General features: G+C 54.9%; 14 protein-coding genes and 1 long non-coding RNA gene across 25 annotated transcripts in view; 8 read left to right on the forward strand and 7 right to left on the reverse strand.

Moving 5' to 3' along the window:
- Positions 1 to 18,023: 18,023 nt before the first annotated feature.
- On the reverse strand, positions 18,024 to 29,493 carry LOC139359310 (uncharacterized). The gene is made up of 2 exons (XM_071081933.1): positions 28,934 to 29,493; positions 18,024 to 18,457 (listed from the first exon to the last, which is right to left on the reverse strand). The coding sequence occupies exons 1-2, from the start codon at positions 29,157 to 29,159 to the stop codon at positions 18,024 to 18,026; spliced, it is 660 nt and encodes a 219-aa protein (XP_070938034.1). The 5' UTR covers positions 29,160 to 29,493.
- A 14,632-nt stretch (positions 29,494 to 44,125) lies between these two features.
- On the reverse strand, positions 44,126 to 47,036 carry LOC105469296 (actin gamma 1). 2 transcript variants are annotated; one of them, XM_011720188.3, is made up of 6 exons: positions 46,887 to 47,036; positions 46,389 to 46,517; positions 46,060 to 46,299; positions 45,348 to 45,786; positions 45,086 to 45,267; positions 44,126 to 44,993 (listed from the first exon to the last, which is right to left on the reverse strand). In XM_011720188.3, exons 2-6 carry the CDS (start codon positions 46,509 to 46,511, stop codon positions 44,850 to 44,852), a joined length of 1,128 nt encoding a protein of 375 aa, XP_011718490.1. In that variant the 5' UTR covers positions 46,512 to 46,517; positions 46,887 to 47,036; the 3' UTR covers positions 44,126 to 44,849. The 2 variants fall into 2 exon arrangements, with proteins under 2 accessions (XP_011718490.1, XP_070937926.1); XM_071081825.1 differs by having other exon boundaries at positions 46,768 to 46,953.
- A 497-nt stretch (positions 47,037 to 47,533) lies between these two features.
- LOC112424530 (spidroin-2-like) lies at positions 47,534 to 50,601 on the forward strand. The gene is made up of 3 exons (XM_071081934.1): positions 47,534 to 47,644; positions 48,483 to 49,442; positions 50,251 to 50,601. Exons 1-3 carry the CDS (start codon positions 47,534 to 47,536, stop codon positions 50,260 to 50,262), a joined length of 1,083 nt encoding a protein of 360 aa, XP_070938035.1. The 3' UTR covers positions 50,263 to 50,601.
- An 8,284-nt stretch (positions 50,602 to 58,885) lies between these two features.
- Positions 58,886 to 69,257, forward strand: LOC105469297 (fascin actin-bundling protein 2, retinal). Its single transcript, XM_011720189.2, has 5 exons — positions 58,886 to 63,029; positions 67,220 to 67,376; positions 68,079 to 68,200; positions 68,581 to 68,748; positions 68,831 to 69,257. The coding sequence occupies exons 1-5, from the start codon at positions 62,204 to 62,206 to the stop codon at positions 69,034 to 69,036; spliced, it is 1,479 nt and encodes a 492-aa protein (XP_011718491.1). The 5' UTR covers positions 58,886 to 62,203; the 3' UTR covers positions 69,037 to 69,257.
- A 691-nt stretch (positions 69,258 to 69,948) lies between these two features.
- On the reverse strand, positions 69,949 to 82,539 carry LOC105469298 (FA core complex associated protein 100). 4 transcript variants are annotated; one of them, XM_011720190.3, is made up of 9 exons: positions 82,319 to 82,539; positions 82,081 to 82,205; positions 80,402 to 81,357; positions 79,302 to 79,458; positions 77,022 to 77,791; positions 75,879 to 76,015; positions 74,143 to 74,259; positions 71,367 to 71,453; positions 69,949 to 71,009 (listed from the first exon to the last, which is right to left on the reverse strand). In XM_011720190.3, the coding sequence occupies exons 1-9, from the start codon at positions 82,481 to 82,483 to the stop codon at positions 70,878 to 70,880; spliced, it is 2,646 nt and encodes an 881-aa protein (XP_011718492.2). In that variant the 5' UTR covers positions 82,484 to 82,539; the 3' UTR covers positions 69,949 to 70,877. The 4 variants fall into 4 exon arrangements, with proteins under 4 accessions (XP_011718492.2, XP_011718493.2, XP_011718495.2 ...); XM_011720191.3 differs by having other exon boundaries at positions 77,436 to 77,791; positions 82,319 to 82,538; XM_011720193.3 differs by having other exon boundaries at positions 81,888 to 82,205; positions 82,319 to 82,506.
- A 3,626-nt stretch (positions 82,540 to 86,165) lies between these two features.
- Positions 86,166 to 172,989, reverse strand: LOC105469299 (NPL4 homolog, ubiquitin recognition factor). Its single transcript, XM_071081823.1, has 17 exons — positions 172,792 to 172,989; positions 165,026 to 165,106; positions 154,100 to 154,212; positions 146,038 to 146,214; positions 143,544 to 143,592; positions 142,037 to 142,131; positions 139,684 to 139,807; positions 137,221 to 137,400; positions 132,705 to 132,791; positions 129,576 to 129,647; positions 127,979 to 128,105; positions 120,183 to 120,343; positions 101,413 to 101,484; positions 98,448 to 98,543; positions 96,852 to 96,968; positions 94,614 to 94,716; positions 86,166 to 88,698 (listed from the first exon to the last, which is right to left on the reverse strand). Exons 1-17 carry the CDS (start codon positions 172,804 to 172,806, stop codon positions 88,541 to 88,543), a joined length of 1,827 nt encoding a protein of 608 aa, XP_070937924.1. The 5' UTR covers positions 172,807 to 172,989; the 3' UTR covers positions 86,166 to 88,540.
- Positions 172,990 to 173,122: 133 nt separating this feature from the next.
- LOC105469300 (tetraspanin 10) lies at positions 173,123 to 185,567 on the forward strand. Its single transcript, XM_011720197.3, has 4 exons — positions 173,123 to 173,280; positions 178,820 to 178,978; positions 181,800 to 182,437; positions 184,720 to 185,567. Exons 2-4 carry the CDS (start codon positions 178,943 to 178,945, stop codon positions 185,111 to 185,113), a joined length of 1,068 nt encoding a protein of 355 aa, XP_011718499.2. The 5' UTR covers positions 173,123 to 173,280; positions 178,820 to 178,942; the 3' UTR covers positions 185,114 to 185,567.
- A 1,371-nt stretch (positions 185,568 to 186,938) lies between these two features.
- LOC105469302 (phosphodiesterase 6G) lies at positions 186,939 to 193,344 on the reverse strand. Its single transcript, XM_011720199.2, has 4 exons — positions 192,134 to 193,344; positions 189,159 to 189,363; positions 188,104 to 188,144; positions 186,939 to 187,618 (listed from the first exon to the last, which is right to left on the reverse strand). Exons 2-4 carry the CDS (start codon positions 189,302 to 189,304, stop codon positions 187,542 to 187,544), a joined length of 264 nt encoding a protein of 87 aa, XP_011718501.1. The 5' UTR covers positions 189,305 to 189,363; positions 192,134 to 193,344; the 3' UTR covers positions 186,939 to 187,541.
- An 8,365-nt stretch (positions 193,345 to 201,709) lies between these two features.
- On the reverse strand, positions 201,710 to 203,409 carry LOC105469303 (oxidoreductase like domain containing 1). The gene is made up of 2 exons (XM_071081831.1): positions 203,299 to 203,409; positions 201,710 to 202,292 (listed from the first exon to the last, which is right to left on the reverse strand). The coding sequence occupies exons 1-2, from the start codon at positions 203,356 to 203,358 to the stop codon at positions 201,873 to 201,875; spliced, it is 480 nt and encodes a 159-aa protein (XP_070937932.1). The 5' UTR covers positions 203,359 to 203,409; the 3' UTR covers positions 201,710 to 201,872.
- LOC105469301 (coiled-coil domain containing 137) lies at positions 203,379 to 215,183 on the forward strand. 2 transcript variants are annotated; one of them, XR_011615227.1, is made up of 7 exons: positions 203,379 to 203,657; positions 204,900 to 205,033; positions 207,103 to 207,331; positions 208,944 to 209,026; positions 209,255 to 209,334; positions 209,675 to 211,321; positions 214,149 to 215,183. XR_011615227.1 is itself a non-coding variant. In XM_011720198.3 (6 exons), the coding sequence occupies exons 1-6, from the start codon at positions 203,524 to 203,526 to the stop codon at positions 209,882 to 209,884; spliced, it is 870 nt and encodes a 289-aa protein (XP_011718500.1). In that variant the 5' UTR covers positions 203,379 to 203,523; the 3' UTR covers positions 209,885 to 211,408. The 2 variants fall into 2 exon arrangements, 1 of the variants encoding a protein (XP_011718500.1); XM_011720198.3 differs by lacking the exon at positions 214,149 to 215,183 and having other exon boundaries at positions 209,675 to 211,408.
- Positions 215,184 to 220,220: 5,037 nt separating this feature from the next.
- On the reverse strand, positions 220,221 to 222,921 carry LOC105469304 (ARF like GTPase 16). 2 transcript variants are annotated; one of them, XM_071081829.1, is made up of 5 exons: positions 222,820 to 222,921; positions 222,665 to 222,722; positions 222,133 to 222,246; positions 221,196 to 221,311; positions 220,221 to 220,936 (listed from the first exon to the last, which is right to left on the reverse strand). In XM_071081829.1, the coding sequence occupies exons 1-5, from the start codon at positions 222,879 to 222,881 to the stop codon at positions 220,765 to 220,767; spliced, it is 522 nt and encodes a 173-aa protein (XP_070937930.1). In that variant the 5' UTR covers positions 222,882 to 222,921; the 3' UTR covers positions 220,221 to 220,764. The 2 variants fall into 2 exon arrangements, with proteins under 2 accessions (XP_070937930.1, XP_070937931.1); XM_071081830.1 differs by having other exon boundaries at positions 222,722 to 222,891.
- LOC105469305 (hepatocyte growth factor-regulated tyrosine kinase substrate) lies at positions 222,278 to 243,288 on the forward strand. Of its 2 annotated transcripts, none has more exons than XM_071081827.1 (22): positions 222,278 to 222,757; positions 224,726 to 224,810; positions 225,442 to 225,517; positions 226,077 to 226,169; positions 228,084 to 228,207; positions 229,977 to 230,029; positions 230,469 to 230,537; positions 231,232 to 231,356; positions 233,857 to 233,935; positions 234,007 to 234,105; positions 234,223 to 234,318; positions 235,167 to 235,205; positions 235,276 to 235,419; positions 235,515 to 235,574; positions 236,115 to 236,328; positions 236,664 to 236,836; positions 236,913 to 237,053; positions 237,130 to 237,304; positions 241,672 to 241,805; positions 241,889 to 242,008; positions 242,238 to 242,324; positions 242,665 to 243,288. In XM_071081827.1, the coding sequence occupies exons 4-22, from the start codon at positions 226,080 to 226,082 to the stop codon at positions 242,773 to 242,775; spliced, it is 2,133 nt and encodes a 710-aa protein (XP_070937928.1). In that variant the 5' UTR covers positions 222,278 to 222,757; positions 224,726 to 224,810; positions 225,442 to 225,517; positions 226,077 to 226,079; the 3' UTR covers positions 242,776 to 243,288. The 2 variants fall into 2 exon arrangements, with proteins under 2 accessions (XP_070937928.1, XP_011718505.2); XM_011720203.2 differs by lacking the exon at positions 222,278 to 222,757 and adding an exon at positions 223,071 to 223,229.
- A 1,324-nt stretch (positions 243,289 to 244,612) lies between these two features.
- LOC105469306 (mitochondrial ribosomal protein L12) lies at positions 244,613 to 249,128 on the forward strand. Its single transcript, XM_011720204.3, has 5 exons — positions 244,613 to 245,115; positions 245,790 to 245,976; positions 246,179 to 246,262; positions 248,516 to 248,650; positions 248,735 to 249,128. The coding sequence occupies exons 1-5, from the start codon at positions 245,042 to 245,044 to the stop codon at positions 248,849 to 248,851; spliced, it is 597 nt and encodes a 198-aa protein (XP_011718506.1). The 5' UTR covers positions 244,613 to 245,041; the 3' UTR covers positions 248,852 to 249,128.
- A 5,181-nt stretch (positions 249,129 to 254,309) lies between these two features.
- LOC105469307 (solute carrier family 25 member 10) lies at positions 254,310 to 262,746 on the forward strand. 4 transcript variants are annotated; one of them, XM_011720207.2, is made up of 12 exons: positions 254,412 to 254,519; positions 255,263 to 255,507; positions 256,954 to 257,073; positions 257,486 to 257,600; positions 257,694 to 257,742; positions 257,996 to 258,037; positions 258,803 to 258,846; positions 258,982 to 259,052; positions 259,376 to 259,468; positions 259,715 to 259,792; positions 261,593 to 261,649; positions 261,738 to 261,984. In XM_011720207.2, the coding sequence occupies exons 3-12, from the start codon at positions 256,990 to 256,992 to the stop codon at positions 261,837 to 261,839; spliced, it is 735 nt and encodes a 244-aa protein (XP_011718509.1). In that variant the 5' UTR covers positions 254,412 to 254,519; positions 255,263 to 255,507; positions 256,954 to 256,989; the 3' UTR covers positions 261,840 to 261,984. The 4 variants fall into 4 exon arrangements, with proteins under 4 accessions (XP_011718507.1, XP_011718508.1, XP_011718509.1 ...); XM_011720205.2 differs by lacking the exon at positions 255,263 to 255,507 and having other exon boundaries at positions 254,310 to 254,519; positions 261,738 to 262,746; XM_011720208.3 differs by lacking the exons at positions 254,412 to 254,519; positions 255,263 to 255,507 and adding an exon at positions 254,612 to 254,769.
- Positions 262,747 to 272,604: 9,858 nt separating this feature from the next.
- LOC112424531 (uncharacterized) overlaps positions 272,605 to 274,867 on the forward strand; it is a 3,782-nt gene continuing 1,519 nt past the window's right edge. The window contains exons 1-2 of the long non-coding RNA XR_003015309.2: positions 272,605 to 274,024; positions 274,264 to 274,867. The exon at positions 274,264 to 274,867 is cut by the window's right edge and continues 809 nt beyond it. This is a non-coding gene — a long non-coding RNA (uncharacterized lncRNA). The remainder of the gene's footprint in view (positions 274,025 to 274,263) is intronic.

Consider the following 274,867-nt stretch of genomic DNA (forward strand, 5'->3'; position numbering starts at 1 on the left):
GACCATGCCTCAGGCTGCCGCGAGGGCAGGGAGCAGATGAGGACCTTGGCTGGGCCCTGAGTAAGGAGGGCCTGCTGGACCAGGTTTCCGGGTCGGGGGTCCTCTGTGGTAAGAAAGGAAAGATGGGTGGGACCAGACACTCCCTGTGGGCTCAGGAGACCCTGACTTCTGTCATCTCAGTGACTTTTTGGGGCAGAAGCCAGCCCGGAACAGGGAGGAAGGCCTACAGCTGTTGCCCCGGCTCCTGGAGCCCCACCCCAGGAGCTTGCCTGATGGAGCAGGTCGCACAGAGAGGCCACAGGCAGCCAACAGGGACCCTGGGGCAAGAGAGCCAGGTGACACCCAGGCCGGAGAGGTGATACCTGCCTGGGAAGCCCACAGGAAACCTCTGCCAGCAGGTCTTGGGTTCAAATCCTCCATTCATCCAGCACTGCCTGGTGCTAGCAGTGTACCAAGCAGTGAGCCACCGTGGGAGTGAGCCGCCCATGGCCCCACCTTCATGACAGGCAGATGGGAGAGAGAGAACAGTGGGGCCCAGCAGCTATACCTGGGGCTACACGGCCGAGATAACCTCGCCCATGGAACCCTAAGGTCGGCCACCCCCATCTCAGCCAAAAGTGTGGTATTAGAGCTGAGCCAGGCCTGGTGGGGCCGCACTGCAGCTCCCTGCACCCCCCACTGCATGTGGCAGCAGGGACATCACACCTGGCAAAGCAGACAACTGACTGTCTCGGGGGCAGTCCAGGTGGACTCCCTGGAAGAAGTAATACCTGGGCTGTTTTGGAAGAGCCCAGGGCAGGGGAGAGGGTAGTGAAGGAACAGCTGGGGTGGCCAGCAGGTGGTCAGTAGGGGCGGGGGGAGGTAGGGGACTGATGCTAGAGCTAGAGGGTGGCAGAGTCCAAATCTCAAGCCCCTGAGAACAGCGTGAAGCCTGTGTTCTCTCTTTGACAATGGATGCCCCAAGAGCTCTAAGCAGAGTCTGCAGTCAAATTGAGGCACTCGTTCTGCAGCCTGGGAGTCAGGGTTGGAGGTCCCAGGCCAGCCAGGCGCCTGGGGGTCAGGGTTAAAGGGCCCAGGCCAGCACAGGTACCTGTGGGGAAGGGCTAGCACCAAGAAGAAAGGCTTTAAGGATGGCACAGGGCCAGGGGTCCAGGTGGGACTGAGGGCTGGAAATGGCTACAGAGGGGGCCTGGCTGAAGGGGGTGCCACCAATGGGCCCAGGAATGGTCTGGGTGAGCCCAGGAGGCAGGTGACCCGGGCACAGCGAGTGGGGTTGACCACAGGCTTAGGTGAGCCCCTGACCTCAAGGGACTGACATCCCCAGGAGCCCTGCAGGGCGCACTGCTGAGTCTTAACGGCAGGACTCGTGCCTGGGCCTGGCCTCAAACCACCACCGTGCTACCCTCCCCTCCACCGTCTCTCTGCCACTCATCCTCCCACCTTATCTCAGACACAGCCATCCTTGCCTTCCAGAACCTCCTGCCCCCAGAACCGGGCTTGGACAAAGGGCGGGGCGTTGTGGGAAGGACGGTCTGGGGGCTGGGCACGCACAGCTGCAGAGCCCCAAGGGTTAAACATGTAAGACTACGCTTTGATCAAGACAAACGGGCCATTATGTGAAATGCTGGAGCAAGATGAATGCTGGCGCTGGGTGAGTAAGATCAATAAAAGTGATGTTTTATCAGGTAGAAATGACAACCTGGCTGATCGCAATTCGTTTTTAATACCACAAACCAATTGGGGACCAGGGGGCTTTAAGTGTTCGTCCCCGGCCTGCCGAGGTTGCTGGGGGTTGGTGGGGAGTTGGGGAGAAGCACCCGCACCGCTCAGCCGTCGCAGGGTCACCGGGCACTGGAGCTGGCCAGATGCCCATGCCGGGTGGGCCCCTCAGTGGTCTCCTGAGTCTGTACCAGGCAGGGTGAGGAGGGAACTGCCTCTGGCCCCTGGGTGCAGGCTAAGAAAACAAGCAGAGGCAGCATCCCAGGGGAATAACTGAACGGCTCCCTGCCTCCCACCAAGCCCCTACCAGGAACCTGCGCCTCTCGGCCTCCATTCTCCCCCAACAGCCACCCCTCTCCCGCTCCCCAGGAGTCCCAGTGAGAAGCCAGAACCTCCCTCCTGTAAGAGCCAGAGGACCCGGCCTTGAGCTTCCCGTGCCCGCCCTGTCAGTGCAGCCTCGGTACCTGCCTCAGGCTACCTGGAGCCATGATGGTGATGAGGACGCGTCTAGGGGAGCGAGAGCTTCCCAGGGACAGGCGGGTGGATTGTACAAGGCCCAGCCACCACTCAGTGCCCACCTGGGACCACAGCACAGCTGCCAGGGGGACCAGGCCTGCCCCTGTCTCGGGTGGGGAGCTGGGCCGGGCCATGGGTCAGTGGGGTAGAGGTGCGGCCCTGGGGCCAGGCCTTTAGGTGCAGCCTGACATTCCAGTAGCTCGGACCTCAGTGTCCCTGTCTGTGAATACAGACCTTGGTCTCTTTCCCCACCCATGAGACCAGGATGAGGCTCACAGGCAGCCCAAGGGATTTCTGGACAGATGCACAGGCAGAGCCCAGTCGGCATGGTGGTCTCAGCCCCTTTCCCTTGGCCCCCAGCCTCAACCCCCAGGTCTTGTGTCCTCACCTACACCCAAGGGAGGCTTGAGAGGCCCAGTTCAGGCAGAAAGAGGAGCAGGGCTGGCCTCCAAGCCTCCCCTCTGTCAGCGCCTCATCACAGAGATCAGGTCTGTGGTCAAGACTCTCAGGCCACTTACATCACTTCCGAAGGCCAGACACACTTCACTTCCATTCAGCCCCCTGGACTCCTGAGGGCCTGAGCAAAGGCTTTCCCGAAGCAAGAAGCAGCAGCAGACCAAGAGCAGACACTAAGGCCGGGCGCAGTGGCTCACACCTGTAATCCCAGCACTTTGGGAGACTGAGGCAGGCAGATCACCTGAGGTCAGGAGTTCAAGACCAGCCTGACCAATATGGAGAAACCCGTCTCTACTAAAAATACAAAATTAGCCAGGCGTGGTGGCGCACGCCTGTAATCCCAGCTACTTGGGAGGCTGAGGCAGGAGAATTGCCTGAACCCAGGAGGCAGAGTTTGCAGTGAGCTGAGATCTCACCACTGCACTCCAGCCTGAGCAATAAGAGCTAACCTCTGTCTCAAAAAAAAAGAAAAAGAAAAAAGTAGACACAGACAGCCGCCACTCGGAGCCTGGAGCAGGGTTTGCCATGAGCGTGCCACATGGTCTTGGGCCTGATGTCGCCGCAGAACTGAGAAAAGCATCTGTTTTCTTACATTCCACGTCCCCCTGGAGTCTTTTGCCCCTTTGCTGAGATTGAGTTTTCAGGCAGGCTCTATCCTGTACTTTAGAGTCAGCAGGGCCCACTCTGATGGGTGTTTCCTGTCTGTTTTTTGGAGGCTCCTGAGGCTGGCTGTACCCATTTACAGAAAGAAAAGGCAGGGGATTGACACAGCACCCTAGGCTTCCTGGGCCAACACCTACTGTTCAGGGAGAATCTCCAGTCCTGTCTCCCTGGACAGAGAGGACAGCAGGGTCCCTCATGATACCCAGGGCTGGTGGGGAAACTCAACGCCTCCAGCCTATCCCAAATATCCTAGAATCTGTTGTCCTGCCAGAAGATGCCTGTGATGTCCCTGTCCCATCAAAGCAGGGGACAGTGCATGCTGGTTCTCAACCCCTGATGATGTGATCTGTTCTTGGTAAGGACACATCTTGTTTCCTTCTCAGACATCCATTCCTCTGTCCATCTGCCCATCCATCTGTCCGTCATTTCAACAAGTATTCATACAAACTGAAGACCTACTGTGTGCCAGGCCCTGTGCCATGCACCAGGATGCAGTGTTGAGAAGATTACACAAAGCCCCCACCCTCAAGAAACTCAGAGCCCAGTAGGGAAGAAGGCCAGCACACAGAAGCCGTGGCACCTGGCACACCAGGAACTCCAAGAAGCCACATCGAAGGGTACAGGACGGGCCTTTCCGCAGTACAGAGCAGCTGCAAGCCAAGGAATCCGGCTTCAGGCCCCCAGGGAGAGGAGCCGTCTTGTTGCCCTTCCAGGAAGCTCAGCTCCTAGCAGAATGCACTTCTGGGGGCATCCACAGTTGCTTCCTTTAACTAGTTTAATCCGAAGACAAAAGTTGAGCTAAGGCAGCTTGCAGAGAAAGGCAGGACTACGGGCTTGCTAGGTAGGACTCGTCTTCCACTGGCATCACCTCAGAAAACTGACTCAGAGAACAGTCTCCAGGCCTGGGCCCTCAGCCCCGGGGCAGTCTGGCTAGGTGGCCAGTGGGAACTCTGGTCTTACTGAGACTGGGGCTGGGGGCTGAGACTTCACTGAGAAAAAGTGTTCCAGATGGCAGTGGGGTGGGCTAAGCCAGCGGCCTCCCAGAGCCCGTCTCCCCTAAGGTTCCTAGCAGTCAGGAGCCTCAGGCTCTCAAACCCCTCCTGCGGTGATGGAATGGTCTAGAAACCTCCTCACAATTTGGTTTGCTGAGAGGGGAAAGTTAAAACCACCCTTTTTATTTGGGAGCCTTTGAACAAGTTTATGATCTTGCCCCTTGTCAGGAAATCTGTTTTCACTTATAAGAAACAGGCTGGCTCAGGGGCCGGCGGTGAGCAGACCAGTGAGGGAAGACTCCACACTGAGAGGCTAATTATATTTTCACCACTAGCCCGGTTATTCTCCACTCTGGTCCTGGGCAAAGCACCCCTGGCCTGGTACTCCCAGAAGCCCCCACTATGGCCTGTCTTTTTGGGGGGTGGGGTTGGAAAGCCAATCTACAGCGAGGGTACAGAAGGCCAGAGGTGATGTCGGGGGGCCCGGACAGGAAGGGGACGAGCACCCACTGACAAGGCAGGTCTGCACAGCCAGAGCCCAGGCAGCCTCTGCTCAGGGCTGCAAGCTCTGTGGGGCAGCCAGAGATTCTGAAGGATCAGCAGGCAAACAGTGCTGCCCCCAGACATGTGGAGCTCCGAAAAGCCAAAGCCCTCAGAGGGTGTCCAAGGCCACTGTCCCAGGGCCCTGGAAGCTGCTGGAAGAGCCTCCTCTGAGGAGGGGCACAGGCACGCCATGCACGCACGTGGCTGCGAGGACAGCCATGCCACTCTCTGGTCACATGACCCAAGCCAGGCCAATCACAACACCTCTGCTTCCTCTGCCACTGTGATTGGCTTTGGGCCAGGCATGTGACCTAAGCTGAGCCAATCAGGGTTCACCCCTGGGACCCAGTGAGGGCACAGTTCTTCCCCGCTGGGTTCTGACCGCGGGGGAACCTGGGAGTCCGGATGGGGTTGCAGAACCCGCAGTGTCATTCACATTACTGGTGAAGAACAAGTACTTTGTAACATAAGCATGTTCCATGCAATATGAGGGGTATACTTATACTAAAAATTATTCATTATCTGAAATTTAAATTAACCTGACGTCCTATTTTATTTATTTATTTATTTAGAGACAGAGGGTTTCACTCTGTCACCCAGGCTGGGGTGCAGTGGTGCGATCTTGGCTCACTGCAGCCTCCACCTCCTGTGCTCAAGCCATCCTCCCACCTCAGCCTCCCAAGTAGCTGGGATTACAGGTACACGCCACCAAGCCCGGCTAATTTTTTTATTTTATTTTTTGTAGAGTTGGGTGGGGGAGGGTCTCACTATATTGCCCAGGCTGGCCTCGAACCCCCGGTTCAGCCTCCCAGAGTGCTGGTATTACAGGCGTGAGTCCCGCACCCAGCTTCTGTATTTTATTCTTTAAATCTGGCAGCCTGTCTTCACAACTGCGGTTGACCTTGAAACCCAGCTGTCCAACATAAAGTGGGTCTCCTCAGCCCACCTGGCTGCACGCAGCTGCACCCAGCCATCCATCACTGGCAGAAAAAACCCATGCAGGCCCTGAAGGCTCAGGAAGCTGCTGGAGCCCACTCCTGCTACACTGACCCTCCCTCACCTCAAACTCATGGCCTCTGCAAAGCGCCATCACCTGCTGACAGAGGAGGCAGCAGCCTTGGTTTACAGACAATGCTCTGTAGGATGCCAGCCCCAGCCCCAAGTGGACGGCTGCACCCTCACAGCCCCACCTTGCAGGACACCCCTTCCAGGGTGCACACTGAGTGGACGCCTCAATGTTCAAGGCCGAGGCCTACACAGGGTCCTGGGCAGTGCCTGGCCATCTGGCCAGACGTGAGGGACTTGGAAAAAACACATGGCAAACGAGTCGGGAACAGGAGTCGGGGGAGTTCGAGGAACAGGAGGATCCGCAGGCATTTGGGCTGTGCCTGGAGGCTGAGCACGTGCAGGCTCATGTGAGCCCACCAGAAGCCCCACTGCAGAAGAGTTCTTCAGAGTCAGGTGGGCACATGACCCACCCAGGGGTGCCCATCACCTGCCTCCCCCCAGCCAATCTGCAGCTCGCCCCACGGATTCGCAGTGTGCAGGGAGGAAGGTCAAGCACAGGCACTCCGTCTTGAAACTGCCGTCCCCGTGGCTGGTCTGGATTCACACTGAGGAAGGCTCAATCGTAGAAGCCACAGCGGACCTGAAATCCCAGCACAGTGCCATGCTTCACGGGCACCTGGCCGCGCTGTGGGGCACATTGATGACTTTGGTCCCTTCCGTTATGGCATGGCAGCAACTTGTCCTGATCAGGAATGGGCACTGCTCTGGGTGAGGTCGTGCCGTGGGCCTAGAGAACGTCTAGACCTGCTCAGGGAACCCCACCCCGCCCCTGCAACCAAGGAACTCAATTCCAGGCACAAGCACAGACAGGAACTAAGTCACGGCCATTCCCCATCTCACCCTCTGTCCCTGGCGTCTGCAGCCCGGGAGCCACGCAGCCTGGTTGGTCTGAGGCAGGGCACCCCACGAGCCAGCAGAAGCTCCAGTCCTGGCTTCAGGAGGCAGGAGTTGGAGGAGGAGTTTCAGCCTCTCACTGTCACACTAGTGCCCCTAAGCTCTGCCTCCGGTCCTGACTCAGAGCTGCACTGGTCTGCAGTGTGGCACCCAAGGGGGACATCGTTACAGCCCAGGGATCTGGAGCCATTTCAGGTTCCGTGGGCCACAAGGTGAGTAGGAAAAAGAGGGTGTGTGGTTGCCATTCTGGCCTGCAGTTGAGCAAGGGGACGTGGGTGGAGCTGGGGACCTCAGAACATACCTGTATGACACACCAATGCACTGGTGGGAGACCTCTGCAACCCCAAGAGGGCAAGAGCCACAGGGGCTCAGACACCCCAGGAATAAAAGTTAGGTCTCCCCACCAGGGAAAGAAGCCACCTGTGCAAGGCTCTGGCTGGAGACGAGGGCAACAGTGGTAAGGCCAGGCGTGAAGGCACTGCAGATACCCATGGTAGCTCGGGGCCCTTCAGGAAAAGGAGGACACCTTGACTTTCTCGCCTGGGGCTGTGTGCTTTCTATTTTATTTTCTCCTCTTCTTCCCCTTCTGTTGGGTGTCAGGTAGGTTGGCAGTGGGTAGTTCCAGCATCTACTCCACAGCTGCAGACACCCGGCAGACCCTCCCGAGAACTCAGGGAGGCGGACATCCCAGATAGCAGGCACAGCTGTCACCCGTGCAGCCACAGCTGAGTGGCCTGGCTCATCTCCTGGGGGGAACAGGAGTGTTTGTTTGACCATCAGATGGCTGCACGGTGCCCCTGGAGTCGTGGGAGTGGGTCAGGGGAAATGTGTGGCTCCCACGGGGGCTGAGTGTGGCCCCCGCTGCCATGTCTGCCCCAAGGCCTTCCTGCCACCTTCTCCGGATAACGGATGCCCCTGTTTCGGGCTGGAACTGCCCTCACCTGACCCACGTGGTTCTGGTAGAGTTGTTACCCGACCCCCAGGCCTGGACGATCACACAGCCGTGTCCCCTGGCCCAGGGGAGCATGCCCTTTCCTGGAATGAGCAAGGACCCTGCATCCCTACTGGGCAGCCACACTGGAAGCGAGCCGGCCTGGCCCTGCCTGGGTCATGCCCCCATTCCCCTCCCCTATTCCCCTCTCTTATTCCCCTCCCCCATTCCCCTCCCCAATTCCCCTCCCCCATTCCCCTCCCTTATCCCCCTCCCCCATTCCCCTCCCCAATTCCCTTCCCCCATTCCCCTCTCTTATTCCCCTCCCCAATTCCCCTCCCCCATTCCCCTCCCTTATCCCCCTCCCCCATTCCCCTCCCCAATTCCCTTCCCCCATTCCCCTCTCTTATTCCCCTCCCCCATTCCCCTCCCCCATTCTCCTCCCCTATTCCCCTTGAAGAACAGGGAAACACGTGTTTGTAGTGGAGAAGCAGAGGCCAACACACAGAGAGAAAGAGCGAGGGACAGAAACACGGAGACAGATGTAAAGACAGACAGAACCCAGATGACAGCTGGGTCCTCGGAGGCTCAGAGGCCCAGAGGCCCACGCTGCCCAGGCAGTTCCGGCCGTAGCTTCCTTTTGTGCTGACGGCATTTGAGCTGATTGCATCAGTTAAAATCCTAAGGGTCTTGGTGCTGTCAGCTCCTGCCCTGCACGGAGTAGTGACGGATCCACCACCCCTGGTGACAGTGCATGCTCTGAGCGTCTCCAGGTTCCCGGCATCCCACAAACACTGTGGTGGCAGGTGGGGCCAACGGAGGCCTGACGAAGGGGGAAAGTAGCCCTCCCTCCCAAGTACCCACAAGTACCCAACACAAAGACCTCCTCAAAATACTGGACTGGACGCTCCTCCATCAGCAGGGTCTACTTCACTGATCCAGTATGAGTGACAGCCCAGCCACTCAGTCAGGGAGGTGAGCAGGGCCAGTGGCAGCACAAAACCCACATCCCAGGCCGGGCGCGGTGGCTCATGCCTGTAATCCCAGCACTTTGGGAGGCCGAGGTGGGCAGATCAGAAGGTCAGGGGATCGAGACCATCCTGGCAAACACGATGAAACCCCGTCTCTACTAAAAAATACAAAAAAAAAATTAGCTGGGTGTGGTGGCGGGCACCTGTCATCCCAGCTACTTGGGAGGCTGAGGCAGGAGAATGGCATGAACCCGGGAGGCGGAGCTTGCAGTGAGCTGAGCTGGGCAACAAAGCGAGACTCCGTCTCAAAAAAAAAAACAAAACCTACATCCCGTCCTGTTCCATACACGTGTGTGTGTGAATGCAGCCCTTGTGTGTGCATAGAAAATGCTCTGGACTGGGTGCAGTGGCTCATACCCATAATCCCAACACTTTTGGAGGCCAAGGCGGGAGGATCACGCCCAGCTCTGGTGCTGGGGAGGACACTATCCTTGAGCCCAAATGGGTACTGAGGCCAAGATAGAGGGCAGTGGCAGGTCCAGCCTCTTCTCTCATCAGTCCAGGTTTTTGCATGAGGCAGGAGGCTGCCAGTGCTGGGCACACCTGGCCATCCAGAGCGTGGTCACCCCGTGATGGGTCCCTGCCATGCCTGCTGTGCTCCAGGAAGATGGGAAGGGGTCTGTGGCCACACCTGTGTCCTGCTTAAGGTGGTAACGTCACAGCCTTGATCATCCAGGGACCCGGGGAGGAGGAGCATCTCGGGGAAGAGAGCAGTGGGGGCCTCATGGTCTGGAGCCCTCTCCCCACCAGATAGATGGAGGTTCTGGAAGGTTCCTAGCTGGGCCTGCTTCTCTTGGCCTGCCTCTTGCTGTGGGCCCTTGGGCAGGACACTGGCCTTCCTGAGACCTGATTTCCTTGTCCATGAAAATGACATGAAAAGTGACAGCAGCAGGACGGCTCATGGGAGATGCGGCTGAGCACTGGACCTGCTGGCTCCTCTTCTCCAGCATCAGCTCTTCCTTTCCAGTTACCAGGGGTGGGGGGAACTATATTGCCTAGTACCTGCCCCTGCTTTTTCCTCAGTAATGGAAACCCCCAACTCATAACTGGGCACCTGGCCTTTAAGAGTGAAAATTACATTTCCCAGCGTGCCTTGCAACTAGATGCAGCCATGGGTCTGAGTGCTGGGTAACAAGGGTGAACAGCAATGACATGTGCAGAAGAAAGTATCCTTAAGCATAAGGTTGTGCTCTTCTCCCTTCCTGCTAGTTGGAATGTAGGTGTGATGGCTGGAGCCCAAGCAGCTATTTTGAGAAAGAAGCCACAGTTGAGGATGGTAGAGCAACAAGACAGAGGAGCCTGGGTTCCTGATGATGACAGAGGCTCCAGAGTGGCCCTGGAGGCCTTATGTAAAAGAATAAGAAGCATCCCCCTTGCTTAAGTTACTACTATTTCTGTGGTATTTCTGTGGAGCCTGAATTGAATCCTGATGTCTGTGTTGGTTACCCTTCGGTCCACCCTCAGTCTCTTTGGCTCTCCTCTGTCACCAGCCCTGCCGGCCCACACCGAACATCCACTCTCCACTTCTCCCCACTCTTGTTCTGCTGAGACCCCCCTTTGAGACTCCCAGGGCCCCGTGGTCTCTGAGGTTGAGGTCCACGCTCAGCTTGATGTTGCTGCCAAGCCAGCCCCTCTCACAGCACAGAGCTCTCGCGCAGCCTGTAATTATGTATTTATTGTGGGTTTATTTGATTGCTGCCTCCCCAGGACTGTCACTAATGTGAGGGCAGGGCCCCTGCCTGGTATTCACATTATATCCTCAGCTCCCGGCCGGGAGTCTGGGCTCAAGCAGGTACCCAGTCAACGCTGGGCAGGTGAGTCTCATCCTGGTGAGTGCCGACTCCGCGACCCACCACCCTCCCCACCCCTTCCTCCCTGGCCCAGCCACTCCTGTCCCTCTCTCTACCCTCCCCCCATGCCCAGAGTCCCCCTCCCAGCCCTTTTCTTCCACCCCATTGTCTTCTCTGTCCCCTTCCTGACCTTGCGTTGAGGCTGCAGGCCTCAGGGCCTTCCAGTGACCCACACCCAGCCACGTTTCATTTTCTGAACTCGGTTTCAAACATGAGGAAGGAATTGAGGCTGGCATTCCAGGAGCGCCACCGGGGCCTACTGGTGGCTGTGTGGGGGGTAGCGCAGGCCCCCCAGTAAGTCTCCCATCCACAGGGACATTGGAAGGATGGAGAGGTGAAGTGTCTCCCCCACCCCACAAACGGCCCACAGGAAAGGACAGACAGTCCCCAGTGCTGGCACCGTGTGGGGCAATCAGAACCCACCCACACTGCAGGTGGGAGCAGCGGGCAGGGTAGCGGCTTGGAGAGCTGGTGGTGTCTGCTAACATCCACCAGAAACCCCCACTGTCGGGCACTAGACACACACTAGATCGTTTGTAGCAACACTGTGCATAAACTGTGGAGATGACCTAAATGTCTGTCAACAAGAGACTTGGTAGATAAAGCGTTACATCCATACAATGGACTACAACACACTACAGACTCATGCAGTGACCCCGCGATGCAGTGAACACGGGGCAGCACTGTGCTGCGTGAAGGTGCCAGCCTCACAGAGGACGGCTGTGCAGTTCCGCTGGCGTGGACTAAGGATCAGGCGGAGCAGTCTCCGGGATGGGTGTCTGAGCGCTCCTGGGCTTGCATGGGAGGGGCATGAGGGAGCCTCTGAGAGCTGGGAGTTCTCTGGACTGCACTGGTGGTTGCATGGGTGTGCGCGCATGTGAAAGTCCAGTGATCTGCAGTTTAACATTGTTGCACCTGGCTGGGCACGGTGGCCCACACCTGTAATCCCAGCACTTTGGGAGGCCAAGGAGGGCAGATCACAAGGTCAGGAGATCAAGACCATCCTGGCTAACACGGTGAAACCCCGTCTCTACTAAAAAATACAAAAAAAATTAACCAGGCGTGGTGGCAGGCGCCTGTAGCCCCAGCTACTCGGGAGGCTGAGGCAGGAGAATGGCGTGAACCCAGGAGGCAGAGCTTGCAGTGAGCTGAGATTGCGCCACTGCACTCCAGCCTGGGCGACAGAGTGAGACTCGGTCTCAAAAAAAAAAAAAAAAAAAAGATGCACCTACTTCACGTTTTTTTGTTTCTTTGTTTTTTTGAGACGGAGTCTCACTCAGGAATGCAATGGCGTGAACTCGGCTCACTGCAAGCTCTGCCTCCCGGGTTCACGCCATTCTCCTGCCTCAGCCTCCCGAGTAGCTGGGACTACAGGTGCCCACCACCACGCCCCCGGCTAATTTTTTGTATTTTTAGTAGAGACAGGGTTTCGCCATGTTGGCCAGGATGGTCTTGAACTCCTGGCCTCCAGTGATCCCCCTGCCTTGGCCTCCCAAGGTGCTGGGATTACAGGCGTGAGTCACTGCGCCCGGCCCACATTTTTAATAAGAATATAAAGATGGAGGAGGCGTGGTCTGAGAATGCAGAGTGTGACTCTGCAGGACGCTCTCATCCCTGTAACCACCAATTGCCGCCTGCCCAACAATGCAGCCCTTGTTCCTCCTCCTCTGTCCCCTGTTCATGATAGCCTGGGCTTCCCTCCCTGAGGCTCGGGGCTCTGCACCGTCCCCAGGCCCAGTCCAGTGCTCCTGTACTCCAACACCTCCTTCTGGTCCATTCTCTCCCCAACCCTGACAGGTGCCATCCTTCTTGCCCTCCCTGGCTTTGGGTCCGGGCTGTTCTGACAGCACCAAGGGCACCCGCACATCCTGAACCTCAAGCCAGACACTGTTTTCTAGAGACAGGCTTCTGAACCCTCCAGCCTCTCTATTCCTAAGAACTCCTAAGAAAGATCCCAGGCTGGGCGTGGTGGCTTGTGCCTGTAATCCCAGCACATTGGGAGGCCAAAGCAGGCAGATTGCTTGAGCACAGTAGTTTGAGAGTAGTCTGGGTAACAGAGCGAAACCCCATCTCTACAAAAAATACAGAAATTAGGCCGGGTGTGGTGGCTCACGCTTGTAATCCCAGCACTTTGGAAGGCTGAGGAGGGCAGATCACCTGAGGTCAGGAGTTCGTGACCAGCCTGGCCAACATGATGAGACCCTGTCTCTACTAAAACTACAAAAATTAGCCAGGCATGGTGGCGACACTTGTAGTCCCAGCCACTCGGGAGGCTGAGGCAGAAGAATCACTTGAACCCGGGAGGGAGAGGTTTCGGTGATCTGAAATCATGCCATTGGACTTCAACCTAGGTGACAGAACAAGACTCTGTCTCAAAAATAAAATAAAATACAGAAATTAGCTGGGCATGGTGGTGTGCCTGTAGTCCCAGCTACTCGGTAGACTGAGGTGGGAGGATCACTTGAGCCTGGGACGCAGAGGTTGCAGTGAGCCGAGATCACGCCACCCCACTCCAGCCTAACAGAGTAAGATCTTGTCTCAAAAAAAATAATAAAATCCCATCCACCAGCCCAGGACTCCCTTCCACATGGGAAACAGGCCCAGGGTTGGGGGGCACTTCTGGTTCCCAGCCATTAAATCCCAACTTTTGTATTTTATTTTATTTTTTGAGACAGGGTCTCCCTCTATTCCCCAGGCTGGAATGCAGTGGCACAGTCACGGCTCACTGCAGCTTCGACCTCCCTGGGCTCAAGCAATCCTCCTACCTTGGCCTCCCAAAGTGTTGGGATTACAGACATGAGCCACTACACCCAGCCCAGATCCCAGCTTTTGATGTCAGTGGAATCGGAGATGGCAGGCAGGGCCATCTGTATGCCAGCTGTGATTGATTAGCAGGGGCTGCCTGGAGAATGAGCTGAGGGCCTGAGGCCACCGCTGGGCTCCGTGGGAGAGAGCGGCTGATGGATTAGTGATGTCTGCCACATGCGCTGCAGGAATGAGAGGCAGCCTCCACATCCCTGAAAGAGGGCCATCCTCGCGCTAACCTCACAGCCCCCCACAGGCAGCTCACTCACTCCGGCCAAGCCCACCACCACCTCCTCAACTGCAACGAATGCTTATAATGACAGCTCACGTATATTTATCAAGCCTGTAATTACCAAGACACTGTGCTGCACGTCACCTACATCCCCTCACCCTCCCAACAACCCTATCATCATCGCCATACCACAGGCAGAGAAGCCAGGGACGGGGTGCCTCGCCCTGGCCTCCTGATGCCCGAAAGGCAGAGGCCCAGCTGTGCACAGCCACACTCCCCCGGACGCCACGTCCTTGATCCCCATGGTGGCACCTCCTTGCTCCCTGCTTTTCTTCAGCTTCTCCACCACTCCTACTCCTCCTTGCCCTTCAAAGCCACCTCAAGTGCCACCCCCTCTCTCGTCCTCATTATCCAAGAGTCCTTCCCCTGCTGAGCCTCTCAGGGGACCTGGGCCCAAGCCACATTATCAGGAACTTGTGCATGGCTTCACTGTTGGGCCACAGACGTCTCCAAGTCTGGACTACATCCTTTCTTCCTTGGGCTCCCCGGGGCTGAGCCCAACCTGGCAAAGAAAGGCTCCCCTGAGAAGGTTTGGTGAGTAAATAAACGTCCCCTGCCTCAGAGGGACCCCCTGTCTCAGGCCTCACCCAGGCAGATTCATTGTCCTTCCAGATGCAGGCCCCACGAAGGGGCAACAGTGAACAGGATCAGTCCTTGCCCTGGGGAATTAGGGTCCCAGCAGTGGCTTGTGAGAGCTGCTAAGATCGGCAAGCATCAGAGCATCCCGGAGGACCCCCAGGAAGAGGCGACTGAACAGCACCGTGCACGCGCGCTGACACGGGGCATTCCTCGTCCACAGTCCTGCCTGGTTTTGTGACTCATCACTTACGGGATGGGAAGCCCTCCAGGGAAGTTCCCCTTGGCTCTGGGGTGGGTGGGTCCTAGTGGATCTGCAAGAGGCGGGGCCCAGCCTGGCCTTGCCCCATCTTAGGCTGCCTCTACATGGGCTACACATCCACAAAACAAAGCAAAACAGCAACATTTTCCATGATGCTTTTATTCACACCTCAAAACAGGTGCTGGACACCTTCCCATTGCCCCACCCCAGCCCCCGCTCTGTGTCCCAGGAAGCTGACTGCAGGTACAGGATCCATGGGGCCTCCTTTCTCCCTGGCCTCCAACCTAGTTCAACCAATGCGCAGCCGGCAGACGAACCAAGCAGGCAGGAGGGATGAGGTCAGTGTACAGCAGCAGCTCCTCCCTGCCGGGTCGCTGTGTCCCTCTCCAAGGGCACGGCTCCTGGAGACGGCCTCTCCTATGGCTGTAGCTGCCCTCCAGGTCTCAGGGGGTAACAGCTCCCCTTTGTTGCTGGCCCTGGGTACTGCACAGCTCTCCTTTAATTCACATATTTTCCATTTATTCAACTCTCCTCAAATACCCTGTCTGAGGGTGCCATAAAAATGTAAGAGTGTGTCAATTGCCCATATCAAAAAACATGGTTGTACGTTCCACTTGGAGTAGTTTGGAGGGGAGACTAATGGAAACTGGGGGGAGGCGAGCCCCCAAGCCTCCGCTGGGGCCACCGCTGTCTGTGTCCCCAGGGCCCTGGAGTAGGAGGTGTCAATGACGGACTCAATCAATGAATGAATTGATCCCACCACCACCAGCTGCAGGCCCGCCTCTTCCTTCCACAGCCCACCTCGGCCTCCCAGTCTCGCCAGGTGGCACTGCCTTCGCTCCTGGTCCCTGAGCGCCGCTCGCTTCACCTCCCGCGTGGGCAGGGGGCAGCCGCGACGCCGGCCCAGCGCCTCCGAGCCGGGAACCGCACAGCTCCCGGCGATGGCCCCGAGCCCCGCGCGCCCGAAACCACGGCGCCGCTCGCTGGCGGCCTCGGGACGGCAGGGACGGCTGGAGGTGGCGCGAGGCGCGCAGCGCGCGACCGAACCACGCGCCCCGCCCGCTGCGGTCCGCGAACAGCCGCGCGCACCGCCCCACGTGGGGCCGCACGAGCTGGCGGTCCCCGCACCCGATTGGCCGCCGCACAGCCAATTAGAGAGCAGAGGAGGTAGCGGCGGCGCCGATTGGCTGCGACGGGCCGGCCCGGGGGAGGGGGCGGGGCCCCTTTTGTTCTCTCCGCACCCCGGGGTTCGCGCGACTGCGAGCGCCCCCGCCCCGGAGCCGGGGTCCGCGCTGGGGGTCGGGAGGGGGCGGGGGCGCGGCCCGACGCCCCACCCCCAGCTTGTTCACAGCCGCCAGGGCCCAGCGCCTGACGCGCTGGGACAAGCGCTTTCATCTCCGTCCCTCAGTTTCCCTCCCCTCGTCTTCTGCCTGTGTCCTGGGAGTTATGGAGAAGCGCAGCCCTTGGCAAATTAGCTTGGGACCTTCCTAAAACCTAAGCCAATGATAGACAGGCCTGATCTTGCCTGAGAGAGACCCCCAAGCCGGAGAGGCAGGTGTCCAGGTAACCCTAACCTGGGACAGTTTTCAGGGTGAGCTTTCTCCTAATCACGGCTGGGGCGTCTTCGTCCAAGGTGGGGCTGGATGGGGGTGGGCAGAGGCCCCCACAGCCACAGCCTGGCCAGCTGTGCAAATGCTCCCTAAACCGTCCCCCTTTTCAGTCACTCAACCAACCAATCAGTCCATAGCAGGGGCCTCCCTCTGGGGTGGAAAGTGGTGACCCCAGGGACCAGGGACCTTCACAGGGAGAGGGCTGTGATCCGGGCCGGGGTGTCAGGGGTTCAGCCTGGGTCTCCTGACCTCCAGGCCCACGTCTTCCCTTAGACAACACCTGAGAGCATCTCCCAGCGCCACTGTAGCCACACACATCCCTGGGAGTAGGACGGGCCACCGCGCTAAAGCTGTGAACACAGGGCCCCCAATCTGTAGGCGAGGGGCCTCTCCCCTGCAGGGGACAGGATCAGGACCCTGGGAGCCCCCAGTCCCCCTCCCAACACTTATTACCTGGAAAACCCCCCAAGCCCAGGTTGATGAAGAAGGTGAGACCCTGACAGTGGCCTGGGCCTGGGATGGCAGCTTGACCAAAACGGGGGTCATCTTCAAGGTCATCCTCCCAGACCTGGGAGTCTAAAAACATTAAACCCTTCAGAATGACACATTTTTGTCAGATCACTGTTCAGAACGCCGCTGGTGCCATTGACAGAGCAGGAGCAGTCCCTGGGCTGAAGTGGCTGCACTGCTCTGGTGAGCGGGGGCACCTGCGCGAGCTCCCAGGCCCAGAGGCCTCCCCCAAATCCTGGTGTTAGTGGCCCATGGAAGGACTCCCAGCCCCAGAGCCTTGGCAGGTGTCTGCAGCTCCCCAGGGGTGGGGTGCTGGGAGGCTGACATCTGTGGAGTGTTTTTACTGTTGAACAAATTGAATCAATTAAACAGGCCCCATCGGGGTGGCTGGGAGCAGTGAACAGGAGGGAAGAGGGGAGTGGAGCCAAGAGGACAGCCTGAGGGCGTCTGTCTCCCCAGGCGGGGTTCAGACGCACCTCTTTCCCTGGATGTTCCAGGGCAGGAGACCCCCGTGTTGACAAGAGGGAGGTGAGCTAGTGGAGGTGGAGTGGGAGGAAAGTCAGTGGGGACTGTCCCTGTTGTGTGTCCCCTGAAAGCACGCCAAGGCCTGTGTCTCCTACCCAGCCACCTCTGGGTTTCTCAGCCCCCAGCCCTGTGACCCTTTGAGGCACCGGAGCTCCCAAGACACCCCAGCCTCCTTTCAAAGGCATTTTATTGCTTTCACAAGGAGGCCTCCGGAAGCTGGAAGGCTCCACCAGAGAAAGAGAGGAGGCTGCCCAGGGAGGCTGGAGGAGGCGGAGAGGAAAGAGGAAACATTGTGGGGGTAATAGCAAGGGCCCAGGGTCACCCACCTGGAGCGGAAGCCTCCCCTTTGGGCAGGCTGAGAATGACGCAGGCGCCGGCTGCTCTGTGACCCAGCTGACCGAGGGACAGCCCCTGCCCGGGAGCTCCAGCAGCTGCTGCAGCGTCCCTCCTGCCCAAGCAAGGCCACAGGGCCACCCCTCTAATCCGTCCCCAGAGGTCCAGTGCCGCCGCCTCTCCTCCAGCTGCTGCTCAGGGGAGTGAGGTTTCCTGAATGAGGCCACCGGCAGCGGGTGGCCAGCCCCTCTCAGCATGGCGCTTGCCCAGGGCCTGGGCTCCGTCACATGCCAGGATAGTGGTCACCGTCACCCTGGACAGACCACCTCTGTCCCTTCATGTCAGGTGACCATTATTGGGCCCCCTGAGGCAGAGGAGCGTCTCACCAGCAAGCTCCCAGGGAGGACAGCGTGGTCAGGGCCTGCCCATCCGCCAGCATTCTGGCCCCTAGGCCCGCAGGCTGAGGGCACTGGCAGGCACCAGGACAGGGGCTGGTTTGGCCGAGAGACCTGCTTCTTGGGCAGCACCAGGAAACAGCCGGGAACCAGGACTGGAAAGGGTGGAGACCCTCCCAGCGCCCACATTCATGGCGTGAGCCCTGCGTGGGTGCAGCCCCTTCCGCAGCCCGAATTCCAGGCCCAGCTGCTGCAGGAGGGACCGCCAGCCAGGGGCGCAGGGCGGAGGGTGGGGGAAGGCGCGGCGCTCGCGCTCTTCTTGGTTCCTGCTTGGATGGCGCGGGCTGAGGACCCCCACACATGCGCTGCGGTGCAGAGGTGTTAGGATCCGAGGGGGCTGCAGGTCTGGGCCGGCGCATTCAGGCCCCGGGCGGTGGGGTGGCCTCGGCGTGCGTGGCTCGGCTGTCTGCAGGCAGGCACGCGGCACTGTGAGAAGCGAACGTCCGTGACTTAGTCCAAGGGACCGTTTCTGCATTTTCACGCCAACCTGAAGACCTGCAGCGCAGCCGCGAGACAGGAAGTCGCTGCCAGGTGGGCCGGGACCGCGATCTGAACTCGCCTCTGCGGCCTCCCGCTCTAGCCGCCGGTTCGCAATCCTGGCGTGAACCGGGAGATCAACCTCCGGCGCCCGCCACAGGCGCCCTCCCGCGGGAACCAGCAGGCAGGAGCGGTGCGGGGGCGCCCTCCAGCGACCGTGAACGGGATGGCGGCCGCCCGCCAGGCCCCAAGCGTGGCCGCGTGGGCAGCGCGCGCAGCCGGCAACTGAAAGCCAGGAGCTCCTCCTGGGTGGGCCTTGGGATCCCTTCGCACCCTGTGCGGCCGCCTCGTGGTGAGCGCCCCCGCCCCTCCCCGCAAGGCCGGTGTTCCCAGCTGGATGGGCAGGCAACCTGGGAACCAGAGGGAGCTGCTCCGGTTGGGAGGAGAAAGCCAGCTCGGTTCCCGCCTGAGCCCCGAAAGGGGCCTGGCCAGAGGGAAGGCGCACACTGGGTTCGGGGGGCTGGGGGAGCACAAAGGCAGGAACTGGGGAGCATCAGGCCAGGAGATAGGGGAGAACCTAGGCAGGCGCTGGGGGAGCAGCCAGGCAGGGGCTGAGGAGCAACAGGCCAGGACCTGGGGGAACATCCCGGCCAGGAGCCAGGGGAGCAGCCAGGCAGGAACTGGGGAGCATCAGGGCAGCAGCTGGGGGAGCATCGATGCAGGAGCTGTGTCGCGTGTTATCCCCGTCACCTGGAGTTGTGTGTCCTGGGAGAAGCACAGCATTTCAGGGCCCTCTCTGTACTGGAGCCACCTCTGTGCGTGCATGCCGAATGAGCCATCCTTCCCTCGCAGCTCTCCCAGTGGGACTGAGAACTGTTAGGCACACACCTGGTGAAGCATTGCTGCCCTTTCCCGGGCCCTGGCCTTGCCCTCCCTCCCTGGCCCCTGGCCTTGCCCTCCCTCCCCAGCCCCTGGCAACCTCTTACCTACTTTCTATTTCTGTACTTGCCTATTCTAGATGTTTTATAAGTGAAATCAGACAGAAGTTGTCCTTTGTGACTGGCTCATCTCACTTAGCATAATGTTTTCAGGCCATCTGTGTGTGGTGTGCGTCAGAATTTCCTTCCTTTTTAAGGTTAAATCATAGTCCATTGTATGGAGGGACCACATTTATTACTCCATTTATGGATGGACACATGGGTCGTTTCCACCTTTTCTCTGTGGTGAGTATCGTTGTCAACATTTGGAATAACCCGTGTTGAGGACACTGTTCGTGTATCCTGCCTCCAGTTCTCTGGGTGTGTGACTGCGTGGAACTGCTGGGTAATTCTACCCTCTGCTCTTTGAGAACCACTAAAGTGTTTTTCACAGCGCATGCATTGTGTGAGAGCTCCAATTTCTCCACATCCTCACCAACACTTACTGTTTTTATTATCGTTCTTGTTACACAGCTTTCATTTTTAAAAAGCAATTTTTTTTTTTTTTTTTTTTTTTTTTTTTTTTTTTTTGAGGCGGAGTCTCGCTCTGTCACCCAGGCTGGAGTGCAGTGGCCGGATCTCAGCTCACTGCAAGCTCCTCCTCTCGGGTTCACGCCATTCTCCTGCCTCAGCCTCCCGAGTAGCTGGGACTACAGGCGCCCGCCACCTCGCCCGGCTATTTTTTTGTATTTTTTAGTAGAGACGGGGTTTCACCGTGTTAGCCAGGATCGTCTCTCGATCTCCTGACCTCGTGATCCGCCTGTCTCGGCCTCCCAAAGTACTGGGATTACAGGCTTGAGCCACCGCGCCCGGCCAATTTTTTTTATTTTTTATTTTTTTTTTTTGAGACGGAGTCTCACTCTGTCACCCAGACTGGAGTGCAGTGGCACAATCTCGACTCACTGCAATCTCTGCATCCCAGGTTCAAGCAATTCTCCTGCCTCAGCCTCCCGAGTAGCTGGGATTACAGGCACCCGCCACCATGCCCAGCTAATTTTTTGTATTTTTAGTAGAGACAGGGTTTCACCCTGTTAGCCAGCATGGTCTCGATCCCCTGACCTCGTGATCCGCCCACCTCGGCCTCCCAAAGTGCTGGGATTACAGGCGTGAGCCACATCGCCCAGCCCAAAAGCAATATTTTCATACAAACAATATTCTAACACTGACTGAAATAATTCACAGAGATGGAAAAAAAAATTTTTTTTTTGAGACAGGGTCTCATTCTGTCACCCAGGCTGGAGTGCAGTGACACGATCCCGGCTCACTGTGACCTCCACCTTGCCCAGGCTCAAGTGATTCTCCTGCCTCAGCCTCCTGAGTAGCTGAGATTACAGGTGGGCACCACCACGCCCGCCCGGCTAATGTGTGTGTGTGTGTGTTTGTGTGTGTATTTTTTTTTTTTTTTTTTTTTTTTGAGGCGGAGTCTTGCTCTGCCGCCCAGGCTGGAGTGCAGTGGCCAGATCTCGGCTCACTGAAAGCTCCGCCTCCCGGGTTTACGCCATTCTCCTGCCTCAGCCTCCCGAGTAGCTGGGACTACAGGCGCCCACCACCTCGCCCGGCTAGTTTTTTTGTATTTTTTTAGTAGAGATGGGGTTTCACTGTGTTAGCCAGGATGGCCTCAATCTCCTGACCTCGTGATCCGCCCGTCTCGGCCTCCCAAAGTGCTGGGATTACAGGCTTGAGCCACCGCGCCCGGCCGTGTGTGTATTTTCAGTAGAGACGGGGGTTTCACCATGTTGGCCAGGCTGGTATCGAACTCCTGCCTGCGGTGCTGGGATTACAGCTGTGAGCCACCACGCCCAGTCACAATATTTTTTATTTACCTCCAACCCCACCACCTAGAGATGACCACTGCTAATTTTTGTGGATAGTTTTTGGCAACAGGCTTGTTTGCTTTCTAAGCACTGTTGTTTTGTTTTGTTTAGAGACAGGGTCTCGCTCTATGGCCCAGGCTGGAGTGCAGCGGCGCAATCACAGCTCACTGTAGCCTCCACCTCCCGAGCTCAAGCGGTCCTCCCGCCTCGGCCTCCCGAGTGGCTGGGACGACAGGCACGGGCCCCCTCCAGTCAAGCATTGTTTTTCTGACCCGCAGGATGGGAGCAGGGAGAGCGGGGCTGGCCGGGGGTCGACGGGGAGGCCCTGCGAGGGGCAGGCCCGGCCAGGTGGGACGGGGCTCCGCGTCTCTCTGCCGGCGCTTCTGCGCACGGGCTCACTACTGGGGGCGGCCGGGATCACGGACTCGTTGGCCTCGTCTCCGGAGCGGCAGCGGGCGGCTTGAAGGAACGACCCCGCGGGCCGGCGCAGGCCTCCCCAGGCCGCGAGACCCGGCCAGAGACTGACCCTCCCCGCCCCTAGCCCCAGAGGCCCGCGGCGAGCCAGAAGCCACGCACCCATTGGCCGAGAGCGCGGTCGCCCGGGCCAATCACAGGGCGCGCGGTGGGGACCGCGTCAGGCGCGTGCGCACTCGGCCCTCCCCGGCGGTCTGCGGACGGACGCAGCGCAGGCTTCTGGAGTCGGGGCGCTGTCCTGCCTCCCGGCGGGCCGGGAAAAGCGTCTCGTACATGCGCTCCCCGCGGCCCGCGACCCCCAGCCCTCGGCCTAGCCCCAGGCGGGTCCATCGCGCTGTCCCCAACCCCGGACGGGCCTCCTCCAGCTGCCGGGTGGAGAGGCTGGGGGGCTTTTCCCGAGGTCGGCGGGAAGGCTGAGAGCCCAGGCCCCACCGCGCCCGAGGAGACGGCCCCTCGCGGGCTCTAAAGGCCCCGGGGCCGCCGGGATGTTCCGGGGCCGGGTTGTGCCCGCTCCCGTTTCCGGCTCCGCTGCCCTCGGGCACTGTCCCCTCCGGCCCTACCTTGGTCTGGGAGAGGTCGCTAAGGGGGCAGAGGGCGCTGCTAGGGGGCCCTGCGGGTCTCCCAGCCTCGGCCCCCCCAGGTGGCCCGAGCGGAGCTCTGCACAAAGTCCTCAGGTAGCCGCGACCTTGGTTCCGACAAAACCCCTCGCACTGACCGGGCCTCAGCTGACCTGGGCAGCCTACTGACCCGACCCCGACGCCTGGGCCCTCCAGGCCTCTCAGGGTCTCCAGGAAAGGGAATGGGCTGCGGGGCACAGCGAGGCTGGACAGCGGGCACTGGCCCAGGACTCCCCTTGCCCAGAGGAGAACATGGAGGCTGAGCCGCCGGGGAGCCCAGCTTGATGCCAGGAGCACTTTGCAGAGGGACACGGGTGGGGGCTGGCAAGCAGTTCACCCCTATGCAGTAACGGGAGAGCACTAAAGTCAGCAGCACGCCCCCGCCCCAACCAAGGCCACTGCCACCTCCCACCATCCCGACCGTCCTTTGATCCCTCAACCCTTGTTGCTGTGGGGGCTTGGGGATATGTTAGATTCTCACTGGCGCGGATCTTTGCTCCCCAAGGGCCGCCTGGCTGTAGAGCAGGACCCCCAGGTCCTGGAGAGAAGGGCAGAGGCGGGCCGACCAGGAGCTCTGCAGAGGAGCCAACTCTGGCCTGCGGACCCAGGGTTCTCACCAGCATGTAAACCTCTGGGTCACAAGGCTTGGAGCTCCATGCTCTGGCAAACTGGGCCTCATACCACCTGTCTGCCCTGCACCTGGAGAGTTGACAGTCTACACGCCCAGCACTCAGAGCAGAAGCCAAAGCATTCCCGGAACCCACAGACCCCCAGCTAGCCTGGCCCCCTGCCCCAGCCCCCACGGCGCTGACCTGGCCTCCCTGCAGCTCCTGGAATGCACCCAGGCTGTGCTCGCCCCGGGGCCCCTGCGTGCCCATCCCTCTGAGGACTGCTCTTCTTGCTCTAGGCGCCCCCGTGTCCTCCCACAAATCTTTGCTCACATGTCTTCTCAGAGGGCCCCCACACCCCTGTCTAAATGTTCAGTCCCCTCTCCCACTCCTCATTCCCCTCAAGCCCAATTCCTGCTTGGGTTCTGGTAGCTGGCGCCCCCTTCCCCGCTGCTGAGGACCTGAGCTCTTTCTGCCCCTCTGTTTCCCGCCGCATCCTGCCTGGCTCCCAGGAGGCCTCTCTAAGCATTTTCTGACAACAAAGCTGCAGCTGCAGATGCCCCATAAGATTCCAGGCCAGCGTCAGCCCTCCTCACCCGCATGTACCACAGCTAAAGCACGCATAAGCCCCGCTGAACGCCACCAGTTCAGCTGCCAGAGGGCTGCATCCGTCGGCAAGGGAAACGGGGACCCTTCCATAGAAAACAGGCAAAGACTGAGCAGACATTCACAATGGCCCCAAACAAATGGAAAGAAGCTCACGCCCTCCAAAAACCAAAGACATGCAAATTCACACAGCCAGGAAGTGTCATTTCTCACCTTCCGAACTGGCAAACATGGACCAGGGTGGTCCTGGGTGTTGGTGGGGATGCTGGCAAGGTGCCCTCAGGGAGGGAGGGCACAGCCCTGGGGGACCATCTGAGCCTGCAGGGCACCTATTCGTGCCAAGGAATCAGGAGCCACAGCCCCCTGGGGACCCCATTAGCCTCACTGTGGCTAGGCCCGGAGAAGCCCCTCAGTGTGAGGACGCAGGAGCACTCAGCCCCAGCACAGGCCTATGACCTATTCCAGGGCCAGGACTGTTCCTTCCTGCCCCAGCTCCTTGCCTGTCTCTCTGTCCCAGTGCAGTTAATACTGGATGTTTCTGAGTCACCAGCTCGAGGGCATGTGGCCCTTCAGCCTGGTCAGGGGCCCCCCAGTTGGGGTGGGTGGCTTGGCTCATGACCTCGGTGGAGGGGTCCCTGGGCACCCTGCAGGTGGCAGGAGGAAGGCAGAGTGGCCCCAGAAACACTCCTTAAAGGGCCAATAAATCACAGCCCCGTCTGCCTACCCCCTCCACATCGCTGCCTGACGTTTTTTATATTGATGCATTAATTTATCTTTAAAAATGGGCAACACTGCTTGTTTGATTTCCACAGAGGCCACACGGGGCAGAGAGTGACAAATTATTTCCTGACCCTCGAGTGGCTGATGTAATGAGTTCCCCACACTGAAGACCCATGTCCCCGGCTCCCAGACCCTCCTCAGTTTGGCTTGGGGCCACTCTCTGGTGCTGGGACGACACTAATGCTGTCCTTGACAGGTGACTTGTCTGAAGCCTGGGACGCCCATCCGTCTGGGACCTGTATCAGGACTGCATGACCTTGCCCCCTGCATCTCTCTTCCATGCCTTACAGGGGGCTGGGGGCCAGGTGGGGGTAGAGGCACTGCCCCTTCCTGGGGCCTGACGAGGCTGTGACCTCAGCTCATGGGGACAGTTTGGATGCTGCTCATTCGTTTGCCTGCATCGCCAGGACAGTCAGGATCTGGGAGCATCACAAAAAAGGGAGTTATTCACAGCAAATATGAGTGCGTTCAAAAATAAATCTGAAGGCAGCTTCCATAAGAATTCTTTGTCTACTCTGGACGGGCAGAGGCCATCTGAGCTCGGGACCTCCCAAGAAGGGATTCAGAGGAACCACATTCCGCTTTCTAAGCGTGACCCTCAATCTGCTCCAAGTGGACTTGAGACATCTTAATAACAACACCGACTAGCTACTAAAACAAACAGGCCGGAGCACGTGTGCACACACACACACACACACAGCAGAGCAGCAGCCATCCAGGGTGGGTAGCCTCCCAGAGGGCCCGCAGGCCCGAACCTCTGTCCTCCTGTCGGCCACACCCCACCAAGGGAGGGTCTGTGTAATCAGTAGAGCAGGGCAGAGGCGCCAGGAGGCCAGTTTAGAGAGACACAGCACACAGCAGCTTCCGTCCTGTTTCTCCTTCTCCCTCTCTCCCTCTCTCCCCCACCTCTCTCCCCGCCCCCCCACCCCGTGCCATCTCTCGTTTCCCTTCCTCTACATGGGGAGGAACTCACTCTCTGCCGACAGCCAGGGGAAAAAGCTTGGAAGTGGATTTTCCAGCCCGGCATGCAGCCTCGTGGAAGACCACCCAGGTGAGTTGCTTCCTGTGCCTCGGCTGCTGAGACATGATAGCTGCTTGCTGTAAGCCCCTATGTTTTGGAGTAATTTGTTACACAGCAGTAGAGGGCCAATGCACTGCTAAAGCAGCAGCAGGAGCAGGTGCAGCCAGGCACCTAAGAGGAGCTGGTTATAAATACCGGGGAGTGGCTCAGCCTGTAATCCCAGCACTTTGGGGCCGAGGATGGAGCCAGCCTGGGCAACATAGTAAAACCCCGTCTCTACAGAAAATTTAAAAAATAAAACAGCCAGGCGTGGATCTGATGCTTCCGTGAGGACTTTGAATCTCCAGGCAGTGACAAAGAAGATATCAGAGACTCAGGATCAACAACAGCTGGGCCACTCCCCCTCCCCCACTGAGCCACTCTGAGTGTGGGCGACCCTTCCTTGGGTTCCTTCCCACCTTCTGAAAAGGGTTCTGTTGGGCCGGGCGCGGTGGCTCAAGCCTGTAATCACAACACTTTGGGAGGCCAAGACGGGCGGATCACAAGGTCAGGAGATCGAGACCATCCTGGCGAACATGGTGAAACCCCGTCTCTACTAAAAAAAATACAAAAAACTAGCCGGGCGAGTTGGCGGGCGCCTGTAGTCCCAGCTACTCAGGAGGCTGAGGCAGGAGAATGGTGTAAACCCGGGAGGCGGAGCTTGCAGCGAGCTGAGATCCGGCCACTGCACTCCAGTCTGGGCGACAGAGCGAGACTCCGTCTCAAAACAAAAAAAAAAAAAAAAAGAAAAGGGTTCTGTCGACTGTGGCTTCAGTGGGACCTGATCACATCCCCAAGACTGCCTTTTTTCACTTTGTTACCGAGGGTTGGGCATCTGGTTACTGAGGGTGGTGCGCACCTGTAGATGCAGCTATGCCAGAGGCTTGATGCAGGAGGATCACTCGGACCACGGAGTTCCAGGCTGCAGTGAGCTGTGATCACACCACTGCACTCAAGCCTGGGCAACAGAGAAAGACCCTGTCTCAAAAAAGAAAGAACAAATGAATGAGAAAGAAAGAAGGAAGGAAGGAGAGAGAAGGAGAAAGAAAGAAAGAAAGAAAAAGAAAAGAAAGAAAGAAAGAGAGAGGAAGGAAGGAAGGAAGGAAGGAAGGAAGGAAGGAAGGAGAGAGAAAGGAAGAAAGAAAGAGAAAGAAAGAGAGAAAGAGAAAGAAAAGAAAATAAAGAGGGGGGAGGTAGGCGTGGTGGCTCACACCTGTAATCTCAACACTTTGGGAGGCCGAGACGGGCGGATCACAAGATCAAGAGATTGAGACCATCCTGGCCAACATGGTGAAACCCCCTCTACTAAAAATACAAAAAATTAGCCAGGCTTGAAGAGAATTGCTTGAAGTCGGAGGAAGAGGTTGCAGTGAGCTGAGATCGCACCACTGCACTCCAGCCTGGGGACAGAGCAAGGCTCCGTCTCAAAAAAAAAAAAAAGAAAAAGAAAACACAGGGAAGAGGAGGGAGAGAGGAGACCTCAGAGTTGCGCAGCTCTCCTTTTCTGACCCAGGACATCAGGTGAAGCCCCGCATTTGTGGCCATAGCCCTGGGATGGATGGAGCCCAAACACCCTCCTCTCCATGTCTCCATTTCCTGGGGGCTGCAGGCCCAAGCTATCTGGTCCCTGGCAGGAGTCAGCTGTCTGGTCCTCCCCTCATTCATTTGCACATGGTGTTCCTTCTGCCCAGAAAATTCTTGGCCCTCCCATGTATCAGAAGCCACACGCTCACCTTCCAGGGCACTTCTGCCCACACGAGCATTTCCTCCATCATGGAAGGAGGGCCGTCCCCTGCAGGAGACAGTACTACAGGCTTCAGGGAGCTGCCCTTCACCAGAGGGGCTGTCTGCAGACCCACCCACACGCCTGGAATACCATGGCACTTAGTAAATATTTGCTGACTCAGGGCATGCAGGTCAACTCTCTGGTCTCTGCTAGGAACCAGAAAGTGGGGGGTGTGGTGGTAACAGGACTTATTTACACAGGTTAACAACCCGCCGGTGAGGTAGGAAGCTGCCACCACACTGATTAAGAAACTGAGGCACAAGGAGGTTGTATAACTTGACTCAGATTGCACAGCTATTAAGTGGCAGAGCCAGGACACAATCCAGGTAGGCTGGCTCTGCATCTACACTCTTAACCACTGCACTTGCTGCTTTCCTGGAACAAAACCACCGGCTTGTCGGGTACCTGCCTCCATCAGCGCCTGTCCCACGCCCGCCAGCCAACCGGGTCAGTGCGGCCTCTGCTCCATCAAGATTGGTTCAGGCAATCCAGGCCTCAGCCAATCAGAACGCAGTTCTCTGATCCAGCTCGCCCGGAGCGCCTGGGTTCTGCTGTTTCCCAGCGTGGTGGCCTGGAGATGTCTCGCTCCCTGTCGCCCAGGCTGGAGTGCAGCTGGACATTCTCAGCTCACTGCAATCTCTGCCTCCCGCGTTCAAGCGATTCTCCTGCCTCAGCCTCCCAAGTACCTGGGATTACAGTAGGTGGCTCACGCCTGTAATCCCAGCACTTTGGGAGGCCTAGGCAGGCGGATCACGAGGTCAGGAGTTTGAGACCAGCCTGGCCAATATGGTGAAACCCCGTCTCTACTGAAAATACAAAAATTAGCCGGGCGTGGTGGCGTGAACCTGTAGTCCCAGCTATTCAGGAGGCTGAGGCAGGAGAATTGCTTGAACCCGGGAGGCAGAGGTTGCAGTGAGTCGAGATAATGCCACTGCACTCCAGCCTGGGTGACAGAGCAAGACTCCGTCTCAAAAAAAAAAAAAAAAAAAGAAAGAAAGAAAAGTGAGAACCTCTGTTTGCCATACAGCTTCATGCAAATACATGCATTGATCTACAGAGGCAGGCCCACGGGGTATCCAAGTAAGAACGTGGTGCTAGTGAGGAATAAATTCAGATGCAAGCAGCAGAATACCCAACTGACAGGAGATTCAATGTATGGAGGCTTTTCTTCTTTTTCGTGTAACTAGAAATCTGGAGGTGGGAGTTATCCCCATCACTACCCAGACCCCTTCAGTCTCTCTGCTCCGACATCCTTGGCAGGTGGGCTTTGGTACGTTGTTTACAGGGAAGCTGCTGGAACTCCATATACCACACACACCGCTACAGTCAAGGCACAAAGAAAGGATGAAGAGACAGCGCCAGTCACATCTGTGCCCTTTTATAGGGAAAGACAAACCTGCCCTAGAAGCCCCTGCAGTGGATTCCCCCAGGCCTCAACGGCCACCCATGATCGGGCATCCTATGAGGGATTTGGAGACGGCAGAGAGCCAGGTTGTCATGACAGCATTGGCCAAGCATGCTTCATTCCCAGGGTCTTGGCAGCCCTCCAAAAAGTAGAGTTCCATAGGCAGGAAAGAAGGGGAGCAGATTTTGGTGGGCGGCAGGTCTGCCTGCCACAGGTGGAAAGACAAGACATGGGGAGGTTCGTAGATTACCCACGGGAGTGGGGATCAGATCAAGGGCTGCCTGGCTGGGTACAATACCTGAGATCCTGCTGCACAGCTGGATGAGGGAAGAGTCCTGCTGCTGCGGCTGCTGCTCTAGCCCCCTCAGCAACAGCATGGATGTCACAGATGCCAGCCACCAGATGTCCACTAGCCTCACTGCCACAACCTGTTCTATGCTGCTCCTGCTTATGGTGTGAAGACACCACAGGCTTCCAACTGAAGGTTGGAGGTGGATGCACCTGATTGGTGCAGCCTGGGCCATGTGACTGAGTCCTGACAGCAAGGGATGCTGGGAAAGTTAGTATCTACCATTTTTCAATTTATACAGAAAGATGAGTCCTGCTTTGCAAACTGGAGATTAACTTTAGGTGAAAAGGAGATTCCTTATACATGCAGGGAGCATAAGTTGGCACAACTTTTTGGAAAGTAATGTGGCAATACATATGAGCATCCTAAAAAGGCTATAGCCTGGTCGGGCCTGGTGGCTCATGCCTGTAATCCCAGCACTTTGGGAGGCCGAGGTGGGCAGATCTCGAGGTCAAGAGATGGAGACCATCCTGGCTAACACGATGAAACCCCGTCTCCACTAAAAATACAAAAAATTAGCCGGGCGTGGTGGCTGGCACCTGTAGTCCCGGCTACTCAGGAGGCTGAGGCCGGAGAATGGCGTGAACCCAGGAGGTGGCGGAGCTTGCAGTGAGCAGAGATCGCACTACTGCACTCCAGCCTGGGCTACAGAGCAAGACGCCGCCTCAAAAAAAAAAAAAAAAAAAAGGTAGTGGCTGGCGTGCTGGGAAACCTTTAACACTCATGACATCATGACAGAGATGACAGCTGATTATAACCACAATCATGTGGGAGAAACTGGCTCGTCCAATGAAGAGAGTAAGTGAATCTCAGCCCAGCCATCCTGCAATGAATATTTAATAACCCAGGGAAAAAAGCTTAAGTTCTAATGGCAAATGGAAAGATTAGGATATACCTGTAGTTGTCTTGGCAAAGTCTTACAAGGTATTATTTATTGAAAGCAACAAGTCAGTTGTGCAAGCCTGCCTGATTTGAAATTAGTTGGCAGGAATGTTTGGAAAATTCCTCATATTTAAAAAAACTTCCCCTTGAAAATTAGGAAAAGCTTGAAAATGAATAAACCTGGGAGAAAGCTGAAGATGGTTGGCCGAGAGGTTTGAAAATGTGGGCATTCCCAGACAAGTTCACAATGATGCCGTAAATAAGAATGCTTGCGGCCTGGCTCAATGGCTTATGCCTATAATCCCAGCACTTCGGAAGACTGACGTGGGAGGATTGCATGAGACCGAGAGTTCAAGGCGAGCCTGGGCAACATGGTGAGACCCTACAAAATAATTAAAAATTAACCAAGCATGGTGGCTCACACCTTTAGCTCCAGCTACATGGGGATGCTTGAGCCCAGGAGGTCAAGGCTGCAGTGAGCTATGTTTGCACCACTGCACTACAGACTGGGTGACAGAGTGAGACCCTATCTCAAAGAGAAAAAAAAAAAAAAAAATGGAGGCCGGGCGTAGTGGCTCATGCCTGTAATCCTAGCACTTTGGAAGGCCTATGTGGGCGGATCACTTGAGGTCAGGAGTTGGAACCAGCCTGGCCAAAATGGTGAAACCCCATCTCTGCTAAAAATACAACAAAAATTTGCTGGGTCTGGTGCCACACGCCTGTAATCCCAGATACTCAGGAGGCTGAGTCAGGAGAATCGCTTGAAGCTGGGAGGCAGCTGTGTCAGTGAGCCAAGATTGTGACACTGCACTCCAGCCTGGGCAACAGAGCAAGACTCCATCTCAAAAAAAAAAAAAAAAAAAGACAAGGACTGAGGAACACAGTGTCTCAAAAAATATATATATATATATTGGATCATTAGGTGAAGTTCCTTGCAAGGTTTGAGGCCAGAAGTTTGAGACGGCCTCAGCAACACAGTAAGACCCTGTTTCTAAAAAAAAAAAAAAAAAAAAAAGGCCGGGCGCGGTGGCTCACACCTGTAATCCCAGCCTCCTTTGGGAGGCCGAGGCGGGCGGATCACGAGGTCAGGAGATCGAGACCATCCTGGCTAACACGGTGAAATCCCGTCCCTACTAAAAATACAAACAATTAGCTGGGCATGGTGGCCGGCGCCAGTAGTCCTAGCTACTCGGGAGGCTGAGGCGGGAGAATGGCGTAAACCCGGGAGACAGAGCTTGCAGTGAGCCGAGATTGCACCACTGCACTCCAGCCTGGGCGACAGAGCAAGACTCCATCTCAAAAAAAAAAAAAAAAAAGTAATTGCATTGGCCAGGTGTAATGGTGTGCACCTGTACCCCTAGCTACTCAGGAGGCTGAGGCATAAGGATCACTTGAGTCCAATAGGTCAAAGCTGCAGTGAGCCATGATTGCATCAACGCATCCTGCGCAACAGAATGAGACCCCATCTCTTAAATAAATACATACGTACATAAGTATCAGGTCATGGAAGAATATATCATTTTTTTTTTCTTTTTTGAGATAAGGTCTCACGCTGTGGTCCAAGGCTGGAGTGCAGTGGCACAATCTTGGCTCACTGCAGCCTTGACCTCAAGAGCTCAAGTGATCCTTCTGTCTCAGCCTCCGGAGTAGTTGGGACCACAGGCACACACCACCACACCTAGCTAATTGTGTTTCTTTTTTGTAGAGATGAGGTCTTGCTATGTTTCCCAGCCTGGTCTCAAACCCCTTGGCTCAAGTGGTCCTCCTGCCTTGGCCTCCTAAAGTGCTAGGATTACAGGTGTCAACCACCGAACCTGACTGCAAGAATATATTCTTTATGTGTAAAATATTTTATTTTATTTTATTTTATTTATTTATTTATTTATTTTTAATTTTTTTTTTTTGAGACGGAGTCTCGCTCTGTCGCCCAGGCTGGAGTGCAGTGGTGCGATCTCGGCTCACTGCAAGCTCCACCTCCCGGGTTCACGCCATTCTCCTGCCTCAGCCTCCTGAGTAGCTGGGACTACAGGTGCCCACAATATTTTAAAATATACATTTCGGGACAGGCACAGTGGCTCACGACTGTAATCCCAGCACTTTGGGAGGCTGAGGCAGGTGGATCACCTGAGGTCAGGAGTTCAAGACCAGCCTGGCCAACATGGTGAAACCCCGTCTCTACTAAAAATACAAAAAAAAATTAGCCAGGCGTAGTGGCGCATACCTGTGATCCCAGCTACTCGGGAGGCTGAGGCAGGAGAATTGTTTGAGCCAAGGAGCCCAGGAGGTTGCAGTGAACAAGATCTCACCATTGCACTCCAGCCTGGGTAACCAACTCTGTCTCAAAAAAAAAAAAAAAAAAAAAAAAAAAAAAAAATACACACACACACACACACACACACACACACACTACAAAGTATAGAAGGGACTTCTGCTTCTGGCCGTCATTGGGTAACTGGTGTGGGACTTGCTCTCCTGCCGTATACAACTAGAAAACTAGAAAGAAAAGTCATGAAGCAATCACTGTTTTTAAACACAGGACAATAGGCAGCGCAGGACCATGACCCCTAAGAGATCACAACTGATGTGAGCCCTGCGGTTATCGTGGCTTCCTAACTGCAGGTCTTTCTGGACTGAGACACAGAACACAGACATCTCATGAACTGAGACGTGGAGACTGGAGTTTGAAGAGGCTGAAGTGATTGGAATTTGCACGGCAGAGTGTGCCTGTGTGGAGGTAGCAATGCAGATGATGAGTTATAGAAATCTATATAGAGGTCCCCTTAAGGATTTTGCTGAATCTTTTTTTTTTTTTTTTTTTTTTGAGACGGAGTGTCGCTCTGTCGCCCAGGCTGGAGTGCAGTGGCCGGATCTCAGCTCACTGCAAGCTCCACCTCCCAGGTTCACGCCATTCTCCTGCCTCAGCCTCCCGAGTAGCTGGGACTACAGGCGCCCGCCACCTCGCCCAGCTAGTTTTTTGTATTTTTTAGTAGAGACGGAGTTTCACCGTGTTAGCCAGGATGGTCTCGATCTCCTGACCTAGTGATCCGCCCGTCTCAGCCTCCCAAAGTGCTGGGATTACAGGCTTGAGCCACTGCGCCCGGCCTTTGCTGAATCTTAAACTGTACATATGTACAAGGAAAACCCATGAGACTCAGCAAAGAGTGACAGCTGGACAGCTGTGACATGGAGTGAGTGACAGGGCTCACAGAAGACTGAGAGACATTTGGGTTTCCAACAGACTTCACCAGGACTCAGGGCATAGAGTGAAGATTACAGAAGTGTCTCACCTTGGTAGCAAATCTAAACTATCCCAGAATAAACGCACAATCTAAGGTCGGGCACAGTGGCTCACGCCTGTAATCCCAGCACTTTGGGAGGCTGAAGCAGGTGGATCACCTGAGGTCAGGAGTTCAAGACCAGTCTGGCCAACATGGCCAAACCTTGTCTCTACTAAAAATACAAAAATTAGCTGGGTGTGGTGGCACATGCCTGTGATCCCTCACCCAGCCAGAAAATTTTAAAAGACTGACAATACCGAATGTTGAAAGAGAGCTACTGGAACTCTCATACATTGCTGATGTGAGTGTAAAATAATATAAGCACTTTGGAAAACCATTTGACAGTTTCTTATAATGTTAAATGTCCACTTACCATATGATCCAGCAATTCCACTTGTAAGTATTTACCCAAGAGAAATGAAAGCATATGTTCACATAAAGACTTGTACATGGGCCAGGCATGGTGACTCACGCCTCTAATCCCAGCCCAGAGGCTGAGGCAGGTGGACCACTTGAGGTCAGGAGTTGGAGACCAGCCTGGCCAACATGGTGAAGCCCCGTCTCTACTAAAAATACAAAAATTATCCAGATGTGGTGGTGTGTACCTGTAGTCCCAGCTACTCAAGAGGCTGAGGCAGGAGAATCGCTTGAACCCAGGAGGCAGAGGTTGCCGTGAGCTGAGATTGTACCATTGCATTCCACCCTGGGCAACAGGGCAAAAGCTCTGTCTCAAAAAAAAAAAAAATTTTTTTTAATCTTGCATACCAGGGATGGAGATGGACAAGTAACAGAGGGTGGAAGCGGAGGAATGCGTGCTTCCCGGGGGAGGACTGGGTTGTGTGGGGATGCTGTGGACGGCTGCACAGGTGGTGCACTGCACAACTCCAGGGGATGCCATTCACACAGACTATGATGCTATATCACGTGGGAAGTATGCGCCATGGCAGTCCTCTCTGGAGGGAGCCCTGAGAAGGGCCGCCAGCAGGACAGGGTTGGGACACATCCTTTCCAGCAGGAAAGGATTCCAAACAGCCGCCAGCAGGTGGACAGGCCAAGCATAGCTGAGGGGAGCCATGGGAGGCCATGAGGGGCTCTGGGTATGGCAGGCAGCCCCAGCACTTGGCAGCTCACGTGCTGCACAGAGGAAAGCACCTGCCCACAGCTGTCTCTGGCTCTGAAGTTTGGGAACCACCTCTAACCAAGCAAGGGTCCTGGAAGTCAGAAAATCTCTCAGTCATCGGAGCCAGGATTTACCAACATGAACCATTGAACTTCCCCCTTGGTCTCCATCCTCTATGAAAACATGAAAGGGGCTTGAAATTGTGTCCAACAGCCGGGCGCGGTGGCTCACGCCTGTAATCCCAGCACTTCGGGAGGGCGAGACGGGCGGATCACGAGGTCAGGAGATCAAGACCATCCTGGCTAACGCGGTGAAACCCCGTCTCTACGAAAAGTTAGCCGGGCCTAGTGGCAGGCACCTGTAGTCCCAGCTACTCGGGAGGCTGAGGCAGGAGAATGGCGTGAACCCGGGAGGCGGAGCTTGCAGTGAGCCGAGATCGCACCACTGCACTCCAGCCTGGGTGACAGAGTAAGACTCCCTCTCAAAAAAAGGCCGGGCGCGGTGGCTCACGCCTGTAATCCCAGCACTTTGGGAGGCCGAGGCGGGCGGATCACAAGGTCAGGAGATCGAGACCACGGTGAAACCCCGTCTCTACTAAAAATACAAAAAATTAGCCGGGCGCGGTGGCGGCCGCCTGTAGTCCCAGCTACTCGGGAGGCTGAGGCAGGAGAATGGCGTGAACCCGGGAGGCGGAGCTTGCAGTGAGCCGAGATCGCGCCACTGCACTCCAGCCTGGGCGACAGAGCAAGACTCCGTCTCAAAAAAAAAAAAAAAAAAAAAAAGAAATTGCGTCCAACAAACACAATGTCCGTCTCTTGCCGGGGAAGCGGGTGTGGGTAGAGGGATGCCGGCGGTGGGTGTGGACGGGCTCCGAATGCTGCAGGAAGGGCTCGGCTTGGAGAGCCCTCTGCACCCCTTGGAGACCATCCTCCACCTCTGCCTACCATCAGGACCCGGGGATCCTGGGGAAGGGGAGCCCTTTCGGGAGTGCCCTGAAGTCCCCCAGCATGTGTGACACTTCTCAGAGCAGGCGTCCCTTCCAGAAGTTTCTGTTAACTAAGCTGAATGGCATTTAAGATATTGAAGACTTAGGCCAGGCGCGGTGGCTCACGCCTGTAATCCCAACACTTTGGAAGGCCGAGGCGGGCAGATCACTTGAGGTCAGGAGATCAAGACCAGCCTGGCCAACATGGTGAAACCTCGTCTCTACTAAAAATACAAAAATTACCCGGGCGTGGTAGCGCATGCCTGTAGTTCCAGCTACTTGGGAGGCTGAGGCAGGAGAATCAGTTGATCCCGGGATGCGGAAGTTGCAGTGAGCCGAGATCGCACCGCTGCACTCCAGCCTGGCGACACAGCGAGGCTCCATCTGGAAAAAAAAAAAAGACATTGAAAACTTGAGGTGTGCTCAGATTGTGGTCTCTAAAACACCAGTACCCAAGAAAGGCCCAGGCCACTGGGGATGTGGCTGGTTTCAGCTCTGGAGAGGGAAACGGACGCGACTCCACGGAGCAGCGACGCTGTTGGTGATCCGGCCAGACTCAGGCGCCAACAGACGGGAGGAGGATGCTTCGAGAACCAAGGCCAAAACTGTAGCAGATTGAAACACGAAATACGTGCAGATCGGCCCGGCGTGGGGCTCACACCTGTAGTCCTAGCACTTGGGAGACCGAGGTGAGAGAAACTCAGGAGTTCAAGACCAGCCTGGGCAACATAGTGAGACCCCATCTCTACTAAAAAAAAAAAAAATTGCCAGGCGTGGTGGCGCATGCCTGCGATTCCAGCTATTCACAAGGTTGAAGCCAGAGGATGACTTGAGCCCAGGAGTTTGAGGCTGCAGTGAGCTGTGATTGCACCACTGCACTCTAGCCTGGGTGACAGAGTGAGATCCTGCCTGGAAAAAAAATGCAAATTAATGAGTTCATAATAATACTATAAAAGATAGCTGGCCACTTTTGGAAGATGCTGGGTACCAGCTCATTCGTCTATACCCGGAAATCACAGGGAAGATCCCATGTGTCTTCCCTTTCCAGCACAAACTATAGCTCGGGGGAGCGAAATTGTTGATAAAGGGGTTTCTCTTTGCATAAGAATTCCAAATATATAAACAAAGAAGGAAGGATAGGATTGGCCGGGTGCAGTGGCTCACACCTGTAATCCCAGCACTTTGGGAGGCCGAGACAGGCAGATCACGAGGTCAGGAGATCGAGATCATGAGGTCAGGAGATGGAGATCATGAGGTCAGGAGATGGAGACCATCCTGGTGAAACCCCGTCTCTACTAAAAAATACAAAAAAAAAAAAAAAAAAACACGCCAGGCATGGTGGCATGCGCCTGTAGTCCCAGCTACTCGGGAGGCTGAGGTAGGAGAATTGCTGGAACCTGGGAGGCAGAGGTTGCAGTGAGCCGAGATCGTGCTGCTGCACTCCAGCCTGGGCGAGAGAGTGAGACTCCGTCCAAAAAGGAAGGAAGGAAGGGAGGGAGGGAAGGAAGGAGGGAGGGAAAGGGTGAGAGGAGAAAAGGGGGGGGAGGGCAGAGGAGGGGAAGAATAATTCGTAACCACTAGTGAAATAGCAGGTCCTGGCAGGGATTACCAATAGCTGCTAACGTCACAAAATCAGGCTCTGTGGGACTCTCCCCGTCTCCATGAAGTTGCACCCACCATATGGTCATCTTCTTGCTAAAAAAAAAAACAACCTGAATGAGATTAAACAGACCAATTTGGACATTTACACGTAGATCTAACAAACTATAGGAAATACAAGGGGTTGAGGAACATGTCACATCAACCACAAGGATGAAATCAGCAAAATCCAGACAGGTGGAACCCTCTGCAACAAAATACCTGCCTTCTTCCACAAATAAGCTGAAAGGAGAAAAATAAAAGAGGGCAAATCCAGCGGTTTAAAGAGATTTAAGAGACATAATGGCCAAATGCAATGATTGGAAACAAACCAACAGTTAAAAGAAATGTAAGGCTGGGCATGGTGGCTCACACCTGTAATCCCAGCATTTTAGGAGGCCGAGGCGGGAGGATTTTTTTTTTGTTTTTGAGATGGAGTCTCGCTCTGTTGCCCAGGCTGGAGTGCAGTGGTGAGATCTCAGCTCACTGCAAGCTCCACCTCCCGGGTTCACGCCGTTCTCCTGCCTCAGCCTCCTGAGTAGCTGGGACTACAGGTGCCCACCACCACGGCCGGCTAATTTTTTTTGTATTTTTAGTAGAGACGGGGTTTCACCGTGTTAGCCAGGATGGTCTCGATCTCCTGACCTCATGATCTGCCCGCCTCGGCCTCCCAAAGTGCTGGGATTACAGGCGTGAGCCACCATGCCCAGCCGGTGGGAGGATTTCTTGAGACCAGGAGCTTGAGACCAGCCTAAGCCACATAGGGAGACCCCATCTCTACAAAAAGTTTAAAAAGTATTTGGGCGTGGTGGTGCATGCCTGTAGTCCCAGCTACTCAAGAGGCTGAGGTGGGAGGATTGTTTGAGCCTAGGAAGTCAAGGCTGCAGTGAGCTGTGATTGTGCCACTGCACTCCAGCCTGGGCAACACAGCAAGACCCTGTCCTCACAAAAAAACAGACAAACAAAACCGCAACAAAAAATTTAAGACAACCAAGGAAATTTGGACATTAGATGATACCAAGTATCAATCAATAATTGGTGGGTGGGGGGCATGATGATACTGAGATTTTTTTTCTTTTTTTTTTGAGACAGAGTCTTGCTCTGTCACCCAGGCTGGAGTGCAGTGGCTCAATCTCAACTCACTGCAACCTCTGCCTTCCGGGTTCAAGCAATTCTCCTGCCTCAACCTCTGGAGTAGCTGGAACTACAGGCGCCCGCCACCACGCCTGGCTCATTTTTGTATTTTTAGTAGAGACGGGGTTTCACCATATTGGCCAGGCTTGTCTCGAACTTCTGACCTCGTGATCCGCCCGTCTCAGCCTCCCAAAGTGCTGCGATTACAGGCGTGAGCCACTGCGCCCGGCTTGTGGTTGTTTTTTGAAAAGAGTCTTAGGCTGGGTGCAGTGGCTCATGCCTGTAATCCCAGGGAGCCTTAAGCAGGAGGATTATTGAGTCCAGGAGTTGGAGAACAGCCTGGGCAATACAGTGAGATGCTGTCTCCAAAAAACAAAACACAAAAACAAACAAAAAGCCAGGGCGGAGGCCAATCCCCGGCCGTGCTGAGCCAGGATCTGATTCTCTCAGCCCCTTTCAGCAGCACCTGTCCTCCTCTGAGTCAATATATCGCTGTTGCTGCTGGGCACAGTAGCTCACGCCTGTCATCCCAGCACTTTGGGAAGCCGAGGTGGACGGATCACCTGAGGTCAGGAGTTCGAGACCAGCCTGACCAACATGGAGAAACCCTCTCTACCAAAAATACAAAATTAGCCGGGTGTGGTGGCACATGCCTGTAATCCCAGCTACTTGGGAGACTGAGGCAGGAGAATCGCTTGAACCCACATGGCGGAGGTTGCAGTGAGCTGAGATCGTATCATTGCACTCCAGCCTGGGCAACAAGAGCAAAATGCTGTCTCAAAAAAGAAAAATAATATATATATATATATATACACACACACACACACACACCCACACACACACATGTATATATATGTATACTGCTTGCTAAACAAAACTGAATGAAAGCCTTCCCGTTAGCATCTCTTGTGACCTGGAAACACGCACGGGGCTGACCTCAGGCCAGGTATGCACTGGGCTGGGGGTCGCGCCCTCCAACGGCTGCTGCACTCCACAGAGCTCCCCTGAGGGCTGGCATGGAGCCTGGTCTGGTCTGGAGCTGAAGGCATGACCTGGTCCTCTCCAGTCAAGAGCCTGCAACAGGGCTGGCTGCGGTGGAGTGGGCAGGGGACCCCGCCAAGGCTGGGGAGAGCTCCAAGCCTGGAAACAATTTGATCTGATTGGCTTTGCTTTCAGATGTCAGACTTGGAAAACTGGGTCCTCCAGCTCACAGTTCACCACAGCTGCTTCTGCACAATCCTTCTTGGTTTTCTTATTTTATTCCTCCCCAACACACAGTTCATTCTCCCTCCCATCCTATTCTCTCCCCATAGACACAAACTGTGTGCTTGCTACATGTCCTCAGACATGCATATAACCTAAAACATTCATTGTGATAAAAGAAATATGTAGGCCAAATACGGCGGCTGACGCCTGTAATCCCAGCACTTTGGGAGGCCAAGGTGGGAGGATCACTTGAGGTCAGGAGTTTGAGACCAGTCTGACCAACATGGAGAAACCCCATCTCTACTAAAAATACAAAATTAGCCAGGCATGATGGTGCATGCCTGTAATCCCAGTTACTTGGGAGGCTGAGGCAGGAGAATCACTTGAACCCAGGAGGTGGAGATTGTGGTGAGCCAAGATCACGCCATTGCACTCCAGCCTGGGCAACAAGAGCGACACTCCATCTCAAAAAAAAAAAGGAAAGAAAGAAAAGAAAAGGAAATATGGAACATAAAAATTACCGTTTTAATCATTTAAAAGTGTACAGGCCAAGTGTGGTGGCCCACACCTGTAATCCCAGCACTTTGGGAGGCCGAGGCAGGCAGATCACCTGAGGTCAGGAGATCAAGACCATTCTGGCCAACATGGTGAAACCCTGTCTCTACTAAAAATAAAAATTAGCCAGGTGTGGTGGCACACGCCCGTAGTCCCAGCTACTCGGGAGGCTGAGGCAGGAGAATCACTTGAACCCAGGGGCCGGAGGTTGCAGTGAGCCAAGTCACACCACTGCACTCCAGCCTGGCGACAGAGCAAGAGTCCGTCTCAAAAACAAGTGTACAAATGGCCGGGTGCGGTGGCTCACGCCTGTAATCCCAACATTTCGGGAGGCCAAGGAGGGTGGATCACCTGAGGTCAGGAGTTCGAGACCAGCCTGGCCAAAGAAGCGAAATCCCATTTGTATTAAAAATACAAAAATCAGCTGGGCGTGATGGTGCACACCTATAATACCAGCTACTCGAGAAGCTGAGGCAGGAGAACTTGAACCCGGGAGGCGGAGGTTGCAGTGAGTTGAGTTTGCACCACTGCACTCCAGCCTGGATGACAGAGCGAGACTCCATCTAAAAAAAAAAAAAGTCCAATTCAGTGGTATCAATTCAGTGGTATCAAGCATATTCACAATGTTGTGTGCAACCACCATCTGTGTCCGATTTCTTCACCCCAAACAGAAACTATGCCACATTAAGCAGTCCCTCCCCGTCTTCCTTCCCTCCCCTCTAGCCCATACTCTACTCTCTGTCCCTATGGATTGGCCTGTTCTGGACAGTTTCTAGAACTGGAGTCATACAGTATGTGACCTTGTGTGTCTGTCTTCTTCCACTGAGTGTGATGTTTCCAAGATCCACCCTTTTCTTTTCGTGGCTGATCAATATTCTATTTCTTTTTTTTTTTTTTGAGATGGAGTCTCACACTGTCACCCAGGCTGGACTGCAGTGGTGTGATCTCGGCTCACTACAAGCTCTGCCTGCCGGGTTCACGCCATTCTCCTGCATCAGCCTCCCGAGTATAGCTGGGACTACAGGCGTCCAGCTAGTGTGGTTTTTTTTTTTTTTTGTACTTTTTAGTAGTGACGGGGTTTCACCGTGTTAGCCAGGATGGTCTCCATCTCCTGACCTTGTGATCCGCCCTCAGCCTCCCAAAGCGCTGGGATTCCAGGTGTGAGCCACCGTGCCTGGACGATCAATATTCTATTTCATAATGGACCGCATTTCGTTTATTCATTCATCAACTGATGGACATTGGGTTTTTCCACCTTTTGACTGTAGTGTTGCCACGAACATTCATGTCCAAATATTTGTTCGAATAATAGTTTTCAATGTTGGGAGTATGTACCTAACAGTGGAATTCCTGGATCATATCGTAATTCTGTGTGTAGCTGAAGAACTGCCAAACTGTTTTCCACAGTGGCTGCCCCATTTTATATTACATTCCCACCATCACTGTACCAGAGTTCCAATTGCTCCACATCCTCACTGGTCCACTGGTCCTTTCTTTCTTTCTTTTCTTTCTTTTTTTTTTTTTTGAGACAAGGTCTTGGTCTGTCATCCAGGCTGGAGTGCAGTGGATCAATCCCAGCTGACTGCAGCCTCAATTTCCCCAGGTTCAAGTGATCCTCCCACCTCACCCTTCTGAGTAGCTGGGTTATTACAAGCATGTGCCACCAAGCCAGGCTAATTTTTCGTTTTTGTATCTTTCGTAGTGGGATTTTGCCATGTTGCCCAGGTTGGTCTTGGACTCCTGGGTTCAAGCAATCTGCCTGCCTCAGCCTCCCAAAGTGTTGGGATTACAGGCGTGAGCCATCATCCCTGGCCCTCACTATCACTTACTATCTTCCATTTTTTTATTTTTTGTGGCCATCCTACTGAATGTGAAGTGATATCTCACTGTGATTTTGATTTGCACTTCCCTAATGATCCCCTAATGATGTTGAGTATCTTTTTTATCTCCCTGTTGGCCATTTGTATATCTGGTTGGGAGAAAATGGCTATTCAGGTCCTTTGCCCATTTTTAAATTGTGTTCTTTTTTGTTGATTTGCAGGAGTTCTTTACATATTGTGTATACTAGATCCTTATTAGACATAATTTTGTGGGGTTTGGAGTTTTTTTGTTTTTGAGATAGGGTCTCACTCTTGTCACCCAGGCTGGAGTGCAGTGGCTTGATCACAGCTCACTGCAGTCTCAAACCTCAAACTTCTATCAAGTGATCCTTTCTCCTCAGCCTCCTGAGTAGCTGGGACTACAGGCATGCACCACCATGCTCAGCTAATAAAAAAAAATTGGGCCGGGTGCGGTGGCTCACGCCTGTAATCCCAGCACTTTGGGAGGCCGAGGCGGGCGGATCACGAGGTCAGGAGATCGAGACCATCCTGGCTAACACAGTGAAACCCCGACTCTACTAAAAATACAAAAAATTAGCTGGGTGTGGTGGCAGGTGCCTGTAGTCCCAGCTACGCAGGAGGCTGAGGCAGGAGAATAGCATGAACCCGGGAGGCGGAGCTTGCAGTGAGCCGAGATCACACCACTGCACTCCAGCCTGGGTGACAGTGTGAGACTCCATCTCAAAAATATATATATATATATATATGTCTGGGCACAGTGGCTCATGTCTGTAATCCCAGCACTTTGGGAGGCCAAGGCGGGCGAATCACCTGAGGTTGGGAGATCGAGACCAACCTGGCCAATATGGACAAATCCCGCCTCTACTAAAAATACAAAATTAGCCGGGCGTGGTGGCACATGCCTGTAATCCCTGCTACTCGGGAGGCCGAGGCAAGAGAATCACTTGAACCCAGGAGGCGGAGGTTGCAGTGAGCCAAGATCACGCCATTGGACTCCAGCCTGGGCAACAGAGGGAAACTCCATCTAAAAAAAAAAAAAAAAAAAAAAAAGAAAAATTGTAGAGACAAGGTCTTGCCAAGTTGCCCAGGCTGGTCTCAAACTCTTGGGCTCAGATGATCCTTCCATCTCAGCCTTGCAAAGTGCTGGCATTATACATAATCTTTTGGATCTGTTTTTACTTATATAAATGGAGCTGTGAAATACAGCTTACTCTGTTCATAACCTTCATTCAACAGTGTTACTGAGACCCAGCTTCAGCACGTCACTGCCGCAGGTGCACATCTGCCACGTCACTTACCCACCGCCCTCACAAGCAGCTTGCATGTCGTGGTCCCTGCGGTTCCTCTAGGGTGTATGCCCAGGACCGGGGCTTGGGAGATGTAGGATGTACTCATCCTCTCATTTTGGCTGGAAACCTACACTGGGCACTCCAGAAGAGCTGTAGCTTCCAACGCCTGGAGAGCGTGTGGCTGTCCCTGGTCCCTGGTCCCTGGCCAATGCTCACAACTACCCATCTCCTGGTTTCTGCTCATCTGATATAAACTGGCATCTGTTTTAATGTGCATTTGCTGATGCCCAGTGTCCATGAGCGTCTCTTTGTCCTGTAAGTGCAATGCTTCACAGGACAAAGAGAATTTCTATTTTTTGCAGGTATTAGTCGCTGAGAAGTCATGCTGTGATGTGAGGTCACAGAACCAAGTAGGGTGGGAGCCTGGAGCTGGGGAAACTTGTAATTTGTCATGCTTGCCTCCACCTCCACCCCCACCCAGCTTGAGAGCCTCCTCTCCCCCAACCCCGTATCGGAGGGGGAGCTAGGAAGCACCACTAACTCTGCCTGGGTAAAATCTACCTCCCAACAGCAGAAATAATCCCTTGACCCGACTTAACATGAAATAGTTTTGGAAGAACATTTTTCAATTCGTAATCTCCCTTCCCTAACCCAACCTCCAAATGACTATACAGAGGATCACCCCTGGCAATGCGGGGAGAAAAGCTGAAAGTACAAAGGGAACTCGGAGAGCCACTTACACCAGGTGTGGCAGATACTGAGTTCCAGGATTCAGTAATTAGCCAACTCCATGACTGCTGCACTCTTGACACAAAATGACTTTCATATCCCATGTCCACCTGAGGGCTGGGGGGAAACTGCTAGGAAGGCCCCTGCTGATTCAGATGGTTCTTAGCAATTTTATGCCAAATATTTACCCAAAGTGTCACCAAGTTATCTAGTTTTTCCCAAAAATGGGAAAAGCCATCTCAGGACTTCCTTCCCAGCCTTACGATGCCGCCTCAGTAATTTCCAACACCCAAACTCACTAGGGCCGCTTTGTTCTTGCACTTTCGGTTTGGAAGAAACCGAATTGTTCAAATTATTTTAAGCCATTTTCTCATCAGTTCATGAAGCCAAGATAAGCAGCACCTTCCCCCCTACCAGACCACCCAATCTTTCCAGGTCTGTCTTTTCCAGCCCACTTGCTACTTCCCCAAACAGGAGCCAGTCATCTGTTACGGCAGCACTTTTATTTTTCCTTACACAATGACGTGTTGCTGGGGCCTAATGTTCTCACATAACAGTAGAAAACCAAAATTTGTTGTCATCTCTTTAAAGAATTGAGAATTGCGTACAAAAAAACCTTACATAAATTAAAAGGATGAATACATTTACAGGTGTAAATGCAAACCGCTTCCAACTCAAGGCAAGTAACAGCCCACGGTGTTCTGGCAGAAAACGTCAGCTAAGAAAACTGGGTCCCATGGCTTGGACTTTCCAACCCTGACAGACTGGCAGGGCAGAAACTGGTTCAGGAGCCCTTGCCAGCCTCTAGAGAAATCCCAGAACACTCAAGCCCTGACACATGAATACCCTGCACAGATCGGAGACTGCTGGCCACGCAGACTCACCAAGCCACAGACTTGTCTTCCACAAGCACGTTCTGACCTCAGCCACGAAACGACCAAGCCACATGTACTAAAGGTTGAACTCAAAGATATGTACAGGGTATTAAACAAACACCAAGGGGAACAGTTAACTTGAATACACGGTCAAAATCAGCAACAAGTTCTACAATCCAGTGCTGATATCAGATACAAGCTTCAAGGACAATTTCTTTTCAAAGGCTTATTCCAGTTTCGTGAGGCTAGCATGAGGTGTATGCATTTGCCAAGGGCAAATTTATACTTCTGAATTAACCCATGCAGCAAATGCTACGCATCTGCTCAGTCCATTTAGAAGCATTTGCGATGGACGATGGAGGGGCCCGACTCGTCGTACTCCTGCTTGCTAATCCACATCTGCTGGAAGGTGGACAGTGAGGCCAAGATGGAGCCACCGATCCACACTGAGTACTTGCGCTCTGGGGGTGCGATGATCTGCAAAGACAGCCAGGCATGGCTTCAGCTCACACAGCGCCCCCAGTCAGGCCTCCAGAGCCAGGCAGAAGGCCACCAACCCCTCAACTCACCTTGATCTTCATGGTGCTGGGTGCCAGGGCGGTGATCTCCTTCTGCATCCTGTCGGCAATGCCTGGGTACATGGTGGTGCCACCAGACAGCACCGTGTTGGCATACAGGTCTTTGCGGATGTCCACGTCACACTTCATGATGGAGTTGAAGGTGGTCTCATGGATGCCACAAGATTCCATGCCTACGGAACAAAGCCCTCCCTTAGTGGTGCTGAGTTGCCCAGGATGAAAAGAGGAGAAAACTTTAGCTCACAACACCTACCCAGGAAAGACGGCTGGAACAGCGCCTCCGGACACCGGAACCGCTCATTGCCAATGGTGATGACCTGGCCATCAGGCAGCTCGTAGCTCTTCTCCAGGGAAGAGGACGATGCGGCGGTGGCCATCTCCTGCTCGAAGTCCAGGGCGACATAGCACAGCTTCTCCTTGATGTCGCGCACAATTTCCCGCTCGGCGGTGGTGGTGAAGCTGTAGCCACGCTCGGTGAGGATCTTCATGAGGTAGTCAGTCAGGTCCCGGCCAGCCAGGTCCAGACGCAGGATGGCGTGGGGGAGGGCGTAGCCCTCGTAGATGGGCACCGTGTGGGTGACCCCGTCGCCAGAGTCCATGACAATGCCAGTGGTGCGCCCAGAGGCGTAGAGGGACAGCACGGCCTGGATGGCCACGTACATGGCCGGGGTGTTGAAGGTCTCAAACATAATCTGAGGAGGAAAAAGGAGCGGCTTAGTCAAGGACAGAGACCCACGGCCACCCCATGCTCACACGCCACAACATGCCGCATGCCAGTGTGATGTGTGAAGAAAAGAAAAGAACGCAGGCAGAAACCAAATGAGAAACCTGGAGACTTCAGGGAGGAAATGCCGGGAGAGGAACAGAGCCTGGAACAGCGAAAGAAACACTTAAATGTCAGAAATCAAGCTGGGCAGAAAATGACAAGGGAAACGACGGGAGCGCGGGCGTCAGGCGAGCCTCACCTGAGTCATCTTCTCTCTGTTGGCCTTAGGGTTCAGAGGGGCCTCGGTTAGCAGCACCGGGTGCTCCTCTGGGGCCACGCGCAACTCATTGTAGAAAGTGTGGTGCCAGATTTTCTCCATGTCGTCCCAGTTGGTGACAATGCCATGCTCAATAGGGTACTTCAGGGTCAAGATGCCGCGCTTGCTCTGGGCCTCGTCACCCACGTAGGAGTCCTTCTGGCCCATGCCCACCATCACGCCCTGCAGGGATTGACCCGTCAGCCTCGTCGGCGGCACCGAGCCCACCCCGCAACGCAGAACCCAGGAGCCCCGCGGTGCCCTCCACTCACCTGGTGTCGGGGGCGCCCGACGATGGAGGGGAACACGGCTCGGGGTGCATCGTCCCCAGCAAAGCCAGCTTTGCACATGCCGGAGCCATTATCAATGACGAGCGCGGCGATCTCTTCTTCCATTGCGACCTGCCCGGGAAAAGACGGATTCAGGCGGGCGCCTCTCGAAGACAAACCCCACAGCCCACTAATGTTCCTCCGCGGAGAAGAGTCAGCTCTGCCCCAACCCCGGAGACACAAGCCTCCAAGACCGCAACCACCTAAAACCAGCGGCCGGGACTTTTACGTAACGTCCGCGGCTCGGGACTCCGCACTGCGGCCGGGCCCCGCCCTGGACCCCCGGCGCCCGCCCAACGCCAGTCCGCCCGGCCCGGCCCACCCCGCCCTTTGTTCCCGGTGAGAGCGTGGCGAGGCCTCCGCAGCTCAAAGCAAGGCCAGCCGGGGTCGAGAGGCGCAGGCCTGAGACGTGCAGCTCAGGCCCCGGGGCGGGGCGCTTACCGGCGGACGACTAGGACAGTTGAGCGGCAGAAGAACAAGGTGCGCGAGCTGGCGGCGGCGACTGAGACCGTTCGCGGCCTCCCCCGCCGCTATTTAAGCGGAAGCGGCGCGCCCGCGCGGCCCGGCGGCGCGCGCGGCCCCAGAACATGTCCATATATGGCGATCTTTCCGAAAGCCGGGCGCCTATTGGCCCGCCCGGCAGAGACACGTGGGGCCCCGGCCCCAGCCCGCACCGCCTCCCAACGGCCCCGCCCGCGCCACCCCCGCGCGCTCGCGACCCTGCGCGGGTCGGCCATCGGGCGGGGCTGGGTCGGGGCGGCCTCCGGGGGTCGCCGGGAGGACCGAAGGGCTGACGGACCCGGCCCCGCCCCGGGACTGTCGCGCCGTGGTGAGGGCGCGGCTGCGCCCCGAAACTGCCTGGCCGGGGCGGGGCCGCGCCGGAGCTGGGTTGGGTCCCCAAGGCCTGGGCCACGCTGCGGGGCTTTGCTCCCTGGGACGTCCCTGCGGCCTGTCCCCTCGGGCTCCACGAGGAGCCCGGGCGCCGGTGCCGGGCTGGGGAAGGGGCGCGGCGGGGGTCCCTGACACTCTGCATTCCTGGGCGCGGGGGAGCCCTCACTTCGCCCTGGTCCCCGAGCGCAGCCACCACTATGCAGGTCCTTCCACGGGACGCCCTGCCCCGGGTCTACGTTGTTTTGGAGACCGAGACCCCTTTCTGCCCGACTCATCCCTGCCCCTCAAATCACAGGCGCGCGCTCCGGGTTGGGGCCACCCCGCCCCCTTGTGTGTTGAGGAAGTGGCGTGGAGCGAGGCCTTTGTTTCATTCTGGTCACCTGTAGACATCATAGGGAAACTGAGGTAGACAACGGGAACCCTGACTTTCTTGAAGGTCGGCTCCGCAGTCTCGGACGGTCGGGGGGATCCCCTCGTCTTTTTATGATGCTAATTAAGGGCAGGGGTCAGGGCTGCGTGGGTTTAGGCACTGGCTGGTTCGGGGCGCTCACTCCTTGCCCGGAGCGGCGGGTGCTTTGGTTACACACCCCGAGAGGCGCCCGGCACTACAGCTTCCTTGTGCACCGCTGGAATTTTCAGGGTTGGAGCGCCGGCCGCGGAGGGGTGGCAGTCAGGCCGCGCAGTGAGGCGACGGACTCGCCCGAGGTCGCGGGGCGTTCGGCTTGACTCGACAGGCTGGGGGACGGGGCCAGGGTCCCCACGCGGAGTGCCGAGCCCTGCAAGGTTAGCTCGCGACCCCGTGTTTGGGAGTGAGAACAGCGAGTCAGGCACGGCGGCCGGCCCAGCCCACCTGCGGGCTGCAGTCACCCCGGACGCCGAGCCCCGTGCCTAAGGTCCCCGTGCCCCAGGCCTCCCGCGGGTACTGAGCTCTCCAGGCCCAGACTCTCCGGGGACCCGGGCAAGGATGTCAGGTGTGTTCCCTCCCGTGGCGAAGCCGGGGCTGGGCCTCCAGCAAACCCACACGGAGTCGCGTCCCTGGTCAGAACCACACAGCCTGCTCGATCCCCGGGTGGGGACTTCCACTTGGGGGGGGGGTCCCAAGATGCGACGTGCCCCACCGTGGGACACGGAGCGGGTGGGCAATAGCTTGCCCCTCCCGGCCTCCGGCCTCCTCCGAAGCTCCTTTGTCTGGGAAGTGCGGGGAGGCGCCGGCCCCGGGCGCGAGTCCCCGTCCCCCACCCTTCTACCCCACTTTGCGGACCCGAGGCGGCCAGGGTCATAGGGGCGGGGCTGGCGCCCCGAGACCCCGGGGTTCCCCGCCACCCCCAGGGCCTGAGCCGCAGGGAGGGGTGGGGAGGGGGCGCCGCCCCAGGCGGGGGGCGGGGAGCGACTTCCTCCTCTGCGGCCGCGTCACGCGGCGGGGGTCAAGGTGCGGCCCAGGTGTGCGGCGGGGGGCGGCGGCGCGGCCATATTTGGCAATTTCGGCGCCGCCGTAGCCCCGCCCGCCGCCGCCGGGAAGCCCGGCCCGGGGCAGCGCCGTCCCCGCCCGCCGCCGGCCCTGAGTCACGGCGGGCGGGGGGCGGAAGTAACGGACGGGGGGCGCCCGCCCGGCGCTCCTGGCCTTATTTAGTCAAGGAGGCCGCCGATTGGCGCGCGGGACAAAGGGGCGGCGGCGGGGCAGCCCCGGGGCGCTGGAGTGGCCGGGCGCCTCCGAGGGGTTGGGGCGGGAGCCGGGCGTGGGGGGCCTCGGAGCCTGGGGAGTCCCGGGGCCGAGGGCGGCGGGGGATGCGGGGCTGCCTGCCCCTGGGAAGCGGGCGGGCAGCCGGAGCGGGCAGGGCGAGGCCTGGAGCCCACGGGGCGCAGGGGGCCGGACCGCGCGCTGTGATTTTTCTGTTTTGCAGCGGGGTCTCGCCCAAGGTCGCGCCAGGGCCGTCCTGGGCTATGCTCTGGGAAGCCGGTGGCGCAGGGTGGCCACCACCACCCCTCTGGAACCAGTGCCGGAGAGGGCCGGGCAGCTGGGCCTGGGGAGGGGACCGCATGGATGGAACTGGGGGGAGCTGGGCGGCCGCCGAGCCGGGAGAGTCAGCAGCTGCACTTCCGCCAGAGGTGGGTGTGTCCTTTGCATTTCCGGAAGGGAGACTTGGGGGTCAGAGAAGCGATGTGATTGTTCTTTGCTAGTCCAGTGCTGGCTTTGGTGGTTTTTATTATGCACTTGTTGTGTCTTATTTGTTTCGGCCCATTTAGTGGATACGACAACAGTGGCCCAGGGAGGTGTGGCAGAGCTGAAACTTAATCCAGGGCCTGCGCCCCCCACGGCTTGCCCTGCCCCACCTCTAGGTCCTTGCTCTGTTCCTTCCTCTGCACCAGCTCAGGCCCTGGACTGTGGGTCACCTCCACACCTGTTGACAGGGCCCCCCAGTCCCCACCGCCATTTTATTTTATTTATTTATTTTTGAGACGGAGTCTCGCTCTGTCGCCCAGGCTGGAGTGCAGTGGCCGGCTCACTGCAAGCTCCGCCTCCCGGGTTTACGCCATTCTCCTGCCTCAGCCTCCCGAGTAGCTAGGACTACAGGCGCTCGCCACCTCGCCCGGCTAATTTTTTGTATTTTTAGTAGAGACGGGGTTTCACCGTGTTAGCCAGGATGGTCTCGATCTCCTGACCTCGTGATCCGCCCGTCTCGCCCTCCCAAAGTGCTGGGATTACAGGCTTGAGCCACCGCCCCCAGGCATTTTATTTTATTTTTGAGACAGTCTCACTCTGTCGCCCAGGCTGGAGTGCAGTGGCGTGATCTTGGCTACCTGCAACCTCTGTCTCGGGATTCAAGCGATTCTCGGGCCTTAGCCTCCCCAATAGCTGAGACTACAGGCATACACCACCACGCCTGGCTAATTTTTGCGTTTTTGGTGGAGACAGGGTTTCAAGTGATCCACTCGCCTAGGCCTTCCAAAGTGCTGGGATGACAGGCGTGAGCCACCTTGCCCAGCCTGGAATGTGTCATCTTCTCCCACTAAATGAAACGATGGACCCTGAACAGAAAAAGGAACAGTGGTGGAAGAACTAGCAAAACCCAAAGCCTCGAGTTTGGTCGTATTAAGGTTAATCTCTCAGTTATGCCAGTTGTCCTATGACCCTGTAAGATGCCAGGTTAGGGGACACTGGGAGTAGAGCATTGGGGAACCTTCCTACTGTCTTTGCAACTTTTCTGTAAGTCTAAAGTTATCCCATAATAAAAAGCTAACTTGAATCCAAGGCAAGCAAAGCTTACCTACTCTCAGCTCACCTCCCTGTTCTCCCGCACTGTTTTGGATAGATCAAGTACAAGATGATGGCCCTGTTTCCTGAAGCTCTTTCCAGGGCCTGGCTGGCTGGGCAGGCCTGGAGTGGGCTCTGCCTCTTCAGGAACAGTGGTCCCAAGGCTGGTCCCGGTGGGCAAGGCTGGTTTCCTGCAGCTCGGCCTGGCTGCCTCTGAGTTTTGGCTCAAGGAACAAGCCCAGGGTCCCACGCTTCCGTCTCCTGGCTGGTGCCCAGCTTGGGGCTTGGTTCTCCTGCCCCACTGCGCAGACTGAAGCCCGGAAGGCTCAGCCGGCCGTCCCCCCGCCCCCACCCCTGCAGAGTCACTGGACACTCAGGCCTAGAGTCCCTCAACCCTACCCCCCTGCCCCACCCCACCCCCGCTGCTCCAGGCCTTCTGGAGACAGGATTCCCACTGCAGTTTACCTGAGGCTCCCCATCCCGGCTGTGCAGCAGGAACCAAGGAGGCCCCTGGTAGAGCCCTGAGCTGGGAGCTGGACACCCGGGTTCTGGGCCCGGCTCAGCCTTGTGCCTGCCATGTGACCTCTCTACCCCATTTCCTGTCAAAAAAAGAGGAGAGGGGTCAGCGATGTGAGATGTGTGGCCCATCAGGGGCTCTGAGGCTGCTTGCCCTCCTGTGTGGACAAGAAGTCTGGGGACAGGAGGCCGTCAGGCGGCCCAGCAAACCCCCCAGGCTTCTTGCCTGATGCCCAGGGGTTCAGTTTTTGGTGATGAGTAAGACGTGCTCAGCGCCTCCGTGTGTCGAGTGAGACCTGAGACGGGGCACCCGCTCCTCCCTCTGTTCCTAAGGGCATAGCCCCAGGCCCCGCTGTGACCCTCCGATGGGCCCAAGAAGAAGGCTCCTTTCCCCAGGCCTCAGTCCCCTCTGGCCTCCTGGAGCCCCATGGAGTGGGGAGGGTCTGCTCTCCACCTGGCCATTGTGGGCCCCACCCCAGGAGCTCCTGCCCCCTCAGCCTGAAGTTTGTGTTTCCCCTCAGGGTGGTTCCTAGCTGCGGTCACAGATCGCAGGGGAGGAGCCAGAAGCGGAGATGAAACCAAGGAGCCCCCACCCTCTTCACAGGGCTAAAGCCAGAAACCCCCTCCCAGGCCACAGCCTGCCTCATGTGGCCATGCCTGCTCCCTGGCAGTGCGCATCCTGCAACCCTTCCTACCCCAGGGCCTGAGCTTCCACAATCAATCCCCAAGTCCCAAATCCCTGCTGCTCCCAAGGCTACCTGCTGCCTGCGGGTAGGCTCTAAGCCTCTTCCCCTGGTGCTGGAGGCCCACAGAGTGGGCACTGCCTGTCCCTCCACTCCTTCAGCTCCCTGACCACCGCCTAGCTGTTCCTCTGCCCCCAAAGCTCTCCCACTGGCTGCCTCCTCCTGGCAGGCCCCCATGCCACCCACAACCTCTCATCAACTCCCATTGATTATGAGCTTGTTTCACCCACCGTCTGCCCTAGAGCATTGGTTCTCGGGGCACAGCATCCTTGTACCTCCACAGTGAAGCTGGTGCCCCCGTACCTGGCATAGCACCCGCCCCGCAGCTGCTTGTGCAGGAAGCCCAAGTAGGGGTGAAATAGAGAGGGAGGGGGAGAAGAAGGCCAGGCCCATTCGGAGCTGTCTCCTTATCTCAAAAACGTGGAAGGGGCTGTGACTCTAGCGCTGGAAGGGAGGGGGTCGTTTTTGCTGACTCTCCCCACGGACCCTCCCCTGCCGCCCAGCTGGTCAGCTCCTCCAGGTCTCCCCGCGGCAGCAGGCCAGGGAGCGGCTGTCTTGACCAGGGTGCACGAGGCACCGAGGTGGGGGAATCGTGTTTAACCCGTCCAGCACCTCCTGCTCTGGCCTGCAGCTCGCCCGAAGAGCTCTGCACAGCGACTAGGTCAGGGCCTCGCCAGGTGTCCCCACTCGCGGGACGGCTGGCGCCACGCGGAAGGGGGGAAAGCGGGTCAGGGCGGGACAAGGGCAAGAGGCCACTGCTGTGGGCGCTCTGTCCCAAGGGCTGCCTTTGGTATGCGGAGAATGGAGGGTGCCGGGGGTCAAGCCCGGACTCTGGTCAGGGTATCCGAGCCTTAATCGCGTCCTCCTTCCCCAGCGCGCCGCGGGGGCGGGCACAGCAGGGCGGGTGTGGCTGGGGGGCCGGCACTGCGTGGCCGCCCTGCCCGTCCCAGCCCGGGAAGCTGGGACTTGAGCGGGTCTGCGTTCGGGCAAGGTGAACCTCGGGCTGTCTCTCAGGCCGGGCCCAGGGCTGCATGCCCTAACTTGGTGTGGGGTCGCGGCGGTCCAGCCCGGCTGCACGTCGTCGCGCGCCCCTTGCAGCGCCCGGCCCGCCAGTTGCTGCGTCCCCTCCCCACACAGTCGGCCTTTCCTGACCCCCAGGTGCTCGCAGGGCGCGGGCCTGGGCCTCAGCTCCGCGCACTCCCCCGGGGACGCGGCACCGGGGCTTCGGGTGGGCTCAGGACCCGCACTCAGCACGCACCTCCCCTGCCGAGCACTGTCTGGCAGCGGGGACGCACCCCCAGGACCACGAGCTCGGAGGCCCGGGGCCGGGAGATAGCGCCCGTGGAGTGGGCCCGGCGGGAAGGCCGGGAATGGCGGGCCGGTGTTGTTCCCCCGTGGGCCGCCAGGTGGGTCCCGCTATCGCCGCGAGGCCGCACCTGCCGCGCTGCCGGAGCCCGCGCTTGCCCAGAGCGCCAGGAGGGACCCCCGCTCCTCCCTCCGGCCACTGGGCGGGGCCGGCCGCTGAGTCACCGCCGCACACCCGACGGTGACGGAGGCAGGGCTGCCCGGGGAGCGGCCGGTGACCTCAGCCAGGGCTGACGCGGAAAGGTGGGATGGGGTCACCCAGGGCAGTGGATGAGGAGGTGGCCCGAGCCTCCACTCACTGCCCACCCCAGATGTCCGAGGTCCCGCCGGTGACCAGGGACAGAAGGCAGCCACAGAGGGCCCCAACACGAGGACCCTGGCCCCGGGTGCGGGCGTTGATCCGGTGCTCTGCTCCCCCTGCAGATGGCCCCTGCTAACCACCACTTCCAGAAAAGGAAAGGGAGGGGCTGAGAGGCTGGTTGGAGGCCACACAGCGGAAAAAGGTGGCTCCTTCCAGGGCTGTAGCGGGGGGACTCAGAGCTCTCACTACACACACCTGCTGGGGACAGAGGCTTCTCCTGCTTTCCCAGGACTGGGCCAGGCCTTGGCAGGGACCTCCCCAGAGCTGTGCCCCAAGGGGGCTGGGCTGGCTTCAGGAAAGTAAGAGAGGGCACTGCCTGATAGGGGATGTCCAGTGCCTCACCAGGGCAGTCACACTTCCCCCTGGAGCCGTGGGGACACAGGAAGTCTTGCGGGAGGGGCGGGGGGAGAAGACAGACGCAGGAGGTGACTCTGAAGGTGGAGAGGCCCGAGCTGGGGTCACATCATGACTAGGGAAGGATAGCAGTTGGCCCAACCCATGTGTCCACTTGGTCTGTGGGAGGGAATCACCCTAGGGAGCCCCCTATGCCTGGCCCCCACCCCCACACACACACCTTGGGCTCTCTTGAAGGTTAACTGTGTCCAGCACCTTGGCAGGCCCCATTTCCTCCAGTCCTTAGGACAAGGCATCCTTTGGGGGCATCACCGAGCTGGGAAGGTGAGCCCCCGAGTCAGTGTTGAGTCAGTGTTGAGTTTGCATATCGGCAAGTGCCTTGAGCTCACACCCCTGGAACTGGCAGTTTGGTGAGGGATGGAATTGCAAGTTGAGAACTGGCCTGGGATTTTGAAGGCTTAGCTCCTGTCTCTTGCTGGCACTGCTGCTGATGAGAAATGAATGTCACTGGATTCCTGATCCAGAGTCCAGGTTTTGTGTTTCTCTAAGAGCCTTCAGGCTTTTTCTTGCTGATCTAAAATTGCTTAATATCCCTGGTGATGCTTTTGCATTCATTGTCTTGGCTACTTCCTAGGCCCTGTTCTTGGTAATTTTCTTGTATTATTTCTTTTTTTTTTTTTTTTTTTTTTTGAGACGGAGTCTGGCTCTGTCGCCCAGGCTGGAGTGCAGTGGCGCAATCTCGGCTCACTGCAAGCTCCGCCTCCCAGGTTCACGCCATTCTCCTGCCTCAGCCTCCCGAGTAGCTGGGACTACAGGCGCCCACAACCGCGCCCGGCTAATTTTTTTGTATTTTTAGTAGAGACGGGGTTTCACCGTGGTCTCGATCTCCTGACCTTGTGATCCGCCCGCCTCGGCCTCCCAAAGTGCTGGGATTACAGGCGTGAGCCACCGCGCCCGGCCTTGTATTATTTCTTTTACAATTTCTTTGTTTTGTTTTCTGTTCTTCTGTTTTGGGATTTCTGTTAATTGGGCGTTATACCTTCTGGATTTATTCTCTAATATTCCAGTTTTTTCTTCTGTCTCTGTTTTTAAACTTTCTGGGATATTTCCTTGACTTCTAACCCTTCAGGGGAATTTTTCATTTTATTTATTATGGTTTTTAACCTTTTGATTTTTTTTTTTTTTTTTTTTTTTTTTTTTGAGACGGAGTTTCCCTCTTGTTGCCCAGGCTGGAGTGCAATGGCGCGATCTCAGCTCACTGCAACCTCCACCTCCCAGGTTCAAGCGATTCTTCTGCCTCAGCCTCTCTAGTAGCTGGGATTACAAGCATGTGCCACCATGCCCAGCTAATTTTTGTATTTTTAATAGAGACGAGGTTTCTCCATGTTGGTCAGGCTGGTCTCGAACTCCCGACCTCAGGTGATCTGCCTGCCTTGGCCTCCCAAAGTGCTGGGATTACAGGCATGAGCTACCGCGCCTGGTGTGTTTCTTTGTTTGTTTTTTTGAGACAAGGTCTTACTCTGTCATCCAGGCTGGAGTGCATCGGCACTGTCTCAGCTCACTGTAACCTTGACCTCCCAGGCTCAAGTGATCTTCCCAGAGACATAGATTTTTGCCATGTTATCCAAGCTGGCCTTGAACTCCTGGGCTCAAGCAGTTCACCTGCCTTGGCCTCCCAAAGTGCTGGGATTACAAGTGTGAGCCACCGCACCCAGCCTTTGTTTTGAAATTTCGAACTTAACTAGTTTTAAACATCTTGACACATTTGCTGATCATTCTCCTTCTATTTCTGAACCCTTTGGAAGCAGGTTTCAGGCACGATGCCCTTACTATTTCAGTGTGTGTTTGCTAAGAACAAGGATGTTTTCTTCTGTGAGCTGGGTGACACCACGATGGTGGCCACGTGCAGAGCCCTTCTCACTGTAGAGTGATAAATGGTCCATTTCTGTTTGGTCCCAGAAGTCAGAGGTAGAGTTAATTCCTTGCCTTTCTCCAGCACGGTTCCTGGCACACAGTAGGTACTCCCTGAGTGCCTGTGATGATGGGTTCTTGCACGACTGGACTTGCAGGTGGATGTGGCATTACACGTGGGCAGGGCATATGCGGGCCTGTGTCTAGATGCAGGTGGACAGGGACTGGGCAAAGGCTGCCACCTGCAGAGCTGTGGGCTCGTCCACGCCAGGTGTCCATGTCCGTGGTGTGCACCTGTGTGTAAGTCCAGCTGGGCTGTAAAGAGCCATCTCTTTTCTGAAAGTTGATCTGTTGGTCACTAAGCCCCAAGCAGCCAGGGGCTCATGGGGTCTTCATGAACACCCCTCCTGACCCCCGCATGTGCAAAGGTCCTGGGGCTCAGGGGTCGCAGGCTCCATTGCCCCAGTGGTTGTGGGGCATCTGGGCTTGTCAAAACACCTTTGCTTCTGCCCTCAGGGTCCCTTTGGGGACTTTTGTCCTTGCTGGGGTCCGGAGTTTTCTGGCAAGGCCTAGGGTCCCCTGCCAGGTGCTCTTCCTCCCCTCCCCTTCCAGGCACAGCCCCCCACCAGCACCTTATGATTTCACAGAAGACAAAAGCCAGGAGACTGCGTGGGCTGTCCGCCCTGACGGTTCCAAGGGGAGGCTCCAGAGCACCAAGCCATGAACCCCAACTACAATTCAGGAAGCTGTCTGCGGGGAGGGGGAGGGGGGGGTTCTCTCGGAGCAGGCAGGCAGCCACGCTGGAGAGCCCCTCCCCAAGCTCTTCATTCCAGCCCTGCCCTGCCCCCTGCCTTGCCTATGGAGCCTGTCACCCTAAACCCGGCCTCAGTAAACCAACCCAGGCCAGAGAAAGAGAAGTGCGGCCCCCTTGCCCGTGTAAGTGGAACTGCAGCAGAGCCGATAGCTCAGCCATGAAAAAATCATGAGGTCGCCAGGCTGCAGGTCTGTTCTCAGGAACAACACCCGGGGCTGGGCCCCTGGGACTTGGGGTGCTGGGCCGGCAGTGAGGACATCAAGGCACGGTGTGCCCAACAGGGTGGCCCTCACCTGGCTGCAGGGCCAAGGGGACAACAGAGCCTGGGCAGGGGCTTGGCACGGGGACGAGGAGGAGGGTGGAGTACCTGGGAATCACTGGAGACAGGGATGCCAACAGGAGTGGCAGCAGTCAGGGCCTGGCACTGAGGCAGGGGCTCCTCCGATGCCTGCAGGGAGGGCTGCAGGTGCTGCTGGCCCGGGAAAGGCATGGTCCGCAGCCGCGGGGCTGCCCCAGGGCTCCATGTCCCAGTTTCCAGGGCTCCAGGCCAGCAGGGTGAGGAGCGACCTCTCCCCCAGCTGCACACAGGCAGGCCTGTGCCAGCTCACACCACCAGCACCAGCACTGCAGGGCACCCAGCCTGGAGCACGTGCCTGGTCACCATGGCAGCAGATAGCGTGCCAGCAGGAGCCCAGGCTGGGCTCTAGCATCCAGGATCAGTGGTCTAGGCATGGCGGGGGGAGGGGCTGGGGTCCTTCCCCTTGTAGCACCAGAGGGGCCAACTGGGTGAGAGGGAGGGGAAGGGGGACCCTGCGGCGCCAGGACTGCCCGTCCACCGGCACCTCAGAAAGGGAACGATGTCCTGAGGGCTCTCAGGAAACCTGAGGGTGGACACCAGGGGCCGGTGGGGGCGCATGGCTTCCTGGTCCTGCCCTAGCTGGCCTCGCACTGAGAGGGATGGAGGCTGAGGCTCGGGCCTCAGGGGAGGCTGTCGGGGGATTCTGATGGCTGAGGCACTCCTTGTCCTCTGGGCTCAGGTGAGGCCAGGAAGGCTGTCACAGCTGGCTGCTCCCTGGACCAGGGGATTGGGGGAACTGCTACCCCAAACAGCCTCTCAGTGGCCACCAGGACCAGGCACCCCCTCCTAGGTGCAGACCTCAGCTTTGGCCTCACTGGGCGTGGGCTTCCACCCACCAGCGTCCGAGGTGGGTGAGGGTGGGGCGTGGAGCTCTCCCCACAGTGCAGCCCGCACAGGTCAGGGTGGCAGGTGCGTGTGTACCCCCTGTGAGTGGTTGCATGGCACCTCTGGAGGTGTGACCACAGGGCTTGGTGGGGGTCAGTGGGAGGGGTGCTCCCTGTTGCCTGAGAACGCTGCGGGGGGCTAAAGCGCCCCAGCCCACCACATGCTCTTTTGAGTTGCGTATGTCTGGAGTATGAGTGGGACCCTGGAAACAGCCTCCCTTGGGCAGTGTACAACCTGGGCTCCCTGCTGGGCAGCCCTGAGTGGGCTCTCAGGCTGGGATCCAGGATGACACTCCCAGGGTCCAGAGCTGGCCCAGCAGCTGGCCCTGCTGGCAACCTTTGCCCACCCTCGTCCATGAGCACCTTCACACACACGCACACCACACTCGTACACATGCATGACGCTGCACCCATTGGCAGAGGCTCAGTCCATCACACAAGAACCCGGCCCTGTGCTGGGGTCCCAGCTACTCAGGAGGTCAAGGTGGGAGGATTGCCTGAGCCGAGGAAGTCGGGCTGCCATTGACCAAGATAGCACCACTGCACTCCAGCCTGGGTGACAGAACAAAACCCTGTCTCTAAAATAAATAAAAAAGAACCAGATGGCCAGGCACTGTGGCTCACGCCTGTAATCCCAGCACTTTGGGAAGCCGAGGCAGGTGGATCACCTGAGGTCAGGTGTTCAAGATGAGCCTAGCCAACATGGTGAAACCCCATCTCTACTAAAAATACAAAAATTAGCCGGGCATGGTGGCACACACCTGTAATCCCAGCTACTCAGAGGCTGAGGCAGGAGAATCGCTTGAACCCAGGAGGCAGAGCTTGCAGTGAGCCGAGATCACACCACTGCACTCCAGCCTGGGCGACAGAGCAAGACTCCGTCTCAAAAAAAAGAAAAAAAAAAAAAAAAAAAGGCTGTCCCCAGTGGTTCATGGCTGTAATCCCAGCACTTTGGGAGGCTGAGGAGGCCAGATTATGTTGTTTTTTTTTTTTTTTTTTTTTTTTTGAGACGGAGTCTCGCGCTGTGTCACCTAGGCTGGAGTGCAGTGGCGCGATCTCGGCTCACTGCAAGCTCCGCCTCCCAGGTTCACGCCATTCTCCTGCCTCAGCCTCCGAGTAGCTGGGACTACAGGCGCCCGCCACCACGCCCGGCTAGTTTTTTGTATTTTTAGTAGAGACGGGGTTTCACCATGTTAGCCAGGATGGTCTCGATCTCCTGACCTCGTGATCCACCCGCCTCGGCCTCCCAAAGTGCTGGGATTACAGGCTTGAGCTACTGCGCCCGGCCGGAGGCCAGATTATGAGGTCAGGAGTTCGAGACCAGTCTGGCCAACATAATGAAACCCCGTCTCTACTAAAAAATACAAAATATTAGCCGGGTATGGTGGTGGGCGCCTGTAATCCCAGCAACTCGGGAGGCCGAGGCAGGAGAATCGCATGAACCAGGGAGACAGAGGTTACAGTGAACCAAGATTGCACCATTACACTCCAGCCTGGGTGACAGTGTGAGACTCCGTCTGAAAAAATAATAATAAAGAACCAGACTCCCCACATCCAACAATCTCAGGCACTTATTAAGTACCTGCTGTGTGCCAGAAACCTTGCTGCGGATCCAGAGGAAACAGTCCTAGCAGGTGGCTGGGCAAGAGTCTGGGGTCCTGAGGTGGAGGCAGGAGGGGCTGGAATCCTTGCCAACGGTGTCCCTCCAAGGAAGCCCGGCCCAGGCACCCACCCTTTAGTCGCCCTCCCCTGGGGCCTGAAAGTCCCCCTGAGCTCACACACCTGGGTCAGTTCCAGGCAGCCCCACCCAAGGTGGAGCTGTGAGGCCCCAGAACTGAGAGGCCGCCATCATTCCTGGCTCTGCCACTGAGAGGCTGCCCAGAGCCAGGCCCACTTAGCACCTGGCGGCCAGGCGTCCTCCCGCTGGGCACCCGATGCCTAAGCACCCTGCCAGCCCAGGCAGTGTTAATGAGGCCGTCATGCCAATCAGAGGGACAGGCCGCCTGGGCTCCTTCACAGCCTGGCTGGGCGTTGGGGAGTGGAGGTGAAGCCAGTGTCTGTGTCTGTGTCTGAGGCGGGGGGACCATGAGCACAGCTACCCCTCCAGTGTCCCCTACGACTCACAGACCAACTGAGCTGTGCCCTCACAATCCAACGGGAGGCTGGGCACAGTGGCTATGCCTGTAATCCCAACACTTTCAGAGGCCGAGGCGGGCAGATCACTTGAACTCAGGAGTTCGAGACCAGCCTGGGCAACATAGTGAAACCCCATCTCTACTAAAAATACAAACATTAGCCGGGCATGGTGGCAAGTGCCTGTAGTCCCAGCTACTTGGGAGGCTGAGGCAGGAGGATTGCTTGAGCTCGAAGGTAGCAGTGAGCCAAGATTGTGCCACTGGACTCCAGTTTGGGCGAAGAGCGAGACCCTGTTTCAAGAAAAAAAATTAAAAAAAAGATCCAATGGGAAATTGAAGTGCAGGCAGCACCCCAGCTTGTACCCCTAATCCAGAGATACTTCCCTGGCATCGGTGCTAGGCCTGGGTCCTCAGTTCCCTTGAAACTGTGGGAGAGAGTGTGTGGGCATCGCCTCTGGGGAGGGGGTGTAACCCCAGACTGCGTCTTCCTAGGATGGTGCCTGGCACATGACCTGGTTTCGCACATAGTTGGTGCCTCATAAAAGCGTGTGAATCACAGAGGCGGATGAGGCCGGCGCACAGGGAGAGGCAAGACCAGGCCCTGGCGTCGTGGCGTGCACCGTGCCCTAGGCGGTATTTGAATGTGGGAGTCTCTCTGCCCCCACCCGGGCCCTGAGCATGGGGACAGTGAGGACAGGTTCCTTTTCCTCCCGTGTCTGCAGGTGCCTGGCACGGTTACTATCCAGGGCTTACAGGACAGAGGAAGAGTCCCTGAGTCTGTGCACAGTCTGCCACCATGGCCCCGCCCATCTCTGGGGCCCACAGGTGCCCAGCCCAGGCCCCTTGCTTTTGGCTAGACTCCTGCCATATGGGGACCCCCATGATAGCCGTTCAGGAGACGGGGGGCCCAGGAGGTCAGGGGATTGACTCCAGGCCATGACCGGAAGTGCCCTGCGGCCCCTGTTCCCAGTCCCCAGGGAGATCTGAGGGTCACATGCTGTTATGAGGAAGAGGACACCAGGTTGGCCCTGGCCCAGGGTGGGCAGCTCTGGTTTCACTACTTGGCTCTGAGCCCCTGAGGCAGGTGCGGGCGCCAGGCACGGTGAGCAGGGCCCAGTGCCCCTCAGGCTCTGGGGAAGGTGTGCAGCCCAGAGCAGGGAGGGGCTGGGGACAGGTGTGACCACTTCCAGTCTCTCCCAGCCTGCTGGCCTTCATCCTCTCCCAGATTCCAAGGGTCACCGCTGGGAGCATGGGGTGGACAGCATCCCACCAGCCTCCTGGATGCACATCCGTAAAGACTCTAAAGTGAAGTGAGGCTGGCTTCACTCCAGCTCACAGCAGAAGAAGGGGCAGCCTCAGGACCAGCGACTTGCTCAGAGTGCACAGGAGTGTGCCGGGGCCAGGCCAGACTGGGGCCTCTGACCCTGACCCTTGCCTGCAGGGCTGCACGGCCACTGTGTTCCACCTTCCAGTGTGGGCGGCAGTCCAGTGCGCGTCATTCTGGGGCCTGAGCAGCGTGGCCAGAGGCTGGCCTGGGGTGGAGATGACCTGGCTGTAGGTTGTGGGTGGGGTCCTTGCTGTGCTCCTGGCAGCAGGAATCAGAGAAGCAGTAACTGGATCCGGCTGAGGGCCTGGCGGCCACCGAGGGTACACGCGGCGATCGGGTTGCGGCCAAGCCGTGAGCGTTCCACCGGGCAGCTCTACATCAGGAAGGGCTGGCCCAGGCTGGGAGCCCACACGGGGTTGGAGGAGGTGGGCAGGAACGAGAGAGGCCAAAAGGTGCAGGGCCATGAAGAGGGGCGCTGGGCCTACGCTGTGAGGAAACAGGGGTCAACCCTGCCCTCCAGCCCTGCGGGCCCTCAGGCTGTGGACTCTGTGCAATCCAGGAGTGGCTGAAATCCAAGCTCAGAGTAATGAAAAGGACTGCTCCTAAGCTGCACATCTCTGATCCGCTCTCCCCGCCCGCCCTCTGCTGCCCGCGGGCCCTCTAAGAGCTTCCCAGGCTGCTGCCGCAGGTCAGAGGCGGGTCAGAGCACACAGGGGGTCCATGACGCCGGCTGGGTCTGGGGGCCGTGGGCCAGCTGAGCCGACCTGGGGTTCTGGGGGACCACGGGGGCCGTGAGCACTCAGAGGGAGCGTCCCAGGCCCTTCCGGGGACCCGGCCAGCCTGAAGATGCCGACCAACGGCCTGCACCAGGTGCTGAAGATCCAGTTTGGCCTCGTCAACGACACTGACCGCTACTTGACAGCTGAGAGCTTCGGCTTCAAGGTCAATGCCTCGGCGCCCAGCCTCAAGAGGAAGCAGACCTGGGTGCTGGAGCCCGACCCTGGACAAGGGTCGGCTGTGCTGCTCCGCAGCAGCCACCTGGGCCGCTACCTGTCGGCAGAAGAGGATGGGCGCGTGGCCTGCGAGGCAGAGCAGCCGGGCCGTGACTGCCGCTTCCTGGTCCTGCCGCAGCCAGACGGGCGCTGGGTGCTGCAGTCAGAGCCGCATGGCCGCTTCTTCGGAGGCACCGAGGACCAGCTGTCCTGCTTTGCCACAGCCATCTCCCCGGCCGAGCTGTGGACCGTGCACCTGGCCATCCACCCGCAGGCCCACCTGCTGAGCGTGAGTCGGCGGCGCTACGTGCACCTGTGCCCACAGGAGGACGAGATGGCTGCGGACGGTGACAAGCCCTGGGGCGTGGACGCCCTCCTCACCCTCATCTTCCGGAGCCGACAGTACTGCCTCAAGTCCTGTGACAGCCGCTACCTGCGCAGCGACGGCCGCCTGGTCTGGGAGCCAGAGCCCCGGGCCTGCTATACGCTGGAGTTCAAGGCGGGCAAGCTGGCCTTCAAGGACTGCGACGGCCGCTACCTGGCACCCGTGGGGCCTGCTGGCACCCTCAAGGCCGGCCGAAACACACGGCCCAGCAAGGACGAGCTCTTCGACCTGGAGGAGAGTCACCCTCAGGTGGTGCTGGTGGCTGCCAACCACCGCTACGTGTCTGTGCGGCAAGGTAAGGAGGGCACAGGTGGCGACCTCCTGAGGGGTGCTGGGACCCCCCCTGCTTCGGGAAAGAGGATGTGGGCATCTCACGGGGAGTGGCGTCGTGTCTATGTGTTCGCATGTTTGTTCTGGGCTGGGGGTCCATGTGGGACATGTGTGGCCACTCAGGGTCGGGTGGGTGGGCCTCTGGCCATGTCCAGGGGACCCCCACTGAGGGGTGGTGGCTTCAGGGTCAGAGGCAAGGGTTCCTGGCCTTTCTCAGCATAGCTGGAGAACGTCTCAGCCAAGCCCTGAGCAGCTGCAGAGTCTGAGACTGGAGAGGTGTGGGCCAGGCGATGGGCAGTGCCCAGCAGGGGCAGGAGGCCTGACCTGGTGCCATGAGGGGCATGTGGGCAGGAGGCTGTGGGGGGCCCATATTTCCCCTTCTCTTCCTCCACCCCATTTTCCGGACTTTATTTAGTTTTTGAGAGGGAGTCTCGCTCTGTCGCCCAGGCTGGAGCACAGTGGCGTGATCTTGGCTCACTGCGAACTTCACCTCCCGGGTTCCCGCCATTCTCCTGCCTCAGTCTCCCGAGGAGCTGGGACTACAAGCGCCCGGCACAACGCCCAGCTAATTTTTTTGTATTTTTTAGTAGAGACAGGGTTTCACTATGTTAGCTAGGATGATCCCGATCTCCTGATCTCGTGATCCGCCCTCCTTGGCCTCCCAAAGTGCTGGGATTATAGGCGTGAGCCACTGCACTCGGCCGCATTTTCTGGACTTTAAAGGAAGTTGGGGAGGGGCCCAGGGTAGGGCGGGGATGGCACCACCATGTGCCTGACCAGTGGAGCCTCATGTCCTCAGGAGTTGGGGGGCTTAAGGTCAGCTCCAGTGCTGGAGGACACAGTGGGCAAGCGGCCTCACCCGGGGCCTGGGCTCCTGGTGGGGAGGCACCTCCCTCCCCCAGTGGGGCATGGCCTGGCTCTCCCCAGTTCCTGGGTCACCAGTTGCCTCCCTGCGTGACTCCCTCCACCGCCTGTGGGGTGAACCCCAGCAGTTCCTCCTTCCCCACTAGCTGAGCTCTGAGGCAGACGCCCTGGCCCGGGCAGTCACTACCCACCTGGGCTTCTGGCTCCATGCACCCCAGAGTGGATCTGAGGTAGTCTGAAGAGGCAAGGTGGGGAGAGCCGGGTGCATGGAGCTCCTTCTCCCAACTCGGGTCCCTCCAGACCAGCATCAGCTGGGCAAGGAGAGCTCCCCTATCTCCTGGCAGCTCCCAGATGCCCACCAAGCCCCTGCCCTGACGAATGTCCAGGCCCCCTGGGCACACGGATACTCTGGGGCCAGACAGCAGAGGCCCCACCCTGCACACTGAGAGGGGAGCCTGGCCATGGCTATGGGGTCCTGCACCTGCAGTCAGTGTCCTCGGGCCTATCCCAGCAGTGACAGGGTCCCAGGAGTGAGGGTTCAACTGTGGATGCATGGTCATGGCCCTTCCTTCCCATCACAGCCCACAGTCCAGCTGCAATGCCTGCTGGCCTGGGCCTAGGCCCGGGCATGTGGCCATCCTTAGGAGGTTAAAGGGGGTAAGTGGGACAGTGGTAGTGAGAATGCTTCCTCCATGGGAGCCAAAGACACTGGACCTTTAGCCATTTGTAAGTGGACAGCTTGGGAAGCAGACGCAAAGCGGCAGCCATGGCAGTGGCCATGGCATTGGTGGTGTGATGTGGATGGTGGCATGGAGGTGGAGGTGAGGGCGGTGGTGACAGTGTGGTGGCAGCGGCGACGATGATGGTGATGGTGGTGATGGTGATAATGGTAATGGTGATGGTGGTGATGGTGATGATGGTGATGGTGCTAATGGTGATGGTGCTGATGGTGCTGATGGTGATGGTGATGATGGTAATGGTGGTGATGGTGATGGTGATGGTGATGGAGAAGTGCTGATAGTAAGAGTGGTGGAGGGATGGGGACTGTATGGACCATTTTTCAGTCTCTTGATCCTCAACCTGCATCTGACCCCATTGTCCTTTTGAGGGGAGAATCCCCTACTCAAGACTGGCTCCCATCTCCCACTTTACAAGCAGGAAGCAGCAGCCACTCACCTCCCTGCCTTCAGAAGGGCCAAGGGTGAGGACCTGGCCGCCAGGTGTTTCAGGCTCTGGATTGGCGGCCAGTGCTGTGGGGAGTGGGACGTGGCATCTCAGTCCTGGGGCATGGAACCCCCCAGCTTCCAAGGCAGCTGCAGCGTGGGAGGTGCCATAGTGTCCCCCACCCGGCCTCTGTGGAGCGGCCACATGGCAGGCCCTTCATCGAGGCATCTCCCTGGCTGGGCGGCCCCTAAGCCTCTCTTCCCCCTGGGAGGGGAGTGAGCACCCAGGCTTGCATGTATCCCCCCCCATCAGCCAGAGCCTGCTCATTTCTGCCGGCAGACAGCATGGCAGGCAGTGTCCGATGCTGCCAGTAACAGAAAACTGGCCACAGGCTGGCTCCAGCAGTGACATAATCATCTGAAACGGGAGTCCAGAGCCCTGGGCATGGTGGGTTCCCAGGCAGCCACCATCACCCGCTCAGCAGCTTCCCTGGGGTCCTCTGTTCTTTCTTCTTTGCTGAACCACTCTCCTGGGTCAGCTCTGACCTCAGCCTGACGCCCTCACGGTCGTAATGTGGCTGCTGGTATTCCAGGCCTCACATCCAGGCAGGACCAAGTCCAGAGGAAAAAGAGGCACTGGCTCTGCTTGTGTCCTCTCAGGAGTAAGAACACTTCTCCCCTAAGTCCTAGGAGACACTTCTTCACGCTCATTGGCCAGAGCTGAGTCCCCCAGCTGCTCAACTAGCCCCTCTGGAGTTGGGTAAAACAGTGTTGCCCAGGCCAATGCCAGCTGCACTCCTCTCCTATTTTGAGGTCATTTCTCTGGAAGCAGATGGCTGAATAAGGCAGCCCCAGACAGCATTCTGTCTGAAGGAGGTGTGGGGGCAACACTAGGGACACCAAAGTGCTGGTCCGGGAGGCACGGTGGCGGGGGCAGCCCTGCGATGCTGTGGCTTTACCCCTACTCTTCCTTCAGTGCCCGCAGGGACGGCGTTCCCACGCCCCTCATGGGCCCCTCCTCCTGAGGGGTCCTGCTACCCCCGGGCACCATGTCAGTGTTGCCCTCCACTGGGCCCAGACAGCTGCTCTTAGCTCAGTATTTGCCAGGATATAGAGCTGGTGGCAGTGGGGTGCTGGCACGAATGCTCGGCCACAGTGCAGGGGACATGCTGGGCGCTCCTCTGCATCTGATCAGTGGTGAATGTGAGAGAGACCCCAGCCTGGGGTGTGAGGGGCAGCTTTGGGGCTCTCAGAAGGGAACAGGTCCCAAGCTCTCTGGCACAGTCATAGCCTGGTGCCCTCTCCCCTGGGGACAGAGTGGGATGGGATCTGGCCCCACCCTTAGGCCCTGTGGGGCTCTGCCCACCACTCCCTCCCAGTCCCCAGCTGGACAGGCCACCAGAGTCCCTGGGCCTCGTGGGGGGCTCCGCAATTTGATACATCACTCCCAGTGGCCAGTTGCCATGGAAACAGGGAGGTGGCTTGTGGGAGGAGCCAGGGACTCAGTTCACAGAAGATCCTGGGGAGGCTCTGGTGTCTGCTGTCCCCATGCTGGGCATGGGTGCCCCTCCATCCCCTCGCAGGAACCCCAGATGGAGCCCAGGGCAGTCTTGTCCTCTCCCAGGGGTCCCGGGAGACCAAGCACAGATGGTTGGGGCTTCTGCAGAGGTGACAGGGACCAGCCCCTGCCTGGTGCCCAGGGGTGCCCCCATCACCATCCCCATCCCCACCATCCCCATCGTTAGGTCCTGCCTGTGCCCACCCAGCAGCTTAGGGTGAATTATAAATAGAGGCTGGTGTAAGCCCTGGGTCAAGAGAGCAGGGCAAGGAGATTACCAGCTGATTACTGATTAGCAGAGAGTGGGGGCTGTGCCAAGCAGAAGGGCCTGGCTCCTGGGGGTGTGGAGGGAGGTCACGGCTCCCTTGGGGACAGTGTGCAGGGTCCACAGACGGCACACATGGCCCTGGGGCAGGGTTCCCAGGCTCTCTGAGAGGTGCCTTCCAAATCTTCTCAAGAGATTTCTAGATGAGACCCCTCTGGCTTCAGGGGTGCCCCCAAAAGCATGCCCCCATCCCCTGCTCCCTACCCAGGAGAGGCGTGAGGGGCTTCCCCATCTCCTCCCTCCAGGGGTCAACGTCTCAGCCAATCAGGATGATGAACTAGACCATGAGACCTTCCTGATGCAAATTGACCAGGAGACAAAGAAGTGCACCTTCTATTCCAGCACTGGGGGCTACTGGACCCTGGTCACCCATGGGGGCATTCAGGCCACAGCCACACAAGTGTGAGTGCACACATCCCTCCCTCCTCCAACATCCCCGTTACCACCATCACCATCCCCACCATCATCGCCATCCCCATGACCATCATCTCCATCTCTACCATCACTATCATCCCCATCCCCATCTCCACCACCATACCCATCCCCATCTCCATCTCCACCACCATCCCCATCCCCATCCCCATCTCCATCTCCATCCCCATCATCTCCACCATCATCCCCATCTCCATCCCCACCACCATCCCCATCTCCATCCCCATCCCCATCATCTCCACCACCATCCCCATCTCCATCCCCACCACCATCCCCATCTCCATCCCCACCACCATCCCCATCTCCATCCCCATCCCCATCATCTCCATCCACATCCCCATCCCCATCTCCATCCCCATCCCCATCATCTCCACCATCATCCCCATCTCCATCCCCACCACCATCCCCATCTCCATCCCTATCTGTATCCCCATCATCATTCCCATCACCTGCACCATCACTTCCGCCACCATCACTGCTTCGGCCGTGAGGACTGCCGTGGCAGCTCAGAGAGGAAAGCCCACTGGGGCCAGGTAGCTCCTGATGGTGGCGGGTGTGTCAGTCTAAGGCAGGCTCCTGTTCCACTCCTTGGAACCTGAGGAGGATAGGGAAGAGTTACCCTGCACCCCCATCTCCTGCTGTCCTGAGGAGACCTTTCGCTGCTCCCTCCAGTTCCGCCAACACCATGTTTGAGATGGAGTGGCGCGGCCGGCGGGTGGCACTCAAAGCTAGCAATGGGCGCTACGTGTGCATGAAGAAGAATGGGCAGTTGGCGGCCATCAGCGATTTTGTGGGTGAGCACTCTGCCTGCCAGGGACTGGGGCAGGGGCTGTCTCCACCCAGGGACAGCACCTGCCCAGACACCCCATCTCCACCGAGAGCTGGACCCTCCCTAGCCCGTGGAACGGCTGCTGTCACGGAGTCATACTTGCTAGTCAAGATAACCGTCTTGGCAAGGGAAACAGTTAGGCCCTTATGGGAGTGTCCTTTCCTCCGCTGCCGGGAACCTCCTAGGCCTTTTCTCCACTGCCGGGAAGCTTGCCAAGGCCGCACATGAGGCAATGGCAGGCCTGGGCCCCTAAGTCCAGGTGTGGTGCTTCCCAGGCCCCCCCCTCCCCGGCCTGGACAGGGAAGGTGGCGGGAGCGGCAGCGCAGCAGACGCTCTCCCTGCCAGGCAAAGACGAGGAGTTCACTCTCAAGCTCATCAACCGGCCCATCCTGGTGCTGCGCGGCCTGGACGGCTTCGTCTGCCACCGCCGCGGCTCCAACCAGCTGGACACCAACCGCTCTGTCTACGACGTCTTCCACCTGAGCTTCAGCGACGGCGCCTACCAGATCCGAGGTGCGCGGCGGGCAGGGTGGGCACGCAGGAGCGGGTCGCAGCGGGCAGGTGGGCACCCCGCCAACGCCGTCCCGTCCCCCAGGCCGCGGCGGCGGATTCTGGTACACGGGCAGCCACGGCAGCGTGTGCAGTGACGGCGAACGCGCCGAGGACTTCGTCTTCGAGTTCCGCGAACGCGGCCGCCTGGCCATCCGCGCCCGGAGCGGCAAGTACCTGCGCGGCGGCGCCTCGGGCCTGCTGCGCGCCGACGCCGACGCACCGGCCGGGACCGCGCTTTGGGAGTACTGAGGCCGCGCCCGGACCAGCCTGTCGCGCATTAAACTGTGTCTGTCCCGCAGCTGCGCGTGGGCTTTCGGGTGCCGCTTGAGGGTCCTGCAGCTGTAGGGGGAGGAGGCCCACAGTTCCCCACAAACCAGAGTGCGCCCACAACCTCCCAGTGCCCAAGGACTTGCGCCCAGGAGGTGGCCTTGTGGATGGGCAGGGTGACAGGGCAGGGTGACCCAGGCCGGTGGCGGTGGGGCGGAGAGGAGGTCTTGAGGACGTGGGGAAGATGGGGGCTGGGGGTGGGTGGCGGACTGAGCCTGGGCGGGGTGAGGCCACCAACACATATCACAGATGACCTCACTGGACACCACCCCTCCCCAGCCTAGGTCCTCAACCCTCCCTAGCCCCTGGCAACCCCTTGCTCTCCCCCTGACTCTCAGAGCAAGACACGGGCACAAGCGCTGGACAAAGGTCAGAGCCAGAGGCTCCTGCCAGGGGGGCAGAGGACAGCCGGGGAGCACAGCGTGGATGGGACCGTTAAGGGGTGCAGGCCCGCCCTGGTGGGTGGCTCACCCGGCCCCCGCTCTCCCAGCAACACAGGCCGTGGCCCCACTGAAAAGGCCGGATTTGGAGTGTCACCAGGGGGGCCTTGCTCCCTGAGATGTGGCGACCACTGAGGGAGACAAACCCTGACTCGGAGCACCCCACGGGGCCCTCCCACTCCACGGAGAGGAAGGCGGGAGAGCCAGGCAGTGGCCCCAGGCCTCCCAGACACCCCCGTGGAGCAGAGCCCTCCTCAGGGGTAACTGGGTCACAGCAAACACTTTTTCCTTGGAGGCCACCCCCGTGCTGGGGGCTCCCAAGCAATGCCATGACTCTGGAGGGAGCCCAGTGAGAGGGTGGGAAGGGGTGAGAAAACACAGCCGAGGCCGGAAGTTTCACAGACAGGGTCGTTTGTCACAGCAGAGAAGCACCTCACGGCTCCTACCCGCACTCGTCGCGGACAGTGCCTGCAGCGGGAGGCACGAGCACCCTCCCCAGATGAAAACGCCAGCACCAGGAGGCGGGCCGTAGCCCAGTCTGAGGGAGGGGGCTGGGGGCTGGGGCTGGGGCTCAGGGCACCCCCAGGCCACAGCGCCACCGAGTGGCCCTGAAAATAGTGCACAGTGCTGGGTACGGCCCCGGCCGGGGGCACCTAGTTGTTGAGCATTCCGGCCACAGGCCACCCGATGGCCCTTCCTTGGTGTGGCGCAAGGCCACGGGCACTTGCAGGAGCTCCCTGCATGCTGTTTTGTGCTTTGGTCTCAGGGAGCACCCTCCCACCTCGGGGTCCCAGAGTGGGCAGCCGGGCAGGTGTGAACAGTGCGACAGGGGTACCGTGGGGCGCCTGGTAGCGCCACCCAGAGGGGCAGCTGGTGCTCCTGGTGGTGCGGCAGCAACAGTTACAAACTCACCCCAAGTCCAAACCCCAGAAATCCTGTTTCTCCGGCCCGTAGGGTCCAGAATGCACCGCACTGCCTCCTGGCCTCAGGGGCTGCTGCTGCGGCGGGAAGGCTGCCCAGCAGTGAGGAAGGCGAGTGCAGGGGCTGCGGCCGCGGTCAGAGGAGGAGAGAGAGCAGCAGAGGACGCGAAGCTGGACCGGCCAGGTTCAGAGCCCACCTCGGTTGCTCCCAATCAGAATCTGCTTTGTGCTTCGTGGCCTTCAAGCACTTTCATGAGTGTTCTGCTCCCACGTGGCCAGGCCACACCTTCCTGACGGCTCTGACCAGGCCAACTCAGTTTTCCTCTAAAACCACGAAGGCCTGGGGGGCTGTTACAGAGGCTGGAAGCGTGACCAGAGCCGTGGCCAGGGCAGGCCCGCCTGGTCACAGCAGGATGAGGCTGGGGTGGCGCAGCTGCCGGTACACCTGCAGCAGCCTCTGGGCGGTGGCGCAGGAGCTGGCCTCATCCTCTGTGCAGAGCCGGTCGCGCAGGGTCTGCACCTCCCGCAGCAGCGTCTGCAGGTGGAGCAGACACAGCTCAGGCCCCCACCTGGCCCTGGGGATGTCACTGGATGTCTCTGGGGGACCCACCACTCGCAGGACCATACTTGGGAAGTGACAGGTGGTCCAAGGATGAACACTCATCTGGAACCTTAAAACATGGGACACGCAGCCTGGCCTGGACACCTGGCCCCTCAAGGAAGACGAGGGGCAGGAAAGGCTGTGGTCACTCGGACTCTGCCCCAGGCCCACGGGAGCCAAGCCCACGCACTGCGAGGACTCTGCAGACTCCGGGTGACTGGAGAAGGGCCTGCCAACAGGCGCTCCTGGCTACCCAGGTGGAGGGGATTGTCCAGGGCACCGGGTGCTCACCTCGTGGTTGGCATGGATCTGGCGGAGATACTGCACACGGAGATCAGGAGCACTGGAGCCCTGGGCGGCCTGCTCTGTCACCATCGTCTGGGGGCGACACAGGGGACATGCTGGAGAGGGTGTGCTCCAGCACCTGCCCCCACACCCCTCGAAGCAGGGTGACCCTCTCCTTCTATCTGCCCAGTGCTGCCTCCCTGCCTGGCACCCCCCCACCCCCGCCTCCCTGCCTGGCACCCCCCCAGCCGCTTTGCTGTTTTCCACCCCACTGTTCACCTCAACTTCCTGCCCTCCAGAGCAGCAGGGCACAGAGCCCCTGGCCTGACAGTTTCTTGGAAATGAACTTGTTTGGTTCTTTTCTCTCCACTAGTGGGATCTTCCTTGTCCCCAAGAGCCACACTCTATGCAGATCCAGACCTGCCTGCTGCCCCCTTCTCCCATCCTGGGCTTCAGGCCGCTCAGGAGCACAGAGCAGCCAGGGAACTGCCTTAGCATCTTGTGCAGAGACCCTGGCCTGGCCATTCACTCAGTCACGCGGCACAGCCCAGTGTGGGCTGCGGCACCGGCTCCCTGGGCTTGGATCTAAACTTCCCAGATGGGCTCAGGCCTGTAATCCCAGCACTTTAGGAGGCTGAGGCAGGCAGATAACTTCAGGTCAGGAGTTCAAGACCAGCCTGACCAACACGGTGAAACCCCATCTCTACTAAAAATATAAAGAAATCAGCCGGGCACAGTGGCTCACGCCTGTAATCCCAGCACTTTGGGAGGCTGAGACGGGTGGATCACGAGGTCAGATCGAGACCATCCTGGCGAACACGGTGAAACCCCATCTCTACTAAAAACACAAAAAACTAGCCGGGCGCGGTGGCGGGCGCCTGTAGTCCCAGCTACTCGGGAGGCTGAGGCAGGAGAATGGTGGGAACCCGGGAGGCGGAGCTTGCAGTGAGCTGAGATTGGCCACTGCACTCCAGCCTGGGAGACACAGAGCGAGACTCCGTCTCAAAAAAAAAAAAAAAAGAAAAGAAATTAGCCAGGCCTGGTGACAGGAGCCTGTAATTCCAGCTACTCGGGAGGCTGAGGGAGGAGAATCACTTGAACCTGGGAGGCAGAGGTTGCAGTGAGCCGAGATCGCTCCACTGGACTAGCAGCCTGGGTGACAGAGCCGGATCTCTATCTCAAACAAACAGATAAATAAATACAACTAAATTTCCAGATGAGCCTGGGCAGTGAGGTTCCTGCAGGCTCTTGGAGCAAAGCAACTGAGAAGAGACCCTGACACCCCGAGGGGCAGCACTGGCCTGCCTGGGGTCCCAGAAGTGCTGGTAGCTGCTGTGTGCTGGGTAGGGTCCTGAGAGCACTCCTGCTCGCGGGGTAGGCACCTAGCTGTTGGGGGACACTAAGGTCTGCAGCCCAATACGAGATCTGTGTCCACGAGGCAGCAGCAGTGCGTGGGCCCCCCCAGATTCATGCGGAAGCCCCAGTGCCAGCACTCAGAGAGTGGCTGCGTCTGGAAATGGGGTCTCTGCAGATGACCAAGATGAGATCGCGGGAGTGGGTTTGACCCCACATGACTGTGTCCTTGTAAGATGAGAAAAATCTAGACACAAACCCAGGGGCTGGAGCTCTGCTCTTGGCAGGGAACGGGACTTTCTTGGGGACCAGATGGCCCAGTGGGCAGAGCTTCCTTTGACAGGCAACACCTCAGCTCTGGAGATCCCCGTGGTGCCCCCAGCACTCAGGACAAGACCCCCAAGCCCAGGCAGCCCCCCATCATGGTGCCGTGAGATCACTGGGGTCACAGTGCTGCGTGACATGCTCATCAGGGTCATGGAAGTGTAGGGTGCAGGGTCCTTGCACCAAACGAAATCTCTGGGTCATGGTGCTGTGTGAGCTGACGTGTTCATTGGGATCGGCCATCTGAGCCACCTGGCGGGGCTGGGCAGAGTCACTGCTCGCAGAGGGGCCTCGTCTCCAAGCATCACCACAGTGCCCACGGGAGTTGAGCTGGCATCAGGCCGCAGGCCCTGGGTCTCAGGGGTTGGGGAGGCCTGGGCATGCACATTGATAAGCCCAGGTGGAGCCGAGGCAGGGACCACCCCTAACAAGAAACTCCAGAACCGGTTTCTAGGGTTGCTGCAGACCCACTGTGTGAGCCAAAGCTGTGCTACAGTCCTAGTGGATAGGTGTGACAGCTGCCCTGCCGAGGGCACAAGTTTAGACTTTAGCTTGGAACTTGGAGAGCTTCTTCTCAGATCTGGCAGCCGCTAGCCCAAGCTGGCTCTGGGCACAGCATGGAAGCAGCTATTCCTGTGCCAGGGAACCCCTGGGGCTGTGAGTGGGGGGAGCTGCAAACTCCACTCTCTTGGCAAAGACGTGGAGGCTCCCAGCACCTTGTTCTAGGATCCACGCCCAGACCACGGCCTCTCTATGCAGCCTCTGCCCAGCCAGAGAAGGGAGGAAACCCTGGGCTGACCTCGCAGGTCACAAATAGAAGCCCACTGGCCTCGTAGCCCGGGCAGTCCTTGCACTCACAGGTGCCCGGGGGTGACGGCACACCTGGGGAGCAGCACTGGCCTCCTGAGAGGGTCCACCTCATGCCTCTCATCGCCCACAGCCCCACTGCACAACACTGCACTCAGCGGCAGAGCAGGCTTGGATCTTCCTACAACTCCCGTGCAGGGAGCTGCAGACCCCGTGGCCAGCAGCTACAGGGTCCCATGCACGGACCTTAGCGAGCGACCCACAGATCCTGGCCGCCTTCCTGAGCGGGCCGACATACCTGCATGCGCCCGACAACGGCATGGTGCACCCTGCAAATGTCGGCCAGAGAGGAGCTTTCCACTTGGATCTCCACTGCCTGGATGGGCCCGGCTGGGCAGAGGTCGGTCATGGCCACCTGCAACACAGGAGCCACCTCACTGCCTGCCTGTGGCACCCCCACCTGCCCGGGGGGCTCAGGCTACACAGAAGCCTCCCCAGCTGGCAGCACGTGAGGCCAACCCCCTGCCCTGGGCTGTCCTGTACCCTGAAGGAGGCAGAGCTCAGTACCCTAGTTTAACTTTCTCCACCTGAAGAATGAGCCACCAACCAGTGGCAGGAACCTGCTCTGCGCCCAGATGTGTCAGGAAGACCCCGTCCCTCAGACCTGTGGAATTCACGCAGGGCCCTGAGCCAGACTGGGGCCTGCTCCAGGAGGAGGCCACTGCAGTGACATGCCTTGTGCACAACCTACATGTAGATCTTGCATGCCCCTTGGGGGGTCCAGGCCTGTCCCCCCACACCAGGCATCAAGATCACCTCTGGCAGCAGGGTTAGGGCATCGCTGTGGGCACTGGGAGTTGCTAGGCCTATCTATGGGACACCCACCTGTCCCTTAGGGAGGCTGGCCTGAGCTGAGCTGGACAACAAAGAATGGCAAGAACAGGCCAAGAGCCAGGAAACCAGGCTTATCCTCCACACGCCACACAGGACGTGAGACGCCAGGGGCCTCGGGAGCCCAGAAAGGACACAGTCACCTGCAGCTCTCCCACAGGGTCTGTTAGCACCGACCTGCAGGGCCACCAGCAGACCCAGCATCCGGGCTGAAAGGGCCACGCAGTGGGCAGTCAAGGCACCCGAGGGCCGAGGCTCGATTCCAAGTGCAGACTCTGGGCCGGGCGTGGTGGCTCACGCCTGTAATCCCAGCACTCTGGGAGGCCGACACGGGCAGATCACCTGAGGTCAGGAGATCAAGACCATCCTGGCCAACATGGTGACACCCCCATCTCTACTAAAAATACAAAAATTAGCTGGGTGTGGTGGTGGGCGCCTGTAATCCCAGCTGTTCAGGAGGCTGAGGCAGGAGAATCGCTTGACCCCAGGAGGTGGAGATGGCAGTGAATCAAAATCACGCCACTGCACTCCAGCCTGGCGACAAAGCGAGACTCCATCTCAAAAAAAAAATGAAAACGAAAACGAAAACCAAAACCAAGTGCAGACTCTGAGCCCCAGGCAGCCTTGCCCATCCTCAGGGACACACGTGTCCTGGCAGCCTGGGCTACCCTGCAAGAGCCTCTGCTGGTGGGACGTGAGGGTGTGCTGGAGGTCATGAGTCTCTGGAAAGGTGTGCACGACAGGGGCTGTAGACCAGCAGTGCCATTCGCCATTCAGCAGCTTCCGCGACGGGTCTGGAGCCCTCTAGCAGTGCAGGGGGTTAACGGGGCTGCTGCTCCTGGGGTACGGGTGTTGCCAGCAGCACTGTGGAACCTGCTATGACTTCAGTACTGGACAGGGGAAGGGGGCCCTCATGGCGGACAGGGCTGGACAGGGCCAGTCCTCGGGGATCTGAGCTGCAAGGCCCTCCCCGCCTGAGTGGGGTCTGCTTGGCATGAGGGGAAATTATCACATCATAGTCCTCTGGGGAGCTCGGGAGAAGGCTGCCAGGCCCCCGCCCAGGGTGAGGGGTCCTCCCGAGCTCCAGCCCAGGGGTCCCACCCCAAGAACTGCCGAGGCTCGTTTGCCTGAACCCCTGCTTGCCTCTCGGACGATGAGGTGAACGTCAGCGCCATCAGGGGCCACTCCCTGGATGGAAGACAGCGCTCGAGCCCTCACGATGTCCACAGCGGCATTCTCAGCAAGGAGCCACTGCAGGGTGGCACAGCACAGGGGCACACCTGGAGGGGAGGCACCAGCCAAGAGCTCAGCGGATCCTACCAGGTGGGCATCTGCACGGCTGCCCCAAAGTGCCCTTCCCAGAGCCATCTAAGCATCCCAGCTATCCACAGCCCCACCCTAAGCTGCGGCACGGCCGGCTGACTCAGAGAAAGGAAGGAGGCCGCTGCTCAACTCTCTCTGCTGAACAAGCCCTGCGATGGATGGGGGCAGCTACAATCTGTGGAAGGTGAAAACTCCACTGTGGGGGACCTGGCAATGCTCCTGGGGGCTGAGGTTAGGAGCAGGCAGCACCGCCCCGGCACCGGGCAGACACACCCCAGGGGATGGCTGCGGCTGCCCTCTCTGCACAAGCCCAAATCCAGAGACCATCCAAATACCCATCTGCGGTAGAATGGCGACATCTGCACCTGTGACAAAGGGTCTCACACACATGGGGGAGCAAAGGACAGACACGAAGAAGGGACACACTCCATTACGTGGAGCTCACAAACGCCTGATGAATGGTGCCGGGGCTTTGGGGTGAGTGCAGCTGACTCCCTCCCCGGGTGCCTGCGATATGAAGCTCACAGTTTGGCTCCTTTGTGACTCTGCTGTATGTAGGTTACGCTTCCATATATAGGTTTAAAAAAACTGAAAAGAAATACATGGTGAGAGGGCCCCACATAAGGCCAGACCCCAACAGCGGACGGGATGCAGGCGAAGCTCATTTCCTGAGCAGAGCTCGCTGGGCTGGGGGGCCAGGCCGCCCCACAGGAGCAGCTGGGAGAAGGAGGAACAGCCCATGTCCACAGGCCCGAGGTGGGTGGGGTGGAGTGGCTCATGCAGGGAATCCCAGCATTCTGGGAGGCCCAAATGAGAAGATCACTTGAGGCCAGGAGCTCGAGGCTGCAGTGAGCCATGACTGTACCACTGTACTCCTGCCTGGGCAACACAGCAAGTTCCTGTCTCTTTAAGGAAAAAAAAAAAAATCCCCAAGGCTGAGCAAAGCCAATCAGTGCCACCAACCTGAGTGGCCGTCCTTCAAGGCAGCCCTGAGCAGCTCCGCTGACACTTTGATGGAAGCCACAGATGGGGGCAGGAACTCGGCCCGCAGGGAGGCGGGTCCTGCTGGCTGGCTGCCAGGCTCCCGACAAGTTTCCAGAAAAGTGGCCACGGGGTCGCGGGTGGGGCCCAGTGGGGAGGGGGCCCGTGTGTGTGGCGGGGCCAGGCCAGGGAAGCGCAGACATTGCAGCATGTCCACTGTGTGCCTGCTCAGGGGCAGGCAAACGCCCTCTTGCTCAGGCAGGACGTCGGAGGGGCACTCATCCAGAAAGGGGTCCTCAGAGTCCGAGGGGGCGAGGGCCCCGCCCACCACCTCCCTGAGACTGTAGAACAGCGTGCAGGACACGGTCACAGGCAGGTCGAGCCCGCCGTTCTCACCAGGGCCCAGGGGTAGCGTCACCTCCCGCCGAGCACCGGGGCCGAGCTGGTCCACGGGGATGGTGTAGGTGATGGCCGAGCAGGCCGAGTCCAGGTCAAGGGCACAGGAGCTGGTGAGCACCTGGATGCACAGGGTCCACCCCTGGTCCAGGCTGAAGCTGCTGCTGTTCTCTAGCACGCAGGTGGCCATGAGCATGTCCTGCGTCTGCAGGCGGCTCCAGGTGGTGCTGGTGGTGCAGGAGATGGGCCTGGGGCCCGCGCCACTTGACAGCAGTGCACAGCTCACGTTCATGGCCTCGTTGAGGCTTGTCAGGGCCTTGTTCCGCTGGTCAACCGCTTTCTTTAGAAAAGACACTCTGCGAAAGACAGACATGACCCCCAGGAGAGGGGGGGACACCCACAGCGCCCGGTGCCACATCTTGACTCAGGCCCAGTAGGCACCGAACCTGGCTCCACAAGCACACAGTGGGGGTGGAGCCACACCAGAGAGGGGGCTCCTGCTGCAGGAACCTGTCTCTCCCGGTCCCACCCACATTGAGCCTCTCTGGAAGCTGCCTCAAGCCATCTGACCTCATCTCTCCTCTTGGGCTGCAGGAGGAAAGCGGACAGAGGATGGAGCTGGTGTTTGGGGGGCCTAGGCTAATCTGCCAGGTGCGAGAAGCCCACCACCCACATTTGGGCCACTCAGGGGCCAGGTGGTGCATTACCCCCCGCCTCGGCTCCCCAAAATGTTCCTAGTGGGTCTCTTTTCTCCCTTGCAGCCTTTACAGCGAAAGCCAGGAGGGTGGCAGGCACTACAGAAACAGCCCTAACCACAGGGACCTGGGGTGACAGGCCCCTCGCTCTCAGGACCCCAGTGGTCACGTGAGAGGTGCAGGGGATGCTGCATGCACGCAGTGTGTTCTCTCTGAACGTCCCGAGGCCAGTGCTGCGGGAGGAAAAGCACACTGGATCCTGCGCTGAGAGCAGGGAGGGTGAAGACTCAGCAGGGGATGTCTCCTGTGGCCCACTAGGAAGAAAGAGTGGGGTGCTGGGGGGCAGTCCTGGCTCATCTTCCAGAGGCAGCTGGGTAGCCTGTCACCAAACAGTGGGACGCCTGAGGCTCTCAAGATATCTTAAGAGGACAAGCAATGGCCGGGAGCGGTGGCTCATGCCTGTAATCCCAGCACTTTGAGAGGCCAAGGCAGGCAAATCACTTGGGCCCAGGAGTTTGAGACCAGCCTGGGCAACATGGTGAAATCCCATCTCTACTAAAAATACAAAAAGTACCTGGGCGTGGTGGATTACTCCTATAATCCCAACCACTCAGGAGGCTGAGGCAGGAGAATCACTTGAACCCGGGAGGCGGAGGTTGCAGTGAACAGTGATCGTACCACAGCACTCCAGCCTGGGTGACATTGAGTGAAATTCCCTCTCAAAAAAAGAGGCCAAGTAGAGTGCTGTGGCTCACGCCTATAATTCCAGCACTTTGGGAGGCTGAGGCAGGCGGATCACGAGGTCAGGAGATCGAGACCATCCTGGCTAACAAGGTGAAGCCTTGTCTCTACCAAAAAATAAAAAAAATTAGCCGGGCATGGTGGCGGGCACCTCTAGTCCCAGCTACTCGGGAGGCTGAGACAGGAGAATGGCGTGAACCCAGGAGGCGGAGCTTGCAGTGAGCCAAGATTGCGCCACTGCACTCCAGCCTGGGCAACAGAGCGAGACCCCATCTCAAAAAAAAAAACCAGAAAAAAAAAGGCCAAGTAATGGCCTCTCCTGGACCATTGCCACCCGAGGACACCCAGACTCAGGACGACCCCACACAGAGACACCACCTCCCAAGGATGGCAGTGCCAGCCTCTGCCCGGCCCAAGCCAAACTGCTCACCTCTCAGAGATGTCGCCAATTCCAGACAGCAGCTCCTTAATTTTCCGGCCTGCACTCTCTGTGGTCATCCTGGCTGGGCCAGGAATCTCAGAGTCTAGGTCCAGGCTGCAGGTCATCAAGCGGCCTTTGGCGGACAGGGCCAGGAGCTTGGTGCCACCTGGTGACAGACACACAAGGGGCCTGGTCCGCAGACTGGGAGAGGCAAGCAGCGTGACACTCAGGTGTTTCCCCAGGCTCCAGGAAAGAAGTCGGAAGACAAGACCAGTGTCCAGTGAGGAAGAGAAGGTCCCGAGACAAAGGCGCTATCCCCACCCCGGGCTTCTGTCGGTGGCCCCGAGCCTTGCCATCTCTGACCCCGTCTGCAGCCCTCTCTTCCGCAGTGGAGACAGTCTGGTGTTTCCCTTCAAAGCCCTCCTCTCCTGCTGTGTATGTATTTTCCGTGGCGAGATTTGTTAGCATGCTCACAATGTGAGCAGACTCGGGGAAATGCACTAGTTGGGGGTGTGTGGCTCTATTTCTCTCACCCCAACATTGGGCACACACAGCTAAAACCCTCTCTGGCTTTTTCTGTGGAAAACACAAAACTAGAATTCCACGATGCCATCTGCCTTCGGTCCAGAGCAGACTCACGGGCAGGCCACACACACAAAACTAGAATTCCACGGTGCCATCTGCCTTCGGTCCAGAGCAGACTCACGGGCAGGCCACACCATGACACGAGCAGGCGTTTGCAGCCTTTGGAAGAAAGGCGAGTCCGGAACAGACCTCCCTGGGCGGCTCGCCATATAAGACCTGCGGAGGAGGCACTTGCGGCCGACCCCCGAGTTTCCTCCGAGTCCACAGCCAGCAAGCAGCACACTCAGATCCTACCAGGCCCAGGGCCACACCCTAGACCCCAGAGGCAGAACAATGCATAGACCCACCACCAGCCCCTGCTTGACCTTGAGACAAGAAGGGAGTTAACCACTAGGCTGTATCAACACCTGTCAGCGTTGCGAAAGAACAAGCCCAGGAAAGGAAGGCGGCCTGATAGTAGCAGACAGCCAAAAAGGACGCTCCACCCTGGGCTCCCATCTTTCATTCTAGACAGCAGCTCATACCTTCATGCGTCCTGGGAGAGGCGGACAGAGAGACGACACTGCAGATGTTCAGGCTGGCTGGGCACAGCATGGGGGGCAGGCCTCCCGGGCCTTCTTCGGGCTGCTCGGGGCCCAGCGGGGTGCTTCCCCGAGACAGATCCACCACACAGAGATCAGAAGGGGTGCTGTGGTACACGCGGCCACCCCCGCCACAGGCAGCGCAGAGCACGGGGCCTGGGAGGCAGTACTCCCGCAGCTCGGGCACCAGCTTCCCAGACTCATCCCAGCTGGCCTTGATGGCCAGCATCCGGCCATGGTGACCAAGGGCCACCAGGCAGTCAGAGTGCACATCCTTGTCAGGCAGAAAATTCTCTGCAGCTTCTGCAGCCTGTGGCTCTGTCTTCAAGGCCCCTATGAAGATGACAGGCTCCTCCAGGTGATGGAGGATCTTGACAAGGGCATTTGGGTCACCAGGGGCTGACCTGGAGGTGACCAGGGCCTTCAGGATCACACAGCAGAGCTGGCCATCAGGGAGACCACAGAGGACCACAGGTGACTGCAGGAGGGTGGCATCAGCTCCAAAGAGGAGCCCGAAGAGGGCGTCCTCCAGCGTGAAGCCCCCAGGGCCCCCAAGGAGGTCACGCGGCACCCTGGAGCCTGACGGTGACACACAGCATAGCACTGGAAGGAAGTGGGGGTCTGCAGGCTTTCCTGGGACCCCGGCTGGGGGGGCGTAGGTGGACAGCTCCACCTCACCGATCTGGCCTCCTGGCCGGGGGTCCTCCCCAGGACAGGGCTGCTCAAACAGCTGCATCTTCCACCGGGCAGGGCCCTGCACCAGGGTGACCAGCACACTGTCCAGCACGGTGAACGCGCACAGCGCAGCATCGGGAAGGATGCAGGCATCGGGGTCCACAGGGATCACAGGGGAAGGCTGGTCACCGTCCTCGCTGTCCCTGTCATCCCGGCTTGTAGACCTTTGAGAACAAGGGACGCATTGGTCAGGCCTGGGCAGGGTGGGATTCCCACGTTCTCTTCACCATAACCTGGCATGGAGCAGTCTGGCTCAGGGGTCCCCGCAGTGACCCTCAAGGCCCTCAGCAGTCCATCTGCCACATGGCCTCCCACCTTCCCCACGGAGGACACGCTTGACAGGAAGTATCAGACATTCAAAAGCAGCTTGAACGGACACCCCTCAGCACAGAACCGTCCGGCTGAGGTCCGGGTTGCAAAGTGCACAGGCTGCCCCCCCTCTACAGCCTGGGCCGCGGTCAGCAGCTGCCGGCTCTGCACTGAAGACAGGCCTGGCTGCTCGGAGCTCGCTTCCTTCCGACCCAGATGGTTTCCACTGATCACTGGCTCCGGGTCACGGTGCCTTTGCTGTCTCCTCCCTCTAATAAACACCCAACCTCGGGGGCGTGTCTCACCAGACAGCACCGGGCCACCAGGGCCCAAAGGACAGGATCCCGCACCTCGAAGTAGGCTTAACCATGTGAACCCCACTTACTAAGGACTGTGAGCAAGATACTTGCAGCAAGAGTGCTGGGGGCAGGGGCTCCAGATATGGGCGGGGATGGCGGCCAAGGCTCAGAGCTGGTGGCAGCCCGGGTCCCCAAGAGCGAGGAGGTGCGGCTGCTCGCTCTGAAGCAGTCCGGGGGCAGCAGGAGCGTGCGGGAGGGAGGCCGCGGGCCCGCCCTCACCTGCTCCTGCCCGGGTGGTCCAGCGACAGGCAGTAAAGGCCCCTCCGGGCGCACAGCGCGTACAGCAACCTGCGCGGCGCCAGCAGCTCCAGGTGCCACACCTGGTCGGGGAACCGGAACGCCGCCTGCGGACCGGGGCGCGGGTCAGGCCGAGGCGACGCGCGGGCCCGCGGTCTTCATTTTCACGGGAACCGCCGCCCCCGCCCGGCCCCTCCCGCCCCCGCGGGCCGGCGCTCACGGTCAGCAGCCCGCCCTCCTGGTCGTACACGTAGACGAGCTCGCTGCCGGTGGACAGGAAGACCTCCGCCTCGTGGTACAGCACGCGGGGCTTGCCCGCCGCCAGGCCCCCGAGGGGACAGCAGAAGCCCGCCAGGTAGCGGACCCGCGGCGCAGCGCTGGCCATCGTGAGCGCGGGCCGGTCAGGGTGAAGAGCCCCGGCCGCGCGGCGGCGGCTCCGCCTCGGAGCGCTTTACGGCAGCCCGCTGTGCGGCGCGACCTCCGCCGTAAAGCGGTCGGCGGTGCCGGGGGCGGGCGGGAAAGGCCGCGCTGCGCTCCTCTGGCTTTTGCGTAAACCCCTTGATTCTCTGGGCTCTCGGAGAGCCCCTGAGTCCTGCCGGAGCGCACTCCAGCCGGGGACGGGGTGGGGCAGCGCCGGCTCTTGTCATCCTAGCGATGGATCTCTGCCCTGTGCCCCGTGAGCCGCCCCCCAGGGGCCCCCACGTTCAGGGCCCAGCGGCGTGAGCCTGCTTAGGTGGAAGTGCGTCCCTCCCTCCGTGGTTGAACACGTGGGGACGGGGAGTACACCACGGGTTGGGAGCAAAGGACAAGAAAATGACTGTGAGACAGGGCAAGACACCTCCACCCTCTCCCTCCGGGCAGCTCTCCACTTCCTCCAGGAGAGAAGTACTGACCGGAGGACGCCCGTGGAGGGGTCTGCGATGACACCTCCTCCACGCCCGGAAGAGAGCGGAAACCAGGGACACCGCTGACAAGTAAATGACCAAGGAACCCCACCCCCGGTCCGCCTCCCTCCGTTTAAGAAGCCAATCTGCAGACCGCTAAGGCCAGACACTCTTGAGGGAGAGTCTACGGGCAGGGCTGCAAAACAGGGCTTGGAAGTTGGGCAGACATCGTGGAGTCCGGGTGCACCTGCCGGAGCACAAAGCACCACGTGCAGACGTCCTGACCGCCCCCCCTTTGAGTTTGGGGTGGGGACTGACCCCAGGACAACGGGGATGTCTGATTCTGGGTGTTAGGATAGACAGACTCAGGTGCGGCACCTGGAGTCAGTTCCTCCATCCTCTCTGTCGCCAGGGCTGCTCTGAAGGTGTTTGGGCTGGAAATGCTGTCTTTGATGCTGGGGAGTGGGGAGAGGAGGGCCAGGGGCATCCCATTTGGCCTTCAGAGTCAGGAAGTGCAGATGCCGCATCGTTCTGTGAATTTCCTCACAGGGATCCTCCCCGGTCTTCTGACCGAATTTCCCCCACAGGGGAGCCTCTGCCGGTCTTCTGACTGCTAGTTTTAACCCTCTGAAGCCTCTTGAGTCGCTCGCTCGCTCACACACACCAACTCCCATCCAGTCCTCCCAGGCCGTCTCTTCCATATGGATGGAAACATGCCAAGACCGTCCTAGAGGAAATGATCACGATCACGTGGAGGAGGAAAGAACGTGGGAGGAGGCCCGGTAAACCAGCAGCCTCACCCGGCGGTTTACTCCGCTGCCCACTCCATTCTGCTCCGGGGGCTGGCAGGCTCTTGGCCCCACGCCAAGCCCAGCTCCTATCTGCAACAAGATTTATGATCAATGGTCATGTGGGGGACCTTAAGCATGGATCCCAGGGGAAAGGGGGTGAGTTGGACACCAGCAAAGGGCTCAAGGCCGGCTCTCCATCAGCTGCTGGGCTGTGCTGTGCCCCACCTATACTTGGCGAAGGGTGATGAGGGCTGAGGCAACCTCTCTGCTGTGGGTGTGGAAGATACACACACTCCTAGCGGAAGCCTTTGACACAGCAGAGCACACCGCTGGACACTGTTTCTATGCCCAACCTGTAGGTGGTATCATCTCCCTAAGCACAAATTATATGAAGGAGTCAATTTGGAAGGTCAGACTGAGAAGAGAGAAACCATGAAGCTTCAGGCTGTGCTGAGGGTGAGGAGGGCTGGGCTTTGAGGGACCTCTCCTCAGAGCAGCACAGCCCAATAAGAACACAGCAGGAGGTGGAGCAGGGACCCAGGAACCTGAGTTCGCCCTTTTTTTTTTTTTTTTTTTTTTTTGCAGTGGTGCAATCTCGGCTCACTGCAGCCTCAACACCCCAGGCTCAAGCCAACCTCCTGCCTCAGCCTCCCGATTAGCTGGGACTATAGGTGCACACCACCACGCCAGGCTTTTTGTATTGTTTAATAGAAACAGGGTTTTGCCATGTTGGCCAGGCTGGTCTCCAACCCTGGGCTTTTCTATTTCTAAGCAGTACGATTTGCTTGATTTCGTGGGGGATTGGCATCCAGAACCATTTTTAAATTTTTTTAAATTTTTTGAGACAGAGTCTCACTCTGTTGTCCAGGTTGGAGAGCAGTGGCATAATCTTGGCTCGCTGCAACCTCTGCCTCCTGGGTTCAAGCAATTCTACCTTGGCCTCCCAAGTAGCTGGGATTACAGGCGCACACACATCACCACACTAATATTTTGTATTTTTAGTGGAGATGGGGTTTCACCATGTTGACCAGGCTGGTCTTGAATTCCCGACCTCAAGTGATCTGCCAGCCTTGGCCTCCCAAAAGTGGTGGGATTATAGGCATGAGCCGCTGCACCCAGCATTTTTTTTTTTTCTTTTGAGACAGTCTTGCTCTGTTGCCCAGGCTGGAGTGTGTGGTGGCACAATCTCGGCTCACTGCAACCTCTGCCCCCCAGGGTTCAACTGATCCTCCAGCCTAGGCCTCCCGAGTAGCTGGGATTATAGGTGTGCACCACCATGTCCAGTTTTTGTATTTTTAGTAGAGACAGGGTTTCACCATGTTGGCCAGAACTCCTGATCTCAGGTGATCCACCCGCCTCGGCCTCCCAGAGTGCTGGGATTACAGGTGTGAGCCACTGTGCCCAGTGTTTATCTTTACATAGAACCAGAGAGGATGAAAGCACCAAGGATTTTCACTGGCTCTCACACAGACTGCCATGACCAGGTACTGGCTCCCTGCATGGCCCAGGCTGCTGCTGCACTTGCGCTTTCTCTGATGCAACCTCCCCGAGCCTCCCCACCTCAGCATTTTTTTTTTTTCAGACAAGGTCTCACCCTGTGGCCCAGGCTAGAGTTGCGATCACAGCTCGCTGCAGCCTCGACCTCCTGGGCCCAAGTGATCCCAGGAGCTGTGGGGAATTGAGTGAACTGTACTGTGTTGAAGGTGCAGGATTGGAGGCCGGATGCTGGGGGCCCACCCTCTCACTGCTGGGGTGCAGAAGCCAGGACCCCTTGGTAACTGCCCTGTGGCCTGCTTCACCCCAAGACCCCCCTTCAGAAAATAGGGTTTTTTTTAGTAACTGCTCAAGTCAGCAATGAGTCACTGGCCAAAGGACAAAGTGGTGCTGAACGGTGGCTGCCAGGGCTCCTACCTGAGGCTCAGAGAGCACTTGTTCTAGACGCTTTCTATTGTCACAGGAAAGACAGCTCAAGCAGCACAGGCGTGTCACCCCCAGGCCTCACTCCTTGCTGCACTTGTGCAGCCTGGGCTTCTTGGGCTTTGTCCTTCACCTGCTGTTTGGTCACATGTACCTGTCCACAAAGCAGTGACTTGGGAGCAGCTGCGGGGCTGACAGGTGGGGCAGATGCAGAAGAGGCACCCAAGGGCGGCCGGGCTGTCAAACACTGATGCACTCTCCTCCTCCTCCTAGATGTTAACACTTCAAGAAATTTATCGAGGAGTCAAGGTTGGGAGGGACTGGCTGGGGAAGTAGAATCCCCATCTTTAAATGGTCCATGCACATACACACGCGTAAGACGGTGATATCTTGGGCACAAGTTATCAAATCCCCACACAGTGAGCAGATGCCAGACAACAGTTGAGTGCGCCGGAAGGACACACTAAGACCAGGCTGTTGCTTCAGGCGCTTTTATTAGGTTCCACTGCAGGGCTGGGGTCAATGTAATGCAAATCCAAGCCCAGTGATGCACACCTGTGAGCCGAAACAGAGCCGAAGCAGGAGCACCTGTGCCCCACGAGCAGCCTGGTTAGAAGAGACCAGGGCCAGGCCCCACCTCCTCTCTGGGCCAGGAGACTGGCAGCCGCTGTGTTCACCTGGGCAGGTGTGCACCCAGTCACCCCCACTGGGTTATGGTGCTGGTAGCATGAGAGGGTGTGTCCACACCAAGGGCAGGTGAAGATGCGGGGTGGGGCTGAGACCTCCCTCCCACAACGGGAGGTAGCTGAGCCTCCCAGGGCCTGAACTCTTATAGCAGGGCTCACCCCCAAGCCTGTATGCTTAGCTCTGACTCTCTTTGGACAATAAAATAAAGTGCATTACTGAACAAAGAGTAACTCAAAACCAGAAGCAGACAAATCGCCAATGTTTTTTCTTTAGCTGAAAGACAAAAGAAAACATGAATGATGTGAATGCCGGAATTTCAGAGTGAGGGAAATGCTGGTGGAGGACAATGGAAACTAGAATAGCATGGCAGATAAGGATGAGCAAGTGGGAGAGGAGGAACTGGCAACGCGGCTGTCTCTAGAAGTCCGTGTTGTCCAGCTCCTGCCCAGTGGTGGGGACGGCCTTGGACTCACAGGGAAGCAATGCAGGAAGCCTTGGCCACCTAGGCTCACAGCTGATCTCAGGACCAGAGACAGCAGAGGACAAAACTTCAGCGTGACAGCTGCTAGGAGGGAGAGCAGACAGCCCACAGTGGCCAAGCTGGGAGTTGCACCCGCAGCAGTCCGCTTCAACCAGGCTCCTCTCCACCCCTCCAGACCCTCCAGGACAGCTCTGCCATACCAGACCTAACCCAACTGGCCCCTGGTCCCAAGAGCAGATGAGCTGCTTGGGCTTTCCACTTGGTGTCCCATGCCAGGCGGACCTGGAGGTGCCAGCCACAGTCCTGACCACTTCAGAAGCCAACAGGCAAGTGTTCTCTGTTCATAGTGCCAAGAATGTGGGAGGGTCACATGGGCTTACCCCCCAAGATGGACACAGAAGTCCAGCAGTCTGTAGCTGGGCCAGCCTCTCCCGTGGGTGCAGAGCAACCCAAATGTGGCCATCATTAAGGCAAAGAAGCATCGAGATGCCCACCACTCCCCAGGTAAGAGCCGTGCCCCGGCCTGGCCACAGACGATCGCAGAGCCCACAGAGCGCACACACACAGGACCCCACCAGGTGCTGTTCCAGATCGCCCAGGCTCCCTCCATTGGTACACTATCAATTGTGCAGTGCCCCAGAGAGGTCCCAGATGGCCCTCACAAGAGGCACAGCCCCTAACACCCTCAGCCAGGCAGTGCAGTGGGATGAAGCAGCGTATTGGGGAGGGCCAGAGCATCAACACCGGCGACCCAGCTCTCCCACCCAGGCCATCGCAGGGCAGCCTCAGGGCAGGCGCCACCACTGCTCCTGCTCAGCCCGCAGTATCTGCAGCTGCTGCAGCTGTGTGGCTTGGTAGAAAAGTCTCAGGCACTGAGGTTTACTTCAAGGGAGAACTGACTGGTACCCCCGTCCACACTCATCACCCTGGACACAACCTCGGGGGCTTCACTAAAGGAGGGAAAGATGTGGAAACTAGTCTCTCTCACTCCCCTTTTGTGCAGTTTTTATCTTAAAAAAAAATAAATAAAAGTCTTCTGGGCAGGAATTACTGATAACTGTTATTATAACCAATGCAGACTTTAAAATCCCACCTGGACATCGGGTGAGAGGAGGAGGGCAGGCAGCAAACCGACCTGCAGACCTGCAGAGGGGAGCTGTGTCCAGGGCCACGGCATCCCCCCCAAACAGCTCCCGGCAGAGGAAAGTGGCCCTCACAGGCAGGGTGTCTGCCACCAAGCAGTCAGACCAGGGGCAACCAAGAGCTCCCAGCCAGAAAAACGCGGGGGGCGGGGAGGCCAAACAAAAAGCATTGAAAGGAAGGAAAAGGCTGGGTGGTGGCAGCATCAGCCCCTCCCTATGCTCCCCAATTGCAGGTGCCGTATAGAGGTGAGAGGTCCTTCCAACACAGTGGGGGGCTTGTCAACAGGATTAGGCATGAGGGGCCGCTCTGCGTTTCCAGTCTGGGACTGCACTCAGCGTGCAGAATACCAGCCGTGGCACCCGCTCTCCAAGGAGGAACGTGCTGAGAAGCTTCAGTGGGTCAGGGAGCCCAGGACAGCCAGCCCTTGTCCCTCCAGGGCTGCCCACTGTGGGGCAGTTATAGGGAACACACTGAGCAACGCTTCTGGCTTCAGGAAGGGCTGGGCTGGGCCCGGTCCTAGCCAGCAGAGGGCAGGCACCCTAGGTCCTGGGGAGGCTGCACATCTCGCAGTGGCCCGTGCCTGGCTGGTTCATGAACGTGCAGTGCTGACAGGCCCACATGGCCGCAGTGGCCGTGTGTGTGGAGCCCCCGACGGCGCCGTACTCGTGGAGACCTGGGAGTTGCACGCCAACTGTGCCTGCAGGGTGGGAGAGAAATGAGCACTCATCGTTTCTGGCCCACCAGAGACCTCCAGAGTGTGGGCACAGGGACAGGGGCAGGCAGCTGAGAGCTCCCCACCCTCCACCTCCCACCCCGTGCTGGTCCTGCCCATGCAGCACTCCCACCACAGACACGTTTTGAAGTCCTTAATGCCCTTGGCTGTGACAGACTCAGAAAAATGCCTCCTGCACCACGGGGATTAACAGGGAGCCTGTGCTTGCTGGTTCCTTTTTGTTGCAGAGGGTGCCTCTCCTTGTGAATAACATAATTCCCTGGGAGATATGCATTTGGGTTATTTCCAGCTTTTTTTTTTTTTTCCCCTGAGATAGGCTCTTACTCTGTCACTCAGGCTGGAGTGCAGTTGCACAATCTCGGCTCACTGCAAACTCTGCCTCCCAGGTTTAAGTGGTTCTCCTGCCTCCGCCTCCCAAGTAGCTGGGACCACAGGCGCAGACCACAATGCCTGGCTAATTTTATCTATTTTTTGGTAGAGCTAGGGTTTCATCATTTTGGCCAAGCTAGTCTCAAACTCCTGACCTCAGGTGATCCGCCCGCCTTGGCCTCCCAAAGTGCTAGGATTACAGGTGTGAGCCACTGTGCCCAGCCTCCAGTTTTGAGCTAATATGAACAAAGTTGCCAGGATCATTCTTATACAATTTCTTTGTGGATCTGTGTTTTTATTTCTCTTGGATAAAAACAAAGAGTGAGGCTGGGTGCAGCGGCTCTTTGTGAGCCAAGATTGTGCCATTGCACTCCAGCCTGGGCAACAACAACAAAAAAAAGGAGATGCAGGAACAGTCACTATGATTAGTCATCAGGGAAATGCAAATTAAAACATGATAAACCATTACACATCCATCAGTGTGGCTGAAATGAAAAAAACCAACCATGTCAAGTGTGAGTGAAGATGTGAAGCCGCTGGAACCCTCCTGGTTCAAGCGATTCTCCTGCCTCAGCCTCCCAAGTAGCTGGGATTACAAGCACGTGCCACCACACCTGGCTAATTTTTGTATTTTTAGTAGAGATGGGGTTTCACCATGTTGGCCTGGCTGGTCTCAAACTCCTGACTTCAAGTGATCCACCAAGTGCAGGGATTACAGGTGTGTGCCACCGCGCCCGGCCTGCATTTCCTATTGTGAAACGTTTCACCCTCTGCCCAGCTTCTTATGCTCTTTCTGTTTGGTTATCAACAGGCAGAATTCTTTTGCTCTTTCTGCATGATTATCAACAAGCAGAGTTCTTTTTAAGTTTCAGATAGAAGTCATGTTGTGTGTATGTATCGCTAATACTGCGTCCCCCATCGGTGCCTTTCCATGTTTCTAACAGTGCCCTCTGGTGAGCACAAGTGTTTTGTTTACGTAACATACATTTATCAATTTACCTTTTTTATGCCCGTGTTTTTCTGTGTGCTACCCCAAGGTCCTGCCTCCTGCCGAAAAGAATCTTTGTGTACTCCAAGGCCCTGAAGAGATTCAACTTAATAATAACTGTTTTATAGTTTTTATTTTTTTAAGACAGGGTATCGCTCTGTCATTCAGGCTGGAGTGGTACAATCATGGCTCACTGTGACCTCGACCTCCCGGACTCATGGGATCCTCCCATTTCAGCCTCCCCAGAAGCTGGGATTACAGGTGTGGACCACTCACCATGCCCAGCTAATTCTTTTGTTTATATATATTTTGTACAGACGGGGCTTCCGTGTTGTGTAGGCTGCTCTCGAACTTCCGGGCTCCAGTGTCCTCCAGCTTTGGCCTCCCAGAGTGTTAGGATGACAGTTGAGACATCGTGCCCAGACTGCTTCATAGTTTTACCTTTTACCATTAGGCCTATGACCCATCCTGAGCTGATCTTTGTGTCTGATGTATACATGTCTGTAATCCCAGCACTTTGGGAGGCCAAGGCGGGTGGATCACCTGAGGTCAGGAGTTCGTGACCAGTCTGACCAATATGGTGAAACCCCATCTCTACTGAAAATATAAAAATTAGCCAGGCATGGTGGCGCACACCTGTAGTCCCAGCTACTTGGGAAGCTGAGGCAGGAGTATCACTTGAACCCAGGCGGTGGAGGTTGTCGTAAGCCGAGATCACGCCACTGCACTGCAGCCTGGCTGACAGGGTAAGATTCCATCTCAAAACAAAACCAAACCACCCATGAGGGCCGGGTGTGGTGGCTCATGCCTATAATCCCAGCACTTTGGGAGGCTGAGGTGGGCGGATCACTTGAGGTCAAGAGTTCGAGACCAGCCTGGCCAACATGGAGAAACCGTCTCCACTAAAACTAAAAAAATTAGCTGGGTGTGGTGGTGGCCACCTGTAATTCCACCTACTTACGAGGCTGAGGCAGGAGAATCGCTTGAACCCGGGAGGTAGAGGCTGCAGTGAGCTGAGATCACGCTACTGCACTCCAGCCTGGGCGACAGAATGAGACTGTCTCAAAACTGTTACACCAGTCAGAACTGCCTATTATAAAAGAGTTGGCTGGACATGGCGGCTTACCCCTGCAATCTCAGCACTGAGGCGGGAGAATCGCTTGAGCCCAAGAGTTCAAGACCAGCCTGGGCAATACAGTGAGACCTCATCTCTACAACAAATTTAAAAAATCAGCCAGGCTGGCCGGGCGCGGTGGCTCAAGCCTGTAATCCCAGCACTTTGGGAGGCCAAGACGGGCGGATCACGAGGTCAGGAGATCGAGACCATCCTGGCTAACACGGTGAAACCCCGTCTCTACTAAAAATACAAAAAACTAGCCGGGCAAGGTGGCGGGCACCTGTAGTCCCAGCTACTCGGGAGGCTGAGGCAGGAGAATGGCACAAACCCGGGAGGCGGAGCTTGCAGTGAGCTGAGATCCGGCCACTGCACTCCAGCCCGGGCTACAGAGCAAGACTCCGTTTCAAAAAAAAAAATAAAAAATAAAAAAATCAGCCAGGCGTGGTGGCACATGCTTGTAGTCCCAGCTGCTCAGAAGGCTGAGGCGGGAGGATTGTTTGAGCCTGGGGAGGTCAAGGCGACACTGACCTCAAGTGCCACTGCACTCCAGCCTGGGCGACAGAGTGAGACTCCATCTCAAACAAAAAAAAAGATGGGGTCTTGCCATGTTGCCCAGGCTGGTCTCAAACTCCTAGGCTCAAGTGATCTTCCTGCCTTGGCTCCCAAAGTGCTGAGATTACAGGTGTGAGCCACCGCGCCCGGCCCTCCTTTTTTTTTTGAGAGCGGGTCTCACTCTGTCACCCAAGCTGAAGTGCAGTGGCACTTGAGGTCAGTCTCACTATCTTAGTTCACTGCAACCTCCGCTTCCCGGGTTCAAGCGATTATCCTACCTCAGCCTCCCAAGTGGCTGGGATTACAGGCGCTCACCACCATGCCCAGCTGATTTTTGTATTTTTAGTAAGAGATGGGGTTTCACCATGTTGGCCAGGATGGTCTCAATCCCTTGACCTCGTGATCCACCTGCCTCAGCCTCCCAAAGTGTTGGGATTACAGGTGTGAGCCACCGCGCCCAGCCAACCCCATCTCTTAAAAAAAAAGAAAAAAAGAAAAATAAAAAAAAAACGTAATCCCAGCACTTTGGGAGACCGAGGCGGGCGGATCACGAGGTCAGGAGATCGAGACCATCCTGGCGAACACGGTGAAACCCCGTCTCTACTAAAAAAAATACAAAAAACTAGCCGGGCGAGGTGGCGGGTGCCTGTAGTCCCAGCTACTCAGGAGGCTGAGGCAGGAGAATGGCGTAAACTTGGGAGGTGGAGCTTGCAGTGAGCTGAGATCCGGCCACTGCACTCCAGCCTGGGCGACAGAGCAAGACTCCGTCTCAAAAAAAAACAAAAACAAAAACAAAACAAAAAAAAACACCATTAGTTGGGTGTAGTGGCTTATGCTAATAGTCCTAGCTACTCAGAAAGCTGAAGCAGGAGGATCGTTTGAGCCCAGGAATTGAAGGCTGCAGTGAGCGATGATCACTCCACTGCACTCCAGCCTGGGCAACAGAGTGAAATCCTGTCTCTAAATGGGAAACAAAAAAGAAAAAAAAAAGACTCTGGTGTCATTGTTAGAATCGCATAAAAGGGTTGGGTGCAGTGACTCCCAGGTATAATCTCAGGGCTTTGGGAGACTGAGGTGTAAGGAATGCTTGAGGCCAGAAAGTTTGAGACCAGTCCGGGCAACACAGTGAGCCCTCATTGATACAAAAAAATTAAAAACTTTTGCAGCCATAAAAAGGAATGAAATCATGTCCTTTGCAGCAATTGGATGCAGTTGAAGGCCATTATCTGAAGCAAATTAATGCAGGAACAGCAAACCAAATACCATGCTTTCATTTATAAGTGGGAGCTAAATGTGGGTACTCATGTGCATAATGATGGCAGTGCCAGGTGTGGTGGCGCACATCTGTAATCCCAGCTACTCGGGAGGCTGAGGGAGGGGAATTGCTTCGAGCCAGGAGGCAGAGGTTGCAGTGAGCCAAGATTGCGCCACTGCACTCCAGCCTGCGAGACAGAGTGAGGCTCCATCTCAAAAACAAGAAAAAAAAAAAAAAGGCTGAAAAACTATTAGGTACTATGTTTAGTACCTGGGTGATGGGATCAATCATACCCAAACCTCAGCATCAGGCAATATACCCAGGTGACGAACCTGCACATGTACCCTGTGAATCTAAAATAAAAGTTAAAATTATTTTTAAGAAACAAACAAAAAACAACAACAAAACCCCAAGAATTAGCTGGGGGTGGTGGTGTGAGCCTGTGGTCCCAGTTACTCAGAAGGCTGAAGCAGAAAGATCACTTGAGCCTGGAGTCTGAGGCTGCAGGGAGCTATGATTGTGCCACTGCACTCCAGCCTGAGCAACAGAGTGAGACTCTGTCTCTACAGAAATAAAAATAATAAAGAATTGTATGAAAAGAAAACCTTGGCTGGGCGTGGTGGCTCACGCCTGTAATCCCAGCAGCACTTTGGGAGGCAGAGGTGGGCAGATCACAAGGTCAGGAGTTTGAGACCAGCCTGGCCAACATGGTGGAACCCTGTCTCTACTAAGAATACAAAAATTAGCCTGGCGTGGTGCCGCCCATAGTCCCAGCTACTCGGGAGGCTGAGGCAGGAGAATCGCTTAAACCCAGGAGGTGGAGGTTGCAGTGAGGCGAGATCATGCCACCGCACTCCAGCCTGGCGACAAGAGCCAAACTCTGTCTCAAAAAAAAAAAAAAGAGAAAATGGTATAAAGGTGTTTGATATGTTATTTTGAAGGCTCTGTTAATAGAGGGATTCTAGTGTTTGTCCAAGGCTGTAGCAGCTGTTGGGCACTTTGGTATTCTCAGCTTGATAGACTCAGGACAGGCACTCAGGCTGCACAGGGCACCACGGTGCTTGAGGAGTCCCTGCAGCAATGCTGCCACAGGTTCTCGCGGGTGGGGAGCTGTTCGGGACTTGGTGGCTGAGGGTCCTGAAGACACGCAATGCCTGTGGTTCATTCTGGAGAGAGCCCGCCAGGAAGAACACGCACGCTGTAGGCTTCTCCTCCTTACAGCTTTAAGCACTAAAGGGAAATTCTCAAGGAGACCAAAAGGTCCTGCGCTTCCACAGAGTTTCTGATTCTCTTAAGACAATGATGCTGAAAGTGCTCCTCGGATGCCTGGAGATTAGTATCTCTGATGTATAGATTTATAAAATTTACAGGGCTGTGCACCTAAGATGCATGGCCTGGACAACATGTATGTTACATCACTGGAAACTGCCACGTGCCTGGCAGGGAGGTCGAGTCTCTAGTCTCATTGCCCACAGCAGCTGCCAGCATGCAGCTGGGGTACAGAATCCAGGGCACGACAGGCAGTGGGGAGCTGTGCAGAGTGGACTGCTCTCCAGCCGCAGCCACGGGGTACCAGGGCAGGGGGTGGGGGTACTCACTGCACAGCTGCTCGATGGTGGCCCACTGCTCAGACCTCTTCCATGTCTGGGCGAGCTCCTCATTTCTGGTCCGCACAGCCTCCAGCAGCAAGCTGATGCTGTCCTACAAGAAGCCAAAAGGAAGGTTCCACTTTGCTGTGCAGCTTCCTGCTGGGACAGGTTTCTTTTTCCCCAACACTAAGACATATTTCCGAGGACATTTAAAAAATCTTGCAGGATATCACTATAAAATGTAAGCTGCCACAACTTACATCTATAAACTCAAGTGCTAAATTGAACTAGAATTTAAATTCTTCCCAAATAGGCCCAAGCAGGCATCTGTGCCTCTGCCGTGCACTGACAGTGCTCAACAGCCCAGACGATAGGAGCTCATGCCTCTCGTCCTGGAGGCTGGGATGGAGGGCGGAACCCTGGCTGTGAGACGTGTCCTCTTCCCTTACATTTCATCCCCCTGCCTCTTTCTCTTCTCCATCGTGTCTGGAAAAAGGCACTCTCAAGGCCGGGCGCGGTGGCTCAAGCCTGTAATCCCAGCACTTTGGGAGGCCGAGACGGGCGGATCACGAGGTCAGGAGATCGAGACCATCCTGGCTAACATGGTGAAACCCCGTCTCTACTAAAAATACAAAAAAACTAGCTGGGCGAGGTGGCGGGCGCCTGTAGTCCCAGCTACTCGGGAGGCTGAGGCAGGAGAATGGCGTAAACCCGGGAGGCGGAGCTTGCAGTGAGCTGAGATCCGGCCACTGCACTCCAGCCTGGGGGACAGAGCGAGACTCCGTCTCAAAAAAAAAAAAAAAAAAAAAAAAAGAAAAAGGCACTCTCTATCCTAGCCTTCCGGGTCAAAGTGCAGGGGATTAATGCATTAAGGATGGGCACGGTGGCTCACGCCTGTAATCCCAACACTGGGAGGCGGAGGCAGACGGATCACGAGGTCAGGAGTTTGAGACCAGCCTGGCAAACACGGTGAAACCCCGTCTCTACTAAAAATACAAAAATTAGACGGGCGTGGTTGCAGGCACCTGTAATCCCAGCTACTCGGGAGGCTGAGGCAGGAGAATCACTTGAACCCGGTAGGCAGAAGTTGCAGTGAGCCAAGATTGTGCCAATGCACTCCGGTCTGGGCAACAAAGCAAGACTCCGTCTTAAAAAAAAAAAAAAAAAAATCATATATGAGAAACGGATAAAGCCTTCAGGAGCTCTCAGTACCTCCAGAGAATGTCTTCCAACAGATGACTGCAAAAATAGTGCAGTATACTAGCAAGGTGGCTCTGGTGCAGAGGAGCCTCACCTTTCACCACCTGTCCAGACAGATGGGCAGCAGCTGAACCTGAGAGCAGGAGGTGCAGCTCCCTGGGCTGACTAGGGAAGGCACAGGCAGGCAAGAGGCACACGGTGCCTGATGTCAAATACCCGAGTGAGTGGTTTTGAGACAAAATACAGACACAAAATAAACTAGCAGGATACAAGAACAGCTATAGGCTTCCTGACAGAGAAAGGTTGGGGGAGGAGGAGCCTCTCCATTCTGTCTCCTTCAGGGAAAGGTCCTGAGTCAGTGGCGGAGCAGCTCAGAAAGAATTTGCTCCTTTCTCTTTGGCATTTCCTGTCGGCTTGAATAGCGAAGAAAAAGCCAAAGTTGGACCCCCACACATGGCACATGCAAGAACCTCCTGGGAGCTGCTGCCCACTGCCCTCCGACTACCCAGAGCAGCCGCTTCTGCAAAGCACTCGCCCTCTTCTCCCCCAACAGTGCCTCTTAAAAATGCCAACTGTGCAGCTGTGAGCGTGGGGTCTGGAAGCTGGCCAAGCCTTCTGGGCCAAGGCAATAAAACCAGAGTTGATTCGGGAGGAGGGGAGATATGAGTAAAAAGCAGAGGCTGTGACTCTGAAACTGTTAGAACAGGAATTTTTTAAACTGTCTAACTCTAACGCTGGAGGCAGAGCTAAATCACCTCTGCCTGCCATCCAATTGTAACAGATGAAATCGTACTTCCTCACAGAGGTGCAGACACTCAATGAAAATGCTAAAGGTGAAAAAATTCATCTTTCTAACAACAAGCTTCTTGTGAAAAGCTGCTGCCTACACTCTGCCCACAGGACAAATGAGGGGGACAACATGTGACCCCAAGCTTTGACCCAGTTTCCCAGTCACGCTCTGGTCTGTGAGGAAAGAAAGCAAGACACAGGCATCTCCTGGCGGGCAAAGCCCACTTGCTCAGGCAGACACCACACTTGGGCACGCACCTGCAGAGGCATAACTTCATTGGTGACCAGGAACAGCAGGAGGTGGAAATCTGAGATGGTATCCAAGAACACGGATGAGGTATTCTGGGACAAATAGGTGGCCAAGCTATGGAAGTCCTAGAGGGACAGGAATAAACATGAATGTTCCACACAGTCCCCCAGTGCCAGACCCCGAAACAGAGCCGTTTCCTACTAAGATGCAACTCAATACACTGAATGCTGAGAGGCACCTCTCCCTCTGCCTCTGCAACCACAAACAGGGTCCAAGAAAGAGGAGCAGGCAGCTGCAAAGCAAGCTCTTGCCCTCTTCTCCCAAGAAGATGCTCTCAGCACACCTGACTACCCAGATGTGCAAGAAGACACACTTCTAAAGCTGACTCAGACTGGCCAGGTACGGAGGCTAACGCTGTAATTCCAGCACTTTGGGAGGCAGAGGCAGGCAGGTGGTCAGGAGTTCAAGACCAGCCTGGCCAACATGGTGAAACCCCGTCTCTACTAAAAATATAAAAAAAAATTAGCCAGGCTTGGTGGTGTGTGCCTATAATCCCAGCTACTTGGGAGACTGAAGCAGAAGAATCGCTTGAACCTGGGAGGTGGAGGTTGTAGTGATCCAAGATCGCACCACTGCACTCTAGCCTGGGTGATAGAGTGAGACTCTGTCTCAAAAAGAAGAAGAAGAAAAAAAAAAGGTGACTCAGACAGAGACACAGTCAAACAGAGGGCAATGCACGCTGGCCCCCAGGTGAAGAGTGGGCTGTGGGAGGGGCCTGGGGCCCCCTTCAGGGCAGGGAGATGCGTCTGGCTTTTCCTGTCGAACTGTATTCTCCATATAGGGTGGCAAGAGGGAGGAATGTGCAGGGCAGCCGTGATGCAGCGCAGACATCTTCAGCAGAACCACACACAGAGCTTCAAGAGCGCACCCTAATAATCGGCTTTGCGCCTCTACGAGCACCCCAAGTTCCCTGGGCGGATGGGCACTGAGGGGACCAAAGCACAGAAGCTTTGTCAGCCACTGAAGAAAACCTCATTATAGACATTCTTTGACCACCTTCGGAAATGTCTGTTAGCAAGTTATGATTTAAGAACAATCATGTGTACGTAGCCTGTCTACACAGTATGCAGAAGGCATGACAGCAAATCGGACCTAGCCTGATCTGCCGGTGACAGCAGAGGCCAACACGTGAGCCACGCTAAACAGCAGATCAACACTACACATGGGAAAGCCGAGGCCAGGACAAGGCGCGACACAGTCCCAAGGTGCCTGAGCAGGTGACCAGGCAAGGGCCAGGCCAAACCAACAGTGACGAGGCTGCTGGCAGAAGACACAAAGTGACACATTTGGGAAAATTACGAGGTCCACTGAGGATGGGACCAGTCTGAGGACGTCAGGGGCTTAGCCTTTGTGGCTGTCCATCACCCAGCCACAGGAAGGGCGTCCACCTGACCAACAGTGCCCCACAGCAGGCCCCAGATGACCTGTCACGAGAATGCATCGGGAGCGTTTGAAAGCTTGATGTTTTCTGGAAAAACAATACTGACACTAGATAAGCAATCAGCAGTTACCTTAAATTATGTTTCTAAAGACAAAGAGCTCACCTGTGTCTCACCCAATACATCCCGGTTTTCAATAGGAAATGGATTTTGCGAAATAGAAAAAGTGTAAACTGGATCCTTGGGGAAAGTTGTTGTGATCTAATGAAGAAAAACATAAACCCATGATAAATGAGGCTGAAAATGGTGTGGCCAACTCCTAGCCAGCCCAAAGCATCTCCCAGAGCCCGAGTCAACGACTCCTAGCAATTCTGAGAGAGTTCTACAAGCTCTCCGTCGAAGGGAACCGACATCTCTAAACAAACACTTCGAAACTCTGCCATGTTGGAGGCAAGCTACACCATATCCGGGCAGCCTCTGGCCTGTGCACTGGCCTCGACATCCTACAAAAAGGGCACTGGGACTCCCCCCGCGGCACAGCTTCCCTTCACGCAGGTTCTCTCCCTCTGCTATGGAGGAACTAAAGGCAGGTTTGACCCCTTGTCCAGGTGACAAGAAGGGAATGGAAGGGGCCAGGAGGCTGTCGGGAGCTGACTTTGCTGAAGAGAAGTTCGTGTCCCTGGATTTGGAGGGCACATGAGGAAATCAGCCAGCCAAGAAACAAAGCACCCTCCAGCAGCTTGCTAAGCCCCTTCTGAATGCTGGGGGCCACTCCATGGAGCTGTGGGCTTTTCCAGGCAGGGGTGAATATAAGGCCCTTGAGGAACACACGGCTCAGCTCTTCTCTCTCCCTCACAGCTGATACCCAAAGGCCAGCTAAGTACTTCAGGGGCTCAGACAGGCCTTAATGACAACAGAGGGCATTTTGTACCTAACATATAATCAATAGAAGCTACACGGACAGTGGTTAAATGTGCAAGAATATCAATAGAAATACAACTTTCATTCTTCGTGAAGCACCCGAGCTGAGTTGATGCTGCTTTTCTCTGCAACAGAACAGCAGCAGCCGAGTCACACCTCTTCCAGATTTCGGGGAACTATTCTGGTTCCTTTGGGACTGTTTCTAAAGAATGAGTGCGGTTCTGGTCTGTTTTCTGCATCAGCAAAGGCAGTGAGTTGTTGTTGAGCTGGCTGGCCCGGGATTTGCTGTGCCAGCACGAGCCGCTCTGGAAGGACAGCTGAGCATCTCTGGCAGCATCTCTGAGCTGGCCCTTCATGGGCAAGCGGTGGGGCGGGGCATGAAGACTCGGGCCGCAGTGCCACATGTCAGCTACATGGCCTCGTCAGTTAGGGATCCTGGGCCTCACTTTACTCTTCCTCGAGATGAAGATGATCAGAGTACTCGCCTCCTGGGTGCCCAGCACGGGGCTGGTACACATAGTGTTGGTACACACAGTGCCGGGTACCAGGTGAAGACAGGGGAGGTGCTGACCTCCTGCAGAGACAAAAGCCTGGCCTACTCAGGCGTCTCCTTTGGGAAGGCCTAGAAATGGGGAGGGCGGCACCCCCAGAACACGTGCTAGTGAGCGAGCTAGTGGGACCACCGGGGTCTTGCTGGCCTTGTAACTGGCCCTTGGAGGGTAACAGAACCGAAGTCCACACAGCCCATCCCAGATGTCCCAGGCAGGGCATCAGTTCCCATCTTACACACTGAAGCCATTTCCCTACCCTACCCATTGTCTATCAGCCAGATGATGCCCCCAGAACCCACAAAGAAGCCCCAGGAACACTGGCTGGTGCCTTTTCCTGCCTGCCCAGCCATCCCATCCCAAGGTTTAAGAACCCTGACCCAGGCCAGTGCCTGTGACCCAGGGCTGGGCATGGAGCTTGACACACCTCTCTGGGCACCTGCTCTCAAGGACTCCTCATGCCTCACTTCCACAGGGTCAAGGAGTTTGGGCATCACAGAGCAAAATGCTCTCCCAAAAACAAGAACTTCTGAAAAACTGCACTAAGGCAAAAAGTTAACTTCCTTTATAAAAGAAGAGGAAACGAGTGGGGAGGCCGCTCGGGGTAGAAGACCTGAGAAAGCTGGTTTTAAATCATGCCGGCTCCTCCTGGGTGTATGCTCCATCAATCTGTTTTCATCTTAATTACACCCCAGGTAGTCTAAAAACCAGAGGCCTCCACGGCCTACGTAATAAATATGTTCTCGGGAGCTGTCAGTTGGAATGGTGCATCGATGGGCTTGGCTCGTGGGGACCTGCTGCTCCGAATGCAATGATATTTTACTGCCTGAATCACATGCCCATTCGAGCTCAAATGCAGCCTGAATAGATCCTGGCACGGCAGCAGCATAGCAAATGAGCTGCCTCCCGTCCACTCCGGACAGAGCTCTGGTGGGGCTGATGCAGACTCATCTTGCCATCCTTGCTGCCCTGTGGCCAATGGCACAGCCGTATCTCCATGACCATAAAATGCCTCCAGAGAGGAGCTGAGACACTGGGAAGATGTGGAAGAGCCAGGGGCATTTGTGGCTCCTGGAATTCCACCCAGTAAACCACGCTGATCCCTCACTCAAGAACACTGAGTCACAGGTGCGTCCCCTGGGGCCCACTCTGGACGAAGTGGCCCGGACGCACTGTGGGCTGTGGCAGCTGTGCTGGGGCCAGGGCAGCACCTGCACGTGCAGGACAGCTGACAGCCACACACCAAGCACGGCACATCTGGACGAGACTGCTTGATGCTCCGGTGACTGGAGACCCAAGCAATGGCGGTTCGCTGCCTTCCAGAGGCTCCCTAGCCTGGGGTCGGTGGTCCTTTGTACTTTAGTATGGGGACAGTTAACCCCTAGGCTAATGTCAAGGAAATAAAAACCTGAAACTACAACAAAAAGCCATTAAAGCTGTGAGCACTTCAGCAACACCGCACGCTCAGTGACTCTACAGCAACACCGCACGCTCAGTGACTCTACAACCACTCCTGGGTGCCTGTTATGGGGTGGGCACAGCACAAGGCAGAGGGTGCCTTAAATTGCAGCCTCCTCCCTTGAGCAGCCACCACCCAGCAGTCCCACCTCCAAGGCGCCTGGTGGGTCTGTCTGCCCAGGCTGTGCATGGGGGGCACTTACATCTATGATGAGATACTCCACAGGTAAGGGCCGGGCCAGCTGGGTGATCTCGTTGCCAAACTTGTCTACGTCCTGCAATAGTCAGAGGGGAACAGCAGTGAGCAAAGGCGATCAGTGGTGATGATTTTCCTTTCGCATGCTTGTCTCACCCTTTATTTTTATTTATTTATTTTTTGAGACAGAGTCTTGCTCCGTCTCCCAGGCTGGAGTGCAGTGGCGCAATCTCTACTCACTGCAAGCTCTGCCTCCCAGGTTCACACCATTCTCCTGCCTCAGACTCCCAAGTAGCTGGGACTACAGGTGCCTGCCACCACACCCGGCTAATTTTGTTTGTATTTTTTAGTAGAGACGGGGTTTCACCGTGTTTGCCAGGATGGTCTCAATCTCCTGAACTCGTGATCTGCCCGCCTCAGCCTCCCAAAGTGCTGGGATTACAGGTCTAAGTCACCGCGCCCAGCCTTCACTTTTTAAATTACTACAAATCTTATTGAAGTGTATGGATAGCACAAAGGAAAACATGCGTATTTTTGCAGTGAAACCACCTTCCACCATTTCTTGGGGCTCCTTATTATTATTATTATTATTATTATTTTTTTTTTTTTTTTTTTTGAGACGGAGTCTCACGCTGTTGCCCAGGCTGGAGTGCAGTGGCGCGATCTCGGCTCACTGCAAGCTCCGCCTCCCGGGTTCCCGCCATTCTCCTGCCTCAGCCTCCTGAGTAGCTGGGACTACAGGCGCCCGCCACCGCGCCCGGCTAATTTTTTGTATTTTTAGTAGAGACGGGGTTTCACTGTGGTCTCGATCTCCTGACCTTGTGATCCGCCCGCCTCGGCCTCCCAAAGTGCTGGGATTACAGGCTTGAGCCACCGCGCCCGGCAGGGGCTCCTTATTATAACCACAGCCTGAGAAAGCGGTCAAGCTCTCGGGCACTAGGACTCCCCACCGGGAGAGCACATCAAATGCCTCCCCTCCACCCACGGTGCTTGGCCTGGCACTCAGGTGCGATCTGCGACAGGCAGAAGGGTCCGTGTTCCCCTCAGGCTGGACCCGTGCCCTGTCCATCCTCCAAAAGCACATGAAGCCTCACAGTCTGAATGCTAATTCTTAGAATCTCGCTCACACCTCTGAAAACCTGACTTTCCAGAAACCGAGTACTTGGACATGAACAGAGTAAAGGCATGCACAAATGAGCGCACACACACACAAAGACACGGGAGCCCCACACCAATCTGTCAAAGTCTCAACTTGTTTTGCTTTGTCAGATGCACGGAACATAAAGTTTAATTATGGGGAAAAACGGCCAGCATATGTTCATTAATCATAAAATGACAATTAGATCTGATTTATGTCAAACATGCTGAGTTCAAACAGAGCTCCAGACATAAATTCATAAGAACCAAAGCTTTTCATTAAAGATTCTGCAAGAGGGGGTCATATTTTCTATCTAAATCATCACTTAACATTATATAAATCATTCATTAAGTCATACGTAAATTATACATCCATAATTTCCAATTATAGGGCCTTACATAAAAGTTTACGTTTATTGGAGCTCTCAGACCCGAAATGATTGCCAAGCAAATCTCCCTGAGGTGTGCAGGGTTGACGGGAGGCCACCCCTAGCACAACCACACCTTCCTGGGGACGTCAGGGAGCCCTGCTGTCTTCTGAGACACTCATCACAAGCTGTTCCCAAGTCAAACCAAGTCCATTATCCTAATGAGAAGCCCCAGGCCCCATGTGGCCCTTGGCCCTGCTCCTTGCTTGAAAATCAAGTTTCTGGCTGGTCTGAAGGTGGTGATGAGTTATCTGTTGATTGTTCACAGTCAGTGACATATCCAACTCCTTGTTCTACTCTCTCCCCCTTTCTCACTACTGTACTTGACTAGTCTTAAAAAATAATAAAAATTTTTTAAATTCAATGTCTGGCCTGAAATGTATCTCAGTCTCCATACCCTCACACCTTTTCTCTACTCACAGCTAGAGAGCGGCCAACAAGAACTTGCCTCTACCCTCCCAGAGAAAAATGGTCCAAATATATCCAACCAATCTTTCCAGGAGGGCAGGAGAACGAACCTGTACTCTATTTCCATTTCACGTATTGCTCCCCGCCCCATCAGAGGCTACGTTCCTGCAAATACACAGTTCTGCTCTGTTTGCCTTCCTTGGACACTGAAATGACTTTCCACTGACGTGGGTGAGGGTTGTGTGTCCTCCTTCCACGTGACGAGTGGCTGCCACGGTAAGGACAGCTTCCACATTCCGGGCTCTGCTGGCTGTGATGGGGACACTAAAGACACGGGGACTACTGCTTGAGTCCTGGGGCCTCAAAAGAGGTGGTTTTTCAATGGAGATTTGGTAGGAGGCAAAAATCAAATCCAATCAAACTAAATCACCATTTCCAAAAATACACGCTTGCCCCTACAAGAAATAACCTGCAACAACTCACACATAATTAGCCCATCTGGAATTCATCTTCAAATCTAATTAAGCTCTAATATGCAGAAACATTTTTCCAGCACCTGTTCACTTTAATCTCCCCCTCTAGGGATTTTTCTTGTTAAATGCCCCTCTCTCTTTTTTGTGTCATGCTATTCTCTTTCAAACTTAACTATCCAACTGTACCTTTTCCAGTCCCCAAGAAAATAAAGGTGTTGTATCCCCCTTTCCTCCCTGGGGAAACAGGTAACTTCTACCTCTCCCCCAGGCCTTCACTCAGATGTTTTCACCAGCCAATCCCTAGGCCTACACACCATTTTAAAAGGCAATTACTTTTTATGGGCCTCAGCAAATGTCAGTTGGAATGTGCTGGGAGGAGGATGTCTTAATTCTAAGTTTGGCAGCCGTCAAAGTGTCAGCAGCTTTATCTCCACCTGGAGTGAGGCACCAGGAGGTCAGAGGTTGTGGCCCCAGCGCCTCACCACCCGCCAGAGGCCACTTCTGGAAGTACTAGCGCCAAGGTCTTGACACCAAGAGAAATCCAGGAATCGATGTCTTTGTTAGCTCAAAAGCATTGGGGATGCCCGGGGTACGATGGCTCATGCCTGTAATCCCAGGGCTTTCAGAGGCCCAGGTGGGCGGATGGCTTGAGGTCAGGAGATTGAGACGAGACTGGACAACATGGCGAAACTCCGTCTCTACCAAAAACACAAAAACGAGCTCGGTGTGGTGGCGCACTCCTATAATCCCAGCTACTCAGGAAGCTGAGGCAGGAGAATGGCGTGAACCCGGGAGGTGGAGCTTGCAGTGAGCTGAGATTGCGGCACTGCACTCCAGCCTGGGCCACAGAGCGAGACTGTCTCAAAAAAAAAAAAAAGAAAAGAAAAAAGAAAACGAGTGTCTGAAAGCTTTGTTTTTCTGAGATATCCTGTGGCGGCTCAGATCCTGCTATCATTTGTGCCTCTTCTTGCCAGTTCTTAGAAAAGCAACACATTCAGGATTTCATTTACCTTTTCCTTTTTTTTTTTTTTTGAGACGGAGTCTCGCTCTGTCGCCCAGGCTGGAGTGCAGTGGCCGGATCTCGGCTCACTGCAAGCTCTGCTTCCCGGGTTCACGCCATTCTCCTGCCTCAGCCTCCCGAGTAGCTGCGACTACAGGCGCCCGCCACCTCGCCCGGCTAGTTTTTTTTTGTATTTTTTAGTAGAGACGGGGTTTCACCGGGTTAGCTAGGATGGTCTCGATCTCCTGACTTCATGATCCACCCGCCTCGGCCTCCCAAAGTGCTGGGATTACAGGCGTGAGCCACCACGCCTGGCTGACACTCGGTTTCTTAAAAGCACCACTGCTTAGAAAACAGTCCAGTCCATGTGCAACAACACAGCACCTGTCAGCTGCACACAGAACCGGCAGCTGGTATTTCTCGGGCCAGCTGTGTGCACAGAACTACTTGGTTCTCACAACCACACCAGTCACAGGCACTACTGCTATCCCTGACACACAGCAAGACAGGAAGGGTTACAAAGATGAATGAACCTCCTAAAGCGATTGGCGAGGACAGTTGGACAGCTGTGTAGATACTGGCCCCCCACACCATGTGCACAGGCTCCCCACCTCCCAAGTCAGTGCTGGTGCTGCAGGGCCAGGGCACACGCAGACCTCCCTCCTGCCTTTGGGGAACCTTGAAGTTGAGGCTCGGACCCCAACAGTGGTCTCACACTGAGTAAGACTCTCTCCACCTCCACTGCAAGGGAAGATGCAAAATTTTCTCTTAGACTGGGAATATACTATAAGAAGTGATTCAGCATCTCTTCTCTTGGCAGTTTCTTAATTGATAAACTGTCCTGAAAAATGCTGGAAGCAAACACAGTCTCCTATGGGTGAAAACGCTTATTTTAAAAAGCTGTGTGCTGCTGGGTCTTGTCCCAACAAATACAAAAGTGAGTTACGGGGCTATAGCGAACAGAGCGGTTTGGTAACAACAAGGAGTACATTGCAGGTAAGTGGTAGAGGACGATGCCCAGAAGTAAGACACGAGGAGACACAGATACCTTGGTTTACAACAAACAGTGGGACTAGGTCAACCAGGCGAACATCTGGAGAAGCACAAAGCTAGATACCTACCTCTACCAATATCATGCATAAATGGATTAAGGATCTCAAAGTAAAAATAAATCCTAAAAGCACGGAAAGAGTATGTAGGCAGATGCATAGTTCTGGGGTAAAGAATTACAGTTGGCTGGGGATGGGTGTGGTGGCTCACACCTGTAATCTCAGCATTTTGGGAGGCTGAGACGGGCGGATCACAATGTCAGGAGATTAAGACCATCCTGGCTAACACAGTGAAGCCCCGTCTCTACTAAAACTACAAAAAAATTAGCCGGGCATGGTGGTGGGCGCCTGTAGTCCCAGTTACTCGGGAGGCTGAGGCAGGAGAATGGCATGAACCCTGGAGGTGGAGCTTGCAGTGAGCGGAGATCACGCCATTGCACTCCAGCCTGGGCGACAGAGCGAGACTCCCTCTCAAAAAAAAAAAAAAAAAAAAAAAGAATTACAGTTGGCCGTTGCACAACACAGGTTTGAACTGAGCAGGTCCACCTATAGGCAGACTTTTTTCAACCGAACACAGATTGAAAACACAGCATTCAAGGGCTGGCAACTCCTGTATGCAGAGATCCAGCTTCACACACAAGCAGCCTGGAAGGGCCCACTTTGGGGCGTGAGTACAAGTGGACTCAGGTGTATATGGAGGTCCTGGAACCGATCCTCTGTGTCAACTGAGGGATAGCTGTACTTCCAAAGTTCGACGACAAGGCAGAAATTACAAGAAAAAGAGTTAAGGTATCTTTGAAATCAGAAAATACTTCAGCTTCTTTGTATAAAAGACAAAGAATGAAAACCTGGTTTGTTGGCCAGGCGCGGTGGCTAAAGCCCTTTGGGAGGCTGAGACGGGCAGATCACGAGGTCAGGAGATCGAGACCATCCTGGCTAACACGGTGAAACCCCGTCTCTACTAAAAAATACAAAAAACTAGCCGGGCGAGGTGGCGGGCGGCTGTAGTCCCAGCTACTCGGGAGGCTGAGGCAGGAGAATGGCGTAAACCCAGGAGGAGGAGCTTGCAGTGAGCGGAGATCTGGCCACTGCACTCCAGCCTGGGCGACAGAGCGACACCCCGTCTCAAAAAACAAAACAAAACAAAACAAAACAAAAAAAACCCTGGTTTGCAACATATGACAAAGGGTTAATATACAAAGACCTCACGAATGAATGCCAAAAATGATGAATCACCTTATAAATACCTAAGCACACAAAGAGGCGACTCACAAAGAAAACAGTCAGTCAACACAGGAGACTCCCTGTGGCCAAAGCAGCACAGAGAGAGGGGTCCTGGGCCTGCTTGGTTCTCGCCAGCGTCACAGGCACGAGGGCCAGGCTGGTCTGCAGCACCACCCACAAGTGTCCACCCTGACACCTTCCCAGAGGAAATGTGGGAGGACACACAGACCCTTCGAGTACACAGTAAGATTCGGCAACAAAATCCTAGTTCTGGGAATTCATCCCAAGCAATTTAAAGCATGCACTAAGAATGAGTTACAGGGTCCACCAAGTGCTGTTCACAGCACCAGATGCTAACAAGCCCCATGGCCTGCTGAGTAAGCAATGCCTGGCCACAGCAAGGGGCAGTGGCTTCCTCCGAGATGCCCTCTGGCCCCTCCACAGCCAGCTCCTTGAAGGAACGCTGTCCTTCTTGCTGCTTCTATGCCCCCTCGACCCCCCACGGCACTCTGACCTGCCCCCCCACGGCACTCTGACCTGCCCCACCCCAGCACTGTGTGGTCCTCGCCAGACTGCCTGTCCGCACAGCTCTCCAGGTGGGGGACCCCAGCACTGTCCCTTGGCACCAGGACATCACCCTCCCACCTCTCCCAGACCCTTCTCCTTGACCTCTTTAGAGCAGCAATCCTTGGAGTTGCTCAACACCCTCTTCTTTTCTCCCACTGAACCACAGCTTGGCTCATCTACTCCAGGTTAGCTCAACGCCCTCTTCTTTTTTTTTTTTTTTTTGAGACGGAGTCTCGCTCTGTCGCCCAGGCTGGAGTGCAGTGGCCAGATCTCAGCTCACTGCAAGCTCCGCCTCCCGGGTTTACGCCATTCTCCTGCCTCAGCCTCCCGAGTAGCTGGGACTACAGGCGCCCGCCACCTCGCCCGGCTAGTTTTTTGTATTTTTTAGTAGAGACGGGGTTTCACCGGGTTAGCCAGGATGGTCTCGATCTCCTGACCTCGTGATCCGCCCGTCTCGGCCTCCCAAAGTGCTGGGATTACAGGCTTGAGCCACCGCACCTGGCCTTTTTTTTTTTTTTTTTGAGACAGAGTCTCACTATGTCGCCCAGGCTGGAGTGCAGTGGTGCGATCTCGGCTCACTGCAAGCTCCGTCTCCCGGATTCACGCCATTCTCCTGCCTCAGCCTCCCGAGTAGCTGGGACTACAGGCGCCCACCACCACGCCCAGCTAATTTTTTGTATTTTTAGTAGAGACGGGGTTTCACCGTGTTAGCCAGGGTGGTCTCGATCTCCTGACCTCCTGATCCACCCGCCTCGGCCTCCCAAAGTGCTGGGATTACAGGCGTGAGCCACCGCGCCCGGCCAACGCCCTCTTCTCTTCTCCCTCTGAACCACGGCTTGGCTCGTCTACTTCTGGGTTAATTTAGGCTTTCTCCGCAGATAGTCTGAAAAGGACATTATTGGCTGTATCTCTTGCCTGAGCTTCCAGACCTGAGTCCTGGCAAATGTCTGTCCTGCTACATCTTCAAACTCCGCATGTTGGCACCTGGACTCACCATCCTCTCCCACAGACCCATGGCTCTACTCTGGCACCAGTGGCAACCCTACTCCCCCAAACCAGGAACTTGGCTTGAGACTGTGCTCCTCTCTGCATGCCTGCCAGGCCTCCGAAGCTCTCAGTCCCAACACACCGTCCTCATCCCCAAGGCCACAGGGAATTGACATGTGGCCTGGATTACCAACATCACCAGCTTCTCACTGGGCTCCCCAACCCCAACCCGTTCCCCCCACTGCAGCGCAGGATGGGTCTTCTACAGTGGGGACCTCCCCTGCCCACCCCATCCGGCTGTCAGCACCTGTCCACTGCCTCTCCTACCTGGATTTCAGCCCCACTCACTCCTCTAACCTTGCTGCCTTCTCCTGACTCAGGCTACTGGCATCCAATGCCTGGACTGTTCAAAAGCTTCCCGCCTCCAGACTACCCCTCCTGACACCTCCAGTAGGAACATTCCAGAACCCACTTTCCGTATCTCTTTCCATGGCCTCCCACTGTCCACCACAGGTCACTCCAGCTAGACTGGCCCCCCAGGTACATGCTGTGCTCTCCAGGTACATGGCTTCAGCAGATTCCACTCCACCTGGCTTCCTCTCACACACTCCAGTCTCAGTGCTGTGAATGGCCACCTCGGCGGGCCCTGTTTCCCAACAAGACACCTCCACAGAGTCTGCAAGAAGAGGGACCAGGAGGGACCTGCTCACCATGGAGCCCCAGGTCCGAGGCCTAACACCTGATCCACGGGACGCGCTCAGCAGATGAATGGTGTGACTGGTCCGTTTTCTCACTGCTATAATGAACTGCCCAAGACTGGGTAATTTATAAGAGGTTTAATTGACTCATAGTTCAGCATGGCTGGGGAGGCCTCAGGAAACTTACAATCGTGGCAGGAGGGGAAGGGGAAGCAAGGCACCTTCTTCACAAGGCGGCAGGAAGGAGAAGTGCCGGGCAAAGCGGGAAGAGCCCCTTATAAATCCAACATATCTTGTGAGAATGCACTCACTATCATCAAGAACACGATGGGGGAACCACCCCTATGATTCAATCATCTCCACCTCATCTCTCCTTGACACCTGGGGATTACAAGTCAAGATGAGGTTTGGGTGCAGACACAAAGCCTATCCATATCACAAAGGGTGCTAGAGGCGTCCATTTTCTTCTTACCAATCTACAATATTTAATTTTTTCATAATAAACATACATTTCATTTCATATTTAAAATGTTCCATCTTTATTTATTTAGAGACAGGGTCTCAACATGTTGCCCAGGCTGGAGTATAGTGGTGCAATCAAAGCTCACTGCAGCCTCGAACTCCTGGGCTCAAGCAATCCTCCTGCCTCAGCCTCCTGAGTAGCTGGGGCCACAGGTGCACACAGCATAGACTGCATACATTACTGTTTAGTGTGGTCGCTCACACCTGTAATTCTAGCACTTTGGGAGCCAAGGCAGGTAGATTACTTGAGGTCAAGAGTTTGAGACCAGCCTGGCCAACATGGCAAAACCCCTCTCTACCAGCCTAGGTGACACAGCGAGACTCCATCTCAAAAATAAGTAAAGAGGCAGGGCACGGTGGCTCACGCCTGTAATCCCAGCACTTTGGGAGGCCGAGACGGGCAGATCACGAGGTCAGGAGATTGAGACCATCCTGGCTAACACGGTGAAACCCCGTCTCTACTAAAAATACAAAAAATTAGCCGGGTGCGGTGGCGGGCACCTGCAGTCCCAGCTACATGGAAGGCTGAGGCAGGAGAATGGCGTGAACCCGGCGGTGGAGCTTGCAGTGAGTTGAGATCGCACCACTGCACTCTAGCCTGGGCGACAGAGCGAGACTCTGTCTCAAAAAAAAAAAAAAAAAAAAAGTAAAGAGCATTCGAGCAGTCTGATGCAAGTGCATCTTTAGATGTGAGACCCTCCTGTTGCCAGCCTCTCCCTCCTGCCTGGACAACACCCCCTTCACAAGTTCTTGGTCTAAAAGGTGGTCTCCACTCCAGCCTCCCGCTTCAGCTGACCCTATGGCTTCCTGTGAGCAAGGTGATCCCCATCGTTCCTGCCAGCTCCGCCCACCTCTGCCTCCTATCCTCATTGTACTGACCTGTCTCCAGATGCCCCAAAGTTGTCCCTGACACACAGACCATGCCCCTTCCTCTCTGTGTGCCAATTAGCTCCTTTGTTGGACACCAGGAAGCAGTATATGCCCATGCCAGTATTTCCCTTACGTTAATAAAAACACAAACAAGAAAACTTCTCAATCCCACTTCCCACCCTAGTGACTGTCCTTTGCTCTTTCCCTTGCAGTGAAACCCCCTGAAAGAATCATGCAGCTTGCTGAGGTGAGCTCACCCCCATCCTCCTCTGTGAGCTCACTCTCGGCAGCCGCTCATCCTCTACTCAGCCAGGCTCATCAAAGCTCCCAACATCCCTGAGCTGCTGAAGGCAAAGCCTCCTCTCCCGACTCACCAGGGAGCTCCTTTCTCGCCTGCCTTCCAGGGCGCTATGCTTCTGCCCCCCAGCTCCTGCCTCCTGGTGCTCTCCACCTCCTTCCCCCAAGGAGGGGTTCTCCTCAACCATTCCCTTCAGGATGGACGACTCGGCCTCTCACCAGATCTTGAGCACTACCCCAACACCATCTGTGCCATGTGCCTCTCCCGAGCAATACGCTCACCTTGGGTGGTGCCCCTGCACTGGCACATCACCAACAGATCCCTGGCCTTCCAGCCTGGCCTGGACACCCTGGAGTCTGCCTGCCTCTTCTCTCAATCACACCACACACTCAGCCTCCTCACTACTGCACGGCCATCTCTACTCTCTACCCTTGTCTCCTTTTCCAGCTCTCAGCCCAGCAGCCAGAGTGATCGTCTCACAGCCCGGACACAGCCATCTCCCTTCAGCACCTTTCAGGAGCCCCCATCTCACTTCCAACCATAGATTCAGCTTCCAGGGGACCCTCCCACCTCTACCCTAGCAGGCCACCCTACTTATCACTCTCTGTGCTGGGAACAGGCTGCTGCCTTTGTCTGAACAATCTCCTCCAGACATCCCCAGAGCTGCTCTGTCAATCAACACCTTCTCTCCCCTCTCAGGACTTGACCCTCCAGGGCACTCCAAGCTTCTCTACCTGTTCCGCAGCAGCGGCCCACCTCCCCTGCTGCAGCAGTGTCCCCAGTGCAGGGGGCCCTACTCCATTCTCCGTGAACCCCAGGGCCTGGCAATTTACAGGTGTTCTCTGAACACTGCAGAACGGATGCTGGGAGAGCACTGCACGGTGAATCAGGTCAGTGCTACCAAGGGCTTGACCACCCAAACACAATAGCTTTTGCTCCCCAGTGGTGAGGAGCAGGGAGAAGACCCTGCGCAGCTCCAAAAGGCCCAGGGCCAGACTCCCATGCCCAAGCAGGGCCGGCGCCTGTTGGAGGCTCAGAAGCCCAGGGCCAGAGCTGGGGGCCTGGCAGAGAGACGACATGGTGTGGAAGTACAAAATCCCCAGCGGACCTGGGCCAGTCCATCCCTGGGCTCACGCCCGTCAGACTGTTTCCTTGTGGCCGAAGGAGAAGAAAATTGAGATTTTAAAACAGAGTAAGGCTGGAAGTGGTGACTCACATTTTTAATCCCAGCACTTTGGGAGGCCAAGGTGGGCAGATGACCTGAGGTCAGGAGTTTGAGACCAGCCTGGCCAACATGGTGAAACCCCGTTGCTACTAAAAATACAAAAGAATCAGGCAGGCATGGTGGTGGGTGCCTGCAATGCCAGCTACTTGGGAGGCTGAGGCAGGATTGCTTGAACCTGGGAGGCAGAGATTGTAGTGAGCTGAGATTTCACCACCGCACTCCAGCCTGGGCAAGAGAGTCAGACTCCATCTCAAAAAAAAAAGTTAGTTAATAAAATCACCATGTCACAAAAGAACTGGAAGCCAGCCCCTTGTCAAAGTGCCTAATTGTTACTTGTCCTCAAGAGGCTCCCTGAAACCCAATCAACCAATTCTCCCTGCCCCAGAAGAATAAGCCCATGGACACCAGACCCTTAGCACAGGTACAGACAGTGAGAAGACAACTGGCTCCAGCGAGAGGAGCAGCCAGTCCTCCAGAAAGCCAAGGCCACCTCTCCTCACTCCCCGACGGCGACTACAGAAATCAGCCGGTGAAGGCAGTCCATGGGAAGACAGTATATTCCCGGGTTGCCAGCCAGCAAGGTGGTAAGGGCACAGCTACAAAGCCAAGTCAGATTCCAGACACTGGAGTCACTGTCCCATGTCCAGAGGAGTGGGAATACAAGGACTGGAGGCTGTGTGATCTCTGTGGCAGAAGGGTCGTAGCCTGCCACATCCTCACACATCACACGGGCAGCAGGAAAGAACATTCCTGAAAGCAGAGGTGCACGGATAACTTACGCCTTCTGGGCAGAGCTAGTAGCTTTGCTATACCCTGGATGGAGTCCCACACCATCTCAAAATGTCTCTAGGATGTGCTGAGAGCAGAGACATGCTTCCGTGGCGGACCCACCGCACCCTGGTGTCAGAGAGGGAACATGAGGAGGGCTCCTCTGTACCAAAGAACACCCGAGGGGCCCACCGAGGGGCCCAGACACCACAGTGAATCACCAGAAAACACAGAGCATAGACGGAGCCAGTCGGAAGTCTTACTCAGGGAACATTTCCAGGGAACTTACGGTTCTAGGAGCCTAAGCTGAGGCCCAGTGGTTGTCCCGCAGGCTGCAGCAGCACAGCCAGGAGGGCCATGAGGTAAGCGAGCTGTGGCATGACGGGCATGAAAGGGCAAGCTGGAGATGCCTGCACGTCAGATCCATACCAGGAGGTTTTCAGACATGATGCACGATGAGGGGCATGGACCTGAGTTTCACCTTCAGTGGGAAGCAACTGAACACCTAAGCATCTAACGGTGCTCTGTGTGTGTATGTATGTATGCATGTTTTTGGAGGAGTCTTGTTCTGTTGCCCAGGCTGCAGTACAGTGGTACAATCATAGCTCACTGCAGCCATGAACTCCTGGGCTAAAGGGATCCTTTTGACTCAGCCTCCTGAGTAGCTGGGACCACAGGCTCATGCCACAGCACCCGACTAATTTTTTTTTTTTCTTTTTTTGCAGAAATGAGGTCTTGCTATGTTGCACAGACTGGCCGTGACATCCTGAGCTCAAGCAATCCTCCCGCCTTGGCCTCCCAAAGTGCTGGGATTACAAGTGAAAGCCACCACACCTAGTCTATCAGTGTTCTTTTTAAAGGAAAAAACAGGAGACAGTCAAGCGCCTCCTGGCTGTACAACCATCTATGAGTATGAGTCTTGTCACTGTGTGATAGGCAGGAGGTCCCAGCCTGCCCAAACAAAACCCCCACCAGCTGGGCTCTGGGGCTGCACATACGGCTCCACAGCTGCAGACTCGAGGCGGATGGACAATGAGCCACAGCCAGCCTCCTGATCTGAAGAAACACAGAAGCCCAAGGAGCCTCCCCGCCAGGGCTAGGCCTCCTCCCTGCGGCACTGCGCCTGCGCACTCATGACTCAGCACCCATGTGCAAAAGCACCAGCAGCTACTGCCTCATGATGCAGCGCGCACGTGACACACCCATGTACATTCACGGCTGGAAAGTTATTTTAAACTCTTCTTCCTAATTATCAAGAGAGACATTAGTATGACTTTTTTAGAGAGCGAGTTGGAAATATCTATCAAAACTCAAAAAACCTTCCTCCCCAGCAGTTCTATTTTGAAGATATACAAAGATGCCACGGCTGGGCGCGGTGGCTCACGCCTGTGATCCCAGCACTTCGGGAGGCTGAGGCGGGCAGATCACAAGGTCAGGAGATCGAGACCATCCTGGCTAACACGGTGAAACCCCGTCTCTACTAAAAATACAAAAAATTAGCCAGAAGTGGTGGTGGGTGCCTGTAGTCCCAGCTACTTGGGAGACTGAGGCAGGCGAATGGCGTGAACCCCGGAGGTGGAGCTTGCAGTGAGCCGAGATCAGGTCACTGCACTCCAGCCTGGGTGACAGAGCCAGACTCCGTCTCAAGAAAAAAAAAAGAAAGATGTCACATGAGGATGTATGAGGGTGTTAAATGTGGCACTTTCTGTAATAACCAGGAAGAACCAAAGGCCATCAACACAACACCAATTAAATACATTCTGATCTGCCCATGCAGTCAATAAATGCACTCATTTATTCTCCATAATTACAAGTCTTTGAAGTTAAAAGAATAGAAAAGGAAACAACTCTACCAGATGCAAAGAGTAGTTATCATTAAATATGTTTTCTTCATGTTTCTCTGCAAGGGACAAGCGTTCCCTTTCACAAGAAAGGTGAAAGAGAAAAGCCCCACTTCCTGCCCCTGACTGCCCCATAGACAAGTGTGGCTGGCTGGCCCTAGTCCCTTGGGAAGCTCCTGGTCCTCACAGGACTATGTTTACACCCATGCTTTCTAAAAAAAACTACACGTGAATGATGACACAGATGTGCCTTCAAATCACTTCCTCCAAGGTCAGTATCTGCACAGCTCCCCTCATCTGTCCACAAAGCTCTTCCTCATTCTCTTACTGGCTGCATATGGGACAGGGCAAAGCTGCAGATTCTTCTCCCTCCTGAAGGACAGTCAGGAAGCTTCTGCTCCCACCCCGTGTGTGAGTGCATGTAAATGTATGCCCACATACATGTGCAAATGCCTATATGTGTCTTCAAAAAACAACAAAAAAAATTTGGTATTATACTGTAGGTACAGATGCACTTTTAATTTTACTTTCTAAGTTTTATCCCTTATCTTTCAATGATTTGTAAACGCATACCTTTAGTAACCACATGCTATCCCAGAGTCCAGCTGTAACTTAATATCCCCTTGGGATGGGGCTGTTCAATTGTTTCCAATTTTTATTGCCAGAGACAACAATATGATGAACAACAGCCTTAGACAAATATTGGTGCAAGTTTTGTTTACAAGGCATATTTTACCTTCAACCTCAAAGTCCATGGGAAGACTAAAAGGATGACTTTAATGTTGGCTTTTACAGTTCTCTTTGCTCCAACTGGTATTTTCCTGAAACATGAGAAATCTGTCTCAAATCCTACAGGGCTATAAACAATTTTGGGACGTATTTCTAGCCTATTCTCACTAACAGCGGGCAGATAAGCCCTCTATGAAAACAACAGAATGATTAAGGAAATGTCACATATTTCATGACAAAAGGGAGCTCCATTCCTAAGTGCAAGAAACTTATAATAACACATGGAAATAAAAAAGCAAATTTCCAACCCGAAAAGGGTATTTAAAAATAATCCTACAGAAAACTCACAGTTGATGATAAAATCCTACAAGCACTTGCTTTATGATTAAAAGCAAGACAAAGGTGCCAGAGACTTTCACTGCCATCAGTGCTGTGTGGGAGATCCCAGGCAAAATCGGGATAAGCCCAGAGAATGAGAAAGGCTGATGATGGAAAGGATAATACGTGTAGGAAATGCGAAAGACTAAACTTACAAATAACAATATTGAGGAACAGATAGCAGTTGCTGGATACAAAAATTTACCTGTTTCGAACAGCAACAGTTTAAAAATATAATTTTAAGACAGTGATATTTTGTAATAGGTTAAAAATAAATTAAAGTACCTAGGAATAATCTAATAAATGATAGGTAAGACCTCCACAGAGAAAATTGAAAACCTTTCTAAGAGACGTTAAAGAACACGGGAATGAGGCCGGGCACGGTGGCTCACGCCTGTAATTCTACCACTTTGGGAGGCCGAGGCGGGCGGATTACCTGCTGAGCTCAGGAGTTCGAAACTAGCCTGGGCAACATGGTGAAACCCTGTTTCTACTAAAATACAAAAAATTAGCCGGGCGTGGGGGCGTGGGCCTGTAGTCCCAGTCCCAGCTACTCGGGAGACTGAGGCAGGAGAATTGCTTGAACCCAGAAGGCAGAGGCTGCAGTGAGCCAAGATTGCGCCATTACACTCCAGCCTGGGCGAGAGAGAGAGGGACTCTGTTTCAAAAAAAAAAAAAAAAAAAAAAAAAAAAACAAGAATATAGTATTAGTTCTGGTTTAGGAAAATTGGCCAATGGAATAGAAGAGAGTCCAGAAACATCCATGATTCTCCATGATTCAGGGAGACGACTGACGACAGAGAAGCATCAAAGATTAACAGGGAAACAAAAGTTTGTTTTTATTCCCAAAACCGTGCTCATATAGCTGATTATCCACAACGTTAAGAAAGAAATCAAGGACGGGTGAGGTGGCTCACGCCTGTAATCCCAGCACTTTGGGAGGCCAAAGTAGGCGGATCATGAGGTCAGGAGTTCAAGACCATCCTGGCCAAGATGGTGAAACCCAATCTCTACTAAAAATATAAAAATTAGCCAGGCGTGGTGGTGCACATCTGTAATCCCAGCTACTCGGGAGGCTGAGGCAGAAGAATCGCTGAACCCAGGTGGCAGAGGTTGCAGTGAGCTGAGATCAGGTCACTGCACTCCAGCCTGGGAGACAGAGGAAGACTCCGTTTCAGGGAAAAAAAAAAAAAAAAAGAAAGAAAGAAATCAGAGGCCGGGTGCAGTGGCTCACATCTGTAAACCCAGCATCTGTAATCCCAGCACTGTGGGAGGCCAAGGCAGGCAGATTGCTTGAGCCCAGGAGTTCAAGACCAGCCTGGGCAACATGGTGAAACCCTGATTCTACTAAAAATACAAAAGAGTTCGGTGGGCATGGTAGTTTGTGCCTGTAGTCCCAGCTACATGGGAGGCTGAGGCAGAAGGATCACAGGAGCCCAGGAGGCAGAAGTTGCAATGAGCTGAGATCACGCCAGCCTGTACTCCAGCCTGGGTGACAGAGCGAGATGCTATTTCAAAAGAAAGATATAGGTCAGGCACAGTGTCTCATGCATGTAATCCCAGCACTCTGGGAGGCTGAGGCAGGCAGATCACTTGAGATCAGGAGTTCGAGACCAGCCTGCCCAAATGGGTAGGAGGGAGGAAGAGGAGGCAGGGGCCTGAATCCAAACCAGATAAGAAGACCCCCAGCAAAGGGGACTGTGGCACTGAGACAGAAAGCCCCCTCCCTCCTCCTGCAGGAAGTGAGTGCTGGGAGACAAGAGTCGGGCAGAGACCCTAGAGACACAGGAATTTCAAACATGTAGCCATTCTCCCCGCTCAAGATGTTTGCAGCTGGGTGTGGTATAATCCCAGCACTGTGGGTGGCCTCACACCTGTAATCCCAGCACTTTGGGTGGCCCAGGTGGGCAAATTGCTTAAGGCCAGGAGTTCCAAGACCGGCCTGGCTAACACGGTAAAACACAGTCTCTACAAAAAATACAAAAAATTAGCTGGGTCTGGTGGCACATGTCTGTAGTCCCAACTATTCAGGAGGCTGAGGCACAAGAATTGCTTGAACTCCGAGGGCGGAGGCTGCAGTGCGCTGAGATCACGCCACTGCACTCCAGCCTGGGTAACAGAGCAAGACTGTCTCAAAAAAAAAAAAAAAAAAAAAAATGCTTGTAAAAGTTTTAAGGTACATGGGATACCTACATAATTAAGTGTATGAGGCATGAGAAACACGAGAAACTTCTGGACAGACTGTATCTCCCAGCCTTTCGGGGCCAGTGAGACAAAGATTTAAGGAAGACTGTCACCTCACAAAGAGCACTACCAGGCTCTCAGATGGCACCCCTAAGGGGCTACACTGTAGAAAAACAGTAGGATCAACTCATCAAAATGCAAGTCAGCTCTGACCTGCCACTTGCCGCCTGGATGGAGATGGACAGCTCACCACCACCACGCTTCCCATGGAGGAAAGGAAAGCCCTCTCTAGAAGACACCCTGCTGGAGTCTCTGGCTTGTGATACACAACGAGCACCACACCGCACACACTCAGCACCCCAGTAACAAAGATGGACAGACAGATGGTCCACAGAAAACACACTGCAGCTGTAGACCTACATACGCTAACCCATAATTAGAAAAAAAATCAATTAAAACTGACGCAGAAATAGCAGGTGACATAAGTTAGTATATAAGAACATTAAAAGTTAATACGGGCCGGGCGCAGTGGCTCATGCCTGTAACCCCAACACTTTGGGAGGCTGAGGCGGGAGGACTGCTGGAGGCCAGGAGTTCAAGATAACCTGGCCAACATAGTGAGATCCTGTCTCTAAAAAAAAAAAAGGAAAAAAGAAAGAAAGAAAAAAGTTAATATAACTGTATCTTCTATGTTCAAAGAGAAACATGGGAAGAATGGGAAGCAATTAACAACTTAAACTTCTAGAATGAAAACTACAACGTCTGAGATTAACAATATGCTGGATGAGACTAACTGCAGATCAGACACTGTAGAAGTCAAGATCAATGAATGTTAAGACATAATAGAAACTATCCAAAATGAAACACTGAAAAAGACTGAAACAAAATGAAGAGAGTATCAATAAACTGTGGGAAAACTCCAGGCAGTCAAATATATGTGCGACTGGAGCTCCCAAAGGAGCAGGAACCGCCAAAAAGAAAAAACGTTGAATAGCTGCAACTGACAGGACTCTAAAAAAAGGTCCCTAACCATCTCCCACTGTCTTCTCATCTCCACCCCCATCCTTGAGACAGGGTCTCACTCTGTCACCCAGGCCTACATGTAATGCAGTGGCACGATCATGGCTAAGGGCAGCCTTGACCTCCGCAGACTCAGGTGATCCTCCTACCTCAGCCTCCTAAGTAGCTGGGACAACAGTTCATGCCACCACATCTATTTTTTGTAGAAACAGGGTCTCGCTATGTTGCCCAGGCTGGTCTTGAGGTCCTGGGCTCAAGCGATCCTCCTGCCTTGGCCTCCCAAAATGCTGGGATTACAGGCATGAGCCACCATGCCCAGGCCCCATCTTCTCCTTTAGAAACTGAGACTGTCGGCCGGGCGCGGTGGCTCAAGCCTGTAATCCCAGCACTTTGGGAGGCCGAGACGGGCGGATCACGAGGTCAGGAGATCGAGACCATCCTGGCTAACACGGTGAAACCCCGTCTCTAATAAAAAATACAAAAAAACAACTAGCCGGGCGAGGTGGCGGGTGCCTGTAGTCCCAGCTACTCGGGAGGCTGAGGCAGGAGAATGGCGTGAACCCGGGAGGCGGAGCTTGCAGTGAGCCGAGATCTGGCCATTGCACTCCAGCCTGGGTGACACAGCAAGACTCCGTCTCAAAAAAAAAAAAAAAAAAAGAGAAACTGAGACTGTCTGTGTTGCAATGGTCGGATTTGGTCTTTGATCTCAAACCTAGTGCACGTAGCTCCACTTCTGGTGAGAAGCCCTAATGCCATGGAAGCATGAGTAGCTAATATCCAGCCCCAGAAACGTGACAGAAGCCTTTAGTGACAAGGAGGGTTCAACCACAGCTGACGAATGGCTGCTATAGACAGAATTCACCCAAATTAGAAAGGTTCAAGACAGGCTGACACCATTATTATTATTATTATTATTATTTTGTACAGAATTTTCTTTTTATACAGAATTCTTTTTCTTACCATACTTTTACCTTATAAAACACATCAGGCACGTACTGCTCACTGCTAGACTCCTTGGCGTAGCCAAGCTCCGGGGCGTCCTTGCATGGTAGCAAACACTCATCACGGACGAGCGCCATACACTGATTGGACACCTGGTACCCTTCAAAGTGGACTTGATTGTCAGGACCACCTGCAAGAGAGAGACCTTCAAAAAGAGCCTACAAACCCAGCATTCAAACCCAGTCCACATCTGTTAACTCTTCACCTCTGATCAACAGAAAAAATGAACCCTCAAGAGTTTGTCGGGGTAAGAGTTAAAAAGTGTTCAGTAGTCAGCGGGTGCAGTGGCTCACACCTGTAATCCCAGCACTTTGGGAGGCCGAGGTGGGTGGATAATGAGGTCAGGAGATTGAGACCATCCTGGCTAACTCAGTGAAATTCCGTCTCTACGAAAAATACAAAAAATTAGCTGAGTGTGGTGGCAGGAGCCTGTAGTCTCAGCTACTTGGGAGGCTGAGACAGGAGAATGGCGTGAATCTGGGAGGCGGAGCTTGAAGTGAGCCGAGATTGCACCACTGCACTCCAGCATGGGTGACAGTGCGAGACTCCATCTCAAAACAACAAAAAAAAGTTCAGTAGTCAACGGATGGGTGGCCACAACACAAGACCTAGACATGCATGTCAGGACACCCTGCAGCTCCACACACATTTGGCTCCACAAACAGGTGCCACCACGGACATGCTCTATCAGAATCAGAAAATCAAGATTGTTAAACTTTTGAATAAAAGAAAAAAAAAAGAAAAGAAAATGCTGGGTGCAGTGGCTCACGCCTGGAATCTGAGCACTCTGAGAGGGCAGGGTGGGAGGACTGCTTGAGCCCAGGAGTTTGAGACCAGTCTGGGCAAAATACTGAGACCCTATTTTTCCAATTTAAAAAAAAAAAAAAAAAAAAAAAAAGGTGATTAAACATTGTCTAACATCTGCCAATAAAGCGAGGCTTAGTGTCATCAGCACTTGGGCTCCTGGTTCATAGTAACACCAGGGGTGTAAATGGCAGATAGATCCCTAGGTTCACGGTAAGGATGGGTGGATAAATTCATCTGGAGGCAGAGAGATGGGGGAGGGGGTTGGAGAAGAGCAAGATGGAAACTATTTTTAATACAAATCCAGTCACTGTATTGTATACACAGTAGCCTCTGTCTTACAAAAGCCTGCACGGCCACCACGCAGAGTCGATGCCACCAGGTGTCATCACACAGTGTGGAGCTGCAGGTGCCACTCCACGGCCGTGGGCAGACCTGGGAGCCCAGATCCTCCACGGTTTCACCCTCCACACTGCCCACCCCATTCTTCTCTCCCAGTCTCCACTCCATCAAAACCTCCAGATTGACTTCAAGTGGGGACAAGGGGACTACAGATCACGGCTGAGAGGCGGCAGTGTGGTCCAGTTAGACCAGGTCCCTGAAGTGAGTTGGCCAGATGATGCCATGGGGGCAGCCTGAGCCTTTGGAGGAGGCAGGCATGGGGGAGACGCCCACCACCGCGGGGTGTGCTTCCAGAACTGAAGTTACCACTGACTATAATCTCATTATTTTTTAGGCATTTATTTATCGTTTTACAAGTAAGGTCTTACTATGTTACCCAGGCTGGTCTCCAACTCCTGGCCCCATGTGATCCTCCCGCCTCAGCTTCCCAAAGTGCTGGAATTACATGTGTGAGCCACTGTGCCGGCTCTCATCATGTTATAGCTTTGGAAGAAAAAAAACCCTCAATACCTCTATCTCAGTTCCTTTGACAAAAACAATTATTTATGATCAGAAAACAGAAACATAGTGCACGTGGCTTTCAAACACACATCAGAAAGCAAACCTGACGGCCACAAAATCAAAAAAGGTGAGGGAAGAGATAGAGCTGGCTGCCACGAAGCTCTCAATGCACATAGGAGGCAGGTGATGGATGGCTTCAAAACCCTGAGTCAAACTTGCTCCAAAGGCACAGTTCACTAGCATAGGATATTCTCCCTGCCCCAAACTCAAATGCTCAGGAGGTAGCCAACCCTGCGCAAACGACCACTAATATCTCAGCAAAGACACAGGCACCTCACTTGCCCGTGTGCCTGGTGGCATAAATGGCACTAAAAGAATGCAGGGCTCACAGAGAGCTGAGGCAAAGGCTGGACAGAGCGCCAGGGAGCCACAGTGCAGACATCTGGTTAGGACACTGTGAAAACCTGGACTGGGCTTGGCACAGTGGCTCATACCTGTAATTCCAGCACTTTGGGAGGCCAAGGCAGGCAGATCACCTGAGGTCAGGAGTTCAAAACCAGCCTGGAAAACACAGTGAAACCCTGTCTCTACTAAAAATATAAATATTAGCCAGGCATGGTGGCATGCACCTGTAATCCCAGCTATTCAGGAGGCTGAGGCAGGAGAATTGCTTGGCCCCGAGAAGCGGAGGCTGCGACGAGCTGAGATCACGCCACTGTACTCCAGCCTGGGCAATGGAACAAGACTCTGTCTCCAGAACAAAACAAACAAACAAAAAAACAAAAAACCTGCACTGGTGTTTAGATTGATCATTAACATGACAGGTCATTCAAGAAAGAAAAATCTAGCAGTTGAGAATAAGAGAAAAATGGAAAGCAGTATTTATAAAACTGAAGGCTGTTTATAAACAGCAAAATTGGCCATATGGATAATCTTCAAGGGTAAATTCACTGAGATGAACTGCAAACTCCCCTTCTCATGTGGAGCAGCAGGAAATACGTGTCCTGATGGGTTTGTGTAACCCTGCCGGAACGGTTGGCAGGACAAGTTAACTATCACTCCCTTCACAAATCAGCCAGTCAGGAAATCCTTACGTGGGAAGGATCACAGGGCCTACAAACAGGCAGTGACAGAAAAACTCCAGCTGCTATTGAATCTGAGATGCATTTCTGGTTTTTTAAACCAGATCCTCAGGAAGTAATTTTCACAGCCTGTAAATTTAGAGTATGCCAGACTATGAGGACACAGACGCCCAGCCCAGTGAGGGGCGTAAGCTCTGCACTGTCCTTCCACAGGCCCCTCAGGGTCACTCGAGCAAAGTGCACACTTCATCGGGGCCCTTACACTCTAAAGTCTCATGCCAGAGAATATCTGTGTACAATGAAAGGGGAAAGGGGAGGAAGGACAGATGCAGAGGGAGGGGCGAGGCCTCCGCATCCCAGCCAGGACCTGAGTGCTGCTGGCAGGAGTACCACGCGCCCTGTGCCACATGGTTCAGTCTGCACCTTCCTTTTTTTTTTTTTTTTCTAAGACAGAGTCTTGCCCTGTCGCCCAGGCTGGAGTGCAATGGCATGATCTCGGCTCACTGCAACCTCCGCCTACCAGGTTCAAGCAATTGTCCTGCCTCAGCCTCCCGAATAGCTGAGACTACAGGCACGCACCACCACACCCAGCTAATTTTTATATCTTAGTAGAGGTGGGGTTTCACCATGTTGGCCAGGCTGGTCTCGAACTCCTGACCTCGTGATCCGCCCACCTCGGCCTCCCAAAGTGCTGGATTACAGGCATGAGCCACCGTGCCAGGCCTGGTCTGCACCTTCCTGTCTAAGGAGGGACGTGGGACAGGAATGCAGCAAGTACAATTTCCAACAGCGCCACGGGGTCCCCACATGGCCACGACCAAAAGACCCTAACCCGGGGAAGAGCACACTTTACTTGCGTTAGAAAACCTTCACCCGGGCTGTAGCCATTAAAGACACGCAGGAGGAGGAGCACTCCTCAGTCGGCCACCAGGAAAGGGAGACACGGCAAGTCTGAGCACCAAGAGGGGTGATTCACACAGACACGAAGGGGCTGTCACTGCCTATCTGCTTATAAATTAGGTTATTTATTGTCTCTCAGTTCTAACATCTTTCAGTAAATGCCAATTCCAGAGGCGAAAAAAGCCCAAGGATGATCTATATAATCTCTCAACTCTCAACAAGAGGTATGACTCAAATTGAAGGTGGTAGCCCCCAAGTTAGAAACTATAATTCTAAAAATGTGCCAGTTCTTCTGGCCCATGGAATAATTTCTCCATAGAAACAGTAAAGGCCGGGCGCGGTGGCTCAAGCCTGTAATCCCAGCACTTTGGGAGGCCGAGACGGGCGGATCATGAGGTCAGGAGATCGAGACCATCCTGGCTAACACGGTGAAACCCTGTCTCTACTAAAAAATACAAAAAACTAGCCGGGCGAGGTGGCGGGCGCCTGTAGTCCCAGTTACTTGGGAGGCTGAGGCAGGAGAATGGCGTAAACCCGGGAGGCGGAGCTTGCAGTGAGCTGAGATCCGGCCACTGCACTCCAGCCCGGGCGACAGAGCGAGACTCCGTCTCAAAAAAAAAAAAAAAGAAACAGTAATTAGACGGGGCACAGTGGCTCACACCTGTAATCTCAGGACTTTGTGAGGCCAAGGCAGGGAGATCACTTGAGGCCAGAAGTTCGAGACCAGCCTGGTCAACATGGTGAACCCGTCTCTATAAAAAATACAAAAACTAGCCAGGTGTGGTGGCTCACGCCTGTAATCCTAGCACTTTGGGAGGCCGAGGAGGGTGGATCACGAGGTCAAGAGATCGAGACCATCCTGGCGAACACAGCGAAACCCTGTCTCTACTAAAAAAAAAAAAAAAAAAAAAATTAGCCAGGCGTGGTGGCGGGCACCTGTAGTCCCAGCTTCTAGGGAGGCTGAGGCAGGAGAATGGCGTGAACCCGGGAGGCGGCGGAGCTTGCAGCGAGCAGAGATCGCGCCACTGCACTCCAGCCTGGGCGACACAGCGCCCAGGCTGGAGTGCAAAAAATTGCAAAAAAGAAAATAAAATTCTAAAAAAAAAAAAATTACAAAAATTGGCTGGGTGTGTTGGCATGCGCCTGTAATCCCAGCTACTTGGGAGGTTGAGGCACAAGAATCACTTGAACCCAGGAGGCAGAGGTTGCAGTGAGCCAAGATCGTGCCACTGCACTCCAGCCTAGGTGACAGAACAAGACTGTCTCAAAAAAAATTAAAAATAAAAATAAAAGATCCTTGATTTCACTCAGAATAAAATAGAAATTAAAACCACACTGAAATACTATGGAACTGTTCCATATCCCACATAACTCAGAATGCCCACTACACACCTGTGTAGACAAAAGCACTATTTACAATCATGTGAGATTAGAAGCAATTCTATTTTATAAAGAGCCACAAAACAGACAGGCACAGTTTCAATGCACACTGAATTCTCTGGGACTATAATAGTGTAAGCTGAGGAAAGGGCACGCTCTTCTGCCTGGAACTGGGTGGAGAGCTGTTGAGCCTCTCAGGAAGCCATGTTGCTGACAGCAAGGCCCGCTAAGAGGCCTGGACTCAGCCCTGTGCTCAGCCCTTGCCCACACAGGCCAGCACGGATCCCACTGTGCTGTCCTCACGGGTCAGTCCAGAAGCACTGACACACCTAAACGTTCGACTTTATTCTGTTTCTTTCCTATCACTTTCCCTTGATGTTACAATTACTCTGCCTTCTATTTCAGAATTCTGTGTGTCGGCAGCCTACATTAGCTGTATTACCCATGAATTTTATTTCTGCATAGTAAAGGGGTATCACAAAGTGTTCTAAAAACAGGAGTTGAGTCTGATAGGCTTGGAAACTACCAGCCTACACTACTGCACCCAGATATCAGCCTACGTGTGGCAGGGGTGTGGGGATGTGACACCGAGAAGAGTATGACGATACCTTTCTCCCCGTCTGTAAATACAATGCTAGCCCGGCAGAATTCTAAATGACATGAGCGCCTTTGTTCTCTGCTCCCCTCCTGGGTGCCCAGTGCCCCCTGCCTGACGCCCCAGCTACTCTCCAGCTGCCCTGAGTCTCCCACCATGAAAGCACCCCTCCCCAGGGTGCCCTCACTAACGGGTTCTGTAACGCAGAATTCCCAGACCCTCCTTCAATCCTAGCCCAAATTCCCAACCCTTCCCTTAAGCGCTCAACCCAAGCAACAATTTAGGAAAATAAATCTGACTCAACTAATTCACATGTGAAATAGTTAACATGTATTAATTATTAAAATAATTAACATGTGAAAGATGCCTATCACTATTCAAAAAGTATACTCATTTTGAAAATCCATCTAAATGCACCTTACATCAAGGAACTAACTGCAGGCTAGGCAACACAGCAAGACTTCATTTCTGTTAAAAATTTAAAAATTAGGCCAGGCACGGTGGCTCACACCTGTAATCCCAGCACTCTGGGAGGCCGAGGCGGGCGGATCACGAGTCAGGAGATTGAGACCATCCGGGTTAACACGGTGAAACCCTGTCTCTACTAAAAATACAAAAAATTATCTAGGTGTGCTGGCGGGCGCCTGTAGTCCCAGCTACTTGGGAGGCTGGGGCAGGAGAATGGCATGAACCCAGGAGGTGGAGCTTGCAGTGAATTGAGATTGCACCACTGCACTCCAGCCTGGGCAACAGAGAGAGACTGTCTCTGGGGAAAAAAAAAAAAAAAATTTTAAAATTAGCCGGGCATGGTGGCGCACACATGTAGTCCCAACTACACGGAAGGCTGATGGGGGCGGATCACAAGAGTCCAGGAGTCACACCAGTGAGCTGTGTGACTACACCACTGCGCTCCAGCCTGGGTGACAGAGCAAGAACCTGTCTCAAAAAAACAAACAAACAAAAAGACACAAAAACCTGGCAAGCTCAAGAATATGCAGCAAAGTGCAAAAACTTCTGCAGTCAGCTTGAACACTTTTCTTTCTTTTTTTAAAATATGTTTTATTTATTTTTTGTAGAGATGGGGTCTTGCCATGTTGCCCAGGCTGATCTCAAACTCCCAGTCTCAAGGGATCCTCCTGGCTCAACCTCCCAAAATGCTACGATTACAGATGTTGTAATCCCAGCACTCTGAGAGGCCAATGAGGGAGAACACCTGAGGTCAGGAGTTCAAGATCAGCCTGGTCAACAAGGCAAAACCCTGTCTCTACTAAAAATACAAAAATTAGCCGGGTGTGGTGATGTGCACTTACAATTCCAGCTGTAGGCTGGGGCATGAAAATCGCTTGAACCCAGGAGGCGGACGTTGCAGTGAGCTGAGATTGCGCCACTGCACTCTAGCCTAAATGACAGAGTGAGACTGTCAAAAAAAAAAAAAAAACCCGCTTTTTCCTTTTTGAGATGGAGTTTCACTCTGTTGCCCAGGGGAACATCCTTGTCCATATATACATACACATATATACATACATATATATATATTTTTTTTTCTTTTCTTTTTTTGAGTCTTGCCCTGTCACCCAGGCTGGAGTGCACTGGCACAAACTCAGTTCACTGCAATCTCCGCCTGCTGGGTTCAAGCGATTCTCCTGCCTCAGCTCCTTGAGTAGCTGGGATTACAGGTGCCCACCACCACACCCAGCTAATTTTTGTATTTATAATAGAGATGGTGTTTCACTCTGCTGGCCAGGCTGGTCTCAGGACTCCTGGACCTCAAGCGATCCACCCACCTTGGCCTCCCAAAGTGCTGGGATTACAGGCGTGAGGCACCACACCCAGCCAAAATAGTGGACTTTCAAGGACAGCACTGGCCTAGAGGAGAGCTCTGTGGAGGTCCTGATTCTGTTGTGAGGTTTGGGGTTTGTGTTTATAGTTTTATGCTGTTAAGTTCAGAATTTTTACCATAAAAAGAAAGGAGGAATTTACATCCCACAAGCCCAGTAAGAAAGTCCACTATAACTAAGTTAAGGATAAAAGGCTACCAAGAAGAGGAACAAAATATATTAACGAGATGGTAATATTTACATTACAACTGTCCCTGTTATACCTGTAGCCACTGCAGTAACAAACTTGGATCCAAAATGTCCATCGGGAGAGAGCCGGCACATGTTGGGATGCTTGTTCTGGAAGTCTCCTGCAGTGATGCACTCTTCTGAACTTAGGAAATAGGTGTCCTAAGACAAGAGAAGCAGCCTATCAATTTTACAGCATCATGCCAAATATGTTTCTATTTCTTCATTAAAAAATGAGAACTAAGTCAGGTGCAGTGGCTCACACCTCTAATTCCAGCACTTTGAGAGGTGGAGGTGGAAGGCCCACTTGAGGACAAGAGTTCGAGACCAGCCTGGCCAACACAGCAAAACCTGGTCTCTATTAAAAATTAAAAAATTACCTGGGTATGGTGGCGCACACCTGAACCCAGGAGGAAGCTGTAGTGAGCCGAGACTGTGCCACTGCACTCCAACCTGTACGACAGAGCAAGACTGTCTCAAAAAAATAAAAAATAAGAACCAAACTATAAAACTCAAAACCGCCGGGCGCAGTGGCTCACGCCTGTAATCCCAGCTCTCAGGGAGGCAGAGGCGGGAGGATAGCTTGAGCCCAGGAGTTCGAGACCTGCCTGGGTAATATAGCGAGACCCCGTTCTCCACAAAAAGGAAAAAAAAAAAAAAGACGGCCGGGCACGGTGGCTCAAGCCTGTAATCCCAGCACTTTGGGAGGCCGAGACGGGCAGATCACGAGGTCAGGAGATCGAGACCATCCTGGCTAACACAATGAAACCCCGTCTCCACTAATAATACAAAAAAAATTAGCCGGGTGTGGTGGCGGCGCCTGTAGTCCCAGCTACTCGGGAGGCTGAGGCAGGAGAATGGCGGGAACCCGGGAGGCGGAGCTTGCAGTGAGCCGAGATCGCACCACTGCACTCCAGCCTGGGCGACAGAGCGAGACTCCGCCTCAAAAAAAAAAAAAAAAAAGACAAAAAAAATAAAACTCAAAACCACTTTGAAGCAACTATCTACAATTCCTAACCATTACCAATTCCTCATCTAAAACCACCCACGACTACGAAGGCCAGAAGCACTATGCAAACCACCCGCCACGGGCTGAGCCCTGAAAGTCACTGTTTTGTAAAGGTAAGATGGGTTTAGCTCTATGAGACCAGGAGATCCGGCCTTCATTGATCAAGAAGACCTTCTTGAAAAATAATGGGGCCTGAGGGCTGGGTGCAGTGGCTCACGCCTGTAATCCCAGCACTCTGGGAGGCCGAGGCGGGCAGATCACGAGGTCAAGATCAAGACCATCCTGGCTAACATGGTGAAACCCTGTCTTCACTAAAAATACAAAAAAATTAGCCAGGCATGGTGGCGGGTGCCTGGAGTCCCAGCTTCTCGGGAGGCTGAGGCAGGAGAATGGCATGAACCCGGGAGGCGGAGCTTGCAATGAGCTGAGATTGCACCACTGTACTCCAGCCTGGGCAACAGAGCGAGACTCCGTCTCAAAAAAAAAAAAATAATAATAATAATAATAATGATAATGGGGCCTGAAAGCTAGAACCAGCGGTGCAAAGAGACCCTGAGAATGCAGGCCAGTGCCATCTGTAACCAAGCCACAGGGCCACATGCACATTCCTATCTCCACCTCACCTTATTTCGACTGTAGCGGACTGTACCCTTTCGGGTATCTTCTGAGACGAGGTCTGTAAATATCCAGCCAACCTTAATAAAAAGGAAAGTATCTTTTAAACATCTCTTTAAGATAGATGATGAATGGTTGGGTGTGGTGACTACGCCTGTACTCCCAGCACTTTGGGAAGCTGAGGCAGGAGAATCATGAGGTCAAGAGATCGAGACCACCCTGGCCAACATGGTGAAACCCCGTCTCTACTAAAAATACAGAAATTAGAGTGCGGTGGCTCATGCCTATGGTCCCAGCACTTTGGGAGGTCGAGGCGGGTGGATCACCTGAGATCAGGAGTTCGAGACCAGCCTGACCAACATGGAGAAACCCCGTCTCTGCTAAAAATACAAAATTAGCCAGGGTGGTGGCACATGTCTGTACTCCCAGCTACTCAGGAGGCTGAGGCAGGAGAATCACTTGAATCCAGGAGGCAGAGGTTGCAGTGAGCCGAGATTGTACCATTGCACTCCAGCCTGGGCAACAAGAGCGAAACTCTGTCTCAAAAAAAAAAAAAAAAAAAAAAAGTGCTGGGATTGAGACTCCATCTTTAAAAAAAAAAAAAAAGGCCGGGCGTGGTGGCTCAAGCCTGTAATCCCAGCACTTTGGGAGGCCGAGACGGGCGGATCACGAGGTCAGGAGATCAAGACCATCCTGGCTAACACGGTGAAACCCCGTCTCTACTAAAAAATACAAAACACTAGCCGGGCGAGGTGGTGGGCGCCTGTAGTCCCAGCTACTCGGGAGGCTGAGGCAGGAGAATGGCGTAAGCCCGGGAGGCGGAGCTTACAGTGAGCTGAGATCCGGCCACTGCACTCCAGCCTGGGCGACAGAGCGAGACTCCGTCTCAAAAAAAGATAGATGATGAATGTTTTCTGGCTTTTGCCCAGAGAGCTCAAACAGAATGTTCTCAGCCAGAAGCTCCTTTTTGTGAGCCAGATTAATCTACATCAATGGGTTCCTCAAGTAAGATGCCAGGCCACACCCAGGGATCTCCATCTCTGTTCAGTAGAAACTGGCCACCCTCCCTCTGGTGCTGCTGGGTTAAAGATGAGTTTCTTCAGCCCCAACTCTGCCCAGCACCATGTGGATGCAAGAGACACAGCAGTGAGTAAGACCAACAGAAGGTGGGTGAAAAAGGCACTTAAACTCCCAAGAGGAAGACAGACAACAGGCAAGCAAATAAACATTTCACAGAATAGGTCTTTCCCAACAAGCTAAGAAAAAGGATTCCTAGAGAAAGGCACTTAAGATAAAAGGGGAAATATAATGCAGACTTCACATAGTTGCTCCTGGGAGCTCCAGTTCAAGGTCAGAAGGAAGCATCTGAGGGTATCGGGATCTGAAACCTGCGACCCAGCACCCCCTGCACGTTCAGTGTGGCAGTGCCTGTGTGCTGTGGGATCCTCAGGCCCGCCTCTGCCTGTGAATTCTTGCACCAGAAGCCTGTCGCAAGGCCGCAGGAGTAGCACTTGGGTCCCGGCAGTTGTCACTTCTGTCCTCGGGAAGGATCTGTGGCCCATGACTCTCCCCAGCACTACCTGACACACAACTCTTCCCATCCGTCCCCAGCAGATATGACCAGCACACTGGGAGACTTTCACTGTCTTTAAAGATGCCCCAATGAATGAAAACCCAAGGTGATGGCAACAGAGAAAATGAGACTTAAAGGATTAATGTAATTAAGCAGTAAATAAAGCAGAATCAAAATCAAACTGAGAAATATAAGGGCTTAGAAACTCATATTTTGGGCCAGACATGGTGGCTCACACCTATAATCCCAGAACTTTGGGAGACCAAGGTGGGTGGATCACCTGACGTCGGGAGTTCAAGACCAGCCTGGCCAACATGGTGAAACCCCATCTCTATTAAAAATACAAAAATTAACTGGGCGTTGTGGTGGGCGCCTATAATCCCAGCTACTCAGGAGACTGAGGCAGGAGAATCACTTGAACCCGGGAGGCAGAGGTTGCAGTGAGCCAAGATCGTGCCACTGCACTCCAGACTGGGTGACAGAGCAAGACTCCTAAAAATAAAATAAAATAAAATAAAGAGAGAAACTCATGTTTTGAAGAAAAGTATTTAAGTAATTTCAAGATTATGAACTGTAAGACTACAACAAATTAGGCCAAAAAATTGGACCAATCTCTTTTCAACAAGAGAATTTCCAGAATTTGAACCAAAATATGACCCTAAATGAAGATGCTGACTCCTTGTTAGAAACAGGATGTTTCTTTCATAAGAGAGTAAAACTGCGTATGGACTGCTCACTGACACTAGGTTTTAAGTCACATTTGCAGTCTCACCCCCTTCATCTGTAGAGAGGATGAAATAATCTAGAGATTATTTTTCACAGTCTGAGATGATTAGGAAATAAAGGATAAAACATACTTACTAATATTAAACTTGTAAGATATGTTCAAATTCATGGCTCTACATGAATTTATAAAAATCGTTCCTGGGAACTTTATCAATGATGTCAGATAAACCAGATCAACAGAAGAAAAAAGGAAATCCTTGTCTCATTTTCTAACTGTTCCATGAAACTAGGAAGAACTGTAGGCTCAGAGAGCTAAATTATCAACAGGAAATGAAACGATGATTGATGACGGAACAGCAGAAGCTCCAAGTGCACGACACGGAACATGAATGTTGTCAACGGAACGCCAGCCTTGACTGTCCTCCGCTTCCAAGCTACACGAAGGGACGGCTCAGGCAGAAGGGACACACATGCACAGGGGAGCCAGCAGGGGTGCAGCTGGGGTCTGACTCCTGCTTCTATTTCCCACTTGAAGCAGTCCTCAACAAGTGTGGCTGGAAGGCTGAAATACAACAGCCAGATCCGCACTGGGATTTTTTTTTTTTTTTTATGCTCAAGAAAACGTTCTCATTTTAGTTTAAGTCAGAGGAACATAAAAGTTATTGGTGCCCAATAAACACACGTGAAGTTTCAAAACGTATGGTGCCTGCACCTGACCTTGTGCAGCTGGGGAGAGCCAGTCCCTGACACAGCCCGGCCACTCCCCCAACTCTCCCTGGCCTGGATGCTCAACAGAGCCTGGCCACTCCCCCTGCTTGGCTGCCAGATGCCTCAGTACCTTCCGCAGGCCAAGTTTGGCAGCAATTTCATCGACCACTTCAGCTTTTGGATCCTCAAGAAGCTCCAAGCTGTTCTGTGTACCAATCTGCAGGGAATCAAAGGGAGAAGACGGACTTAGAGCAGAGGGCTCAGGAAGCAGCACTCCAAGCCCTCCCAATTCCAGCTCCAGGTCACAAGGAGTGCTGGGGGCCTCCTTGTCAGAAAGGAGAACTACAGCCACAGCTAAAACACATGCGACACGCCTCCCGGCTTCTCTCCTTCTAAGGCTGCGCTGTGCCTTTTACCAGGACTGCAAAACATGTGGCACACAGGGCCCAGCTGATGTGTGTGGCACGGCTCTGCATCAGGAGCACTCAGGACTAAGGGAAGGTCGATACTCCTGCCTGTTTTAAAAGTTCCTTCATCAGGAAATGAAGTTATTTTCAAACTTCCTTGGATAAGTAGCTTCACTCCAAACAGCTTTGGCTAAATTAGGCAAGACTCAAACTGTAAGATAACATCTCTTCCCAGAAAACAGGCCCGGACAATCCACGCACCGCTCCGCAGGGACAATGCGCTGGCTTCACAGCCGAGGCACTGAACTGGAGAGACACTGTCAACTCCCCAGAGAGCGATGAGCTCACCAGCCCCAAGGAAGGGAAAAGGCATTCGAAAATCACCACCTCCTTCATCTGGCACAGGGCAGTCGAGGAGCTGTGGCTTCGACTGGCTCCCATGCAAAGGAAACCAGCCACGGCACATGACTTCCCAGAGTGGACCAAGCTTACCAAAATCGTTAATGTTCACTTAAATGTAGCCTGCGGGTCATTAATAGGTGTCATTTCATGCAGAAACCCCAGCAATAAGAATAGGAAAGGTAAAGGTAATCCCAAATTGAGTTGCAATAACTGGGCATATCCTTGCAAATTAGTCAAAATCTGGCAAAACCACAAAGAAGTTTACGTTTGCTGGGTATTACCCATATGGAGGTCATTAATACCTCCAGAACACAGGTTAAACCACAAACTCAGAGAAAAATCTAAGGAAAAGGAGTTGTTTAATGACATGTGGCAACATAAGCAAATTTTTGTGTGTGTATTTTTAGTAGAAATGGGGTTTTGCTGTGTCAGTCAGGCTGGTCTTGAACTCCTGGCCTCAAGTGATCTGCCTCGCCCCTACAAAGTGCTGGGATTACAGCGTGAGCCACCACACCTGGCCTCAATTATACTTTTAATAGAACCATTGAGCTCTCCATGAAAGAGACCCCTTAAAAAAACTGAATCTGAATACTTTGTGCTTGGAAGAGCAGCATACTGAGTACAACACAGCGACCTAAGGGTTGAGACTTCACTGGCGGGGTCTCTACTGCCATCTAGTGTCTCTTTTTAAAAGAACCATGGCAAAGGCCTCATGAAACACTACATCTATTGTTACGCAAAGATACCAAAACTGTCACTGAAAATCCATATAAATACAGCTAAGAAAGACACACATTTCGTGCAGGGGCCACTAGCAAGCCTGTACACCAGCTATCACCCATGCACAACTTGCAGTTTCAGACTCTAATCAGCAACCTCTGAGAGCAGCTGCAGGGCACCCCAGCCTGCCTCCCAGTCAGGTTATTTAAATAGGAAGCCAGTCATCCAGTGATCTCCACAAGACAGTGTTAGGTGGAAAAAGTGCACATAATATAGTATACGCACAAAGAAACAAAGAAGGGGGATAGTATGATTGTGTGTGCATGCATATGTGTGTGTATCTGCTTACACCAAAAATGTCACACACACAAAGAAGACAAAACTAGCCAGGCTCAGTGGCATACACTGACAGTCCCAGGTACTTGAGAGAAAGATAAGAGGATCTCGCTCAGGAGATCCCTTACAAAACAAAACAAAACAGGCACAATGGCTCATGCTGGTAATTCTAGTACTTTAGGAGGCCAAGGCAGTAGGATCACTTGAGGTCAGGAGTTTGAGACCAGCATGGGCAACACAGAGACCCTCTCTGTATTTAAAAATAAAAAAATAGGCCGGGCACGGTGGCTCACGCCTGTAATCCCAGCACTTTGGGAGGCCGAGACGGGCGGACCACAAGGTCAGGAGATCGAGACCATCCTGGCTAACACGGTGAAACCCCGTCTCTACTAAAAGTACAAAAAATTAGCGGCCGGGCATGGTGGCTCAAGCCTGTAATCCCAGCACTTTGGGAGGCCGAGTCGGGCGGATCACGAGGTCAGGAGATCGAGAACATCCTGGCTAACACGGTGAAACCCCGTCTCTACTAAAAATACAAAAGACTAGCCGGGCGAGGTGGCGGGCGCCTGTAGTCCCAGCTACTCGGGAGGCTGAGGCAGGAGAATGGCGTAAACCCAGGAGGCGGAGCTTGTAGTGAGCCGAGTTCGCGCCACTGCACTCCAGCCTGGGCAGAGCAAAGACTCCGTCTCAAAAAAAAAATAAAGATAAAAATAAAAATAAAAAAATTAAAAAATAAAAAAAAAAATTTAAAAAATCAGGCCGGGCGCAGTGGCTTACGCCTATAATCCCAGCACTTTGGGAGGCTGAGGCGGGTGGATCACAAGGTCAGGAGTTTGAGACCAGCCTGACCAACATGGTGAAACCCCGTCTCTACTAAAAATACAAAAATTAGCCAGGCATGGTGGCAGCGCCTGTAATCCCAGCTATTCAGGAGGCTGAGGCAGGAGAATGACTTGAACCGGGAAGTGGAGGTTGAAGTGAGTGGAGATCACGCCACCGTACTCCAGCCTGGGCAACAGAGTAAAACTCTGTCTCAAAACTAAAAAAAAAAAAAAATCAAACTTCGGGAAGTCCAACTAAAAAGATTTTAGGCTGAGCATGGTGGCTCACACTTGTAATCCCACAATTTTGGTAGGCTGAGGCGAGTGGACTGTGTGAGCCCAGGAGTTCCAAACCAGCCTGGGCAACATGGCGAGATCTGACTCCACACACACACTACATATATACACACACACACACAAACACACATATATATGATATATATGTCAGGTGTGGTGGTGCACGCCTGTAGTCCCAGATACTTGGGAGGCTGAGGCAGGAGGATTGCTTGAGCCCAGGAGGGCTGCAATTGAGGCTGCACTGAGCCGTGATATGACTACTGCACTCCAGCCTGGGCAACAGAGTGAGACGCTGTCTCAAAAAGAAAACAGGTTTTAAATTCTAGGGGCTACCTCTAGAGGAAAGCAGGGTAAAGGGAAATGAATAAGCCTTGTTTGTAAATATGACTTTGGAAATGTGCACATTTTTTTTCTTTTCCAACTTTTAAAAATACTTCTGGCTGGGCACAGTGGCTCATACCTGTAATCCCAACACTTCAGGAGGCCAAGATGTGAGGATCACTTGAGACCAGTAGATCAACACCAACCTGGGCAATATAGCGAGACCCTGACTCTACCAAAAATTTAAAAATTAGCTGGCATGGTGGCATGCACCTGTAGTCCCAGCTACTCAGAAGTCTGAGGCAGGAAGATCGCTTGAGCCCAGGAGGTCAAGGCTGCAGTAAGCCATGATTGCACAACTGCACTCCAGTCTGGGCAACAGAGCAAGACTCATCTCTAAAAAATAAATAAATAAAAATTAAAAATTTCTAACATAACAGCTAATGTAAAGAATTTTACAATGAATACTCATATACCCACCACTAGATTCAGCATGAACATTTCCTATGCACTATCTGTCCCTCTAGTCACCCATCAATCCATTTTTCTATTGGATTTCAAATAAGTTACAGACATAAATGTACTTCTCCCTAAATAGTACAGCATGCGTATCATTAACTAGCATTCAGTATCTGTTTAGTTTTTACTTTTGCAATAAAATGTATGTAAAACACACTATATAAATAGTATACATAATTACAAAACAAATTAAAATTTATATAAACATACACACACAGCCCAGTTCCTAAAAACCGGAAATACAATGTGTAACTGGTTGGTGGCACAATCATACTGAGAGGGCCTTCCAAGCACAGTGACTAGCTGTGTACACACCCTACGGATACACCCTCAGGACACTTCTTTCTCCTCCAAACAAATCTGAAGTTGTGTTCAGTCCTATTTTGGTGGCAGTTGTGTTATTCCGGTGACACTCTGGTGTGTCTGTGGCCTTCTCCACGGTCCCTGCGACAGTGACTGCTGCACAGTGGAAGACACACAGAGTGACACCGGAGGACTGAGCACCTGGACACTATGGAGGCAATGAGCGTCCCTGGACACAGACAGCAGACGGGATAAAAACACTGGATCAATAGTGGCAAATGTACCGGGTGTGTAAGAAAATATCCTTATCCTTAGTAACTGAAGTAACTATCCAATATACTGAAGGTTTTAGGAGCCATGCTCTCACTCTCCAGTAACTCAGAAAATGTTGTGCACGTGCACCGGCGTGTGACAGAAGGGGCACAAACAACAGAGCGAACAGGGCAAGGCCTCTCCGAAAGGGCGTCCCCCACAGCCTCCAAACACAGAAACTCAGGAACTTGAATCCCATCGTGTTTACCTGAGGTGGCTCATAAATCGCAGCCACTTCAGCCCTGATGCCAAGGGGAATGTCTTTGTGCTCCGTGTACCGTCCATATAAGTACCCGAAATGCTGGTTCCCTGTTTTTCTCCAGAAGTCAAGAAAGCGGTCAGCGACGGTGTGATTCTCAAACATGATATTGTCCACATGCCTGTACTTCTGTAGAGTTAACAAGAGTGGGCTGATGAAAATATGCCATCAAAAATAAATCACTTGTTTTTCTAGCACAAACCATTCATAAATATATTTTACCTAGTTCTTTAAAAGAAAAACCAATAGGGTGTGCTGGTGCATGTCTGTGGTCCCAGATACTCAAGAGGCCGAGGCTAGAGGATCGCTTGAGCCCTGGAGTTCAAGTCCAGCCGGGGCGACAGAATGAGACCCCTGTATCTTAAAAAATAATCATCTGGGCCGGGTGCAGTGGCTCATGCCTGTAATCCCAGCACTTTGGGAGGCTGAGACGGGTGGATCACAAGGTCAGGAGATCGAGACCATCCTGACTAACACAATGAAACCCCATCTCTACTAAAAATACAAAAAATTAGCCAGGCGTGGTGGCAGGCGCCTGTAGTCCCAGCTACTGGGGAGGCTGAGGCAGGATAATGGTGTGAACCTGGGAGGCGGAGCTTGCAGTGAGCCAAGATGGCACCACTGCACTCCAGGCAACAGCAAGACACCATCTCAAAAAATAGAAAAATAAAAAAATAATCTGCTATTCTATTAAAAAAAATAAAAACAATAAACATTACTAAAGAAAAAAACCAGTCAGGTGTGGTGGTTTATTCCTGTAATGCCAGCACTTTGGGAGGCCGAGGCAGGCAGATCTCTTGAGGCCAGGAGTTAAACCTCAAAAATTATTCAACACAGTGAAACCCTGTCTCTACTAAAAATACAAAAATTGGCCGGGCGCAGTGGCTCAAGCCTGTAATCCCAGCACTTTGGGAGGCCGAGACAGGCGGATCACGAGGTCAGGAGATCGAGACCATCCTGGCTAACACGGTGAAACCCCGTCTCTACTAAAAAAAAAATACAAAAAACTAGCCGGGCGAGGTGGCGGGCACCTGTAGTCCCAGCTACTACGGAGGCTGAGGCAGGAGAATGGCGTAAACCCGGGAGGCGGAGCTTGCAGTGAGCTGAGATCCGGCCACTAGCACTCCAGCCTGGGCGACAGAGCGAGACTCCATCTCAAAAAAAAAAAAAAAAAAAAATACAAAAATTAGCCAGGTGTGGTGGCTCATGCCTGTAATCCCAGCTACTCGGGAGGCTGAGGCAATAGAATCGCTTGCATCTGGGAGGCGGAGGTTGCAGTGAGCCGAGACTGCACCAACTGCAATTCAGCCTGGGCTACAGAGTGAGACATTGTCTCAAAAAAACAAAAACAAAAAACAAAAAAACAAAACAAAACAAAAACGCTCTGCCCTTTAGACCACTTCAGAGTCCAGTGGCGGGGTGGGGTGGGGAGGTATAGGAGGATGGAGATGGCTTTCATCTATCAATAAATTCAAAATAATTCCATTGTGATTTAACCTAAAATACAGGTTTTCACAATCTCTAGGGCAAAAAACAAATGAGTTTTCTTTTTTTTTTTGAGACGGAGTCTCGCTCTGTCACCCAGGCTGGAGTACAATGGCGTGATCTTGGCTCACTGCAACCTCCGCCTCCCGGGCTCAAGTGATTCTCCTGCCTCAGCCTCCTTAGCAACTGGGACAACAGGCGCCTGCCACCACGCCCGGTTAATTTTTGTATTTTTAGTAGAGATGGGATTTCACCATATTGGCCAGGCTGGTCTCGAACTCCTGACCTCAGGTGATCCACCCGCCTCAGCCTCCCAAAGTGCTGGGATTACAGGTGTGAGCCACCATGCCCGGCCAAAATAAAGTAGTTTTCAAGAAGAAAAAAGGAATGGAGAACACAGGAGATTTCCAAAAAAGTCAAGGAGGCCACGGAATTCTCTCTAAGGAGCCGTTTTCTCTAAGGGCACAGTGGCAGCAGGAAGGCGAGGTAGGCTACTCTCAGAGGCGGGACAACGAGAGCAGAACATCCAGAAAGGCCGGAACGCCCCCTCCTTCCTGAGCCACATTCTCTCCTTAAGCCAGCCTGGACGGGTGCTCAGAGCTGGTCCAAGGGGTGCCCCTTTACCAACCTTCAGAGACAGTTTCCTCACAACCACTGAGGATTTTAAATAATCACCAGGAACATTCTGCCTCCATATGAGCCAGCAAAAAAGAGAACTGAGGGCTCATACTCCATACCTCCAAGAGCAAGAAGCCTTAAAAATGACATATTCAGCGCACCACTTCCACAAAAGCGTCATGCAATCCATCAGACAGTACTGAAAACCCGCCGCGGAGGTGCTAATGGCATTCCACTCCAAGCGGCTCTTCTGGAAATACTCGTTTCTCAGCCATGAAGACAAATCTAGACAGACAGGGAACAGCTCACCTGTCTGTTCAGCGTGATGGCGCTCGGCTGGCACTTAGTACAGATGCCGTTCGGCCACGGGAGGTGCCCCTCGCACCCTGACTTAATCTTGCAGCTGATGTTCTCCAGGGCAACAAATTTCCCCCTACGTAGAAGAGAAGCAACTTACTTAAACATCACATTGGTGAAAAGTTGAGCAAGAGGCTGGAAGCTACATGTTAAGTATCTTACACTTCCTGAACAGCATCTCAGGAGCTAAGCACGTGGCAGCAGCCGGGAAGATGTGCTAAGGATGTTTCTAATGGAAGCTCTACTTGCAGTTCCAGCACATTCCGAATCCTAGCTTGTCCCATATACTGCAACCACACAGAAACACACAACTACTTTCCTACCAAACTGTGGTGTTTTTTTACTATCTATCACTAACATGCAAGAAAGTTTGCAAGAATACTGCAGAATATCTATTGACGTCACCTGTGCCACTGAGTGGACATGAGGCTGGTACAGGTTTCATTACATTATCAGCAACGTTGACATTAGCCCAGTACTTAGATATTTGTAAAAAATTATTATTCATGTGAAAAATCTGATTAGGATATATAATTAAGGCATCTTCACTGCTTTAGGCTAAAATAAAAACTACTGTTGAAGATCGTCAATGAGAAAGTCCTGGACCCTACTCTGAACTTCTTCTTTTTCTCCAGCTTTATTGAAACATAATTGACAAAAAAAAAAAAAAAAATTTTTTATCTTTAAGGTGGACGTGAGGTTTTGTTTTTCAGATAAAAACTATATACTTACAGTGTAAGAAATGATATTCTGAAACATGTCCACACTGTGGAATGGCTAAATTAAGCTAATTAACATATGCATTACCTCACATACTGATCATTTTTTGTGGTGAGCCATTTTTGGTATCATAGCATCTAGGAAGAAATGACTCGTCACCAAATCTGCATGTTAATGGCAGCCACAAACATGCCCCCACTAGGGACTGTGTTCCTTGACCTAGACTGACAAAAGGCTGACCAAGTCTCTTTCACTACAATCAATCTGCACCCACTCCTTAGTCGAGAGAGTTCCATAGCTTTTCCCACTGACAAGCAATAGTGGGTTTCTAGTAGGTTTCTTCTTCTGGTCTAACATTTTTAAAAAGTCATTTTAGGATGTCAGCGGGTTGTCAGAGAAAAGCTACAATCAGGCGAATATGACATCCTTCACAAAATGTTGCTGACTTCAGTTCAGCCACCATCTCCTCTTGTCGCACTGACAGGAATTACAAAATAATAGCTGAAGCCTGTTACTTTCTGGTAGGGTGTACAGAGAGCCAACAGGAGAAAGTCGTACAGGCAAGGACTTGCCACGGCTTAAAAGAAATCAAAATGCTCAGTTCACCCCTCTCTGGCCACTGTTACCACCTGTGCCTACCTGGCTGAGCCTATGGGCAACTACTGTGGTGCCCTGAGGACAAGTGGCTGCAGCCCCTGCTGTGGCTGAAAACCAAGCTGACTCAGAGGCCGGGCTCTAGGGAAAGGATTGCCAGGCACTGAAGTGGGGGAGCTGAGATTATCACAGGGTAGTTGTTTTTCTGAAAAGCAGAGAATGAACTCAGATCACAGATACAAGAGGCCACCATCACAGATGCTATCTTGCCGGGGCGGTGTGTGTGGGGACAGCCTCTGTCCGACACTGCACTGTGGCTACACAACCAGATGCCTGCACAGTCACTGCCTTGCTAGCTCCCTTCTAGAACCAGGTTGGCCAGGTGAGGTGGCTCACACCTGTAATCCAGCACTTTGGGGAAACCAAGGCAGGAGGATCACTTGAGCCAAGGAGTTCCAGACCAGCCTGGGCAACATAGCGAGACCCCATCTCTTAAAAACATGTATGTGGGCCGGGCACGGTGGCTCACGTATGTAATCCCAGCACTGTGGGAGGTCGAGGCGGGTGGATTACGAGGTCAGGAGATCTAGACCATCCTGGCTAACACAGTGAAACCCCGCCTCTACTAAAAATACAAAAAATTAGAGAGGCATGATGGTAGGCACCTGTAGTCCCAGCTACTCGGGAGGCTAAGGCAGGAGAATGGTGTGAACCCAGGAGGCGGAGCTTGCAGTGAGCCAAGATTGCGCCACTGCACTCCAGCCTGGGCGACAGAGCCAGACTCCGTCTCAAAAAAAAAACAAAAAACAAAAAACAAAACATATATGTGTACATAAAATATAAATAAATATAGAACCAGGGTAACATTCAAAGGCGTGTGGCCCCTTCTCATCTTTACTTCTCTCATTCACACGTTCAGTGGCTATAAGCAACAACTGCCAGATACACAAAAAGGAATTTACGCACAACCAGGTCATAGCAAGCTGCTTACTTGTCAGCCCCTCCAGTCAGCTTCCGGATGTAGGCATGGAAGGACATGTGCTTCACAGGAGGCTCGAGATGGTTTAGATAGTCCTCATCGAATGGCTGCCAAGACACAGAGTAAGCAAGTGCAGTCACACCTGCTGGGTGCTCCAGGCGCTGAGCCTCCGTTGTGCACAGAGGCCAGGCAGCATGGCCTCGGCAAGTCAAGGCCCACAGCCAAAGCAGGTACTGGGGTCTCCCTTACCACTCTAGGTCAGAACCAAGTTTTTCTTTTTTTAATTAATTGATTTTCGTTATTGTTGTTTTTGTGTGTTTTGTTTGTTTATTTGAGACAGAGTCTCACTCTGTCGCCCAGGCTGGAGTACAATGGCACAGCGGCACAATCTCTGCTCACTGCAACCTCCACCTCTGAGTTCAAGCGATTCTTCTGACTCTGCCTCCCAAGTAGCTGGGACTATAGGCACGCGCCACCACGCCTGGCTAATTTTTGTATTTTTAGTAGAGACGGGGTTTCAGCATATTGGCCAGGCTGGTCTCAAACTCCTGACCTCGTGATCCAACCGCCTCGGCCCCCCAAAGTGCTAGGATTACAGCGTGAGCCACTGAGTCCGGCCAATTTAATTGTTTTAGAGATGGGGTCTCACGCTGTTGCCCAGGCTGGAGTACAGTGGTACAATCACGGCTCACTGCAACCTTGACCTCCCGGCCTCAAGTGATTCTCTTGCCTCAGCTTCCCGAGTAGCTGGGACTACAGGCATGAACCATCACACCCAGCTAATTTTTTAAATTTTTTGTAGAGACAGGGTATACAAAAAAAGAGTTGCCCAGGCTCAACAACTCCTAGGTTCAAGTGATCCTCTCACCCTGGCCTCCCAAAGTGTTGGGACTACAGGTGTGAACAGCACATAGCCAGAAGCAAGTTTTTCTTTGTGGGCCAGTTATCTTTTCAAGATTAAAATGAATCTCTATTAAAAACAAAACGTTCTAAGTCAAATGAGTTTCAGGAAAATTTTGCAATAAGAAATGCCACAAGATGAGGCAAGAGATGCCTCATGAAGAAAACCAGGTTGGCCTTCCTGCTGTAAATCCAGCATTAACGGCTCCAGTCAGCATCATTACGGCAGCTCTCAATCTCACCAGGACAGATCAGTACAAGAGGTGTGAGATTCAAGGCAAAGTAAATCGAAGCAACGATAAGCAGGGAAGCCGACAGACTCAGCTTTGTGTCAGATCTGAAAAGGATTGTCCAGGGAGTCTGCTGTAAATGCTGCCCCTTTATCACAGCCACACAAATGCTTCAGCCATTCATAATCAAGCGAGAAGGTCACTCCCATAAATAAAGGCTCGTCTTGTGTGCAGCTTGCACTAGGGGGAATATGAGGCCCAGGGCAATAAATAGATAAGTTCTTTGAACCACTACAACCAAGTGCATGGACTCAGGGAAAGCACTTAAGACAGCTGTCTACCCGCAGCCCCCCACACCGGCCCAGAACTTACTCCGCAGAGACTCTCACCTCTAGAGGGACGCAGTGCACGCATTTCCCCAACGGGCCGTGGCGGCATCTGAGGAGAGTAACAAGGCAGAAAAAGGCAGAGCAGTGAGGATGTCTGTGTTCCACTGCTGCCATCTCACACGTACGTCCTACTTTAACAGTGTTTCCGTGCCCACATGGAGTTATATTCCAGATGGCACATGGATGAACGTTTATATTTTAATTGTTGTTTTGTTTTGTTTAAAGACAGGCTCTCACTCTATCACCCAGGCTGGAGTGCAGTGGTGATCATGGCTCACTGCAGCCTTGAATTCCTGGGCTCAAGCACTCCCACCTCAGCCTCCCGAGTATCTGGGACTCCAGGTGTGTAGCACCACACCCAGCAGTTTACTATTTATGTTGATATGAATGAGAAAAAACTGACCCGCACATCAAACCTGTGACTTCATGAGGATCAACTGCTTAAAATAACAAAAACCAAAGATAAAAGTGAACGAACTCAAAGTCAATTTAAGTAGTTTTTTGGCCAAAGGTGGTGGCTCATATCTCTAATCCCAACACTTTGGGAGGCTGAGATGGGTGGATCACCTGAGGTCAGGAGTTAAAGACAAGCCTGGCCAACACGGTGAAACCCCGTCTCTACTGAAAATACAAAAATTAGCTGGGCATGGTGGCAAGTGCCTGTAATGCCAGCTACTAGGGAGGCTGAGGCAGGAGAATCACTTGAACCTGAGAGGAGAAGGTTGCAATGAGCTGAGATTGTGCCACTGCACTCCAGCCTGGACAACAAGAGTGAAATTCCATCTCAAAAAAATAAATAAAATAGTTTTTTCGTTTTGTTTTTTTTTTTTTCTTTTGAGACGGAGTTTTACTCTGTCACCCAGGCTGGAGTGCAGTGGTGCGATCTCAGCTCACTGCAACCTCCACCTCCTGGGTTCAAGTGATTCTCCTATCTCAGCCTCCCAAGTAGCTGGGATTACAGGCACACAGCACCACACCTGGCTAATTTTTGTATTTTTAGTAGAGACGGGGTTTCACCATATTGGTCAGGCTGGTCTTGAACTCCTGACCTCAGGTGATCCACCTGCCAAAGTGCTGGGATTACAGGCATGAGCAACTGTGTCCGGCCAAGTCCATTTAAAGAAAAGCGTTAAATAAATAATAACAAAGCTGGTACGTGAACATGGCAAAGGGCCTGAGAGCAGTGCATAAATAATCCAAGTTTGGAAAATACCTACTTCATGTGCATTTTGGGAAATAACAAAAAAACAAAAAACACAAAACACTTGTCCCATGGGTTTCTGACATTTTCAGTCACAGAAGCCTTGGGAGCACAACACACACAACGTGAAGGCAGTGGTGGGGTGGTGAGACGCCGGTGGCAGTCCCTCTGGGGCTCCATCAGATCCCTTTCTAAATGGAGTCAGAATTCTTAGATGCATACAGGCTCTGTGTTTCGAAACAGAGGTGGTCTCTGTACTTCCTAATAAACAGGCAGGCTCTACCTGATGACGGGTCAGAACACACACACACACACACACACGCGCGCGCGCTCTCTCTCTCAAAAGTTGCTAACGAAGCAATGAAAACAGATCATGCAAGCAAGCCAGCACCAGGCCCCTGGGAGGAAACACAAATGGAAAAGGCATGCCGGCTAATGGCTATGGCTACAAAGTGGCTCCATGCCAATGGCAGCCGAGCGCCATTTATGGTTCTCTGAGCTAAGACATAAAAGTTGCTAATGCAGCATTTGGAATCCCAGTATCTCAAAGTCAGCACCCCGTCACATCTACAGAGTGATGCATTTTGAAAACGACCCCACTGCAGAGACAACCTTCGCTCAGATAATTTCACATGGCCAAGTGTAAACTCAGATCCTTCTCACTGGTTTATTTAAAAGGAATTGCAAAAAATCTAAAACAAATATATATATACATAAACACTTCATATAGCCCCAGGTGAGGAGGGAATATTCCAAGGCACAGCATCTTCTGCAAGTGAAATGCTCGCTGCAGGGATGGAGAGCGCACACTAGTGTGGCAGGTCAAAATCATCCAACCACTACGAAATGAGAGACACAGCACGCACCTCACACGGGTGCACACACACAACTACCTGCCCCTTCCCTCTTCCCTCCCCTGCAGCTGCTGACTAACATCCCACTCTGCATGGAAGTCAGCATCTCCAGAGAATATCACAGTAAAGACTTGGTGTGAGGCCCCCAACTCCCCCAATACCTTTCCAGTCTCTTTGTACCCAATGCTTCAAAACTTCTTATGGGAACATATTTTGACATTGAAACTGATAAAAAGCTAAAAAACAACAACAACAAAAAAAACTGATAAAAAGCTAACAAGATAACTTGGAAGTAAAGTTTAACCTGAAAATAGTAAAACTTAAGACTTACATTTCTTCATCAGATACTTATTAAAACAGGACATGTTATAAATATTTCCCTTTATTCACCCATTAAGATCACCACATGTAGGACCCTAGAATCCCAAGGATCACTTACAGCTGTGGGTCTCGGCTTCGGTAAATCTTCCCATCCTGTTTGCTGAGGTACTGATCAATCTCATCCTCCACCACGTTGGGAGCGCCAAAGACCTTGAAGCCCGGTGGAGCTGACGTCTCCATTTCAGATGAGGGCCCAGCAAGGCTCGAGGGAAACAGGAACAACAAATCGCCATGCCTGTTCAAATGACAAACAGAGGCCAATGCCTTCCCTTACCACCTGAGCTTCATGGAACCCCAACTCGGATATCTGCAAAAAGCAAATGCCAACAACCACCCCTGTAGGCCTAAATAATGAGGTTTCTAATTTTAAGACCAGAATTCTCTTCTAACATCTCCCCTATGTTTCTTGGCATTATAAAGACCAGTATGCAGGTCTCTGGAATTTAATTTTTCTTACAATTTTACCTTAAAGTCTGTGAAGCCTCCATACACCTAAATGATTTTTCATGTACACACAGCCACAATGGACCTGCTGGGCTTCAGGGCCTCTCCTCCCACCTCTCACCCTCTGCTTGGCCCCCACCTCCCTCAGCCATTCCTCTGGCCTCTGGGAGGCTCCCTCCTCCCCCAACACTGCATGTGCTGGCTGCATGTATCTCCACTGCTTTATTGGCATTCACATACACACGGAAGCACAGACACACATGGGAGCTGTCACTACTTTTAAAAAGTGGGATTGGCCGGGCTCGGTGGCTCATGTCTGTAATCCCAGCACTTGGCCGGGCGTGGTGGCTCAAGCCTGTAATCCCAGCACTTTGGGAGGCTGAGGCAGGAGAATGGCGTGAACGGGCGGATCACGAGGTCACAAGATCAAGACCATCCTGGCTAACACGGTGAAACCCCGTCTCTACTAAAAAATACAAAAAACTAGCCGGGCGAGGTGGCGGGCGCCTGTAGTCCCAGCTACTCGGGAGGCTGAGGCAGGAGAATGGCGTGAACCCGGGAGGCGGAGCTTGCAGTGAGCTGAGATCCGGCCACTGCACTCCAGCCTGGGCGACAGAGCGAGACTCCGTCTCAAAAAAAAAAAAAAAAAAAAAAAAATCCCAGCACTTTGGGAGGCCAAGGCAGGTGGATCACGAGGTCAAGAGATCGAGACCATCCTGACCAACATGGTGAAACCCCATCTCTATTAAAAATACAAAAAAATTAGCTGGGCATGGTGGCGCATGCCTGTAGTCCCAGCTACTCGGGAGGCTGAGGCAGGAGAATCACTTGAACCCAGGAGGCGGAGGTTACAGTGAGCTGAGAACATGCCACTGCACTCCAGCCTGGCGACAGAGCGAGACTCCATCACACACACACAAAAAAGTGAGATTAGCAGAGACATACTTTTCTACTTCAACGACCCCTCATAAAATCCTCCAAATATAAGGGGTCTGCGTCTAATTGCTATGACAATGGCTGCACGTTCCCCAGTGAGGCTGCTTAACCACTCCTCAGCCACTCCCACACTGACGAGTATGCACACTGTCTGCCAGTTTCCGCCACCATCAACACCACCCAAAACCCCCCCCGGACAGACGTCCCTGCAGTTTTCCTTCTAAAGGGCAAACTCCCAAGAGTCATGCTTAAGGGTTTCTGTTTGTCTCTGAAGCTGCTGACATACGGCTTTCCAAAAAGGCTGCCACAAGTCACATTTGGTTTTCCATCAGTTTCAGTCTAAAGAGTCACGCTGCCAACTTGGTGCCAGGCTTGACTGCCATGGCAAACTGCTGACCTCAGAGACCAACAAGCATCTCCACTCACAGTCCACAGAAGCCGCCTGGGGTCCCAAGTGACCAGAGATGGCTGCCAACACTAACCCTCCAGGCCAGCCTCGGAAGAAAGGCTGCAGCATGTCCTCTGATGGATATTTAACTGCTGCCAACAAGACACACACACAGGACACAGACTGAGAGGGCAGGATCCACAGCTCCAAACCAACACAGTGTGAAGGAAGAACAGAGGCCTCAAGGACACACGGACACCGGGGCTCAGGGCAGCTCTTCAACTAATTTCTTCCCTCCCCTTCTTCTTCCCTCATTCGGGGGTGACGAACATTACCGAACATTACGAAGTCAGAGATGTCTGTTTCTTTCTCTTTTTTTTTTGAGACAGAGTCTTGCTCTGTCACCCAGGCTGGAGTGCAGTGGCGCAATCTTGGCACACAGGAACCTGCATCTCCCGGGTTTAAGTGATTCTCCTGCCTCAGCCTCCCAAGTAGCTGGGATTACAGGCATGTGCCTGCCACCACGCCCAGATACTTAGTGTATTTTCAGTAGAGACGAGGTTCCTCCACGTTGGACAGGCTGGTCTCAAACTCCTGACCTCAGGTGATCCGCCTGCCTCAGGCTCCCAAAGTGCTAGGATTACAGGCGTGAGCCACCACATCCAGTCAAGACGTCTGTTTCTAATAGCAGATTACATATTCCTAAACACCCTCTAACTACTAATATAAAAAACTTGACTTACACACTAGATCAATTTCAACAAATATACTCTAAAATCAATTGCTGAGCTCTAAAGAAAGTGGAGGAAATCCTCAGAGGACAAACCCAGCAGTGCACTCAAGACAGCAGCCAGCAACACAGAGCTCAGAGCTGCTTACGGGGCCAAGGCCACTCTCAGTAATTCACTCACAACTTTGGGCCTACAGCAGTTTGCTGAGCACTGGGAGACAAGGACTTGAGCTTCCCTGCCCAGAGGGGGCAACTGAGCCTGAAACTTCCACATAAATGCAGATAACCAAAGAATGCCTGAACAGCTGTGAAAAACCTACCAGCTGAAAATAGGAACCAAGGAGGAAGCCCATCTGCCTCTATCTAGTATATAGCAAAAAAAAAGTCACCTCTGAGACTGTAACTAAAGGCCTGCTGGGCCATGAATCTGCGGCAGAACCAGGGATGATGACATCTGGTTCAGAAAGTCCAAAGACAGAAATTAACTTGAAGGAGTTGTAGGTCCATCACACCCCCCTGTGCCAACAAAAGCAAATGCAAACCTTCTCTGTAGAAAAGCTGCTAAATCTGGACCGGGCACAGTGGCTCACACCTGTAATCCCAGCACTTTGGGAGGCCGAGGTGGGAAGATCACGAGGTCAGGAGATTGAGACCATCCTGGCTAACACAGTGAAACCTCATCTCTGCTAAAAATACAAAAAAAATTAGCCAGGGGTGGTGGTGGCAGGCACCTGTAGTCCCAGCTACTCAGAAGGCTGAGGCAGGAAAATGGCATGAACCCAGGAGGTGGAGCTTGCAGTGAGCCGAGATCGCGCCACTGCACTCCAGCCTGGGCGACAGAGCGAGACTCCATCTCAAAAAAAAAAAGAAGAGTAACACACTACCACGCAAGTAAGAGTGGGTAGAGACATAATTAACCAAGAGTTAGACTGGCAAAGACTCAGAGACAGAAATTCTGAGACAGAATATCAACTTTACATGGGATATTAAATGAACAACGAAATGGAAGAAGAGGGTTAGTGACAGAGGCGATCCAAAATGACCAGGCGGGATTCTAGGACATGGAGGCGGCAGGTGCCAAAGTCAGTGGCTCTTCCCAAATCTCCCTCCTGCAGACAGCTAGACCGCATGCCAGGTCCCACCGATGCATCTACAGCAATGTAGGGGCAGGGATACAAGTGGGGGCAGACAGATACCAACAGTCACAAGACCCAAGAGGCAGGCTCCCATGTCTCACAGCCCGGATGGGGAGCACTCAGCCACCCAGTGGTCTTCACTGGAGGCCAGTGGGCCAACGTGGCAGCAGAGCAGAAACTAGGAGAAACCAGGAGCAACATGGCACCTGTGAGGACTTGAAGCCAACAGCCAGATTTAGGGGGAAAAATAATCAGAGTATTTATTTATTTATATACTTTTGAGACAGGGTCTTGCTCTGTTGCCCAGCTGCAGTGCAGTGGCACAATCATAGCTCACAATGGTGTCGACAAAGACCCTGTCTCTAAAGAAAAAAAAAGAGGGGGCCAGGTGTGATGGCTCACTCCTGTAATCCCAGCACTTCTGGAGGCTGAGGCCAGCGGATCACCTGAGGTTGGGAGTTCGAGACCAACCTGACCAACATGGAGAAACCCCATCTCTACTTAAAAATACAAAATTAGGCCAGGTGTGGTGGCTCAAGCCTGTAATCCCAGCACTTTGGGAGGCTGAGACGGGCGGATCACGAGGTCAGGAGACCGAGACCATCCTGGCTAACATGGTGAAACCCTGTCTCTACTAAAAAATACAAAAAACTAGCCACGTGAGGTGGCGGGCGCCTGTAGTCCCAGCTACTCAGGAGGCTGAGGCAACAGAATGGCATAAAGCTGGGAGGCGGAGCCTGCAGTGAGCTGAGATTCAGCCACTGCACTCCAGCCTGGGCGACAGAGCAAGACTCCATCTCAAAAAAAAAAAAAAAAAAAAAATACAAACTTAGGCCGGGCGCGGTGGCTAACGCACAGCACTTTGGGAGGCCGAGGCAGGTGGATCACGAAGTCAGGAGACCAAGACCACCCTGGCTAACATGGTGAGACCCCACCTCTACAAAAAATACAAAAAATTAGCCAGGATGTTGGCGGGCACCTATAGTCCCAGCTATTCGGGAGGCTGAGGCAGGAGGATGGCATGAACTTGGGAGGTGGAGCTTGCAGTGAGCCAAGATCACGCCACTGCACTCCAGCCTGGGCGACAGAGCGAGACTCCGTCTCAAAAAAAAAGAAAAAGTGAGCCAGGCTTGGTGGCACATGCCTGTAATCCCAGTTACTCAGGAGGCTGAGGCAGGAGAATCACTTGAACCCGGGGGCGCGGAGGTTGCCAATGAGCTGAGATCATTCCACTGCACTCCAGCCTGGGCAACAAGAATGAAACTCTGTCTCAAGAAAAAAATAAAAAAAAGAAAGAAAGAAAAGAAAAAGGACAAAGGCAGGGGGCCAGGCGTGGTGGCTCACATCTGTAATGCCAACACTTTGGGAGGCTGAGGCAGGTGAATCACTTGAGGTCAAGAGATTGAGACCAGCCTGGCCAACATGGTGAAATCCCGTCTCTACTAAAAATACAAAAATTACCTGGGTATGGTGGTGGGCACCTGTAGTCCCAGCTACTCAGGAGGCTGAGGCAGGAGAATCGCTCAAACCGGGGAGACAGAGGCTGCAGTGAGCTGAGATCGCACCACTGCACTCCAGCCTGAGCAAGATTGAGACTCTGTCTCAAAAAAAAAAAAAGGTAGGTGTACAGCACCCCATGGTCCTGCTGAGGGAATGGCCTGTCAGGCCTCTGTAAACCACTGTGGATCGGCAGGAAATCCAGGACACAGAGGGTAATGCTGAAGTGTCTTGTGAACATGAAATCAGCAAGACCTCAGAGTGGGAAACCCTACAGGTCAAGGAACCAAGTTCCTCAACAGATAAATTTTAAGAAAAGGAAAGAGATAGAAGGTGAACCTGAAGATTACAAGATGTAAGACATACAAATTTCCTTAGAAAGCAAGACTAGGCCGGGCGCGGTGGCTCAAGCCTGTAATCCCAGCACTTTGGGAGGCCGAGACGGGCGGATCACGAGGTCAGGAGATCGAGACCATCCTGGCTAACACGGTGAAACCCCGTCTCTACTAAAAATACAAAAAACTAGCCGGGCGAGGTGGCGGGCGCCTGTAGTCCCAGCTACTCAGGAGGCTGAGGCAGGAGAATGGCGTAAACCTGGGAGGTGGAGCTTGCAGTGAGCTGAGATCCGGCCACTGCACTCCAACCTGGGCGGCAGAGCGAGACTCCGTCTCAAAAAAAAAAAAAAAAAAGAAAGCAAGACTAACTGGCAGTGTCTAGGGACAGATACTCAAGTAATGAAAGAATAAAGAGCTGGGCACTGGGGCTCACACCTGTAATCCTAGCACTTTGGAAGGCCAAGGCAGGCAGATCACGAGGTCAGGAGTTTGAGACCAGCTTGGCCAACACAGTGAAACCCCATCTCTATATAAGTAGTCCCAGCTACTTGGGAGGCTGAGGCAGGAGAAATGCTTGAACCCAGGAGGCGGAGGTTGCAGTGAGCTGGGATCACGCCATTGCACTCCAGCCTGGGCGACAGAGCGAGACTCCTTCTCAAAAAAAAAAAAAAAAAAAAAAAAAGAAAGAAAAAAAGAACAGCAGACACCGTTAGGGAAATTTCCGGGGTGGCTGCCAATGCCTTATCCCCGGACCTGCTTGGTGCTTGCAATGGTGACACATAAGGTTCACCCATCAAGGCATACACTGTTCTCTGAGGTGTTCAGTACGCATTTTGTTTAATAATTAAAAAGGGGAGAGAGAAAAAAAGGCCAAGCAACAGGAGAGAAGGAAGGAGGGCAAGAGCAGCGGGACACAAGCATGGTCATGAGCTGAGAGTTCCTCTGGCTGGGACAGAGGGTGTGCATTCACATTCTCTTTACCTTTAGATACGGTTACGTGTTCCAGATTTAAACTTAAAAAAAAAATTACCAGCCAGATTTGATTTAAAAATGAAAAATGTGCCTGTAATCCCAGCTACTCAGGAGGCTGAGGCAGGAGTATCACTTGAGCCCAGAAGGTCGAGGCTGTAGTGAGTTATGATCGCACCACCGCACTCCAGCCTGGGTGACAGGGCGAGATTCTGTCTCAAGAAAAGGAAAAGGAAAAGGAAGGAAGGAAGGAAGGATTATCAAGATGCAAAACCCTTCAAGAAAGAAAGAAAAGAGAAGAGAAGAGAAGACAAGAGAAGACAAGAGAAGAGAAGAGAGAAAGAATTATCAAGATGCAAAACCCTTCACAAGCTCAAAGGAAGGGTCACTCTGGAAATGAACAATAACAAGAGGTTCTGTTTCACCTCATCACAGGGGTAGGCAAACAGTAGGTGCCAAATAAATCTTTGTTAAGAACAAATAAATGCTACGATTGCATATTGTGTCCCTAGATATATTAATCTGTGAATCTAAAAGTGACCAAAGTTGGCCGGGCGCGGTGGCTCAAGCCTGTAATCCCAGCACTTTGGGAGGCCGAGACGGGCGGATCACAAGGTCAGGAGATCGAGACCATCTTGGCTAACACGGTGAAACCCCGCCTCTACTAAAAAATACAAAAACCTAGCCGGACGAGGTGGCGGGCGTCTGTAGTCCCAGCTACTCGGGAGGCTGAGGCAGGAGAATGGCGTGAACCCGGGAGGCGGAGCTTGCAGTGAGCTGAGATCCGGCCACTGCACTCCAGTCTGGGCGACAAAGCAAGACTCTGTCTCAACCAAAAAAAAAAATAAAATAAAATAAAAAAAAATAAAAGTGACCAAAGTGCAAAACCAGCCTATCTTTCTGGCTGGTAAACAGACCCACAGCCAACTGCCAGCAGGTCCCAGGCCCACCACTGAGCCAGTGGCCACAGCACATGCAACCTGCAGCGTCGAGAGGAAAACTGACCACTCGCTCCCTAACGACTGAACTGATCTAAGGGATATGTGAGCAAGTGCCAAACAGTTTCGATGGGAGCCAGCACACGTGTTCTGTAAAGGGCCAGTCAATACTTTCAGCTTTGCAGGCCTCACGGTCTACCACAACTACTCAACTCTGCCCTTGTAACATGAAAACTGGCACCAACAACACGACCTGGCTGTGTTCCAATAACACTTTACAAAAACAGGCAGCAGCCAGGCTGTGATAAGAGGTCTCTGAGTCCTGACGGTCCTGAATGACCAACTCTACGGAGTGGCATGGGCCACTGCACTGTCGGCACTCCTACCCAAGCCAGCAGGGCTAACGTGATTTCCCTGCACACAGCTGCATTCAAGGTATTTCACTCCAGACAAGCAGCTGAGTATGCAGCTCACTCCACGCCATACATGGACAGAGACAATAACTTTCTCCTCAGTGACACAAACTCCAGAATTCTGCAAAGTCAATTAAATCTGCTCAATAGCAACGGCAGATTCAGCATAATTACTGAATCCCTGGCAAGCAACACAGTCACGTGTATTCTGGTCAGTTGATAAGACCATAATGAGTGGTGTGAAGAGGAAAGAGGATAAAACTGGGCAACCTCGGACAGATCATGGGGACCTCATTTCCCCCCATACCCTGCTTCCTCCTCAGGGGACACTTACTTGATTTTTAGCAAGTTGAGGGATTTGTTGGAGGAGGCTGTTATCTCTCCGGTCTTGTTTCTATTGATGTAAACTGAGAAGCCATTATTTTGGAAGCCAAACTCCTTTGCAACCTAAAACAAGGCCAAAAGAACAGAAATTTAATAAAATGCTAAATATCACTACACATACCATACACACATCAGACATTACTAGAAGAGTATTCACAAATTTGGAAGGTGCTCATCATTTACCAAATTCCTCTTGCTATTCTGCTCTGATAAAGAAATTTGTACTGCTCACAAAGGTGTCTATTAAAACGAATAAAGTGGCCAAAAAAGCAACAGTCTTGTCATTAAAACGAATAAAGTGGCCAAAAAAGCAACAGTCTTGTCAAAGATGAAACTTTATAAACACATTTAAGACTTTGAAGCAAACAAGAGTTAGGGCTATCTTTGTTTTGTTTTCAGAGTCTCGCTCTGTTGCCCAGGCTGGAGTGCAGTGGCGTGATCGTGGCTTACTGCACCTTCACCTCCTGGGTTCCCGTGATTCTCCTGCCTCAGCCTCCCAAGTAGCTGGGATTACAGGCGCCTGCCATCATGCCCGGCTGATTTTTGTATTTTTAGTAGAGACAGGGTTTCGCCATGTTGGCCAGGGTGGTCTCAAACTCCTGACCTCAGGTGATCCACCCGCCTCAGCCTCCCAAAGTGCTGGGATTACAGGCATGAGCCACCATGCCCGGCCAATGGCTATGTTTGAAAAGTTCAATTTCTACTTTTGAAATCAATTGTAAAAACCCAATTCCAGGCCAGGCGCGGTGATTCATGCCTGTAATCCCAGCACTTTGGGAGGATGAGATGAGAGGATCATCTGAGGTTAGGAGTTCGAGACCAGCCTGACCAACATGGTAAATCCCCATCTTTACTGAAACTACAAAATTAGCTGGGCGTGGTGGCACATGCCTGTAATCCCAGCTACTTGGGAGGCTGAAGCAGGAGAATCACTTGAAGCTGGGAGGTAGAGGTTGCAGGGAGCTGAGATCGCGCTATTCCACTCCAGCTTGGGCAACAAGAACAAAACTCAAGCTGGGTGTGGAGGCTCACGCCTGTAATCTCAGCACTATGGGAGGCCAAGGCAGGTAGATCGCGAGGCCAGGAGTTTGAGACAAGCCCGGTCAACATAGTGAAACCGTCTCTACCAAAAATACAAAAATTAGCCAGGCATGCTGGCGCGCACCTGTAATCCCAGCTACCCAGGAGGTTGAGGTAGAACTGCTTGAACCCGGAAGGTGGAGGCTGTAGTGAGCCAAGATCATGCCACTGCACTTCAGCCTGGGCGACAGAGCAAGACTTTGTTTCAAAAAAAAAAAAAAAAGGGCCGGACACGGTGGCTCACGCCTGAAATCCTAGCACTTTGGGAGGCCGAGGCAGGCGGATCACGAGGTCAGGCGATCGAGACCATCCTGGCTAACACGGTGAAACCCCGTCTCTACTAAAAATACAAAAAAAAAAAAAAAAAAAAAAATTAGCCAGGCATGGTGGTGGGCGCCTGTGGTCCCAGCTACTCGGGAGGCTGAGGCAGAAGAATGGGGTGAACCCAGGAGGTGGAGCTTAAAGTGAGCCGAGATCACACCACTGCACTCCAGCCTGGGCGACAGAGTCAGACTCCGCCTCAAAAAAAAGCAAAACTCTGTCTCAAAAAAAAAATACTCAGCCGGGCGTGGTGGCTCAAGCCTGTAATCCCAGCACTCTGGGAGGCCAAGATGGGCGGATCACGAGGTCAGGAGATCGAGACCATCCTGGCTAACACGGTGAAACCCCATCTCTACTAAAAAATATGAAAAACTAGCCGAGGCCGGGCGCGGTGGCTCAAGCCTGTAATTCCAGCACTTTGGGAGGCCGAGACGGGTGGATCATGAGGTCAGGAGATCCAGACCATCCTGGCTAACCCGGTGAAACCCCGTCTCTACTAAAAAATAAATAAATAAATAAATAAATAAAAATCTAGCCGAGCGAGGTGGCGAGCACCTGTAGTCCCAGCTACTCGGGAGGCTGAGGCAGGAGAATGGCGTAAACCCGGGACACGGAGCTTGTAGTGAGCCAAGATCGCGCCACTGTACTCCAGCCTGGGCGACAGAGCGAGACTCCGTCTCAAAAAAAAAACAAAAAAACTTCAATTCTAATTCTGAAACCTAACACAGAATGATGCCACTAGTTCAATCATAAAATGTCCACTGTGCAGGGCTCTTTGCTAGATACTGGGAATATTCACTCATTCCTTCAACAAACATTAAGCAGTTCTATGTGCTCAGCTCCATTCTGGGTGTTCAGACCACAAAAATGAACTAGAAAAGACACGGTTTCTGGCCAGGCGTGGGGGCTCTTATTTGTAATCCCAGCACTTCAGGAGGCCGAGGTGAGCGGATCACCTGAAGTCAGGAATTCAAGACCAGCCTGACCAACATGGTGAAACCCCATTTCTCCTAAAAATACAAAAATTAGGCTGGATGCGGTGGCTCACGCCTGTAATCCCAACACTTTGGGAGGCCGAGACGGGTGGATCACAAGGTCAGGAGATCGAGACCATCCTGGCCAACATGGTGAAACCCCATCTCAACTAAAAATACAAAAAATTAGCCGGGCATTGTGGCAGGCACCTGTAGTCCCAGCTACTTGGGAGGCTGAGGCAGGAGAACGGTGTGAACCCAGGAGGCGGAGCTTGCAGTGAGCCGAGATCACACCACTGCACTCCAGCCTGAGTGACAGAGTGAGACTCCATCTCAAAAAAAAAAAAAAAAATTTGGCCAGGTGCAGTGACTCACGTCTGTAATCCTAGCACTTTCAGAGGCCGAGGCAGGCAGATCATGAGGTCAGGAGATCAAGACCAGCCTGGCCAACTTGAGGAAACCCTGTCTCTACTAAAAGACAAAAATTAGCTGGGCGTGGTGGTGGGCACCTGTTATCCCAGCTATTCGGGAGGCTGAGGCAAGAGAATCGCTTGAAACCGGAAAGCAGAGGTTGCAGTGAGCCAAGATCGCGCCATTGCATTCCAGACTGGGTGACGAGAGTGAAACTCCGTCTCAGAAAAAAAAAAAAAAAAACACAAAAATTAGCCCAGCATAGTGGTGCACGCCTACCTATAGTCCCAGCTAGTCGGTGGGCTGAGACAGGAGAATCACTTGAACCTGAGAAGCGGAGCTGCAGTGAGCCGAGATCCATGCCATTGCACTCCAGTCTGGGCAACAGAACAAGACTCCGTCTCAAAAAAAGAAAAAAAAAAAAAAAAGGTTCCTGCGGTCAAGCAGTTTACCATCAAATAGGGGAGACAAAGTCAACAAAGGTCGAAATAAGCACTATGACAGAAAAGGAAAAGAAACCTCAAATGGGAGGCTAAAGGTCTCTCTGAAGAGGTTCAACTGAGCATGGCCCACTTAGCGGCGGGTAAGCCTGCCACACGCGAGCTGGGAGAAAAGGCTGCAGGGAGCAGGAACAAGCACAAAGACCAGGAGGCAGGAAGGGCGTTGGAAACACGGAGGCCAGAGCCCAATAAACAATAAGGAAGATGGAAAGGGATGAGGCTGGTGAGGCAGACAGGGCGGTGGGAAGCCACACAGTCTAAAGGCAGGGGGAATCATCATCCACAAAATCTCTGTTTCTCAACACCACACTGAACAGGAAGCTAGAGTTCCAATCCTAGAGACAAGAGAGACGGGCTGAGACAGGGGATGAGATGGGACAGGATGGTGGGGATGAAGGCAAGAGCACACCTTCCAGCAGTGGTCATCGCCAGGCCCTGCTGACAAATAAGACCAGGGGCAGGAATGCAATGAGAAAGGAAGGAGGTCAGAGTAAAGCTGAGAATTCCAGATTGAGAAACTATGTGGAAGTAACACCTATGAGGGAACTATGAAAGGAAAGGCTAAAAAAGGTAGAAGACTAGAGGGAAAATCAGAACCTCCATTTGACACTGAGATTGGAGGTGACAACCAGACACACTCCAGTGAAGCCATCCAGCAGGCAGGTATGCATCTGTGTCTGAGTCCAGGCAAGGGGCCAGAGCTAGAGCTCTACACTGAGGGGTCATCAGAGTAGACATACCCAAATGAAAGGAACGTGAATCTCGGTAGAGAAACAAATCATATAAGAACAATCAAATGGGCCGGGCGCGGTGGCTCAAGCCTGTAATCCCAGCACTTTGGGAGGCCGAGACGGGCGGATCACGAGGTCAGGAGATCGAGAGACGATCCCGGCTAACACGGTGAAACCCCGTCTCTACTAAAAAATACAAAAAAATAGCCGGGCGAGGTGGCGGGCGCCTGTAGTCCCAGCTACTCGGGAGGCTGAGGCAGGAGAATGGCGTAAAACCCGGGAGGCGGAACTTGCAGTGAGCTGAGGTCCGGCCACTGCACTCCAGCCTGGGTGACAGAGCAAGACTCCGTCTCAAAAAAAAAAAAAAAAAAAAGAACAATCAAATGGAAATTCTAGAACTGAAAAACACAAAAACAAAAATAAAAAATTCACTGAATGGGCTTATCAGCAGAAGGGAGAGGGCAGAAGACATAGGTGAATAGCTTATGGTCCCAGCAACTCGGGAGAATGAGGTGGGAGCACTGCTTGAGCCCAGAAATTCAAGGCTACAATGAGATATGATCACACCACTGCACTCCAGCTTGAGCGACAGAGTGAGAATCCAACCAACTCTAAAGAGAAAAACAGAAATGAATCAATAAAAATAACAGGTATACAATCTGAAGGCAGAGATTTGGAAAAAAACAAAAAAAAAAAACAAAAAAACAGAGCCTTAGGAACCCATGGTACAGCATCAAATGCTCCTCACTAGAAAACATGAGGGTCGGGCACAAAGGCTCAAGCCTGTAATCCCAGCACTTTGGGAGGCCGAGTTGGGCAGACTACCTGAGGTCAGGAGTTCGAGACTAGCCTGGCCAACATGGTGAAACCCCACCTCTACTAAATATACAAAGATTAGCCAGGCGTGGTGGTGCACCCATGTAATCCCAGCTACTCAGGAGGCTGAGAGAGAAGAATCACTTGAACCTTGGAGGCAGAGGTTGCAGTGAGCAGAGATCATGCCACTGTACTCCAGCCTGAGCGACAGAGTGAGACTTCATCTCAAAAAAAAAAAAAAAATGGGCAAGCACGGTGGCTCACACCTGTAATCCCAGCACTTTGGGAGACCGAGGCAGGCGGATCACAAGGTCAGGAGACCGAAACCATCCTGGCAAATGCCGTGAAACCCCATCTCTACTAAAAATACAAAAAAATCAGCCAGGCATGGTGGTGGGTGCCTGTAGTACCAGCTACTCAGGAGGCTGATGCAGGAGAATGGCATGAACCTGGGAGGCGGAGCTTGCAGTGAGCAGAGATCGCGCCACTGAACTCCAGCCTGGGCGACAGAGTGAGACTCCGTCTCACTAAAAAAAAAAACAGGCCAGGCGCAGTGGCTTGCGCCTGTAATCCTAGCACTTTGGAAGGCCACTTTGGGAGACCAAGACGGGTGAATCACGAGGTCAGGAGATCAAGACCATCCTGGCTAACAAGGTGAAACCCCGAATCTACTAAAACTAAAAAAAATTAGCCGGGCGTGGTGGCAGGCACCTGTAGTCCCAGGTACTCGGGAGGCTGAGGCAGGAGAATGGCCTGAACCTGGGAGGTGGAGTTCGCAGTGAGTCGAGACCGCGCCACTGCACTCCACCCTGGGTGACAGTGCAAGACTCTGTCTCAAAAAAAAAAAAGACAGAAAAGAACGAAGATAGAACAGAAAAATTTAAAGAGTGGCCAAAACCCCAAAATTTAATGAAAAACATCAAATAACAAATCCAGGAAGTTCAGCAAACTCTCTCAAGTTAGGATACAGACAAAGAACACCACTGCGAGGCACACCAGAGTCACACTGCTGAAAGCCAGAGATAAACGAAGATAAGAAGATGGTGGAATAACAGCTTCAAATGCTTAACAGGACCAGGCACCACAGCTCCCGCCTGGAATCCCAGCACTCTGGGAGGCAGGGCGGGGAGGATCACTTGATCAAGGACAGCCTAGACAACGTGGTGAAACCCCCATCTCTACCAAAAAATTAAGCAATCAGCTGGGAGGCTGAGGTGGGAGGATCGCTTGAGCCCGAGAAGTCAAGGCTGCAGTGAGCTGTGACTGTGCCAGTGCACTCCAACCTAGGAAAAAAAGAAAAGGACCGAGCAAGGTGGATCACACCTGTAATCCCAGCACTCTGGGAGGCTGAGGCGGGCAGATCACCTGAGGTCAGGAGTTCAAGACCAGACTGGCCAACATAGTGAAACCCCATCTCTACTAAAAATACAAAAATTAGTTGGACATAGTGGCAGGAGCCTGTAGTCCCAGCTACTGGGGAGGCTGGGGCAAGAGAATCACTTGAACATGGGAGGCGGAGGTTGCAGTGAGGCAAGATTATGCCACTGTACTCCAGCTTGGGCGATACAATGAGACTTCATCTCAAAAAAAAGGCCAGGGCCGGGCGCGGTGGCTCAAGCCTGTAATCCCAGCACTTTGGGAGGCCGAGACGGGCGGATCACGAGGTCAGGAGATCCAGACCATCCTGGCTAACACAATGAAACCCCGTCTCCACTAAAAATACAAAAAAATTAGCCGGGCGTGGTGGCGGCGCCTGTAGTCCCAGCTACTCAGGAGGCTGAGGCAGGAGAATGGCGGGAACCCGGGAGGCGGAGCTTGCAGTGAGCCGAGATCGCGCCACTGCACTCCAGCCTGGGCGACAGAGCGAGACTCCGCCTCAAAAAAAAAAAACAAAAAAACAAAAAAAAAAACAAAAAAAAAAAAACAAAAAAAAGGCCAGGCGCGGTGGCTCACGCCTGTAATCCCAACACTTTGGGAGGTCGAGGCAGGCAGACCACGAGGTCAGGAGATCAAGACCATCCTGGCTAACACGGTGAAACCCCATCTCTACTAAAAATACAAAAAATCAGCCAGGCGTGGTGGCAGGCGCCTGTAGTCCCAGCTACTCGGGAGGCTGAGGCAAGAGAATGGCGTGAACCTGGGAGGTAGAGCTTGCAGTGAGCCGAGATCACACTACTGTACTCCAGCCTGGGTGACAGAGCAAGACTCTGTCTCAAAAAAAAAAAAAAAAAAAAAAAAATTAGTGCATGGTGGGGAACAAAAAAGAAATGTCAACTTAGAAATCTGTTTCGAGGCCGGGCACAGTGGCTCACGCCTGTAATCCCACCACTTTGGGAGGCCGAGGCGGGTGGATCACCTGAGGTTAGGAGTTCGAGACCAGCCTGACCAACATGGTGAAACTCGGTCTCTATTAAAAAGACAAAATTAGCCGGACTTGGTGGCACATGCCTGTAATCCTAGCTACTCGGGAGGCTGAGGCAGGAGAATCGCTTGAACCCAGGAGACAGAATATGCAATGAGCCAAGATCACACCATTGCACTCCAGCCTGGGCAACAAGAGCGAAACTCCGTCTCAAAAAATAAAACAAAAATTAGCTGGGTATGGTGGTGCGCGCCTGGAATCCCAGCCACTTGGGAGGCTGAGGCAGGACAATCACTGGAACCTAGGAGGCAGAGGTTGCACTGAGCCGCAATCACGCCACTGCACTCCAATCTGGGCGACAGAAAAAGACTCCATCTCAAAAAAAGAACGAACTTCGTATTGAATGAAAATATCTGGCCAGGCGCGGTGGCTCAAGCCTGTAATCCCAACACTTTGGGAGGCCAAGGCAGGCGGATCACGAGGTCAGGAGATCGAGACCATCCTGGCTAACACAGTGAAACCCCGTCTCTACTAAAAAATACAAAAAAACGGGCCGGGCGCGGTGGCTCACGCCTGTAATCCCAGCACTTTGGGAGGCCGAGGCGGGCGGATCACAAGGTCAGGAGATCGAGACCACGGTGAAACCCCGTCTCTACTAAAAATACAAAAAATTAGCCGGGAGCGGTTGTGGGCGCCTGTAGTCCCAGCTACTCGGGACGCTGAGGCAGGAGAATGGCGTGAACCCGGGAGGCGGAGCTTGCAGTGAGCCGAGATCGCGCCACTGCACTCCAGCCTGGGCCACAGAGCGAGACTCCGTCTCAAAAAAAAAAAAAAAAAAAAAAAAAAAAAAATACAAAAAAACTAGCCGGGCGAGGTGGCAGGCGCCTGTAGTCCCAGCTACTCGGGAGGCTGAGGCAGGAGAATGGTGTAAACCCGGAAGGCGGAGCTTGCAGTGAGCTGAGATCCGGCCACTGCACTCCAGCCTGGGCGACAGAGCGAGACTCCATCTCAAAAAAAAAAAAAAGAAAAAGAAAATATCCTGCCAGCACTTTGGGAGGCCGAGGCGGGTGGATCACAAGGTCAGATCGAGACCATCCTGGCTAACACAGTGAAACTCCGTCTCTACTAACAATACAAAAAATTAGCCGGAAGTGGTGGCAGGCGCCTGTAGTCCCAGCTACTCGGGAGGCTGAGGCAGGAGAATGGCGTGAACCTGGCAGGCGGAGCTTGCATTAGCCGAGATAGCGCCACTGCACTCCAGCCTGGGCGACAGAGCAAGACTCCCTCTCAAAAAAAAAAAAAAAAAAAAGAAAATACCCTTCATGGCCGGGCGCGGTGGCTCACGCCAAAGCAGGTGGATCACAAGGTCAAGAGTTCAACCAACCTGATGAAGATGGTGAAATCCCGTTTCTACTAAAAACACAAAAAATTAGCGGGGTGTGGTGGCGGGCACCTATAATCGCAGCTACTCAGGAGGCTGAGGCGGAGAATTGCTTGAACCTAGGAGACGGAGGTTGCAGTGAGCCGAGATCGTGCCACTACTCCAGCCTGGGAACAGAGCGAGATGCCATCTCAAAAAAAAGAAAATAATCTTCATATAAACACAGGGTAAAACTAAAACATTTTCAGGTCAAAAAAAACCCAAGGGTCTGTGACCAACAAACCTACCTGCAACAAAGGCTAAAGGAATTTTTTTTTGAGATGGAGTCTCACTCTGTCACCCAGGCTGGAATGCAGTGGCTCACTGGGCTCACTGTAAGCCCCGCCTCCCAGGTTCACGCCATTCTCCTGCCTCAGCCTCCCAAGCAGCTGGGACTACAGGCGCCCACCACCACGCCTGGCTAATTTTTTGTATGTTTAGTAGAGATGGGGTTTCACCATGTTAGCCAGGATGGTCTTGAGCTCCTGATCTCGTGATCCACCCTCCTCGGCCCCCCAAAGTTCTGGGATTACAGGCACGAACCACCACGCCCGGCCTGGATGTTTTTCAGTCTGAAGAGAAATAACACCAGACAGAAATAGTCTGAGGAAATCCATGGGAAAAGTAAATAAGGAACAAACGGTGAAGATAAGCTAAGAAGTACATAATATGCAACTATCATAGTAAATGAAATATTTTGTGATTGGTTAAAAAAAGAAAAACTGGGCCGGGTGCGGTGGCTCAAGCCTGTAATCCCAGCACTTTGGGAGGCCAAGGCGGGCGGATCACAAGGTCAGGAGATCGAGACCACAGTGAAACCCCGTCTCTACCAAAAATACAAAAAATTAGCCGGGCGCGGTGGCGGGCGCCTGTAGTCCCAGCTACTCAGGAGGCTGAGGCGGGAGAATGGCGGGAACCCGGGAGGCGGAGCTTGCAGTGAGCCGAGATCGCGCCACTGCACTCCAGCCTGGGCAACAGCGTGAGACTCCGTCTCAAAAAAAAAAAAAAAAAAAAGAAAACTGACGCAGGTCAGGAGACCAGGGAAGAGCCAGGGATGATTCTTTGAATCAACTGTAGTCATATCTACAATTCATACTCAATTAATACTTTTTTTCTTTTTTTTTTTTTTTTTGAGACAGAGTCTCGCTTTGTTGCCCAGGCTGGAGTGCAGTGGTGTGATGTCCGCTCACTGCAAGCTCTGCCTCCCGGGTTCCCACCATTCTCCTGCCTCAGCCTCCAGAGTAGCTGGGACTATCGGTGCCCGCCACCACGCCCGGCTAATTTTTTGTATTTTTAGTAGAGATGGGTTTTCACCATGTTAGCCAGGATGGTCTCGATCTCCTGACCTCATGATCCACCTGTTTTGGTCTCCCAAAGTGCTGTGATTACAGGCATGAGCCACCGTGCCCAGCCACTCTTGTGAAATACGTTTTTCTTTTTTTTTTTTTTTAAAACGGAGTCTCGCTGTGTCTCCCAGGCTGGAGTGCAGTGGCGTGATCTCGGCTCACTGCAAGCTCCGCCTCCCGGGTTCACGCCATTCTCCCGCCTCAGCCTCCCAAGTAGCTGAGACTACAGGCGCCCGCCACCACGCCCGCCTAGTTTTTTGTATTTTTAGTAGAGACGGGGTTTCACCATGTTAGCCAGGATAGTCTCAATCTCCTGACCTCGTGATCCAACCGCCTCGGCCTCCCAAAGTGCTGGGATTACAGGCTTGAGCCACCGCGCCCGGCCGTTTTTTTTTTTTTTTTTTTTTTTGAGATGGAGTCTCACTCTGTTGCCCAGGCTGGAGTGCAGTGACCTGATCTCGGCTCACTGCAACCTCTGCCTTCCAAGTTCAAGCAATTCTCTTGCCTCTGCTTCCCAAGTAACTGGGATTACAGGCACCTGTAACCACGCCCAGCTAATTTTTGTATTTTTAGTAGAGATGGGGTTTCACCATCTTGGTCAGGCTGGTCTTAAACTCCTGACCTCATGATCCACCCACCTCAGCCTCCCAAAGTGCTGGGATTACAGGTGTGAGCCACTGTGACCAGCCGTGAAATACTTTTACACTTACCTTTGTGCTCTTGTTCCTATAATTTTGAGCAGTTATCAGCTGTGACAAACATCTCATCCAACCCAACTATTACAGAGAAAAGCAATGCAAGAGGCAATTTGGGAATAGGGAAAATAAGAAAATGAGGAAAAGAGAAAAGGTATCGATGGGAGTAACAGCAGAGGATGAAAAAGATCCTGAGGGTCAACACCCAGGCCACAGATACCTTTTTCAAAAATGTTGCTGCTGTTTCTCTCTTTGTTGCTGTGATCCGCTTCACTCCATCCGGGGACTGGACACGAATTATCTGTTGCAAACAAAACATGATGGTTACTGCACAGCCTAGTGAGGTCCTGATCTACTACCATGGCTTCCATCTGTGGTCTTTTTTTTTTTTTTTTTTTTTTTTTTTGAGACGGAGTCTCGCTCTGTCGCCCAGGCTGGAGTGCAATGGCCAGATCTCAGCTCACTGCAAGCTCCGCCTCCCGGGTTCACGCCATTCTCCTGCCTCAGCCTCCCGAGTAGCTGGGACGACAGGCGCCGCCACCTCGCCCGGCTAGTTTTTTGTATTTTTAGTAGAGACGGAGTTTCACCGTGTTAGCCAGGATGGTCTCGATCTCCTGACCTCATGATCCGCCCGTCTCGGCCCCCCAAAGGGCTGGGATGACAGGCTTGAGCCACCGCGCCCGGCCCCATCTGTGGTCTTTTAACATCTGGGTCACTGAAACTTAAAGCCAAACCTCACTGTTCACCTTTCAATACCCAGCTCAATCCTTCGAGAAGATGATGCTGAGGGGTGAGATTCATCAGCATATGGGGAGGTATTGTAAGAGCACTGTCCTCTCAACTCTCAGTTTCACTCAGAAAACAACTCTAATTCCTAATCACTATTTATAGAGTATATGTAAAACCCTTTTCGTCTCTTCAAACTTAAACAGAAAAAAACCCACCATGAACCATGAATGAATGGTGTTCTTTAAAAAAGATGTCTTTGGGGGGGAAAAAAACAAAAGATGTTACTTTGTTCCAGGATCTATATACAAACATTAGAGTCCTACAATTTAAAAGAATCACAGGAAATTTTCTAATTGTTACTTTTTTTTACTTTTTTGAGACGGGGTCTTGCTGTCACCCAGACTGGAGTGCAGTGGCAAAATCACAGCTTACTGCAGCCTTGACCTCCAAGATTCAAGTGATCCTCTGACCTCAGCCTCCCAAGAGCTGGGACCACAGGCTTGCACCACCACACCAGGTTAATTTTTTTTTGTAGTGATGGAGTGTCACCATATTGCCCAGGCTGGTCTCGAGCTCCTGGGCTCAAGTGATCCTGCCCCTGTGCTGGGATTACGGGTGTGAGCCACCACGCCCAGCTATTACTTTCCTAAAAAAGATTTTTAAATGGCCAGGCGCGGTGGCTGACATCTGTAATCGTAGCACTCTGGGAGGCCAAGGCGGTGGATAACTTGAGCTCAGAAGTTCAAGACCAGTGGGCAACATGGGGAAACCCCATCTCTACTAAAAATACAAAAGTCAGCCAGGCATGGTGGCAAATGCCTATGGTCTCAGCTACTTGGGGAGCTGAGGCACGAGGATCACTTGAACCAGGGAGGCTGAGGCTACATTGAGCCCAGATGGTGCCACTGCACTCCAGCATTGGTGACAAAGTGAGACCCTGTCTCAAAAAAAGAGATTAGGCCAGGCGCAACGGCTCATGTCTGTAATCTCAGTACTTTGGGAGGCCGAGGCGGGCAGATCACCTGAGGTCAGGAGTTCGAGACTAGCCAACATGGTGAAACCCCATCTCTACTAAAAATACAAAAATTAGCTGGGCATGGTGGCAGGCACCTGTAATCCTAGCTACTTGGGAGGCTGAGGCAGGAGAATTGCTTAAACCCAGGAGGCGGAGGTTGCAGTGAACCAAGATCATGCCATAGCATGATGCGCAGCAAGACTTCATCTCAAAAAAAAATTTAAACTTAAATTTAAATTTAAAAAAGAGATTAAAATTAAAAGCAATAAAGGTCTTTAATGGTAAAATTTAGTAGGGTTTTGAAAAAATATTTTCAGCTGGGCACAGTGGCTCATGCCTATAATCCCAGCACTTCAGGAGGCCAAGGCAGGAGGATTTCTTTAGCCCAGGAGTTCAAGATCAGCCTGGCCAATACAGCAAGACCCCATCCTAATGTAGTAACGTGTGTGTACGTGTGCACATGTGTATATTAAAGTGTGTGCGTATATATACATATATATATATATATATATATATATTTTTTTTTTTTCCCCATGGCAAGCCTAAAAAAGTTGGCAGATCTGGAAGACTACTGGACAAAGGGCATTACTTTCTAAGACGACTTGATTTTTATGCTGATGAAAGCCATTGTGAAGGTGAGTTATCATGCCTAGCCGACAGCACAGGTCCCTGCTTTAGACAGGGAGGATGAAATGGCATGTTCTGCAGCAAACAAAGACCTGCTCCAACCACCTGCGGTACAGGAAGGAAGGCAGACAGGAACATGCCCATAATTGTCTCAGCTTCTGTTAGCAAAGACTGACGGTGCATTCTATAGTTTATTTCTCTCTCATTTCCTGCATTAACGTCTCTTGTATTTAGCTCATTTTTTTTTCCCCGAGACGAAGTTTCAATCTTGTGGCCCAGGCTAGAGTGCAATGGTGCGATCTTGGCTCACTGCAATCTCTGCCTCTTGAGTTCAAGTGATTCTCCTGCCTCAGCCTCCTGAGTAGCTGGAATCACAGGTGCCCACCACCACACCCAGATAATTTTTTTTTTTTTTTGAGACGGAGTCTTTTTCCGTCGCCCAGGCTGGAGTGCAGTGGTGCAATCTCAGCTCACTGCAACCTCCACCTCCCAGGTTCAGGCGATTCTCCTGTCTCAGCCTCCTGAGTAGCTGGGATTACAGACATGAGCCACCACGCCCAGCTAATTTTTGTATTTTTAGTAGAGACAGGGTTTCAACATGTTAGTCAATCTGGTCTTAAACTTCTACCTCAGGTGATCCACCTGCCTCAGCCTCCCAAAGTGCTGGGATTACAAGCATGAGCCACCAAGCCTGGCCTAGTGGATTTTTTGTAGTGAAACATTTCAATTCCCTTGTTTCCTTTTTTTTCTTCTTCTTCAGATGGACTCTCCCTCTTGTCACCCAGGCTGGAGTGCAATGGTATGATCTTGGCTCACTGCCACCTCCACCTCCCGAGTTCAAGCGATTCTCCTGTCTCAGCCTCCTGAGTAACTGGGATTACAGGTGCCCGCCACCACGCCTGGCTAATTTTTAATATTTTTAGTAGAGACAGAGTTTTACCATGTTGGCCAGGCTGGTCTCGAACTCCTGACCTCAACTGATCCACCCGCCTCGGCCTCCCAAAGTGCTGGGATTATAGGCATGCGCCACAGCACCCGGCCTCCCTTATTTCCTTTTTTATAAATTCTGTAACTATTTTCTGTGAGGTTACCATGGGTGTTAAACATCCTCTTCAACCACTATGCAGATGAAAAGTGTCACAAGCCATTGTCTAAAAAAGATTTCCCCTGAGTACAGGACAAAACACCATAAAGGCTTAGAGTCTACTGGAATGTGTCCACTTTTATTAAAGTAACTAAGCCTAATCTAGATTTTCCTGAAATAGGGTAACCCTGTCCTGCATTTTCCCATAACTTTCACTTGGCAGAAAAGGCTCCACCCGACATGTTCTCAACTTTTAAGATTTTGTTTTCAGGCTGGGCACGGTGACTCAGGCCTGTAATCCCAGCACTCTGGGAGGCTGCGGTAGACGGATCACTTGAGCTCAGGAGACCAGTCTGGGCAACTCCATCTGTATTTAAAAAAAAAAAAAAAAAAGATTTTGTTTTGAAAAATCTCTGAATATCCCAATTGTTAAGAGAATATAAAAAGATATAACTAGAAATACAATTCTTTTTACTTCTAACGTCTACTATACTTCATTCTAGATTCAATACCCAAGAATAACTTTTTCACAATACATAGCATTACGTAAATACTTCCACTTATTTGTTTCTAAAATCTGTCTCCCAACATTTAGCTATCTTTTTTTTTTTTTTTTTTTTTTTTTTTTTTTTTTTTTTGAGACGGAGCCTCGCGCTGTCACCCAGGCTGGAGTGCAGTGGCCGGATCTCAGCTCACTGCAAGCTCCGCCTCCCGGGTTCACGCCATTCTCCTGCCTCCGCCTCCGGAGTAGCTGGGACTACAGGCGTCCGCCACCTCGGCCGGCTAGTTTTTTTTTGTATTTTTTAGTAGAGACGGGGTTTCACCGTGTTAACCAGGATGGTCTCGATCTCCTGACCTCGTGATCCGCCCGTCTCGGCCTCCCAAAGTGCTGGGATTACAGGCTTGAGCCACCGCGCCCGGCCACATTTAGCTATCTTAAAAAGGAAAGTTCTGTTCTAAAGAAGGGGATAGTGCGAATGTTCCTTCAAATGATGACTCTAGAACAAGAGCATGTCACCGCCACTCTTTACAGAGCTAAATGGTTCAGGCTGCAGAATTCTAAGGTGAAGAAGTCATCCTACTTGATCCTCTACCACAGAAGATGGGAGTCCAGGTTTCCAAGGCCAACTCCAGTATTTAACAAGAGACAAACATAATTTGTACCAAGGAAAGTTCTGGCCTACCCTCTGACATGGACTACAAAATGAAATGCACAGGAAGAGACAGACCTGACAACATGAACACATAGCCTCTTGGTAACTTAGGTTTCCCTATTTTTTTTTTTTTTTTTTTTTTTTGAGACGGAGTCTCACGCTGTTGCCCAGGCTGGAGTGCAGTGGCGCGATCTCGGCTCACTGCAAGCTCCGCCTCCCGGGTTCCCGCCATTCTCCTGCCTCAGCCTCCTGAGTAGCTGGGACTACAGGCGCCCGCCACCGCGCCCGGCTAATTTTTTGTATTTTTAGTAGAGACGGGGTTTCACTGTGGTCTCGATCTCCTGACCTTGTGATCCGCCCGCCTCGGCCTCCCAAAGTGCTGGGATTACAGGCTTGAGCCACCGCGCCCGGCCATAGTTTCCCTATTTATAAGAAAGTAAGACCAGAACGCTTCTTGGGGAAGTTGAAAAACTGGTGAGATACAGTTATATCCACAGAAACTCTTTTTTCCCCTCAAGACGGAGTCTTGCTCTGTCGCCCAGAGCTGGAGTGCAATGACATGATCTCAGTTCACTGCAACCTCCACCTGCCGAGTTCAAGCAATTCTCCTGCCTCAGCTTCCCAGGTAACTGGGATTATAGGCGCCCGCCACTGCGTCCAGCTAATTTTTGCTTTTTTTTTTTTTTTTTTTTTTTTTTTACAGACAAGAGTCTCTTGTCACCCAGGCTGGAGTGGAGTGGTGTGATCTTGGCTTACTGTAACCTCCGCCTCCCGGGTTCTAGTAATTCTCCTGCCTCAGCCTCCCGAGTGGGTGGGACTACAGGCACACGCCGCCATGCCCAGTTAACTTTCTGTATTTTTTTTTTTTTTTAGTAGACACGAGGTTTCACCCTGTTGCCCAGGCTGGTCTCAAACTCCTGAGCTCAGGTAATCCACCTGCCTTGGCCTCACAAAGTGCTAGGATTACAAGCGTGAGCCACTATGCCCCAATTTTTGTATTTTTAGTAAAGACGTGGTTTCACCATGTTGGCCAGGCTGATCTCGAACTCCTGACCTCATGATACACCCGCCTCGGCCTCTCAAAGCACTGGGATTACAGGTGTGAGCCACTGCGCCCAGCCCAGAAACTTTTAAAGACCTTTTCTTAAATTCAAAATAACTTCTTAAATCAATTTCAAAAGAAGAGTGTTTTAATTCCTCTTCTTTTGAAGAAGAGATATTCAACAATCTGAGAAATTCAACGAGATCTAATGCTGTCAATGAGAGCCTAACCTTATATATGCTAGTGGGAAAAAAAAAATGGCCTTGTCTGAAACACCTTTCACTTGTCAATGGTTACTTTAACTCAGTTAAAACTACAAAGGTAGTTTGAAAGAAGGTTTGAGTGCTAATTCCTAACCTATTTCTAGGCAGAGTCACCAATGATTAACACTTTTTTTTTTTTTTTTTTTTTTGAGACAGTCTCGCTCTGTCACCCAGGCTGGAGTCCAGGCGCGCAATCTGGGCTTGCTGCAACCTCCATCTCCCGGTTTGAGTGATTCCCCTCCCTCAGCCTCCAGAGTAGCTGGGATAACAGGCGCACGCCACCACACCCGGCTAATTTTGGTATTATTTAGTAGAGACAGTGTTTCACCATGTTGGTCAGGCTAGTCTTGAACTCCTGACCTCGTGATTCACCCGCCTGCGCCTCCCAAAGTGCTGGGATTACAGGCGTGAGCCACTGCATGGCCACATTTTATTCTTCAAAGGAGTCAAAGGTTTCTTGGCCAGGCAAGGTAGCTCAGGGCTGTAATCCTAACAATTTGGGACCCCAAGGCAAGAGGATCCCTCGAGCTCAGAGACCAGCCTGTGCAACGTTTGACCAGGAGTCAACGTTTCCTAAGTTTCTCCTGGACCCTATATTCATTCCACTCATCTCCAGGTTGGGAAACACAGAGGCACCAGGAGGGCCCCTGAATAGAGAGCTGGTGGGACCACCGGAGAAGAGCCTTGTGCGCAAGTGTTAGGTTATCCTGGAGACCCATCTGTCTGCGTGAGACGGAGTCTCATTCTGTCACCCAGGCCGGAGTCCAGTGACGCCACCTCGGCTCACCATGTTGGCCGGGCTGGTCTTGAACTCCTGACCTCAGGTGATCCACCCACCTCGGTCTCCCAAAGTGCTGGGATTACAGGTGTGAGTCACCGCGCTGGGCCTGGAGACCTATTCTCGACACCTGGCAAAACTGCAGAGACTGTTACAATGCTACAGTATGAACATGACTCCTCAGTCAATCCTGCTTCCCCCAGAAATCCCAAATCTTCCTTAATATTAACCAAAATGCTCCTGTCCAATGGTCAGGTTTTTTTCCCCATCACATTTACTTTTGGGGAGAAACTTCTCACAAGTTAACGAGGGCCTGGTTTTCTCTGATTTGTCACTGATTCTTTTTACCTTAAGGGGGGGGTGAGTGACAATTTATTTTTTTTTATTTTTTATTTTTTTGAGACACAGTCTCGCTGTATAGCCCAGGCTGGAGTGCAATGGAGGGATCTCAGCTCACTGCAACCTCCACCTCCCGGGTTCAAGCGATTCTCCTGCCTCAGCCTCCCAAGTAGCTGGGATTGCAGGCGTGCGCCATGACGCCCTGCTAATTTTTTGTATTTTTAGTATTGGTCTTGAACTCCTGACCTCAGGTGATCCACCCGCCTCGGCCTCCCAAAGTGCTGAGATGACAGGCGTGAGCCACTGCGCCCGGCCGACAATTTTAATTTCAGGTAAAAAGTGAAATCAACATCATTTACAACATTCCTCTTAAAGAGGAATTGTCAACTTTTCCTTCCAAGCAAGGAGCAAAGCCGGCAAGTTACTGTTTTCATTTTCCCAGGTCCTCTGGTGCTGAGGGAGCTCTGTAACGTCCCCGTCTGCAGAGCTGCTCTCTTCAGTGACTCATGACAAGGCACTTGCTGGGAAGTGGGAGAGCAGGAGGAGAGAATCAGAGGGAGATTAGGGTAAGAGGTGTCCCTGGCTCTGAGAGGGGCAGGACTGGCTGCGGGTCCCTGGAATTAGACCAGGAAGTCTCCTGGAGCCGGGAAACGCGAGGGGAAGGAGGGCGGTTTCTCGTCGCCACAGTCCATTCTCCCTGCAGAAAGGCTCGGCCTTTCCCTGCCCAGGGCAGGGAACCGGGGTCGCAAGTCCTCCGGGGACGGACAGGGACGGGAAGAAGCCGAGGGGGTGAAAGTCCCCGAGAGGGGCCCAGCCACTGCAGAGAAAGCCCCGGCGAAAGAAGGGAAAGGGGCCGAGTCGCGGGGCCGGCAGGCCCGCCTCCCCCACAGGCCGCGGCCGGCAAATCTGCTGCCTCATCCCGGCGTCCCCGCTCCCGCCCGACCGCCGCACTCACGATGCTCTCGGCCATGGCGGCCGCTCCTGCCTCCGGGCTGGAGCCCCGGGCCGCCGCCGCCTGCCGCCCCAAGGGCCTCGCAGACCCGGCCGCGGCCTCAGCCCCGGCCCCGGCCTCTCTACGCCGCCGCCACCGCCGCTCCAGCTTCGCCCGCCCGGCTCCACCAGCCGCCGACGTCCCCGTGCCTCGCTCAATACGCTCCCCGCGGGCGCGCGGCCGGGAAACCAGGTTCCGGCCCCACCAACTGCTCAACGCATGCGCAGAGCGGCGCCGCTGACCCGCCCCGCATCCTTGTGACTAGAGGAGGGGATTTTGGAAAGATGCCTCTGCGATGACTTACGCTCGTCCTCGGAAACCCAAGCGGTACCGAAAAGCCCAAAAAGGAGGCAAAGACGAGCATCCGAAATCTCACCCAAAAATAACTACTGCTGCGTATTGTAGCGTATTATAATTGGGGAAACAGCATTCCGAACTTCTCTCCATGCACAAGTAAGTAGAGAAACAATTTCAGGAAGGGAGGATCACACCTTCATGTTATTTTTTAAAGTATTTTTTAAATTTAACATAAGAAAAACAAGTGAGTTTAAACTGCATTTCAGGCCGGGCGCGGTGGCTCATGCCTGTAATCCCAGCATTTTAGGAGGCCAAGGTGGACGGATCACCAGAGGTCAAAAGTTGGAGACCAGCCTGGCCAAAATAGTGAAAACCCCGTCCCTACTCAAAACACAAGATTAGGCCATACGCGGTGGCTCACGCCTGTAATCCCAGCACTTTGGGAGGCCAAGGCAGGTGGATCACCTAAGGTCAGGAGTTCAAGACCAGCCTGACCGATATGGTGAAACCCCGTCTCTACTAAAAATACAAAAATTAACCGGGCGTGGTGGCACGTGCCTGTAGTCCCAGCTACTCAGGAGTCTGAGGCCGGACAATCTCTTGAAGCCGAGAGGCGGAGGTTGGAAGGAGCCAAGTTGGTGCCACTGCACTCCAGCCTGGTCGACAGAGTGAGACTTCATCTCAAAAAAAACAAACAAACAAATAAACAAACAGAAACATCACTTCACAGATTCTAAGGATTTTAGGAATTGGATGCCAGGAAACCGAAAGAACAAATATATACCTATTTCACAACATCACAATTACCGTGAGGGTTTTTTTAAACTATGTTAAATTATGTTAATTGAGGCCGGGCATGGTGGCTCACTTTGGGAGGCCGAGGAGGGAAGATCACAAGGTCAGGAGATCTAGACCATCCTGGCTAACACTGTGAAACCCCATCTCTACTGAAAAAATACAAAAAAAATTAACCAGGCGTGGTGGCAGATGCCTGTAGTCCCAGCTACTCGGAAGGCTGAGGCAGAAGGGTGTGAACCCGTGGGGCAGAGCTTGCAGTGAGCCAAGATAGCACCACTGCACTCCAGCCTGAGCAACAGAGCGAGACACCGTCTCAAAAAAAAAAAAAAAGTTAATTGATTAAATTATGTTAGTAATTGTATTAGTTTGCTAAGGGTGCCATTGTAACTGCCCAACAGGTTGTCCTTGCCCACTGCCTAGACTTTATCAAGACAGGGGAATTGCAATAAAGAGTTTAATTCACACAGAGCCGGCTTGTACGGGTTACTGAGGTTTTATTACTACTCAAAAAAATCAGCGTCCTCAAGAATTTGGGGATTAGAGTTTTGCTTGTTTTTTTTGTTTTTTTGTTTTTTTGTTTTTTGTTTTTTGTTTTTTTGTTTTTTTGTTTTGAGACGGAGTCTCGCTCTGTCGCCCAGGCTGGAGTGCAGTGGCTGGATCTCAGCTCACTGCAAGCTCCGCCTCCCGGGTTCACACCATTCTCCTGCCTCAGCCTCCCAAGTAGCTGGGACTACAGGCGCCCGCCACCTCGCCCGGCTAGTTTTTTGTATTTTTTTAGTAGAGACGGGGTTTCACCGTGTTAGCCAGGATGGTCTCGATCTCCTGACCTCGTGATCTGCCCGTCTCGGCCTCCCAAAGTGCTGGGATTACAGGCTTGAGCCACCGTGCCCGGCGTTTTTTTGTTTTTTTTTTTTTTGAGACTGAATCACTCTGTCACCCAGGCTGGAGTGCAGTGGTGCGATCTCAGCTCACTGCAACCTCCACCTCCTGGGTTCCAGCGATTCTTCTGCCTCAGCCTCCTGGGTAACTGGGACTACAGGCGCACACCACCATGCCTGGCTAATTTTGTATTTTTAGTAGAGATGGGGTTTCTCAATGTTGGTCAGGCTGGTCTCGAACTCCCGACCTCAGGTGATCCGCCCTCCTGGGCCTCCCCAAAGGGCTGGGACTACAGGTGTGAGTCACTGTGCCCAGCTGGGGATTGGCATTTTTAAGGATAATTTGGTGGGTATGGGGTCAGAAAGGAGGGAGTGTTGATTGGTTGGGTCAGAGATGAAATGATAGGAAGTCAAAACTGTCCTCTTGCGCTGAGTTAGTTCCCGGGTGGGGGCCACAATATATGAGCCAGTTTATCAGTCTGGGTGGTGCCAGCTGATCCATGGAGTGCAGAGTCTGCAAAATATCTCAAGCACTGATCTGTTTTATAATAGCTATGTTATCCTGAGGAGCAATTTGGCAGGTTTAGAATCTTGTAGCCTCCAGCTACATGACTCCTAAACCATAATTTCTAATCTTCTTTTTTTTTTTTTTGAGATGGAATCTCGCTCTGTCGCCCAGGCTGGAGTGCAGTGGCACTATCTCGGCTCACTGCAAGCTCCGCCTCCTGGGTTAACGCCATTCTCCTGCCTCAGCCTCCCAAGTAGCTGGGACTACAGGCGCCCGCCACCACGCCCGGCTAATTTTTTGTATTTTTAGTAGAGACGGGGTTTCACCGTGTTAGCCAGGATGGTCTCAATCTCCTGACTTCGTGATCCACCCGCCTCAGCCTCCCAAAGTGCTGGGATTATAGGCGTGAGCCACCATACCTGGCCTGGAATTACTTGCTGACAGTCCTGGAAGCTAGAATCCCAGATGGAGGTGTCAGTAGACGTGGTTTCTCTTTTTTTTTTTTTTTTTTTTTTGAAACAGAGTCTCACTCTGTCACCCAGGCTGGAGTGCAGTGGCGCGATCTCAACTCACTGCAAGCTCCGCCTCCCGGGTTCACGCCATTCTCCTGCCTCAGCCTCCCGACTAACTGGGACTACAAGGCATGAGCCACCGCGCCCGGCTAATTTTTGTATTTTTAGTAGAGACAGGGTTTCACTATATTGGTCAGGCTGGTCTTGAACTCCTAACCCCATGATCCGCCCACCTTGGCCTCCCAAAGTGCTGGGATTACAGGCGTGAGCCACTGTGCCCAGCCATCCCCATCTTTCAAATACAGATGTTTGTCTAAAAAAAATAAAATAAAGGCCGGGCGTGGTGCCTCTTGCCTGTAATCCCAGCACTTTGGGAGGCCCGGGCAGGTGAATCCTGAGGTCAGGAGTTTGAGACCAGCCTGACCAACATGGTAAAACCCCGTCTTACCATTACGTGCCTGTAATCCCAGCTACTAAGGAGGCTGAGGCAGGAGAATCGCTTGAACCTGGGAGGCAGAGGTTGCAGTGAGCTGAGATCGCACCACTGCACTCCAGCTTTGGCGACAGGGCAAAACTCTGTCTCAGAAAAATTAATTAACTAGGCCGGGCGCGGTGGCTCAAGCCTGTAATCCCAGCACTTTGGGAGGCCGAGACGGGTGGATCACGAGGTCACAAGATCAAGACCATCCTAGCTAACATGGTGAAACCCCCTCTCTACTAAAAAAATACAAAAAACTAGCCGGGCGAGGTGGCGGGCGCCTGTAGTCCCAGCTACTCCGGAGGCTGAGGCAGAAGAATGGCGTGAACCCGGGAGGCGGAGCTTGCAGTGAGCTGAGATCCGGCCACTGCACTCCAGCCTGGGTGGCAGAGCGAGACTCCGTCTCAAAAAAAAAAAAAAAAAAAATTAATTAACTAATTAATAATAACATTAAAAAATAAACAAATAAAAATGTGGCCGGGCACAGTGGCTCATGTCTGTAATCCCAGCACTTTGGGAGGCCGAGGTAAGTGGATCACCTGAGATCAGGAGTTCAAGACCAGCCTGGCCAACATGGCAAAACCCCATCTCCACTAAAAATACAAAAAATTAGCTGGGTGTGGTGGCAGGCACCTGTAATCCAAGCTACTCAGGAGGCTGAGGCAGGAGAATCGCTTGAACCCAGGAGGCAGAGGTTGCAGTGAGCCAAGATCGTGCCACTGCACTCCAGCCTGGGTGACAGAGCGAGTTTCCATCTCAAAAAAAAGAACTTCATTCTTTTATGCCCAAATCATATTGTTCTGTGGGAAGCTAGTAGGGAGACATGAAGCAAGAACACAAACAACTACCAAGTGAAGCAAAGTCAAGCACCTTGTGATACTGTAAAAGGAAAAAGGTGTTCCAGAAGCCGAGGAGAGGGTGGGCTACAGCTCCCCGGGCTGGAGAAGACGCCTTTGTGGAGGAGATGGTCTGAAGCTGGCTGGGGAGACAGGGAGGGTTCCAGATTACAGGGATGGCACAGTGAGGAGATTTCAGGGAACAGCAAAGGTCAGGGACACATGGATGCCAGGCCCGGGACCAGCAAGCCGCCCGTTTGGCTGGATCATCAAGTGGTAAGCAAGATCAGCGGTGGAGGCCGGGCGCGGTGGCTCAAGCCTGTAATCCCAGCACTTTGGGAGGCCGAGATGGGCGGATCACGAGGTCAGGAGATCGAGACCATCCTGGCTAACACGGTGAAACCCCGTCTCTACTAAGAAATACAAAAAATAGCCGGGCGAGGTGGCAGCGCCTGTAGTCCCAGGTACTCGATCCGGCCACTGCACTCCAGCCTGGGCTACAGAGCGAGACTCCGTCTCAAAAAAAAAAAAAAAAAAAAAAAAAGATCAGCGGTGGATACAGCTAAGGAGAGAGTCAAACAAAAGAAGCTGACACACCCGCATAGGGGCAAGGTGACGGTGGAAACAGCATGTGGTGTGCGGCGGATCCCCGGTGTTCACTCTTTCTCTTGCCATGAAAACATGTGCAGAGGCTCTCCTTGAAGCAGAGACTCTCCTTGAAGTCTCCTCTGCCCGAGACCTCCAGAGGTCTCATGAGCTCCCAGCACCTTTGACAGACATATCTACACCTCACACATCACACATGGAACCAGCAAGGCTGGGGAGGGGGCATGCCCAAGGTGGCACAGAATTGGTGGCAGGTGGCATCCCACGTTAGAGACCCCGGAGCACCCTAGTCCAGGCATAAGCACACAGTAGTGACCACAGCACATTCCTGCTCCTGAGAGGCTCAGGGGGTGGGGGAACCCCAAGCCCAGTACCTTAAAACCAGGAAGGAGGGCTGGGCACAGTGCCTGTAATCCCAGCACTTTGGGAGGCCAAGGTGGGCGGATCACCTGAGGTTGGGAGTTCGAGACCAGCCTGACCAACATGGAGAAACCCATCTCTACTAAAAATACAGAAAATTAGCTGGGCGCAGTGGCACATGCCTGTAATCTCAGCTACTAGGGAGGCTGAGGCAGAAGAATCACTTAAACCCGGGAGGCAGAGGTTGCAGTGAGTCGAGATCACGCCATTGCACTCTAGCCTGGGCAACAAGAGCAAAACTCAGTCTCAAAAACAAAAACAAAAACCAGGAAGGAGGTGATCTGGTGGGTGGACGCTGCTTCATTCGTGCAGTGAACAAACCCGGGGGATAGATTGGCACTGGGGCTGCTGATGGGTCTCTTGGGATTGGGGTTGTGAACCAATTTGCCGGGGTCTGATTCCCTGGTAGGGAGCTGATGGAGCAGCTGCGACCCTGCAGAGCTGAAGTCCGCCTGGGGGCCCTGCAGTGACAGCCACAAGGCTGGCCCCCAAACATCGCACCTGCGCAGAGCTTAACGGATCCACAGAGCCAGGGCTGGGGAGAAATGTGTCTCCATAAGCAGAGGCCGCCTTAAGCTCTAAAATGTGATTCTTCACATGACTCAACTGTGACTCCGGCATCTGGGTGGGGCTCACAGCTCCTCCATTTCCATGCCCAGGGCTGCACCGTTCACAGACCAGCCCAAGGCCACGGTCAGGACCAGCCCAGCAGCCCAGCCACAGAGGAGCCAGCGAACCTCTCCTGGCGCCTGTGCTGGGGGCTTTCTGTTCTAGCATCAAGGATGGAGGAAGGGGAGAGGAGCCCCTTACTGTCCCAGGTGAGCAGTGTCAAGTGGCCTTGCCCTGAGGCTGGAGATGTCCCCAGCCCTGAGGTCCCAAGGGAAGTCCCTGGGCTGGGTTCACACCCACCCCCGCCCCTGGTGCCACCCCACACCTCAATGCTGAGATTGGGTTGGGGGGTGGTTCTAGGCAGCCCCCTCCCGCTTCCCCACTGCTACAGTTCTCTCAGCCCCATGCTGGCCTCTAGTCAGGGGATCTGCCAGGTCTCCCTAAGGGCCTTGGGGGCAACCTTTGGCTCAGGATGCAGGAGGGGGTGAAGGCAAGCATCCCTTGCAGCCAGCCTCCAACGGCTTCTGGCCTCCAGCAGCCCCAGTCTGGCCAACCAGGCACTGGCAGCCTGTCCTTTTGCTTCAAGTGACTTGTTGAGGTCTTGGGGGTGATAAATAACCCTCCTCTGGGGCCGGGCACGGTGGCTCACCCCTGTAATCCCAGCACTTTGGAAGACTGAGGAGGGAGGATTGCGTGAGCCCAGGAGTTCAGGACCAGCTTAGGCAATGTAGCGAGACCCTGTCTCTACAAAAAATGTTATATATATATATTTTAGATGGAGTCTCGCTCTGTCACCAGGCTGGAGTACAGGGGCACAACCTTGGCTCACTGCAATGTCCACCTCCTGGGTTCAAGCAATTCACATGCCTCAGCCTCCGGAGTAGCTGGGATTACAGGCACACGCCACCACACCCAGCTGATTTTTTTAGTAGAGACGGGTTTTTACCACGTTGGCCAGGATGGTCTCGATCTCCTGACCTCGTGATCCACCCGCCTTGGCCTCCTAAAGTGCTGGGATTACAGGCATGAGCCACCATGCCCAACCTACAAAAAATAATTTTAAAAAATTACCGGGACATGGTGGCAGTGCTTGTAGTCCCAGCTACTCAGGAGGCTGAAGAGGAAGGATGGCTTGAGCCTGGAAGTCTGAGGCTGCAGTGAGCCGAGAGCCTGATGCTGCAATCAGCTTCTTCCTGGTGAAACTGGGTCGGAATGGGATCCTTGCCCAGCGCACAGCCATGGCTTCTTTTTATTTTTATTTATTTATTTTTTCAGATGGAGTCCTGCTCTGTCACCCAGGCTGAAGTGCAGTTGTGCGATCTCTGCTCATGCAACCCTGCCTCCTGGGTTCAAGCAATTCTCCTGCCTCAGCCTCCCGAGTAGCTGGGATTACAGGCGTGTGCCACCGCGCCCGGCTAATTTTTTTTTTTTTTTTTTTTTTTTTTTTGAGACGGAGTCTAACTCTGTTGCCCAGACTGGAGTGCAGTGGCGCGATCTCGGCTCACTGCAAGCTCCGCCTCCCGGGTTCACGCCATTCTCCTGCCTCAGCCTCCGGAGTAGCTGGGACTACAGGCGCCCGCCACCACGCCCAGCTAATTTCTTTTTGTATTTTTAGTAGAGACGGGGTTTCACCGTGTTAGCCAGGATGGTCTCGATCTCCTGACCTCGTGATCCGCCCGCCTCGGCCTCCCAAAGTGCTGGGATTACAGGCTTGAGCCACCGCGCCCGGCTTTTTTTTTTTTTTTTTTTTTTTTGAGACGGAGTCTCGCTCTGTCGCCCAGGCTGGAGTGCAGTGGCCGGATCTCAGCTCACTGCAAGCTCCGCCTCCCGGGTTTTTACGCCATTCTCCTGCCTCAGCCTCCCGAGTAGCTGGGACTACAGGCGCCCGCCACCTCGCCCGGCTAGTTTTTTTGTGTTTTTAGTAGAGACGGGGTTTCACCATGTTAGCCAGGATGGTCTCGATCTCCTGACCTTGTGATCCGCCCGTCTCGGCCTCCCAAAGTGCTGGGATTACAGGCTTGAGCCACCGCGCCCGGCCTTTTTTTTTTTTTTTTTTTTTTAAGTAGAGATGAGGTTTCTCCGTGTTGGTCAGGCTGGTCTTGAATTCCTGACCTCAGGTGACCCACCTGCCTCAGTCTCCCAAAGTGTTGGGATTACAGGCGTGAGCCACAGCGTCCAGCCCAGCCATGGCTCATTCTCCTTTTTAAAAAACCTCTGTTCCCAGCAGAACTGGCCACCTGCAGGGCTGCCTCTTTCCCTACAGAGAGAGACCAGCAGGCCTTTCCTGCCAGTGGGCCAGGGGGTCCCCTCTGAAGGCCCTGCAAGCCCTCAGATGGTCTCCCTGAGCTCCTGGGCACCCTCCTCCCTGTCCTGGGAGCCTGTTGGGCAGGGGACCGTCCTGTCCTTGGCAGCAGGGCTCAGTGCCATGTCCACACTCGGTGTGGGCTGTTGATGGGGCTGAATGAGGGGGTGCTGGGATGTGAGGACTAGTTTCAGAGGGGAAGGGAAAGGGCAGCCATGTGGGCCAGCCCCTCTGGCTGGTGAGGAAGCCCCTTTACGCAAGGTCCATGCTGCAGGCACATACAGACTGATCCAGACAGACGCTGTTTCGAACGCTGGGGAAGCAGCCCTGCCTGTGCACTGCAGGAAAGCCAGGGTGGCCCTGACCCGGGGAGGCGCAGCCACCCACATGCAGGACGGGAGAGAGTGGATGTGTTCACTGAGCGCCGCCCTGCCTGGTCTTCACCACAGCCTTTCAGGGTCTGCCCATCACCCTGTTCTAAAGGTGGGGGCCCACACACCAGTAGACAGCAGAGTTGGGGCCCTCATGGTCCCTTCTGCTGCCCAGCCAAGCAGGACAGCCCTGAGGGCCCCCTGCCCCTGGCTGTCCACATCTCTGAGCTCCAGTTCTACCATCCGGCATCCTCCCATCCCTTGGAGGCTCTGCCACTGAGCTCTTCCCTGACCCCTCACCAGTTGTCACAGAGTCTGGGTGAATGCGGTCTCACCCTGTTACTCTTCCCTCTGCAGGAAACTGCAGGCCAGAAGCCCCTCTCTGTGCACAGTCCACCCACCGCAGGCTGTCTAGATCCAGTGCCCTGGGAGGACCAGGTGGACGCCTGGGGCTGCAGCTGCTGTCCCCCGGAGACCAAGCGCCAGGCCTTGAGGGGCACCCCCGGGAAAGGACCAGCCCCTTCCCTGTCCACAGGGAGCAGCTGTATCAAGTATCTGATCTTCTTCTCCAACTTCCTCTTCTCCCTGCTGGGGCTGCTGGCCCTGGCCATCGGGCTCTGGGGCCTGGCCGTCAAGGGGTCTCTGGGAAGTGATCTGGGGGGGCCCCTGCCCGTAGACCCCATGCTGGGGCTGACACTGGGGGGGCTGGTAGTCAGCACAGTGAGCCTGGCTGGCTGCCTGGGCGCCCTCTGTGAGAACACCTGCCTGTTACATGGCTTCTCCGGGGGCATCCTTGCCTTCCTGGTGCTTGAGGCCCTGGCGGGGGCCCTGGTGGTAGCCCTCTGGGGCCCGCTGCAAGACAGCCTGGAGCACACCCTGCGTGTGGCCATCGTTCACTACCAGGACGACGCAGACCTGCGCTTCCTTCTCGACCAAGTCCAGCTCGGACTGAAGTGCTGCGGGGCTGCCTCCTACCAGGACTGGCAGCAGAACCTGTGAGTCTTGGAGTGGGCGAGGGACAGGGCTGCCACAGGATCCCAGAGGCCACACACCCTCGTGTGTGTACACACAGTCACTCACATGTACCCACTCAATTCGTGCATGCCCACATGCATGCACACGTATACCTACCTACGTGTACACACATATCCACACTGACACGTCTCGTGCTCACAGGTTTCACGCGTGTGGACACACACCTACACACTCCTCTACACTGACATGAACATGTTCTCATGTGCACACACAAAACAGCCTCACACTCAGGCACACACTCAAACTGAAACATGTTCATACACACACGTCATGCACACAAGGTACAGGGGTGCTTGCCTCTCCTTGTTCCTTGGGCTCAGGGCCCCAATCAGCCCTGCGGCCCCCACAGCCTCCAGTGTGTTTCTGTTCCCCCTGCCAGGGCCAGGAGGACTACTCAGGATCTTAGTGGAGAAGCTGAACCCACAGACTTAGAAAGTCATTTTTCTGCTGGGCACGATGGCTCACACCTGTAATCCCAGCACTTTGGGAGGCCAAGGCAGGCGGATCACCTGAGGTCAGGAGTTCGAGACCAGCCTGGCCAACATGGTGAAGCCCCCTCTCTACTAAAAACACAAAAATTAGCCAGGAGTGGTGGCAGGCACCTGTAATCCCAGCTACTCAGGAGGCTGAGGCAGGAGAATCACTTGAACCCAGGAGGTGGCGGTTGCAGGCAAAACCGCACCACTGCACTCCAGCGTAGGCAACAGAGCGATTCTCCATCTCAAAAAAAAAAAAAAAAAAAAAAAAAAGGCCGGGCATGGTGACTCTCACCTATAATCCCAGCACTTGGGGAGGCCGAGGCGGGCGGATCACGAGGTCAGGAGATTGGGACCATCCTGGCTAACATGGTGAAACCCTATCTCTACTAAAAAATAGAAAAATTAGCCGGGCGTGGTGGCGGGCGCCTGTAGTCCTAGCTACTCGGGAGGCTGAGGCAGGAGAATGGTGTGAACCCGGGAGGAGGAGCTCACAGTGAGCCAAGATCATGCCACTGCACTCCAGCCTGTGCTGGACTCCATCTCGAAAAAAAAAAAGAAAGAAAGAAAATGACTCTTAGATGAATTCCGGACATTATTCTGGAATCTGACTCCAAAGTTTCCCTCCACCGTGAGTGTGATTAAACGCTGTCCATTTAGGATCCAGTGCAGGATTTTCTTATGTTCTGCTTGAGGGTAGCTGTCTGTTTTTGGTTTTGTTTTTGTTTTTTGATGGAGTCTCACTCTGTTGTCCAGGCTGGAGTGCAGTGGCTCGATCTCGGCTCACTGCAGGGAGGGTAGCTGTCTGTTTCATTAGCTATCAGCACATGCACACCCCGAGCAGCACGTACTCTCCATGCCACACCCAGGACAGAGGATATGCACTCTGTCCCCCAAGCCTTCTTGGTGCAGGTATCAGGGGCAGCTGAACACAACAGATGAAGTCATAGGCGACCCTGAAAACTGGCCATTGGGACCCAGCAGTGGCTAACAGGTGGGGTCCTTCCAGACTCTGCGAAGCACCACATAGGTTGCTTTTTGGCCACATGTGACTGGGTTGGTGGCAGCCCCCCTAGAGTGTCGTGATGCCACGTCTGCTGCTGGCCTCGACCCCCTCCCCTGCCTAAGTGGAGAATGCTCTTCTAGAGTGGAGAGGGCATGGGGATGAGCCTGCAGGTCTGCTGGGCCTGTGTGCAGAGCCCCGGACACCAGTGGATGCCTAGGGCACCTGGGGACTGCCTGACCTGGGCTGTGATGACATCGACTCTCCCCAGCCACCCTGGGAGCTCCTCCCCTGCCCCTGCGTTCTGTCACTGCCGGGTACTGCCTCTCAAGCCCTTGCTCTTCCCAGTAAGACCTGTGGACTATTCCAGAAGCCTCTGCCAGAGTTTCATCCACCCTCCCCCGCTCCAACTCTACCTTCTCAATGAACTCAGCAGCCTCTGCGGAGGGAGGTCCTCTCATCAATGCTCGTCTGTTTCCCCTTCAACCGTCTCATTAAATATCCTCCTGCTAGTCAACACAGCCACCACCCCTACCTGCAAGTGCAGAGGACTGCCATGCACAGGGATACGCTATAGAGAGCCAGGTGCTGTGTGTGTCCGTGTGTGCAGGCGCGTGTGCCAATATGCGGATGTATGCACGTGTGTGCATGTGCCTGTGTGGCCATGGAAGGGTGAAGGTGGGTAGGCAACATTCGCTTCTGTGCCTGGTCCCAGAAGAGCGGGCCCTCCCCGCCAGAACTGACGCCTCCGTGCGCTTTGCAGGTACTTTAACTGCAGCTCCCCCGGGGTGCAGGCCTGCAGCCTTCCTGCCTCCTGCTGCATCGACCCCCGAGAAGATGGAGCCTCTGTCAACGACCAGTGCGGCTTCGGGGTCCTGGGCCTGGATGCGGACGCAGCTCAGAGAGTGGTGCACCTGGAGGGCTGCGGCCCGCCGCTGCGGCGGTGGCTGCGCGCAAACCTGGCGGCCTCGGGCGGCTACGCAATCGCGGTGGTGCTGCTGCAGGGCGCAGAGCTCCTGCTGGTCGCCCGGCTGCTCGGGGTACTCGCTGCCCGCAGGGGCGCGGCGTCGGGCCCCAGAGCGCGCGGGGAGGACCGCGCTGGCCCCCAGAGCCCCGGCCCCGGCGCCCCGCCGGCTGCCGACCCCGCCCGGGGCTGAGCGCATGCCCTGGAGTCCGAGGCTGCCACGCACAGGGATACAGGGGGCACCCCCGTCCGGCTAAAACGCGCTGCCTGCGCCGCCGCCGCCGCCTGATTTCGCTCGGGCTTCCGGAGACTTCGCCGTGGGACCTCCCTAGCTTGCCCACGCCGCGCACTCTGCGTCCCCCACGCCAGCCGCCAACGGAGGGCGCCCGGCAAACCCACGGGGTTGGCGTGAGGAGCACGAGGGGCCGGAGGAAATCCTGGAGCTGACCCTCATCTCCAAACCCCCACTCCCACCCCAGCCGCACAGTTCCCACCTCCTGGCACCTCCCTCCCCTGGGGCTGCCACCCCTTCTGGGCTCGTGGTGGTGGAGCTAAGGTCCAGGCCTCTCCCTGCCGAGTGCATTTTTGGGGAGAGAGTAAATGTTTTATTGGGGTGTATCATTCACACAGTAAAGACACCAGTCTTCGAGGCAGCGTGGGGAAATTCTTACCCATCTAAGCCTGTGAATCCACCACAGGTCCAAGCGGGGAGTTCCAGCCCCTGCCGGCGCACTCAACCGCAAGCCAGCCCTGCTCTGACTTCATTGCCAGGGCCAGCGGGGCCTGTTTTGGGCTTTCACTGTAAGTGGAATCCCAGAGGGTCTGTCCAGAGTCAGATCTGGCCCTTTCTGTGAATGGACTGGTCCATATGAACAGGGGGCTACTGTGAGGGCGCCTGCTGCTGGGCCAGCTTGCAGAGCTCTTGCTTCCCCCTGGATGTGGTGTCAGGAGTGGGATCTCTGTCACAAATGGGCATGTTTTGTTTTTGTAGTTTTGTTTTCAGACAGGGTCTCACTCTGTCACCTAGGCTGAAGTGCAGTGGCAGGGTCTCAGCTCACTGCAGCCTCTGCCTCCTTAGCTCAAGCAATCCTCCCACCTTAGCCTCCTGAGTAGCTAGAACTACAGGTGCCTACCACCACGCTCAGACAAATTTTTTTTTTTTTTTTTTTTTGAGATGGAGTTTTGCTCTTGTTGCCCAGGCTGAAGTGCAATGGTGTGATCTTGGCTCACCACACCCTCTGCCTCCCAGTTCAAGCGATTCTCCTGCCTTAGCATCCCAAGTAGCTGGGATTACAGGCATGAGCCATCATGCCTGGCTAATTTGTATTTTTAGTAGAGATGGTTCCTCCATGTTGGTCAGGCTGGTCTTCAACTCCTGAGCTCAAATGATCTGCCCACTTTGGCCTCCCAACGTGCTGGGATTACAGGTGTGAGCCACGATGCCCAGCCTCATTATTGTTATTTTCAAATACAGAAAGGGTCTTGCTATGTTGCCCAGGCTGGTGTTGAACTCCTGGGCTGCAGTGATCCTCCCGCCTTGGTCTCCTAAAGTGCTGAGATTATAGGCATGAGCCACTATGCCCAGCTACAGTCAGTTTTAGTGGGCGCTGTCTAAGGACAAGCTGGCTGGGTGCTCTGGGGGAGTTGCTAGTGTCACTGTGCCTCAGTTTCTCTCTTGTGAGGTGGGAGTAGGAGCTCCAGCCTCACGGCATGTGGCATGAGCCGTGTCCCATCTCAAATTCTCTGTGAGGCCTGCTCCAGCCACGTGCATGCTTCATTGACTATGGTCCCTGGGTGTGCACCAAGGCCTTCTGCCTTGACCCAGCCATGGCCTGACATTGTGTGTCTCAGGGCCACCAGCAAAGGCTCAGTGAGGGTGTGAGCCCAAGGGCTGTCTTCCCGCTCAGTCAGGCCAGCCTCTCCTGCCCCACTGCCCACCGCCCACCCCTTCACCCACGTGCTCCTGCTCAAGTGACCCCACCACAGGTCCTGTCCCATGCACAAATATGCCACAGACAGGCGAGGGCACACTAATTTTATTTTGAAATAGGGACTGCAAGGGCGGGCTGTATTGAGAAGGATGGCCCCCTGCCGTGATGAGCGTGGGGCCTCATCTGCTCACTGTACACACCTGGAGTCCTGCTACCCAGCGTTTCCAAACCAAGGGCACCCACCTGGGAAGAGATGCAGAGAGAGGGAGCTCCTCTGCACCCCCATAGAGGCAGGACAGGGGGCTGGGGTGCAGAGGCACTCTGGGGACACCCTGCCCTGGCTTTCCAGCTGGGAGGAGGGGATGACCTGGGGTCCAGCAGGCTCCCGGGCTGGGGTCCACTTCCCGTTCTCCCTGGGAGGGGAGACTCGCCAAGCCTCTCTGCGGGCAGGACTGAGGGGTGGGCCCAGTGTTGAGCAGGGCCTGGCCAGCCCCTGAGGGGGCGTCCTGGAGGGAGGTGATGGGCTCCTGGTGACTGGTATTAATATGTAGGGGGGGACCTGAGGACACAATCCCACACTGGTGTCCAGGTGCCATCTGGGCTAGGGGGACTTCTCAACAGGAATCCTGAGCAGGGTTTAGAGCAGAGAGGGCAGGAGGGGGAGGGTCTGGACCTCAGCAGGGCCTGGTGCTAGATGATGCCATATTGGGCCAGCTCGTGCAGCTCCAGGTGGTTGAAGGCCTCCCAAGGGCAGATGACCGTGATGTCTGTGGGAGAAAGGGGCCTGGATCAGAGAGGATCCCATGGCCCAGGGACCCCACCCCTGTGGCCTTGTTTCCCACAGCCCAGGTGTAGCCCTACAGTGTGCTGAGTGGGGGCGTGCAGACCCTGGCGTGGGGCCCTCCTCTGGGGACACACTGGCTGTAGGGGAAGGAGGGTGCGGCAGGTCCAGGGGAGGGAACCAGAGGAGGGTGGGGCTTGCTGAAGGGGGAGGAGGCAGCAAGGGGTTCTGTTCTTTCCCAGACCCCTCCCCTCACCTGGTGCAAGTGTCCCAAATGGGAACAGCCTCACCTTCCAGATCCAGTGGATCTGGAGCTCAGTGTTGGGGGAAGAAGTGATGGACAGGCTGGGGGTCTCTAAGTGAAAAGCAGGGGAGGTGGGGGCCGAGGTGGGCTGCATTGGGCCCTGGGCGTGCTCGGTGTGCCTGGGGGGACCTGGGCAGACCTCAGGTTGGCACTGGCAGCCGTCGTACCTGTTCCCAGGCCTTCCATTCCAGGGATGTCATCCCCAAACCTGCAAGGACAGAGCAGTCAGGGACATGGCGGGGCCCAGCCCTGGCTCAGTCAGCCTGAGGCCTGAGGTCATCTCTAGCCTTCCTAGGAGATGAGGCATTTGTCTGGGAGCCCAGTGGGCAGAGACCCGCCTCCTCCCCAACCTCCTGGGGCTTGGTGGGCCTGAGGGGGCGTCCTTCACAGACCCACAGTGAGTCTGCTACCCCGAGCATCATGGGGCTGAGGCCCAGAAAAGGAGGTGCAAGCCCCAGGGTGCTAGGCAGGTGCGTGCCCTGAGGGAGTACGGAGGGGGTGCGTGGTTGGTGTATGGTTTGAGTGTAGATTTGTGAAGGTGGCTTGTCTGTGAGTGTGCCTCACGTGTGCACATGTGGCGGTATGAGCATGTTTGTGCACACACATGAGAGTGTCATGCCTGTGTGTGCACCCACGTGTAAGTGGACACTCCTTGGTGCATTGTGCCGTGGCTGTCCCTGGGTGGCAGTGGCTGTATTTTTTTTTTTTTTTTTTGAGATGGAGTCTCACTCTGCCGCCCAGGCTGGAGTGCAGTGGTGTGATCTCAGCTCACTGCAAGCTCTGCCTCCTGGGTTCACACCATTCTCCTGCCTCAGCCTACCAAATAGCTGGGACTACAGGCGCCTGCCACCACGCCCGGCTAATTTTTTGTATTTTTCAGTAGAGACAGGTTTCACCGTGTTAGCCAGGATGGTCTCAATCTCTTGACCTCGTGATCTGCCCACCTCAGCCTCCCAAAGTGCTGGGATTACAGATGTGAGCCACGGCGCCTGGCCGGCAGTGGCTATATTTTCAAGCATGGTTGGCAGTAGCATCTGGAGCAGGTGACAGGAGCCCCCAGTTCCCCTTCCCCCTCCTCCATCCCTGCTCAGGCCCTCAGGCACCGCCCTACCTACCCCAGCTGTGAGGCTGGGATCGCTCACCCAGTACAGTGGCCCAAGGCCCTGCCGTGCCTCCCCTTCCTGTGCAGCTTTCAGAGGCCCCATCCCCCAACTCTGCTTACCCTTGGACGCCTTTCTTTGGGGGCTTGCTCTTGAACTGCCTGGTTTGTCGCTGCTTAAATTTAGGGGGTCCTTTCCTGGGGGTGACAGGTCCCCCGACCACCCTGGTGGCTGACCGGAACTCAGCCTTGGGCGGCTCCAGGTTCATGGCGAGGCTGATGGAGACACCGTGGCAACCCTGGCTCCTGGACTCCCTCCTGCTGCAATCTGGGGACAGACCGGGCCCGGGTCTCAGTCAGCCCTCCTGCTTCCAACCCTTGTGGGGGTCTCAACCCACCGGTGGAGGGGCTGAGACCCAGCCCCACCAGCCCCAGCGTCATCCAGACAGCCCCTGCAATCTGCCCTGGGGCAGCTAGCCTGCCAGCCCTGCTCGGGCCACCCACCGTCCACTGGCGCACTCCTATTCCCCTTGCCTAGTGGATGCCCCCCCAGCAACGCTGGCCACACACAGCTCCGGCCTCTCCCCTGCGTCCTGGCCTCCCTCACCCCACCCCACAATCCACAGCAAACCTAGCCTCCCAGCCTGGGGCAGGTCCTGAGCCTGGAGTCCTCACCGCCTCCCTGTGGGTGACCACTGACAACCTCCTGCCCCTTCCCCCGCATTCCCCACCCCAGGGGAGCGTGACTGGGGAGCATTCAACTGCTACTCTTGTTTGTTTGTTTGTTTGTTTTTTGAGACAGAGTTTTGCTCTTGTCGCCCGGGCTGGAGTGCAGCAGCACAATCTTGGCTCACTACAACCTCCGCCTCCCAGGTTCAAGTGATTCTCCTGCCTCAGCCTCCTGAGCAGTTGGGATTACAGGTGCCCGCCACCACGCCTGGCTAATTTTTGCTTTTTTTTTTTTTTTTTTCTGAGGCGGAGTCTCGCTCTGTCGCCCAGGCTGGAGTGCAGTGGCAGGATCTCAGCTCACTGCAAGCTCCGCCTCCCGGGTTCATGCCATTCTCCTGCCTCAGCCTCCCGAGTAGCTGAGACTACAGGCGCCCGCCACCTCGCCCGGCTAGCTTTTTGCATTTTTTTTTTTAGTAGAGACGGGGTTTCACCCTGTTAGCCAGGATGGTCTCGATCTCCTGACTTCGTGATCCGCCCGTCTCAGCCTCCCAAAGTGCTGGGATTACAGGCTTGATCCACCGCGCCCGGCCTAATTTTTGCATTTTTGCATTTTTAGTAGAGACGGGGTTTCACCATGTTGACCAGGCTGGTCTCAAACTCCTGACCTCGTGATCCACCCGCCTCAGCCTCCCAAAGTGCTGATATTACAGGCGTGAGCCACCGCACCCAGCCCAGCTGCTACTCTGTTGAAAGTCTTCTGGGGCTCCTGCTGGGATTGGGATGAGACCCAAGTGGCCCCTCCCCTGCCTGCCCGGCCCTGCAGATGAGCCTCGAACGGCCCTTCCTGATGGTTAGTGGGGTGGGCTCCCTCCATCTCAGGTCCCCGCTCAGGGAGGCCTCCCCTGAACTGCCGCCCTGCAACCCCTGTGTCCTCAGGTTCTGATTTGCTTCTTCTCATCACATGTCGTGTTAGCCCTCATTCTGGGCTGGTGGGCGTCTCCCCGGGCTGTTGCCCTCTGATTCTTATTGATGGGTTTATTGATTTCTGCCTCTTGTCTGCGCTTTGCGGTTGGGGTGCTGTCAGTTCCCTTCACCCACTCATGGAAGGATCCCTGAGCCCCTTGGCACCATGACGGGCACTCCGCAGTGCTGATGGAAAATGACCCACAAAATGAGGGGCAGGGTTGCCGGGCAGGGCGACCCTGGGAAAGGGGCCTGTCTCAGAGACTCGGGGCTGAGCTGTGAAGTCCTGTGTCTCCCAACCCCACTTCACAGAAGGACAAGCTGAGGCTCAGGGAGGGAGGGTGCTGGGCGTCTGTCTCCCCTCCTGGGGAATCCCCAGGCCCTCTGTTCCTGGAGCCAGCTTGGGGAGCAGGGTCACCCGCCTGGCACAGCGTGGCTGAGTGGCCTCAGCTGCTCTGGACAAGGCCAGTGTCCTTGCACCACTGCACAGGGTGACCTCTCCTCCTCCTCTCCCTAGAGCTTCTCCCCAGATGCCCTAAGCCCCAGTGACCTGGGCCAAGGGCAGTCCAGCTTCCCCTAAGCCTATTAACAGCAGAGGGGGATTCCTAATCTCCTGGCGAGCTGCTGCCAGACGCACATGCTGCCAGAAGGTTCTGGAAGGAGGCACATGACAGGAGAGGCTGCTTGCCCGCACTCGATGCCCCAGGGACCACCTCTTAGGGTCCCCTTTCCTGCCCCTGGTCTTTTTCGCTGGGATTCCTGACTCCGGGCCTGGGCTACCACCAGTTGTTTGCTGAGCTTCAGGCGTGGGAGTGACCAGAAAGCAAGGGCAGGTGGCCCATTCCGGGGAGGAGGGCTCTGCAAGGGGTGCTGGGCACCTGAGATTGGGGTAGACCCTGCCATGGCGCCTTCCCTCAGTAAGGTTCAGCCTCTGTCCCCGGGACCAGGACCAGCACCAGCCTGCGCAAAACCAGGACTCAGGAGCCTGGTGGTCCTAGCTGCTCAGATCCCACGGCACCCAATCCTCATATCCTAGACAGCACAGGCCCCATCCAGCTGCTTCCCCAGCCCCAGGACATGGGCGGTCCTGGGCAGCTCTCAGCGCTGATGGAGCTCCAACCATCAGATGCCATCCACGTGGAAACCGCTGCCTGCACTGCCCGGGCCTGACCCAGCCTGTGACTGGCATCCACTCAGGTCAGCTGAGCCCATGTGGCCTGAGGTTCCCAGACCATCACTGGCTTGGGGATGGCAGCAGCACCGGTTAGCATGGGGGAGCAGAGGAGGTGGTTGGCTGGGAGTCCTCTCTGAATAACAGGGTGGTGGGTAGGCTTCTGCAGACCCGGACCTCAGCCACCGTGGTAAAAGCCTGTCAGCTCCCTGCCCTGTGGGCGATGGGCAGACCCCCACTAACTCCCCGGGGGAGGTGGCTGCGAGGAAAGACAGCGGGGTTGGCCACTACTCACCAAGTGCAGGGCAGGTCTCAGGGGTCCATGCTATGAGTGCTGGGCCTTCCTCCGCAGGGTGCCAGCCCGGGCATTTATCTTGCTGCTTCGTGAGCTGATTAGGCGTCTCAGTGCCACGCTAATGAGATTGTTGGGCCCCAAGGGGGGACACAACCACCAAAGTTTCTGGGGATGGGGAGGAGGGGCTCAGGTGCCGTCAAGGGCTCCAAGGAAGGACACCTGGCAGATGGGGCCGGGACAGGGAAAGAAGTGTGACCCTGAACAGCCAGGCTCCTGCAGCTGCCTATCTTCCAGATGGCAGCACCCACAGTGGCTGCTGTCTGGGGCCTCCTCACTGCCTTTCCTGACCCTGCCTGACCTCTGAAGAGCCCACCTTCGTGGTCCCCAAAGCCCTCGGCAGCCTGGCACTCACCCACTGCTGTGGCCTCACATCGCGCCCCTCCCACCCCAGGGCCTTTGCACCTGCTGCTCCTGAAACCAAACAAGGACCCCTCTTAGGGGCCTGTGGGTCTCCCCAAGCACAGAAGCAAGGACAATGTTGAGTTCCTTCAAGGGCAATCCAGGCCCCCAGCCATCCCTGAGAAGCAAATGAGCAGCCAATCCGCAGGAAGGTCACGGCACACAGACCTCAGATGAGCAGGAGCTGAGGACTGGCCTCTGACAGCCCTTCTCTTACCTAAATTTCTTCCTGAGGGGCCTGGAAGAGGCCATGCCCAAAACCCAGAGCTAACATTCTTTCCTGCGGATCCCAAAGTTTTAGACAAAGCTTTGCCTCCACACCAAATCAGAAAACCTTTGAATCCACCTCTGACTCGTGGGCCCCAACTTCAAGATCTCCTTGCTATTTATGCCAAAGCCAGTGTACAGCCTCTGTGTACTGATTTATGACTTTGCCTGTGACCTCTGCCTCTGCACCTTTAAAAACCCGTAACTCAGGCTGGCCGTGGTGACTCGTGCCTATAATCCCAGCATTTTGGGAGGCTGAGGTGGGCAGATCATGAGGTCAGAAGATCTAGACCATCCTGGCTAACATGGTGAAACCCTGACTCTACTAGAAACACAAAAAAATTAGCCAGGTGTGGTGGTGGGCACCTGTAGTCCCAGCTACTCGGGAGGCTGAGGCAGGAGAATGGCGTGAACCTGGGAGGCAGAGTTTGCAGTGAGCCGAGATCATGCCACTGCACTCAAGTCTGGGTGACAGAGTGAAACTCCGTCTCAAAATAAATAAATAAATAAATAAATAAATACCCATAACTCGGCCGGGAGGAGTGGCTCTCAAACAGCACTTTGGGAGGCTGAGATGGGAGGATCACTTGAGGCCAGGAGTTCAGGACCAGCCTGGACAACATAGTGAGATCCCTATCTCTACAAAAAATAGAAAAATTAGCTGGGTGCAGTGACTCACTTCCTATTTAATTTATTTATATTATTTTTGAGACAGAGTCTTGCTCTGTTGCCCAGGCTGGAGTGCAGCGGTATGATCTCGGCTCACTGCAACCTCCACCTCCTGGGTTCAAGCAATTCTCCTGCCTCAGCCTCCTGAGTAGCTGGGATTACAGGTGGGTGCCACCACACCCGGCTAATTTTTTATATTTTTAGTAGAGACAGGGTTTCACCACGTTAGCCAGGATGGTTTCAATCTTCTGACGTCGTGATCTGCCTGCCTCAGACTCCCAAAGTGCTGGGATTACAGATGTGAGCCACCGTGCCCGGCCACAGTGGCTCACTTCTATAGACCCAGCTACTTGGGAGGCGAGGCAGGAGGATCCCTTGAGCCTAGGAACTTGAGGCTGCAGTGAGCCGTGGTCAAACCACTCCAGCCTGGGGGACAGAGCAAGGCTCCATCTCTGAAGAAATATGAAAATTTTGAAAAATTAAAAACAAAACCTGGCCGGGCACAGTGTCTCACGCCTGTAATCCCAGCACTTTGGGAGGCCGAGGCAGGTGGATTACTTGAGATCAGGAGTTCAAGATGAGCCTGTCCAACATGGTGAAACCCCATCTCTACTAAAAATACAAAAATTAGCTGGGCGTGGTGGCGTGTGCCTGTAATCCCAGCTACTCAGGAGGCTGAGGCAGGAGAATCACTTGAACCCAGGAGGCGGAGGTTGCAGTGAGCCGAGGTCGTACCACTGCACTCCAGCCTGAGCAACAGTGAGACTTCGTCTCAAAAAATAATAATACAAATATAAATAGTAAAATAAAATAAAATGTATGAGTACTCCTTTCTTGGTATCATGTATCATGGACAACATACAAACACATGAAAATACATAAAGCTCCAAACAGACCTAAACAAAGACCCTATAGCCTTGATTTTAAAACTCTAGCCATGAGACTGGCAAAAATCGCTAGTCCAGAAAGGACAGCTGGATTCGAGTTATGCCACAATAAATGGAATAAGTCAAAAACCTCTTATCCCACATGACTCAATCCCTCACTCATCCCCAGAGGAAACAAGATTGCAATCCAACTTTTTTTTTTTTTTTTTTTTGAGACAGGATCTGGCTCTGTCGCCCAAGCTGGAATGCAGTAGTGAAATATTGGTGGTTGCAGGAATTCAAGGTTGCAGAGAGCTATTATTGTACCACTGCACTCTAACCTGGGTGACAGAGTGAGACCTCAACTCTAAAATAGTAAAATAGGCCAGGCATGGTGGCTCATCCCTGTGCTTTTGGAGGCCGAGGGGGGTGGACCACCTGAGGTCAGGAGTTTGAGACCGCCCTGGTCAATATGGTGAAACTCCGTCTCTACTAAAACTACAGAAATTAGCTGGGCATCGTGGCGTGCGCCTGTAGTCCCAGCTACTCAGGAGGCTGAGGCAGGAGAATGGCGGGAACCCCGGAGGCGGAGGTTGCAGTGGGCTGAGATCACGCCCCTGCATTCCAGCCTGCAACCTGGACAACAGAGTGAGACTCTGTCTCAAAAAAAAAAAAAAAGTTAATTACATGGGAATGGAAATAAACTAATAAATGACTATAGTAAATATTTTTGACTTTTTGTTTGAAATATTACTGATTTTCTTTTTGTTTTCCAGAATCAAGACTGTTTCTTTTTTTTTTTTTTTTTTTTTTTTTGAGACGGAGTCTAGCCCTGTCGCCCAGGCTGAAGTGCAGTGGCCGGATCTCAGCTCACTGCAAGCTCCGCCTCCCGGGTTCACGCCATTCTCCTGCCTCAGCCTCCCGAGTAGCTGGGACTACAGGCGCCCACCACCTCGCCTGGCTAGTTTTTTTTTGTATTTTTAGTAGAGACGGGGTTTCACCGTGTTAGCCAGGATGGTCTCGATCTCCTGACCTCGTGATCCACCCGTCTCGGCCTCCCAAAGTGCTGGGATTACAGGCTTGAGCCACCGCGCCCGGCCAAGACTGTTTCTTTCTCCCTTTCTTTCTTTCTCTTTTTTTTTCTTCCTTCCTTCCTTCCTTCCTCTCCTTTCTCTCTCTCTTTCTCTCTCTCTCTCTGTCTCTCTCTCTCTTTCTTTGAGACGGTCTCACACTGGTTGTTTGGCTGGAGTGCAGTGGTGCGATCCGAATCACTGCAAACTCTGCCTCCTGGGCTCAAGCGATTCTCTTGCTTTAGCCTCCCAAGTAGCTGGGATTACAGGTGTGCGCCCGCCACCACACCCGGCTACTTTTTTTGTATTTTTAGTAGAGACAGGGTTTCACCATGTTGGCCAGACTGGTCTTGAACTCCTGACCTTGTGATCCACCCGCCTCAGCCTCCCAAAGTGGAATTACAGGCATGAGCCACTATGCTCAGCCTCTTTTTGGCTAATTTTTTTTGTATTTTTAGTAGAGAGGTGGTTTCACCATGTTGGCCAGGCTGAACTCTGGACCTTGAACTCCGGACCTTGTGATCCACCCTCCTCGGCCTCCCAAAGTGCTGGGATTACAGGTATGAGCCACCATGCCCCTATGTCTTTTTCGTTTTGAGACAGAATTTCACTCAGTCACCTAGACTGGAGGGCAGTGGCATGATCTTGGCTCACTGCAACCTCTGTCTTCTGGGTTTAAGCAATTATCCTGCCTCAGCCTCCAGAGTAGCTGGGATTGCGGACACAAGCCACCATGCCAGGCTAATTTCTTTTTTTTTTTTTTTTTTTTTTTTTTTGAGACGGAGCCTCGCTCTGTCGCCCAGGCGGGAGTGCAGTGGCCAGATCTCAGCTCACTGCAAGCTCCGCCTCCCGGGTTCCCGCCATTCTCCTGCCTCAGCCTCCCGAGTAGCTGGGACTACAGGCGCCGCCACCTCGCCCGGCTAATTTTTTGTGTTTTTAGTAGAGACAGGGTTTCGCCGTGTTAGTCAGGATGGTCTCGATCTCCTGACCTTGTGATCCGCCCGTCTCGGCCTCCCAAAGTGCTGGGATTACAGGCTTGAGCCACCGCGCCCGGCCAAATTTCTGTATTTTTAGTAGAGACAGGGTTTCACTGTGTTGGCGAGGCTGGTCTCGAACTCCTGACCGTAGGTCATCTGCCTGCCTCAGCCTCCCAGAGTGCTGGGATTACAGGCGCAAGCCACTGCACCTGGCCAACAGGCTACTTTTATTACATAGTAAAGTGAATACCAGAACTACAAAGGCAGGAGGTGTAAGTTTGACTTTTTATTGGGAAGGGAGGTTGTTGAGTTAAAAGAGCAGCAAATGAAGCAAGAGTAAGGAGACTCCTTGTCGCCACAGATAGACATGAGCCTGTAAGATGTGACATAGAAGGCGTTTCAATTTGTGACCCCAGCCCAGAGGTGACAAGTGCTTTTCCATTCAATCTAATACATCTGATTCCTACTAAGAAGGAATACGGGCCGGGCGCGATGGCTCATGCCTGTAATCCCAGCACTTTGGGAGGTCGAGGCGGGTGGATCACGAGGTCAAATTGAGACCATCCTGGCTAATACGGTGAAACCCCGTCTCTCATAAAAATACAAAAATTAGCCGGGCATGATGGTGGGCACCTGTAGTCCAAGCTACACGGGAGGCTGAGGCAGGAGAATCACTTGAACTCGGGAGGTGGAGGTTGCAGTGAGCCGAGATGGCGCCACTGCACTCCAGCCTGGGCAACAGTGAGACTCCGTCTCAAAAAGTAATAACAATAATAATAAAATAAAAAAGAAACTAAATAGTGATGTGGAACACTCTTTTAATTGTCATTCACCACATTTTCATATCTTCACAGTAATACAAAACACAGTCACTTGCAGAACTGGTTCCGATTACTTAAATAACAGGTATAATATTAGTCCTCTATGTAATTGTTTGGAAGTTACTTATGTTTACATGAAATGAAACTATTAGGCCAGGCACACTGGCTCATGCCTGTCATCCCAGAACTTGTGGAGGCTAAGGTAGGCGGATCACCTGAGGTTGGGAGTTTGAGACCAGCCTGACAAACACGGGGAAGCCCTGTCTCCACTAAAAATACAAAATTGGCCAGGCATGGTGGCACATGCTTGTAATCACAGCTACTCAGGAGGCTAAGGGAGGAGAATTGCTTGAACCCAGGAGGTGGAGGTTGCAGTGAGCCAAGATTGTGCCATTGCACTCCAGCCTGGGCAACAAGAGGGAAATGCCATCTCAAAAAAAAAAAAAAAGAAAGAAACAAAACGAGACTATTCAGCCGGGCATGGTGGCTCACACCTGTAATCCCAGCACTTTGGGAGGCTGAGGCAGGTGGACCAGCTGAGGTCAAGAGTTCGAGACTAGCTTGGCCAACATGGTGAAACCCTGTCTCTACTAAAACTACAAAAATTAGCCAGGTGTGGTGGTGGGCGCCTGTAATCCCAGCTACTCGGGAGGCTGAGGCAGGAGAATCGCTTGAACCTGGGTGGCGGAGGTTGCAATGAGCCAAGATAGCGCCACTGCACTCCAGCCTGGGGGACAGAGTGAGACTCTGTCTCCAAAAAAAAAAAAAAAAAAAGCCAGGCATGGTGGCAGGTGCCTGTAATCCTAGCTAGTCGGGAGGCTGAGGCAGGAGAATCACTTAAACCCGGGAGGTAGAGGTTGCAGTGAGCTGAGATAGCACCACTGCATTCCAACCTGGGTGACAGGGTGAGACTGCGTCTCAAAAAAAAGGAAAATCTTTAAATCTACCTATGACCTGGAAGCCCCCTCCCTTCAAGTTGTCCCTCCTTTCCTGACCAAACCAATGTACATCTGATAGGTATTGACTGATGTATTGTGTCTCCCTAAAAAGTATAAAAGCAACATGTGACCACATTGGGCACATGTTGCCAGGACCTCCTGAGGCTGTGTCATGGGCACGTCCTAAACCTTGGCAAAATAACCTTTCTAGGCCGGGCGCGGTGGCTCAAGCCTGTAATCCCAGCACTTTGGGAGGCCGAGACGGGCGGATCACAAGGTCAGGAGATCGAGACCATCCTGGCTGACACGGTGAAACCCCGTCCCAACTAAAAAATACAAAAAACTAGCTGGGCGAGGTGGCGGGCGCCTGTAGTCCCGGCTACTCGGGAGGCTGAGGCAGGAGAATGGCGTGAACCCGGGAGGCGGAGCTTGCAGTGAGCCGAGATCCGGCCACTGCACTCCAGCCTGGGTGGCAGAGCGAGACTCCGTCTCAAAAAAAAAAAAAAAAAAAAAATAACCTTTCTAAACTTATTGACCACTAAAGAACTCATCCCTGGAACCAAAACCTGCCTGTTCCCCAAAAACTATTGAAATAAAAAATAAATAAATTGGCTGGGCGTGGTAGCTCACACCTGTAATCCCAGAACTTTGGGAGGCTGAGGTGGGCAGATGACTTGAGGTCAGGAGTTTGAGACCAGCCTGACCAACGTGGCAAAACCACGTCTCTACTGAAAATACAAAACAGCCAGACGCGGTGGGGCGTGCCTGTAGTCCCAGCTCCTTGGGAGACTGAGGCAGGAGAATCGCTTGAACCCAGGAGGTGGAGGTTGTGGTGAGCTGAGATCAGGCCACTGCACTGCAGCCTGGGCCACAGAACAAAACTTCGTCTCAAATAAATAAATAAATAGATTGATTGAGGCCTGTCTCAGATACTTTTTTTTTTTTTTTTTTTTTTGAGACGGAGTCTCGCTCTGTCACCCAGGCTGGAGTGCAGTGGCCGGATCTCAGCTCACTGCAAGCTCCTCCTCTCAGGTTCACGCCATTCTCCTGCCTCAGCCTCCCGAGTAGCTGGGACTACAGGCACCCGCCACTTCGCCCGGCTAGTTTTTTGTATTTTTTAGTAGAGACGGGGTTTCACCGTGTTAGCCAGGATGGTCTCGATCTCCTGACCTCATGATCCGCCCATCTCGGCCTCCCAAAGTGCTGGGATTACAGGCTTGAGCCACCGCGCCCGGCCTCAGATACTTTTTGTTCATAGCTCTTACCAACTAAACAACTCATGAAAACGAAGCAGTTGGCCGGGCACAGTGGCTCACACCTGCAATCCCAGCACTTTGCGAGGCCAAGGAAAGTGGATTACCTGAGCCCAGGAGTTCAAGAGCAGCTGGGTGACGTGGTGAAACCCCATCTCTAGTAAAAATACAAAAAATTAGCTGGATGTGGTGGTGTGCGCTTGTAGTCCCAGCTACTTGTGTGGCTGAGACAAGAGAATCGCTTGAACCCAGGAGGCGGAGGCTGCAGAACTAAGCAGTCCACGGACACCAAAAACATGTACCTGGGTCTTTGGGCGACTTGGTGGGGAGTGGCATCCCGTGAGCACAGGATGAGGAATCTTGCTTCGGGAATTCTTGCTGAGAAAAGTGTGTCAGCCAGGCAGCCCAGCAGAAAGGAATTCATTCACTGGCTCAGGTTGTCTTAGATAATAGGGTAGCCTTAGATTACATCTTAGCTGAGCAGGGAGGAACGTATAAGGTTGCAAATCCCACATCCTGTACTTACACAAATATATCTGCAAATATTAAAAACTCATCTAGGCGAAATTAGAGAACAGGTCACTTGGTTAAGGCAGGTTTCCCTGTCACTGAGGACTGTTTTCCTTCCTTGTTTTCTTAGATTTCTTTTTTTTTTTTTTTTTTTTGAGATGGAATCTCTATCTGTCACCCAGGCTGGAGTGCAGTGGTACGATCTCAGCTCACTACAAGCTCCGTCTCCCGGGTTCACACCATTCTCCTGCCTAGGCGCCCACCACCACGCCCGGCTAATTTTTGAATTTTTAGTAGACAGGGTTTCACCATATTAGCCAGGATGGTCTCGATCTCCTGACCTCGTGATCTGCCCGCCTCAGCCTCCCAAAGTGCTGGGATTACAGGCATGAGTCACCGCGCCTGGCTGGTTTTTTTTTTTTTTTGGAGATGGAGTCTCGCTCTGTCACCCAGGCTGGAGTGCAGTGGCGCAATCTCAGCTGACTGCAACCTCCGCCTCCCAGCTTCAAGCAATTCCTCCTCAGCCTCTGGAGTATCTGGGACTACAGGTGTAGTGCCAGTACATGTAGTACATGCCACCATGCCCCACTAACTTTTGTATTTTTTTTTTGAGATGGAGTCTTGCTCACTGTTGCCCAAGCTGGAGTGCAGTGGTGTGGTCTCGGCTCACTGCAACCTCTGCCTCCCAGGTTCAAGCAATCCTCCTGCTTCAGCCTCCCAAGTAGGTGGGATTACAGGCACCCGCCACTGTGCCCAGCTAATTTTTGTAATTTTAGTAGAGAAGGGGTTTTCTCATGTTTGGCCAAGCTGGTCTCAAACTCCTGATCTCAGGTGATCTGCCCACCTAGGCCTCCCAAAATGCTGGGATTACAGGCGTGAGTCACCATGCCTGGCCACATCCTGCTGCTCTTACCAACTCCCTTGGGAGCTGCGGCTGAACGAGCCGGAAGAACTGGTTCCAGGTAGTGCTTGGGCCACTGAGGGCTGATCTGCAGCCTCTGCCAGGCTGGTGGAAGGGCACCCGAGGACGCCTGCCGGGGACTGATGTACCTGGACAGACGGGCACTTCCAGGCTGCCTGTGGGCTTCTGTGACTGTCAAAGGCTTTGCCACAGCGACTCCATGAGATCAGATGGCCTTCCTTTTGCTGCACACTGACAGCAAGCAGAGAAGGCCTTTGCCAGGACTTGGGGGAAGCTAGGACCTGGCCTGGAAGGGGTGCTGGGGTCACTGTCATTTGACCGTTCAAGGAAAAAGGGTCTTATTTATTTATTTTTTTGAGTCAGAGTGTTGCTCTGTCACCCAGGCTAGAGTGCAGTAGCACAATCTCAGCTCACTGCAACCACTGCCTCCTGGGTTCCTCAGCTTCCTGACTAGCTGGGATTACAGGCGTCTGCCACCACACTTGGTTAATTTTTGTATTTTTAGTAGAGACGGGATTTCACCATGTTAGTCAGGCTGGTCTCGAACTCTTGACCTCGTGATCTGCCCACCTAGGCCTCCCAACGTGCTGGGATTACAGGTGTGAGCCACCGTGCCCAGCCGGGGGTCTTATTTTACCCTCATAGCAGAGTGATGGCTGCAAGGGCTCCGGAGATGCATAATACTGACCTGGACCTGCTCGCTTTCAAGATGCAACACAGGCCTTACAGACAACTACACAAAAGCCTCCTGTTGAGGCTGGAGCAGTGGCAGTTCTGGTTGGCAGACACACTGCCAAAAAAACTACCCCCAAAACAAAAGCCTGCTGTGAAACCACCGTAGAGAATTTATTTTTTTCTCAGGTGAAGTCAATAAATAATTCTTCCCATTCCCGTTGGATACAAGGAGTCTGTGAGGGGGTGTGAAGGAAGGAGGCTGCGGCTATGTCCCGGACTCTTTCCTGGGGGAGGGAGTCCAGCAGGGCTGGCTCAGCCTCCACACCTAGTGTGAAGTCGGATCTCCATCCTGAGGAAGGCCTTGAGGTTCTCGTCAGCCACGTGCTCCTCCAGGGCAGCCAGGGCCCGCTCCCCACCGTCCTGGAAGTGCTGCAGGAGCCTGTCCGCATACTCCACCCACACACAGTTGGGGCAACCACTCATGCAGCAGTTTGTGGGCGGCTGGAGCTCAGGTGGCAGAGGGTACTGAAGTTCTGAAGGGCCCTCGCTGGGCAGCGAGGCCTTGGGTGGCCTGGTGCTGTCTGCACCTGCTTGGGAGCCCACCTCTATGTGGTCTTTCCCGAATTTTCTGCACCCATCAGGGGCTTGCACTCCGGGATGGTGCCTCTGAAGAAAGCTGCCACCTCCAGGAAGCCTCTTGCTGCAGTCTGGGCTGGAGAGCGGGGGAGCCCCCTAAGGATGCAGACAAACATGTGACTCTCCAGGAAGCTGGTGAGGCCTGGTCTACCCCTAGCAGAGAGGACATTTCAGCTCTCCTGTCATTGGGCAAGTGGCTCCAGGTCCTCAGCTTTTTCACTTTCTGTGACTTTAGACATGTTATTTCACCTCTCCAGACTCAGTTTCCCTACTGTGCAATGGATATGACACGGTGTGATTTACAAGAAGTGCCAGGATCAGGGCACGGCGCCGGGTGTGCACTCCAGCAGATGGTGGGGGTGGGGGAGGCACTTGCCACCTCCAGCTAAGACGACTGCTCTGTGGACAGGAGCACGGGGGAGGTATAACCCTGTAAGCTCCTGGCCAGCCCAGCACCTCTCTACCAGTATAATCAAGCCCCGCCACCCTCCTCTGAGAGACCAACCAGAAGAATCACACCACCCTTTATCCAAGTTTCCCTGTCACAAAGCCCAGGCCTCTCAGGTCCCTGTCATCCCAGCGTGAAGGTCCTATAGGCAGCCTTCCCTCGCTCCCCTGCTCTGTCTACCCAGGATCACGGACCGACACGCTACCAACTTCACTTATTTCTCTAACTAGTCCTGCGAGGAGCATCATCAGCTCCGTGTCCACGGCCAGTCCCCACAGCCCAGGACTCGCACACAGTAGGGGCTCGGCAGATACTGATAAACAGGAAAGTGGCCGTTCACCGGGCTGCTTCCCCTCCCGGGACTAAGCGGCCCCTCCACAGATGAGGGGAGGGGAGGGAAGGGCAGGGGAGGGGAGGGAAGGGCAGGGGAGGGGAGGGAAGGGCAGCGGAGGGGAGGGAAGGGCAGCGGAGGGGAGGGAAGGGCAGCGGAGGGGAGGGAAGGGCAGCGGAGGGGAGGGAAGGGCAGCGGAGGGGAGGGAAGGGCAGCGGAGGGGAGGGGAAGGGAGGGGGGCTCCTTCCAGCACGTGCGGGCCGCTGGACAGCGGCCTCTTGGATGTACCCTTCAGTGCTCCCCGGAGCCCTCCCGGTACTTACCCAGCCACGGGCCGCGGCGGCTACCGCCCGGCCTCCCCGGACGACGCTCCGCAGCAGCATCGCCCTGACAGTGAGCGGCGGGCGTTCCAGCCAATCCCGGACCTTCAGGAAGTCGCGCCGCTCCAGCGAGCGAGGGGCTGAGCGCAGGAAGCGGAAGTGCCCATCGGTGGCGGAACCGTGCAGGAAGGCGGAAGTGGCTTCCCTAGGGAAGTTCCCGGAGTGGAGATGGCGCGAGCTGGACGCGGTGCAGCGGTGCCCAGGGCGCAGGCGGGTCCTGGGAGTCCCCGGCGGGCACGGCGGCGGCAGCAAGTGCAGCCGCTGGGGAAGCAGCGCCCAGCCCCGTGGCCCGGGCTTCGCAGGTGAGTGCGCTGCCCCGCGAGGCCGCTGCACTTCCCCTAGGAAGGAGACGCCTAGAAGGCTCCCTCCCGGACACCCTAGGGAGCATTCGCTCTGACGCCTTTCCCAGGCGGGGCTCAGTGCTGTCCTCTGCGCCCGCGCCCCACCAGGATCGGTTGAATGAATGGAGGCGCGAGGGAGTCCCAGGTTTTGCCTTTACCGCGTCCCACTGTCCCGTCTTTGCGGTTCTGGACGAGGTTTTCACGCGTGTCCGTATGAAGAGACCGCCAAACAGGCTTTGTGTGAGCAATAAAGCTTTTTATCACCTGGGTGCAGGCGGGCTGAGTCCGAAAAGAGAGTCAGCGAAGGAAGATAGGGGTGGGACCGTTTTATAGCATTTGGGTAGCTAAAGGAAAATTATAGTCAAAGGGAGTTGTCCTCTGGCGGGGAGGGCCGGGGGTCACAAGGTGCTCAGTGGGGGAGCTTTTTGAGCCAGGAGAAGGAATTTCACAAGGTAATGTCAACAGTTAAGGCAAGGACCGGCCATTTTCACCTCTTTTGTGGTGGAATGTCATCAGCTAAGGCAGGAACAGGCCATTTAAATTTCATTTGTTTTGTGATTCTTCAGTTACTTCAGGCCATCCAGATGGATACGTGCAGGTCACAGGTGATACAGTGACTTGGCTTGGGCTCAGAGGCCTGACAGAGGTCAGGGCAGAAAGGCCTCCTGGGCTTTCGGAGTGCCTTTCAGCCTCGCGTCCTGTGAGGAAGCGGTTCAGGGACAGCCACTGAGTGAGACCGAGAGGAAAGATCCCTGCTCCCTGGACTGGCTCGCACCACAGAAGCCAGATGTGGCCTTGTAGATTCCTTTTTTTTTTTTTGAGACGGAGTCTCGCTCTGTCCCCCAGGCTGGAGTGCAATGGCGCCATCTCAGCTCACTGCAAGCTCCGCCTTCTGGGTTCGCGCCATTCTCCTGCCTCAGCCTCCCGAGTAGCTGGGACTACAGTCACCCGCCACCACGTCCGGCTAATTTTTTTGTATTTTTAGTAGAGATTGGGTTTTACTGCGTTAGCCAGGATGGTCTCGATCTCCTGACCTCGTGATCCGCCCGCCTCGGCCTCCCAAAGTGCTGGGATTACAGGCGTGAGCCACTACGCCCCGCCCACCCCTGTAAATTCTATTGCCAGACCCAATTATTGTTTCTCTTATTGATTCTGCTTATGCTTTACTTGCAACGGGTCTCACTCATGTGTTCTTCCTCCCAGCAAAGAGAAGAAGAAAGTGAACTGCAAGCCCAAGAACCAGGATGAACAGGAGATCCCTTTCCGTCTCCGGGAGATTATGAGGAGCCGCCAGGAGATGAAAAACCCGATCAGTAACAAGAAGAGGAAGAAAGCAGGTGTGTGCAGGCCCATACTGGGCGGCAGTGAAGCTTTGTGTGTCTCAACCCGCCCAATCGCCCAAATACTTCAGAACGTTTCAGGCAGAGGAAATATGCCAAGACCCAGTGCTCAGAAGGTGGGGGGAGTGTGGACAAAACCAAAGTAGTGGCTGGCAGCGGGTGGCGCTGTGGTTCCAGAGGAGGCTTGGAAGGAGGCTGTGGGGTGGGCGGGGAGCACCCGTTACGGGGCCTCAGGAGCCAGGCTAAGGAGTGGCGTTTTTTTCCCCCCAAAAGTTGCGAAGATCCATCAGAGTTTTTAGCAGGGCATGGCCAATTCATGTTTACTGTAAGCAAAACAAGGTCACCGAGTGGCGATGTAGCGAGCAAGAGTGGACTTGGCAGGTGTCAGCACTGCTGCCAGGGAGAAGCCATGGTTCTTGGGACAAGAGTGCTGAAGCCATGGTAGAGAGAAGTGGGTGGAGTCTGGAGCCGAAGGAGGAAATTCGATCAGGCCCCTCTGAGAAGTCTGCCTTCCTCCCCCAAGTCTGGGTAGGGTGGCCACATGTCCCACCATTGCAACCCAGAGGTAACCACTCTGGGCACGTTGGGAAACGGTGTCCATTGTGTGTATATTTTGGATATAGACACATTTCTCTTCCCAGACGTGGGACTGATTTTACAGCAAAGCTGTTTTATAATTTGTGTATAAACTGTAGGCTTCTCGTTGGGGGTTATATGGCTGCCAACGGGATGGTGAGATAGAGGTGAGGAAGGTGCAGGGAGGAGGCGCACTGGCCTGGGTAGCAGATGGCATATTCTGAACCGTGCTGCATTGCATTGGCACCTTTGTTTATTTATTTATTTATTTATTTATTTATTGAGATGGAGTCTTGCTTTGTGGCCCAGGCTGGAGTACAGTAGCATGATCTGGGCTCACTGCAACCTCCACCTCCTGGGTTTAAGCAATTCTCGTGCCTCAGCTGCCTGAGTAGCTGGGATTACAGCTGCGCACCACCACACTTGGCTACATTTTTTTGCGTGTTTTTTTTTTCTTTTTTTTTTTAGACAGAGTCTTGGTCTAGCTCAGGCTGGAGTGCAGTGGCACAATCTCAGCTCGCTGCTACCTCTGCCTTCGAGATCCCAGTTCAAGCAATTCTCCTGCCTCAACCTCCCAAGTAGCTGGGAATACAGGCACACACCACCAAGCCCATCTAATTTTTGTATTTGTAGTAGAGACGGGGTTTCACCATGTTAGCTAGGCTGGTTTTGAATTCCTGACCTCACGTGATTTCCCCACCTCAGCCTCCCAAAGTGCTGGGATTACAGGCGTGAGCCACTGTGCCTGGCCTTTTTTTTTTTTTGGAGACAGAATCTTGGCTCACTGCAACCTCCACCTCCCGAGTTCAAGTGAGTCTTGTGCCTCAGCGCCCCGAGTAGCTGGGATTACAGGCCTGTGCCACCACACCTGGCTAGTTTTTGTATTTTTAGTAAAGGCTGAGTTTTGCCATGTTGGCCAGTCTGGTTTCAAACTCTGGCCTCAAGTGATCCGTCCACCTCAGCCTTCCAAAGTGCTGGGATTATAGGTGTGAACCACTATGCCCGGTAATATGCATGTCTTCATATATTTATGAACACAATCCCCTGCCTGGCACTGTCCACTCCTGTGTTCTACACTCGCCTGTCCTGTTCTACACGGCACTGTCCACTCCTGTGTTCTACACTCGCCTCGGGTCCTGCGCTTGTGTTCACAGTGGTGTCGTAGGTCTGCCCACGTTTCTATGTGTAGCTCCGCTGGGCTACCTTCAGCAGCTGTGTGGTGGAGTCTGTGGGTGCTCAGAGGAGAATTCATTCAACCAGCCACCTAGGGGTGGACATGTAGGTTGTTTCTGCTTTCCTTTTTCAGCACAGCTGTGCATCCCTGGGGATGCCAGGCTGGACATTCTAGGTCCTCTTCAGCTGCTATCGTTGGGCTGCTTCCAGCCAACCTGGTCTTCCCTTCTTTAGGCTTCGGGAGGGGAAATGAGCATGGGCCACCTGCCTGCCACTGTCTGCCTCGTGTCTCCTCTGAAGCCTCCCTTTGTCCTCAGCCCAGGTGACCTTCAGAAAGACATTGGAGAAGGAGGCAAAGGGAGTGGAGCCCGACATTGCCGTCCCCAAGTTCAAACAGAGGAAGGGGGAGTCCGATGGGGCCTATATGCAGCGCATGCATCAAGAGGCCCAGCACGTGCTGTTCCTCAGCAAGAACCAGGTCCCCCGGCAGCCAGAGGTACAGGCGGCTCCCACGGAGAGGTCTGAGCAGAAAAAAGCAAAAAAAGCGTGAGTGGAGGCAGGAGGGGTCGGGGCCTGCCCCCGGAGCCGGCGGGAGGACATTGGGTTCCCATGATGGCCCTCTGCAGGGACCCTGTTTCGTAGCTATGGGGCAGCCCGGATTCAGGGAAACCAAGCTGGAGCCCTGGGAGTTGGCGAGTCAGATCGTCCAGCTGGGAGCTAGCGAGGGTGTGGCCTCCAGGAGGCTGTGGAACTGGGGACTCTGCGGAGACCTCGCTTGGTCCTTGCTTTTCACAGGAAAAGCTCCAGAAAGCCCTGGCCCTGCGGAAATCCGCCCTTGGGGGGTCGGTCTGAGGGCGACGTGCCCGGGGGTTCTGTTTCCATTGGGGCCCTTCCTGGTCCAAGAGACTCGAGAGCTCTGGCTGTACTGGCTCTGCTGTCCCTGCTGCTCTGTGGCATCTCCTCAGCCTGGCCTTCCTCGACTGTAGAGTGGCCACAAGGTTCAGATGGATTTCTCATTCTGTTCCTAAGGATGGTGGCTGGCAGGAGTAGTAAGCCCACCACAAGCATTAGCTCCTCTGCCCATCCCTGTAGGCAGGATGGGGAGGCAGTTTCAACAAAAGCTTTGTTGAAACAAAAGGTGCGCCTGGCCACACCTTTCTAATTCTCTAAATGCTTTGACCAAGTGCAGTAGCTCACACCTGTAATCCCAGCACTTTGGGAGGCCGAGGCAGGTGGATCACAAGGTCAGGAGATCGAAACCATCCTGGCCAACATGATGAAACCCTGTCTCTACTAAAACACACACACAAAAATTAGCCAGATGTGGTGGTGCGTGCCTGTAATTCCAGCTACCTGGGAGCCTGAGGCAGGGGAATCGCTTGAATCCAGGAGGTAGAGGTTGCAGTGAGCTGAGATCGCGCCACTGTGCTCCAGTCTGGTGACAGAGCACGAGACTCCATCTCAAAAAAAAAAAAAAAGAAAAAAAAAAAACTTTGAAGTTTAGAGAGGTTGCTTTCAGCTCTGTAGATTCCCTGTTTCTGGGCTGTTGTATTACTTACAATTACTTTAGCCAATGAAAGTTCATCCCAGAGAACGTGTCCCAGACACAGCTTAGCGCCACAGTGATCTCCAGAGCTGTCGCTGAAGGTGAAGCTTCCAGATTCACAGTGAGGGAGATGTGACACACGATACGTGTCAGGCCCTTTAGACACAGCAGCACCGGGTGGGCTGGATGAGTCTCTGTAGGGGGTCTTTGGCAGCATTCCCAGCCTTCACGCACCAGGTGCCAGTAGCCCCTGCCCATGAGACCGCCTGCGTGTCTGCACACATTGTCAGATGCTCCCTGGGAGGCAGCCGTCCCCGGCTGAGAATCACTGAGGGGACCCCTGAGGGGCCTGCTGGGCTCAGAGCCTCCTTTGGTGGCAGCTATGGTTGGGGCAGTGAGGGGAGCGGGGACTTGGAGTGGGTGGGGGCAGTCAGGGGAGCCGGGACTTGGAGTGGGTTTGGGGCAGTGAGGGGAGCAGGGACTTGGAGGCAGCCGCCTGTTCTTGGGTCCCTGCTCTGCCACAGAGGATCCTTGTGGGTGGGGCGGCCTCTGCCTCCTCCCTGGGTGGAAAGAGAATTTAGGAATCCGAGTGACATGTGCTTTCTTCCTCAGGTTCCAGAAGCGGCGACTAGATAAAGTCCAACGGAAAAAGGAGGAAAAGGCGGCCGACAGGCTGGAGCAGGAGTTGCTCCGAGGTAGCTCCTCCCAAAGCGATGGTGTCAGCAGTGGTCCGGGCAGGGCCTGGGCACAGGCCTTCTGTTCCCCACCAGCCCTGGCTGCACCTGGGGTCCACAGCCATTAGACCACTGGATGAGTTGGTGTTCTGTCCCAGCCCTATGGGAGGGAGGTGGGCGGGTGGTGGCGCTGGGTGTCGGGTGCAGTGGCTGTGGGCAGCAGTCCTCAGTTGTACTCTGCCCTTCCAGACACGGTGACGTTTGGAGAGGTTGTCCTGCAGCCCCCAGAGCTGACTGTCAGGCCCCGGAGGAGTGTAAGCAAGGACCAGGTAAGTGGGGCATGGGGACAACTGAGTCTGTCCCCCAGTGCTGCCAGGGAACAGAAGCCTTGGACAGGCTGGATACAGTGGGTGACACCTGTAATCCCAGCACATTGGGAGGCCAAGGCAGGTGGATCGCTTGAGCCCAGGAGTTGATACCAGCTTGGACAACATAGTGAGATCCTTTGTCAAGAAAAAAAAAAAAATCCTCAGCCAACGTGTGCGCTGTCTGGTGTGTGGCCTGAGAGTGCAGCATTCTCGCTGGCCAGAGAGCTGTTGGTGCTGTGAGGCTTTCTGTGGCGTCCCCTCCTTTCCCAGCCTGTGCCTCACCCTCCCCTCTTTCCCGCAGCCTGGCAGGAGATCGCAGATGCTGAGGATGCTTCTGAGCCCCAGCGGTGTGTCCCAGCCCCTGACCGCCTCCTTGGCCCGCCAGCGGATTGTGGGGGAGGAAAGAGAGCGGGCCGTGCAGGCCTACAGGGTGTTGAAGCAGCGGCGGCGGCTGCTGCACGGGGAGCGACCCCACCTCACTTCCCGGAAGAAGCCAGAGCCGCGGCCATGATGGAGAGACACCCGGGGCCTGGCCATGCTCCTGGGAAACTGGCACCAGGAGCTGCCACACCTGGGTAGGGGAGAGGCAGGCCATGCCAGCAGTGTGGGGTGGGGCCTCCAGCTACTTTTTTATACGTTGGGCACTAGCGGGTCCACATCCTGCAAGGGGTGAGTGTCCAATGGACTAGGGCCAAGGCCTGGTTGACAGACGGCCCGTGGCCGGTGTCACTCACAGCGCCATGTCTTTGTTTTGAACGTCCATTCTGAGTCTCAGCCCAGGTGCACCTTAGGAAGGGCTGGGTCCCTGTCCCTGAACACCAACTAGTGAGACAGCTGATGAGGCTGGCTCGGTGTGTGACGGAGGCCCTGGGAGTCAGCAGAGCCGAGCGCACAGTGCACATCAGGCAGAGCAGGCCACAGGCAGGGAAGACGCTTCGGGGCAGGGCCACTGGGCACATCTGGACCACCTGCAAGGGCTCTGCAGGCGACCATGACTACAGGTCAGTTGTGAGTGGTCCCCACAGAGGCTGCCCACCCAAGGTCTGCTTGGGGTGAAACGTGATGACAACACATACCCTAAGGTGGGACCTGGGGACTGGGCACGGTGGCTCACACCTATAATCCCAGCACTTTGGGCAGCCGAGGCAAGTGGATCACCTGAGGTCAGGAGTTCAAACCAGCCTGGCCAACATGGTGAAACCACATCTCTACTAAAAATACACGAAAAGAGAAAAAAAAAAAAAAACAGTGGGAACAGGGTTGTCACCTACCTCAGAGGGCTCAGAGAGCCGGGAGGCCCAAAGTGGCTGGAGAAAGTAAAGGAAAAATCCTGGCCTGAGCTCGGGGTCACAGAGTGGGGCCCAGGGGAGTTCCTGCTGAGGGCAGGGCCTTGCCAGGCTTCAGTCTCCATCCAGTGCCAAAGGAGGGAGGCCCAGGCTGTCAGCATTTCCAGATGAGGGCAGAAGGGAGAGGCTTAAACCCAAGTCACACATCCAGCAGTGGAGTCCGACTGCCCAGCACCGTCTAGGGAGTGAGGAGCGCCTCTGCCTGGCTGTCAGCCAACCATCTGGGAAGTGAGGATTGCCTGGGTCCATCCACCGCCAACCATCTGGGAAGTGAGGAGTGCCTCTGCCGGGCCGCCAACTGTCTGGGAAATGAGGAGCGCCTCTGCCCGGCCACCAACTGTCTGGGAAGTGAGGAGCACCTCTGCCCGGCCACCAACTGTCTGGGAAGTGAGGAGCACCTCTGCCCGGCCACCAACTGTCTGGGAAATGAGGAGCGCCTCTGCCCGGCCGCCAACTGTCTGGGAAATGAGGAGCGCCTCTGCCCGGCCGCCAACTGTCTGGGAAGTGAGGAGCGCCTCTGCCCAGACACTGCCCTGTCTGGGAAGTGAGGAGCGCCTCTGCCCGGCCACTGTGCAACCTTCCAACTGTGAAGTGACAGCCTTGTATGTGATCTTTTCTGTCTTCCCCAAGTTTGCATTTTCGACATTAAAGTTTACCTTTTAGTTAGAAGTTTTAATGTGGAAAATAGATATTTAAAGTCAGGGCTGTTTTCCTCTTATGGACGTGTTTCTGTCGGATGAATGGTTTTCCCACCTTGTGATGTACCGGGTGGCCCCAGCCCTGGCGTTGGCATGTTGGTTTTGCAGCAGCCAGAACTCAGCCCTAGAGCACATGCAGCAGCTGGAAGAGGGTGGCCTTTCCCTGGGAAAAGGCTGGGGCAGCAGCGGGCGGCACTCCCACTCGCTCGGCACTCCCACTCGCTCGGTGCGTTTGGTTTTGGGCGTGTGTCGGCCCCTGTGTGGCTAAGTGAAGGCGTCCCACAGGGCTGGGAGAGCGCTCATGCTCTCCACTGCATCCACGATTCTCAGATTTCAGCTGCTGGGAGGGAAACCCCTGGTGGTTTTTAGGGCCTCTTTGTTGCCCAGGCTGGGGTGCAGTGGCATAAGCACACTGCAGTCTCAAGCCGGGGCTCAGGTGATCCTCCCACCTCAGCCTCCCAAGTACTTGGGACAACAGGTACTTACCAAAACACCCAAATAATTTTTTGTGCTTTTTGTATAGATGGGGTTTTGCCACGTTGCCCAGGCTGGTCTCGAACTTATGGACTCAAGGGATCCACCTGGTTTGGCCGCCCAAAGTGCTGGGGTTACAGGTGTGAGCAACTGTACTTGGCGTTTTTTTTTTCTTTTTCTTTTTTTTTTTTTTGAGGCAGGGCCTTGCTGTCACCTTGGCAGGAGTGCAGTGGCATGCTGGTCTCAAAGTCCTGGGCTTAAGAGGTTAGCCTGCCTTGACTTCTGTCAGTGCTGGGGTTTCAGGAGAGGCCAGCTCACCCCTCCTGCTTTTCTCTTTTTTTTTGAGATGGAGTTTTGCTCTTGTTGCCCAGGTGGGAGTGCAATGGCACGATCTTGGCTCACCACAACCTCTGCTTCCCAGCAGCCAACCTTATCACACATTTATTAATGTGATTTTTTTTTGAGGAAAAAATATTAATGATGTAATTTCACATACTATATAATACTATCTGAAGGGGGCCAGCCCCTCCACACCTGTGGGTGTTTCTCGTCAGGTGGGACGAGAGATTGAGAAAATAAATAAGAGACAGAGACAAGGCCGGGCGATGTGGCTCAAGCTTGTAATCCCAGCACTTTGGGAGGCCGAGACGGGCGGATCACGAGGTCAGGAGATCGAGACCATCCTGGCTAACACGGTGAAACCCCGTCTCTACTAAAAATAAAAAAAAAACTAGCCGGGCGAGGTGGTGGGCATCTGTAGTCCCAGCTACTTGGGAGGCTGAGGCAGGAGAATGGCGTGAACCCGGGAGGTGGAGCTTGCAGTGAGCTGAGATCCGGCCACTGCACTCCAGCCTGGGTGACAGAGCAAGACTCCGTCTCAAAAAAAAAAAAAAAAAAAAAAAACAGAGACAAAGTATAGAGAAAGAACAGTGGGCCCAGGGGAACAGCACTCAGCATATGGAGGACAGAGGACAGTGCTGGCACTGGTCTCTGAGTTCCCTCAGTATTTATTGATCACTCTCTTTACCATCTCAGAGAGGGGGATGTGGCAGGACAATAGGGTAATAGTGGGGAGAGGGTCAGCAGGAAAACATGTGAGCAAAGATCTCTGTGTCATAAATAAGTTTAAGGAAAGGTGCTGTGCTTTGATGTGCAGGTACACAAACATCTCGGTGCATTAAAGAGCAGTATTGCCGCTAGCATGTCTCACCTCCAGCCCTAAGGCAGTTTTCTCATATCTCAGTAAATAGAACATACAATCGGGTTTTACACCAAGACATTCCATTCCCAGGGATGAGCAGGAGACAGATGCCTTCCTCTTTCACTCATCCTCCTCAGCACAGACCCTTTATGGGTGTCGGGCTGGGGGACGGTCAGGTCTTTCCCTTCCCACGAGGCCATATCTCAGGCTATCATATGGGGAGAAATCTGGGACAATACCCGGCTTTCCTGGGCAGAGGTCCCTGCGGCCTTCCTTCCGCAGTGCATTGTGTCTCTGGGTACTGAGTTTAGAGAATGGCAATGACTTTGAGCAAGCATACGGCCTTCAAGCACTTTTTTAACAAAGCACATCCTAGCCGGGCGCGGTGGCTCAAGCCTGTAATCCCAGCACTTTGGGAGGCCGAGACGGGCAGATCACGAGGTCAGGAGATCGAGACCATCCTGGTGAACACGGTGAAACCCCGTCTCTACTAAAAAATACAAAAAAACTAGCCGGGCGAGGTGGCGGGCGCCTGTAGTCCCAGCTACTCGGGAGGCTGAGGCAGGAGAATGGCGGGAACCCGGGAGGCGGAGCTTGCAGTGAGCTGAGATTGTGCCACTGCACTCCAGCCTGGGCGACAGAGCCAGACTCCATCTCAAAAAAAAAAAAAATACAAAAAAACTAGCCGGGCGAGGTGGCGGGCACCTATAGTCCCAGCTACTCGGGAGGCTGAGGCAGGAGAATGGCGTAAACCCGGGAGGCGGAGCTTGTAGTGAGCTGAGACCTGGCCACTGCACTCCATCCAGCCTGGGCGACAGAGCGAGACTCTGTCTCAAAAAACAAAAAAAACACAAAGCACATCCTGCACAGCCCTAAATCCATTAAACCCTGAGTCAACACAGCATGTGTCTGCAAGCACAGGGTTGGGGCTAGGGTTACAGATTAACAGCATCTCAAGGCAGAAGAATTTCTCTTAGTACAGAACAAAATGGAGTTTCTTATGTCTACTTTCTGCATAGACACAGTAACAGTCTGATCTCTTTCTTTTCCCCACAGCTATCCTTTGATTAGCATTTAGTTTCATGGGAACTCCAAACCGTTAAAGACAATTCAGGCCAGCTGTGGTGGCACCGTGCCTGTGGTCCCAGCTACTTGGGAGGCTGAAATGAGAGGATCATTCAAACCTGAGAGGTCAAGGCCACCCCACCGTCTGGGAAGGGAGGAGTGCCTCTGCCTGGCCGCTGCACCGCATGGGCCTGTGAGCTGTGATTGTACCTCTGCACTCCAGCCTGGGCTATAACAGAACTCTAAAACAGAAAAGAAAAACAATTCATATGCAGGTGCTACATCTGTGCTGAGAAGAGCCCACAGGCAGAGATGACTCACAACAGTGGGGTCCTCAACAGCATCAGTTTTCCCAGACTCAGGAGTGAAGTGGGCTCGGCATGTGCACTGATGGGGGGTCCAGCGTGCCTGGGCCCAGAACAGCTGCTGAGTGCAGGGACCCTAAAGTCGGGTGGGGTCTGGGTGACAAGGCCAGGGGAGTCCCCAGCACCCCTCATCCACCCCACAGGACACCCCAATTGACACTGTGTGCCAGCAAAGTGGGGACCTGATGGTTTTGGGAACGTGGGTCATTCAAAGTGGCCTGCAGCACCCGGCCTGTCAGGAGCAGGCAAGGAGGGTCCTTATCCGCCCATCCCGAGACTGTCCTCCCGTGGCGTCATGCCACGCCTGTGTAGGGCTCCCTGGCTGGAACCCACCCTTGAAAACCACCTGAGGAGGTGCCAGAGTGTGGCTGCCAGCTCCAGACCACGTTGGCTCCACCTGCCTGGAACCCAGCTACCACCAGCGCTGGCTGGGAACATAGGCTTGTGGTCTCCTCCGGGTCTTGGAAATCTGTACCCTTAGGACTCATTCAGGATCAGCATGTCCAGCACCAAGGATTTCTTCAGAAAAGGTACCTCCTCCCAACTAACAACGTTCCTCCAAGCAAGCTGGGAAGCGCAGCCCACCGGCCTCCAGCTGGGTGGCCACAAGCACCTCAGGCTGCCACCTTGTGTTTTCATGCCTCACAGCAAAAATCACGGTGGGTATTTCTTTTCAATTTTTTTTTTTAGCGACTGAGTCTCGCTCTGTCGCCCAGGCTGGAGTGCAGTGGCTCTATCTCAGCTCACTGCAAGCTCCGCCTCCCGGGTTCACGCCATTCTGCTGCCTCAGCCTCCCGAGTAGCTGGGACTACAGGCGCCCACCACCATGTCCGGCTAATTCTTTTTTTTTTTTTTTGAGACGGAGTCTCACGCTGTTGCCCAGGCTGGAGTGCAGTGGCGCGATCTCGGCTCACTGCAAGCTCCGCCTCCTGGGTTCACGCCATTCTCCTGCCTCAGCCTCCTGAGTAGCTGGGACTACAGGCGCCCGCCACCGCGCCCGGCTAATTTTTTGTATTTTTAGTAGAGACGGGGTTTCACTGTGGTCTCGATCTCCTGACCTTGTGATCCGCCTGCCTCGGCCTCCCAAAGTGCTGGGATTACAGGCTTGAGCCACCGCGCCCGGCCTCCGGCTAATTCTTTTGTATTTTTAGTAGAGACGGGGTTTCACCGTGTTAGCCAGGTCTCGATTGCCTGACCTCATGATCCACCCACCTCGGCCTCCCAAAGTGCTGGGATTACAGGCATGAGCCACCGTGCCCGGCCCCTTGGTGGATATTTCTTCCCAGTTATGCCCTGAGCCAAATGTTGAGCTTTTCTGCCCAGGAAGGGCAAAATTCTAGCACAGACAGTCGTGCAACCCGAGGGGTGGCCGGGGTTCTCGCTGCCCTTGGCCACGGGGCAGGCTGGTCTACACAGCAGGGGGATGTTTCCAGGGTTGAAGCTTCCCCCACCCAGTCCTGAACACATTGGGTGCTGGAGCATCTGTGTTCCCGCGAGGCCACGTGGGCCACACGACTTCCAAAGGTCCTCGAGGCGGAAGTGCGCCGGTTTCATTCTGAACATGCTGCTCTAACACACAGCCCTGCTGAGCCACAGGAGGAGCAGATACTGTGAGCATCTGGCTGTTGATGGTCAAGAGCCTGGGCGTGCAGGGAAGACTCCAGAACTCCTAACTCTTGCTAACCTTACATCTGGGATTCTTACACCCTCAGCTGAAGAACTCAATGAATTTCAGCTTTGAAGAGGTTCTTCTAACACTTGGCCATTTCTTTTTCTTTTTTTTGAGATGGAGTCTCACTCTGTCGCCCATGCTTGAGTGCAGTGGCGCGATCTTGGTTCACTGCAAGCTCAGCCTCCCGAGTTCCTGGACTACAGGCACCCACCACCACACCCGGCTACTTCTTTGTATTTTTAGTAGAGACGGGGTTTCACTGTGTTAGCCAGGATGGTCTTGATGTCCTGACCTTGTGATCCGCCTGTCTCCGCCTCCCAAAGTGCTGGGATTACAGGCGTGAGCCACCGCACCCGGCCTTCTTTTTCTTTTTTTTTTTTTGAGATGGAGTCTCACTCTGTCGCCCAGGCTGGAGTGCAGTGGTGCAATCTCAGCTCACTGCAAGCTCCGCCTCCCGGTTTTACATCATTCTCCTGCCTCAGCCTCCCGCGTAGCTGGGACCACAGGTGCCCACCACCACGCCCAGCTAATTTTTGGTATTTTTAGTAGAGACGGGGTTTCACCGTGTTAGCCAAGATGGTCTCGATCTGCTGACCTCGTGATCCACCCACCTCGGCCTCCCAAAGTGCTGGGATTACAGGCTTGAGCCACAGCGCCTGGCCAACACTTGGCCGTTTCAACCAGACTTTGCTAAAGTCCTCTAAAATTGGGGGACTGAAAGGCAATTACTTGGATCACAAGTTGCCTGTGACATCTGCAAGGACCTGCTGTTAGGGCTCATTAAACCCCAAAGTATGGCACCTTGGCATGCAGAGTGCTCTGACCCAGAGGAGACTGGAAGGCCTCAGAAGCCAGGTCTTTGTCTTTCCCTCCTGGTTCCTGCCCATTTTTCTCCCCCAAAGTGAGTCCCAGAAACCACAATTCTTTTTCCCCACGGCAGGTCATAGAAACTAGAACTCCTCTCCCCCAAAGCCAGCCATAAAACCTAGCAAGGTCGCTCTCTCTGTTCTCCCTGGAAGATCCTCATTCCCGAGGGGTCCTGCCCCATCCCCAGGGGAAGGGGAATTGTACAGTGCGGCCTTGCTGGGTTTCCCCAGTTAAACGGATGTTACGCCAGATCCTGTGTGTCCAATCACATTTCTGCATGCCTGCTCATTCGTCAAACCTAAATATAAAAATAAAGATTTTCATGCCAGGCACAGTGGCTCACGCCTATAATCTCAGCACTTTGGGAGGCCCAGGCGGGCGGATCACTTGAGGTCAAGGGTTCGTGACCAGCCTGGTCAACATGTGAAACCCTGTCTCTACTAAAAATACTAAAATTAAACGGCGTAGTGGCACACACGTGTAATCCCAGCTACTTGGGAGGCTGAGGCAGGAGAATCGCTTGAACCTGGGAGGCGGAGGTTACAGTGAGCAAAGATTGTGCCACTACACTCCAGCCTGGATGACAGAGGGAGCCTTGATCTCAAAAATAAGTAAATAAAGGTTTTCCTGGGTCTTTATAGATGAAGGCTCCTGTGTCATGTAAAACTTTATTTACTTATTTTTTTTAGATGGAGCCTCAATCTGTCACCCAGGCTGGAGTGCAGTGGCGTGATCTTAGCTCACTGCAACCTCCACCTTCTGGGCTGAAGCGATTTTCCTGCCTCAGCCTCCCAAGTAGCTGGGATTACAGGCAGGCGCCAACACGCTGGGTTACTTTCTGTATTTTTAGTCAAGAAGGGGTTTCACCATGTTGCTCAGGCTGGTCTCTCTCAATCTTCTGGCCTCAAGCTATCTGCCCACCTTGGCCGCCCAAGTTGTTAGGATTACAGGTGTGAGCCACTGTGCCCGGCTGTCATGTCAAACTAATGCCTTTGTTATGCTTTTAGGCCAGGCATGGTGGCTCATGCCTGTAATCCCAGCATTTTGGGATGCTGAGGCAGAAGCATCACTTGAGGCCAGAAGCTCAAGACCAGCCTGAGCAACACAGCAAGACCCCGTCTCTACCAAAAATACAAAAAATTAGCCTGTAATCCCAGCTACTCAGGAGGCTGAGGTGGGAAGACTGACCGAGCTTGGGAGTTTGAGGCTGTAGTGAGCTGTGATCCCACCACTGTGCTCTAGTCTCGGAGACAGAGAGCTTATCTCAAATAATTAAGTAAATTTGTTAATGCTTTTCTCTTGCTCACCTGTATTTTGTTAGAAGTGTTGGCTGTCACCCTTATGGGTGATAAAAGGTTTATCTTTCCACCCCACAGTACTAACAGGACAGATACCTCAGGTGTCCAGTAGCTGCTTGGTGGTGGTAAGGGGCAGGGGGAGCAGTGCATGGAGATTCACGTGGTGTCTAAGAAGGTGGCATGAAGGCCAGGCACAGTGGCTCACGCCTGTAATCTCAGCACTTTGGGAGGCCGAGGCGGGTGATCACAAGGTCAGGAGTTCAAGACCAGCCTGGCCAAGATGGTGAAACCTCATCTCTACTAAAAATACAAAAATTAGTCGGGCGTGGTGGCGGGTGCCTGTAATCCCAGCTACTCAGGAGGCTGAGGCAGGAGAATTGCTTGAACCTGGGAGGCAGAGGTTACAGTGAGCCACCGAGATTGCACCACTGCACTCCAACCTGGGCGATACTCGTCTCCAAAAAAAAAAAAAAAAGGTGGCATCCAACAGGGCACAGTCTGTGTACAGTTGAGAGCCCATGACACACTGGAAAGCAGAGATTGGAGCCTGAGCCACCCTGAAGCACGCCGTGCTGAGCTTTTCCCAGGCATCGCACACAGCCCTCCATGGGAATAAAGACCCCTTTCCCCACAAGCAAAGTACAGCAGGTTTGTGACATGGAGGAGGGTGGTGGGTGCGAAGCTCCTTCCATGATCGAAGGAGCCTAGGCTTCCAGCTGCAAAAACATTTGTAGAAAATTTCCATGTATTCTCAGGACTATAGGGTTTCTTATTCAATCGTTGTAGTCAAATGATGGTCCCCAAAAGGTGTGTCCAAGTTATAACCCCTGGAACAAGTAAGGGTGACCTTGTTTGGAAGAGCATTTACAGATATAATGAGGAATCATCCTGGATTTCCAATGACAGATGTCCTTGTAAGAGGAGAGAGCACAGAGGCACAGGAGAGAAGCTGTGTGAAGATGGGGGCGAAAACAGGCTCTGCAGGCCACAGCCCAGGCATGCCGAGGAGCACCGCAGCCGCTACACAGGCAAGGCACAGATGCTCCCTCGGAGCCTCTGGAAGGAAACCACCCTGGTGAAAGCCTCCGGAACCACGAGAGCAAATTTCTGTTGTTTCAGCAGCCGCAGGACACTGACCCGTCAAATCAACACTCCCACATGCGGCCACAGCTGAGAACCAAAGTCAAGGCAGGCCGCTGCGGAACCGCAGGTGGCATGGCCACTTTCTGTGCTTCATCTGAGCCCCTCCTGGCACACCTGTGGGCATTTCAGGGCAATACCTGTTTACTGAACAAGTGAGAATGCTGGCTCTTGGTTCGTTTTGTTTTTTTTTTTTTCGAGACTGTTTCGCTTGTCAGCCAGGCTGGAGCGCAGTGGCGCGATCTAGGCTCACTGCAACCTCTGTCTCCTAGGTTTAAGCGATTCTCCTGCCTCAGCCTCCTGAGTAGCTGAGATTACAGGCAAAAGCCACCATGCCCAGCTAATTTTTTGTATCTTTAGTAGAGACAGAGTTTCACCATGTTGGCCAGGCTGGTCTCTAACTCCGGACCTCGTGATCTGCCTGCCTCAGCCTCCCAAAGTGCTGGGATTACAGGCGTGAGCCACCGCGCCCGGTCACAAGCTCATTTCTAACTCGAGGCCTGGCTCTTACGACCACACTCAGTTCACTGGCCTCATGCCGTCTGTGATGGACGTGGGGTCAGGGTGCCAGTGGCTCAGCAGGTTGAAGCTTGTGCTACAGCAAGAGGCCAGGTCTCAGTGGCACTGTGCATTCCATACGCCTCGGGGGCAGTCCAGCAGGTCTCTAGGAAGGAGGGCAGCCAACCCCTATAGCACCACTCCAGGACACAGAACACTTGGCCACATGCAGGCCCTGCTCACCCAGTCTGGGGACAGGCTTTTATATTTTTATTTTTTATTTAAGACGGAGTTTCATCTTGTTGCCCAGGCTGGAGTGCAATGGCGTGATCTCGGCTCACTGCAACCTCCGCCTCCCAGGTTCAAGGGATTCTCCTGCCTCAGCCTCCCAAGTAGGTGGGATTACAGGCATGCGCCACCACACCCAGCTAATTTTGTATTTTTAGTAGAGACGGTTTCTCCATGTTGGTCAGGCTGGTCTCGAACTCCTAACTTCAGATGATCAGCCCGCCTTGGCTTATCAAAGTGCTGGGATTACAGGCATGAGCCACCATGCCTGGCCCCTGGAGACAGTTTTTTCAGAGGCCAGATGTCAACTTCCATCTCCGCATGCCTCAGTTTACCCATCATTGCATCTCAGCACAGAGCCCCATCATGTAGAGTTACTTCGGGTTATTCTGCCCGTGAGAAGAAACTATTGGCAGCGAAGCCATACTGCCCCCTGCCACCTCTCCCCAGCGCAGGTCAGCCGCGCCTCTGCGGTGCAGTCACCCGTTGGCTCTGTGGGTGGCCTGGAGCCAGGCCAGCACCTCTGCCAAGCCAGTGCCTTCACGGGCGCTGATTTCTGCCGTGGTGATGTCCTGCTTGGCACAAGCAATGATGTCTGGAAGCCTGATTAATGACTTCATCTCCTCCATGGCCATGTAACAGGGTAGGTCGCTGGAGTGAAACGAGCAGCCCATCAGAGTAGTGGCTGCCACACACCTGCCCCGGACCCCCAGCCGCACCACCTCCCTACCCAGCCATGCTCCCGGCTGTAGTCCCCGGGAGCCCCTGCCCCTGCTGTGCTGCCTCTCAGCTCAGGGACACCTGCCCCGGACCCCCAGCCGCACCACCTCCCTACCCAGCCATGCTCCCGGCTGTACTCCCAGGGAGCCCCTGCCCCTGCTGTGCTGCCTCTCAGCTCAGGGACGCGTACATTTTATTGAAGAGTATCAGCACCGATGCTTCTGCGAGCTGTTCTGAAGAAAGGAGACCTAAGAGCTGCACACAGGATGCGGAGAGCTGGGTGGGGTCAGAGGCGTCCATCATGAACTGGGGAAAAAGAAACAGATGGCAGCAACGCCCTGCTGCCAAACTTCCTCCCCTGGGCCTCACAGACCTGGCACTGAGAGAGCAAAACTGCATTTTTTTGTTTGTTTGTTTTTGAGACGGAGCACCATCTCGGCTCACTGAAACCTCCGCCTCCTGTGTTCAAGTGATTCTCCTGCCTCAGCCTCCCCAGTAGCTGGGACTACAGACACCTGCCACCACGCCCGGCTAATTTTTTGTACTTTTAGTAGAGACGGTGTTTCACTATATTAGCCAGGATGGCTCCATCTCCTGACCTCGTGATTCGCCCACCTCGGCCTCCCAAAGTGCTAGGATTATAGGAGTAAGCCACTGCGGCCAGCCCAAAACAGCTTTAAACAAAGCTTTGGGAACAGGCAGAAGCAGAGGGAATCGAGTTTTATGAGGATGATCTGGTGACACTCGTCTGTCCTCATGTGGCCATCAGTTCTCCATACCGGAATCTGGGGCACAGGCCTTGTTAAATTGGGACCAACCAGAGGCACGTATAACTCCAACATAAACACAGACGTACCAGGGAGCGACACAGAGGGTTAAGTCTGTTCTCTGCGGAGCAGCAGCCCTGCCCTCAGCAAGGCCTCTGTGAACTCCTACCCGGGCCCGGGAGCGCAAGCACCAGAAACCAGACGTGGTGCCCAGCAGGAAACACTACCGTAGGACCTGTTTCCATGACCAGTATAGTCACTAAGTAACCCAAACCCCGTTCTACACACAGCAAGGTTGGGGACTGGACATCACAGAAATGTAGACACAGGTCCCTAAAGAAAGCCCAGGAGAGAACCTACCAGGAGAGAACGGCAGTTTCCATAGTAACTGGACCAGATGGGGCCCATGCACCCCCCCAGCTCCCGGATGGTGATCTTTCTCTGTGCCACGATGTCAGTAAGATTGGTGCCCACCTATAGGAAAAACCACGATGCAGACAATACAAGCACTGTACCGTTGTGAAGTCCTGAAGAGCACCGTGCCCACACCTAACGCGGTGGCCTGAACCCCGCAGACCCATTCTCCAAGGGCTCAGTCCCTAAAGCAGTAACGGCGAGCAGGGACCGACGCCCATCAGTAGTTGCATTCGCTGTGGGGGTGACCAGCCACAGGAACCCGTTGCGAGGGGAGAAGAAGTGCCCGTGGAGGGCGGCAGGCCCCCGCATCCCGCGCCAGGTATCCTCAGCTCGGGCCTCCCCCACGCTCCCGAAGGCTGGCCTTAAGTCAAGACCTGACCCGCTGCGCCTCGGCGTGCACTTAGAGGAGCCCGGAGGTCTTCACCAAGCGCAGAGCGGACCCCGCGCAACTCCACCCGCGGGAGCGGACACCTACCGTGGGCCGTGTCGGGGGCGGCTCCCCCAGGTCGCCCTTCCCATCCCGGGAGCTCACCTGTACAGAGCGGTCAAGGATCCGAGCAGTTAAGGGGTGAGTACCCGCCCCCGTCCGGTCACCCCCGCACCCCGGTCCCGTCCCCGCGCGGAAGGATATCCTGCAGCCGTTTCACCAGCAGCGTCTTCCCGACGCCCGTGGCCCCCAGCAGGAGACACATTCCGTGCTTCGCTCCACCCGGCACCCGTAGCTCGGCCCGCGGAGCAAGGCCCGCCCACCGCCCACTCTCATTGGATAGTTCTCACCCCCGGACTACTCATTGGTTCTTAGGGATCAGGTTCTAAGGGTGAGCCCAATTAGCGGGCAGCGTTAGCGGGAGAGCGGAAGACTCCGCCTCCTCGCGGCTCTAGGAACGGCGCGGTGACGTGCGCGTGCGCGCACTGGAGGGAAAAGGCGGAAGCGGAAGTCGGGGGGCGCGCCAGCTGGGATCAGGGGAGCGCCCGCGGCGACGGGTCTGTGCTGGAGGTCGCCATGGGGCGAGGTAGCGGCACCTTCGAGCGTCTTCTAGGTAACGCATCCCCACCCGACGGCCCGACCATTGTCAGCCCGTAGCCCCCGTCCGGCGCTGAGTCAGCGCGGCCCCGAGGGCCCGAGGGGCGCGGACCGGCCGCCCTACCCGCCTGTCCCCGGCCCACTGTCCTCCTGGGCGCGGAGAGGCCGATCGTGGACCCTCGGCGCAACCGTGGGGTCTACGTCCGTCGGGCGTTGGCGAACCTGGGCTCTGTGAGGGTCCGCGCAGGGCGCCGGCGGCGCTCGGCGTTCTCGCTCCTTTGCGGGCCCGGACATTTGGCCGATTTCCCCTTGACCGACGAGCACCCGGCCGAGTGGGCCACAAGGCCTGAGTCATGAAAGTGGGTGACTCAGTCGGATGTTAGGCTCGCACTTGGGCTTCTGACCCAAAACATTGGGTCTCGAATGGTAGAGCCAGCAGTGTCCTCTCTGGGACCTTCGAGCTCTCTTGGGGGCTGTGAGTCCCAGACCCACTTTTTGTTCCCACACTGGCTTCGGGAAGCGCCTAATGGTTTAGGAAGGCGTTTTCTCACGTTTTTGGAGGTGAAAGGTAATCCTATCTGAGCCTCCTGGAGGTGACACGTTTTAGGAGGGAAAAGGAATGTTGATGTGCACGTGCCCTGTAGGGAAAATGAGTCTTGTGTTTCAGGTTAGGCGCTTGGGTGCTCAGATGGGCTGCCCCAAGCCTGCCTTTTTGTTAAGTATGGTTTTCAAGGAGACTTCAAATGAGACACCTTCCTTGCCCAGGGAACCTGCAAGCAGACTGAGTATCTCAGCCACACAGGTAGTTCAGTGCTTCAGGGATAAATCCAGAGGTTAACTACTGAATCAGTATAGAAAGTGGACGTGGCTTGATTTGTTAGATCGTTTCTGTATCCGGGGAAGGCGGTGTGGGCAGAGCTGGAGCTGCTCCTCAGAGGGACCAGTTGTTGGAGACAGCAGTGATGTGGTATGATGACAGGTATTAGCTGGCTAGTCTTCCTTGGAGCGCCGTTCTGCCCTTATTCCCAAAGCACTTGGAGCGAGGGGCCTGGAGTCTACACTGCAGGCTTCTCTAGCTCTCGCCCAAGCTAAGATCCCATTGAAATGGGGAGCATCTGGGCAAATGGCAACTCCAAGGGACGGGTGATAGAGTTCTTTGTTGAGAAGCAGCTGAGCCTGATGTTTAAGAGTGAATCAGTCTGTGTCTCTGGTGAGCTGTGTGACTCATGGCAGTGCCCTCGCCTCTCTGCTGAGTGTCTTTACCTCGCTCACAGGTTGTGGGAGGGCTTGGACCAGCACCTGGTGTGCTGTTCTCACGCTGTTTGCTGTTTCCCTGAGACCGATGGCACTTCCCTTCCCATCAGCGTGCTCAGGAGGATTCTCTCGTGGTTTTTCATGTGGTCCAAATGTCTAAAGGGGAAGTAGGGAGTCCCCCAGGCTGCTGCCAAGCTGGGGTGCTGTGTGGGGAGTCCAGCAGGATGACCCCCCCTCTCATGGCATTTTCTCACTCAGACAAGGCGACCAGCCAGCTCCTGCTAGAGACGGATTGGGAGTCCATTCTGCAGATCTGCGACCTGATCCGCCAAGGGGACACACAGTGAGTTCGCGGGGCCTGTGTCGTGAAGCAGGGGAGCGGCCGAGCACTAAGCTGGGCTTGCTTGGTTCCCGTTGATTCTCCACAATGTAGCTGACCACGTTAGGTGGTTTTGTAGAGAACTGCATGGTCTACGTGCTAGGATTTTTTGATATCTTGGACAATTAAGGGGTTTTCTCTGCACAGCTTGCAGATGACCTGGTTATGTTTGTATTTGCTTTGGGGTTCTCAAAGACTTAAGACGGTAGACAGACTTTTTTTTTTTTTTGAGACAGGGCCTTGCTTTGTCACCCAGGCTGAAGTGCGGTGGCATGATCTCAGCTCACTGCAGCCCCTGCCTCCCAAGCTCAAGCGATCCTCCCACCTCAGCCTCCCGAGTAGATGGGACTACAGGCGTTCACCATCACACCCGGCTAATTTTTTGTATTTTGGTAGAAATGGGTTTTTGCCATAATGCACAGGCTGGTCTCAGACTCTTAGGCTCAAGCAGTCCTGCTGCCTTGGCCTCCCAAAGCACTGGGATTACAGGCGTGAGCCGCTGCACCTGGCAGCAGATGAACTTTTCTCATCTTGGTTGCTGAGACTATTTTCTTCCCCTTTCTCTCTGCTTTTACCAACATCATTTCCCTTTCAGAGCAAAATATGCTGTGAATTCCATCAAGAAGAAAGTCAATGACAAGAACCCACACGTGGCCTTGTATGCCCTGGAGGTAAGTAGACTGCCTTGCCTCAGTGGCCCCCAGGGGCCCCACCCCTCACCCCCCACCACCCACTAGTCAGGACAGCATGAGAAGAGTTTGTCCTGTGGCCTTGCCCACCTCCCTGGGCATACATCAAGCAGGAGAGTTACCACTCATCCTTGAGTGCCTGTGTGAACAGTGCCACCTAGGAGGGGTCACGCTGAGGGACAGATGGGAGATGGGGGAGGGAGTGAGCACCACTTCTTCAGCCGGTCCTGCGTGAGTAAACACTAAACACCAGAAGGCGGATCTTGTCGCTGTGCTTGGCAGTGAGACTTGGCATCACAGGGAGCGGTGCCGTGCAGGCCACTGAGTCTCAGATGCTGCTGCTTGGGGTTCCCCACCGGCCCAGTGGCCTGTCGGGCCTGTTGAAGGGCTCTGCTGTCCCACCAGGTTCCCCACCGGCCCAGTGGCCTGATGGGCCTGTTGAAGGGCTCTGCTGTCCCACAGGGAGGTGGGTCCGTCGAGGAGGACGAGGGGCCCCTGCCCTGATCACTGGCCCCACCCTTCCCTTCCTGGGCATCTGCAGGTCATGGAGTCTGTGGTGAAGAACTGTGGCCAGACAGTTCATGACGAGGTGGCCAACAAGCAGACCATGGAGGAGCTGAAGGACCTGCTGAAGGTGGGTGAGACGGGGGCAAGTGGGTGATCACCCAGGCTGGCACCTTTGCTTCTCTGGGTGTTTACCGGGCACCGATGACAGAACAGCACCAGGTGTGGCGGAAAATGTGCAGGTGCGGATCGGTGGTCCCTGCGCTGCACAAGCTCGCACTCACAACTGGGAGGCCCGGGTTTAGCAGGAGCCGGCCTGGGGTGCTGTGTCTGGAGCACCGAGGTGACAGCAACCCTGAGGCCTGAGGGAAGCTTCTGGGAGGCAGGGCTGGGGCACCTGCTGTCCTCAGGAAGGTGAGTAGATGCTGCTGGGTGGGCAGGGCAGTCGCTGGCTATCCTTTGTGAGTGGCTGTGGTCTGGAGGGCAGGCTGGCCACATCCCACAGGCCAGCCTGGGAGGGCTGTGAGTGGCGGCTTGTAAGATCGGATGTGTCTGGCGGGGGTAGGAGCTGTTTTGGAGAGTGGGGGCTTCATGCTTTCCTGGGCGGAGGAGGAAAAGCCCTCCAGATCCCCAGGAGATTGTGCCGGGGACACTTGCAGGGATTGTGATGTGGACTGTGATGCAGTGGGGGTGCTGCCGCCGGTGTCGGGGAGAAAGGGTGTCCCGTGTGGTCAGGCTGATCCCCCTCCGTCCCGACCTGTGGGCCGGGCCTGTGTCTCATAGGGGACTCCCTGGACCCACACAGCTGAGAACCTGCCCGGGATCCCAGTGAACAGCCAGGCCTCCCAAAGCCCTCACTGGCCACCTTGGCTGGCTTCCTGTCCCGTCCTGTCCTGGCTGAGAGGCAGAAGGTGCCAGAGTCCGGCCCTGCCTGACCCTGGTGCCCCCGAGCTCCTTCAGTCAGGCTGCAGATCCTGAGCTGGTTCACTCCTCTATGGGGTGGGGCAGAGCTGTGGAGGGAGGGCGCCGCTGAGGATGCCGAGAGGTTCTGGAAAGGAGCTCAGGCCGCGGTGCAGGTGCCCCAGAGCTTCCTTGAAGCAGCCTCTGATCGCACGCCATTCTGCACGTCACACTGGGACGGCGTCCTTGAGAGGGCCTTAGGTGCAAGGCCAGGGTGCGCTTTTTTTTTTTTTTTTTTGAGACGGAGTCTCGCTCCGTCGCCCAGGCTGGAGTGCAGTGGCGCGATCTCGGCTCACTGCAAGCTCCGCCTCCCGGGTTCCCGCCATTCTCCTGCCTCAGCCTCCCGAGTAGCTGGGACTACAGGCGCCGCCACCACGCCCGGCTAATTTTTTTTGTATTTTTAGTGGAGACGGGGTTTCATTGTGTTAGCCAGGATGGTCTTGATCTCCTGACCTCGTGATCCGCCCGTCTCGGCCTCCCAAAGTGCTGGGATTACAGGCTTGAGCCACCGTGCCCGGCCATGCCAGGGTGCGCTTTAACCTGGGGGAAGGGTGGCTGCAGGGGGCTCGGAGCCTGCTCTGAACTTGGGGGTGTTTCTGGAGCAGTTGCCCCCTGGCGTCTCCCCGGCTGTGACTGGAAGGAGGGGCATAGCCGGAGTCCCGCAGTGCCCCTGTGTTCTCAGCCCCAGCACCATGCTGCCACCGTCAGGCCTGCTGGGCCCTGCCTGTTGGAGCCTGACGGGAACCGGGGATCGTGGGCTGGGCGGGTCCCGTGGGGAAAGGGAGAGACAGATGGTCAGGAGCACAGAGACGTGGTATTGTTTGACTCCAGTGAGCCTCCTGGTTTTTGGCAGTGTTTAGAGAAGAGCCATAGTCTTGAGCAAGTAGAAGCAGGCATGAGGTTTGAAGTCAGGGTCTGGGAACAGGTTGGTGCATGGCCCCCACACCCCACTCGGGGGGCCCTCCCTGGCCTCCATGTCATCCCCGTCTCCTCAGAGGCTGAGGTCTGCCAGCTGCTTCCTCACACCGAGGCCTCTGGCGCCTGGAGTCTCCTGCGACCCTCACCCCCTCTTCCCTGCCTGCAGAGACAAGTGGAGGTAAACGTCCGTAACAAGATCCTGTACCTGATCCAGGCCTGGGCGCATGCCTTCCGGAATGAGCCTAAGTACAAGGTGGTCCAGGACACCTACCAGATCATGAAGGTGGAGGGTGAGTCAGGACCGAGGTTGGGACCAGGCCAAGGCTTGGAACTGTTGGACAGTCAGGCCCAACGGGCACAGTGGCGAGGAGCCTGGGAAGATGGGCTGCTCCCCGTGGTGGGAGGGAGGAGGGCTGTGGTCTGGAGCCAGGGAAGAAAGACCGTGTGTGTGAGGGCGGGCTCAGACCGGCTCCTGCCTTTCTGGACCCATGACCCACGGGCAGAGGCAGGCAGTGATGTTAGACAGCATGCAGGTGGAAAGACAGCGGACAGTCTGTTTCAGAGGGGCAGGACTCCTGGCGCCGGGTTGGCTGTGCTGTTAGGGAAGGCCTCTGGGAGAGCTGTCCCGAGTGTCGAGACTGGAACAGAAGTCAGAGCTGGCATGAGCGGGCAGACAGCACGCGTGGGCGGACACTCAGGGTTGAGGCCCCGGGGCAGAAAGGTGGCCAGGTGCCCAGAGGAGAGCGCGGCCGGGCCTGCACAGCGACAGGCTCCGGGCTGTGGGCTGGAGCTCAGCGTTGCTCTCGGCGCAGCAGGAGGCCTCTGGTGGTTTTGTCTCGGCTGTGGCGGCCGAGGTGTGTTTCTCGAGGGTCCCTCGGGGCCGCTGTGGCCGCGGAGAACTGGGGATTGTGCGGAGAGAGGTGGGGGTTTCAGGATGCACTTGGAGGTCTTGGCGGGTGCTCGGGGCCCGCTCAGTGAGAGAGAGGTGGGCATGGCTGCTCCCGTCCGTGCAGGCCCTGTGTGGCCCTGAGCTCTGCTGAAGACGAGGCCGGGAGTGTGGGGAATGGGGCGGGCTCCAGGGCTGGTGTGTCCCCTCTGCAGGAGTTGGATGCTTGCCCTGTGGCTGCAGGGTGGGCAGGACCAGTGTGGACAATGCAGGGGGCGCTGCACGAGCTGTCTTGGGCTCTCAACTTCGGGGTAGTGGACGCTGGTGGTCTGTGCTCATGTCTCCTTCCTGGGATGGGAGCTTTCCTGGATTTTCTCTGGGGTCTTGTGTCTCAAGAATAGCTCGAGGCCGGCCGGGCGCGGTGGCTCACGCCTGTAATCCCAGAACTTTGGGAGGCAGAGGCAGGCAGATCACTTGAGGTCAGGAGATCGAGACCAGCCTGGCCAACATGGTGAAACGCCGTCTCTACTAAAAATACAAAAATTAACCAGGCGTGGTGGTGGGCACCTGTAGTCCCAGCTACTCGGGAGGCTGAGGCAGGAGAATTTCTTTTTTTTTTTTTCCGAGACGGAGTCTCGCTCTGTCACCCAGGCTGGAGTGCAGTGGCACGATCTCGGCTCACTGCAAGCTCCACCTCCCGGGTTCACGCCATTCTTGGCAGGAGAATTTCTTGAACCCAGGAAGCGGAACTTGCAGTGAGCCGAGATCGCGCCACTGCACTCCAGCCTGGGCGACAGAGCGAGACTCTGTCTCAGAAAAAAAAGAATAGCTCGAGGCCTTGTCCTCAGGAACAGTGGGAGCCCTGGCCAGAGAGCAGAGGGTAAGGGAGCCACTGAGCAGGCCGGGCCGCGCAGGGGCCTGATGCCCTGATGGGGTGGGAGCGGTGTCTCAGGACGGGGCAGCAGGGCCTGGCTCTCGTGTGCCGCCACAGCAAGGACGGAGGCTCCGTGGAGACACCAGCCTTGCGGGCAGGAGGCTGTCTCGGTGCCCCCAGACGCCCTCAGTTGGGTGCACAGTCACTGCTATGTCACAGCTGCCAGGAGTGAGGAAGGGGCTTCGGGAGGTCTTGCAGGCCAGGCAGGCGCGGACGGTGACTATGCCTCCTCTCTCCAGGACACGTCTTCCCGGAATTCAAAGAGAGCGATGCCATGTTTGCTGCCGAGAGAGTGAGTGTGGGCGGCCGCTGGGGGTCCTGGAGTTGGGCTGCTCAGGAAGCGTGAAGTGGGGAGCGCTGGGAGTCCGGCTTGCTTGTACCCGGGTTGGTGGCTGAGCTCCCGTCTGTCTGGGAGCTGAGGATGCCTGTGTGTCCTGGGCCGAGGCGTAGCAGCCGTCTGTGGAGGGCGAGGTGGAGACGTGGCTCGAGGGCCTTTAGAGTGGCTGGGGGGCTCAGGAAAGAAAAACAAGCACCTTTGATGAGGAAGTCCCTTCCTCAGGCCTTAGCAGCTTCACCCCAGGCCACGCCTCCGGGAAGGGTGGCCCGGGGCATTGCTCTCGCTCGTGCTAGGATCCTCTCTGGGTCCGTTCCCTTCTTTGGGGCAGGGGACTCTGTGCCTCTGGAGCTGGTGGGGAGGGGAGCGTGTGGTCCTGACTGCCTCCCCTCCTCAGGCTCCGGACTGGGTGGACGCTGAGGAATGCCACCGCTGCAGGGTGCAGTTCGGGGTGATGACCCGTAAGGTGAGTTCCCACCTGGGGGGCTCTGTCTACAGCCCCGGCCAGACACCAGGTCCCCTGCCATGTGCAAGGCCACCGTCCCGGCTGGGCCTTTCCTTCCTGGTGGGTGGTTCAGGAGGCGAGTGCAGCTCGCATGGGTGGCAGTGGGGCGTCAGGAGGGGACAGTGAGGCCCACATGAGGGCCTGATGCCGCTGCCTGGGCCAGGCCCAGCCTCACTCTGGAATTATAATGTCTTAAAACAAGGACTACAGGCCTTGCCACAGTCACTCTCCTGCTTGCCAGGGCCATGTGGTCCCCTTCTCTGTGTGGCGTAGCCCATCTGGATTCTGACCCCTCGAGCCATCTTCACACCAAAGCCCCCTCCAGGATGGCAACTGGGAATGCTTGGGGTTTGGGGTGTCAGCAGCTTCCAGCACCCACTGCACTCACAAAAGCTCTTGTTTTGTCAGCTCAATTGATATATATTTTGTTTTTGCTTTTCTTTTTAACTTATATTTCCCCAAAACGGTGGCTGGTGTTGAGATTCCTGGGAGCATGTCCAGGTTCCTTGGCCTTAGTGTCCTCCCAGGCATTGTTCTGCTTGTCCCCTGCCTTCCCCGACCTGTGAGGCTCAGCTTCAGCGGTGTACGGAGCAGTTCTGGGCCAGGTGGCACATCAGGGTCCCCAGTGCCTGTGACCAGCCCCCCCATCTTGCAGCACCACTGCCGGGCGTGTGGCCAGATCTTCTGTGGAAAGTGTTCCTCCAAGTACTCCACCATCCCCAAGTTCGGCATCGAGAAGGAGGTGCGCGTGTGCGAGCCCTGCTACGAGCAGCTGAACAGGTGGGTCCCCGCCCCCGCTTGGGCTGCAGGCAGGGCAGGATCTCCAGGCTGGCCTTCCTGTCCCTCTTGGCCATGGTGCCCGAGGCCTGCAGACCCCAGAGGGCCCTCACAGCACAGCAGCTGGAAGGTCAAGGGAAACCCAGGGCGGCCGCATGCCCTCGGACCCTGCCCCACACTAGGGCAGGTGGGTGTGCGAGACTGGGCGCTGCGGCTCCAGGGACCAAGGCTGCCCCGACAGACCTGTTGCTTGGGTTCGGGTTTGGATTCGTTTGCATTTCAACGTTTGGAATAAAACTTACAGAAAAGTTGCAAGAGTAGCACAGAGAAGCTGCGGGGCCGTGGCCAGTGCCTCAGTAGTCGGTGTTTGCCGCAGAGTTTGCTCTGCCTCCCCTCTCCTGCGTGTGCGCGTGTTCACACAGGTTTTTTGTTTTTTTGTTTTTTTGGTTTTTTTTTGAGACGGAGTCTCGCTCTGTCACCCAGGCTGGAGTGCAGTGGCGCAATCTGGGCTCACTGCAACCTCCGCCTCCCGAGTTCACGCCATTCTCCTGCCTCAGCCTCCGGAGTAGCTGGGACTACAGGCACCCGCCACCGCGCCCGGCTAGTTTTTTGTATTCTTTTTAGTAGAGACGGGGTTTCACCGTGTCAGCCAGGATGGTCTCGATCTCCTGACCTCGTGATCCGCCCGTCTCAGCCTCCCAAAGTGCTGGGATTACAGGCTTGAGCCACCGCGCCCGGCCTTTCACACAGGTTTTATCCTGAATTTGCATGAGGGCAGACGTCATGCCCCTTGGCACCCAGATCTTCGCGTGGCGATCCCTGAGAGGGACAGTGCTCTCATGGCCACAGTGGTTGCTCAGGACTGTGCTGCCCCCAGCATTGGCTTCTGCTCTGTGGGCCACGTTCCATTTCTGCCATGGTCCCAGCAGCATCGCTGGGTCGCGTGTGTTTTTTGTGTGGGCTGCACTCCCTCCTTAGTTCCCTTTTTCTGGACCATGTCATTACCTCCCTGTGTCGTGCTGTGGACATTTCTGGAAAGTCAGGCCGTGGCCCCTTGGCCCTCTGTTCAGGTCTGAGGCTTCCACCTGCTTAGGTTCGGGAAGCCCAGGAGTGAGGCCATGCCCTTCTCATAGCGTCCCATCCCAGCCAGCCATGTCTGGTGATGGGCTGCTGCTGCCCGAGAACTTCCTTTTTCTTCCTGTAACTAAGAAGAACTTGGCCGGGCGCGGTGGCTCACGCCTGTAATCCCAGCACTTTGGGAGGCCGAGGCAGGTGGATCACAAGGTCAGGAGATCGAGACCATCCTCGCTAACACGGTGAAACCCCATCTCTATTAAAAATACAAAAAAAATTAGCCGGGCGTGGTGGCGAGCACTTGTAGTCCCAGCTCCTCGGGAGGCTGAGGCAGGAGAATGGCGTAAACCTGGGAGGCGGAGCTTGCGGTGAGCTGAGATCGCGCCACTGCGCTCCAGCCTGGGTGACAGAGCGAGACTCCGTCTCAAAAAAAAAAAAAAAAAAAAAAGAAAGAACTTGCCTTGAGCCACATCAGTGTCCCGTCCATTGCAGCCACTGCGCACATGCGTGAGTCTGCTGTGACCCAGCGGCTCCATGGCAGGGTATCCCAGCGCCACTGCTGCCTTCACACACACACGCTGGCCGGTGTGTCCCTGCCCGGGGGCTGTGCGAGTCTGCCTCACGCGGACTTTTCTTTTAGAAGAGAGCCCCAGGCCGGCCAGGCGCGGTGGCTCACGCCCGTAATCCCAGCACTTTGGGAGGCCGAGGTGGGCAGATCATGAGACCAAGAGATCAAAACCATCCTGGCCAACATGGTGAAATCCTGTCTCTACTTCAAATACAAAAATTAGTTGGGTGTGGTGGCGGGCGCCTATAGTCCCAGCTGCGCGGGAGGCTGAGGCAGGAGAATTGCTTGAACTCAGGAGGTGGAGGTTGCAGTGAGCCGAGATCGCGTCACTGCACTCCATCCTGGGCGACGGAGCAAGACTACCTCAAAAAACAAAATAAAAAAGAAAAGAGCCCTAGATCGAAGGTCAGCGTGCGTGGTTTGAAATTGGCGACCATGCTGTGAGCCTGTGGCCCCTGGACTGCCTGGGGTGCCCCAGAAGAGCTTACTGGGCATGACAGGTGCTGCCCTGTCTGCCCCTTCTTGGGTGGGGCCCATCCCACAGTGGCAGTGCTGTGTTTGGTTTCCCGAGCGCCGTAGGAAGGTCTTTGCAGGCCTGGCTGGTGTCCCGAATGTCCATTTTCAGGAGAGGAACTGGGGCTTACCCTGAGGGACTCCCCCAAGCCCTTGTGGCTGCTGTGATGCCCTCGAGTCCTGCCCTGCTCTGCTCTAGCGTGTGGCCATTGGGACTCTGTGACTGTTTGACCACTGTCATCGCTCTGTGGGGACACTTAGAGGAGCCCATGGAGTGCAGTTGAGAGCTTTGGCGGGGGCAGGGTGGCGTCAGCGCATGGTCACCTGCAGCATCCCTTGTGCCCACAGGAAAGCGGAAGGAAAGGCCACATCCACCACTGAGCTGCCCCCCGAGTACCTGACCAGCCCCCTGTCTCAGCAGTCCCAGGTACTCAACCCTGTCCGTCCCGTGGGCACATCTTCCCTGGGGCCCCCCTCACCCTCCCCACTTGTCCTCAGCTGCCCCCCAAGAGGGATGAGACAGCCCTGCAGGAGGAGGAGGAGCTGCAGCTGGCCCTGGCGCTGTCACAGTCGGAGGCAGAGGAGAAGGAGAGGCTGGTAAGCCGGGTGGGGCGGGGCAGCCTCAGGAAGGGCCCAGCTGCCCTGGATGTGCTGCGGTGGGACCAGAGGGGCATCTCGTACACCCGAGTGATGCCCCTCCTAATTCTGGCTCAGAGACAGAAGTCCACGTACACTTCGTACCCCAAGGCAGAGCCCACGCCCTCGGCCTCCTCTGCGCCCCCCGCCAGCAGCCTGTACTCTTCACCTGTGGTGAGTGGCCCTCGGGCTGGAGCTGCCTCTCCCGGAAGGCAGTAGGGTTGATAGGGGACGCAGGTCCCCGGGCTGATACAGTGGAGCTGGCGGGGGATGCGGGTCCCCGGGCTTCCCAGAGAGGACAGCCCTAGCACACGGACAGACATCAGGGCAGAGCCCCAGGGCTCCAGGCCCCCGTTCCTCTGGGTCCCTGGTCTGGCCCTTGGGACTGAGGACATGGGACAGGCTGTGGGGAAGGCGCCTTGCTGGTGAGACCCCGTCCCTTCCACACCCTCCCGCCCCACAGGAACTGAAAGACTTGCTTTCTGGGGCGTCCACATGGCCTCTCCCTGGCCTCAGCCCTGCTCTCAGTGGGGGGTGAAGAGGCCGCCTGTGTTGCAGGGGGTTGGGTCAGGGACAGCAGGTTGAGAAAGTAATTTTGTAGGTTCTGTGGAGTGGCCAGGCCGCTGCAGGCCCAGGGGCTCAGAACAGCTCTGCCCCGGTGAGCCACCCCTTCCCTTCTTCCCCTCCTTCCCAGGCTGTTGGCCGGGGCCCCACATGCAGGACCATGGGGGCTGTCCAGTGTCCACCTTGAGGCCCCAGGGCTGGCCTGGTGCTGCCCTGTTCCTCCCATAGCAAGGTTAGGAGTCTCATAGGACGGCAGTGCTGCCTGCCTCTGTGGAGTTCTGAGCATCTGGAAGAGGAGAAAAGATGGCCACTGAGATGCCAGGAATCAGAGGAGGGCACGGAGGGAGGGCCCAGGCTGCAGCTCCGGTCTCCAGGATCTGCCGCACTGGGGCCATCCCTGTCCCTGCCCGAGCAACTGTCCTGTCGCCTGTGACACTCAGATGCCCCTTTCTCCCCAGAACTCGTCGGCGCCTCTGGCTGAGGACATCGACCCTGAGGTAAGGCCCGGTGTGAGGTGTGTCCTCTCACGGTTTCTGGCCTTGGGAGTGACCCCCTTGTTGCCTGCAGCTCGCGCGGTATCTCAACCGGAACTACTGGGAGAAGAAGCAGGAGGAGGCTCGTAAGAGCCCCACGCCGTCAGCGCCCGTGCCCCTGACGGAGCCGGCTGCACAGCCTGGGGAGGGGCACGTAGCTCCCGCCACTGTGGTGGAGGTGAGGGGCTGCTCCCGGCGTTCCTAGTGGCAGGGTCCCTTGGAAGGGGTGGATGTGGGACAGGTCGGAGGCCCCACTCATTCTCTCTCTTCCAGAACCCCCTCCCGGAGACAGACTCTCAGCCCATTCCTCCCTCTGGTGGCCCCTTTAGTGAGGTAAGCTGTGGCTCCCTCCACGGGCCAGGGCAAAATACGGCCTCCAGGCCCCATAGCACCAGGCACATGGCACAGGTGCCTGCCCTAACCAGAGGGCTGTGCCAGAGCAAGGGTGTCTGCCCCAGCCCCGCCCTTAGTGGCCTTTCCCAATGGAAACTGCACCAGGCTGTGATCCAGAGCTGGGGCCACTCTGTGGACCTAACGTGGACCTGAATATTCCAGAGCAGTCTAGAACCACCAGATGAGGCCTTGGCCTTACCTGGGGCTTCTGGGCTGGCTGGCTGTCAGAGCACAGGGCCTTGGAGAGGGAGGCAGCTGGCATGGGGCCCTGAGCCCGCTCCGTCCTGAGCAGGGCCTGCTGCTGGACAAGGGCCTGCCTCCGGGGCCTCGCCTTCCTCGGCTGCAGAAGGGGTTGCTTCCATAAGGAGCAGATGGACTGTGCTCCAGGCCTGCGCGCAGCAGGCGCCTCCGTCCCAGGCCCCACCGGGGAGGCTGGCTCGGGCGTGGCCGCACTCATCCAGAACCCTGCCCTGCCCGTAGCCACCGTCCCACAACGGCGAGTCCGAGGAGAGCCACGAGCAGTTCCTGAAGGCGCTGCAGAACGCCGTCACCACCTTCGTGAACCGCATGAAGAGTAACCACATGCGGGGCCGCAGCATCACCAACGACTCGGCGGTGCTCTCGCTCTTCCAGTCCATCAACGGCATGCACCCGCAGCTGCTGGAGCTGCTCAACCAGCTGGACGAGCGCAGGCGTAGGTGCCCGTGCCACGGGTCCTTGGCTGGGGGGCAGCGGGTGTTGTGAGCGCCGTCCTGGGCCAGGGCCTCCCCGGAGGACGCTGGGCTCTTGTGAGTCCTTCACTGGGGCTGTGGCCTCCTCTGAGGGTCTCAGTGGGAGGTGGTCTCAGTGATGACCATGCCGTGCCCTGCCCTGCCCAGAACCCTCTGCCTGCCTCCCCTAGAGCCCAGTGCCTTCAGAGCCCTCTGCAGAAGGTTGGGCACAGGGCAGCCCGTCCGCGTGTCTGTTCCACCCAGGAGCTTCTCGGCACTGTGCCGGAGCGGTCAGGGTTGCTCTGTCGTCTGCCCGCAGTGTACTATGAGGGGCTGCAGGACAAGCTGGCACAGATCCGTGATGCCCGGGGGGCGCTGAGTGCCCTGCGCGAAGAGCACCGGGAGAAGCTTCGCCGGGCAGCCGAGGAGGCAGAGCGCCAGCGCCAGATCCAGCTAGCCCAGAAGCTGGAGATAATGCGGCAGAAGAAGCAGGTGCGGTGGCTGCCCAGCCACGGGCCGGGGTGGGCTGGGGAGCCCCCAGCGTAACCACCGCCTTTCCGCCGCACAGGAGTACCTGGAGGTGCAGAGGCAGCTGGCCATCCAGCGCCTGCAGGAGCAGGAGAAGGAGCGGCAGCTGCGGCTGGAGCAGCAGAAGCAGACGGTCCAGATGCGTGCGCAGATGCCCGCCTTCCCCCTGCCCTACGCCCAGGTAGGTGCCATCCTCTTTCCACCCAGGGGCTTGTGGGCCGAGGACCAGCTCTCACCACTGTCTCCTTCGTCCCCAGCTCCAGGCCATGCCCGCGGCCGGAGGCGTGCTCTACCAGCCCTCGGGACCAGCCAGCTTCCCCAGCACCTTCAGCCCCGCTGGCTCGGTGGAGGGCTCCCCCATGCATGGCGTGTACATGAGCCAGCCGGCCCCTGCCGCGGGCCCCTACGCCAGCATGCCGGGCACCGCAGCTGGTAAGGACGGGTCGGGGCAGAGAGCACGCTTTTTTCCCTCGTCTTTATTTTAAATGAATTTACAGAAAAGCAGTAAGAATGGTGCGAAGGGTTTTCCCAATTGCCCCGATGTGAATGTTATCCCTGCTTTCTCCTGTTTTCACGCAAATGCACTCACACAGGCTTTCCTGCTGGAGCCGTGTTTCAGTCCATGCATGGCAGGTGCTGCCCTCTCCCCTGAATGCGACAGCGAGCATTTCCTGAAACCAGCAGGAAGATCCTCGTCCATAGCAGGCTCAGCCCTCACGGACTGTCCCAGTGGTGTCCTGTAAACAGCACGCCCGCTGCTGCGTGGATTCAGCCCTCCGTCCACTTGCCTTTAATCTAGAGTGTTTCCCAGTCAGCCTTTGTGTTTTGTGACATCGACTGTCCCAAGAGCACTGGCCTGTCGTTCGGCAGACTGTCCTCAGCTTAGGTTTGTCTGGTGTCTCCATGCGGTGACCGTAAGGCTGTGCTTTTCCTCAGAGTGGCACAGAAGGTGACATGCGTCCTGTCAGTCCCGTTCTTGGCCATTCGGCTGACACTGAGTCTGCCAGGGATTTTCACTGTGAAGTGACTGTCTTGCTCTTTGTAATCAGATGTTTCTTTGGGGAGGCTTTTCAAATACTCTGGGACTCCTCAACGTCTAGCATTGTTTTGCTAATGTTGCCTGTGTTTATGACGGTGTTTGCCAAATAGCGCTTTCTAATTCTGCTGTTGTCTTTCCACTGGCGGGAGGTGCTCTGCCCGCTCTCCTACTTATTGTCAGTCACAGCAGCATGGAGATGTGTTTGTTTTTTCTTTCAAAGGTGACGCTCCTCTGTCATCACTGTTTATTCTTAGAGTCTTGCTGTCACCCAGGCTGGAATGCAGTGCCACGATCCTGGTTCACTGCAGCCTCCACCTCCTGGGCTCAAGCAATCCTCCCGCCTCAGCCTCTTGAGTAGCTGGGACTACAGGATTACGTCACCATGCCTGGCTAATTAAAAAAAAAAAAGGGCGGGCGCGGTGGCTCAAGCCTGTAATCCCAGCACTTTGGGAGGCCGAGACGGGCGGATCACGAGGTCGGGAGATCGAGACCATCCTGGTTAACACGGTGAAACCCCGTCTCTACTAAAAAATACAAAAAACTAGCCGGGCGAGGTGGCGGGCGCCTGTAGTCCCAGCTACTCGGGAGGCTGAGGCAGGAGAATGGCGTGAACCCGGGAGGCGGAGCTTGCAGTGAGCTGAGATCCGGCCACTGCACTCCAGCCTGGGCGACAGAGCGAGACTCCGTCTCAAAAAAAAAAAAAAGAGGCTGGGCGTGGTGGCTCACGCCTGTTGTCCCAGCACGTTGGGAGGCTGAGGCGGGTAGATCATGAGGTCAGGAGTTCAAGACCAGCCTGCCAAGAGGGTGAAACCTCGTCTCCACTAAACATACAAACATTAGGTGGGCATGGTGGCAGGTGTCTGTAATCCCAGCTATTCTGGAGGCAGAGGCAGAGAGTCAGTTGAACCCGGGAGGCAGAGGTTGCAGTGAGCTGAGATTATCCTCTGCACTCCAGCCTGAGCAACAGAAACTCTGTCTCAAAAAAAAATGTAGAAATGAGGTCTTTCTGTGTTGCCCAAGCTGACCTCAAACTCCTGACCTCGAGTGATCCGCCCTTCTCAGCCTCCCAAAGTGCTAGGATTACAGGCCTCATGAGCCACCGTGTTCAGCCCCGTTACTTTGATGCTCAAAGTGTCCCAGGTGTGGCCATGGGAGGCGTCAGTGGCTCTCTGTTGTGTAGGGCCTTCAGTTTCAGATGCTTCCGAGTTTCTGTTGCTAGATACTCTGTGTTCGTCTTGTACATGCCCAGCCCTGGACCCAGCCAGTTCTTCAAGGAGCCCTAGTTCCCTTTAGTGGAGGGTGGTCTGGATCTTGGTTAGAAGCCAAGATCGATATTCTGGGTGTGCCCACAGCTCTAGGTTGTTAGCAGAGCTGGAAAGTGTGTATATTTATCCAAGTGCACAGTCATGGGTGTGTCTGTGCATGTGTGAATACATGCATCTTTGTGTATTATAAAAACCATGAGTGCAGCCAGGTGCAGTGGCTCATGCTTGTAATCCCAACACTTTGGGAGGCCGAGGCAGAGATCAGGAGTTCAAGACCAGCCTGACCAACATGGTGAAACTCCATCTCTACTAAAAATACAAAATTAGGCCGGGCGCGGTGGCTCAAGCCTGTAATCCCAGCACTTTGGGAGGCCGAGACGGGCGGATCACGAGGTCGGGAGATCGAGACCATCCTGGTTAACACGGTGAAACCCCGTCTCTACTAAAAAATACAAAAAACTAGCCGGGCGAGGTGGCGGGCGCCTGTAGTCCCAGCTACTCGGGAGGCTGAGGCAGGAGAATGGCGTGAACCCGGGAGGCGGAGCTTGCAGTGAGCTGAGATCCGGCCACTGCACTCCAGCCTGGGTGACAGAGCGAGACTCCATCTCAAAAAAAAAAAAAAAATACGAAATTAGCCGGGCGTGGTGGTGCACACCTATAGCTCCAGCTACTTGGGAGGCTGAGACAGGAGAATCACTGGAACCTGGGAGGCGGAGGTTGCAGTGAGCCAAGATCATGCCATTGCCCTCCAGCCTGGGCAACAGAGCAAGACTCCGTCTCAAAAAAAAAAAAAAAAAATCCATGAGTTAATTCCAGTACTTGCAATTTTAATCCAATAGCACAGTTTTCTTTTGCATTGTTTTCAATATACTTACTTGCTCAGCCCTAGAGTACACAAAAAGTGGTTTTAAGAATGCCAACCTGGGCCGGGCGCGGTGGCTCAAGCCTGTAATCCCAGCACTTTGGGAGGCCGAGACGGGCGGATCACGAGGTCAGGAGATCGAGACCATCGTGGCTAACACGGTGAAACCCCGTCTCTACTAAAAAATACAAAAAACTAGCCGGGCGAGGTGGCGGGCGCCTGTAGTCCCAGCTACTCGGGAGGCTGAGGCAGGAGAATGGCGTAAACCCGGGAGGCGGAGCTTGCAGTGAGCCGAGATCCGGCCACTGCACTCCAGCCTGGGTGACAGAGCGAGACTCCGTCTCAAAAAAAAAAAAAAAAAAAAGAATGCCAACCCGGCCTGCTGTGAAGACGATGCCTCATAACTGGAGTGTAACATTTCTGTGTAGTTCCTGTCATTTGTAGCCTGAGGCCGTGGAGTCCAGATTCTGGGTTCAGAAGTTACTAGGGGCCGGGCGCGGTGGCTCAAGCCTGTAATCCCAGCACTTTGGGAGGCCGAGGCGGGCGGATCACAAGGTCAGGAGATCGAGACCACAGTGAAACCCCGTCTCTACTAAAAATACAAAAAAAAATTAGCCGGGTGCGGTGGCGGGCGCCTGTAGTCCCAGCTACTCAGGAGGCTGAGGCAGGAGAATGGCGGGAACCCGGGAGGCGGAGCTTGCAGTGAGCCGAGATCGCGCCACTGCACTCCAGCCTGGGCAACAGCGTGAGACTCCGTCTCAAAAAAAAAAAAAAAAAAAAAAAAAAAAAAAAAAAAAAAAGAAGTTACTAGGATTCACTCTCCCATCCCATCGGTCAGACCATGTCACTTATTTCAAATACAGTTTGGTTCGTTTCTTCTGATTTCATTCCATTCTAGGATTTTTCTCCCATCCTTGTTGGTTTTATTTTATTTTTTTTGAGACCAAGTCTTGCTCTGTTGCCCAGGCTGGAGTGCAATGGTGCTATCTCAGCTCACTGTAACCTCTGCCTCCCAGGTTCAAGCAGTTCTCCTGCATCAGCCTTCTGCATAGCTGGGATTACAGGCACTCGCCACTATGCCCAGCTAGTTTTTGTATTTTTATTAGAGACAGGGTTTTACTGTGTTAGACAGGCTGGTCTTGAACTTCTGCCCTCGTGATCTGCCCGCCTCGGCCTCCCAAAGTGCTGGAAGTACAAGTATGAGCCACCACACCCGGCCGATGTTCCTTTTTTTAAAAACATGAAATCTGAACTTGGTTCCAAAATTCACAACAAAAAGGAAAACTCCTGGCTGGGCGGTGGCTCATGCCTGTAATCCTAGTACTTTGGGAAGCCACGGCAGGCCAATCATCTTGAGGTCAGGAGTTCGACACTAGCCTGACAAACATGGCGAAACCCCGTCTCTCCTAAAAATACAAAAACTTAGCCGGGTGTGGTGGTGTACACCTGTATTCCCAGCTGCTCGGGAGGCGGAGGCAGAGGTTACAGTGAGCCAAGATCACGCCACTGCACTCCAGCTTGCACAACAGAGGGAGACTCTCAAAAAAAAAAAGTAAAACTGAAGAGTAGGGCGTCCCTTACTCCCCTCCGCATTGCCCTGGCTGAACCATCTCCCCTGTCTTGTTTGTCACAGATCCCAGCATGGTGAGCGCCTACATGTACCCAGCAGGGGCCACTGGGGCGCAGGCGGCTCCCCAGGCCCAGGCCGGACCCACCGCCAGCCCCGCCTACTCGTCCTACCAGCCTACTCCCACAGCGGGCTACCAGGTATGCAGGAAGGCCTCTTCCCTCCTGCAAAGGGCCAGCCCCAGCGCCAGCCCCTTCTCCCACGGCACCCCTTCCCTCCGCAGAACGTGGCCTCCCAGGCCCCGCAGAGCCTCCCGACCATCTCTCAGCCTCCGCAGTCCAGCACCATGGGCTACATGGGGAGCCAGTCGGTCTCCATGGGCTACCAGCCTTACAACATGCAGGTACAGCGGCTTCCAGGCTCTGCTGGGGCTGGGGTGGGGGAGCAGTTGATGATGCTGAGGGTCCCTTGGTGAGGCTGGCGGGCACTGGGTGGGCTCCACTCCTTCTGCTCCTCGCCCTCCACTCTCTGGGTGCTCCTTGTGGTCACCTCTGGATTGCTGCAAGCCAGAAGCACCCCTGCCTGCCTGGCCACAGGGCCGCTTTCTCACATCTGGCATCCTCTCGCGACAGAATCTCATGACCACCCTCCCGAGCCAGGACGCGTCTCTGCCACCCCAGCAGCCCTACATCGCGGGGCAGCAGCCCATGTACCAGCAGGTGAGCCATGCCCGGGGCCTCACAGCAGCACCCACGGGGCAGCCTCCGCCTTCGTGGTTTAGCATGGGTCCTCTGGCCCCAGTGGGGATTGTCCTGTGCGCCTGCTCACATGGGGAGACGCATACCCAAGGCCCCTTCTCAGCAGACAGAACGAGGACGCAAGTCTTAGGGCAGACATGCATGTCCACAAGTGTAGACAGAAAAACCGTTAATTTACTCGAAAGCCAAAGGCCATGTAAGCTGCACTCGGTGGACATGGATTAGCAGCTCTTGTGGGTCTGTGGCTCTGCTGGGACAAAAGCCTTCCTCCCAGGGCCATTCCTGCTTTCCTCCTGCACAGATGGCATCCTCTGGCGGTCCCCCCCAGCAGCAGCCCCCTGTGGCCCAGCAGCCGCAGGCGCAGGGGCCGCCGGCACAGGGCAGCGAGGCCCAGCTCATCTCATTCGACTGACCCAGGCTGTGCTCACGTCCGGAGTAACACTACAGTTCACCCGAAACGCCTCGTCTCTAACTGCCATCATCCCGCCTCCCTGTCCTCTACTGCTGGTAGTGTCCCTTCTCTGCGAGTGAGAGGGGGCTTTCACCCCAAGCCCACCTTCCTTCTTGTCCTCAGCCCGCTGCAGTCCCTGAGTTGGTCTCTGCTTTCTTTCCCCAAGGCTGGGCCACGGGGAGGGAAGGTGGGAGGGAAGGACCTTCTCCCAGGGGAAGCCCCCAGCCCTGTGGGTTATGGTCTGTGAGAAGTGGCAGGAATGGGGACCCTCACCCCCCCGAGCAGCCTGTGCCCTCTGGCCCCACTGTGAGCTGGCTGTGGTGTCTGGGTGTGGCCTGGGGCTCCCTCTCCAGGGGCCTCTCGGCAGCCACAGCCAAGGGTGGAGGCTTCAGGTCTCCAGCTTCTCTGCTTCTCAGCTGTCATCTCCAGTGCCCCAGAATGGTACAGCGATAATAAAATCTATTTCAGAAAGCATCAGCGTTTTTTTTTTTTTTTTTTACTAATTTTTTTGAGATGGAGTCTCACTCTGTCACCCAGGCTGGAGTGAGGTGGTGATCTCCACTCACTGCAAGCTCTGCCTCCCGGATTCAAGCGATTCTTGAGCCTCAGCCTCCCAAGTAGCTGGGACTACAGGTGCACGCCATTACCATGCCTGTCTAGTTTTTGTTTTTGTTTTGTTTTGTTTTGTTTTTTGAGACGGAGTCTCGCTGTGTCGCCCAGGCTGGAGTGCAGTGGCCGGATCTCAGCTCACTGCAAGCTCTGCCTCCCGGGTTTTTACGCCATTCTCCTGCCTCAGCCTCCCGAGTAGCCGGGACTACAGGCGCCCGCCACCTCGCCCGGCTAGTTTTTTGTATTTTTTAGTAGAGACGGGGGTTTCACCGTGTTAGCCAGGATGGTCTCGAACTCCTGACCTCGTGATCCGCCCGTCTCGGCCTCCCAAAGTGCTGGGATTACAGGCTTGAGCCACCGCGCCCGGCCTAGGTTTTGTATTTTTTAGTAGCGACGGTGTTTCACCATGTTGGCCAGGCTGGTCGTGAACGCCTAACCTCAGGTGATCCACCTGCCTCTGCCGCCTAAAGTTCTGGGATTACAGGCGTGAGCCACTGCGCCCGGCCTGCATCAGCGTTTGCTCAGGGGGCGGGTGGTCCGGCTGACGGCCCAGCTGCGGGCAGGGTCCTGTCCAGCCTGTCCCTCCCTGAGGCTGCGTGCCAGGGGTCACCTGTGCCCTGCGCGGCTCTACACCGCCGGTGGCTGGTGAGGAGTTTGGGCTTGGCGCCGCCTCCGTATAGTGGCTGAAGCTTCCCGAGTGCTCCTCATTCCTGGGAAGGGAGCCGGATAATGGGAAGGGTGGGGGCTCAGCGCTCCGAGTCCGCGGCCGGGGGCTGGCAGGGCTGAAACCCGCCTCCCGAGTGTTGAAAGCGGCAGGCGCCGGCCTTTGCACCCAGAGGCCAGGGCGTCTCACGCACCTTCACATCCCGGCCTCTTAGGGGGGCGCGGCTTTGGCTTTTCCAGGAAGGAATGGACTCGAACGGAGAGGGAAAGCGGAGGTGTGGAGAGGCCGGCAGGATAAGCAGGCACTGGGCCCAGGCCGCCTCTGGAGGCTCCGCCTGTTCTGATGTGAAGGCGGAGGCTCAGCCGCGCTCTCCCAGGAAGCCACCTGGGCGTTTGGGGCTTTAGCTAGGAAAGAAGACGTCGCTTGCGGCTGCGAAGGCGCCAAGGCCCAGAGCTCGCGCCTCCGCCCGCGACGGCGGCACTGGTGGCCCCGAGCGGGCTGGAGACGCGGGTTACTGCTGGCTTCGGGGCCCAGCCTCGGCCGCGACGTTCGCTCGTATCGCGCACGGACAGAAACCCGTGAGCCCTGGAGAAAGAACACGTGAATCCGCAGCCCCCAGTCCCCGTCGCTCCTTTGCGCGACCCCAAAACCCGACAGGAAGAGGGCAGCCCGCTGCCCACCTGCCGCGACAAACGACGATTTTGCGTCTGCGCGGCGCGCCGCCTTGTGGGTAATCTCAGGATGAGACGAGGCTAGCGCGAGGTGCGGCTAGAGCGCCATTGCCGGCTCGAATGCCCAGCGGCTGTGGCGGCTAGAGCGTCCCTCCCCAGTTCGAATGCCCGGCGGCTGTGGCGGCTAGAGCGTCGCTCCTCAGCTCGAATCCCCGGCGGCCGAGGCGGCTAGAGTGTCGCCTCCTCCCGGGGAACCGCGTGTGACCTTCCAACCCGCGGACCGATGCTGCCGGCGGCCGCTCGCCCCCTGTGGGGGCCTTGCCTTGGGCTTCGGGCTGCTGCGTTCCGCCTTGCTAGGTACGCGGGATCCTGGGGCGCCAGGACTGGGCCGGTGGGCAGGGTAGGGGGCGGGCGGGCACTGAGGGGTCGATCCGGGCGGAGGCGGGCAGCGGGGCCGGCCTCCCTACAGCGGCCAGGCCGGGCTTGGGGGTCCTACTGGGGGCTGGGGAGGAGGCCTCCCGGTGCGCAAGTCCCTTCCTTCCTGGGCCGTGGAAAGCGCCAGGGTCGGCCCCAGATGACCTTGGACGATTCCCTGCTCCTCCCCCGGCCTCAGGCATCTCCGCAGCAAAGGCCCATCCATGGGTGCGGCGTTTTGCGGCCAGGGGGCCCCACGTTTTGGGAGGCTTTGCTCAGGAAGATGCACCTAAGTAATAGTTTCACCACCGCTGGGTTGATGTAGTTCATTCACACCAGAAGCTTGAGGTTTGAGTGGTATAGCTGCAAGTAAACACGTGGCTTTCTAAGGCTTTTTGAAGAATTTAAAGTAACTTGCAAATCTTACCAATACGGACCCCTTGAGATCTGAGAACCCTGGACTGGGACCAAGGAGCTAGGTAATTTCCGGCCCTAGTGATTATCAGCCTGAGCTTATGGCACCCATCAGTCCCCCAGTTCTGTCCTGTCCCCCTGGTCTCTGCAGCCCCTTCCATTCCAGGACTGACAGGTCTGTTTGAATTGGGGGTGGGGGCTAGGCGACAGGTGCCATGCGTCTGTGCCATGCGACATATGAGGAGTAGCGGCCATCGGAGGTGTGAGGCCCTTGCTGGTGCACCCCTGGATAACGCCCCCAAGGAGTACCCCCCCAAGATTCAGCAACTGGTCCAGGACATCGCCAGCCTCACTCTCCTGGAAATCTCAGACCTCAACGAGCTCCTGAAGGTATCATGAGAGGGTGGCACAGACCCAGGGGCTGGAAGTTTGGGAGCCCCTGTGTTTTGTTCCTGGTGTATTTTGGGAGTTTAGCAAATTGTCAGAAGTGTGTTTGTCCAGGTGCAAGGTCCATGCCAGGCTAGTTGCCCCTCCTCAGTAGGTTCCGGCTGGTGTGGGGGCCAGCTGTGGACACTGTTCTCTATCTCTGCAGAAAACGTTGAAGATCCAGGATGTTGGGCTTGTGCCGATGGGTGGTGTGATGCCTGGGGCTGTCCCTGCTGCAGCAGCCCAGGAGGTGAGTCCTGGGCAGAAAGAGGCATTTCTGTGGTGCCTAGTTCGCCTATGGCCTCATGTGCCATGGTTCCGTATCTCAGGTTCTGCAGCTGCCGTCATTGTCTGCAGCCTGCACACCTGTGCCGGCCTCCTGCAGCCTCCTGGGACCTACCCCCTTCCATGGATGTACAAGTCTTTGCATGTGGAGGCCATGTTTCTAATGGAGGGAAACAGACACTAAGCTAAGAGAGGAAAAAGGCTGGGCGTGGTGGCTCACGCCTGTAATCCCAGCGCTTTGGGAGGCCGAAATGGGTGGATTCACTTGAGGTCAGGAGTTCGAGGCCAGCCTGGCCAACATGGTGAGACCCCGTCTCTACTAAAAATGCAAAATAAAAAAAGTAGCTGGGCCTGGTGGCATGTGCCTGTAATCCCAGCTACTCAGGAGGCTGAGGCAGGAGAATAGCTTGAACCCAGGAGACTGTCTCAAACGAACAAACTAAATAAATAAATATAAATAAGCAAATAAGAATACAAAAATTAGCCGGGTGTGGTGGCAGGCGCCTGTAATCCCAGCTACTTAGGAGGCTGAGGCAAGAGAATTGTTTGAACCAGGGAGGCAGAGGTTGCAGTGAGCCAAGATCACACTACTGCACTCCAACTTGGCAACAGAGCAAGACCCTGTCTCAAAAAACAAAAAAAGGAAAAAGGAAGAAACTATACCAAATAGAACGTTGAAAGCATTGTGGAGAAAAGGAGGGGCCTCCCCTGCACCTCCCTTTGGGGCTTTAGAATGGGGTGGGCCAGCAGTGGAGGTGCCAGCTCCCCCCCAACCCTTTCTCCACAAAGAAGCTCAAGTGGGAGGGAGAGTTCCAAGTTCAAGGTGGGCTTCAAAGAGGAGGCAGACATTGCAGAAGAGGGCACGGCCTTCCTGGGAGAGGAAGGGGTGGCACCAGGGCCACCAGGCAAAAGGGTGTGTGACAGTTCAGGGAGCAGCAGCAGGGTAGGGGCTGGCGCAGGCGAAGGGGTGTAATAGGCAGCTCTCTCCTTGAGTCTCTGCAGGGAAACCAGTGAACTTGAAGCCACCCATTGCATTTGGTCATTGGGTTGTGTAAACCTCTCCGCCAGAGCCCTCCTCTCAGCCCCTTTCCCCCACTGGGGAACCAGGTCGTGTCCTGTAGAGTGTCCCACGTTCCAGATGCGTGGGGTGCCCATGGGGCATCATCACTCTCATGCCTGAGAACTGGAAGGTAGTTTAAAGGCCGATTAGATTCAGGCCGAGCGTTTGGGTAAGAATAGCTGGGATTACTGTAGAGCCTATTGTATAAACTGGATTGCTTTTGAGGATGGAGGAGATGTTATAATAGCCTTCTCAGGCCATGGGGACACGCAGCCCCCCCATCCCCGGGTGGTGCTGGGTCTCCATGCGCCATGTCAGAAGTGCAGTGTGCCCATCAGTCCATGGCGGGTTGTCAGTTTGTCGTTACATGTGCGCTGTGGCGTGGCTGAGAAAGGAGTGACGCTCCTTTTATCTACAAAGCACTTTGATGTCATTTTTTCCTGTCTCATAAGTTATGCTTTCTAAGGGAGACAGGAGTAGAGTATTGAGGGAAGGACTGTGAAGCATGTTTTTATTTATTTATTCATGAAACTGAGTCCCACTCTATCACCCAGGCTGGAGTGCAATGGCGCAATCTCAGCTCACGGCAGCCCCCGCCTCCCAGGTTCAAGCAATTCTCATGCCTCAGCCTCCTGAGTAGCTGGGATTACAGGCGCGCACCACTAGAGACAGGGTTTCACCATGTTGGCCAAGCTGGTTTCAAACTCGACCTCAAGTATCCACCCGCCTTGGCCTCCCAAAGCGCTAGGATTACAAGCGTGAGCCACCACTCCCGGCCGAGGCATGTTCACACAGTGTTATTGGGCAGATCTGCCTCTGACTAGCTATGAGAAAGAGAAGAGCACCAGCTGGACTTGGGAGGCTGAGGCAGGAGACTCGCTTGAACCCGGGAGGTGGAGGTTGCTGTGAGCTGAGGTGGCACCACTGCACTCCAGCCTGGATGACAGAGTGATACTCCGTCCAAAAAAAAAAAGAAAAGAAAAAGCACCAGCTGGTTAAAGATTGACGAGTTGGGAGACATGACTTCTAACTCCAGGCTTTGCTGGGGCCTCCCCTGCACCTCCCTTTGGGGCTTTAGAATGGGGTGGCCCAGCAGTGGAGGTGCTAGCTCCCCACAATCCTTTCTCACCTAGCCCTCCTTCTTTCCTGCTCCCGAAGGTGGTGGAAGAAGAGATCCCCAGAGCGAAAGAACGGACACATTTCACCGTCCGCCTGACTGAGGCGAACCCCGTGGACAAAGTGAAGCTGATCAAGGAAATCAAGAACTACGTCCAGGGCATCAACCTCGTCCAGGTCTGCACCGCGTTGGGGGTTCTGAGGCAGGTTCCGTTGTGGCGGCCCAGGGCCCCCAGTCCCTGACTTGGCTCTCTCTGGCAGGCAAAGAAGCTGGTGGAGTCCCTGCCCCAGGAAATCAAAGCCAATGTCGCCAAAGCCGAGGCGGAGAAGATCAAGGCGGCCCTGGAAGCGGTGGGCGGCACGGTGGTTCTGGAGTAGCTCCAGCTCAGAGGACTTGTATTCAGGGGTCCCTGGGACCCTGGCGAGGTCCCGCCCTCCTGTGGCCACTGGCACCACCCCCAGCACCAGGCGCCCACTGGAGCTGTTTGGGAGAACCGCCTGCGCCATGCAGCGGGGCCAGACAGGCCGCACAGACCTACTGTGGCGGGCGGGAGGGGCGGCTGCTGCCTGGTGACGGCACCAGGAGGCCCACCAGGACGTGCCACCAGTGAATGTGCCTCTGGTGGCTGCTGAGAAAAATACACTGTGCAGTTCAGTGTGTGGAGTGTCGTGCGCAGGCCGGGCTGCGGGGCCAGCGCGGGGATCCAGGCAGTGTGTGGAATGTCGTGCGCAGGCCGGGCTGCGGGGCCAGCGGGGGGATCCAGGCAGCGTGTGGAGTGTCGTGCGCAGGCCGGGCTGCAGGGCCAGCGCAGGGATCCGGGCAGTATGTGGAGTGCCGTGCACAGGCCGGGCTGCGGGGCCAGCGCGGGGATCCGGGCAGCATTGGAGTGTCGTGCGCAGGCCGGGCTGCGGGGCCAGCGCGGGGATCCGGGCAGTGTGTGGAGTGCCGTGCTCAGGCCGGGCTGCGGGGCCAGCGCGGGGATCCGGGTTGGGATGGGATGGGAGGCTTGTTCTGCCCCCTCAGCAGACATCTGAGAGTCTACAGACATTCAGCGGGTCCCCTGGGTGCAGGGCCCTGTCCTGAGACCCCACACCAGGCCTGGTGGACGGCAGTGGTATGGAGGACTGGGGCCCGTCCTGTTTAGAGGGGTGGGTTTGGAGTGTGAACCCTGCCCGTTTTCAGTGTTGGCCCTCTTTTAAGACAGCAGGAAATTCAGCACTTGCATGAGAAACCGAGGGAGCCTTGGAGCCAGCGATGCCACCCCTGGCTCACGTTGCAAGTACCCCTGAACCTAAGCCCGGCCAGGGGGCTGCGTCGGGGGTAGTGGGGAAGGGTGTGGGATAGACCTGGCATCTGCAGGGTTGGGGTGTCAGCTGTTCCTCTGGGGTTCTTAAGTGGGGTATCCTGGGACCTGGGCAAAGTGGCAGGAGGGGCTTGTGGACCTGGGGACTGGGAGTGCCGGGGCCAGCTTGGAGCACTGGTCACTGCTCTTGGTGAGGTGTGGCCCAGTGCTGGGCAGCCCTTGGCAGCCACCCTCAGGATGCAGACCCCTTGGTGCCACTGCTGAGTGCAGGGGGTGTGGCCCCATAAACTGGCAGGAACGGCCAGGGCCTTACTCTGAGGACCCGTGGCCTCCTTTTCTTGGGCACGCCTGTTTTCAGCCAAACCTGGGAGAGAATCAGGATTTCTGTCTCAGCTGGCCCATGACCAAGGCCAGCCCCAGGCTGTGGGCCCACCGTGAGGCCAGACACGGCACGTTCCGCACCTGCTTCGGGAAACATGCCCTGTGTGGCGGCCCCGTGGGCTGCGTGCCCTCCGGCCTCAGTGTTCCTGCTGGAAGGATGCCTTGGCATGGGACCAGAAAGGGGCACTGTGCATCTGGGAGCTGCCCACTGACTGGGACTCCTGGGGGAGCGGGAGCAGCAGGGAGTTTTAGGCTCACTGGGCGCACATGCCCTGCCTGGCCCAGGTCCTCTTCCAGGGCCTTCTGGTAGAGTTTGTCTGACTAACCTGCTGTCCCCAGGAAAGGCTGTGTCCCAAGCCTGGAAGTCCCTATTGCCCATGGTAGCTGTTTTGAGGGGTTAACGATTCTTCCCTCAGGAGGTGACACTGCCACCTGGGGCTGGGTGCATTCTGCCTGGTGCCCTGCTGACCTGACCCCAACTGCCTTTCCCGTCTGGAAGGCAGCAAATATCTGAGCTCGGACGAGCCCTGCTTGGGGTCAGACAGGCATGCTGTATTCATCCAGGCTGCAACCAGATCAGATAGACCAGCAAAGCCTCCGCCGGTGACTCCTCACTGCCTGCCCTGGCTCAGGCATCTGCCAGGTCAGTCGCAGGAGCCACCGAGAGGCTGTCCTCCCTGCCGGGGGACCCCCAAGGTAACCTGTGGATGCCAGGCCACAGTCGGAGGCTAGACGGGAAGCCCTGTCCCATGAACTAGCTTGGTCTGCCCCAACCACCCCCTTGGGCCTACTGATATAACTTACGATCCGTCTGAGAATCAACCAGGGATCTTCGTGAGTCCCTGCCCTACAGTTCTAAATTCACCGTTTGGAAAAGTCTGGCCTTGGATGCATTTCCTGTTTTCCAGGATTCCTCACCTTCTGACTGCCCTCCTGGCATCTCCAGCTCACAGAGTTCACAAACTTCAGTCCCCTGCAGCTCCTTGCGCTTTTGTTCTATTTTTTTAATGTTTTATTTATTTACTTATTTATTGATTGATTGTTTTGAAACAGGGTCTCACTCTGTCACCCGGGCTGGTGGTGCAGTCTTGGCTCACTGCAGCCTCCACCTGCCGGGTTCAAGCAATTCTCCTGCCTCAATTTCCCAAGAAGCTGGAATTATAGGCATGCGCCACCACGCCTAGCTAATTTTGTGTTTTTATTAGAGACAGGGTTTCACCATGTTGGTGAGGCTGGTCTTGAACTCCCTCAAACAATCACCTGTCTTGGCCTCCCAAAGTGCCGAGATTACAGGTGTGTGCCAATGTGCCCAGCCTTATTTTAATTTTTTTTAATTTCTTTTTTTTTTTTTTGAGACCGAGTTTTGCACTTGTCACCCAGGCTGGAGTGCAATGGCACGATCTCGGCTCACTGCAACCTTCACCTCCCGGGTTCAAGCGTTTCTCCTGCCTTAGCCTCCCAAGTAGCTGGGATTACAGGCGCCCACCACCACATCCAGTTAATTTTTCTATTTTTAGTAGAGGGGGGGTTTCACCACGTTGACCAGGCTGTTCTCGAATTCCTAACCTCAGGTGATCTGCCCACTTCAGCCTCCCAAAGTGCTGGGATTACAGGCATGAGCCACCACATCCAGCCTATTTTTGTTTTTTAATATAGATAGAATCTCACTCTGTCACCCGAGCTGGAGTGCAGTGGCTTGATCAAGGCTCACTGCAGCCTCGGCCTCCTGTGTGCAAGCAATCCTTCCACCTCAGCCTCCCAGGTAGCTGGGACTACAGGCACATGCCATCATGCCTGGCTAATCTTTTGATTTTTTGTGGAGATGGGGTCTCACTGTGTTGCCCAGTCTGCTCGGAAACTCCTGGCCTCAAGAGATCCTCCCACCTTGGCCTCCCAAAGTGCTGGGATTACAGGTGAGAGCTGCCATGCCCAGCCTTTTTTGTTCTTTGTAAATCTCTGGCCAGGCGCGGTGGCTCAAGCCTGTAATCCCAGCACTTTGGGAGGCCGAGACGGGCGGATCACGAGGTCAGGAGATCGAGACCATCCTGGCTAACACCGTGAAACCCCGTCTCTACTAAAAAATACAAAAAACTAGCCGGGCGAGGTGGCGGGCGCCTGTAGTCCCAGCTACTCGGGAGGCTGAGGCAGGAGAATGGCGTAAACCTGGGAGGCGGAGCTTGCAGTGAGCTGAGATCCGGCCACTGCACTCCAGCCCGGGCGACAGAGCGAGACTCCGTCTCAAAAAAAAAAAAAAAAAAAAATCTCTTCAGTTCCCGCTCCTTAGCCTCAGGGCCCTGCTCTTTCTGCTTTGGAGTGGTTCCTCCTCCAGCCGGGAGCCAGTGTTCTGTGCGTTGGGGGTCTCTGCCAGCAGCCTGTTCCAGCCCTGTCTTGCAGGTGGCCTTGGGAGGGACAGGTTGCAGCCCAGGCCCGCCCCGCTCCTTCCTGGAGTGTCTCACAGACTCAGGGGACACTGGCCCTCCAGGCCCTGCTTCCCTCAAGGTTTCCATCGCCTCTGATTCTTAGTAATTGGGAGCCGACGGATGCAGCTCATCATGGTTTACACTGAGATCAGGCCACTTCCTAACTGTTGAGTCTGTTTGCTCTGGGCCTTTTAAGCCTGGCGTGATCCCTCTGAGTCCCTGCAGTGCATTTGCGCCATCTCCACATGTGGAGCCCCAGCCCAGGCTTGGTGTGGGCAGCGCTATGCCACACTCTCCTGGCTGCCTCCTGAGCACCTCCACCTGCTTCCCCACCAGGTGTGGCTGTGTTTTCACCCCGTGTCCACCTGGCACCCTTCCCCATCGCCAGGTAGTTACAGTCTGTGTGGGCGACACCTGAGGGTCACAACCAAACCAAGGACCACAGCACACTTCCGGGCAGGGGGACCGCCTCTGGTCAGCTGCTCACTCGCCAGCCCAAATCTTCCGCTGATGACTTACGGGGTCAGAGGCCACCTAAGGGTCTAGAAAACAGTCTCCTCCAGTTGGCCAATGAAGACAAATACAGAGCCTGCCTGCCTATGTCGGGGTTACGGCCCAATAAACCCACAGCCAAGCTGAAAATCCTATGTGTCTTGCGCCTCTGACACAGCCAGGGCATCGCTGGATGCGCGGATACAGAGCTGGACACATTCTGGTGCTTGAGGGGTTTTTCCAGTGCCCCTCACCTTTCGCCCTGGAGGGTGGGGGAAGCCAGACAGCAGTGACTAAGCTGGAGCTGCAGCTTCTTCATCCCTGTGGCCCAGCCCCAAAGCAGCCTTGGGGACTTAAATTTCATTTTCCCCAGCAGGTGCACCTGGGCCAAGAACACACCAGTACCTCCTTGTTCTTCGCAGGGAAATAGAATCCAAGCAGGGGCCCAGATGCAGGCAGGCATCTCCTGGGAACGGGAGCCCCAGGACCCACCCCGGGGCCCCACTTCCAGGGTGGTTCCCTGGGGCGTCTGGTCAGAGCCAGACCAGAACTGAGCGGGAGCTCCCGGTCATCTGTGTGTGGGAAAGGAGGCAAGTCCTTCGTAACCGCCATTTTCTCCCAGTTTTCATTCAATCTGGCCCCAAGCAGGTTCTTTTTTTCCGAGATGGAGTCTCGCTCTGTCGCCCAGGCTGGAGTGCAGTGGCGCGATCTCAGCTTACTGCAACCTCCTCTCCCGGATTCAAGCGATTCTACTGCCTGAGCTTCCTGAGTAGCTGGGATTGCAGCAGTGAGCCACCGCGCCCGGCTCCCGAAGCCGGTTTTCTGCTCTCTTGCAGTTGGGCCGGGGCTGAGCCCTCGTGGGGGCAGGGGTTGCAGACCAGTGGACGCAGGGCTCACGCCGCACACACGTGGCCCCCGCCGGATGACTCACGAGCCAGCGCCTGCGCGGCGGGTTGGCCACGGCGGGGGGCAGGTTCAGGGCCAGGGGCCGGGCCTCTTGGGGATTGGCAGGGCGCCCGCCGCGGTCCCGTGAGCCTGGGGCCGGTTCCCGGGCGGTGGCCTTCAGCGCCGCGCTCCAGCCCGGGGAGGGGAGGACGCCACGCAGCAGCCCCAGAGCACCCGCGCGTCCCCAGCCTGGGCCCACCGCGCTCGGCGCCCCTCCGCGGCCGCTTTAAGGCGCCGGGCACGCCTCCATCGCTGGGGGCGTGGCCTAGAGGTCCCGCCCCCGGGGCGCGCGCGCGCATTGGCTGTGCGGGGTGCGGGCGCGCGGGCGGCGCTTTGAACCGCGCGCGGGGCGCTGGGCGCTGCGGGTCAGTCCAGCCCGGGGTCGGGCCGGGGTCGGGCCGCTTCTGGGCCATGGCGGCCGAGGCGCGCGTGTCGCGCTGGTACTTCGGGGGGCTGGCCTCCTGCGGGGCCGCCTGCTGCACGCACCCGCTGGACCTGCTCAAGGTGAGGCCGGGCCCCGGAACGCGGGGAGGATGGGACCTTGGCGCCGCCCAGACGCCTGCAACGGCAGCAGCCCGGCCCCACGCACCCGCGGATCGCTGCGCCCGAGGCCCCCTCCTGGAGACACCGAGGAGGCCCCCGACGCCCGGGTGGCCGATCCCGGGTGTCCCTCGGCTGTTGGCCGCCGAGCTCGAGGCCTGCAGGGCGCAGCCGGGCTCCCCAGCTTCCCGGCCGGCTTCCCAATTCTCAGCAGGTGACGATCCAGCCCCAGCTCTGCGCTTTAATATCTGGTGACCTTCGGCAAGTCACTTGGCCTGTCTGAGCTACCCACCCCCATACATTGAAGAACACTCTTTCCGCCCAGTTGGAAGTTGTGGGGGGAGTTCTGTGAGGTGCACAGGTGTTGGCATCTGGAGGCGTGCTGGCTGTAGCAGACCCAGGGCATGGGCCAAGCCGCCCCCCATCCAGGGGTGCTTAGCACACCGCCGGATGTGGCCCTGGGCAAGTGGGGTGACCCTGCGCCCCGGCTTTGGGCTGCTTCCTCCGGAGAAAGCTGGGTGGGCACTGGAAGCAATGTTAGGACCAGCACACCCCCCGGAGAGATGCGGGAGACCCCGCATGCGTGTGGTCCTGGCTCTATGAGAGTGGGCATTTCTCAGCACGAGAAGCAGCCACAGTTCTTTTACTTTTTTTTTTTTTTTAAAGCTTATGGGGCAAAATAAGACAGAGCTCTCCTTTTTTCCCAGGGACAGCCAAGGGGCGTTGTTTTCTGACCCTGTCTTGCCACAGAGAACAAAGAAGAAAGGGCCTAAGGCATTGCACAGTCTGCCCAGCGGGCCCTGCCCTGTGAACCTGGCTGTGGTCACTGGGCAGCCACCCGTCTGGGGGACCTTTATTTTAGCAGCCTGCCCAGGGGACTTGTATTCCAGCAGCTTTTGAGGGGACTGGCTTTACTAACGAGCAACATTGCTGGCCACTGTGTGAAGGCCAGGTGAGCAGATGTGGGCGTCTTGGGGTACCTGAGACCTCGCTGGTCCTGGGAGAGGCCTGCAGAGCTCCCAGGCCACAGGCAGCCAGGGCCAGTGAGATGCAGTCCCAGCGACAGGAAGGCACTGGCGTGGGCAGGAGGAGCCCCTCCTTGGCATCTGGCTCTTCCTTTCCTCCTGGGCGCCGCACAGGTGCCCCTCCCCCCAGGGTCTCTCCCACAGGCCCTCTGGGTGTTGAAGGCCCTCTGAGCCTCACTGCCTCTTGGCCCCGCCCCATCAGGCACTCTTTGGCTGCAGAACACTCTGGGGGAGGCAGGGAAGGCAGCCCGTGTGGAGGCGGGACTGCCCTCTGGCCTGGGAGGGTGGAAGAAGCCAGCTGCTGGCAGCATATGGGGCTATGGTCAGGGTGTGCCCCTGAGGACTGCTCACCAGGGCTCTCTGGCTGTGGAAAGATCGTTTTAAAGCTTCTTGATCACTCTGTCCCATGTCCCTACAATCCCTACTGTGGCATCTGGCCTGGACAGGGGCTACTGCCTGTGTGGCCCAGTCCCTCTGTTCTGCTGGGCTAGCACAACGGGAGGCCCCTCTCTGTCCCCACCCATCTTTGCCGCCCCCCTGGGTGTGCGTGACAGGGGCCGCGTGTGTGCAGGTCACACTGAGCAGTGGATGGGTTTCTTTGGGGTCAGTGCTGGGAGTGGGACCCAGGAGCTGGGATCCTGGGCCAGATGCTGGCCTTCCTTTCTGGCCCTGGCCCACCCCGCTTCTGCCTGGAGCTCTCAGCTGGCCAGGCCAGGAGGCAGAGGTCCTATGAGTGGTGGAGGCCAACGGAATGGGAGGTTGTCAGGCTGATGGCCCCCGAGTGCCTGCCTGCAGCTCCTAGGTGCTTTGCGGAGGAGGCTGCTATGCCCTGCGGCCAGCTGCATCATCCCCTTGTCTGCTGCTGAGCTCTTGCTGCCTTTCAAGGCCTTCTGGCTACCTCCTCAGTCTCCCATGGTCCTGCAGGCTCCCTGGCCGTTTCTGAGTCCCCGTAAACGTTTGTCCCTCTTGAGACATGGTGTGGTGGATAAAAAGGAGGGCTCTGGGGTCTCCTCGCTGGGCCCAAATCCTGATGGCGCCAGCGAGTGCGTTACCGCTCCGTGCCTCAGTTTCCTCATCTGCAGAAGGAGAATGGCAAGCCCCTGAGGCCAGTGCAGCCAGGACTCAGGTGCAGTGCGGGCGCCCGCGGGGCTCACGGGCACTCTCAGTTCCATGGCCTCTGGCTCCATGTCCGCTGATGTGGTTGCTGTTGGAAAGCAATGGTGTGAGCTGGTTCCAAGCGGGGGTGTGGAGTCCCCGGGCAGGGCCGTGGGCGGCCTTATCACTGTCTCCTGCCTCACTTTCCGCCTCTCTGGATGGACCTGGCACCGATCCCTTGGGGTCGCTGTGGGGTCTGAGAACACTCGCTCCCACAGGTGCATCTGCAGACGCAGCAGGAGGTGAAGCTGCGCATGACGGGCATGGCACTGAGGGTGGTGCGCACCGACGGCATCCTGGCGCTCTACAGCGGCCTGAGCGCCTCGCTGTGCAGACAGGTGTGCGGTGGGTGCCAGTCTCGGACTCCCCACGACCCCTCGGGGCTCCCATACGGGCTCAGTCCTGCAGTGGGCATCCAAGCTATTTCCATCTCTGTTTCAAGACTTTGTGCAAGGAAGGACCTACCAGGCCGAGAGTTGGTGACCCCAGGGTGGGCCTTCCATGGGCAGCCACCCAGTTCTCAGGGCTGGGCCTGAGGCCGTCACTTACCGGTGGGGAAACTGAGGCCCAGGGAGGGAGAAAGCAGGGTGCAGCTCTAGATTTGTGAACTGGCTCAGCTGCATGCTGGCCCAATGGCCCCTCAGGGTCCCTGTGGACCCTTGGGCTGAGGGGGGCCTGGCTGGGCCAGGGTGGTGAGGCTGAGGGGTGTGGGGCGTGCCTACCCCTCCAAGCCGGGCCCTTCTCCCCCAGATGACCTACTCCCTGACTCGGTTCGCCATCTACGAGACTGTGCGGGACCGCGTGGCCAAGGGCAGCCAGGGGCCCCTCCCCTTCCACCAGAAGGTGTTGCTGGGCTCCATCAGCGGTGAGCTGCCGGGTGGGAGGGGCACGGGGCGGCCAGGTGGGCTGAGGATGCCACGTGTCATTCTGCTCGTCTCTGGGGTTTGTGTCACCGCAGGTTTAGCTGGAGGCTTCGTGGGGACGCCCGCGGACTTGGTCAACGTCAGGTTGGTGTCCCCTCCACCCTACCTGCAAGGCTAGGGCCTGCCAGGGCTGCTCGCAGGGTGGGGTCAGCCTGGAACAAGCCACTCAGACCCTGGTGTCCTGGGCATAGGAGGGTGGGTGTCCCTGAGCCCTGGCGTGCCCTGTCCTGTGGGCCCCGCTGACCAACATAAGCTCCCCTGCTGCCCGTGGGGCTCTGCCAGGGCTGCCCAGGCCCCTCAGCCTGCCTGCCCCTCCCGCCACCTGCTTCTGTTTCAGGATGCAGAATGACGTGAAGCTGCCCCAGGGTCAGCGGCGCAAGTGAGTCATGGGCAGCCCTGCCTTCTCGGGGTGGTTGGGGTGCAGGAGGCTTGGGCGGGAGCAGACCCCCAGCTGCTGTGCCGTGACCTAGCCAGGACTCCAGCAGGCTGTGGTGCCTGTGTGGTCCATGGAGGGTCCTGACGGCTGTTCTGGACTCAGGGGTGTCACTCCGCCCCCCAGGACCTTTGGGTTCTTCCTGCGGGGAGAGCCTGGTTGGATTGCGGGCTGGGCCTGCTTGCACCTAGGGCGTTGAGTGCGGAGGTGAAGGCCGCAGGTATGGAGAGAGCTCATGCAACAGAAACACCTGAAGGAGGCACTGCCTCCCTGCCCAGCTCAGGGCAGCGGTACCCTCCTGCCATGGCCCGGGGCCTTTCTAGGGCCTGGGGTCCGCTCCAACTGTAGCGTGAGCCATTTCCCCGCCGCTTCCGAGGACCGCTGGGGAGTTCCGGCTTCTAGCTCTGCACACAGACCGTGTTCCCTCAGGACTCCCGGGGGCTGGCAGGCAGGAGGCCTGTGTTTGAGGAGCGGTGCCCATCCAGGGGCTCTGTTGGAAAAGACGGAACCTCCTCCCTGAGGGCCAGGCGGGGTGGACGGAGTGGCTGTGGGACGGTAGGACCAGCCTCAGATGTTCCCAGGGAGAGACCTTCAGGCCCATGAGGCCTCTGCTTCCTCAAGAACCCGCGGCCTGCAACAGGGCCTGGGAGGACCCTCTGTGGGAGCCAGTGGTCGGGGGAGTCTCATGTGGTCATTCTGTGTCCCCGGCAGCTACGCCCATGCGCTGGATGGCCTGTACCGCGTGGCTCGTGAAGGTGAGGGGCAGGTGCTGTGCACAGGCGAGGGTCTGGGGGTGCAGGCAGGGTGGGCAGCGCTGTGCAGGACTGGGCACCGAGGGATTTGGGCCAGGTGCCTGGCCTCACCCCTTGCCTCACCCCTTGCTTGTGCAGAGGGTTTGAGGAGACTGTTCTCAGGTGCGACCATGGCGTCCAGCCGAGGGGCCTTAGTCACCGTGGGCCAGGTAGGCCTCCTGCGTGGGGTGGGTGTGGGCAGTGCCTGCGACCTCTGACCTCCATCTTGAGAGAGGCCATAGAACAAGGCACTGGGCACCAAGACCCTCCTGGGGAACCACCAGCTGTGGCCTTGGTGGGGCGGGATTGGGGGCATGGGTGGGTCAGGGCTGCAGCCTGTGAAGGACCTCGGGCAGGTGCCTCCCCTTTCTGGGCCTCACGGATGGACGGAGCAGGTGCTTGGCCATTGCCAGGTGGTGTTGCTTGGGGCACTGTGTGCTTTCCCTGAGCTGGGCCCCCCGCTGCAGCCCTGACCGCCCTTGTTCCCCTGCAGCTGTCCTGCTACGACCAGGCCAAGCAGCTGGTCCTTAGCACCGGCTACCTGTCTGACAACATCTTTACTCACTTTGTTGCCAGCTTTATTGCGGTAAGTGGCTGGCGTGGCTAGGGTGGGTGTCCCTGGGCCGGCCTTGGGAGCTGAGGGCACCCAGGATGGGGCGAGCGCTGGGGGAGGCGGGGGCCTCGGGCATCTGGCAGTCCCCCCCTGGGGCTCATAAGTGGGTGCTGGGGCTTTCAGAGCTCATGGGTCAGCCGGGTGCCCCCACCAGCATGCTCCTGGCCTCCCCGGGAGTCAGGTTGAGGGGCTCTTTCTGGTGACGAGCCCTCTCCCCAGGGTGGATGTGCCACGTTCCTGTGTCAGCCCCTGGATGTGCTGAAGACCCGTCTGATGAACTCCAAGGGGGAGTATCAGGTGAGTGGGGCCTGTGCAGTCAGGCTGTGCAGCCCAGCGAGGCCCCTCACCTCTCCGGGGCGCGGACACTCGCACTGGGAACCCAGGGAGGGTCCCCCTCCCTTCCAGTTGCCTATCTCTGCGCAGCACTAGGCCTCGGAAGAGGAGTCGCGCCTTTGAGTGCCTTTGCCTTGTTTTTGTTTTTAAAGATTTTTTGGCCCAGCGCGGTGGCTCACGCCTGTAACCCCACACTTTGGGAGCCTGACGCGGGCAGACCACTTGAGTCTAGGAGTTCAAGACCCGCCTGGGCAATATACTGAAACCCCATCTCTACCAAAAATACAAAAATTAGGGGCCCGGTGCGGTGGCTCACGCTTATGATCCCAGCACTTTGGGAGGCTGAGGCGAGTGGATCACCTGAGGTCAGGAGTTCAAGACCAGCCTGGCCAACATGGTGAAATCCCATCTCTACTAAAAATATAAAAAATTAGCTGGGCGTGGTGTTGGGCGCCTGTAATCCCAGCTACTCGGGAGGCCGAGGCAGAAGAATCGCTTGAACCTGGGAGGCGGAGGTTGCAGTGAGCTGAGATCACACCATTGCACCCCAGCCTGGGCAACAAGAATGAAACTCCATCTCAAAAACAAACAAACAAAAATTAGTCAGGCTCGGTGGCATGTGCCTCCCAGCTACACAGGAGGCTGAAGTGGGATAATCCCTTGAGCCCAGGAGGTCCAGGTGACAGTGAGCCAAGATTGTACCACTGCATTCCAGCCTGGGTGACAGAGTGAGACTCTGTTGTAAAACGTTTATTTTTGGCCAGGCATGGTGGCTTATGCCTGTAATCCTAACACTTTGGGAGGCCGAGGCAGGCAGATCACAAGGTCAGGAGTTGGAGACCAGCCTGACCAACATGGTGAAACCCTGTCTCTACTAAAAATACAAAAATTAGCCGGGCGAGGTGGCAGGCGCCTGTAGTCCCAGCTACTCGGGAGGCTGAGGCAGGAGAATTGCTTGAACTTGGGAGGCGAAGGTTGCAGTGAGCCGAGATTGCGCCACTGCACTCCAGCCTAGGCGACAGAGCGAGACTCTGTCTCAAAACAACAACAAAAAAAACCCTTTCTTTTCTTTTTTTTTTCCCCCTCACTGCAACCTCTGCCTCCTGGGATCAAGATGATTCTCCTGCCTCAGCCTCCCGAGTAGCTGGGATTAAAGGCACATGGCACGGTGCCCGGTGAAGTTTTCTATTTTTAGTAGAGACAAGGTTTCGCCATGTTTGCCAGGCTGGTTTTGAACTCCTGGCCTGAAGTGATCCGCCCGCCTCAGCCTCCCACAGTGCTGGGATTACAGGCGTGAGCCACTCTGCCCAGCCAAAGCATTTCTTTCACAGATTAACGGAGGTGGTGCTGCTCATGGCAGTTTGTGCCTCGTAAATGCTCTGGTTCTCCTCCCTCGGGCCCCCGCCAGCTCCATGGGGCTTCCACATTTGCAGAGCCCATGGCTCTGTCCCTGCTCTTCTCCTTGACCCTGCTGTGCTGCGTCCCTGGTTCTCATGGTTCTGTTCACAGCCCCCTCCGCCCGCTGGACCCTAGGCTGCACCCTTGGGCCCTGGTTGTACTGCATAAGCAAGCAGGGCAGCCATTGACCTGGCCGGTGCCTGCAGACCTGTGGTTACCTGTTACCAGCCAGCAGCTGCCACTCACACCCACAACCCACGTTGAGAGTCCCCAGGCCACCATGCCTGGCTGGTGCCTGGGAGGGGATTTTCATTGCCCTGTGGGTGAGAAGCAGCCTTTTTGATTGTTTCACTGCGTTTTCTGCAGGGCGTTTTCCACTGCGCCGTGGAGACAGCGAAGCTCGGGCCTCTGGCCTTTTACAAGGTGCAGTGGTGGCGGCGGTGGCGGCTCGGGCAATGGGGAGCCAGTCCCTTCGGACTCTGTGTCTCTCACTTTCCCTGTCTCCCTCCAGGGCCTCGTCCCAGCTGGCATCCGCCTCATCCCCCACACCGTGCTCACTTTTGTGTTTCTGGAACAGCTACGCAAAAACTTTGGCATCAAAGTGCCATCCTGACCGGCCGTGGGAATGGCTGGGCTGCCAGGCCAGCTGCGCTAAGTTCTTCCAAAGAGTCCCAAGCCCAGCACCTGCTTCTGGGGCCGCAACCTCGCTGGCCATGGCCACCCGTCCTCCCCAGCAGGCCCCTGCTGTCCCCCCACCTGCTGGCTGAGCTCCTCCTGGCCTCGTCCCCTCTCAGCTGTAGCTGCACCCCCACCCCTGCTCTGGCTCCCAGGCTCTCCCGGCTGGGCGCTGCGTGGCCTTGCCCCTCCCGCTGGCAGCTCCTCAGGGGAACAGGGGCCACCAGAGGCTCATTTCTCCCCTCTCCTGGGCCGGGGGAGGGTATTTTCCCTGCCTCCTGCCTCTGAGGCCCAAAGCAGCATCTTCCAGCACTTTCCATCGAGGACTCTGGTGGCAGAGTGTGGGTGCAGCCTGGCTGTTGCTCACCCAAGTGCTAGCTGTGCACTTTGTGTCCGCTGAGAGCGACCAGACCTTCCGTGTCCTCGGGCAGCTGCAACTCCCCCCAAGACCCCGCGGCTGGGTGGGAGGAACAAACAACGCAGACCACGAGCGAGTGCTTGGGAGGGAGGGGCCCAGAGAGGTTTTGGAGCCATCACGGGTGAGGGTGAAGGGCCACCGAGGTCCCGCGCACCCCCATCCACCCCACAGTGGCTTTAACGGTTTTGCCAAAGCCTCTCTACTCACCAGCAGGCCGTCTCGTCTTCAGGGATCGTGCCGGCTCCCGCTTGGCTCCCTGGGGGAGTGGCCCAGGCGGGCTGCAGTTCCTCCTCAGGGTCTTCTCCCGACAAGGAGTCCCCCGGGTGGCTGCTGCATTCTCTGCTTCCCTAGTCGCTGGGCTTCGCCCCACCTGGGAAGGGCAGTGTGCTCTGTGGGGGGCTGCAGTCAATAAATGCCGGGAGCTGCCGCGTCTGTTCCTGCCTGCCCCGCCCGCCTGCCGGCTGCCTTGCTGTCCAGACCAGCAGGACCCCCTGCACCCCGTAAGGAGGACAAGGCCACGGCCTTTTGGGGAGGAGCCAGGGTCCTCGCTGTGCATTTGGGAGGCCTTTGGGCGAAGGAATTGTTTAAGTAGGAGGAACCAAAACTGGTGTTGGGGGGAAGGGAACCAGACAAGGAGTCTGGGGTTGAGGGGTCTCAGGCAGTGTAGAGACTGGACTGCATGGGGCCACCCCACCAACAGCAAGCACTAATTGTTTTTTTGAGACAGGATCTGGCTCTGTCATTCAGGCTGCAGTACAGTGGCACAATCTTGGCTTACTAACCTGGGCCCCCTGGGCTCAAACCAGTCTTCTACCTCAGCCTTCTAAATAGCTGGTGCTATGGGTGTGTGCCACCACACGTGGCTAATTTTTGTATGCTTTTGTAGAATTGGGGCCTCACTGTGTTACCCAGGCTGATCCCAAACTCCTGAGCTCAGGGGATCTGCCTACCTTGGCCTCCCAAAGATGCCCTTTTTTTTTTAAGACAGGGTCTTACTGTGTTGCTCAGGCTGGAGTGCAGTGGTGCAAATAGCCTGTAGTCCCAGCTACTTGGAAGGCTGAGGTGGGATCGCTTAAGCCTGCAGGTTCAAGGCTGCAGTGAGCTGTGATCGCAGCACCGCACTCCAACCTGGGTGACAGAATGAGACCCCATTTCAAAAAAAGAATGTAATGGTGGGCTGGGTGTGGTCTCTCAGACTTGTAATCCCAGCACTGTGGGAGGCTGAGGCAAGATCTCTTGAGCCCAGGAATTCGAGACTAGCTTGGACAATATGGTGAGACCCCCATCTGTACAGAAAATTTAAAACTTAGCTGGGCGTCATGGCACGCACTTGTAGTCCCAGCTACTTGAGAGGCTGAGGTGAGAGGATTACTTGAGCCCAGGAGATTTAGGCCACAGTCAGCCATGATTGTGCCACTGCACTCCAGCCTGGACAACAGAGCAAGACCCTGTCTCAGAAAAAAAAAAAAAAACTTTGATATTCTCAAATACCCATTCAGTGCTCAAATTTCTCTGACCGCCATGTGCATTTTGTGAAGAGCTGGTTTTGTTTGAACTGGAGATCAGCGGGAGGTCTGAGGTTTGTACATGGTACCCAGTGCCCAGGTTGGAAATTCACAGCCAGGGACGGGGTGGGTAGGTTCAGGGGGACGGCTGCTGCTTCCTGAGAAACCAGGTGGTTCAGAAAGGCAGCTCTGGCCAGCAAATGCCAAAAACTGCAGATGCAGGGACCACATTCTCAGAGCTGCTTTGATGGGAGCACTGGAGGAAGTGGCCGTCCTACCAGGGTCACCCCGGAGGCTGGCATCACCCGCAGCCCTTCCCTGCTGTCAGCCCCACTGGGACAGTGCCAGTCAGGGGATGAAAGTTCCCAGTCTGGTTTGGCAGGGCCAGGCCTGGCAGTGGACCACCGCAGGGCAGGGTGCAGAGGGTGGGGCGGGAGAGGAGGCCAGTGGGCAGAGCTCCCTACCCACCCTCCACAGAAGCCCCAGCTCCCCAGGGCCAGGGTACAGGCCCAGGGTAGGGGTAGGTCAGAGGGAACGTCAGTCCTGGGGTTTCACGGCCCTTACCCCACAGGCCCTGCAGACTACCTGGTGCGAAGGCCAGAAGCCGGTCAGTTTCACGCTTGGGCGCCAGGGACAGAGCTGGACCCAGCTGAGTCAGCATTTCAGCAGTCACCTGCTGAGTCAGCAGTCACCTCTGTGCCTTTTTTTTTTTTTTTTTCCTTTCCTCCTTTTGGATGGAGTTTTGCTTTGTCGCCCAGGCTGGAGTGCAGTGGTGAGGTCTCGGCTCACCGCAACCTCCACCTACTGGGTTCAGGTGATTTTCATTTCTCAGCCTCTTGACTAGCTGGGACTACAGGTGCACACCACCAAGCCTGGCTCCTTTTTGTATTGTTAGTAGAGACAAGGTTTCACCATGTTGGCCAGGCTGGTCTCGAGCTCCTGACCTCAAGTTATCCGCCCCCCTCAGCCTCCCCAAAAGTGCTGGGATTACAGGCATGAGCCACCACACCCGGCCTCCATGCATTTTTTTTTTAAGTGACTTCCTAGTTTACAGAAAGTTACACAATAATCATTTATTGTCAAAAAATTTCAACAAGGATGCCAAGACAATTCAGTGGGGAAAGAAAAGTCTCTTCTCCCAGTGCAGGGGCTCACGCCTGTAATCCCAGCACTTTGGGAGTCCGAGGCAGGTGGATCATCTAAGGTCAGGAGTTTGAGACCAGCCTGGCCAACATGGTGAACCCCCGTCTCTACTAAAAATAGCAAAAAATTGCCCAAGCATGGTGGAGCACACCAGTCCCAGCTACTCGGGAGGCTGAGGCAGGAGAATCGCTTGAACCCGCAAGGCAGAGGTTGCAGTGAATCAAGATTGCACCACTGCACTCCAGCCCTGGGCAATGAGAGCAAAACTGTCTCAAAAAAAAAAAAAAAAAAAAAAAACTTTAAAGGACACTATCAGGAAAGAGGGAGACAGCCTGCGTAATGGGAGGAAATCTCTGTAAATCATATCAGATAAGGGACTATGGTCTAGAATATTTAAGAAAACTCTTACAAGAAAGAATTTTGTTATTGACACAGGATGGGAACGAAGGTATACAAATGGCCAATAAACACATGAGAAGCCACTCAGCATTATCAGTTATTAAGGGAATGCAAATCAAAACCACCATGAGATGCCGTAACATCCACTAGGCTAAAATCAAAAGGACAGACGTTGGCAAGTGTTAGTGAGGCTGTGGAGAAATTGGAACCATCCAGCACTGCTGGGAATGGAAGGTGGTGTGGCCGCTGTGGAAAAGAATTTGGCAGTTCTTCAAAGCGTTAAACATAGAGTTGCCATCTAACCCAATAATTCCATGTCTCTGTATGTACAAAGAGGAAAGAAAATGTATTTATAGAAACTTGGACACAAATGGAGACGGGCGTAGCGGTGCGTGCATGTAGCCCCAGCTAGCCAGGAGTCTAAGGTGGAAAGATCGCTTGAGCCCAGTAGTTCAAGACTAGCCTGGGCAAGTTAGTGAGACTCCATCTCTACAACAATTTTTTTAAAAATTAGCTGGGCGTGGAGGCACACGCCTGTGCTGTTTGGGAGGCTGAGGTGGGAGGATCGCTTGAGCCCGGAAGGTGGAGGCTGCAATGAGCTGAGATTGCACCACTGCACTCCAGCCTGGGCAGCAGAGTGAGACTCTGTCTCAATAAACAAGAGGCCGGACGCAGTGGCTCAAGCCTGTAATCCCAGCACTTTGGGAGGCCGAGATGGGCGGATCACGAGGTCAGGAGATCGAGACCATCCTGGCTAACACGGTGAAACCCCGTCTCTACTAAAAAAATTTAAAAAAAAAACTAGCCAGGCGAGGTGGCGGGCGCCTGTAGTCCCAGCTACTCGGGAGACGGAGGCAGGAGAATGGCGTGAACCTGGAAGGCGGAGCTTACAGTGAGCTGAGATCCGGCCACTGCACTCCAGCCTGGGCGACAGAGCAAGACTCCGTCTCTAAATAAATAAATAAATAAACAAAGAAGCACAATGAAACTATAGGGCCGGGCGCAGTGGCTCACACCTGTAATCCCAGCATTTTGGGAGCCTGAAGCGGGCGAATCCTGAGGTTAGGAGTTCAAGACCAGCCTGACCAACATGGTGAAACCTTGTCTCTACTAAAAACACAAAAAATGAGCTGGGTGTGGTAGTGGGCACCTGTAATCCCAGCTAAGGCTGAGGTGGGAGAATCGCTTGAACCCGGGAGGCGGAGGTTACAGTGAGCCAAGATCGCACCACTGCAGTTTAGCCTGGGTGACAGTGCGAGACTCCATCTCCAAAAAAAAAAAAAAAAAAGAGGCCGGGCGCGGTGGCTCAAGCCAGTAATCCCAGCACTTTGGGAGGCCGAGATGGGCGGATCACGAGGTCAGGAGATCGAGAGACGATCCCGGCTAACACGGTGAAACCCCGTCTCTACTAAAAAATACAAAAAAATAGCCGGGCGAGGTGGCGGGCGCCTGTAGTCCCAGCTACTCGGGAGGCTGAGGCAGGAGAATGGCGTAAACCCGGGAGGCGGAGCTTGCAGTGAGCTGAGATCCGGCCACTGCACTCCAGCCTGGGTGACAGAGCAAGACTCCGTCTCAAAAAAAAAAAAAAAAAAAGAAAGAAAATGTAGCGTTTAGGACACATACTGAGGTGGTAAAACAAAAAAGGGGGAAAAATTCCCATAAAGTCAGAGGGTGTGGGCTGGAAAACCTGTAACTGGGAGGTGGCACCAGTGGTTTCTGAAAGCTTCTGGAATCTGGCTCTGCTCCCCACCATGGCCTGGGCATCACCAATCACTTGACTCTCCGTATTTCCTTTTTTTTTTTTTGAGACGAAGTTTCACTCTTGTTGCCCAGGCTGGAGTGCAGTGGTACGATCTCGGCTCACTGCAACCTTCGCCTCCCGGGTTCAAGCAATTCTCTTGCCTCAGCCTCCCGAGTAACTGGGATTATAGGTGCCTGCCACCACGCCCAGCTAATTTTTGTATTTTTAGTAGAGACAGGGTTTTGCCATGTTGGCCAGGCTGGTCTCGAACTCCTGACCTCAGGTGATCGACCCGCCTTGGCCTCCCAAAGTGCTGGGATTATAGGTGTGAGCCACTGCGCCCGGCCTGAACCTCATACCTTAAAACTATTTTTTGTGTGTGACTGGTGCAGTGACTCACGCCTGTAATCCCAGCACTTTGGGAGGCTGCTTCAGGCGGATCACCTGAGGTCAGAAGTTCGAGACCAACCTGACCAACATGGAGAAACCTTGTCTCTACTAAAAATACAAAATTAGCTGGGTGTGGTGGTGCGTGCCTGTAATCCCAGCTACTTGGGAGGCTGAGGCAGGAGAATCACTTGAACTCAGGAGGCGGAGGTTACAGTGAGCCAAGATCACGCTACTGCACTCCAGCCTAGGGAACAAGAGCGAAACTCCATCTCAAAGACAACAACAAAAAATAATAATAATTTTTTTTGAGATGGGGTCTCACTTTGTTACCCAGGCTGGAGTGAGATGGCACGATAATAGCTCCCTGCAGCTGGAACTTCTAGGCTCAAGTGATCCTCTGGCCTTGGCCTCCCATAGCCCTGGGGCAGCAGGCATGAGCCACGGCCCAGCTAGTTTTCTGAACGGCCCAGCTAGTTTTCTGAAGTTATGGAGATTTTTATTGCAGTCTCATAACTGCTGCACTTTTGTGAACCGCTGCATGAACGTCTGAGAACACGTGTTGCCTCTCGGTTACACAGTTTAATTTAGGTATTCATGACTTTTTGATGAGGCATGCTAATTGTAATGTGCAAATCTTTTTTTTTTTTTTTTTTTTTTTGAGACAAGTTTTCACTCTTGTTGCCCAGGCTGGAGTGCAATGGCTCAGTCTAGGCTCACTGCAGCCTCCGCCTCCCAGGTTCAAGTGACTCTCCTGCCTCAGCCTCCCGAGTAGCTGTGATTACAGGCACCCACCACCACGCCTGGCTAATTTTTGTATTTTTAGTGGAGACAGGGTTTCACTATGTTGGCCAGCTGGTCTCGAACTCCTGACCTCAGGTGATCTGCCTGCCTTGGCCTCCCAGAGTGCTGGGATGACAGGCATGAACCACCGGGCCCAGCCTTAATGTTTAAATCTTTTTTTTTTTTTTTTTTTTTTGAGACGGAGTCTCGCTCTGTCGCCCAGCCCAGGCTGGAGTGCAGTGGCGCGATCTCGGCTCACTGCAAGCTCCGCCTCCCGGGTTCACGCCATTCTCCTGCCTCAGCCTCCCGAGTAGCTGGGACTACAGGCGCCCACAACCGCGCCCGGCTAATTTTTTGTAATTTTTAGTAGAGACGGGGTTTCACCGTGGTCTCGATCTCCTGACCTTGTGATCCGCCCGCCTCGGCCTCCCAAAGTGCTGGGATTACAGGCGTGAGCCACCGCGCCCGGCCTGTTTAAATCTTATATGTCCTTGTTTGGTTGTGTTGAGCCAACCTTGTAAATTCTGAGATTGCATGTGAAGGTCTCTCCCTGTGTTTCTGGATCTGTCCAACCTCTGTGTACCTCAGTCCTTCCTGACGTGATCCAGCCCTGTGTCTACGCTTGCTGCTTTAGTCTCAGGTAAACATCTTAGTGACACAGAGCCCACCAGTCTGCCCAGACGGGAGAGGTGGGTGAGTGGTGGCAAACCATGTGACCCAGTTCTTTTTTTTTTTTTTTCTTGAGATGGAGTTTCGCTCCTGCTGCCCAGGCTGGAGTGCAGTGGCATCATCTTGACTCACTGCAATCTCCACCTCCTGGTTCAAATGATTCTCCCGCCTCAGCCTCCCAAGTAGCTGGGATTACAGGCATACACCACCATGCCCGGCTAATTTTGTATTTTTAGTAGAGAATGCATTTCACCATGTTGGCCAGGCTGGTCTTGAACTCCTGGCCTCAAATGATCTGCCCACCTCGGCCTCCCAAAGTGCTGGGATTACAGGTATGGGTCACCGTGCCCAGCCTCCATGTGACCCAGTTCTGATGGCAAGACATGAGGGGAGGTGCCTTGGGAGCCCCGATGCAATTGAGGCTCTGTGGACACACTTCTGATGGTCACACAGTTACATAAGGCAGACCGTTCTTTTTTTCAGTAATGGAATATTCTTTCTAGGTCCTATGTAATCATCGTTGTCTTCACTTCTATTTTGTCTGATGTTAATATCACCGCACCTGCTGCCTTGTGCTCTGCCTTTCTGGGTCATTTTGGTTTGGGTGTGCATAAATACTCATGTGGCGATTCAGGCTGAACGCAGTGGCTCACACCTGTAATCCCAGCACTTTGGGGGGCCGAAGCAGGTGGATCACTTGAGGTCAGGAGTTCAAGACCAGCCTGGCCAACATGGTGAAACCCCATCTCTCCTAAAAAATCAAAAATTAGCTGTGTGTGGTGACGCGCACCTGTAGTCCCAGCTACTCGGGAGGCTGAGACTGCAGTGAGCCAAGATTGCGCCACTGTATTCCAGCCTGGGCTACAGAGCTAAACTCCATCTCAAAAATAAATACATAATAAATAAAATAATAAAATAAATAGTCATATGATGCTTCAGGCCATTTGACATCCTGTCCCCCCCACTTAGTAAAATGCCTGCTATTTTGTTGGAGCAGTCACCACCCCACCCCAGTCCTTGGGCCTCAGGGACACCAGGGCCCGACCCTAGCTCCCAGCATGAATGGGGTTGGTTTAAACCAGTCGGCATGGCCCACAGTGATTGGTTTAGGCATGGGCCTGTCACCCAAACTGGGCCAATGATATGTAAGAAGATGTTTATTGTAGCTTCTGGGATGCAAGCTTCTCTGTCAGCTGTCAGAGATCATGCTAGCCTTCTGTAAAAATTGCAAGACATGGATTTTTCTGTTCCATGAATGTTTGGTAAAAATTCACTGGTAAAACCAGTGAAAGCTGGCCAGGCGTGGCCAGCTCTTGATTCTTTCTAAATTCCTTTTCTTTTCTTTCTTTTCTTTTCTTTTTTTTTTGAGATAGAGTCTCTCTCTGTTGCCCAGGCTGAAGTGCAGTGGCATGATCTTGGCTCACTGCAACCTCCGCCTCCTGGGTTCAAGCAATTCTCTTGCCTCAGCCTACTGAGTGGCTGGGATTATAGGCACGTGCCACTAGGCACAGCTAATTTTTGTATTTTTAGTAGAGATGGAGTTTCACCATGTTGGTCAGGCTGGTCTTGAACTCCTGACCTTGTGATCCGCCTGCCTTAGCCTCCCAAAGTGCTGAGATTACAGGTGTGAGTCACTGTAACCAGCCTAACTAAATAATGAAATAGTGCCTTTTTTTTTTTTTTTTTTTTTTTGAGGCAGAGTCTCGCTCTGTTGCCCAGGCTGGAGTGCAGTGGTGTAATCTCAGCTCACTGCAAGCTCCACCTCCCAGGTTCAGGCCATTCTTCCGTCTCAGCCTCCTGAGTAGCTGGGACTATAGGTGTCCGCTACCATGCTCGGCTAATTTTGTTTTTGTATTTTTTTTTTTTTTTTTTTTTTTTTGACATGGAGTCTCGCTCTGTCACCCAGGCTGGAGTGCAGTGGCCGGATCTCAGCTCACTGCAAGCTCCGCCTCCCAGGTTCACGCCATTCTCCTGCCTCAGCCTCCTGAGTAGCTGGGACTACAGGCGCCCGCCACCTCACCCGGCTAGTTTTTTTGTATTTTTTAGTAGAGACGGGGTTTCACCGTGTTAGCCAGGATGGTCTCGATCTCCTGACCTCGTGATCCGCCCGTCTCGGCCTCCCAAAGTGCTGGGATTACAGGCTTGAGCCACCGCGCCCGGCCTGTTTTTGTATTTTTAGGAGAGACGGGGATTCACCATGTTGGCCAGACTGGTCTTGAACTCCTGACCTCGTGATCCACTCACCTCGGCCTCCCAAAGTGCTGGGGTTACAGGAGTGAGCCACCGTGCCCAGCCTTATTTGCAATTTTTAAAAATCGCTTTGCAACCTGGGAGTAGAAGAACAATTCCTTGATCTGATGAAGAGCATTTCCTTAACAAGATATAGCAAAATTAAAAACCCATGAATTATAGAAAAGATATACATTTGATTATATAATATTTTAAAAAATTTGCACGGCACAAAACTCTATAAACAAATATACACGATGGAAGCCATGGTGGGGGGTATCGGCCGGGGCCATGTCTAAGTCCTTGGCAGAGCCAGGTCACGCAGTGAGGAGCTGGGAGGGGCCTTGACAGGGCAGCAGTGGGTCAGGTTTGGGCATAAAGAAGACGTCCCAGCTGGTGGTTCTTCAAACAATTAAACGGAGAGTGGCCATGCGACCCGGGAATGCCACTCCCAGGTGAGTACCCAAGAGAAATGAAGACGTCCAGCCAGGCGCATTGGCTCACACCTGTAATCCCAGCACTTTGGGAGCCTGAGACAGATGGATCACTTCGAGCTCAGGAGTTAAAGATCAGCCTGGGCAACACGGGGAGACCCTGTCTCTTTAAAAAATACAAAAATTGCCAGGCGTGGTGGCTCATGCCTGTAATCCCAGCATTTTGGGAGGCCGAGGCGGGTGGATCACCTGAGGTCAGTAGTTTGAGACGAGCCTGACGAACATGGTGAAACCCCGTCTCTACTAAAAATACAAAAATTAGGTGGGCGTGGTGACTAATGCCTGTAATCCCAGCTACTCGGGAGGCTGAGGCAGGAGACGCACTTGAACCTGGGAGCGGAGGTTGCAGTGAGCCGAGATCTCGCCGTCGCACTCTAGCGTGGGCGACAAGACGAAACTGTCTCAAAAAAAAAAAAATTAGCTGGGCGTTGTCTTGTGCCTGCGGGTCTCAGCTATTCTGGAGGCTGAGATTGGAGAATCATTTGTGCCCACTGAAGCAGAGGTGGCAGTGAGCCAAGATCATGCCACTGCACTCCAGCTTGGGTGACAGAGTGAGACTCTGTATCAAAAAAAAAAAAAACAAGTCTACATAAAATGTTGTGTGCGCCTGTGCATACCAGCACATCCACAATCACAGAGAGGCGGAAACAGCTGTGTCCATCAACAGAGGATGGCCACACAGGGTGTCCTGTGTCCATGCAGTGGACTCTTTGACCTTAGAATGACGTTCTGATCCATGCCGCGGCACCGACGGACCTTGAGCACTGTGCTGCGTGAAATAAGCAGGCACGGAAGGACAGACGCTGTGTGGCAGCACTTACAGGGGCATTTTTACGGAGCAAGTTTATGGAGACAGAAGCACATCAGCAGGTCTTAGGGCTGGGGAGGGAGGGATGTGGGAAGGGGGCGGGAGCTGGAGGGTGGAGGGCTCTTTCTGAGATGAGGAAATGATCTAAAACCGCCTGTGGCAGAAGACGCAGAAACTGGCTGAGCTGGACGCATTCTGAATTGTGTGGTATGTGAATTATGTCTCAGTAAAGCCGTTAAAAAAAACACCCAGGGGCCGGGCGCAGTGGCTCACGCCTGTAATCCCAGCACTTTGGGAGGCGAAGGCGGGGAGATCACCTGAGGTCAGGAGTTGGAGACCAGCCTGGCCAACATGGTGTAACCCCGTCTCTACTAAAATACAAAAATTAGCCGGGCGTGGTGGTGGGCACCTTTAATCCTGGCTACTGGGGAGGCTGAGGCAGGAGAATTGCTTGAACCTGGGAACGGGAGGTTGCAGTGAGCCGAGATCGCGCCACTGCACTCCATCCTGGGCGACAGAGTGAGACGTCGTCTCAAAACAAACAACAACAACAACAAGAAAAACAAAACACCCGGTCAACCAAGTAGGCAATGGAGGGAGGGGTGACAGTTGGGGACGCCCACTGTCTGCTGGTGCCCCGGGTGGTGCTCCCCCCTCCCAGCCCAGCCACCCCCTGCTCCTGGCCTGGATTTGAGGCCTAGAGAGACACGTGCCCTCCCCGGGGGATCCACGCCCCGTGGAATTAGGGTCTTGGTGCCCAAATGTGCGCCCGCTGGGGCAGAGGAGAATCCGCGGGGCCTGACGCAGAATCGTGCCCTCCCCACAACCTGCCGGCTGCCCGGGCGCTCCCCATGGGCCCAGACCCAGGAGACAAAGGAGAACATGGGGGTTCGGGGGTGCACTGGGGCGCGGTCGGAGCCAGGCAGGACAAGAGGGCAGGGCTGCCGGGAAGGATGAGCGCCTTGGGGAGCCCTCTGCAGGGGAGACGCAGTTTGAAGCATTGGCTGATTTGTTCTCTCGCAGTGAGGCAGGAGAGGAGGGAATAATTGGGGTGACTCAGGGTTGAGACGTGAGCAAGAGAACGGCAGGGGCAGCCGGTTCTGGGTAAGGCTGGACCTCACTCCTGTGGTAACAAGAGTTTCCACTTCAGCCTCTGATTGGCTGTGAGCCAATCCTTCATAAGGAGTCACCAATTGGAGGCCTCTAAAGGGCACCTGGGGTGTTACCAAATTCTCCCGGCTTCCTAAAAACCCCGGGGAGCGCTCTGGAGCCGCCTGCTCCGCCCACTGCCTCTCTGTGAATTGCACTTTGTTGTCTTCAGTGACTCTGCGCCTTCGTTACTCCGTTTTTTGGTTGTTTTGTTTGCCTTTTGTTGCTTCATTCTTTTGTTGCTTTCTTTGTGCCTGTTCAGTTCTTTGTTCTGCGCACAAGAACCTGAACAACTCGCAGTGGCGCCCTTCCCTCCGGTAACACCAGTTGCCCCTCCCCTGGGAAGCCCTCAGAGGATGGGAGCCTGCCTGGAAAAGCCAGAGTCCTGAGTCTCCTGCGTGAGTTCCAGAGACTCCTGGGAACCCTGGGGCCGGGTCATGGGGCAGGGGAAGGCTGGGTGAACCCAGGAAAGATGTGCAGAGCGCCTTGCCCCGTCACCCTCCTCCCGGCCATGCCGCACCTGTCATCTGCCACCCAGGCCAGGGCTACACCTCACCTGCCACTCAGGCCATACCACACCCTCACCTGTTGCCCGGGCCACGCCCACATCCTCACCTGTTGCCCCTCCTCCTTGCAGCCCAGGAGGTCTCTGAAGATGCAGGCTCTACCTTCTACCCAGCCCCCAGCCCTCCACCTGCGAAGTGGATGTGAAATCGCTCTGTGCATCTCCACTTGCCCCCGCCCGTCGGCCCTTGCCTTGCTCAGGGTCCCACGCTCTTCCCTCCTCCTGCCCCTCACGGCCCCTCCTGTCTGCCCTGGCCCCCCACACATCCAGGGGCAGTTTGCTTCCTCCATTGACCTCCCCTCTCTGTGACATCTGTTTTTACAAACTTCAGGCATCTAAGCTGGGCGCACTGGCCCAGGCCTGTAATCCCAGCACTTTGGGAGGCCGAGGCGGGCAGATCGATCACTTGAGCTCAGGAGTTCGAAACCAGCCTGGCCAACATGATGAAACCCTATCTCTACCAAAAATACAAAACGTTAGCTGGCCGTGATGGTGCGAGCCTGTAACCTCAGCTACGCGGGAGGCTGAAATGAAGCACAAGAATCGCTTGCACCTGGGAGGTGGAGGTTGCAGTGAGCCAAGATCATGCCAGTGCACTCCAGCCTGGGCGACAGAGCGAGACTCCGTCTCAAAAAAACCAAAAAACCCAAAAGAACTACAGCCATCGGCTGTGTCC

This window comes from Macaca nemestrina, chromosome 17, assembly GCF_043159975.1.
Source record: "Macaca nemestrina isolate mMacNem1 chromosome 17, mMacNem.hap1, whole genome shotgun sequence".
Lineage (NCBI taxonomy): Eukaryota > Metazoa > Chordata > Mammalia > Primates > Cercopithecidae > Macaca > Macaca nemestrina.

Excerpts from the sequence above, each read along its gene's own strand:
- LOC105469304 (XM_071081829.1), bottom strand. The coding sequence starts at position 222,881 with ATGTGTCTCCTGCTGGGGGCCACGGGCGTCGGGAAGACGCTGCTGGTG. Across the intron at positions 221,312-222,132 it reads GAAACTGCCGTTCTCTCCTG|TTCATGATGGACGCCTCTGA; the intron begins GTAGGTTCTCTC and ends CTTTTTCCCCAG. Across the intron at positions 220,937-221,195 it reads CTGATACTCTTCAATAAAAT|CGACCTACCCTGTTACATGG; the intron begins GTACGCGTCCCT and ends GTTTCACTCCAG.
- LOC105469305 (XM_011720203.2), top strand. The coding sequence starts at position 223,193 with ATGGGGCGAGGTAGCGGCACCTTCGAGCGTCTTCTAG. Across the intron at positions 237,305-241,671 it reads CATGCCGGGCACCGCAGCTG|ATCCCAGCATGGTGAGCGCC; the intron begins GTAAGGACGGGT and ends TGTTTGTCACAG. Across the intron at positions 242,009-242,237 it reads ACCAGCCTTACAACATGCAG|AATCTCATGACCACCCTCCC; the intron begins GTACAGCGGCTT and ends CTCTCGCGACAG.
- LOC112424530 (XM_071081934.1), top strand. The coding sequence starts at position 47,534 with ATGCAGGTCCTTCCACGGGACGCCCTGCCCCGGGTCTACGTTGTTTTG. Across the intron at positions 47,645-48,482 it reads ATCACAGGCGCGCGCTCCGG|CTTGCCCCTCCCGGCCTCCG; the intron begins GTTGGGGCCACC and ends GGTGGGCAATAG.
- LOC105469298 (XM_011720190.3), bottom strand. The coding sequence starts at position 82,483 with ATGGCCAGCGCTGCGCCGCGGGTCCGCTACCTGGCGGGCTTCTGCTGT. Across the intron at positions 82,206-82,318 it reads AGGAGGGCGGGCTGCTGACC|GCGGCGTTCCGGTTCCCCGA; the intron begins GTGAGCGCCGGC and ends CCCGGTCCGCAG. Across the intron at positions 71,454-74,142 it reads CCGTTGTCGGGCGCATGCAG|ACGATGGTGACAGAGCAGGC; the intron begins GTATGTCGGCCC and ends TGTCGCCCCCAG.
- LOC105469307 (XM_011720205.2), top strand. The coding sequence starts at position 254,427 with ATGGCGGCCGAGGCGCGCGTGTCGCGCTGGTACTTCGGGGGGCTGGCC. Across the intron at positions 258,038-258,802 it reads CCCCAGGGTCAGCGGCGCAA|CTACGCCCATGCGCTGGATG; the intron begins GTGAGTCATGGG and ends TGTCCCCGGCAG. Across the intron at positions 261,650-261,737 it reads GGCCTCTGGCCTTTTACAAG|GGCCTCGTCCCAGCTGGCAT; the intron begins GTGCAGTGGTGG and ends GTCTCCCTCCAG.
- LOC105469303 (XM_071081831.1), bottom strand. The coding sequence starts at position 203,358 with ATGCTGCTGCGGAGCGTCGTCCGGGGAGGCCGGGCGGTAGCCGCCGCG. Across the intron at positions 202,293-203,298 it reads CCGCCGCGGCCCGTGGCTGG|GGGGCTCCCCCGCTCTCCAG; the intron begins GTAAGTACCGGG and ends CTGCATCCTTAG.
- LOC105469302 (XM_011720199.2), bottom strand. The coding sequence starts at position 189,304 with ATGAACCTGGAGCCGCCCAAGGCTGAGTTCCGGTCAGCCACCAGGGTG. Across the intron at positions 188,145-189,158 it reads CCAAAGAAAGGCGTCCAAGG|GTTTGGGGATGACATCCCTG; the intron begins GTAAGCAGAGTT and ends CTGTCCTTGCAG. Across the intron at positions 187,619-188,103 it reads AATGGAAGGCCTGGGAACAG|ACATCACGGTCATCTGCCCT; the intron begins GTACGACGGCTG and ends TTTCTCCCACAG.
- LOC139359310 (XM_071081933.1), bottom strand. The coding sequence starts at position 29,159 with ATGGCCCAGGCTGCACCAATCAGGTGCATCCACCTCCAACCTTCAGTT. Across the intron at positions 18,458-28,933 it reads GCTGTGCAGCAGGATCTCAG|TGCCGCGTGCCTGCCTGCAG; the intron begins GTATTGTACCCA and ends CGCTTCTCACAG.
- LOC105469306 (XM_011720204.3), top strand. The coding sequence starts at position 245,042 with ATGCTGCCGGCGGCCGCTCGCCCCCTGTGGGGGCCTTGCCTTGGGCTT. Across the intron at positions 245,977-246,178 it reads ACCTCAACGAGCTCCTGAAG|AAAACGTTGAAGATCCAGGA; the intron begins GTATCATGAGAG and ends CTATCTCTGCAG. Across the intron at positions 246,263-248,515 it reads CTGCTGCAGCAGCCCAGGAG|GTGGTGGAAGAAGAGATCCC; the intron begins GTGAGTCCTGGG and ends CTGCTCCCGAAG.
- LOC105469296 (XM_011720188.3), bottom strand. The coding sequence starts at position 46,511 with ATGGAAGAAGAGATCGCCGCGCTCGTCATTGATAATGGCTCCGGCATG. Across the intron at positions 46,300-46,388 it reads TCGGGCGCCCCCGACACCAG|GGCGTGATGGTGGGCATGGG; the intron begins GTGAGTGGAGGG and ends CAATCCCTGCAG. Across the intron at positions 45,787-46,059 it reads ACAGAGAGAAGATGACTCAG|ATTATGTTTGAGACCTTCAA; the intron begins GTGAGGCTCGCC and ends TTTCCTCCTCAG.
- LOC105469297 (XM_011720189.2), top strand. The coding sequence starts at position 62,204 with ATGCCGACCAACGGCCTGCACCAGGTGCTGAAGATCCAGTTTGGCCTC. Across the intron at positions 68,201-68,580 it reads GGCCATCAGCGATTTTGTGG|GCAAAGACGAGGAGTTCACT; the intron begins GTGAGCACTCTG and ends TCTCCCTGCCAG. Across the intron at positions 68,749-68,830 it reads CGGCGCCTACCAGATCCGAG|GCCGCGGCGGCGGATTCTGG; the intron begins GTGCGCGGCGGG and ends CCCGTCCCCCAG.
- LOC105469300 (XM_011720197.3), top strand. The coding sequence starts at position 178,943 with ATGGAGGAAGGGGAGAGGAGCCCCTTACTGTCCCAG. Across the intron at positions 178,979-181,799 it reads GGAGCCCCTTACTGTCCCAG|GAAACTGCAGGCCAGAAGCC; the intron begins GTGAGCAGTGTC and ends TTCCCTCTGCAG. Across the intron at positions 182,438-184,719 it reads CAGGACTGGCAGCAGAACCT|GTACTTTAACTGCAGCTCCC; the intron begins GTGAGTCTTGGA and ends TGCGCTTTGCAG.
- LOC105469301 (XM_011720198.3), top strand. The coding sequence starts at position 203,524 with ATGGCGCGAGCTGGACGCGGTGCAGCGGTGCCCAGGGCGCAGGCGGGT. Across the intron at positions 205,034-207,102 it reads CAAGAAGAGGAAGAAAGCAG|CCCAGGTGACCTTCAGAAAG; the intron begins GTGTGTGCAGGC and ends CTTTGTCCTCAG. Across the intron at positions 209,335-209,674 it reads GGAGTGTAAGCAAGGACCAG|CCTGGCAGGAGATCGCAGAT; the intron begins GTAAGTGGGGCA and ends TCTTTCCCGCAG.
- LOC105469299 (XM_071081823.1), bottom strand. Across the intron at positions 142,132-143,543 it reads TGCACTGCGTCCCTCTAGAG|CCATTCGATGAGGACTATCT; the intron begins GTGAGAGTCTCT and ends GTGTCTTGGCAG. Across the intron at positions 129,648-132,704 it reads CCAAACTTGGCCTGCGGAAG|GTTGGCTGGATATTTACAGA; the intron begins GTACTGAGGCAT and ends CTTTTTATTAAG.